At 41.8% G+C, this 288,358-nt stretch overlaps 4 protein-coding genes across 6 annotated transcripts; 1 reads left to right on the top strand and 3 right to left on the bottom strand.

Moving 5' to 3' along the window:
- Window positions 1–23,244: 23,244 nt before the first annotated feature.
- LOC143355242 (uncharacterized) lies at window positions 23,245–31,906 on the bottom strand. Its single transcript, XM_076789904.1, has one exon. The coding sequence runs from the start codon at window positions 31,860–31,862 to the stop codon at window positions 28,626–28,628; it is 3,237 nt and encodes a 1,078-aa protein (XP_076646019.1). The 5' UTR covers window positions 31,863–31,906; the 3' UTR covers window positions 23,245–28,625.
- Window positions 31,907–108,742: 76,836 nt separating this feature from the next.
- Cyp6aq1 (cytochrome P450 6AQ1) lies at window positions 108,743–121,517 on the top strand. Its single transcript, XM_076789239.1, has 21 exons — window positions 108,743–108,826; window positions 109,877–110,404; window positions 110,603–110,974; window positions 111,600–111,784; window positions 112,237–112,525; window positions 112,650–112,823; window positions 113,026–113,146; window positions 113,357–113,425; window positions 113,563–113,578; window positions 113,625–113,737; window positions 114,302–114,359; window positions 114,403–114,513; window positions 114,922–114,979; window positions 115,297–115,410; window positions 115,457–115,503; window positions 116,465–116,502; window positions 117,770–118,290; window positions 118,535–118,909; window positions 119,703–119,887; window positions 120,449–120,737; window positions 121,333–121,517. The coding sequence occupies exons 2-21, from the start codon at window positions 109,888–109,890 to the stop codon at window positions 121,500–121,502; spliced, it is 3,822 nt and encodes a 1,273-aa protein (XP_076645354.1). The 5' UTR covers window positions 108,743–108,826; window positions 109,877–109,887; the 3' UTR covers window positions 121,503–121,517.
- A 20,892-nt stretch (window positions 121,518–142,409) lies between these two features.
- Window positions 142,410–276,242, bottom strand: Pde9 (phosphodiesterase 9). Of its 2 annotated transcripts, none has more exons than XM_076789913.1 (12): window positions 275,246–276,242; window positions 274,454–275,097; window positions 240,310–240,560; window positions 191,312–191,554; window positions 185,505–185,735; window positions 166,770–166,894; window positions 164,073–164,280; window positions 162,147–162,261; window positions 151,512–151,749; window positions 150,833–151,219; window positions 150,070–150,321; window positions 142,410–149,729 (listed from the first exon to the last, which is right to left on the bottom strand). In XM_076789913.1, the coding sequence occupies exons 5-12, from the start codon at window positions 185,635–185,637 to the stop codon at window positions 147,936–147,938; spliced, it is 3,252 nt and encodes a 1,083-aa protein (XP_076646028.1). In that variant the 5' UTR covers window positions 185,638–185,735; window positions 191,312–191,554; window positions 240,310–240,560; window positions 274,454–275,097; window positions 275,246–276,242; the 3' UTR covers window positions 142,410–147,935. The 2 variants fall into 2 exon arrangements, with proteins under 2 accessions (XP_076646028.1, XP_076646029.1); XM_076789914.1 differs by having other exon boundaries at window positions 274,454–274,904; window positions 276,103–276,231.
- A 4,768-nt stretch (window positions 276,243–281,010) lies between these two features.
- Window positions 281,011–283,910, bottom strand: Ada2a (Transcriptional adapter 2A). 2 transcript variants are annotated; one of them, XM_076789903.1, is made up of 3 exons: window positions 283,716–283,910; window positions 281,347–281,527; window positions 281,011–281,264 (listed from the first exon to the last, which is right to left on the bottom strand). In XM_076789903.1, the coding sequence occupies exons 1-3, from the start codon at window positions 283,777–283,779 to the stop codon at window positions 281,090–281,092; spliced, it is 420 nt and encodes a 139-aa protein (XP_076646018.1). In that variant the 5' UTR covers window positions 283,780–283,910; the 3' UTR covers window positions 281,011–281,089. The 2 variants fall into 2 exon arrangements, with proteins under 2 accessions (XP_076646018.1, XP_076646017.1); XM_076789902.1 differs by lacking the exons at window positions 281,011–281,264; window positions 281,347–281,527 and adding an exon at window positions 281,556–283,543.
- Between the last annotated feature and the right edge of the window lie 4,448 nt (window positions 283,911–288,358).

The raw sequence follows: 288,358 nt of genomic DNA, 5'->3' as shown, positions 1-288,358 counted from the left end.
TTATTTTGAAATGTAAAACAAACTTTGTGGTAAATTCAAGTTTTTATTTCTTAATTTATTATATAATATATTCGGTCATTATCATTAACCCCTTAACTTGTACGCTCGAGTTAATTCGAGCGCGCTAAACAGGCCAAACTGTGCACACTCAAGATAATTCGAGCGGCGTTGTATTTTATGCTGCTATAACTTTTCACACTCGAATATAATCAAGAATTGAAAATAACAATGTGAAAGCAAAGAAAAAAAAATCGTTTTATTGATATTTATCAAGAATATTATTTTAGAATATTAATCAAGAATTATTTATTCAAGAATAAAATATAGCATTTTTCCATGGAACAAAAGCGCGTATATCAAAAATTAATTTTTGTTGGCCGGTTTTTTATAAAAAAAAACTGTGCGTTAAGGGGTTAAGTCATTATCAAATTCAGCTGGTCGTCCACTTCGAGGCCTGTCAGAGAGATCATAATCACCAGCAGCAAACCTTCTGAACCAACGTTGACACTTGTCGACCTTCGATACACCTCCATAAACATCGCAAATTTTCTTTGTTGTTACCGTTGCATTAAATCCCGCATGAAAATGAAAAGTATGCAATGACGAATATGATCCTCGGAAGGTACGGGCGCGGCCATTTTATTACAGGGTTGTAAAAAAGATTATACTTAGAATATTTTGAACACAGGCTACTTTACCGAAAACTGTAAAAGAATACCTGTTTCCTCTTCAACGATCGGTATAGAACTAAAGGCAAAACAAATTCTCTGCAAATAATTGACTACTTATGGGCACCCCTAATACTTAGCGTTAGAGGGGCGGGCAAGCTTGGAGCATATTCGGACAATGAGAGCCATAAGAAGGTATCTATCGAGACGAGGTAGAGAGGTAAGATGGTTTTCTTCCGAAAAAATCAGCCAATTTTGTGTAAAGCTCCACAGGGTCTACTTATAACGAAAAAAAAAAAGTTTTAGAATAAATTACAGGTAATAACAGCCGTCGTTCTGCGTGTGGAATGACATGCCGTAAAAATGGCTTCTCAAAGAATGAGGTTCCGATCGAAGAGGCGAAATGAGCCACGGCGAATGCGTGGTCGTCGCCGCGCCGGTGAAAACTTCGATTGTTCCCTCGCAGGGAGACGAAGACGAACGCGAGGGAGAGGGAGACGAGAGAGTCCAGATGAGAGAAGAAATCTGTCCTCGAAGAAAGGAACGAGGGGGTCGGATGATTATCCGAAGTTCATCGGTCCTCTTCACGAACTCGTGAGCCCGCTAAGCCACGCATTAGAAACATCCGGGCGGAGTTATTCAGGTCGCGCGACTCGTTTTCTCTTGGTCCGCGTGCGCTGATTTCTCCTGGACCATGCGACTGTGTGTGCCCCCCGTCTGATCGTGAATGCTCCTCGAGGATTATGGGGTGCGCGCGTGTGACCAGCCTCAGGTCCTCGAGGACTATCCTCCTCTTCTTCCTCCCTCTCCCTCTTTCCATCCACTCCTTCGCCTTCTTCTCCTTCTCGTCCTCTGCCACCTTCCAGGTCGACTCTCTTACGACCATCGGTTACGCGAACATTGTGTCACCGACGGGATTATCCCTGCTCCTTCTTTTTTTCTCTCTCTCTCTCTCTCTCTCTCTCTCTCTCTCACGTCCCGACAGGACAGAAGGGGTTACATGATTTCGCATCGAACGCGTCATGAGTCGCGCGATCTATTCAAAACAACGCGTCCTGCGCCCGGGTTAGGCTCGCGACTTTACGGAATTGTTCACTCCGACGCGACGCGTCTTGCCTCTTCTCAGCTTGTTTTCTTCTAAATCGCATTCACAGAGATGACTCCGGATTTTTCGATTTGGTGCCCTGATTAATGGAACTCGCGGACTCTGCCGCGGATCAGCTTTTGTGTTTTGCTCGCGTATCTTTACAACTATACGCGTATTTAATAAAACACTTCTGACATAAATTTCCCAGCCCTTTGTAACGTTTTCAATATTATCTTAAACTATTTCATACATTGGAAATTACGGGACAATTATCGGGAATAAAAGACCTCGCGGAACACAAAACAGAAGGGGGACGAAAAACAAAATGATAATTTATTAATATTGAACAAGAACGACGGAGGCGCTATGCGCCAAGGTTAGGGACATCGTCCCCCGAAAAAGGGTGCCGATTGCAAATTCCATCAATTAATTCCAGAAAATGAGAATAAAATTTTGTTAGCTTAATAATTTAAATAAAAAATAATATACTCTTGTTTTTAAAGTCTGATGTTCCCGTTGATCTGTATTTCGTCTACCCATATTTGCGTTAAACCCGTAGTCAAGCATAACAATTAAATTCTCTTTACGCCGGCTTGCCTCTATCGCAAATCGGTCTGATAACGCCATTGTCTATTCAAATCCTGCGCGAAACGCGTGAATCTCCAAACTCGCAACGTTCAACTGCCGAAAACGATTCCCCCTCCCCCCCCCCCCTGTATGGAAATAGAAAAGCTCGTTGTCTCATCGCGAGAAAACTAGGGTCGCATAAATCGATCAAATTCTGGCCGTTGGAACGCGAACGGGGATCGAAGAACAGAAAGACTTCGCAAAGGGTGGAGAAGGATAGAACGACGCAGAGTTAAAAATCAGAAGACGGTAACGCGCCGGGAACGAAATAACGAAAATAAAGGGGGAGGGAGGGGGGCACAATATCGTGAGCGCTTACGACGTCGTTTTGCCTCGATAAATGTGCTCGGAACCCCTTTTCGAGGGATGCAAAACACCCCTCCGGTAGGCGGGGTGCAGTGAAACCTGTGTAATCTGCCATACGTTTCCCATGAATATGCATCTGCGAGGCTAATGCGATTTGATTCACGATTGGCCTAAAGTGTACGGCCAGGGGGAGATCTCTCGAAACCCACAATAATTCCATACATCGACCGTGAGGGCACAAATTAACGTTTGTTAGCATAACGTTTCTCGCGACGCTCCGAGGCGACGCGATTTCTTGATGAAAATAAATCGCCACCGCGCACCCGGATTACCGACCGGAATTGATTAACGATATTTTCGCTTTACCGTGGGCCGATCAGTCACGAGCAATTTCAACGAAATACGTTACACACCATGGAACAAATTCATTTCTAAAGACAGTCGAACAATTGTGTCGCACATATTTCTGGGTAGCCTATAAAATAACGACTCGAAACGTATAATACCGAAGTGTACAGATTAGAGTGCTGAAAATTATAGCGAGCTTACGATATACACAAAGGTTCCTGCGCAGCCAATAAATTACAAAGCACTATGCGACACCACCCCTATCGCCGAAAGATCTATTCCGTTTTCGTTTTCAACACAAATCTACTATGCGAATACATCCGGGGATTAGCTCGGTCGGCTTAGCAAGATTTAATAAATCACCAAGGATAATTAGCAATCACTCAAGCTCCCGTCCCGTTAGGTTAGGTCGTCCGGTCGACCAGGTACCAGCCATTGATTCGCATTCGTTTCCACTCCGTCGCCAATAACGCTTCCGATCTTTCTCTCTGGTTGAAAATTCGAAATTGCAGTCGGACCGTGACAATGCCGCACGGGGGTGCAAAAGCGCACGGGGAAGATTTTAATTGCTTTATTGCCCCCGGAATTTCCGTGAAGCCCGGCTGTACGCCAATAAAACCGATTTTACTCGGGCCCCTCGTAAACTTTATGCCAGCGTGTCCGTCGAGTAGCATCGAGTTTTCACCGTCGAGAAGGAAACTCCCTCAATTTGTGATTCTCGGGGTCGGGAAAAAGGGGGTGAGGGGGGTGCTAGGGTGGTGGATAACACGGAACTTGTAGTTTAGAGAGGGGAGGGGGAAGAGTGGTAAAAAAGAGGAAGGTGTATAACGACTCACCTGTTTGCCTGCGTGCAAAATCGCCGCCGAGCAACCATACTCTTTTCCTTTTTATTCTTTAATAAATCTCCCGGTGTTTCCCTCCGTTATGAGGCCCTCTCCGTCGCCCTTTCTGCTGAAAATAAAAGGGACAAGTGCAAGCAACTACCGAGAGTTATTAACGGGGTTGGTCTTACGGCCTCGCAGATCGTTGTCTTTCTGGAATTACTGCCAATGACCGCGTGTACCGCCACGCTCCCACAATGCGCATTGTTGCGCAGGGAATAAAACAGAAACTTGGACGAGTTTCTTGCACCTGGAACCGTGCCCTTTTCCGAGTAATTTCGCAACACCTGCGTGCATTACGCGTTTGATCGAGCCGCGAGCGCGATGGTTGATGATTGATCTACCGATCTTATCTTCCGGCTTGGGTAACCGTCGTCCTTACGATGCAATAAAAATGTGACAAGGCTGATGGGCACCATTCAAAACGCGACCACACGATTTACTTCCGTCATTGTTCCACCAGCATTGTTTTCATCCCGGAACATTTCATCTCGAGAGGCATGCAGTTCTACACTAATGGATTGCTCTTACAAATAGAAATAGGACAATTATGAAATGAAATGTTTTATTAGCGAGATTAGCTATGAGAGAATTCGTTTTTCATTCACAGATTTCCCGATCTTTTAAGTGTTAATACTTATTTTCGACTGCATAATATTCCAGCTGGTGTGGAGACAAATTCAACGACCTGTTATACTGTAACCTTAAATCTTGAAGCAACGCTAAATTAATTCTGTGCCACGAAGAACGGGTTTCAAGAAACTGGGCGCCTACTTTTGAGCGGCCGTGTATATCGCATCGGGAAGGGTTAAAGAACAAAGATTGTAGGGGTCCGGGGCAAGATTGGCCGGCGCTTTTTCGCAGAAAACCGGAAGACACCTGCGGCTCCGATCATTTCCTGTATCGTCCCCCAGGGGTAACCAGGTTAATCCCCGATTGACCCTCCTCTGCACGCAGGTTGGACCTGTCCAGGACGGGGGCAGGGAAAAAGAGGAGGGCCGACGGTGCGGAAGGAAGAGAGACGGATTCGGGTCCGGCACGCGACCAGAAACTGCACCGCGGTGACAAAAAGGTTGGCCCCGACGTCGTCACACATGCTCGTCTCTCGGTGTGCGGTTCCTTCGGGTCGGGTGAGGTTGAACGAGGTCGTCCGTTCGCCTCCTTAACATAAGCCTTCGGACCTTGCGCACGGACCTCACCGTGAGCGGCCATCAACTGGAAGAAAGGCTTCCCTCTGCCCTTGGGCGCCGTCTTCACCCAGCCCCTCCCCCTCCCCCGCCGCCCCTAAAACCGACAGGTTGTCATAAACTTCGACCATGCCGAACGGACCGACGACGTCTAACGAACTCGCGAATCTCTCTACGTGCTTGCGGAGAGCGTGTGTAACAAGGTTAGGGTTTGATTAATCGACGTAAACGAGCGGCCCGGAAAGCTGTCGCAACTTCCCTGCAGACGTCTTTCTACCATGTTAAGGGCCGAACCCCGTCCTGCATCGTTCTACAACGTCTTCACGGGATAAAGAGATTTGATTGAACCCCCGAGAAGAAGGGCTAGACTCTGCGCCCCGTAAAATGACGCGCTGAGTGACGTGCGAAGCTCCACCATTACGCAAGTAAATTATTCGAAAAATTATTGTTAAGATAATATTGTCTACACTTGCCTAGACCTACATTTGCAGACCCCGGATCCTTTGAAAAAATAACCAGGCAGTTTTTACGAAAAAGAAATGCAATAGTTTGTAAAACGTTGGGAGATAATACTTTAAATAATGGTGGTGGCGATATGTAACTAAATAATAAAACTGTTATTTTAAAATATAACCGTTTGTTCTATTTTTAACTATTTCATTTTTATTACTATTATGATAACGCTTTCGCCTAGCATAATCTTTGTGTGTGATACATAACTAATTATAATTGTAAGTGTACTTTAAATGTACAAACTTATTCGTTTAACGAAACGCATGAAGGAAGTAGAAGTTCAATTTAATAGAATCTAATGTATTAAAAGCTAAATTAAGATTTAAGTGGATGAAACTTGATTAATAAGTTCGAACATCCAATACTTTTTAAATAGTGAATAAAATACAGAATTTTCGTTTCTTCTGCAATTGACAGATCGTTTTTATTATAGAATTTTGAGGTGATTTCTGGGCCATCATTCTCATGGAATTGAAAAGTACTTTTTATTTAAATTGCTATATTTTTGCGGAGCTACGCCGTATTAAATATTCATGTAAATCGTGCGTAACGTTAATTGAGATAACAATTTAGCCAGGAAACATGAACAAAATTCCAACTTACGTCTAGGGCAACGTAGATGCACTACCTCGGGCGAGGTAGAACAGAAAAGGGCATGCACTTTCGACGTCATTTTCAGGTAGGGCGACAGGTTGTCGATAAAGCACGGCACTGTACGAACCACGTTTACGAACACTTTGTATTAGATCGGTCTCCTCACTTTGAAAGCATAACACAGACTGTGACCATCAAATAACATCGCGAGCGTTCGCGGCTCGTAAACATAAACGTCGTTGTTTTTATATCGGGTTGTCTTGAGACTGCTTCGACAAGTAATCCTCGCCTAAATACAAATTTTGGCCACCGAACATTATCGACAGTGGATCACATTTTGTTAAAGCAAATAATATAACTATTATTTATGCAACAAAACATGGAATTTCGTACATGTCAGTATTTATATTCGAGCTGATTTACTAACATTTTACAGAAACCTATAAACAGGCTTTTCAATGACTTTTAAAACAAATTTTGCTTTAAATAATAATCTCGAAAAAGTTATTACACGCTCAACTACGGTGCGAATACACGGTACGAACAAAATGAAGGAAGGTGCAAGTAAAAATATTCTAAATTAAATGGAATGTCTGGATTCTGGAATCAAAATGGCACCGAGTGCAAAGGGTTGGACACAAAGGTCAAGCGTTCGTGTCGATTTTTGATTTTCCATGCAATTTGTGAAAGGCCGACGAGAATAACGCGATTGCAATTAGCTGTCAATTGAACGCACGGAAACTCGGCCGAGGTACATTCTTCCACGTCGAATAATAAAAAAGAAGAAGTTGATTACCGTCTTCCTCGGTTCCCAGGAGATCCTAGAGGAGCAAGAAAAACAGAAGGGGGATTTTCATGGGATGTAGGTCATCGATTCAGGAGCACGGAGGATATCCTGTCCATAGATCGGCGAGAAGAAGCTGAAAAAGAGGAAGGAGCGTGAAGTGCGTTCATGAATAAGGATTCCCGAGGACCTGACCCAGGATCCCGTGCACTTGCGTCCTGCGCTCGCCCTCGGAGACACCCCCTTCCGGTTCGATGATTTTCGGGGCGGGGGGAGGAGGGGGTTGGCAGCGCCATACGCCGCAACAACTGTCACCTTAAATTTTCGGGGCCGGCGAGATTTACCTCCTCCGCCCATTTTTCTCTCTTTCTCTCTATTCGTGTTCTTTCTTTCTTCTTCTTTTTTTTACGATGGGAACGTGAAAATCCGTGGCATTATTTAATGCGCTGCGATATACTGGAAAGGACGTCGCCAGCTTCTCGTAAAGAAACAACGTACGATCGTACTTTTAGTGCGTAAATATTTAACGGTCACATAAAAATCGTAATAGCGAAGAGAATTCGGAGATACAAGGAGGCACGGCCGGAGAAATTGAAAAGGGCGGCCGATCGATCGCTGAGTTCTGCATAAAAGCTATCTATCGAGCTTCTCTTCGCTCGTAAGAACTTCAATATCAAAAAGTATCGCAGATGTCCGAAAGTTCATTCCGCTCTCGATCCTTGTCCACAACGCAGACTAGCTTCTTGAGAAAACAAATGGCGTGGACACGTGAGAGCAAATTTTTCACCTTAAATGATAAAAATTTTAAGCAACAGCATCACTTAATTTGACTCCATCCAAAGCACACGTCTAACTTACTTGGATTTACAAAAGACACGTTTTAACCCTTAGCACTCGAATGGTGCCCGTAAGGCACCGCTAAAAACTGCTGTATCATTATTCAAAATAATTTTTACATTATCAGATTTCTTTGTATTTAATAAACTACTAAACATAGCATTATTGTACGAGTCAATTGTGCCATTTTTGTATGTATAACATGTCAAAAAATATACAGAAGGGAAATATTCTAGGCTGGAAGAAATGCTTCGGAGTTAAAATAGCTTCGAGTGCAAAGAGTTAAAATAGGCGCCAATAAAAAATCTTAAAAATCGTGACTTTTTTTATAGCAATTTTTTCAAAAAATTAGCTAGTAAACTAACATCTCAAAAAGACTCGAGTCATTTAGTGCAATCTTGGAAAATTCGTTTCGAAAGGGTGCACGAAGACTTGTTGCGCGGACTGTACGCTGTAGCAGGAATGAAATTTTTCGAAAATTCCAGCCGATCCCAGGGATTCGGAATAACGCGGAACAGGAAAAGCAAAAATCCGTTCGATCAATAGCCCCGCGTGTTTTCCTTGAACCCTCTAAACTATCACGGAAACGATGGTTCACGTTTGTCAAACACGAACCGTCGCTTCCACGTCCGTCAAGATTTGCCCGCAAAATGGATCTCCTCCTCTCTCTCCTCACTTCGCAGGCCTGTCGTCACAATGCGTGCAAGCCTTTTTTTTCCCCGTGGCTTCTCGTCGAAACGGATTCCTTTAACCGGGCGAAAGAGGTCCCGACGCCAGCCGGAACACGTGTGTGCACGACACATCACCGGCGGAACGTATTTTAACGTGGAAACGTCAGAAAGGATTCCGTGGGAACACCCTGGGAGAGTCGGGGAAGAGTTGGATTTCCTGAACGAGAGGAAAAACGATCGTCCTGTCTCTGTGTGCTCAGGGATAGAGCAGGGGAGAGAGGATCAACTGTATTAAGGGTGGAACGGACTTTTTTTTCCACCCCATTTTCACGGTCTCGAATCATTAAATCTAACGTATAATAAATTTAACGCGCGACAATAAAATTGTCTCTGTCCTATCTGCCATTTTCTGTAATGTTATAATAATACTAACTTACCTCGACATTCCGTTGTATATCGTGTGGGACGACAGAGACTTTTAAATAAACTTTTTTACGATCTCAGTGGAAAATATTACACTTTTGAAGATTTTGAAATCATTGTTATGGTTTTTTTTTTTGCTTTGATTCGAACCATATGTAAATTTGAAGCAACTATTATCGCTTATTGCAGAATTGAAAATATTTACAAAAGTTGTTGCCGTCTCAGAGTAAAGTGAACAATGTTTTAGCAATGTTAGAATATTTTCGGATGAATATTTAGAAAGAAAGGTACGGTCGGAGAGTTGGCGAAGTTGGGGGAATTTTGGAAAAATTTCACGAGCACCATGTGTAACGACGATTACCTTAAAGGTGAATTACCGCCGAAGGGAAGATGAAATATTGCAAGGGAAAAGGGCTCGATCGCTACCGTCGATCACGTCATTCCGCAACGGAGAGGTCATAGGTCCACAATATCAAAGTTAAATAGACAGGGGTCGCGTTGATTGACGATCGATGGGGTGTAAACTTTGCAGGAAGGAGGTCAACTTTTGCGGTAAGGAGACCTACTTTTCGCACGGTTTGCGTCAATAAAGGAAAGGTGAAACGGAATCAATTTTTTAACGTACACAATCTTGTAAATTTCACGAGAAGGGTTACACGAAAGGGTTGACACGCAGAGGTTTGCCGTAAATGGGCGAATAAATTCCGCTGATTTCGGGAAGAAAGGGTTACCAGGCAAGGCAACGTATATCTAAAAAATTAATTTTTACCGGTGGAGCAATGGTATTCATTTTCTTCGAAAAGGGGTAACGAGTGGTTTCCAAAATGTTGCCTGCACACGGTTCTTTCATGGCAGTTTGAAGGAATAGTAAAACCGTTGAGTAGCTTGGAAAATATATTTTTGAAATCAATACCTGAAATATCAGGAATCTGTAGAGGTTCTGTGAGATCGAAAGTTCACGTTCTGACTCAACGGCCAATTAAATTGGATGAAGTTAAAAAAATTTATTTAACGGAAGAAAATTGAAAGTACTTGGAAAATTTAGATTTTTAATAATATTAGTACACACACGTGATAAATGCATTAAATTCGAGTACAATGTCATATGTAGAACACGTATCTTCGAATCGTGATTAAAAGAAATCGTTCGTTCAGCTCGACAGCCTTTCTATCGAAAAAAAATGATCGGCAAAATAACCGTAAACCACGGTTCGCATTTTCGAAAGACGACCGATTCCAAGAAACGAGTCGTTATGTGCAGAAACACACGCGTGCTGCATTATGATGTGCAACGAGCACACGTTAGAACGAGACACAATTCCATTGTCAGAGGTATCCCTTGTTTGCTCGAGGATCTGGCGAGCAGCTGATTGGGATTTTCGCTCTCGTCAAGTCTTGTGGATTACACATGGCACGCCGCTTTCGTAACGACGCCGATGCCATGTTTGCCATGAGACAAGAAAAAAGTATTGTTTGAGGGCGGTTCAACCTCGACCAGGAAGACGTACGAAGAAATCGTTGAAGAAATCGCCAGCGGACATTTCTATCGATCTCGGAAGAAATTGATTTCAATGTGAAAATATTCTATGAAATTTTTCAATCATCCCCCATCGAATAAATTAAATTGTCCGACAGAAGATGAACCGAGATTTCGAAATATTCCTTTTATTTCTTACCATATTTCGTGCCACAAAATTTATTTAATACTGTTCAGTGCCTGCTTTAAAGTTTAAACTATAAAGTCTCCATTGACGCTCCGGTTATAAGGCAATATTTGAAAATTTTTTGAAGGCCAGGTATTGAATGTTATATTGCAAAACTTGACACGCTTGTTAACTACAGGTTGAAGTATATACCAAAATTTTTTTAAGCAATAATATTAATTGAAAAAAAAAATATTAAAAAATCAGGAATATATCATAATTTCGAAAGGATGTAAGATATTACATTTCCCATTTGAAGTATTGTCTTAGAGTGTATAAAAAACAGTTCAAAATTTCGAATTCATCCGTAAATGTTCGGGAATAAATGTTCAGGTCGTTGAACTGTAAGAAAAGGCAAAGCAGAAGAAGAAGGAAACGGTTTTTACGACGCGTAAAATTAGACAGGCGCCTTAATTGCGATAAAAAGGAGGGAAAAATATCTCGACGACAGTAGGTGACAGAACAGATTGATTACGTTCCCGATGAGTTATGCGCGTCACTCTGTTTCCCCACGGATCCCAACGACAGGGAGAGAAATCACCCCACCATCAGATTTATTTAATACAGCGCCGAGTGGAGGTAGCGTTCGGGGTGGCACAGGACTGCAAGCGTTCAGGATGGAGTTGAGGGTGGCTGCAACCTGTTGAGTCGGACAATATCGCGTTTTTACTAATGCCACATCGTCCTCCCGGCTACGAGGCTCGAAGGGGTGGCTACATTTTTGCCGTTCCGCACGGGAGCCCCACCTCGGGATCGTTATTATCGAGCTTGGGATTATTAACCCTGAACTACGTGTAAATCCTCGCACTCTTGAGAACTGCATTTCTCTCTCTCTCTCTCTGTTGTATGGCAATTGTATCACTTGTTTGCGCGCAATAATTATGTGTAACCTGTGGTTCTTACCAACCTATCCGAAGATAAATTATATTTCACTGAAACCAGAAAACTCCAAAGGAGTTCTATACAAATATTCACAAACAATATGCTATATTACGAATTGCATCTGAGTAATAATTCTTCTGCTATTCTACTAGCTTAAAATCATACGTTCAATTTTTTAAACAATACGGAAGTCATTCAGTTCGGCAGAAGAGAAACATGACTAAAATTTAAACAATTTTCACGCGCCTGTTAAATATTAACCCTTAACCGACCAATGCCGCCATATAAGCGGCATGGCACTTTTACTTGCTGGGTCGAAAATAAAATTTAAATCATCTTGTTATCCTATTACTCTGAATATAAATTAATTAATTTTTACTAGAATATAAATATCCCCTTTCTGTACTTGATATAAAAATTTAGAGTCCACAGTTTCTCTTCGTACAAAAATATCTTGGACCCGGTGGGAAGTAAGCTTGAAATACTTCCGGACCGTTAAGGGTTAATTAATAAAATCGTATAAGGATTTCCAATTTCTAAGATAATGTTTTTAAAACTTTTTTCTCAATTTTTGTACTTACGAATGACGGGGTCGTGCTAGGCCCCGCAAACAATTCTAGAAAAAACAGACAGAAAAAAGAAACGTGGGTAACTGAAGTGTAAGAGCGTAGGGAGGGGTTAAGGTGGCCCATCGATCAGCTTCGGAATTCCATCGATTACCAGGAATACGAAGTCGTCGGGCCCAGGAGCGCGGAGTAAGTACGAGAAGCGTATCCCTATGGTCCGCTCGCCTGGTCTGCCAGGATCGGGAACTACACTCTCTGCGGGCATTCATTCGGTGGTTCACGAGCGCAGATAAATCTCGAAAGCGATGGGCAGGGCCTGCGGAACGAGCGGTGCCGGCATTGAGCCGACGTTGAGCCGTACCATCGCGCTATTCAGGTTCACGAGAGCATGTCTCACTCCTAGCAAAGGCGCGGGGTTTTCGGCGGGAGGGTTGAGGGGCGAAAGGGGGAGGGGAGGAGAGAGAGAGAGAGAGAGAGAGAAGGCAAATGCACCGGCACCACGGAGGACCAGGTGCATCCCGTGGAGCCTGGGAAGCGCAAACTACAGCTATGAAACGCCGGCAGATGCTACCGAGTCACTGCGGGGCCCTTCTTCGCTTCGCATTCGGCGGCTATGTGCACAGACGCCGCTGCGCCGCGCCGTCGTCGTCGTCGTCGTCGGCGACTTTGTTTGTTCACGCGCGGGACCGCGACATTGCGCTCCGCAGTGCGTTCACAACGGGCAGAAATCAAAAAATCAATTTTCATGCTGGTATTTAAAAGCTTCACAGAACCGTTCCCGGATACAGTCAGTTCTCGTCATTAACCCTTAGCACTCGAATGGCGACTGTAAGGCGCCACTAAAAATTGCTGTATCATTGTTCAAAATATTTTTTACATAATTAAATTTGTTTGTATTTAATAAACTACTGAACACTTCAGTATTGTACGAGTAAATTTCACCATTTTCATATGTACAACATGAAAAAATATATATAGAAGGGAAATATTCTAGGTCAGAAGAAATGTTTCGTTTTGGAGTTAAAATAGCTTCGAGTGCAAAGGGTTAATGGCACACGCTTTAACCCATTTGCATCATTAGCGTGTACGCTCAATTTTCCTGGTCACCTTCGCCGGAGCGTATGTATACGCTCAATTTATTTTTTCTTATAAAAAATGAAATATGAAGTTCTTTTACTTGTAGTCATTTTTTTGCTTAAATATAAGAAGAAAAAAAGTTTGGTGGTGAAGACCTTCTTTTCATATTTCCTTATGATGCAAATGGGTTAAATCAGCACAACTTTTTTCATAAACGGACCAAACGACTTTTTCTGTCATGCCGTAAACCTACGTTTCGTCTGAATTTAAAAAAAATGAAGTTGCATTTTACCATTTTTTTTACCTCAGCTTGTAACGAAAATTTCGGAAATGTGTTTTATAGAATCATAAAAATTAATTTACGTGGTTACATGATAGTATTAATATTGTGTTAATGATAATGTCGATGCTGAAAAATATTGAGGAGCGAAGGATAATCTTGTAATTACAAGGAACGTTTACCGTAGTGCACCTGAGGAGCTTGTAATACGATGACAAAGTATATTGATTATAACAGCGCCATGTAATGTTACACCTGCTGTACTAATTCCGTTCTGAAAAATCAAATATATATATTCCTTCGTGTTATAGGTATGGCGTGAACCTATTTTTAAGTCGAGAAACGACAAATTGCAAAAATAAATTACGATGAATTATTTAACGAATGTGGCCTATTTTTGTGTCAAGAAAGGAGAAGTTGAAGAAGCGGTACCATTCTGCATAAAAAAATGTTCACTTTTGTAAAAATGTACCGAATAAATTTCGCAGAGTAAAATCGTAAAAAGAGAGAGTTCGTTAAAAAGAATTGAATTTTCCATTCCGGATTCATCGTACTACGACCACTATCTTTCGTAGGCTTCCTCAAACGATACGTTCCACGAAATTTCTATTAGATTTTCACACGTCAAGACCCTAACTCTCTAGTTCCGTGGTACCGCTAATCGTTTTCATGTATGATAACACACTTTTTGTTAGCACGCCTACTAATGGCATAGACACTCATCTCCTGTGTACTTTGACTCCGAGAAAGCTCACGGAAAATGACACTTTTTTAACACGTCAGCCATTAACGACGATTAATCAACGCCATGCGTTATTTAATAACGGGAACAACAATAATAAAACTCTGACGATACTAACACTAGGTTTGCGGAGCACTAAAAGTGACCATTTTGCATAACTTTATAAAAATAACAAGAACCTGCTACCCACATTTTTAGCAATATTTTTAAAACAATATATACCCAAAGAAATAAATTTGCTAAATAATTTCTGATGCACGTATCCTTAGAATCTTAATAATTTTAAACTAAAAATATTAGAATGCAAACCTAGTGCTCAAGAAGATACTAAACAAGTTTATGTCTGTGCCAAAAACCACTCCACATATGTATACACAAAAAAAAAATAACGAAAATCGAAATTACGGACAATTATCGCACACCGGGTCTCCCGCGGAGCGCAAGGACGAGCAATGAAAAGTCCGAACGACGCTGAACACATCCATTACAGAACGACCTTGTAAAACTGAGGACACTTTCCTCCGCGGAGAAGCGCCGGCAGCATTGTTCGAAAACAAAGAGACAAACCGACTCTCGTGTTGCGAACGGTTTCGGCTACTTGTCTCGGACTTTCTCCGGCGCTTTCACCGGGGCAGCTCGAAGGAACAATCGAAGGTTAATCGTCTTATTATTTGTACGATGTAAGCGAAACGCGAGCGGCCACTTAGCGACCAACATCCGAAACCCTTTCAGGTGTCCGACCATCTGGCCGTAGGCCTCGAAACGCGCGGAAAATCGAGCGACATGTGTGCATCATCGTCGTGGGATACGGGCCGAGATGTTCTGCGCGGACCAGCGCAGCGCGATGACGAATCACGAAACTCAACGAGATGATTTACGATCGATCAGCGCGATCCCGGGCCCCGGTCCGCCCTGCGGCCAGATAAGATTAAGTAATGATGGTAATACGGAGGCGATGGAGGTACCGGTCCAGTTACTCTTCTTGTGGATTTCTTTTTCTCGCGCGATTCTTTAATGGCAAATCCGGCCTGTTTGTTATGTAAATTCGACCAGGATTGAAACTTTCTTGCGAAACAACTGGGGGCTCCGATTTTATCGACCATAATGCTTAATGCGAGAACGTATTCAAGTTTTCTTTTTCTTTTTTTTTTTTCAAGAATACCAATTTTTACTTCCTGCTCGATTCCCATACAGCGAATCTGCTGTTTTTATTATGTAAATTTCAGTAGAGTCGGGATTTTGCACACCGCAATGCTTAAGAAGAGGTTCCGCTCTGGGAAGTTAGAAAATTGTTATTTTGAAATATTTTGTTTTAAATGAATACATTAAATTTATTAAGATAGATAATAGTTTCACATTTCTTATTGGTAGTTGGAAGAAATTTTGTATACGATCTCTCATTGCAAATTGATTTGTTATGTTGTTAATTAATATATCATATTTCATACTTTATTTCAATCTGACTCCTCAGATTGGACCATAGATTATAGATTACTGTGGTTAGCGCACATATAATTACTACAAACGCATAAACTCGCCAGACAGATAATTATAGCAATTGTTGTACTCGTGAATATGTAACGTGTTTGGGCCACTGTGACGCGACCCAAATTGCTAATTTCTTTTAATTGGTCACGAAACTGGAACGTAATTTAAATAATACGTAAATAGCATGAAATTTGAATTTTTGTTTTGTAAAAGAAAATTACATGAACGTCAGTTTTATTGATTGAATTTTATATGGAAGACAGCGGCGTCTAAACGAAATCACTATTCGCATTCTCATAATTCAGTTGAGATAAAATGGCGCAATACGATCCAGACGAAGACACGCATGATATAATAGTACGCCGGAGGCAGCTTTAATTCGACCTTCGTCCCGTGAATGTCACGAAGTACTATAGCAAGGTCCTCCGTATTGAAACTTTCTTCGGACACGACCTACCTCACACTTGCGTCTGCTTTTAACCACTTGAGACCTGTGTAGTCGACAGGTCCTTCGAATTCTCGCCTTGGTTTGATCACTGGCCAACACCTGACCCTCTAATAATCTTAATAGATTACCAACCGTTTTATTCCGGGATCCAAATAAACAATTACCTTCCGATTTTCGAAAAAATTCTGCTCGAACCTCGACGTTTCTTACATAAAAAGATGAGTACACCAATGATAAATCCGACTCACTCGGACCAGTTGTAAAAATTTGCAAAGATTCACTTAAAAAATATTTACCACAAAGATTTAGTGCAAAGATTTCAGTTCGCTTAAAAAATATTAGCACCGATTACTACATACTCTGACGGGTTATACTTTCCGAAGATTTCAATTCCCTCAGTTCCCGTGAGAAATGTTTAGTTAATGTTATCAAAACTGATTGCAGACGTATTCTCCACGAGATCGAAGATTTTTTTTCCGAGCGAAACGGGAACGGAGGAAGAAAGGTTCGCGCGGTGCGCAGCGTTTCTGGGGGCACGGTTGGAATCGCAAATTCCGATCGACCCGGCTGTTATCTGCGTTATCGGGGACGATTTATACTCTCCTATGGGCTCGTTTCTCAAATTTCGCCCCTCCGCGGCTCAAACCACAATAAAAGGAAGAAAAAAGAGGAACCTGCATTGTCACGTAGGGCATGCATCGTCGGCCGTAAAATGCGGCGGCTACAGACGCCTCGAGGAAGCTAGCCGATAGATAAATCAGCTGAGCAGCGAAGAACAGAGACGTGAGGATGCAACTCATTACGACAGCTGTCTTCGGTGTGGGAAAAATCCTCGGATACGCATCAGAGAACCGAAATCGAAACTCCGGAACTGCGGGAGATTCTGCTTTGGGGGAACTGCTATAGATCCTTAACTATGGCGATCGTGTCGTTGATGTTAATCCTTGTAATTGTTTCGAATGGATGAATTAGACGACCAACCAGGAAACACTATAAAGCTTGCAAGTTCATCTTCTAAAAATGTGATAATTAACGAGAACGTGTAACAGAGAAAAAACAAATTTAGATAATTTAATGGCAAATTTTCCAACATTGTTACAGTCAGCTTAACTTTTGTTTCTCAATTCTTTAGTTTATGGAAGTATATATCGTATGTTTCGTAAAATTTTAATCTTTTTACACGAAGAAGCAATATTTAACATGTCAAGTGCCTTGTCGGTTACAAGTGACCGACGACACAAACTTCGTACACCAGTATTAAAAATTGAAAAACTGTGACCTCGCATTTTGCTTACCGCTCAACTCTATCCAACGGCGTACACGGAAAGGTAAACAAAGCGGGCAGAGCACTGAACTTGTTAATTACAGTTAATAAGTAGACTGCGGCATTGATCATCAAAAATATTGAGACAGTAGAACAAAACCCGAACGAAGCGATTCAATTTTCATTAACAATAAGTGTACAAATATATAATGTGCAAGTAAAATATTGAGGAGTCGGTTGTGTTTTAGCGAGAACGCGCAGTCCGAGGAATCGTTGAACGATTGTTTGAGAAGAGATACTAAAAATAATAAATACTTTATAATAAATATTCATCCTCACGTCGCGTGGAGTCCGAGAGATTCTACTGTACCAAGTATTTCTTATTCGCCGAAGTGGCAAAAGTTTCTCGACTAACGGTGTCTAAGGGATCGCGCTACGAAGTTTGAACGGAGTAATAAAATTCTGCATAATAATCGTATTCTCTGATAATCACTCACTATTCTTCAATTGTGAAAGGACCACACCCCCGTCGCAGTTAATAAACCCAAATGTATGCGAGAGCTTCCGTCCGTGAACGATACTGAAATATGAACGGCAATCTTTCGACGTTCCTCCCTTTAATCTCGTTCCGCGTGAAAAATGTGTTTTATAAATTTCACCGGATAATCGGCCGAATTGTTAAAGGCCGGCGCAGCATCCGCGCCGTGAAACGTGGTCCAAGTTCAGGTCTCTCTCGCAACCTTGAAGGAACATATGGTCCACGAGCCAGGAGCATCGTTCATTGGACGACACGTAGACTCGTAATCTTGCTATTTATCACAGGATGCGAGAGGGGAGGTCGAATAAGAAGGGGCAAGGTTTTTCCTTTTTTTTTCGTTTTGGATTTACGCGCATCGGGGGAAAAAAAAACGGGTTCAAAGAAAACGACAGCCAAAGCCGGAATAATCTCCGCGTTTCATGCGCTCACTCCATATACCAGGAATATTAATAATGAACCGACCGTGTTATTTCATTTTTAGTCTCTATATCAATTCTTAACCCATTCAGAGTTTTATTTCATTTCCAAAGCGTGCGTGTTCTTAATTATTTTTCAGTTCTGAGATTGAATAATAGAATGACTTGTAATTGCTTTTACAACAAATATTACTTTCATTGCACGTTCTGGAAGCAAGTATGGAAACTTCGAGAATTTTGGGAACTCGTACGCAACGTCATATGTATAAATTACTTACTTCGTGTAACGTGGATCTTCGTGGTTTCCTCTTCGAGAATCCCGCAACTCATCCAGCTGTTCGTCAAACATGAATCAAGTCAAAAGGATGGCCGCTCCCCATAACTCACACGTAAGCTCAGTATCTGATATTTTGAATTTTATTTACTAGATTCCTTACAGTTTCGAATTTCATTATCGAGGAGGTACAAATATAAACGACTCTTCTTCTTTCTTTCTTTCCTTTGTTCGTCTCGTAAATATGTTAAAGGAATATTTTCGTAAAATAATGAACAGTTGTACTTTGTCGTACTAACACTTACAGCAACCGCATTTGCCGGAAAATCAGGAAAGAAAAACAAAACCAGTATATTTTGTTCCGCTTACAAAATGGAGTCAAGGATGGGAGAGATTATAGTCCAAAGAGAAAGCCATAGAGAAAGTCCTGATCTGGATATTAATTATTTATTAATTAGCTAATATTCTGAAAACGTATGAACATTTGTACATGTGTTTTGTATCATGAGGTACTTGTGTATGGCATTCGTCAAATATTACGTAATAAACACGATGTCGACGCGTACACAGACACACGAGCTGTAAACCTGTGCCCGTATACAAGTCTACGTGCGCCTACATACATAAGTCGATCGTTACACTTTTTCTATCGTTTTCCTTTCTTCCCTTTTTTTTTTTGTTACCTTTCATTTTGTGGCGGCAGTGAACTCCTCTCGAAAGGACGAATAGACGTTCTATATAAATAAACCGATAGTAGAACCGGAGCAAGCACGCTTCTTTCATTCTTAAAATTTTCCATTTTCCCTGTCCGATTTTTGCGCACGGATCGATCGTCTCGATTTTCGAGTCGTTACTGGATGGCTTTCGGTGACGTTATTCGGCAACGAGCTATATATCTTATACGTATATCGTAGTGTTACGCGGATTATTACGTGACTAATTCCTTTGACGCAGAAGTTCATCATCGAACGCGAAAAGATCTCGGGACTGCGGTTCTCGCTTATGAAAAATTAAAACAGTCGTTATTGTCATTTCGCTCGTTTGCCGCAACAATAACACACCTCCGAATCGTCGACTTTTCAGTTATTGCTGTTAGAACAATGCCCGATCGATACTTCTGTCCCAGTTTTATTATCACTGGACTGCGGATCTTTACGCAATTTCCCACTTTCATAGTTGATTTTCGAAAAATTGAATTCGGGGAAAAATCCTTTCTCCTGATTAGAAGAGTGATTGCGTAGATATTAATTTCTTTTCTCAATAATTAAGCTGGGAATACAACAATACATTTAAAGAATTTAAATGTTGTTACTGTTTTTCTTTTGACTTATCCATCCTTGCTATAAGTGCGCAAAATCCGCAGCCTAGTTATAACAATTCCACAATCTAAATATTATTTTGAAATTAATTTAAAAACACTTGAATTCAATGTTCGGGGAACTATGTTTTCCAAGTTATGACATTGTTACAGCAAGTTGAATCGACGATTACGCAATTCTTGAAAATCAATTTAACGAATGGGGAAAAGCAATATATTTTTTGACGTTTATGCACAATTCTTAACAAATTCAAAGCGAAAAGTAACAATGAGAGATTGCACAACATTTTGAAACATCGAATGCTCTTTTTCAAAAGAAAAATGAATTTGAAAAATCCGATTGCCATCTAACTCGGTGAAATTCAACATTTCGCGTACGCATTGGTGCTTCAAAGAACATCAATGGAGATTTTGACCGGGTTATGGAGATCCGTTCGCGCGGCGATGATAAAATTTCTGCTACAGAGTGTTTTTTTAAAAAATGCATACGCTTTTTTGTTTATGTAGATCTCGATTGTCGCATCGATTCACGCGTGAACGTTGAAAAATTTCTCCCCGAGGGTTGCTTTACGTTGAATACGCGGCGGGAGACGATGAGCCCACCGGCCGCGCACCTCGTTGATTGGCTTACCACTTACAATTAATATCCTAGAATTTAAATATATATATATAATATATATAGATTCATTTATTTATATATTTATACCAAAAAACATTCGTTCACAACGAATTAGAAAACATAAAAATTTAGCTAGGAGACGCATAGTACAATATAGTGGACTACACCTAACATCATTTTACTCTCGATTTATTTCTATCCGTTCGCTCTCCCGCGTCTCCGCCATCACTCTTCCTCTTCCTCTGTCTCTCTCTCTCTCTCTCTCTCTCTCTCTCTCTATTTCTCTCGATCATTCTCGTCGTCATGCTCTCATCGTCTTAATAAATCGTAGATAAATCGCATTAATATATTGCTTCGTCATCAGGTAGATGTTGCCTAAGCCTAACAATGAACATCCACGCCGGTATTACGCGGGGCGTACGATCGAGCGAGCTACCAAATAGTATGAGAAATCTGTATCTCTCGAATGCCCTCGTTGTATCAACGCACGATCGTCGATCGTTGTGCACCGCGTAATTTACGATTCGCCATTGACTCGCCTTTGGATCGCGTGAGGCTGCCGGGAACGTTTCTCTCGATCCGCCACGGAACGAATCCTCCTGCGAGAGCCTCGATCACGTCCGGAACAGACGTTTCCATCGGGATTAAGAGATTGGCGAACCGAGTGTTCCGGGAAGGATCGCCGCGGCGTAGTCACTCGCGAACCGAGCGAGGCGATTCCGTTCACAGAGTGCGCAACAATTTCCTAAATTACAGAATGCCCAAGGTTTACGAGTGCGCGACGAGAGGCTGGCGTTTCGGGTGGGGAGGAGGGAAGGGAGAGGAGGAGGAGGAATTACTTTTCTGCGAGGGGGTTCAGGGGGTTAAAAGGGGGGCTCGACGGGGGCGTGGACCACGACGGAATGGATCCCGGCGAACAGGGTGATGATGCGCGAAACGATTCGCCCCGTGTTCCGACGGATATATTATTCCGCGAAGTCACGCACGCCGGTTGCGCTCTGCCATTAAAACGAAACCGACCGACAACTGAACGGCGAACCCGCATTCCGTATGAACAATATGAGAACGCAAAGTGTCGGGGATTGTTCCCGCGAGCGCGAGTTCGATCCCGAGAGCCGAAGGGCCGCGCGACGGGGATAGCCGTTCGAACGATTCGCACGGTTACTCGAAAATTATCCGACGATCATCTACCACGTGCGTGCGGAACGATACATCAGCTTTTGTCAAACGGAGCAGAATTTCTTTGAGGAAATTAACCCTTGAACGGTGTCGCATTTACCGCGGACTACGAAGCATCGCGCTACGATCTTCTTAAAACTGCACGAATTTACTATAACGTACAGGGTGACTCGCTGGATAGTGTATTCAAAGACAATGTCGCCACTTCCGGTTTGTAGATACCTACGCGCACACATGGTCGTCTCCGCTGCAGTAGTCGTCGTCAGTCTCCCAATGGCGGAAGAGCGATATCGGTCTCTGAGCCGACACTTAAGTGTAGCTTGAAAAACGCGATACTCGCTGTGATATGGCGGCACTAATTTTGTGTACACCATCCAGTGAATTGCCCTGTACTTGTAGTTTCAGACTGAAAAGTTTAAATTGTCCAAGATAGTTAAAGAAATTTCATGTTTGCTATTGTACAATATGATAGAGAAAATTAGTATACAGAAATTTTGTTGGGTTCATTATAGACTTCAGAATACCATTGCAAGGGTTAAATTATCGGTGTTGCTAATTCATTTTTAACCCTTTGCACTCGGAGCTGTTTTCAATCTAAAACTAAATTTTTCTTCCGTCTAACAATATTTTCATTTTATTCATACGAAACTGATCCGATTTCTACATATAATATTGAAATGTTTAGTGATCTATTAAATACAAATTTTGTAATCTAACAAATATTTTGTAATATTTTTTGTAATTTCTTTGAAATAATGCCACAACAATTTCTAGCGGTGCTTCAGAGTCACCACTCGAGTGCAAAGGGTTAACTACCAGTTTATATCTATATTTTAGCAAGGAAAATTGCAATAATAAGCACACGTCTGCTTTTGAAATAAAAGTTGAAAAATTAGGATATGTGGTACCTAATTTGGTACCTGGAATGTTGCAAAAATTAATTTTTAAATCTGTAACAATAACTTCGTCAGCCATATATGGGTGAGATGGAAGCCAACGTGTTGATAAGATGTTTCGAGAAAGTATCAATGTATCCGTCGAAATTGTAACATTTAAATTCTAAAACTATGCAGTAAATTTTAACTTACGAAAATAGATGGCTAACATACTTTATGATATTAATAGTTTAAAATGATTTAAAATTAAGTTTGATAAGTCAAACACAAGATCCTTATATTTTTCTATATTACAGCTAATTATGAATATACTAATGTGAAAAAATAATTTGGTTATACGTTTTGAAATGAATTTATAAATTTTGAAAAAAGTGATGTTCGCTGTTCAAAAGTTGATGTATCGTTTCATATAAACTGAACGATATCACACTATGTGGATCGATTGAAATTAATGCGATAATTCAAAGTCAAAATTTCTGGTACCGGTGAACATGCAGTTGGAGTAAAAACGAAACTACGTTAAGAAAGATTAAACAAAATGAGTCCGCCAAACTGTTCGAGATAGATTGCGAACAGAATGTAAGAGAAAGGAAACAATCGAATGCAAAAAATAAAGAGGTCGTGTATATCTGGGAAATAAAATATATTTATAAAAACAAATTAAACGCGTATAAAATAATACAGATCGTAAATATTATCCTTTTCGTCATCATAGGTTTCTTTTTTCATTTTCTAATCTTCACTCTCACTCACGCTCTCTCTCTCTCTCTCTCTCTCTCTCTCTCTCTCTCTCTCTTTCGTTTCTTTCTGCGTCATCTTACCGTCAGATGTATAGCAAATACGACAAAGAAAAACATGTACATATACAAAAGAAGGAGAAACAGAAACCGCGTGCCGTCGCACTAAACAATAAATGTAATACATGTTCAATTATTTGTTGCTTCCACGTCGGACTTATTCGCACACGCGTTCTCTTTTCGATCAGGCTGACGTCGTCCCGCGATAAAACTCCATCCTCTTCTCACATCTCAGCTTTTTCTCCATCGCACGTTACTATATATTTGTATACATATAATATATACTATATATATATAATATATTTATTTATTTATATATATATAGTACCGACTCTATCCGTCGTTCACATGGGCACCCACATACATCTTCATACGCACAGCCAACAAGCGCACGCGCACACACATACACGCATTCTCTCTTTCTCTCTCTCTCTCTCTCTCGAGTACTCGGGCGCTTACAGATTTGTCTCTCAACTCACATTATTATGGCACAAAACGAGGAATGGGCGTACACGGAAATACTTGTCGTCACCAGATAAGAATTCCATCGACTTTCCCTTTCTTTCGTTACCTGTCTGATTCTCTCACCCCTCTCACTCACTCGGACAAAACGCATTCGCTCCGCCACTTTCACACGAGAATTATTACTTATAATCTTTATCATAGATCTCTCTCTCAACTTTGTTTCATCTTTCTGTTGAAATGCCCGCCAAATTAGAATCACACGTGAAGGGGAAGCACACAAGGTTCTATTACATCGTTTGATCGCCTTCTCTTTCTCTGCCACTCTCTCCCTCTCTCGCTTTCTCTCTCTCTCTCTCTCTCTCTCTCTCTCTTTCTCTCTTCTTTTTGGCACAACCAATGATAGTTTGGTACCGTGTGTATATAAATATATACACGTATGTATACATAATATTTATATATATAATAATAATTTAGCACTCGTGTGCCGGAACAATTATTTTACACTTAGAAACATGCTCTCGCACCAAAACGCGCTCACGGAACGAGTGAAAAATACCAACGATGCGCGCCTTTTTGTAATAATAATTAATAGTAATAATAATAATTATATCCATAATATATTATTAATAATAATAATAATAATAATAATAATAATACAAGAAACAAGTGGAACGCACCATTTCTAAAAACAAGTCTACAAAAAATAGTATTCGCCGCTTCGTCGTCGCTCGCGAAAAATACATTTTTCGCGAATAAATGCCCAAGTATGTAGATTGATTTTTCATAACGCGGTTACTCTATCATTCTCGCCCTTCGTCTATTTATCTATCTATCTATCTCTGTCTCTCTTTCGCCACAACTCCGGAGAACGTAAACGCGCAATATTTTTTTCTCATTATTTTTCTCCCCCCTCTCCCTCTCTCTCTCTCTCTCTCATTACTTCTCACGCGCCATCTCTCCTAAACGCGTTCGCAAGACGAATGTGGTGTCTGACAATGATATGACTATCGGAAATATGTATATTTACGATCGCTCTCTCCCTCTTTCTCTCCCTCTCTCTCTCTCTCTCTCTCTCTCGCTCCTGTAATCGACGCGCCGTTTACTTTCTTTCTTCCTTCTTGTTTCCACCTCTATCATTTAACTTTACGATTATTTAATAATAAAACTGAGTGTACAGTAATACTGTTTGATATGTCTCTAAAACGTACATCCATCTCTACGGCCTCTTCTATCGTCACATTCTCTCTCTATCTCTCTCTCTCTCTCTTTCTCTCGTTTACATTAGATCCTATATGTTAAATGCTCTAATACACGACCGGCGGGCGACTCGAGGAACTTACGAGCAACAATAAAGAGGAAAGAGAATATATTATTATATTTTCGACTTTCTTCTTTATTTACTGGCTGATTTGCGAACGAGTGTAAAGATCACCAGGAATTTTCGTGTAACAAGAATAAATATCGTTTAGCGGATGGAATGTTCGAAATACTGTTTTATTTCGGAATAATGGAGAAAAAGATCTTCTTCTGGACTTTCGATCGATTTTCATGATACAAAAACAAGCAACAATCGAAGTACGTCGTTCCGCTCGCACGGGTGCGCGCTCCCTACATTCTCTCTCTCTCGCTCGCTCTCTCTCTTTCTCTCTCTCTTTTTTTCTTTCTTTAATAACATTATTATTATTGCATTGGCTCTTTCATCTTTTCTTTCTTCCTTTCATTCATCGTTAAATTCCTGAACTCTGAGGTAGTCTGTTCTGGGTGTCATATTACGTAGTAAAAATGGCAAGAGTGCTAGATAATTTATCGTCTTTTTGCTCGCTTTCACGTATTTATTTCCTCGTTACTTTTATACGAGACTACGTTTAAAAAAAAAAAAAGAAAAATTAAAGAAAACTCGTGAAAGGACGTCTTTCGTGTCTGTACGCGTGTATTATGTGTGTGTGTGTGTGTGTGTGTGTGTGTGTGTGATCGTATTGCGTTCGAATACGCTGCGATATATCTATATACAATTCAGTTCGTGCGGCTCAAAATAATTGAAGGTCGAGACGTTCAAAAATGCAATTATCCCGAAAATACTTAGCATTGAACGATGCACTAATCTTTACCGAATAAGTGCCGATTTCGAAAACAAGGATTCCTTTCAATCATTTCGAGCGGTACGCGCGCGTTCGTAAACGGACCTCGATCCGCAACGAATCGATACGAAGGAACAATGAACATTGTTTAAAATAGAACAAAGAAAAAACGATCACATTTGTCGAAACTGTACTTCACAAATTATCAAACGACTCCTTCACGATGATCTTTTCAAACAATCAAACGTTTCTTTCGCGACGAGAGTGCAAATAATCAAACGATTTTTTCACGATCAATTTACAATTAACCTAAACGATTTGTTCACGATCAATTTACTCATAATCAAACGATTTCTTTCACGACGAGTTTACGAGCAATCAAACGATTCTTTCGCGATGAATTTACAAATAATCAAACGATTCTTTTACGAACTAACAAATAATCGAACGAAAATTGCTGTGCGAGAAATAATTACTCGACGGAACAATTACCGAAAGTCTAACGAAACGAATAACCAGCGGGAATAATTGCGCGCGAAAATTTTGCCGCAGCGAGGTCAACGTTTATTTTGCATTGCGTTGCGTGTGTGCGCGGTGCATGAGTGTGAGCGTGTGCGTGTGCGTGTATGTAAATGCGTGTAACAAGTTGTGCGAAGCTCGAAGGGAAATTCGCTCGTGTCGCGAGAGAGGAGAGACCCGTTCCTATCCTCGATGATCGGCTCGTTTCGCGCTCCGCGGGTAATTAATCGAGCATTAATTGATCGTACGTCACGGTGCCGCGCAATTAGATGCACCACGCTGCGCGGGATACCAGAACGATTATAAATTGATCGAACGAATTACGGCCGAATCAATCGCGACGCGTTCGCGCGTAAATTCGAAACGATGAGCGAAACACGCCGGAAATGCAAACGTTACCGCGGAGATTTTCAAAAAATAAGAGAAAAAAAAAAGCAATCACTGTTTCCGCTGACGGAAAATTCTATTTTAACCGGGAACACGACACGAGCAAGATTCAATCCGGGCAACGTACAATTCGAAACTTAGGCTATCTTATATAGTTTAAACAAAATGAGAAAAGACGCCACGCGGTGAGGCGAGAATCGATCCTCGCGATGAAAAATGGAATGTAATGAATTTCTTATGGAATGTACAAAGCTCACCGAGAGGTTCGTCATTTAATTCAAAATTTGAATACATCTAATAATCATCGTAGAGCGTATACGCGCCGCTCGACACAATTTGAAAAGTTAACAAAACGAACGGAAAAGAAGGTAACACGCGAATCATTCTGCTATCCGAATGATAATATAATGCTCGAAATTAGGGTTTACGCCACCGTCGCGTCTTTTCACAATTACTTATCAATCGTTTTCTTTCGTCTACGCGGTCGTTTTCCTCGACAACGTACGTTACACACGCTATAAAATACGAGTATTACGAATAGGTTTAATAATCACTTTCTAGACGATATTCAATTGAGTTCAATTAGTTACAGTGATGATAATTAGAATAATTATACGCCTATACATTTAACATATTTTGTACAATTGATAAGCTTCGAAGGTTCCAACGTCGCATTAGAAATCTCCAGTGCGCGTTTTCGGAGTTATTATCGTTCGAGAGTGTGTGTGTGTGTGTGTGTATGTGATTTTTGCTGTAAGAAAGAAACGGATATTCGAAACTGCATGGCGGGGTGCTTTTTTTGGAACGGAAATCGCGATCCGCCGAGTCAAGCAATTGCCAACGGAACAAAAAAAAACAAGACGTTCCGTTGCCAATTTTTCACGGTCGACCCCGCGTATCGCGACTCACGATGTATAGACAAGAATCGATTGGCTGTTTTGCTGTTTACCGTCTGTGTGAGAGTGTATACGTGTGAGTGTGACTTTGAGCGTGTGTGTGTGTGTGTGTGTGTGTGTTCGATTGAAAAGCAATTAATCGTACGCGACGCGAAAAAATAATGGAAATTAAATTCCGAATAGCCCGCCACGCGCCGCCATTTTACAAACACCGAATCTGCTCTGGTTGGAACGTGTAAAAAATATCCTCTCGATTCAATAATCCCGAGCTGGCGATTCAAATAAATATTACGCGGTTGAGCAAAACACACCGATATCCTTTTCCGAGCACCGTCGCTCTTCGCTGACTTGCAAGGTTCGCGAGAAAATTTTTCATCTCTTAAATAACAACGATCAAACCGATGAACTGCCTCGAGAACAAAACGAACGTAATACTTTTCTTCTGTACAAAACGAAAACAACGGCATATGAAGGGATGGTATTATCGTCCTCTTGTCGATCCAAGATAGTGATCCGAGAAGGATTTTCGAACCGGTTTGTAAAAATCGAATGACAAAGGTATTTCGGGGGGGGGGGGGGGGGCTGCCTTAACCGAGAACTATATAATAAATACAAATTTGATCACGTTCGAGCGGGTATATGCACGTGAAGTCACACAGTGTCTATGATTGATAATGCGCGAATTATCGATTTCGGCGGGTCGCGTTGGCTCGCGATAGTTGTTCGCTCGCGGGTGTATACGATCTCACCTTTCGATAAACAAACACTGAAGACCAGGGCGTAGATGACGACGACGACGACGACGGCGGCGACGAAGACGACGACGACGACGACGACGATGCACGTCCCCCCTTCGAACTTTAGAAATCACGCCCGCAGATGGACGTTGTGGTTGTTGGATTTCTTTTTGTGCGTCTCGAGGTGCTTCATCATGTGGTCCTTCCTGATGAATCCCTTGCCGCAATTATCACAGGCGTACGGCTTTTCGCCAGTGTGGAGGCACATGTGCCGCCTGAGGTCAGTTTTGTGGTTGAACTGCTTCGGGCATATCTCGCACTTGTACGGCTTGTCACCGGCGTGCTTCTGCAAGTGCTCCGCGTGCAGGTACTCGAGGGGGAACCTCTTGCCGCACTGATTGCATTTGAACGGCTTGTCGCCGGAGTGGAAGCTCTTATTGTGTTGCGTCAGGTAGCAAGCCTTGTTGAATACCTTGTCGCACTCGATGCACTTGTGAAAGCCGTCCTGGGAAATGTAGTGCGAGCCGGTGTTCGTGCTGGTCACCTGATGCTCCTTCGTGACCACGTTGTTGCCTTTCGATTTGTAATTCTTCTCGAATTGTCTACCGACGTTCGGGTTCAGCTCCTCCTTCGCTTGGATCAGCTGCGGTAGATTGTTGTTCGCCTCGAAATTGTCGCGAGGCAGGTGGTGATGATGATGGAGCGGATGATGAGACATATGATGCGACTGGATCTCGTACCGTTTGATGATCATACCGTCGGTGTTCGGCTGCATCTCCATGTCCAAGTTGGTCAGGGACTCGTACCGCGGCGGAGAGTTTCTGTACGGATCGTAGTTTGATCCAGGCGAATCGAATGATCTATCTTGAGGAGACGCGTTCTCCTCCGGACTTAGCCCCCCCACGTTAACGGCCTGTGGTTGGTTCTGGCCAATTAAAAACCCGGTTACGTTGAACTGAGTGAAATTCGGTAAGGCCCTCTGATGGTTGCTGAAGGTCCCGAAACCAGGTAAAACATCCTGAGACTGTTGCTGCTGCTGCTGTTGTTGTTGTTGTCGTCGTTGCTGCTGCTGCTGCTGCTGCTGGAGAGCTTGCTGGTGTTGAGACTGACCGTTCAGTGTTAACGGCATCTCATTACCAGTAGTAGTTAGCTGGATGGTGATAGACTCCAGCAGGCCCGGGATGTTGGTAGTAGTTGTAACGTGGGGGGGCAAGGCGTTTGGGTACGGCTGATGAGGCATCGTAGTACCCCCCATCGCCGTGGGCGAAGCCATTGCTGGGTGGACCGAGCCCGGCGTTATGGGAGACGACGAACTCATGTGGTGTGGGTGGGACGAGCCCATTGGCGAAGGCGAATTCAGGTGGGGCGCCGGCGGCGGGTGCATGGGTGACATGGGCGAACTCATGGGATGGTGGACCGGAAGCTGGGCCGACGGCGAACCCATTGGCAGGTGATGAAGTTGCTGCTGCTGTTGCTGCTGTTGGTGGCCCAGCTGAGGGGATGTGGAACTCATTTGTTGCTGATGGTGGCCCGCCATTGGTGATTGCGCCGGGGAATTGTGCGGCGGCACCATTGTGGTGCCCAAGTGGACTCCCGAAGACGACTGTTGCTGCTGTTGCGTTAGGGCCGCCGCCGAAGATTCGCTGCTGCTGCTGCTGTTGGAATTGTTGTTGCTGTAGAGACCGGTGGTGGTGGGCGTGTGAAGCAGGCCCCTCGCTGCCTCTCCCGAGGGACCTGCCATCAAGTTTGGGGGACTCCCGGAAGCAGATAATTCTGGTGATCTCGGTGGTCCCCCGCTCCTACCACTCCCCGAATGATTATCTCTACCGGGATGGTGATGAGCGCTGATAGGCAGGTTCGCAGGATCAGGTTGATTGCTCTGTTTAACCGCGTTCTTGTGCAGCGTGGTATTGTAGTGCCTTTTCAGATGGCCCGAGCTGGTGAACCACTTGTTGCACGCGGTGCAGTTGTAGGTCTTTGGTCGCCTCGCCTCATTACTTTTCCACGATTGATTCGCCAACGGCGGAGGTTTAGGTGGTTGTTGCAGGAGACCTCCGGGCATCTGATGTCCAGGCATCGGCTGCGTGCTTGTAATGATAGGTGAACCTGGATGACGCGGAGGCTCTACGGGCATGTGCTGCCCGCGCATAAATTGACCTTGATCTGGCAGCGGTGAGACACTGTCCATCGGGCCCATTGGCGATAACCCTGAATGATAATCATGAGGCTGAGCGGCCGGTGGCCAAGCGAGCATAGAACTCACCGAATGCGGTCCGGTCCTTTGCTGCTGTTGATGCTGTTGTTGCAACACCTGTTGTTGATGCAACTGCATCTGCAGTTCCTGTTGTTGTTGTTGATGCAGCCTCATAAGTTCCTCCTCGTACCTATGAGTTTGGACCTTATGAGAATCCAAATCGAGAATCTCGGCTTGTTCCTCGGGCTCCTGCTTCACTTCTGTCTTGATCTGCACGCCATTATAATCGTAGCCGGACTGTTGCTGTTGTCCGGGCTGCGGCGGCGACGTGTGCAACGATTGTTGCTGCTGCTGTTGACTCTGCTGCCGAGGACTGCTACCCAGCTGCTGGTATTGATGCTGCCCTGGATATCCACTAGGTGAATTCGAATGATTCGTCCTTACGTGTTCACCGAGTTGATTCGCGTCCTCGTACACCGCACCGCACTTATCACACTGAATAGGTGGGCTCCTTGGACTAGTGGAACTGACCGAGCTGGTGCGTTCCGGAGCAAAATGTTGCTGATGCTGGTACGGATGGTAGCGCGAATAACCTGCACCGCCACCACCACCACCACCACCGCCATTGTTCTGCGTCTCGTCTCGCGGCGGTGAGTAATGATGGGGTAAGATATAGGCCGGTTCGTTCTGCATAAAATAGTTCGGCTCGCCGAACATCGGCGCCTGAAAATGATTGTAACTGTGACCAGCAGGTTGCTGCTGTTGCTGCGATTGTTGTTGTTGTTGCTGCTGCTGCTGCGCCTGTTGCTGCTGCTGCTGTTGTTGTTGTTGTTGTTGTTGCTGCTGCTGCTGTTGCGAAGACGAAGGGTCTTGCGAGGGCGGCCTCGAGGAAGACTCGCTCGAGTCCGCCGGCGCGGTCACGCTCTCGCGTTTGACGCCCACGTGGCTGTTGTGATTGCCAGCCTTGCTATTGTTGTTGTTACTCTCCTCCTGCTGCGCCTGGCTCGCCCACTGACTCAGCAGGTTTTCCTGGTGGTAGCGCAGGTGCACTTCAAGACTTTTATCGCTTTCGAAGTAAAGGCCGCAGTCCTTGCAATGATGCTCCGGATTCGAACTGCCTCCCACGCACTGTTGCTGCTGTTGCTGCTTCTCGACACTCGTCATCTCACTCATATTGTCTATCTCGCTTTCGCGCGCTCTCCCTCTTTATCTCGCGCCTAGACACGCTGGATTTATCTTCCGCGAAAAGAAAGCACCGCGCGCGCGCGCGTGTGCGTGCTTTATCACAACTTGTCCGTAACAGAAGAGGGCAAAGACGACGATCCACGCACTTCACACAACCGAAACGATTCTACCGACACATCGGGTTGTCGCGCGCGCGTCGACGCGCTCGCGCGAGAGCGCGGAGTCCCCGGCAGAGCAGTCTGTCCGCGTGTCGCGCGCCGTTGTGTTTCGGGTTTCTCAAGATTTCTTTCACTTACCGGGCTTCGACAACGACCGATTACAAGAGAGAAAACTCGCCGACCGTTTCGTGGCTGTTGATCGGAGCGGGAAGAACACGTGCGTCAAGTAGCGACGTCTCGCACCTCCCTCCTTTCAGCCGTCGACGACCACTTGCACGGGTTCCCTCGCGTAGGGCACATGGACGATGCCGCGGTTGACGCGCGAAACGGGAGTCACGTGTGCTGCCGTCGATTGTTTCGCGGCGGTCAACGATACTGCGGGACGACGGGATAACCGAACCGAACGGAAAACAAAACGGAAAAAACAAAAGAAAAACCCGGGGTACAACGTGTTCTACATTTATCATATGATCGCACGTACGCCAGGCACGAAAGTCCAGATCAAGCCCGATCGCTCCACCTGGTGCGACGTCGAGTGTGTCACCGCGTGCGGCATCGTCACCCTCGCCTCGACGATCGGCCGACGACGACGACGACGTCGACGACAACGACGACGACGACGACGACAGCGATGGCTGGTGGTTGTTCCGAGCGCGGTTTCCCTCTGGCAGAATGCGTCGTCCACCGACGCCGAATGTTTCACCGAGTCCCCCAGAACTCCGGGCCGTTTCACAGATCCGAGTGTCTTGCGAATCGGTCACCGAACCGAGGTAAACGAAGATGGAAAAAAAAAAGACAAATAGAAGCGCGCCGCGTGAAATTTACATGTTGCCTCGATCGCTCGATTCCCGTGGTTTCACTCGTGCCCGTCGCGTCGCCCGGCGACTACCCGACGACGACGTTCGACTTCACGCGGTCCAACGGCAACCGGAACTTCCCGTCTTCGAATCATTGGTCATCACGGGCTTGTATCACTTCGCACTTTTGTCACTTTTCGTCTCGTGTCCATACCGCCATCGGGTTACTCGATCGATTGTCCTCGGTGATCGAGAGACTCTCCGGATCCTTTTCTTTTTCTTTATCGTAGGCGAGCGGATAGGATCGACAGGATTTCGTTCGATCCTCGTATCCTGAATAGAGCACCGTGAAACAACGCAGAGAACTATACGGCGACGCGAGCACGCGGTTTATCCTTCGAACTGCGATTGTAAATAGCTTTAGCGATCGTCCTCAACCTCGTGTCCCTCTCCCCCCTCTTCCGCCGCTCCCCCTCTCTTCGGACACGGTCGCTGCGCTCGCTCGGTCGCTCTCTCACTCTATCCGATACACACACTCTCCAGACCCGCGTCGTACGACCGCCGGCACTGTTCTGTCGGTTGGAATTCCGGAGTTTCGAGTCCTCGGGCTCGCGCCAAGGCACTGCTCTCCCCCTACCCTTCAAGCCGTCGCCGCCACCCCCTCCAAGCCGTCACTTGCTAGCTCTCGCCCTCCCTCTTTCTAATCTTCGCGACTCTCTCCTTCGCACCGGCTTCACCCCTTCTCCTCTGTGGCGCTGCCGCGGAACGTACTCTGGCTTCTCTCTCTCTCTCTCCCTCTCCCCTATCTTTTCCTACCTTGGTACACCTACTCTAACCTTCTCCTTGCTTTTCCCTCCTTCACTGTTCTTAATGTTAGTCGGCCGATCGGTCCCTCTCGCTTCAATCCATACGCTCTGCGATACGTTCGTCTTTCTCCCCGAGCATCTCCCCCACCCTACCCTTCTTCGGTTCACAGGGAACACCCGTCTTCGTTCAACTCATCCAGCTTTGTTCGTTCTCTCCTTTCGACCGATATCCTTCCTCCTCGTTCAAACCCTCCTCGAACCTCCGTCCCTCTTTGTTCTACGAACGGTGTACTCTCCTTCTCTCGGCCGGTACCTTCGCACAGAATCCCCCTCCTACGATGTAGCTCAGACACGAGGGACAAGGAAAGAACGATCCCCCGGAGAGAGAAAGAGAACCGGCGAGCTCGAGACAGCCAACCAAATTTGAGACGTCGAGCGCTCCTTGCCCCCACCAGATCTTCCATGCCTCTCTACCCTTCTATTACAGTCCACGGTTCCTCCGGCAAGCCTCTCTGTCCCGCCATCGAGACTTTCTCTATCACCCCTTCGGCCTAAAAGGACGACGAATCCTACAGGACGGCGAACGCTTCCCCTCCTTGTCTGGTGTGTCGCTCTCTTTAAATTCTTCTTCTCTTTCGTCCGCAACGAACGCTCTGTTGTTCTTCTTCTGCACCCTCTGCCCTCTCATCCCCCGTCTTTTATTCGTGCCTCGCGTCTTCTTCTTTCTCGTAGTCGAAACGCGAAAAAAGGAACGAAACGGAACGCGCATGGCACAGGAATCCTTGCGCGCGCGGCCGTATCCACCGGCGTTATCCTTACAACGCAAAACTTTATCCGACGAGATTTTTCGGTGCAAGTCTACGTTTTCCCGCCAGGATACTCGCGGATGTCTCGCTCTCCTCGTCTTCCTCTTCTTCCTCCCGCTCTCTTCTCATTTCCCTCGCTTTTACCCGCGATACAACGCTCGCGAAGGACAAGCATCCCGCGGGCGGCCGCGAGATTAAATATCTCGCCGTTTTGCCCGTTCGTTCGAGTTTCGGCTGTCGGAGGTCGCTGACCATTTCGAAATTAGCCACGGTATCCTTGGGGATCCTTCGCGGAGACGTGTCCTTCGCGGTCTCCTTGCTCCGGAAACTTTATGCGTACAGATTTAGACGCGCACCTGCTGCAATTCTGCAATTCCGAGCGGAATAGTTATCGCTTTAACGTTTAATCGCGGTCTTGCTCGAGGGAGATTTAAATGGACACCCCGAGATTACCAAGTTTGCAGTCGATAATGTATCGATCTTTGTTCGGATAATTTAACTGGTTTTCATTGAAATGAGGTAACAAGAAAAGGGAGGTCGTAACTTTATTCGGAGTCGAAAGATTCTTACATCCTTGTGGATGTAGTGTGGAATTATTCCTATGGATTTCTGGAATGTTTATCGGTTTCTTACGCGTTGTTTTTACCCGGTTTCTATTTTAATGCTTACGAATAGGTAGTTGTTTATTTATCATTGCTTGGTTAAATTCCTTGAGAATAATTGAACTTTGTTTGCTAATATTCTGCATGATTCTTTTTATTAGGATACATATGATGTTTTCAAGATTAGTCAACGGACAAAATTGTTTGTGCCCTACTTTTTTAGTTATTGCCCTGCTTGAAATGGACACAAAATGCCCCTCTTGGTAGTTAACTTTTTAAAAATACCTTGATAGTGCAAACGTTAATTTTAATAAATGCGTCGATTGAACCGCCCATGTTATTATTAATGGCCCACATTATCAAGTGCTTCGCGAACTGCATCGCTATTCTAAACGCGCAAAAATTACCCAAACAATTTTTCTCGCCCTGTAACATAATAAAAACCGGACCCGTCAAAATGGAGACTGCGGATATTTTACTTTACAATCACACAGATTGTAAAGACATTCTTGCAAACACTTACTGGACACACTTATTTATTCCGACGTAATTTCTAAAAATAATCGTGCAATGTCAGGACAATGATAGACTTGTTACTTTTTAATCCTTGGACGGCGGAGCCTGGATCTACTGCGACCCAGAACCAATAAATAATTGGAACCGGCAACTGTTCCATTGGAAACAATAGAAAAACTGACGCGTTCAGATTTTAGATACAGTACCTTCAAAAATAGGCTACGGAAGCTTCGCAAATTACCTTGAACAACATCAAGTGTGTGGTTGCGAAAAGAGTGCATTATCCCGAGCGTTAAAAGACAATAAAAATTAGTCACTTTGAACATATCTATCGGTTGTTCTCACCGTTCACGCCACTTCCCGCAGCTGGTTCCCGTAAATCCGAAAGAACGAAAACGCAAGCTCGATCCTCGATTCTCGTATTCGAAAATCGTTTTCCGGCGAGTTAAATTAAAAGCAACGAGCAAACGTGTCGCGTCTCACTTTCAATTCCCCCTCGACGGGGGGCGTTTTGTCTCACGAAATTACCCGCTAAACAGGTTCAAAGCGGCCACGAGCCTTCGCTGTAGGTGTCTGCATAAAAAGTGCGTCGGTATTATTCACCGATAACCAAACTCTCTTTCTCTCTCTCCCTCTTTTTCTCGCTCAGTCTTGAGAGTATATCCCACCTCCCTCGATTCCCTCGATCGATGCCACCCCGCAACAGCCACGAAGCTGCTCGACGGGGAGAGAATAAAAAAAAATGTGGGTAACCTTGCATTTTTTTATGATACCTTTTTTTCCACGTGACGAAGCGGGTCCCCGTGGCCCGTGCACTTTGCATACCGAATGCGACAAGTCCCTCTCCCCCGCCCCCTGAATCGACCATCCCTCTCTCTCTCTCTCTCTCTCTCTTTCTCCCCACCCCCCTTCCCACCTCTTCTCTAACAGCGAGAGATCTACCCACCTCTCCCTTCACTCGCGCTACATTATTCCACCTATGAATATGTTTATTACGTTGCACCGCGGCCACCTGATGCAAAAAAGAAATTTGGCCCGCGTGTGGCCGACCAGGTACCGGCACGTGCTGTCAAGATGGATAAACGTCAGTCGCGTTCTCGCGCCGCTCCGTCCCGCATCCTTTGATCCCGATACAATTATATCGTCGAACACGGGGCTGATTAGTAATCGGCGTATAACGACCCTCGTTAACGGCGCGGCGGTACCGCTCGTCCGAAGATGTCCAAAGTCCCGAGCCTTTTAATCCTTGCGTTTACCCGATGCTTAGGCACTTCACACATCACTTTCCGTTACGGAGTAACAGCATCGAAATTATTGGGCTGGTGCGTTGGCGCGGCTGTTAGGGGAAACGATGAAAGTTGGAGGAAACGATGATATAATTTTTCACTATTTTAAATTTGATCTATTTATGCAAATATGATTTTCTGAGGATTCTCCCATCTGTCAGTAGTTTTTTTCTTCCGAATCAATCGATTCCGATGAAATGTTCAGAACGCGTACGATAATCGACACAGATCTGCAAAACGTACTTTTAAATTTTCAATACGGGTCGATTGTAGCAAAAAATCCCTTTCATTTCCATTGTCATGGTACTTCCGCATTGTATCGGAACAGCGGTAAATTGAAAAAATCGCCTATAATAGGTGTCTCATTGTTTTACGGGGAAATCGGTGTTCCCGTGGAAAGCAGGTAAGCGAACATGCGAATTGCAATCGTTTCGAAAATGGGTAGTAAAAATTCGTCGGACGTTGGAGCTCGTTAGGAAAATCCGAGGTAAGCGAGTTACAACAACGTTTTACGACAGGGGAGGCGGTACCATCGGGCCACCGATAATAAGGCGAAAGTTATATTGACGGGAATCGACTGCGATTGTTATCGAGACGTACCTATAATCGAGTTTTTCAGCGGTGAAGCAAAGCACTCGAAACAACTCGAAATAATGCCGGAGACACGCCGGAAAGTGTTACCTGGAAGAGAGCTGGGAAAAGAGGGGGTGCAGGTTGCGGTGCACGCCGTGGATCTTGGGGGAGGAGGTCGGCGGAAAGGGTGGACGGAAGGTGGAAATTGTTCACAAATCTAATTGTACCACGCGCCTTTGTACTTCGTCCTTATTGTTCTACTTTGTACTTGGATGTTTTATTGCGGGCCATTGTGGTCGCTTTAACCATGCTACGTAATTAATTCTGACTTGTAATTTTCTTTTCCTGGGAAATCATTCACGGGGCGAAGGCCGCCGACCTCGATCGAACGAAATGAATATTCTGTTAAGCTATCATTTTCTCGAATGAGTTTCTTCTGCAGTGTACATTCTTTTTACAATGCATACCCTAATTTGCTTATATGCAATGACAGTTTACGTTCGTTTTGCACAATTTTCGCTCCATTGTCGGGTACTTTCATTATCGCAGGTACACCGCATTATTGTTGCTACCTTTGACCGAGACTCGGGTATTTATTGGCTAATAGTAAAATCGCTAGAAACTTTCACTTTTTCAAAATACACACTAAAATTGCGAAGTCTAACGACTATAATTTTGTTGAGCACCATAGAAAATTTTAGGCATTAATGTAAATATATTAATAATAATATTTAAAAAATTGTCAATACGATAAATGAAAGTGGCATTTTCGTCTCGGTAATTTAGACGAATATTGTGCAAGTAGTTTTTAAGATCACGTAATCATTTAACTTCTTCACATCTCGGGTACCATCATTGATTTCGGCCGCGTATTTTGCATCCAGTCTGTGTTACTATACTTATATAAGAAGGGTGAGGCATACAGGATTTGAATAATACATCCCTCGATCGCATGCGACACGAAGAGCCAACGAAAGAAAGGTAAATATCGTCGAGCCTCGGCAAACAAGGTCTATGCGGATCGGAGAGTTACTGGAACGATCTTTCCTCCGCCAGAGATCGACTTCCTGTCATCGATTTGATAAAGAACAATCTATTTTCGGGCAGGATCATTATTCCAGCTTGTTTCCGATTTTTGAAAAACCAGTTACGCTTGCTGACATTAATACTTACATATCTTAGGATAGAAGTCAAATATACGATTTTTTATTTAAATTTACAGCTTTTTCCGGAAGAAAAAAAGAATGCTGGAATAAAAAATCCGCTTTGTCAAGAACTAGGTGAGAGCCATAAATGATATAATTGCAAAATTTTATATACCAATAAATTTTAAAAACTTTATTTCTTCAAGATGTTTCACCATATTTACAGACATTGGAATTAAAAGTATCTAAAATCTGTAATAAATTCCTAATTTGTTAAGTCATGATTATTGGGAAAATAATATCCTGTTTTAATACCAAAAAAAAAACAATTGTTAAAGAATTTAATAATTTTTGAGAATTAATGCATATTTTTATTAATGTTGCGTATTTTTTTGTATTTGTTCAAATAAATGAACCGAAATAATATTATTCGCTTCTAATGAATACCTTGTGTTGTCGATGCAGCTATTGATAATTTCGTAGGATTTTTAACCTTTATTGTTCACAGATTGCGAATGAGATTTGTACGAAGCGAAGCATTTTGTAAATGGAACAATCACAAATTCGAACGAATATTTATTACAATTCCGGTTCGACCTTTGGCGTACTCTTTCTGAATTTCGCGCACGTTCGATCGACAAAGAGAACAGCAAGCTTCGGGAAGATAGACTTCGGCAGAAATAACGCGGTCTACGTGGCCGGAAACACGCAAAACACTCGCTGGCACCGTCACAGACACGTTCTCGAGTGAAAAACGATATTAATTTTAGGATTATTTGGCTGTACCAACATGTTTTTAGACTGCAGATTTGAAGCACTCGTATTTCATACAATCATACATGCTACATTCAAGTGGGAAACATAAAATTACTATTCCTGTATTTTCTTTATCCTAGAAAAATTCTGAATATCGATACCAAAAGAACGGAATATAATTTTGATTTAAAACAAAAAAAAAAATAATATTCATAGTTGTCAGAATTTGTTTGACTGATTTAAAAGTTGCAATAGTCACCAAAATATTTGGGATGCATGCAACATTTGAAAATGACAAGCTGGATCAATTGGCTAAGGGTATTTAAATATTTCTTGTATAGCAAGTTAGCCTTCTTGAAATTTGAATTAGGTATTTTTTTAAAAAGATATAACCATACTAAACACGCGTCACCGACATTACAGTGTTTAACACAGTGATTAATGATTTAGTAAATTATTGAGTGTAAATATTGTGAGAGAGCCTCGTTATAATGGGATTGGTCGATTGAAAATGACAGTAATTGAAATTTTCTACTTCAAAAATGGGGGCACCTGATAATACAAATTTTGCGGAGTGTTTGCCATATCGACTCGAAACAGTCTCACCCTCTGACACTTGTCGACACACAAGCACACCGGTACATGTGCGGAACCACGAACAATAATTTCCATACTAACGTTATCTCAAACGTCCCTGCATCTCTGGACTACGTGTTGAATTTGGATAACGCTAACTTGACAGAAGGGGATGGTCACCCTCATGGAAATCTTGTTGCTTTTCTGCCGAGAAAACCGCATCTCCTCATCCTTCAGCGGCCAACACTATGTATATCCGCTGCGATATGCTTCAAATGGTCGAACAAAGTTTAACTGAAAGTTTTTAACTTGCGTTAATGTACATTATATTTGCTGCATAAGATATTTATATCGTGTCGTTACGGAATGCGTAGGCGATTATCATTAATGTTTATAGTCTACTATATTTTGAAATGGTATCGACTGCAATTTATTTTAATCTTGCAAAGTCTGATATTTATCACGTTATAAAAATAGTAGAAAAGTTCAATGTATTGGATAATAATAGCTTTAGCATACCATTAACCGTCATACGGTGTTCAAAAATAGCAGTATGAAAAATTCTCGATTTACATTCAACCATTTTAGCTTCACCCTTTAATTCGTATTCATAATCTCATATTTTAAAAATTTGATCAAATTACAGCACAATCGGAGAAATAAAAAATTGTACGGCATCTAAAACTACTATTATACTGTAATATCCTCGTCTAATTATTTACTATGTCCTTTGATGGTACTATAACTTTAACGTACGACAAGTACCCTAAAATGTTATCAACCCTTCACACAAACAGTTTTTACACTAAAAACATAAACACTATATTTCTTCTAACAGCACAAGGAAACAAAAGATACTTATGCTTTCAGTATAAAAATTGTTCGTGCCTCTTACCAAGTTGTCCGCAAAAAATTACTGATCCTAAAAAGATAAAATTTTAGTCGCTCTCGAAAATTGTTGCTGCTGAGAAATAGAATTGAAATTTGTGAATTTATATTTCACCGAACGCTTAAAAATAAATAACCAAGGTGTTTCGTTCGAATTGTGGAATTTGTGTTCGCTGGTGAGGAAGGTTTCGAAAACGCTGATCTAGAACCTAGATTCCAGATGATTGAACATCGCGTGGAATATTTCGAAGAAACCCGTCGAAGGTACGATCAAGGTATATCCTTGTATTTGTTAATTTGTAGGAGGTTATCGGTCGACAATAAAAATCCAGGATAAATCTAGCTGTTCATAACTAAGCGCGAACGCGATAGATTGAATCGGCCTAAGCAACACCGACCCTCCCACGAATTTCATCCTAGCAACCCCCTCTTGCCTTACGTTTCTGCTCGGCATTTTCGAGGTGGACACCGAGCTGACCGAATCACTATCAGCTAGATATTCGCTGGCGTGGCGTTTGCGCCCCATTTTATTAAGGAAATCCTACCCTGTCCACCTCGTCGGCAACCCGCCCCCTCGCGTCCCTCGCCGTTGAATCCTCCGGGTCGAGGGAGGAGATTTCCTCGTCGTAACACGTGCGACGACGTGCATTTCCACCGATCCTGGTTTTCCACCTTTCCCCGATTACCCTCCTCTCTCGTACCGTGCGACGTCCATGGAATTGTTTTCCCCCGAACCGGCAGCATTTTTCTCGCGAATACGCGAAAGACGGAATGAGAGATACAAAGCCGGGGGAACGGCACGCTGGTTTCCCTTGCCAATCGATAACTGCGTTACGCATATCGATGAGCGAATTTCGTGGCTTCGACGGAATCCGTATGCTCTGCGAATTTTCGTCAACCGACTTGACGACTGACCGAGCCAGCTTTCTCAGAGTTCAGTATAACGCGATCAAAAAATTGTTTAAAAAGACAGCATGCGTGTGTCTTCCGCGGCAATGAGGCTACAATCTTCTTAAACAATTCTTTTTTTAAACAGGTTTCTTTCTTATCGTATCACGCACGAATCTACTGTATAAGAATTCTTTTTCAAGGAGACCTCTATTTCTGGGACGCGGAGGGGTTGAATATCAGAGTCCGTGGAAGCAGGTTTATAAAAATTAAATAATAATTCGATAAAAATTACATAAATTAAATTTATGTGGTTTGAAGTGTCCAAATTTTATCCGCCGATCAATCCTTTTTGTTAAGTGTTGCAAACGTCCATTCCTGCTATAAGAAATTCCATATTTAAGACTGGAACTACCGGACCAGTCAAGATGACTGGTTCCTAATTTTTTCTTTTACAATTACTGAAATTGCAAAAATTTTTTAACGAACCTCTTCATTGAAGCACATATTACAATAAAAGTTGTATGAAGCCTGAATGGGCACAGTCATGTCACTGTTACCAAGCAATATACGTCAGTCGCATTTATTGCTCGGTAGTTCTAGTGTTAATAAGAATAATAATGTATGAATGATAAAGTGTGAATGATTAGTACAAGGTCATTAATTACGACATTTCTCGTATTTGCTGTTACTTACACGTAATGATTACATGCACATATTTTCTTGCATGCGACTATGCAATTGTATTGCAATTGTAATTTCGTTGCGGAAGTTAAAATTGTTCGATGAGGGGAAAAAATGGGGAGAGAGGAAACAAATGCTGGCATCGGTTTCGACGCAGCTATTTTCGGAAGGCGAAATGAGCCGCGAGTGAATCCACGAACCCCCCTCGCGACAAAACGTAACAATAAAGCATTTAAACTGGCTAGAATCATCCAGCAATTTGACCTCAGGCAGGATTTTCCAGTCTCCACACCCTCAATCTTGCGGAACGGCTCTAAACGCCATCGCGCCGCGGCCGCTAGACGGGGAGGGCAAAGTAATAAAAATATTCCGCAGCGCCGGCAGCGCGGGGAGGTAGACAGAGAGGAAGGGTGGCAGGACCGCGTCATTAAAGGAAATTATAACAAAGTGGGTCTTCTGCAGTACCGTGAGCCACCGTTGCCCCGTGGATGAAGCTTTATAAGAGGAGAAGACGGACGCGGGATGGAAGAAGGACGATGGAAGGGCTGACTCAGTTCGCGCGGAAAACGAATTGAAATTTTAATCGCCCACCCCCGTGGACAAAATGCGTCCACCTCTCTCTCTCTCTCTCTCTTTCTCACTTTTTCTCTCTCACACTCTTTCTTTCTCTTTCTCTATTTCTCTCTCAGTCCTTCCACCGTAACATCCCTTCTTCCTGCGCCATACCACCGCCTCGACCTTCCACCCCACTTTTTTTTCTACTTCCTACTTTCTTCCTCTACCCCCTTCGTCGTTCACTCGATTTTTATATTTCCTTTTTCCAGAACGGGGTAAATGCTTTTACGCGCGTCACCGTTACGTCCCGTCGATGTCCTCCCTTCTGCTTTCGTAACGCGCCTGCTTTTTCCGCTACGATTTTACAGACCGTTTTCCCTATTAATGACGTTTAAGCACGCTGCACCTACGCCGACATATGCTACCAATTTTTAAAACTAATAGACTGATTATTGGCACATCTAGCGCAGTAATGCCTGAACACGTTATAACGCGACTAAAAAGAAACTGTCCCGAAAAGCTGTTCATGCGACGATAAATTTACAATCTATGTAAAAAAATACGCTACTGCCACAGAAGATGCACGCAGTTTTCTGAAACAATTTTCAATCGCGTTATGCAGAAGCTCACTCGTATGTTCTTGAATAAAAGAACATGCACAGTCGTTTCCAATGGAAGCATCTTAAAATTACAGAAAAAGATAAATTAAAATTCGCTATGCGTGCAATCTGCTTTAATTATTATTAGTATTATTACCAATTATTATTAGTACTGCGCTTTGCAAATACGTTCAAATTTCGCAGTTTGAACATTGAAAAACCAACATTCATCTGAAAGGTGGTTCGGGCGGAGATAGCCAGTTTTGATACTACACTACACGTCTGTAAAATAAGAAATCCAGAGGAGCGCCGGTGGATTTAGTGTTTAGCACCATGACCTCTGTTCTTCGGGCAGGTATCGGGTTACCTAATCCACGAGGCGAGCGTAAATAACCAGAAGAAAAAAAAATGGACGGAGCGAAGGAACGGTAACGTGGAAACGACCCGGTTCAATTCAATGGTCAACGTTGCTCGAGTTCGTCGCTCCGACGGAACGTTAGAACCGCGTGGCCGGGATGGAAGGACCGGGAGAAAGTCGAAGAGAGAAAAATGGGGGCCCAGATTGTGCGGAGAAAAGGACGGCGCGCGCTGTCGTTGAGACGTTAGGTGGCCCGACGCACCTGACGAGAAATAGATTGTTCGCGTTCAAGGATGAACCGGCCGTGTTCCAGGGACTCCTCCGCGGGCCTGGAGCTGCCTACCGTGTCCGTATCAAATTTTTCTCGGCCACGAGACTCGTGCGGAGGGGACGAAGAGAGCCCGGCCTTTCAAAGCCATTGAGAACTTATTGAGAAATCGTGAAAATCGATCGGGTGCTCGACCCTTGGGCGCCATAGTCGACCACGTGCAACTCGTCTCTCCGACATCGCACGGCGAAACGGACAGAGAGACCTGCAGAGAGAAAGAGACGATAGATAGAGAGAAAAAAAAAAGAGAGCATTGTGTGAAATTAGAGCCCTTCTTATGGTAATTCGACCACCGAATGATTGCCGGGTTACGATCGGTCGGCCCTTATAGTTTTCTGCTGCAGCAGAAGGACCGGCGTAGGACGACCGAGACACGTGTCTTCGGAGCTATACCTATTTTGCTTTTATGGACTCCGGAACGAGGTTAGGTGAACAGTGGGTTTTGCTGTGCTTAATTTCTCTCGGCGGTGGGATAACACGCGGCAATGGTCTGGGCGTGATGGCACACTTTTTCGACGCGCTAAAGACAGTCAATTTTTCAGAAATAGATCCCGGTATAATGGTTCTCACCCATTTTCGCTCTACACTTTAAATCGACGAATTATGTTCCATTTACGTATCGACCTCGGGTTAAAGCTATAGGTATTTACTTCCCACATTTTCAAATCGTTCGAACGGCGTAACCGGCCGCTGAGATTAATTGTGTGCTACAGAAAATGGAAATTTGTTTAAAACTATACACGAAACTCCGTCATCGTAGTCGGAATCACTAAATCAACGGTACCAAAAGTGCCGCGAACGCATACAGCTATTTCCCCCCGGCGGAGTCGCCGGGCAGTTAATAATGACGGAGCCAGTTAATCAAAGCGGCTTGACGTCTCAAGGTCACCCTGTGTATTTTTTCAGCGTCTCGAGTAACGATCGAGAGTTAATTAAGAGAAACAAGTCTCTGCTATAGCCGGCCGATCGAAAAACCGTGGGCCTCGGCCTAGAGAAGAAAAATGACGAACGGCCTCTCGTCGTCTCGTGCCGTTTCTCAGTTTCTGCGACGACCGGTAACGTTCTTTTCCACCGATTCTTTTTATCGTTTCGCCGATCCTCCCACTCGCCCCGGTCTTCTTCTTGATCTGGTTAACCCGCGATATGGCCGCGAGAGACTCGCCGGCACCACGGTTCCCACAACATCCTTTGTCCGGTCCGCTTGGCGATCAGAGAAAGGGAGAAGAAGACGGCGAACCAGAGAGAGAGAGAGAGAGAGAGAGAGAGAGAGAGAGAGAGACCGGGGCCGAGATCGAGAGCTCTCCCGGGCTCCGAACTAAAACTAAAACTAGTCTAACTGCATCCTGACGTCATCCGCGGCGCTATTTGCCTTAACCTTGAACGGTCTCTCCCCTGCCCTCCTTTTTCGCCGCGCACCGAAAGAAAAGAACCAGGATAACGCCGAGGAGAGAAGATGGAGCGGATGTGGAGCAGAGTGGGGGGGACCCGGTGTGGTTCTCTTGTTTGGACCAACTCCGGTACAATTAAAGTTCGTTCACACGTTTTCCTCGAATTTCAGTCGCGGCGATCGGTTTCGCGCCGAGCCGCCGCGCCACCGCGACGATTACGAAAATTGCCGACGACGACGTGGGCGGACGTGGATCTTGTTCGATCGCCGACCGTTCAGAACGGTCATTCCGATCGATCCTTGATCCTCGAGTCAATCGACTTTTGCCGTGCTGGCGGATAATGCGAAACAGTGACAGGAACACCGATGTTGGCACACGTATGAGCAGACAGCCGATTTTATGCATCTATCACAAGAAATGATTAGGTGGAAAGATTAAAAGAATTTTATTACATCCAGGGTATGGGATATTAATTATATTTAATTAAATTTTGATATGAAATTATTTTCATCAAAATCAGTTAATATATATGTTGTCCCCTTTTTAATGTTGATTATGCTCTAAAACTAAGTATAAATAATATATTCATGGTAATTGGGTCCCTTGCCCTTATCTTGAACTTATCAAAATTATTAAAAGAAGAAAGGTATTTCTATACCGTTCTTGTGCGTTGCAATTGACCAAGAAAATTCTTACTTTGCATAAATATCCGCTGTCTTGTTATAAAGGAGGAAAGAAATTTCTGTTTCTTGCAATTGATGCAATAAGTTTGTATTTTGTAGAAATATTCGCAGTTTATTTGCGAGGAAATGGAGGTTAGGTTGGGAGAAAATTGGCGTTCCATTTTTGGAATACCGTGTATTAACGGTACAATAATTGAAAATAATTGCGGTCAGAGTGTAATAAATTGGTTAGTGTGTGCAAAAAGGAGAGCAAGCTGACGTAAGTTATACAACTATTTTCACTCGTCGATTTATTCCAGCCAAAATGAAGGGCAAAAATGGCCGAAAAGGGACGCTGTACGCGCACGACTTGAACAAACGGAATAAAATCCGATTTCCAATTCAGTGGGACGTGGGACGCAACCATCCAAAAAATTCGGTTAAAATATCCAAGATCTAAAGCGTCCGATCCGATATTTGGTAACCAGAATCCCCCGAGTTAAGTGATGGAGCATCGGCGACACCAAAGGATTCGGTAAACTCTAATCCGTCGTGCGCTTGTCCAATTCTTTCTCAGACACGAGAATTCCTCTGGCCATTTCTCTCATTTGGCCGTGACGAGATCGAGAAATAATTCAAACCGCGAAAACCTATAATTTTGGTTCGCCGCGTCCCGCTTCAGATCTTATCGATCGCGAACAAGAGGAGAAAGAGAGACGGCCAGGGGAAAAAGAGAAAGAGAACGGAGGAGGGAGAAGGGACGGGGAGAGAAGGGAGGAGAGGGAGAGGGAGAGAGAGAAAGAAAGAAAGAAAGAAAAAAACAGACGAAGAAATATCATCGATACTATTGGTAAATACCGAAATACCGTTCCCGCGGGCGAATGCCGCGGGGACCAGTTTCGTGGTATTCACATTAGTTTTCGATGCGTCGTCGATCCGCCATGGCGGGCACGGTTCGATTTCTTCTTCTTCGTCGCGTTTCGTCCCTCCTTTTTCTGCCTATCGATTGCCCGGCAAGCCTCCTCTCTTTTTCCACGGTTCCAGGGCCCTCGCAAACACGAAACGCCGCGAGAAACGAGCCGCAAAAATCCTTTGTTCGCGCCCACGTGACGTGGTCATGAAGCGTGTTCCGTTTTGCGCGACCGACGCTCCCGTGGCTCCAGCCTCGTTTAAACGACCGCACGTCGATGGCAATTAGAGGCGGGGAATCCGACGCTCTGTATAAACACCCTTTCCGCGTGAATAACACGTTCCCCGGCCGGATTTTCGCGTATTGTTCCCCGGCTAATTGTTCGGCAGAAGAACGACCGCAAAACTTTTGATGGGCAATAAATATATTGTATCACCTGATTCAAAATACAGCAGAGCCTCCCGTATCCGAACTAATAGGGAGACAAAAGCGTGCGGATAATGGGATTTTCGTATGACAGATCACTTTTCTGATATTAAATTTCATTTGCTTGAATCGAGGTCAAGAGACTGAAATATATAAAATGAAGGGAATTATACATAGAACACGATTGTAATTATATTTCAGAATTTTTCCTCCCAAAAGTAACAAAAGAATCGCATTACTCGTGGGTTGACCCGATATTATAAAGGCAAAAAGATGTCTAATGTAATTTTATGTATAAAATGGGAAATATGGAACGGTATTGCGGTGTCGGTATAAAAAGTCGAGGAAAAAAAGGAACTGTCTAGATCTTGGGGTAGCGATTGATTAAATACTGTACGAGGAGAAAGTCTGTTAACAAATCACAATCAGCGGCCGAATCTCTCGATCGTTAAGGAATTACCGACTCGGTCGCGACATGACCCTTCCGAAATCCGAACAAAATTCTTTCAACTAGTTTTGTTAATTTCTACAGAAGCAGTATATCACCGAGTAAAGTTTTATGGCGGTCCCGTACATTCTGGACATTTTGTTTTCGGCCGAGTATTTCACGCTTTCACGAAACGGGAAATAAGCGTTTAATTATTTTATGGCCGAAACATAATCACGCGTACCGTTGGTTTTTCGTTCCCTCATTTAATCGCTGCAAGCTATTCTCTTAACAGGAGATTATACCTTTTAACGACTTAATTTCCTTCGCATTGTTCGCTGCGAGCAGTTATACGAAGAATAAATTCGACAGTACAGCGAACGTAATAAAAGATCCTGAAATGTTATCCTCTTTTCGTAATTTCATCCGAAGAATATTCATTCAACTAGATACATATGTATATTAACACTACGTGAATAATTAAGTCTTCCGTGGTCGCTGCTGATTTTACAAATGTGTACAAAATTATCATAAAAATATGTATTTTCTTTACCGAAGGGAATTTATCCTTTGCTTTATAATTTGAATAAACATTTCTCACTTACAAAAATTAGTGCCAGATTTTAGCCAACTTTTGTAGACATTTAGAATGTACAGTATTCATTAGGTTACGATCAGGTAAAAAAAAAAATAGGACAATCTTCTTAATACTCATTCTTCGTCCTCGCGAACATTTTTAAATTTTGCCTTATAACAATTATGATATGTCTGGAGAATAGCCTACTAGTATTCCTAAAGTGTTCTGACATTTTTACAATTTTGAGTGCGCCTAAAGCATTCCCGTCATAAATGCATAAAATCCGCAATCTGGTTCAGTCGTTCTGGTCCCTGCATAAAATGCATTGTCGGGCCAGGTCCCATTGCTGTAAATACGGAGCAAATGCCCCCCGTAAGAACCTATATTTGCAGAAGCGTTCGCAGTCTACTAATAGCGGGCAATAAAACCATCAGAAAGCAGCGTGACGAGAGCTAATCGAACGGGGCTAGACAAGCCGAAGTAGAAAGCCTCGGTTGAAAAGACGATACTCGGCAACGAGGTCGTGTCGGAGGAGAATCGACAGCCCGGGGCCTCCGTCGCCGTTGTAAATTAATTAATCCCCTAAACGCGGGCGCAATTAGTTTGCCCGTGGAACGATGAATATTCGAGAATTCCTGAAAAGCGTAGACCCGTGAATTCCGTACGGCGAATTAATCCCGAAATTGCGGTAATAAAACAATCGATGCCCGCGGCTGTGGATCGTTCGAGCAGCGGTCAAGTGGCGGAACGACGACGAATCGGAGGTACCGTTTCGTACCCGAGCTTCTCTCCTCCTCGCAGCAAATGCACAATGAAGCGTCGTCGTCGGGATGCGCCGCGCCGCGCCGCGCGTCGGTCGCATCGCACACTCTTCTGGGGCCACTTGGTTGCATAAAGCGCGACGGTGCCACTGGAAAGAGCCGGTGCACAACATTGTTTCCGAAACAATGGAATTTGTTGGCCTCCCTCCTGCTGCCCCGCGTTGAACTCTCCCTGGCCGTGGCCGGGGACACACACCTGCGCGCGGACAAGTGCACTTGTCCTTTCTTATCGGCGCTGCGCCACGGCAAATTATGATTGCCCTAATTTCTTTTGACTCGCGGCCTACACGTCCTTCGGATACGGGAAGGAGGACGTTCAGAATGCGCCGAGAGATCAAGTGGTCACCGAACGCTTGCCATCGGGGATGAACCGAGCGATAAGCCTGGACTCGTTTCGCGAGTGTCGCAATTAAGGGGTCGTTCTAGTTCGTTGTCTCTCGGAGTCTAGTTCAGGGGAACCGATCAATGGATCTTTTTTTTTTTTTGCATCGTTAAATCGAGCTGGAACTGGTTTAAGTCTGCTTTTATTCAAGGTACTGCGTAATCGATATGATTCTGTCGATTTATTTAATTCGGTTTGAATTAGCAGAAGTACTTGTTTAACCCTTTGCACTCGAAGCTATTTTACCTCCAAAAGGAAACATTTCTTCCGACCTAGAATATTTCCCTTCTATATATTTGTTTTCATGTTATACATACGAAAATTATGCAATTTATTCGTACAATACTGAAGTGTTTAGTAATTTATTGAATACAAATTAATTTAATAATGCATAACATATTGCGAATAATGATACAGCAATTTTTAGTGGTGCCTTACAGTCACCATTCGAGTGCTAAGGGTTAAGGGTGTCTTGTACTGTGGTGGGTGTCTTTGGTACGTTCCCTTGCAAATTTTTTATAAAAATTCAAAAAATTAACACGAAACTTATTCCTAAATATTTATCCTACTTTCTTTACTTTATCATTCCAATACCATCCCTTGCGCAATCACGATACATACTATCGTAATATCGTATCAGACACGTGTCGAAGACTTGAAATGAAATTCCATTAATAACTTCTTACCTCGTATTATCTGAGGGTTCTCATTATTTTACGCTTATGAATATAAAGTGTTTATTGTTCAATTCATGTTCCCTCGGGCGCGTAATAAATGCTCAGGGGTGGTAGAGTGTTGCGTTTTGGTGAGGGTGATTAATAATAAATATTAAATTCAGACAGTGAACACGATACACGTATCCTCCTTTTCTTATTAGGAAACGATTAACATGAAATTAAATCTTGTCAATTCGTTCACGAAATAAATTACTGAGCATGCGATTCGTGGAGTTTTTTTATTTATTATTTTGTTGATTTAGTATAAGGTTTCTTGTCTCTTCGGGTTAAAATGAGAATTATTTTTTACTGCTAAAGTAAAAATTGTATCTGTTTTCAAAAATTTCCACGAAATGAAAATAATTTAGTTAGTATAACCGACACTTTTGAAATAAAATTTATCAAACTGATTACTCCTTGAATCTTTCTGTACCTAATTCAGAACTAACTTACTCGAACGTGATAAAAATTAATTTATAAAGTTAGAGAACAGTGTCACCCATACACGTCCGACGTGGCAGTCAACGTGTTAAACAACGTTCGCAGAGGGTGCAGAAATCCGCAATGCATTGTGTAATACTATTTCACAGTTCCTCTAGAACGAATTCATCTTGTCAATTGTGAGTTTCATTCACAAACATCGCACAATGATTTTGCCGATACCAAGTCCTCGCGAATAATTATCGCCAGGAAAACCAGAGAAAAGAGCGAAAGGAAACGAGGTCGAAACGCACGCGATAGAGAAGGAAGAGCAGAAAGGAAGAGGAACGATCGTGGCGTCGACGACAATCAGTAATTTCTTCGGTCATCGATCATCGTGGAACGTGACGCGATTGGCCGGCGTTTCGGGGTTGTCGGTAGAACCGGGGCTTCCGATTGGTTCGCGGCAAGTGTGAGAAAATCTCCTGCGAGAGTGCTCAATGCCTGTCGAGCGAGATGATTTATCGCAATGACAATCTTTTTTTCGATTTTCCTTTCGTGCACCTCTGCCAATGTGACCAATAATACGCTACTGTTTGCGAAATGCGACTAGCCGGCGATTCTCAAGCGTGTACGTTAACATGTTTCTGTGACAATTTTTAAGGCCATATTTTTTCATACAGACTTCCCATATTTTTATACCTATACAGATTTCCTTTTAAATATTCAATTCTAATTTAATTTAATTTAGTTTTCTTTTAAAAAATATCTAACTGCCGCATTACTGTTTAATTGACAGAGTAGCCACTATAGAGTAGCGAATAGTTGTTGCAAATATTCTTTTTCTCGTAAACTCGTCCACTTTAACGAGAGTATTATTAACCAACATCGACTAAATAGAATACGTGATGAATTTTGTCTGATTAGACGAACGTTTCGCGAATCGAACGAACTTGACTCGTAACAATTGTCTAATTGCAAATCGAAACGCGCAGGCTCTAAACAATGGGTTTTAATTGAATCGAACAGCACCGAAGTGAACTGGTGGGTAAGCCCAAACTCATATGACGCCTGCAGTCTCAATCACGGTCTTTTTTTTTTTCGTCCTGGTCGATGACGTGCATCTGTGCGGCACGATACTCGGTGCGTTCGCCGTTATATTCGTAGCATGTAAATAATGCATCCGCTGCACCGCATCGCTGAACGCTCCGGCGTCGAAATTTTCATAGGAGGGTGCGCTCCCAACAATGGACGATGATCGAGCTATTTTTGCAGGTGAGCCGACACGCCGCGCGCCGCGTGAAACGATTTTTCGCTGTTGGAAACTCCCCGAATTGCTGTCGGACCGAAAAATATTCAATTTAACTCGAGCGACGTTCTCAGCGAATATGGAAACGCTAATTTAACTAATCCTCAGATTAGTAATTATTCGACTGCGGATTTTATGCACTTATCACGAATAATTCTGAATTAACCGGTAGAATTAAAATCGTTAGAAACATAAATACATTGCCATTTTACTTATGTTCCTTACGATCAGTAATTATGCTTGACCAAAGTTGTTTACCGTTAGTTACGTCTTAACGCGTTGACTGCCACGGTATGTGGGTGACGGAATTGTTTCTTCAGGTTTCAAAATGCATTTTTACGTGAATACATTCATTGTACCAAACTCGATTAGGATCTGTAAGATGCAAGAAAGTTGGAGGACTGCTCAATATCATACATTTAATATTTTTCAATTTTTATTTCATGAAATAACTTGCTTTGATTTTATGGAATTTTCGTGGTTTCTAGTTTGGCAGTCAGAGCGTTAAATATCGCATTGAATCCAGTATCGATGACGGTTCGTTAATTTACCGTGCGGAGTCGGTAGATCACTCTGATGCGAGATAGTAAAAAGGGTGAACGACGGCGAGCGTTTAGAGTATAGTTCGAATGAAGGAGGCGATCGAATTTATCGGTCGATTACTTACGTAGTCGCGGTGGTTCGGGGCTAATGCACGGGCTGAAGAGTTAATTTAAAGACGGTACCGTGTTCCGATTCCGGAATAATGCAAACGTTTCGCTGGTATCTGCTTACGAGGACGCGGGGTCTGCAGACTCTTTACGAGGGTGCATGTCAATGACCTCGAGCTTCGGGGGTTTTCGATTCGAGGGCTGACACGCGGGGGTGGTCCCGGGACCGCGGGGGTTGAGCGCGGGGGACCGGTCGTGTTTCGGCATTTTTCTGACTGCCGTTTATGGTTAGGGGGCTGATGAGCTGCTGTCGTTGCTGCTTTGGGGTAGGTCGCGGCACACGAACGCCCGCGCCGCCTTGTGATTTAAGATACGCCCCGGAAAAGGAGAAAGGAACCCGTAAGAGTGGGTTATTTACCGCGCAAAACTCCCCGGCAGTTTATGTTTCACTTTCCCCTTTGTTCCCGGGATACATATATAAGGTTTTTCCGTTCCCGAGGAAGCCTCCCCGTTCGTCGATTCCGCCATCCGATGCAAATTATATTTTCTATGGGACAAAGCGCGTTCCGCGAACGATGCTTCACGACATAAATGCCGCTGAACGGTTTATTACGAGAAGTAACCAGATTTATGTGCGCCTGTATCTGTTTTTTTCTTCTTCTCGTTCTTTCTTTTTCCGAGGGAGCAGAGTGCACGGTTCGGCTGAGGGAGGTGGGGGGTGTGGGCGCTGAATTTTTTGTCGACGTCGCTCGGGAAATGCAAGAATTGATAGTCTTTTAAGCGTTACGTACGGACCGGAGCCGAGTCGTGAAGAGCCGTCAAGGGACTCTTTAAGCGCCGTCCACAACGAGATTAGATATTGCAAATGGACGTGGCTTATCTCGGACGAAACGGCTGGCTGGACCTCAGCCCCGGTCGCGATAAGACCGACTCCGGGTGGATTTCGCGCCCTCTTTTACGGTTCGACAGCCGTTTGCATTTGCATTTTTCGCAAATTTTCCTAACCCCACGCGATTTTCGGCACGCCGCTTCACGAAGTGATTACGACCCGCTTCATCTTATCCGTATTCCTCGCTCTGATGCTCGATAAAAATCAGCTTCACTTTTTGTCGTCGCTTTTGTAGTACCAAAAAGTTACGTAACTCGCTCTGTTGAAAATCATAGTTGCTTCACCTTGTCCGTACCTTGTATATAAGTACAGCATTTTACGAACAAAATTTCCAATCGGAAATATTTTGGTACGTTTTCTTAAAATGATAAATAATTCAGTATGTGAGACACAATAATTTGTTCAGTCTCTGCTGACAGAATTAATTAAATTCTGTTTCGCATGACGAGGCTGATCTAAATGAAAGGTAACTTTGGAATATAAAATTAGCAAATTCATGCACCTACACGTGTGCAGATGTGTAAAAATTCTACGGCACTTACTAACCCCTTGGCAGCGTCGGGAAGGGTGAAATTCGTATTTTGTATTCCGTGCAGATCCACGATAGACCGTGACACGCTTTTAACAGTCACCGTGTGGAATATTCAGAGTCACAGGGGAGTATATCTGCGTGTGCAGTTTGTAATGATGCAAGTAATAATTTACTCCCGACAAAGTTTACCTTGCATATACTTCTTCTTCTTCTAAGACCTTCTTGTATAAATATTCGTATGAACGGTATAGGAAACATATTTGCTTTTCATTTTGAAATTCCACATTCGCGTAATTTCTGTAACGCCTGGAAAGGGATTAGATTCAGACAGAAATGATATTAAAATTTAAACGATCCAGTACAAAGTCGAGTAAAAATGATTAACTAAATTTGGTAACCTCGGAGCGCCTGCTTCGACGAAAGAAATAAATCCTGAGCCGCGTTTCGGGTGTGAACAGAGAGCATAGAGATTTTTTTTCTCACGCCGAAGATAATCGTGACAGTTCCATCCCTCAAACGGACCGAGATAAAGCGAGTCTTTAACGAGCACTTAACTGTCCCCAATAAAAGGAAACTTCGTTTAACACTCTGAAACCAGCGACACCTCCCGTCCAGCTTTTGATAAATTGAATGCGATTAGAGGATAGGGTTACTTTATCATCTTCTCCGATGATCTTCAGGTTGGATTTAACTGAAGTTCGTCGAAGCTCGGACGGGCACGGGTTTCGTTTCAAAGTTGCCCGGAGTTCACAGGTTGTTGATACCAACAACGGCAGAAGAAGATACGCCGAACGCGAAGCAAAATCTTCGGGGGTTGGCATGCGTTTGGCGTTGACTGGTACAGGTGAAGGCCTGAAATGTAATATATAGACACAGAACGCCGTAAATTCACAGACCGAGGCCCGGCTAATAGTGCTACAGCCATACAATGTTATTAATCACGCGAACGAGCTGCCGAGGGTCTTGCGAACTTAATTAATTAAATAATATAATAGCTAGAGAAACTAGGGAGCGACTCCTCCCGTTCACTCTGCCTTCTCTGGACTTCCACTATCCCACCCCTTTCGCTCGGCATGTCCTTATTCAATCGTCTAGCGTTCGTCCTCTTTGTCCCTCCAGTATCAGAAACGTCCATCAGCAGCAGCATCCCCGAGGCGCTGTTTCTCTTCGCTGTCCAAACCTCGCGGCGAACGCACGAGATATCGCTGGTATGCAGCTGTAATTGCGTAATTTCTCCCCGCGCATGCTTGTACACGCCGGATCGCGTGTGTTTATGTTTCGGGGGTTATTGTCTGCCGTTCCTCCGTCGAAATAAAGACGCCGGCGATTAGGGGTGGACCGTGGTGATAGCAATTCCCGCCGCTCGATCGAATCCTCGGGAAAATGTTTCGCCGCGTCCAGCCTCTTATTTTCCGTTGATTTTCTCTCGGAGAATATTAAGTAAATAATGTTTTTCGCACGTCTCACGAGGAAACCTGTCTGCTCTGAAGAAATAAATTTTAGAGAAAATCATTTTTATATTGAAAAATGATTGAAGCTTCGTTTTGTTGAATTCTTTCAACGCAACAGTTTGCCGAATTCTGAACGAAATTACTTTTGAACAATTTACTGAGGAAGTCTCAACCGTTGATCTTCAGTCATAGGGAAAGACTATTGGAAAATTGCCGGCAAGTAGACAGTAAAATTAAGCTTTTCAAGCGTTGAAAGAGTGAGCGAAAAGAAAGGGTGAAATAGAAATTTGTCGGCTGAAATCGGTCGGAGCAACGAACGCATGAAATCTCTCCGTCCGGTAATGAACGGCATTCGTATTCTCGATGGGGTAACGTACTGATCGCAGTAGGTTGCAGATAAAACTGATAAAACCGAGGAGAATTGCGGCGCGACGGAAATCAGAGCATGGAAAAGCAGAACACGCGCGCAACTATTATCCGGGCAGCTGGTCCGCGACAAGAACTGATTGTGAGAGAGCTCCTCGTAGCCGGTAAAACCGCCGCGAATCTTCGTCCTGGAACGATCATTTATAATTACAAGCAGCCGGACGAGCGACCTCCCCCCCCCCCCCTCCCGGCCACCAGGAAACTCCCGAACAGCAGAACATCCGAACACGATTGCGAAGGTAAACGGGGGGGGACGATCAGAGAACTCCTGCGTCATAATTTACGGAGGTAACGTAAGCTTCGACTTATCACCGAAACATGCAACTGGCCGGATGCAACCGATCGATAGTCTGCCCGATAACCTTGGTCCTGGCTTACGGAAAGAGTTTCGTGTCCCTTCTTCTCGCCCCCTGGTCATTGCTTTATCAGTGGATGCTCGTTTGGCGCCGGCGGTATGCATCATTAAGCTTCCAGCGTGCCGTAACGCCGACGAAGCTTACTTGCGCGGAGTTCGTGCACACATACCGGTGTACATAGACGCTGCGAGACCCATACACAGGCTTCCTCTTACCGCCCACCCTCTTTATTTCATCCTTCACCCTTCCCTACCTGTCTCTTTCCTCGTCCCTCTCGCGGATAAACGAACGAAAAGACACACGGACAAGCGAACACGAGGGTGATCCGGACCTTCACACCGACTCGCACGTTTCGTCCACCCTTTCAGCCTCCTCTCCACCCTCGAGCTTCAACCCAATTCCCCTTAACGCTAATTTATCTTAATTACATTCTACGCGCGTTGGCTGGCGGCCGCGTGTGGGTGGCACTCCGCGCGTCCCGATCCACGAGAATGTGTGCACACGAAGTTTATGCACGACGCCGTTAGTCGAATCTATGGGGGTATGGGTTCCCCTGTCTCTTTCTCTCTGTCTCTCTCCGTCTCCGTGTGTGCGCGCGTGTTGCGCAGGTGTGCGTCCGTGCGGACGCGTTTGTAATTGCATGCCGACGTTATATGGGTTTTCTGGATTTTACTCTGTGCGCGTCGCGCGCGTCCTCGCATACGCGCGAACCTCCTGCATCGGCGAATCTCGCGACGCGTCAAAGTTTAAGGGTAATTTCGAATGCGGGCCCCGGTTGATTTAACGATGCACGCCGGAAAGAATGAGCGGCACCGTCCATCCACGAAACGAAGATCCATCGGACCAGCTCGTTTTCTTCGGGTCTAATGCGAGAAGCCTGTTCCTGGCGAAAGATCAAAATAGTAGAGTGCGAAATTTAGGAGTTGGAATTGGGGATGTGCAGCGTGCCTGGAATACCGGGATGTGCGAGATGAATAAAAATTTATGGGAGAGCTTGGAAACGAATGAATGTCTACAATATCGGGAGAAAACTAATGCAAACAAGCACAGTGCGGACAGTCCCCGGCGACAAAAGGACCAATAAACAATTTTTGACGTCCCTCGTGTTCTTAGTAAACTTTGGAGACCTGGACGCGGGATGCAATTACTTTAATTATTTCATTTTATTGTTTATTAAGGTATTGCGTTGAGCCGCTGTTAAAGCGCGCCAAAATGAATATATTTAGCAATAGTTATTATTAAGGTATGAAGTTGTTATAAAAATATATAAGGGTCTTAAGGTCACGGTAGAAAATAAAGTCAAACTTTGTAGTTTGTATCTAACATTTAGAAAATTTACAAAATTAACCTCGTGTAACATACAACTATTAAGTAAATAATACAAATTTTTATTATTTTTCCACGTATTCGTACTATGATAATCATATAATACTGTTAATGTAAAAATTCCGTTCTTTAAAGTTGCTTACATTTGTAGGGAATCTGAGGAAAAATAATTCTTGGTGATTCTTTTTTGTTTAGATAATGTAATTTAATCCTCAGGTGCTGTGGTAGAATCTCGGAAATTCCACACCATTTTTCAAGCTAATGATAATTTGATTATACTTGTTGCAAATAAAGTTTTAACGGCGAAGCTTATTTTAACGGAGAAATTAAATTGGCTTGAATTACAAATTTTATTGTGTGAAGAAAGATAAAGGTTTCGACAGAAGTGAAATTATATATTATCATTTGTATAACACAGTCGAATATTATTTCATTTTCTTTATGACTTTTTAATACACAGAACGTGCATGTTTGCAGGGTTTAATCATGCACGATAATAAAATCATAATTTCGCGATAATATTGTTCTACTTGTTACTCAATGAATAATTTAACGGTAGCGTTAGAATATACGATATATGCCATAGTAACTGTTATTACTGCGTATATTACAGGCTTGACGTACTTATGACGTAATAATTCAGGCCATAATATTACATTCGCGTAATTGCACTATCATCTTCGTAATATATTATACTCAAACATGCGACCTAATTTAATATCCAATGTTCATCGGAACCGGTCAAATCCAGTTAATCAAGATTGATGAAAAATTAGTTAATGGGAGTATCTAATGGGAGTGATAAGCCTAATGATAAATAATGCGTATGAACAAAGCAATAACGTTAAAGTAATTGTTAGTTCAACACTTTTGTAGCTGGCTGAAATTGTTAAACATTTTCTCGTGGCTCTGAAATATTTCCAGCCGAAGCACGCTCTTATTAGAAATTCTAGTTAAATATTTTAAAAATGTTCTTATTTGTTACTTCCAATTCTTCGACTACTACTTGATTTAAATCAAAGCAATCAAATTTTAAGTGAAAACCCAGCACACTTTCAACATTATACATTTATCTTATAATTTTTCTGCGAAGTATGGATGCTTGAAAATTGCAAATGTATTGATAACAAAAATCGCTAATAGGCCGAGTGAAGACATTTTTTATATTTTTATAAAATACTGTAAAATAGTCGGATTTAGTACTCCGTAGATCTGGCGTTAAAGATATAATTTTTCGTGCTGTGGCTCTAATAATTTGTGATCAGCTAAATACTTTGAACGTGACGGTCTCGTCAGTGATTATCAATTACCTTCGTTCAGTTATCGAATAAGAGGGGGCAAGGTGGAACTATCTCCTCTATGTGACCATCGAGGGGTGGAAAGGGGCGTCGGAGATGGTTTGGCCTCGTTTATCTTGAGATTGAGCATTAGGATTCAGTATATGGTGCCGGCCTTGCCGGTGGGAGATAAGGGGGTAATTTCTGTTCACCGAGGGGGTCAGAACTGCCCGTAGCTCATCTCTACGGCATATACCTACCACCCCCGTGGCCACTTGGCCCACGAGCCCCCATGGCCGAAAGTCGTTTCCACGATCTTAGGGCCACGGGCTTGACTTAAGCCCCATGCAAATTAGATGCGGGATCTTATGGATGTAGATATAGCCATAAGACCGTTGATATAGATACGCGCGGCATCATGGAAAGGGGATAAATGACTGTTGCTTGGTCACCAGACTACCGCGTTAATGATTTACGCTGCGGATTACAGGTGCCCTGTTGGTCTATTAGTTTAATTGATTTCTGTCCGCCGCCGTCAAACCCCTTGATTTACCTAAATATTAATATCAATTGGATGAACAGATTTGCAGAATTTAAACATATGGTCTAACACACTGAGCGACAAAACATGCGATTATTTACAGTGTTACTAAATGTGTATTTGCCATTTCCAGATATTAATTCTACTTCATACGAAATAATAAGAATTCAGTATAGACGTGCTGTGATTTAGTTTAACACAGGGGGTGATCAAATCATTGGAGCAACAACGCGAAAAATGTTATTCGTGCGAAAGATAATGTTATCTACAGTATTACTGGATGTTTATTTGCAATTTTCAAGGATTAATATTTCGTAAAACATCACGAGTCGTGTAAAAATTGATCGTTTTAACGTAAAGTAAGAAAAAATTTATTAACAAAAAGTAGATTCTCTTGACCCTCTTGAGAGTTTGCGATATCGTGACCATTGCTTTTGATCATGTTTCTCTGGAGCTTCGAGGAATTCTCATGGTCATCCGCCGCCGCGGCGGAGCTTCAGATTTTCTTATTTCTTACTATCCAATCAGCAACGGGAGATAATGCAACCCGTACAAAGTGGAGTGGAGGTAAAAGGGAGCATAAAAGAAATTGATTTCCACGGAGACTTGGAACAATTTCCCTTCGTTCGTGTAATTGCTCGGTAACCAACCGAGGCGCAGCATCCTGTCAATGACGCACGGGGCTCCTCTCATTCGGATTACACGCGGTGACCAACGCGGCAAAAGCACGCGATTCTCCGAAACCGGCCGTGCAACTTTGTCAATGTCATTATGGGCATCCGACACCTGACGTTTCGTGCAACATTTTCGCGACACGCAGTTCACGATTCTCGGTACGGGATACTTTTCAGCATTTTCTGCTCCCGTAAAGACATGCGATTACGTGGAATATTGTATGTCATTATGCGTTATTTCGCCACGCTTCCGTATCTTCGTGCAAGAACTTTCTGCAAGCATGGTTTCGTGATATTCGAACGAGTACCGTGAAACAGGCAGAACCCGTCTCTCCGAGTAATTTTTAAAAATTGCTGCTCGTTTGCCGACGTTTTTCTCTTTCTTTCTCTTTTTCTCTCTCTCTCTCTCTCTCTCTCTCTCTCTCTCTCTTTCTCTTCCCGGACTCCATTTTTTCAGACAACGAAATAGGAGAAACCTATTCCGCCCGTCCCCTCGATTCCCAGTCCCAGAATCGATTTTCCAGGATCGTAAGGGGTTCTTTACGGTGGGGGATGCTCGCCTTCCAGATTATTTACGAAGTTCTCGGGGGTTGTGTGTCCGTTTTTTCGGGGGCCGCCAGCGAGCCTCCGTGGAGTTTTTGCGTGCGCCACGGTCCACGTACAGGACTCTAGCAACCCCTTTGGCTTCTACATCCGGCCGACACCCTCGCGGTCATTCCTCACATTCATAGGCGTAGAGCAGGAATTTTTACAAAAAAGATTTCCCCGTACAACCGACGAATCTTTAAAATCTCCGTCGCTCCCTTTCTTCATCTCGATACGAACTGATCGGCTTCGTGCAAATGGAGTCACCAGACTGCGGATCTTCAAGTTGAAGTTCATTCAGTATAGGTGGAATTCATTAGAAAAATTTCATGTCACGAAATAGATTAAAACTGGGTCTTAACACAGACTTAACAGTGAGTCGCGAGAATATTCGAACGCCTTTTGAAACGGTGTAACTTTTTTAAAATTGCACTAAACGACCTGACTTTTTTTTTTGAGAAATTAGAAGAATTGGTTTATCAAATAACGTGCAGAAAAGATTTTGAGAACATTGAGATTGGTAGGAATCACATGAGAAAATGAAAAAGGCACTTTTCAAAACATTTTTATTTGTGCCCGTAAGGAAAATTTAAAACATGCGGTTTAAACGAAAATTTTGTTGAAATCGATTAGCATAATCACGAGCTGCAAGTGTTTAAAAGTGGTGAAAGTCGTAGTTTTTCACGATTTTTGGTCGGAATCCGGAAATTCTAACATTGTTCGATGCGTGTCGCTTTTTTTTCTGCGTTAACCGATTTCCCTACAGCGACTTAGCCCGGATAATTACAAGGGCTTAGCAGTTTCTGAAACGCAGGTAGTTTTTACGACCATCATAACTGAACGACTACACCAATAAAACGCTAAACACCATACGCGGCGGAATATTAAAACGACGACCAATTTAGTACCACTTGTAAACTCACGACCTTGACAAGACCGGGCGAACTTCCTGACCATTTCCCACTCCGAAACACAAAATTCAATGGCCACACCCCTAACCAATAACGACGAGTCCTAGGCGACGAAACACGACGAGACACACAAGAACGCGAACGAAATCGCAACGGAACGGAACCAATTGGAAATGGCACCTTCGCGTTGGATATCGCAACTTGTAAATTCTGTGAATAAAAAGCAAACGTCTCTTTACTATAAGCGTCGTTAAACCCACTGACAATGAAAGAAGGCATCGGCATCCACCACTGCTGCCGTCGCATACACTAGTAAATTATGCATTTATTAATACAAAACTCAAAATCTTTGTGTTCAAGTTTCCCTTCTAATTCAGATCGAATCTTTACGTTCCGACGGAAAGTATAGCCGTAAACCAGGTTGCGATAGAAAATTGTTATTCAGCTGTTGGTCAGAGGCAAATAGTAATTATTAGCTTGAAAGAATAGGTTTCACGATTGTCTCTACAATTTTAAAATTTTGATGATTAAAATAAAACACTTTAATAATAATCGCTGTATGTTTCACTATTTCAAATACAGTTTCATTGCAACAATAACGTTCAAAACCATCAAAAAGCAGAAATTGTTAATTCTGCACAAACAACCGCAGTCCAATTATTATATCACAATACTAAAATCCTGTTCTACCTTTAAAATCAATATCCTGCTCTAACTGATCGTCAGACTGCAATCGTTTCAGCCCACGGGGGCTACACAGATGTCCATTTCCTTTATTAAATTTTTTAGATTCATCAAATGTTTGTCAGAAATGCATAAACTCCGGCTCATCGGTATAACAAGTTTAATATTTCGGTCGGCGTTGAATGGGTCAACGGTAAGAACGTAAAATTTTCCTTCGGAACAAGGATTAATAACGTCGGTCGCGCAACAAGGTCGTCCGAGTCAACAGAGAACGGCGGTATAAGAACAAGATCTCGTTAAGGTAAATCCAACGAGCAAACGAAAAAAGAGGCTCCCCGGATCGACCGGCTACGCCAATGCGCCGTCCACCCCTTGGTCAGGGGTGGTTTTAGGGTGTGTAAGCCTACGGTAGTGAGTGGAGAAAAGACGGAGGTTCGGGGGGGGGGGTAGGTTGGGGAGGTGGGGTGGAGGGAGGAGGCAGAAAAGAGAGCGGAATCGGACGTGTGCGTGCGCTCTTACGCACCCCCTTACGTGTATCCAGGTAACGTACACACTTTTGCATAAACCAGCTGGCGACCACAGGCGCAGCCCGGTACACCCACGTAACACGTACAGCCGGGGGAGTACCTTGACGGCAGGACTCGGCGTGTATCCACACATAAATTTCCGCGACGCAACTGTGTGCTCGCATGTGTGCGGCCGAGGGTACGGAACACGGAGTAGCCGCGCGTCCAGGCGAAGGTTTACCCCCGGAGAAACGGCAAACAAGGACGAGCAACTTGTCGTGGTTGTTGGAGGAAGGAAGACAGAGAACGGCACAGATCGCTCGGAAGAGGGAAAACGGCACAGAGGGAGCCGAACGGGAAGACAGAGAGGGACGCAAAGACGGACAAGGGTCGGAGGTTGGCGGTGGACGGGGGTGGGTCTATCTCTTGCACTCCTAACTAACATGTATTTTGCATAAAGCTTACATTACTTGAATTACAATGCTCCAGTACCGTCTCATACCAGCCCGCTCCGAGCGAGCGAGCGAGCGAGCGCGCGCGCGCGCGCAACCTCACGCGGCCGCCCCTTATATCCCGGGACCAGTCCAACCCTTCGTCCTTCTGGAGGAGAGACGCTGCCATGTAAATTGCTTCCAGAGCCAAGTTTGCGCGCAAGTGCTCGACGTGCGTGCGTGTGATCCGTCAACGGGACGCGAGAGTGTGTTTCACGGCCGGCACGCCGCCGCTCCGCACCGCACCGCACCGCTTCGTACCGCCTCCGCACCGCTCCGCACCGGTTCGAATACGCGGACCGCGTCGTCGCGCCGACGGGTCAGTGTTCGTGAGGGTGATTCTGGACAACGCGCCCTCCACTCTATGCTATTAGGTACACAGACACGACGGCGAGGGACCGGCGGGGAAACGGTCGCCGGTATCGCGCGAGGGGAAATTCATTAACTCAGTCATCCCGCGGTGAAAGCGTTATCGGACGCGATATTATTCGAAAAAATAATAACCGGACACTCTGGGGTGGGATGCCTGACGGCAGAGGCGATCCGAGATGGATGAGAACTGCGTTTGCTTTTGGATCATCAACGAAATAGACGTGATTGATGGAGTGTTCAACATTACGATTATTTGTTGACCCTCCGGTCCGCGCGACTTTTTTCCCCGGTTCAACAGAACTACTCTTTTAGTCTGTTTAACTGTTTGCTGCTAACTCTGATAAGTTAGTGTGACGATAAATACTGCAACCTGCAAGGCTAATTTGATTTACATGTAGTGCAGCGAAATTTTATTTTGCATGGACAATTGAAAGTTTTACTACAAAATTCGCACTATTTCAGTTTGTTCTATAAAGCAACCGTTCCGCTGAAACAATTTTCTGAAACGTTGTGTTTTCATTCATGTTTTTGAATATAGCGCCCGAGTCTTTTAATCTTTTACAAATTCGAGTATCTTCGTGGAGATTTATCATAAAACTGGAATCAACTTGAAGTGGTGTAGGATACTCGTATGTTAGGACAATTTGTAGGAAAAGTGTGTCGTCAGAATTAGAACAACACAAAGTCGAACTTGTGACACAGTAGTCGTCCAAATTTATATCATTGAATTTTTAGCGAAATCCCAGACATTTTTGTAAATAACGCCACTCGTAAATACGCCATACCTACATTTAACATATAATATATGCATGAGATACAAATATTGACCCTGCAGCCTCCTCGTCGCGTATTTTGGGTTATTCTGATACCAGTGGCACACATTTCATTCAGAGTGTAATAATACATCAATAAAAAATTGTACGAACTCTCAGAGATTCGTTTTTAGTATACGGTGGCTTAGATAAAATGTTAAATTTTAAAAGGATACTTGAATTTGTAAAATTTTCAGGATTATCGCAATGGAATTTACAAGGTATAATATTATGTATAATAGTGTTTTGGAAAGCAGATTTGAATGAGTAGTATTTATCAATTGTTTTGCTTCCTAAAATGACTAGCCTCGGAAAAATTATACAATTTTATTTCCATGTTCATTGATTGGATTATCTCTTTATCAATTTAAATTCCAAACGGTAATTGCAATGATTCTAGAACAATCCGTCCCAAAGTATGCTTCATTAATTATATCGATACAATTCGAACAGGGTCAATAAAATGCGAATCGTTGTCCCAATTACAGGACTAGCGGTAGCGAAAACAGTGGGATCAGTCAGCGGAGAATCTCTCGAAGAAGAATTTAACAAGACTCGATTTAAGGATTCGCCCTACTTTACCGTTTGCTGCAACTAGGTCATTTATTTTTAAGTTACTTTAAGAAAACTAAAACTTGAGCTTCCCCCGAGACTTCGCAGAAGATTTTACACGCCATTCATCCGAAGCTTCGGATTCTTAAAAAAGTCTCCCCCCCCCCCAAAAAAAGTATTGCAATTCCAATTTTAACTTTCGACAAACAATCGATTTTCCAAGCGTGTTAATTAACACGACAACGAACTTTTTAATTCCTCTCGTTGTCAAAGCAGTCGCGAGATTCGCAATTAAAATAATTGTTAAGCCGTTCGTTGAAGGAACCAAGCGCGAGAGGTAAGATCGCGCGATGAAAGGAACGTTCTCCGTTTTCTGTTTAAAAAGCAGAAAATTATTGTTCGTATTAAAGTACAATCGACGCGAACTCGCTCGCGTATCCTGTAGCCGGAGAAGAAAAGAATTCCTCTCGAGCGCGCAGAGCGCAACCTTAATTCTTCCTTTCTATGTTAAACACACTTAAATGAGTTTCCTGATATTAAAGAGATTCCTGTGTTTCTTTCCCCGGAACTTTTTCATTTCTCCGTTAAACCGTATCAGTGCGTTGCGCGCACCGAAGGGGACAAACGTTGACCCCCGTCGATGGGGGGTCGCCGATCTATTTCCGTACGAAAACTGCTGGAAAGTATGAAAACTTCTTTCCGCGGCGAAGAATAATTTTCTTCGGGACGTAGCCGGCAAGAGCCAGGGGAGCATCCCTTGGCTGGACAAGAGCCCTCGCATCTCGGCATCTCCCTTCCCGGTTAGCCCTTCTCGAACCGGTTCTTTTCTTACGTATTACTCATGCTCACGTACGTTCGAGCCGCGTCTATTCCCGCGCACGGGCCCCCGAAGAGAAAGGAAAGAGAGAGAGAGAAAGAGAGAGAGAGAGAGAGTGAGCGGAGCACGAAAGAAAGCTGGACAAAGACGAAGAGTTTTCACGTACTAAAAAAAATCATTTTCCTTCGCACGCAGAACAAACCACAAAGACTTTTCCCCCGCGTGCGGAAGCCCTTATCGGTTTTTCACCTCGCAGATCCCTTTGCCCAGGCAAGTTCTCTCTTTCCATTACTCACGCTCGCGTGCTCTCCATCGCGCGTGCCCAGCATCCTATGAAAAAAAAATAAAACGAACCAGTCCCGAAGAAAACAAAGACTTTTCAGCAGGTACTAAAAAATCATCCTCCTTTTTTTCTTGGCTCTCTCTCTCTCTCTCTCTCTCGTGCGCGCGATCGAGAACACGGGGTGGGGCAAACGGGGCCGACACATCTTCTGCGCGAAGCTACCCCGTTGGACAAGCCCTTATTGGCTTTTCTCCAGGCCGACGTATCCCTTTCGACCAGCTTTTCCTTACATTATTCACGCCTGTGTGCCGCGTGTGGACATGCGTGGGCGAATGTGCGTAACGAGGAAAACTAATGCCCCGTGGATCTGCGACATAACGGACATATTGGGTACGCGTGCTACCTTCCGCGTACGATGATTAGCGCTTTCGTCCTTTCTTCCTCCCGACAGCATGGCCCCGAGCCGCAAGATCCGGTGCTACCGAGCTACCGTTTATGTGTCTGCCACAGAGCTCGACGGCAACGGCTACCGGCGTACGCGTGGGCGTGCGTGTTTATCGATGTGCGAACAACCAGAGAAGGGGCTGCGCTGCGATCCTGCTCGCACAATGGAAGACGATACCGGTAACCCGATGACAAGGTGTAAATCATCGGCGAACACTGCGTATCGCTTTCTACGGGTGAAACGATAAGTTCAACATTACCAATGACAAACGCTCCTCGGTTCACTGGCTGATCATGTCCTCGCTGCTAGACGGTGCGGTGGTGCACCTTCGGGAACCTTTCCAGAATTCATTGTTTCATGCCGAACGTGAATTCACAATTGTGCATGCTATTTCAATTTAACACTAGAACTACCCAGTCATAAATACGACGGATGTCTACTGCTTTGTAATAATTACAATATCACATTTATTCGAACCTCGTACCATTTTTATTCCAACACGTGCTTCAATGAAGAAATTGATTCAAACAATTCTGATGGGAGCATTCTTAGAATTTCAGTAATTGTGAAGGAAAAAATTAGGAACCAGTCGTTTTGACTGGTTCGGTAGTTCTGGTGTTAAAGGAATATTTATGGTTGAACGAGAAACGAAGTAACAGGAAGCAAAGCGTGACTAACCATACGATTTATGACGTATGCAGAAGGGAATTTCGAAGATACTTGGTGACACTTCTCCTCAGCTGCAATTTTTAAGACATTAGGGAGCATGACGTTTCGTCAACTTTGATGGCCTGTATCTCGGTAACCAATCGATATCTATGAAAAATTCAATCTGCATTCTACAATAGAAGCACATCTGCTGTAGGGACGAAATGCAGACGTATACAAGGTGTGTTCGAAAAGTTCGGGAATTTTGTTTATGGTTATCCTATTACTGTTACACATGCTTCAAGGAATTCTCTTCAAAGTGGTCTCTTTTACATACTATACACTGTTTAGTGGGGAAATGAGCTGCTTGAAATCCGTTAATACTTTACCAAATTTGATTGCAGTTCGCAAAATGCAAAAATCCTGAAAAAGTATTTGTTGCCATACGTCTCAACTTATCAATGCTTATTTCATCGAATGACTTTGATTGTATGACATTTTTTAGGCGGATAGATTAGGACGCGAAGTGTTTAAAAATCACCGAAGACATAAGACACCGTTACGGTAACAGAGCAATCACTCAATCAAAAAAAGAGTATAGATGATGGCGTTTGGTGGCTTCATTGTTTCAACATTAGATAATCCCCTCCCCGAACCCTAGATTCTAAAGTATCACCTATCGAGTTTCACGCATGATGTATTCGATCTTTTTGAACACCCGTTGTATTTGGAAAATTTTTGTCAGCTTTTCGAGAAAACGCGTCACTGCGCGCCGAACGCAAACGGGTGGGGGAGATTAATGCGCGAGGGATTGCGGGCGATCTTTAGTACGCACCCGGTGCTGTGACGATTTAACCGGGAATGCGTAATTGGACTTTGTGGTCCTACATATTGGATGATTCAGAAATAGCGGTACAATCGGGAAGTAGTGATTCACTGGGTTGAACGGAAAGTTCCGTCCGTTCTGAAAAAACATACGAATTAACGATGGTCTGATCGAAGTTTAATCAACACGAACGCCAGTGTAATTATTTTAAAACAATCTTTCCGTTCAGCCCTAAACGAAACACAGTACAAAATTGGTTCATACGAAACTCTGTTTTCGAATATGTTATTAATTCTAAAAATTCATCTATTTTACATATTTATGTATAGGCGGAATTATGTACTGCAACATAAATCTCATGTTAAATCATATGACAAAATTATCCACTCTTCTCTGTTTAAAACTATCCTAATTTGTTGTTATTGCAAGTCTGCGAACAGTCCTCCAAACTTTATAATCTATTATAACGGAAGAAAGCATTATTCTGCAATTCCACCGTACATCATCAAATTAGATCATCACCTTAGAGTCAGTATTATCAACCCAGTATTACTAATTCTTGAAGTTAGAATAATTATGCTGATACCAAAATATTCTACATCGTTCAATTATCCCATTATTTAAAGCTTTGACACAAAATCTGGCGCTCTGAAGGGGGGAATATTTTTAGTAGGTTAATTTGATTGACCTACAGGATACGCTAATAAGAGGATTCTCCTTTGAATTAGACAAAAGGTGTCTACTTTCATCCCGCCTGTCGGATAACGCTTGTACGTAAAATTATTAGATCAGTTTCTTGATTCGTGCTGCAACCTTCGCGATTGAATGTCACCTAACGAAATGTAGGAGTACACGTGTGCATGTAGGTTGAAACGTTACAGACACTGAAAATCTAGCAGCGAGCATTACGAGAGCGCAGAAAATCAAGCATTGCAAACTTTTACATTTAAATGACCCAGGTCTTCCAACGAGTCGGATCCGCGGTACGTACGGGAGGACATCGTTACCTTCAGCAAGATAACTTATTTAAGGCAGACAACGTACAAGACTCGGCGTACACGGCTGGCGAGCAGGATGAGCATTGGGCTACTTTGTATGTACGCATGCTGACATCTTACCCACCCTTTCAACCGCCTCCGCCTTCCTTCAACGGTGGCCGAAGAGGAGGAGAGGGTCGCGAGATCAATACTGGCGCCCCCTGGACCAGACCCGCCACCGACTCCCCCTTTCTCACCCCCTTCCTTACCCCTCGAGAGAGAGAAAGATAGAGCGAGCGAGAAAGACAGGGAGAGAGAGAGAGAGAGAGAGAGGGGAGAGAGAGAGAAAGGAGAGCGAGAGGAACGAGGCCCACGCGTGTAAGAGCCGGACCTCTTAGAATCACCAACCCCCAAAAACCCAGCCGCCTACGCCGCTGCCTCACGGCCACCGCCGTGGCAACCACCCTCCGAACATCCACTCTCACCCTTCGTTGCTTTAAAGCGATGGAGTCGTATTAGGCTAGCTGCGTGGACCCGGTGGTACTAGGAAAACTAGCTTCGATTCCTCCGAAGGTCATCCATAACCTCGATATCCAGAAAAACCTCCTCTCGATGGCCGTGGTGAATTCGGTCACGCAATATTCGAGTAGCAAAGCCGAAGCGAACGCGACGATGACCCGCCTGAATGCTAATATGGGAAAGACTATTGTCTCTGATATTAAAGGGAGCTCTGGACCCCGTCCCTTTTCCTAAGGGGAGCGAGTGTCCCGGCGAGAAAATTTTTATTCCTACGGAGTTTCAAAGTTCCAAAGCCACACCGCCAGGAGAAGCGTCTTCCTCCCGGCAACCCTTTTCTGGACCAATCCGTGTTCTACCCTTCCCCGTGTCTCTCGCGGAGCATCACGATGATCCCCTGTTTAATCATCCTGATAACTTATGCTGGTCTCTTTTGCAAGCCGGCAAAAACTCCGGGGCAACCTGGACGCCGGCGAACGGCTGAAGACGGACACTCCTATCATTCCGTTAGCCATCGTGAGTTTTTGCATGGCAATTAATCCACGGAGGTAATGGTCCTGATCCTGGCCACCTGGTGCCCAACGTCCTGTAGGACAATGGCTCGTCCTGCGCTCTCTCGTCCTCCTTTCTTCTTCCGCGTTACGACTGGCTTCTGGTCCGGCTTTCATTAAGGGGGAACCGTGAGATGATGACCTGCATCTCGCGTCGCAGCCTCGTCACCGTGTGAATGCTGCAGGACCACCAGAACCCGTGTACATATCTGCATTGTTCAACAACCCGCTTCTGGCCAGTCGCATTTTTCGTAATAAACTGCCCGGCGAGCTCCTCAAGCCGCGAAAATTTAGAAAGAAGATTACTCTCTCAGTCTGCCGTAAAATTTCCGTTCCGCTGCCATGCTGGCCCGCCGAGCGCCGCCGACGCTAACGAAGGGAAAACCACGTGGGAAGGGGTGAGATTCAATATATAATAGCAAAAGTACTGTATGATACTATTTAATAGTAAAAGTAATGTATAATTGACCAATGGATTTTATAAATGTTAGGTCACCTCATCAGTAGATCATAAAAATCTCGTGACAATGACTAGAGGATATTGAAGATGCATGGGTGATTGTTCATCGGGTTTAGAAATTAACTGTACTGTAACATATTGAGAAAAATTAATTTTTGTTAGGATTGAAGGAAGTAGAAGGGTTAAAGGAATAACTACGATAATAAGCTTTATCGTTGCAGTTTTGATTTCTTTGATTAAATTACTTTGATTTCGCTAGGTTTTCTGGGGGCTCAAGGGTGAAGATACAGGGGTGAAATGTGCCCTCAAACCAAATTGATCTTTGTTCATACCATTCCATAGGGCTTCCCCAGGAAAGCCCCAGTTTTCATATAATATAGCTACAGAAGAGTAAAGAAACATATTCAAAATTATTTTATCTACTACGATGAACTTTATTTTTAAAAATCTGAAAAAATTAAGAATATTTTTTTCGACAGTACCTCGCTATTGAATTTTTCTAAAACCGGTGTCTCCGAAACTTCAATGAAAAATATGCATTTTATCGAGTATTTTGAAATTTCCAATTTGCAATGTACATTAATAATCATAATAGGATGCAACTGCCATAACAATTGACATTCACATTTCACACGAATTTGACGGAAGTTGTTGTGAAATTTAATTCTGATAATTGATAAAATTTGTCTGGACGAGTGCAGAATAAAGATGAAGTGGGTAAAACCGATGATACTTTCTCAGTTTTGAGTTGAACTGTTTGTCCAGCGGAATCGGACCTCGTGAAATAATTAACTGGAACTCGAGCGTGTCCCCCAGGAGCGAAACTTCAACGGGGCTTCCGTTACTTCGTTCGACATTCGAACTTTCCTCGTCTCGATCCGATCTTCTCGGACGGGTCAATTAATTTCTAAGGACTTCGATCATCCGGAGGTCTGTCCACGTGGATCCGTGACCTCGGCAACGTGACCTAGGGTTGGCCAGAGGTACGTTGCCCACCCTTTGACCCGTTGCCCGTCACGATTACACGGTCGTCAAAGTTAATGACACCGTAATGATTGGCCAACCTATAAGGTCCTCGCGAGGTGACCGTGGTCACCGAAGGAGAGGGATGCACGTGACGAGGCACGACGACAGAGAGAGAGAGAGAGAGAGAGAGAGAGAGAGAGAGAGAGAGAGAACGGGGGCCCTCTGGATGACTGATGGCCATCACGCGAACAGTGGACAGTGCGATGTTAAAGGTCGGTTCTTCGGCTAATCCTGATTAATTGGGGAGCATGCCTCCCGTGCTTGTAGTTTTCTTTCCGTGCCGAGTAGTATTAAAGTAGGGTCATCCTAGAGGAGCTTGAGCTGCGGTTTCGGGCTTGTGGTCACTACATCCATTCACACTTGCACGATCTCGCAGCTCCTATTAGTTTCAGGGCGAGGCGGGCACAGGTGATCGCGAAAGTGAATTAAATTGGACATTTTCGAGACTAAAAGTCTCCCTTAACGCTGGGTTTACGCGAACCGTCAAAATGACGGGTCCTAGAATTCTTAATTCACAATGATCGAAATTGTAAAGATACACGAATGAGAAATTATGAAACAAATTTATTTCTTTGGGTATACAGTGATTTCTCTGTATATGTCGCCAAGGCCTGGATGATAAACGTCGCGAAATTATCCCCACTACCGCGGGGTATACCTCGTGAGGGGCCGCGAAGCTCGAGAGGCCTCGGTAAACATAACGCGGCTCGGGTATGTCTCCTGCACGATACACGACGCTGGCCCGTTTTGCTGACATATATCGAGAATTCACTGTATACTGTAAAAGAAATGGCTAAAAATTGGGATAGATACATTTTCGTTATTTTTATAAAGTAATATAGAATAGGTGTATTTAGTGCCCCGTAAACCTAGTGTTAATCTTATATTACATTCGCTTACGACTATGATAATTGTAAAAATATTTTAAAATTATATTGTACAACTCACGTACACTCGGTTTCTGGCGAATTAAACTTCTGTTGCGTTAGGTACACAAGAAAAATGTCGCGTCTAAAAGAAGTACCTTCAAAAATACATTTTACAAAAATTGATGAATAAAGTAGTGGAAATGCGCGTGATATATTCGTGCTATCGATGCGAGAATGAAACTAGAAAGACCAGACTGGTGGAAGTAATGTGATCCTTTTAATTTTGTTTTTACGTTGTTATTCTGTACGGGTAAAATGGTATCTGTAACATGAATACGGCGTAAAAGGAATGATATTACGTCGTCCGCCGATTTTACTATCTCCTCGCGTGGAAAATACTTGAAGGAATATCTAGTAACGTGCTGCTCGGCCGGCATGGACAGGATTGGTGCTCCGGGAAAGGAGTTTGGAAGTTCGGCTATAGCGAAAGTTTACGGTGAAGCGGTCCTATAACCGAGAGAATCAGGGTATTCGAAGGTTGGTAGCGAACAGCAAAACCGAGCCTCATAATCGCCGAGAATGTAACCGAACCTTCGTCCGTGTCAAATACGGCATTGAACTTTATTAATTACGCGGTCGCATCACGGAAATTCGATTAACCATTCACCGCGACGATTCTCTGCTATTAAAAAGTTAACTGTCACTATTCTGTAAACGGAGAACGTCTCACGTTGCGTCCAAAACTAGGTTCACATCGAACATTTGAAAACTACAACAAACGAAGATGATAGGTAGCGTAAAATGATCGTGTTAGATTACTGGAAAAGTTCGTACCCGACTTAAACGCAACACACAATTGAAGAAACAGTGTAACAGGATAAAACATTTGAAATAATAGATTTGTTGACACCGCCATTATCTAAAATTGAGGGGTCTACTGCCAGGAGGAGTTAAAACATTAAAAAATGAGACTTTTCCATTCTTCCACTTCGTGGTGTCTAAAAATGAAATATTTAAGAGGTCCACCAAAACTTTTTAACCACACGTCCCATTAATTTGCCTTAGAAATGTACATTTGTGTTGTCCTATCATTTTGTCGCTGAGTGTACTCACTGTCCCGATAAAATCCACGAAAGAATCGCGAGGGTCCCGGCGCGCAATCAATTAACTCGGATCGGCGATCGAACGTCGCAGCTGTCAGCCCTAATCTTCTGTCGCGAACAATCATTAGCGTAATAGAGCGAAGGGCATCGGGGGCGTAATATCCATGAATCGCCGTTAGGAGCGCCATTCGGCAGGAAGGATTCCAGATACCGTGTCGTAAAGGAGCACGTGCACTCCGGGAGAGGATCCCGGTGCCGGCCGGGTCGGGCCGGGTCGGGCCGGGCCGGGCTGAAAGAAGGTGAATTCGCATCCGGCGCCGTCATCGTCCAGGACGGAATTGAATTCCGTGCTACCCCTTCCACCGTGGCAGCGTGGCCACGCCGCACCAGTCCAAGAAGAGGTGTTTTCGGCGAGGACCACAGGTCACAATCTGGGCGTTGCCCAATCCTATCCGATTTCAGCTGGCAGGTCGACACGGCACACGGGCCGCTGGCCAGAAATTTTCTATTGTTTGCAGGTAAAACGCGTACGCTCGTTACAGGCCACTGTTCGACGGACTTATACGTGTATACGGTTCTCTCTCTCTCTCCTCTGCGACTCTGTGCGTGTACGTTTCTTGGGGCCAGAGAGCACGTGCTTGTCAGAAGAACTGCTCGCGGTCAAACGGCAGGGATGACGGGGGTACGTTGAACGCCCTTTGAGAATATGTAGCGAATCGCGGCCAGCCAACGGACCAGGCCGACTCTGATGACCAACAAAAAAAAAAAAAAAGAAAGAAGAGAGAAAGAAGCTTACAAAGCTTCTCCACGTAGCGCGCGGCGAGGAAAAAGCGAGCAACTGTCGTAACGGATAATATGCAAATTATAGGAATTTCCAGGCGCCGCCGGCCAACGGATTTTTCGCGTCGCGAGCTTTGACGAGGGCCTCCCTCCGGACTTTTCGTGCGACCACCGAATACGCTTGATTGAAACGGGACAGGGTTGTGTTACCCTTATCTGCTGACGAACGTGCACGATGTCCTCGACATTTGTTGATTCCTCCGTTCCGTGTCTCCAGGTGTGAAACCTGGCGTCTGTACTCGACTGTGACGCTTTATGAAAAAGTAGACGACACGTGTCGGATTCTTCGTGGCAAGTACAGTTCTCCAGGACCTATCGTTTAGGCGAATGGACCGCTGTGCACCGCGCTGACTTTAACGAATGTTGCAAATATTGTTACAAAAGACCAGACTGTCAAGTACTCTTTCGTACATTATTACTAGACTGCGGATTTTATGTATTGATGACAAAAATGGGTAGGCTTATTTTAGCACTACACCCGTCAAAATGACGGATTCATTCAAGAACAGATTGTAAAAATGCATCCATGAGCAATTATTTAACAAATTGATTTCTTTGGGTATATATTATTTAAAAAATGGCTACAAATTTTGATCGATACATTCATGTTATTTTTATAAAGTAATGTAAAATAGTCATGTTTAGTGCTCCGTAAACCTACTGTTAAAACAGTAAAAACATTAGACAAATTTTAAAATGCTGATACATTATCTTCAACCTATTGAACATATTAAGAAAGAAAATAAATTTCTATTTCACTCCAGTTTGTTGCAATTCAGGTAGAAAATTTTTATTTTGCACACAGATCCGCAGTCTAATTAATACAGTAGAGCCTCGCTTGTTGCACGAAACGGCGCCGAAATGCGTGTAAAAATCGAGGCTATGCATAAAAAAATGTAACAAATGATTTTGTCATTCTGCTGGACACAATCACAGTCTTTACAATTTTTTTTCTATTTAAAAAACAATGTAATTTGTGGACACGGAGACTTGTGTCTCTGTCGTGAATGTATCATTCCAACTTTCTTCAAATTATCTTGGAATTCTTCAATGAATTCTGGCGTTATAAGAAAACCTCCGATTTAAAAAAAAAGTCGTGCACTGGAGGGTTAGTCATTACTTTAATAAACATATTGTGAGCACGCTTTCACATTAACAAACGTATACATGAATTTCTATTAATATTTCCGAAATAAAACAGAAAGATAAGATTACTCAGATCGTTCACAAGTATAATTACAAAACCGTGTGAAAGAGAAATTCTTTTTTCGAACAATACTGCAACGTATGTACATTGTGTATAAAAAAAGTGCGAACTCGATACAAGGGACGGACAAGGGTCGAAAGGCACGCGGCCAATCGTTCAGCGTCGTCACAATTAATTTCTGTGTTTCTAACGTCCGAAGGAACCGGACTGGGTCTTTCCTAAGGAACAGGTGTTACTCTGTATGACCAGGGTGTTTTCAGGATCAGCTCGTTTAAAACAATCTCTGGACCACGTTTGGCAGCACGTGCCCCGGTTCTTCGTGGCAGGAGGTAACCGGTTCTTTTCCTTTTGTGTTCCCTCCTGCGACAATGACCAATGGTCACTCGAGTTCCGATAGCGCCGGTATTCAGGAGATCTAGCACGTGCCTCGTCAGCTCGTCTTAATCCGAAGATTCGCACCGGAGACACGTCGAGTGAACTTTCAATCGTTTCCTTCTTCTTCGCCCTTCGTCCTTGCACGTGGCCGCTGCAATAATCCCGTCCGCGCGTCCCATGATCCCACGAACTTTTACAATAAAGGAATCACGAAAACTTACGTGTCCCAGGATAATTCTATTCGTCCTGACAACAATTATATTCGTCACTACAAGCAAAATACACTGCTGCGTATGCAACATTTTTTCATTGACACATTAATCATGGACTGAACTGGATTTGAATCTTGTGAGACGATCCGCCGAATGTTTCAATTAATAAATTCAACACCAAAAATTTGTTTAACATTTTGTGGCACAGCTCCTTCTTGCGGCTAACCCTGCGTGCCAAGATAATTCTATTCGACCTGACAACAATTACATTCGTCACTACAAGCAAAATACACTGCTGCGTACGCAAAATAAGTCATTCAAGTTTATTCATTGACACATTCATCCTGGACAACTTTCCTTTCGTGAAAACGGCGATTCGAATCTTGTGAGACGATCCGCCGAATGTTTCAATTAATTTAATTAATTAACCCTTACCCGGAAGTACTTCAAGTTTATTTCCGACCAGGTCCAAGCTATTTTTCATACGGAGAGGAACTGTGGACTCAACCTTTTTGTATCAAGTATAGAAAGGAAAATATTTATATTATTAATTAATTTGATATTTGCCGCCATATACGCGGCATTGGACCCAGGAAGTAAAAGTGCCATGCCGCTTATATGGCAGCATGGGTCCGTTAAGTGGTTAATATTCTGAGGCATAGCTCCCTCTCGCAGCCACCCCGCAATTAACAAATTATCAGGATATCCCATCCTTTTGTCTCTGACTGTGCATAATCGTTACACTAATTGTTTCACCAACTGTGCATACACGCGTGTATTCAAGCGCACTTTTGCCCGGGAAACTTAATTATCCTGCAACCTGATCGATCCGGTTAATCGAAAGTCTATTGTGCCGAGAGTCAGAGTAGGCTGACAAGCGTCATTCAGAAAGTTGTCAGAATTTGCTCGTACATTGTGCGTCGGTTTACGACTGCTCCTACGGCCGACATCGAACAACGGGTTCTCCGGTTTTCGAGGAAGCGGTCACCCTTTTCATTTTCCTCGTGCGCGCACAATGCCGCGATCAACGCGATGAACGACGCGCGACGGAAATCTACATAGCGTGAGCGCTCGGTGAACCGGATAATATTCTTAACCGTTGATTTCGGCTTTAGAAAGACGCCTCGCGTCACGTCGTCGTGGATGGTATCGACGGGAGTACTCCCCCCGAGGCCCCCGAGGCTGAAAGAGGAGAAATACTTCTGTTGCGTCGCGCGACAAAAGAGAGAGACTCGCATTGTGCCGGTTGCTGGCTCGCGATTGTGAATCGTCCCCCGGCATCGCCTCGTGAGGTGTATGCAAAATCCTCGCGAATAATTCCGCCGGTTTAATCCAATTTCCGCTCCGGTGCCGTTAATGTATGCCGGCCCTCGTTCGGCACACATTCGCGCGTCTCACAAAGTCTTTCCCACTGATCGATACAAAATCCCCAGGCATTCGATAATCCTAGGCTAGAATGGGCCACGGGGAACGTGCGAGAGTTCCCAACCGTTTCGTTCGCCGGCTACGTGGCAGGTTTTCTGGAAACACCGTGTCCCGACCTCCGATTCCGTGACTTCCGGCCCCTGTTCTAGATTCCCGTCGCCGATAGTCGACATTCGGGTGAATGATGCTCGCCGGCTACGAATCAACGACATGCCAGAATACGCCGGATTAACGTTCTCGCAATGGCAGATTTTAGGTTACTTCTGTTCCTTCCGCTTTTACACCGATGTGTGCCGACACTCTTCTGCGATGTTAGGTAAACGCCCCTTCGCTGGTTATGCAAGAATATGGTTGTTTTAACTGAGGATGGGAAGTACGGAAATATTTTTATTAACACGTTGAGTGACGAATATCAATGCCAGAAATACCAATAATTTAATTAACAAAACTGAATTCGGAAAGTTAGAATTGATCATAGTGGATGCTACTTTAATCGGTTTGCGTTCTACGAATCCTAACAAAATTTATTTTATTTGAATATATCACAATACTAATAATACATAATCACAATAATAATATTATTCTGAACTTGGCTTTTCTGAGTTCTGTTATGATGGCAGTTATGAATGGGAATCTCAAAGATTTACTTGGTATATAACCTCCGTTCTCATTCTGTTTCTCGCTAAAAGTGGAAAAAGTGTAACCTAAAATTTTGAATGCAAAAATTAATATATTGTATACATCAGTGTATAGCTAATAACCATTGTCACCTCACTGAGAAAGTAAATTTATCTTTTATTATTAAAAAGAACGTATTAACTACGCATATCAGTGAAAGTGTCAAGGAAATAGCAGAAAACAGCTGGATTGCCGTTCCGGATATAAACTTTCAGTTAATTTCAGTAAAATCTTTTTCATTCGAATATGATGAAAAACACATTCGAGCAATTTTACGCAGACACATTAAAGGTGTGCGACGGCTTGTGCGATCAACGTGATACACGAACCGTTAATTACCGTCGAATTAGCCATCGAGGGAGCGGGTAACTAATTCTTCTGGAAGGCAGAGTACCGTGCGTTACATGACGCAACGTTCGGCACGGGCCAATTACTTTGGTTGATAATTTAATCTCGGTTAAACGGTTTCCCCGGAAATCCCCGGAAATTAAGTAAACGCAGCGGTTGCACATCCGGGGCGGAACGTTACCAACGGTTCCGTGGCATCGATTCTGGGTCGGTGGCATAACATTTCCTTAGGATTCGCTCCGTAACCCATAAATCGGTACGTTACACCATAACGAAGGGGTGGAAAAGCTCGTAAGAAAGAGAGACAGCGAGTTCTAGAGAAAGAGGCCCGCACTGAGGGAACATTATAATGTTAAAGGGATGCCACCTAGCCGAAGAAGGGATGGAACAGAGAGGCACCCGAGGAGAGTGAGAAAGCGAAACTGAGAGAGTAAGCGAGAAAGAGAGAGAGGGTGGAAGGGTAGGGAGAGAGAGAGAGAGAGGAAAGAATAGAGCGAGAGAAGAGGAAGCTTTGAAAGGCCGACGCGAAAGGGGAGAAATTAAAATGTAAAAGGGATGATGTGCGTGAAAAACCGGAGGCTGCCTTTGCCTCTCCTCATTCCCTTGTCTGCCTTCTCCTTCCTCGTCCCTCCTACCGTCGTTATCCCCGTTGCTCGCATTTTTCTCCGCTCGTCTGACAGTCATTGACTGGCCTCTGTGCGCTTATAAAGAAGGGATTTCGGTAGGAAATTAAAATTAAAAGGGATACAACCTCGCGCCGAGGGGTGCTCCCATGCTCTTTGGCCCGAGAGAAAACATGGGAGGCCGGTTATCTCGTATCGACGATACGTTTCGCGCGGATCCCGTATGGTGAGAATAGACCCCGGCTGAGAATGATCTTTCTTTTCGATACGATCGGTTCGAAGATTTACTAGATCGCTCCCGGCTGATTTATTTTACTTCGAAATTATCAAAGGCGGGCACCACTCCAATTATAAATTACGCTGGATCGTTTAAGTAATCTGCTTACTCCCTTGCCGTATTATTTTTCTCGGAGCGATGTACCACGATTAGAACGTTTTTGTAACGATATCGAAACATACTGCAAACCATCGGTGCATTCAGTGCGAAGCTAAATAATTTTTCGTGCATATATAGGTGAATTATTATTTACTAGCAGGAAGTAGGAACACTGTAATATATTGGAAAATGGAAACTTTTTTTATTCAAAGAGAGCATGTCGTTTAAATAGTAGCTCACCTACGTTTTAGTATAATTTCTGAACCACGAACGATACTTCCTAATATTCCTACTGCTTCCTCAAACTTAATTGATCGAGAAAACTGATAGAAAAGCAAAAAACGTTTATTGCACAATGATGTACGAAGTAAGTTAATTTGCAAGGCCAGAAGACGTTCCGGTTTTAAGCCGCAAGAAAATGTCGAATAGTTCTATTAGAAATTCTGGTTCCATCTGCAGTTTAATTAAATTTCGCTGTACAATCTCGAACGGCACTATTTCAACTGGATACAGACAGAAAGTGGAAGTCTTGCAATTAATCGAAGTCTTATCGACAGCATAGCCACTTCATGTGTCTACGATTTGAACAGTGCCATAGAAAAGTTTCCCAGCGACGTTGAACGTTGTTACTCCAACAACTTTAAACAGTAATAAATTACGAAATTGGAGGAAGTTTAGAATCATTCTTACGGACACAGGAGAGTATTGATGATATTTATACAATTACGAAACTACCCTTGTCACTATATAATAATAACGTCTAAATTTTTCTGTTGAAAATTATCAGTTATTATCTCCCATCTATTAACCCTTAGCACTCGAATGGCGACTGTAAGGCTCCACTAAAAGTTCCTGTATCACTATTCAAAATATTTGTTACATTATTAAATTTGTTTGTATTTAATAAATTACTAAACATTTCAGTACTGTACGAGTAAATTGCACCATTTTCGTACGTACAGCATGAAAAAATATATATAGAAGGGAAACATTCTAGGTCGGAAGAAGTGTTTCGTTTTAGAGTTAAAATCGCTTCGAGTGCAAAGGGTTAAACCACGTTTGAGGTTATTTTCCATCGATCGAACATATTGGGACAGAAAATAAATTTCTATTTCATTCCGGGTTTGCTGCAGCTCGGATTTTGCAGAAAGATCGGCAGTCTGGTAACCATAATCACGGACAGACCGGAAACAAATCCGGCAGCATCTGCGTGCTCGATGAGTCGTCTAGTTGGAACGGAAACGATCGGGCTGCGGATCGGTTCTGCCGACGGCAGATGACACCGATCTCGCATGGGGGTAAGGCGCTCGGTTCTCGAAGGGAGAGCTGCCCCAAATGGCTACAGGTGATCTCTTCAGCACTGTGAGAACATTCCCACAGCATCCGTGCAACGTGTCACCCCTTCTGTGCCGGATACCGCAGTCTACTTCTCGTTTCGCCCCTCGTACCTGTGTTTCTCGGTGTTTCGTCAAGCACCATTCGGCTCTCGATCCGCTGAAGGTGCTATAGTACTGCTTCATTGCACCCCTTCTTTCGGGCCAGATAAGTTCGCGAACGGGAAACGGTTAGGGATACATGCACCGTGCGTACATTCTTTCCGGGGAACCATCTCGCCGGATATTTTCCGTCGCTTGTATTATGGATCCGGTGTGCGTGATCGTCTATCTCTTTCCATCATCCGTGCCGCCGCGCAGCGCCGCGCGCCGGCTTCCAGAGAAATATTGGGCAGAAGAATACGAGACGACGACGGGACGCCATTGTTCCGAAGACAGGAAGACTGACAACAGAAACGATTCGCCGGCTCATCTTTACCTGAACGATTCGAGAAGCATGTTCAGAATCGTGCCACGGTGAAAACTCCCGTGCCCCTTTCGGTACGTTGATCCGCGATCCTTAAACGAACGCATGAATGCCCCACTCCCCCCTTTCTACCCCCGTTCCAGATCGCTCGGTATTCTTCCCTCTTTTCACTGAAAAATACGGAATTGTAGTTAGCGAATCACAGAGTTGGTTTTTCGTTTTTTGTTTTTTTTTTGTTTTTTGTTTTTTTGGTTCGCCGCGGCAGTTTGCGGTCGCAGACAGAAACTTAACTCCTCGGGGGTTGTTCTCTAAATTCGAATTTTTGTTCAGCTACTTCCATTAGGTTCATTGAAGAACCTCCATCTCAAAGAAGTGACATCGAAAATTTATTTTTTTAATATTGCTTACTTGTAAAGGCTTTAGTTGCCACATTGGTTCATATGAAGTGAATTATATCAGTATTAACAGGTTAAGTGCCAAAAATCAATCCCAGAGATTCTCACAAAATCAGTGCAATTTAATTAATGAAACGAAAACTAGAAATTTAGAATGTATTACAGGGGAGGCTGTCTTAAAACTTCTGAATTCTAAAGGTGCTAACAAAATTTGGCTTATCTGGATGTGTCACAATAAAAATTCATTTCTAAACCCAGTCAAAAATCACTGTCAGTCATATGTGACTGACGTGGCAGTTAACGTGTTAATATTGCCGTGTTACTTATATTTTGTGGTAAGAATCTGTCAAACTAAAAATGTTCTACTTGAATTGCGACAAACTGGAGACGAAACAGACTATTTACAAAAAGAGGACAATGTTTTCTAGCGTTACACTTTTCCTTAAACATTTTCGTGACGTGTATAGCGAGCTTCTCGTTGAATAATTGTAGAACACGTCGTAAATATTCATGGCGAAACAGGTGGAGGTTACACTTCGTTTTTATTCGTTGCGAAGAATCGATCTTTCATATCCTGGGAGCAAAGGTCGGCCGTCGAGGAGAATTGAGTCGTTCCAGAACCAGATTTACAGTGGCGTCCACTAACTCGCGTACTGACCCTTCTGACTCGATTTCCGGTTCGTCATCTGGACCTCTGACCACCGAACAGGTCCCTGTCACGGTCCCCATTAGGATATCGTTTCACGGATTTCAACCCCCGACAAAAAAAAAGAAAGAAAGGAAAATCACGACACGTAACCCGGCCCGGCTGTACGAGAAACCCTTTGAGAGGAATGGAAACGGTCTTCGAATCCACGCCGAGATTATTTTCACCCGGTTCTTGATAAAGCATATTCAAAAGGAAATCCCCGGGTAGGGATAGCCTTTTTTTCAATCATGGTTAACGATGTCTGCACGATGTTCCCACATTAATGTCAAAACTGTTCTTTTATTAACAATGTTAAAATATTAATAAATTGGCCTTCTATTAATATCATTAAAATATTAGGTACATTGATATGTTTGAGATTTTGTCGATTATTATTGATAAAGTATCAGGTGCTGTTCAATAAATAGGCTGCTGCATTTTATTTTATATTTTATACAGGAAGTCTTAAAGAACGAAAAATCGAGTCAAATTTTCTGCACTGAGAATGACAAAAACTTGGACATAAAATAAAACTGAAATTTTCTGAATTTTTTTACTTGAAGTAACGTTTGCATTAACTATTTAGTTTATACATTTAGAATTCGATTTGCATACATACAATCTTGTTTTAGCACAACGTAGTCCGAATATACCTAACAAATTGTTTTACAATAGTTTATTCCCTATTCAAACATTTTTAGTATCATTTTTAAAATAATGCCACCAAATGGAGTAGATGTCGTCTATCAGTTACACAGCAATGTAATGAAAAGGAAAACGAAATAATTTATACGAAGAAATTTTTACAGATTATTCGGAAATATTTTCAAGAATGATCTTGATGAAGCTTTATTCCAGCAGCTTAAGTAACCGTATTAATTCAGATAGCATCAACATGTAGGGCTAGTATCACAGCGGCCATCACGATCCAATGGTCTCTGGAATCGCTTGTCAAAGCGAATCCTACCGAGCTCGAATGGACGATTTACTTTTCCACGGGATGTCGACCCGGACGCCAAAACCTATGCAAATACCGGTAACGTATACCTATGGGAAAATCCGCAGGAATTTCAGGATTTCATAATGGGCGTGGATCTCGTACAATTTGGTAACTAAAACGGTCGGGAATGCAACAGTAAATTGATAATCACGTTTCAATTGCTCGATTGCAACCGCCGAGCTCGGTAGTAATTACAAGTACACATTGGATACACGGAAATCTCAAAATGATCGAGAAATTACACATTTTGAATATTACGCGCAGCAAATCGTATAATTATTAACCCTTAATGGTCCGGAAGTATTTCAAGTTTACTTCCCACCAGGTCCAAGCTATTTTTCATACGAAGAGAAACTGTGGACTCCGCATTTTTATATCAAGTATAGAAAGAAAAATATTTATATTTTACTTTTTTTTTTTTTTGCGGCATTGGTGCGTTAAGGGTTAACACGTTTACTGCCATGCCACCCCTATCTAGGTAACCGTTTCATTTTCCAAACTGAAAAATTTCCTCGAGACTTTTCGGCCAGGGACTGTACCCAAATCTAACATGCTTAAAACAGTTATTGATTTAGTGATTAGGTCTACGGCGAGAGCCGATAACCGGAAGATCTCGAATGGCGAGTACCTGTGTCGTAGGAGCATTAACGATCGGAATGAGCCGTGCAACTACTCTAATCCCCGTATCTTTGATCGCGAATTTTGATGGCCGAGCGTAATTCAAGATACACCGGTCGATAGAGGCGGTTACTCGGAGGAGTTAAGAGCGCGTCGCTCGTCATCGTAGCCGGGGTCATCCCCGTGGGAGCAACGGGTCACAGAAGTCGAGGGACACGAATAATCGGCAGGATACACGGACCGGTCGCGCGGCGGAGTCGTCCACCGAACCGGAAACTACCGCGGACCCAACCGAACGATCTTATTTCGTGTTCGAGTGGATCACGATCGGTGGCCCCAGCACGCGCTCTGCGCCCGCAGGTTGCCGTCGAACAGGATTCCACGATGAAATTGTAACAACGCTGTTCTCGAATCACCGGTTCGACTGGCTGGCCGGTAGATGAAGTGGTTGACGCGGCCCCGGGAAGGTGGAAACTCTGTCAACGGTCGTTCTTCACGGGTCAGGACCCGTCATAGGTCATCCGCGATCGCGTGGACAACTCGTTCGAAGGGTGAAAAGGTTTCCGAGATCGAGAAACAGGTCGTCTCTCGAAACGGGATCGGCACGCTCGCGACCGACTGGTCACTCGGACTGGACACTCGTCTCGGTCAAGCAGGGTCATGTGTCATGTGTCAACGGATTACCAGCCGTGCACAGTGGCTAATGACGAGCTGATTATACCGCCGGAAGATATACAGGAAGCGATTAATGTGCCGCTACCGGTTCTGGTTTTTGATCGATAAGACGGCGTTTCAGAAACTTCGAGTCTTCCTAACCGTGCACGCCTAATTTGCAGGATTTACTGATCGAGATAGCGCGACAATGGGGAATGAGTTGTACATGGGAACAGGGCTATTCCCAATTGAATTTTATTAAAATGTTAAGGGTGTGCTGATGAAAAAATTGAACTGGTGATATTTCGTGAGCAAGAGAATCTTACCTTTTAAAATATTACCTGTCGAAGAGCGCGTTTCAGAAAGCAGAGTTTTGTTAATAGAAAGGTAAAATACGCGAGCAAGAATTCTTGAAAATTTAAAAGAAGCACTTAACAGTTTTTCCTTTCGGATTAGCACTTCTTGCTTAATTTGCTATTGTTGCAGATTAAGAAAATAGTGGAACAATTGAGAATAGATTGCATCAAGAGATGGGCGCTGAAATATCGTTATTAAAGACCACAAAACAAAAAATGGCAAAAATTCTTGCATTGCAAACTCTCGTTCTTTGAATTAAAAATTAGTTTGAACAATGTACGTCACCGATTATCTGTATAATTGTTGATTGTAATATTTAGACGGGAATAATGCAATATTCAGTGCATCTCGCGTCTGTTGATGCATTCCGACATGTATTGGCATATCGTGATTGTATATTTGACACATGTTACTTGCACGTATCGACAAACGTCGGCGACACAAGCATCGGTGGTCGAGTAATTAGGTCGTCATGAAGTAGTAAAACAGGAATTTAACGACGTGTTTCTTCGTTGTACATGTCCGGTGGGTTACCTTCCGGTCAGTTCGGGTCATATGTCGACGGATTATGAGGTGACGGGCCCGACTAATGGTCGTAGGATGATCTTGACCCGTGAGACACGAGCGTATAATCCGACGCTGGCCAGACAGGTCCTTCGGGTCACCGTGATATGGGGTTCAAGCTTTCCAAACAAGTAATAAAAGCGAATGTGTGACTGCAAATATCGTGTAAATTACACTTCACCTATGTAGGTACGTGTTGGGGACAAGTATGTTGCTTATATACTATATTTTATCTGTATACACAATCCTGTAATATATAATAAAATCCAATTAACTTATTCTTAGCCTAATAAAATATCTGCAACGGAAATTTGAAAATAATATTACAGATATTCTGAAATTCTTCTGTCCGCCTTTATTACTATAAATGCATATAGTGCGTGGTCTAGTGGTTACTGAGAAAATCACTCATGCACGGAAGAATAAACAATGTTCGACGGTTTCGATAAGAGTGAGCCAGCGATTAAAGGTAAGCAGCTGTGCGAGACTGACAAGGTGGTATCCAAGGGTGGGAAAATCATGGCTGCGCAGTCGTTTACTTCAAATGGGATGCTGCAAGGGAGTGATCTTCCTTTTTCAATGATGTCACCGACTCTCCTGAAAGCAGCTGTTAGCTTCTGGCCGTGCCTGCCCCAAGATTGATTGCTAGATTAGTCTAAGTATCCTACGTGTAGAAAGGGTTCGTTTTCGGTATCTGTTCCGGCGTAGAAAGTCGATTCGATCTTCTAGATCGAAACGGCTTCTGCACGGTCGCATTAACCACGCATGATCTCTTTAACCACGGGGACTTTGCAGCATTCTGTGTATGCAGTTAGGACAACACTTCGACTGTCGAATGCCGGTCCCAAAAATTCTCGCAAAATCGAATTAATATAATTAATAGAAACTGGAAAGTCAAAGTTTACCATAATGCTACTCTGCATTGTAGAAATATTCGATTCGCTCGAGTATGTTAAGAGCGAAATGAATTCCAGAACCTGGTCAAAAATTATTAATAGTTGGTCAATGTGTATATAGTGTACTATTTAATTAGCGTGACTGTATTACTACTAGTATTTACACTGCGTCTTCGGTGTACGTAATATGTTGTAGGTTTTAAAAACAGGATGAAAAATTTGTACGTAAAGCACAGAATTCTATGAACCAATGAAAGCGGTATTATTTGTTGAAGTGAAGAAAATAAAGATATAAAAGTGGAATAAAAGTTGAGCATTAAGTAATGACACGAGTGCAATCGAAATGCAATGGAGCTTATGATTTATTTCCGTCTATTATATGGTAAAATTGCTATAGATTCCTACTTTCTCCGCCACCGCGAGATCTACCCTAATTCAAGATCGTATAGAAAATGTTCGGCACTGGGTTTAGGCAAAATTTAGAAGAAATGTAAACCGCGTCGAATTAGCCGGCAGGTTTAATTCGCGCTTGCGATTCGCGAGGCCGGGCCGTGGGTTGTTCCTCGTTAAGAAAACGAATCTGCGGCGGGCCGCATGCGCGGGCAGGCCCCGCCTGATTTTTCAGGTGTCCAGGTGACAAACGATCGTCGTACGTGCGGATGCATATCTTCGTGGATTTTCGCAGCCGGGCTCCTCAAAGAAATGAACCTGTTGCGGAGGTTTATGAGAGGCATTAGCATACTTCGTCGTTGGCTCATCTCGCAGAGGGCCGCTCTCCTCTGCGCGCCACGGGCCCCGAGGACCGTTGCGCACCGCCGATGCACCGACGAAACAGCTGTGGGATACAAAGAAACTGGCAACCAAGGGGTAATGCACTTGTTGCGCCGACAGTTTCGATCCTCGCCGTCATGTATAACCGTTCCTCGCTCTCTCTCCCTTTCTCTCTGAAACGAGGGATGATTTTTTCATTGAATGATTCTCTCCTCCGAACAGCACGAGTGACAAGTAGCATTCTACTAAGAATTTTCTTCAACCTCCATTCCCAATGTTCTCATGTGAAAAAAATGGAAAACAGCTGAGTGGAACTGAATTCAGCTCGATCAAGAATAGATAAAAATTTCTAGCGAAGGATATCGCAAAAATATTGGGAAGAAGTCGTGCGATTCACAAGTACCTGAAAAATAGTGATACTTACGGAAAAACTGTCACTCAAAATTCCGAACTGTCCGAGAAACACGTGTAATACTAAAGACTGCGTGTAACTCTTCATTCGCTGTCAGGAATCCGATTGTTCAAACAATTATAAGACAAATATCATCATATGGATTACTTAGACTGTGGATTTTATGCATTTATGGCTCTTAAGGATGGGTGAAAAATAAGACTGTGAAGAAGTTGGATGAATTTCAAAATATTGCTATATTATCTCTCGCTTATTAATAGACTGCGGATGTTATGCACTTATGACAAAAATAGGTAAGCACGATTTAAAGCAGCGGACATATTAAAAAGATTTAAGAGCACCAGCGAGGTTTTAGCTGAATAAAATAATTAAAAGCAGAAAGAAATTCTTATTTCGCTCCTGTGTCTTGCAATCAATGCAATTATTTTTTATTTTGCATAAAAATCCGCAGTCCATACAGTCTATACATTTCAACCTAACGACCATTTCCAACAATCGACAATTTTTACTTGACATCAAAATCTATACTATCTGTGCTATACATTCATAAAGTTCGACTTATAGAGATGCTTCGACTTAGAGGGACTTCGTTGTTATAAATTCAAATCACAGAGGTAAAACGATGCCTGTGGACATGGTGCTAAATAATTCAAGCTAAAGTAAACTATATTTCGAACTGGCTTTCCCAGCGGAGCGGGATAAACAAGATTGTCGTCTTACAGAGGTTTTCGAGAAGAGGTTCGACTACATTAGCGTACGTTATTTCTTACCGCGAAATTCAGTTCCGCAGCGATCGGAGAAAATTCGCAGCAGCTGCAGCTTCGTCCGACGCTCGGTTCCGTCTAGGAAAGCACCGCTGGCTGCGCAGGATCGTGTAAAAGGACACCAAGCTGCGAAAATAATTGCTGCACGAAAGACAGAGGCGCTGCGGAACGAGTCGGTGGCAGAAGGAGGGACGGAAGGAAGGAGAGAAATAGAAAAGATAGGTGGAAATAAATAAAGAAAGGGGGAAAAAAACGGTTCCCAGGATTCGAATGGCTTCGTATGTCTCCTATAAAGGGAAGATTGTTCTGGCTCCATTCTGCTCGGAGGGATGTCTTGAAAACGAAGGGTCTACTCGTGGCACCGCGAAGGGTGGCTCAGAGGGATGCTGCTGTTGCTGTTCCCGCTCCTGCTGCATCTGTCCTCCCTTTAGTGTAATGATATCTGAAAAAAACCGGGCCGGGCCATTCACTCGCAAGCCTCTCGGCCATCAATTTGCCTCTTAAATGGATTCTCGGCGGGGTGAATTATCGCGATCGCCGCGCCGCGAACCGATAGCCGAGTGCCCGTTCGAGTATCATATCGGAAACGAGAGAGACGCCGACGCTATTTAGCGCGGAAACTAATGTAATCTCGGCACCGGACGATCGGGAGAAGTAAACGAAAGTGTTCGCCATCAATTTGCCCCCTAAACGCTCGGCGAACGTTTCTACCGGTTTCAGTCGAAAACACAATTTTATTTTTCTGTTACGAACATTCAAGCAGCAACTGTACGCTAAATGCAGGATTTCTTTTTCCACTGGGACATTATTAACCCCTTAAGCACGGCTCGCTTGTCCGCAACTCTGTCTCCCAGGTACGGCGTGCCTGGCCGCGAATGGCACGAAAGCCGCTATAGTGGCGTTAGCGTTCAAACTGATGCGTCCCACGGAAGCCACTATAGTGGCGTACGGAGGTTAAAGACAAATTTAAATATTACATTTTATTTATTTTAAGGATTGTACGAAGAAAATAATACGGTAAATCTTTCTACTGTTCGGAAAACAGCACTCACCTAATTTCGTCTGAAATACATAAAATTCGCGGTTGTAACAGTTGTATAAATTACAACCGCTTTTCGCGATTGTCTTTGTTATTACCTCTCACCGAAAAGTAATAGAATAGAAGGTAGAAGGGGGGACGTCCTGGACGAGACTTTCGATCCCGTTTATACTCTCCGGCGGATCCTTAGCCGTGGATCTTGCGGGGGACATCAAAGGGCGACGTGATGCGATTCGCCATGGTCCCGCGTCGGTCAAATGGCACTTCACCGGAGGAATACAGAAATCAAAATCCAACAAGGGCAAACGCGAAGCAGAAACGAGACTGGGCGATTCGGGGAACAAACACCGGGAGGAGGAGGAGGGCGAGGAAAACGATCGTTTTTTTCTTTTTTTTTTTGGTGGTGGTAATACGGCCACAATGTGAATTTCCAGAAAAGGCGAATCGGCACGGTCACTACACGGCCCGTTTCCTATTGTCCTGCAGGACGAGAAAAGAAGAGAAATACGGAGCAGGAGCCAGGATCCGAGGTGGGGGGAAAGACAGGCAGCCCCGACACCCTATATTTTGGTCTCATTTTACTAAAAGCCGATCGTATTTCACGATTCCTCTCGTCGCGGGGACAATACGCCTGCGTGCCATTTTCTATTCGTCCTCGCTGCTCTCATTCTCTCTCTCTCTCTCTCTTTTCCTCTAGATTGGGTCCCGTTTTTACAAAAATTCGTAACCTGACTTAGGGAATGACAGTTTTTTTTTGCAGTTTCTTTCCGATGTAGTATTATGCAGTCCCCTCCTCTCGTTTGTTAAATCGCCAACACAGACGTGGTCATTTGTCCGCAATTTGACCATAAATGGAGCGAACCCGCCGGGAATATTTACTTCCAACATGGGAGACAGTTTTTGTCGAATCGTTCGAATTTTTTCTTCTGGTCCTTTATCGCTTTTTTTTACGAGTGATCGCTTTGGTTCGCTGCGCTTTTTCGTCCGCGATCGCCTTGCCGCACGATATATCGTCTCAAGGTTCGTATGGCACGTACCACGACCGAGGACCGTGGAAATGTCGAAGACTCGAAAAAGGGCACCGAATCGTGTCACGGATTTACGAATAAAGCGAGAATCTGTGCGAAATGTAAATAGTTCGAGGGGCGCAATTTGATCGGTTTATGGGTGTCACGGCTCTATGCTTTTTCATGTGTTACGGATTCATAAGGGAACCGCAGATGTAGGTGCCGTTTTAACGTGTTCGCGGGAGATGTCAGAATATGTGACTTCGAGATGCGATTAGTGCTTCCTAATACTGTCATCCTTTTTCCCGGTTGCGCATTATGGCCACTGTTGATCAGGTGGTCCACTATTTACCATTAAGTGGCAGAGTGCCGAAGAAGATAGGTCCTCTTTGACGATTCATGATCAAAGTACGTATAACAGAAAATAAATGTTGGTAACTTTAGTATTCCTTGTATGTTCATTTTCTAATATGTTTTCAGTACTGTTACACGTTTTACATTATTCTTTTTATTACTCGGAATGCGACAGTATTCGACGATCTAAAAATGGCACCGCATCGATTTTTATGCGAAATAAAAATTGTCCGCATCAATAACAATAAATAACATAAAAGTATTCGTTAATTCTTCGGATGTTTTCATAGTGTTGTTTTTCTTTACCGTCTAGTCATAATATTTTATTGTAGAGACTATAATACTATGATCGCAAAGAATCTATAACTAAAATTCCTTGAACGCTCTTGTCGACGAACATGTTGAAACTGTGAAACACAATATCAAAAATTGTATGAAATTTTAGGTATTGGCGTGAACAAGCTTTGGAAACGTGAGAAAATAATTTTGTCAAATTCTTCCGGACGTTATGTATTAATATTCACACCGGCAAAAGTTAGCGAGGAAGTTGAACCGAGTCAGAAAATGACACCTTTGCCAACTAGTTCACTGGGCCCGCTGTAATTGGGTCAGACGTAGAACGCTGACCGACCAATGGCGTTCGTTCTCGAGCGAGAAAAAAAAAGAACCTTTGCGAAGGATATCCTGCGGAAGGCCCTTGGCCACTCGTTGATTGCTATAAGGGAGCAGAAGCCGGTGGAGGGGGAACGGAATCAGTAGAATCCTCGGACGATCGGGAAGGACACTTAAGAACACGGGGACACACGGAATTCGTCGTAACAATGGCGTTCGGCCGTTGACGGGATTCATGCCCGGGCCGTTGATACAGATTTGAATATTAATTTAGGGTCGTCCACGGGACGAGCAAGGATAATGTCCTCGGGTCAGCCGCAGGTCCGAAAGAAGGAAGATCCCTGAGGATCCTTGGTACCCGTTGCAGCCTGTCAACAGGGCGCCGCCATGCTTGTTACATTTTTCGATTGGAGGATTTGTAACGGATGCTATGGTAATCGTTCCTCCAAACTATTCAATGTATTCGGTGTATGCGAAAGATTAGACTGCGGATATTTATGCAGCCATATGGCTCCTGAACATTTTCAAAAAATGATAGCATATAACATTCGACAGAATTTGCTGTTGCTCAAACTTATTGTTATTCTCGATACTCTTTTCATTTTAATTGCAGCGCTCTATAGCTTAAAGCCATAAGCGTTTTGCCAGGCAAAATTCTCGCGACAATCTTTGCGACTTGCGAAAATATAATAACTTGTCCCTGATTTGTCCTTTTGCAATTATTTAAATTATGGATGCGTTTTCGTGAGAAAATCCCGGACGAACTTCTTCATTGAGGCACGTAATATTATAATAAAAATCATACGAAATCTCAACAAAGTTGGTCTTACCACTTTCATAAAATAATAATCGCATTCAATACTCTGTGCTTCTAGTGTTAAGTTATTATTGCAGTGAAATTAGGAATCGAAAAGTTCCCAGATATTGAGAACCCGGTGATTCTGATTGAATAAAAGCGCTAATGTGCTTACCGATCAAAATTCCTCGAGCATAATTAAACGGCCCGGAGGGTTAACACCTGTGCCCGGTAACATGAGTGCAATCAACAGGGCTCCCGTCTATAATAAAAACCAGCCAATGGTGTACGCGGATACGCGACATTGAATACAGTGGGATCGGCGATGATATTAGCGTCTGCGCTCGAGAATGTTTCATCGGTTTCAAGGAGATATTCCAGGCGCGTTGTTTCGATTCTCGGAAAGACAAAATTAACGATACCCACCGCTTTCGAGTTTCCTTCGAGTCTGGCAACGAGTTATTAGAGTGTCGTAATTACAATGTACGGATTCGCGAGTGACAGCGAGGAACGGAACGTTTCGGGAATTGATCGACCCGCGTCGAGATTCCTCTTCGACTACTTTCTGCTTCCTTTTTTCTTCTCTCTCCTCTTTCTCGTTTTTTCCTCCTCGCTCTCCTCCCCGCCCTCTCTGACTCTTTCACTCTCTCTCTCTCTCTCTCTCTCTCTCTCTCTCTCTTTCTCTCTCCGTTGTTATTATTGCCTTTAAAGAGATGCCGGCGGTCTTTCCGTCTCTCTGAAATCCGCTGATTGCCGGCGTGGAAATCGTGGGAGCGGCGGTCTCGAATAAATCGAATTATCATATTAATACCAGCGTGTCATCGTCGCATTATTCATGTGCCCGCGACGAATATCCTTGCGGACCGGCGGCCGCCCCGTTTATAAATCAACGGTTCGTGGAAGCCGGCTCTTTCCTGTGATTTTCAAAATTCCCGAGCCCATCATTTACAAAGAATCTCTTACTCTTCCACGATAATCATCGAATCGATCGCCGGCGCTGTCGCCTTTGTATTATTATACGATAGAACGACTGGCATCTCGGTGCTGTCCGTAAAACACGCCTGCGGGCTTTCTTCTTTCTGCCGGACAAAAATTTGTTAACAGTTACCGATCGAAATACCATCGAACTTTAAACTAACATTTGTCGAACTGTAACTCTTCGGCGGTTACGTTTACGTAATCTGCTGATGCATTTTGAACTTCCTGCAGAAGAGTGTTCTCTTTGGAGAAACAGCGAAGCAGATTCTATTTTTGAAATCGCATGATTTCTCCTCGGGGCAGTAGACTCCTTGTTTCATCAGTATGCAAATCAGCCGAGTTTCGTATTTATTAAATTTCGGCTGCGAGTGAGGCCCGTGCACTATGCCGGGGGGAGGAAAAAAAAAGCGAATCGGAAATTATCTACGAAATCAGCGTGAGAGTGATAATAGAGGCGGGCCGGCTCGTGCAGAAAAACGTTTATGAAGTATGACTTCGTAAACCTGTCAGCTCGTGGAACCAGTCTGCGCGTATTCATAGTTTTCGGAAAAGGGTAACAGCCTGGTCTCGCGAATGTATAATTTATTCGCTATTAACCGATCTCGTGACTGATCGGGCAGGTATTGTTCCCTCCCGTCGAATTTATCGCGCTCGCGAGAAACGTAGGTGGTCGGTTCAACAACAAAGAAGAAAACAAAACAGCAAAAGAGAAAGCACAGTGAGTACAATCGATCGGTACAACGAAATTGAAAAAGAAACAAGGTCATTTAGAGACGAGGAGTCCGGTGCCGACGAGAAAAGAGGACCGGCCGGAACGAGACAGGAAGGAGTTTATATTTTTTTTAATTTTTATTTTATTTTTCACAGTGTAGATATTTTTTCTGTCCTCCACTTCGAAGACCCGCACATTGTGCGGCCGAGATTCGAGCAATAATTCAATTAGCCCCGAAGATTTAGTGGCGCCGACTCCATAATTCAAGGTGCACCGTACGAGTGAAATAGAAATGGAAACGGTTGAGGGACGGAAGGGGCGAAGGGAGATGGAAGAGCGGCGGCTAGACCCACCTTAGCATAAATTAGAAGAACAATGCGCGGGACCAAGATAGACGAGCGTAATGGCTCCGGCCGGGGGTACGAGGAGGACGCTAATAATATAAGCCGCGTGTTGCGCCCGCTAGGTAGCCGGAAGAACGGACATCGTCGGACGTTCGTGCACGATACATGCGACCCGTGCCTCCGTTTCTCCTTCGGACGTTCTTTAAAAACGTGTTGCCAGCGTTAATACACTGCTCGACAAAATAATAAGACGCTTCGCAAGTTTATATATGCATTTTGTATATTTAAAGCTAGGTACACTTCACAGGGTGACCTGTCCAGCGAATGAACAATTGCCAGCGTTAATACACTGCTCGACAAAATAATAAGACGCTCCGCAAGTTTATATATGCATTTCGTATATTTAAAGCTAGGTACACTTCACAGGGTGACCTGTCCAGCGAATGAACAATTATTATTGAGCACTTGACTAATTTATAATTTTCTTCTGCGTTCGCACGACTGTATAATTTTGAAGCATGTCGTAGCTCATTGCAACCAACCTTTGTTCACCGATTTTGATGAAATTCTTAGAATATGTTATAATTCACACAGATCTAGATATCGTACTTTACAGTACAACTTTTAGTATTGTCTCTGCAATTTCGACCAATTGCAATTTTTGTCAAAATTATCTTTCTCTTTACGTAGCAACCAACTTCTTTAAAAAAAATCCAAGTCGTATGGTCCAATATTAACAAAGATATACGATTTTTAAAAGCGTCCGAATATTAGCGAGAGTCACTGTACTTTATGTATATGAAGCTAAGTACACTTTACAAGGTGACCTGTCCAGCGAATAAACAATTGTCACTGGAGACTTGACTAATTCATAATTTTCTTCTGCATTCTGTATAATTTTGAAGCGCGTCGTTGCGGATGTCGGTTCCAATTCTGATAAACTTTTACTTTGTATACAGTGAGTTGTCGATATATGTCAACAACACGGGTCCTGCCAGCGACATGAATCGTCCAGGAGACGTACCCGAGCCGTGTTATGTTTACGCTCGTCGGCGTCCAGGTTCAAGGCCCCTCGCGGGGTATACCTCGCGGTAGTGAGGATAGTTCCACGACGTTCATCATCTATGCCTTATACAGAGAAATTATTGTAACTGTTACAGTGGGTCTAAAGCTTCAGATTATATCAGTTTCAGTTTCGGTTCTTATATCAGTCAATTCTATAAAATTGTTATATTTTAGGTTTTATGTCAATTCCAAGACAGTTATAGAACCTCTTCTACGGATACGCTATGGATAGTTCCACGACGTTCATCATCTATGCCTTATATAGAGAAATTATTGCAACTGTTACGGTGGACCTAAAGCTTCAGATTATATCACTACTACGGATACTGTAGATGCACTACTATGAGTATATTGCGAATCTGTGCGCAAATCTACATAAATTATTTTATAAAAATCAGAGTGATGGGAAAGTCCTTTTACCAACGGGAAGAGTTTTCATCATTAAAATTTGGCGCACACCATAAATGCACAAAATATCACAATCTCGTTTATTTGACCTTGCAATGACCTCGGGACATTCTGCGTACCCACATGTATTTACTCTAGCTGTATTTTTAATAATATTTTTGTTAAACTGAAATCAGTAGACTATTAGATCCCGCAGTCCAATGCAGCACAGACATAACTGCCTTTTACCGATCGAATTATGTATATAAATGAACAGGATTTTCATAATTGGTTAAGAAGTGTCCTGGCAGCGTTTTCCTGGTGATAACTCGAATGATCGAAAATTTTCATCGTCGAGATGTGTCATTTTAGCAGGGAGGGTGCACGAACATGTTTGTCCCGCGGACCTTTCGTGCAGGATCAACTCGAGGAACGTAGTCGGGGTAAAAATGGACGATCGCACTAGAGATCGTAGTATCATTTGGCAAATGGTGACTATAATTTGTCGATTCGTCGCGAAAATCGACGGAACGAAAAGAGCGTACTGCGAGCGAAGGGTGAGAGCAGAAGGGATGCTAATAACTCGGGGCTGACACGGCCGATGTCCTGCGGAAGGAGGAACGGACAGAGGCAAAATTCATGCGTAATGTATGCGATGCGCGAGAGGCATGGCACCGGGCATCGTTGGCCTCCCAAACAATTAGAAAAGGGGTCCTCGGCGTGCAGAAGCGGAGAAGACCGAAACGGCCGGCGGCGAGGGCCGTCGTAGGGGTTGCGTTTCAATTTCGCTAGGAACCGTTATATTGCAACGTCTTCCGAAATTAAAACGCTTGGACTGCTTCCAACGTACGCGAACGGCCAAACAGGCGAAAGAGAGAAAGACACCGGCTGTGTGTGTGTATGTGTGTGTGTCTATGGTTGGCTCTCGACCCGTGGCACGGAATACGTTTCTCATGAGGCTCTCGGCCGCGACCGTAGCACTTGCGACGACGACGCCCGGCTTAAATGTCCTGTAAATTCGTTCGGTTGAAAATACCGTCGTCATCGTCGAACCTTCCCCGCTTTACTTTCAGACGGACTGACGTCCCTGTAATCCGAGACGCCTCCGAATCTTCCGGAGGATGATGCTTCAGCGCTCTGTCCCGCCGCGATTTTCCTTTTCGAACAGAAGATGACGAACGAGAATGTCTAAACGGGGCTTGTTTTTGGGACGACGCTTTGGATCGTTCTGCATCGCTGAGGACGCGGAGGAAAAGTGCCAATTTTGGGCCAAAGACTGCAGATCTTTCTGCAAGATAAAAATGATTTACATCCGCTGCAAGAAACAGGTACCAATTATAAAATTCGTCCTTTCTTCGCTATTTTCAACAGGACGGCAGTATCCAATTTTCGTCTTTAGATTGTTTGGAATTACAACTACTTGTTTCTGTACGTGACATTTGGTGTGGTTGTTTTAAAAAAATATGGCAGGCCATTCGTAAACAGTCGATTACAGTACTCTGGTTTCACGAAATTGAAATATATTAGAATAAATTGATTGGGAAATATAAGAAAGAACAGAAAGAGAGTTTCACGACCTTTTGCTGTCAAATTGTTTCGATATGATACAGGCAAGTTTAGTAAAATATTTTAACAACGAATAAGAGCAACGAAACAAATACTAGCAGCAAACCGTGTTAAAGTTCTGCGTGCACAGGTGCTGCATTAGAATTGTCGCAAATTTACGATCACCCGATGAATATGATAATTTATTCGGACAAGATAGCCGTTGGTGGGCAGCGGTGAAACCGATAGAATTTTCTACACGCCTAATAGCTACTGTAACTCTATTCAAGCGTCAAGCCGAAGAAAGTATCGTAGAGCTCTGTCATTGAAAATGATCCGTGATAAGATCTCGACATCAGTGCCGAACCGATCCTCGGTGACCAACCCGAAGGGTGATTCAGGAAGTAACCCTTGCCACGAGGGAAAGGGGGTCAGCCACTGGGAAACCGGTAAGGCCCGTGCCCCAAATTTCGCTCGATCGACTCTGCAGTTTCCGAGTGAAGTGTCCGAGGTCCCGAAAGAAAAAAAGAAAAAGAGAGAAAGGTTACAAGACGCCGGTGGACGATGACCCTTCCCGGAGGTCATCCGGAAGGGTCACTGATGTCCGACCAATGACCCAGCCCCGCCCTGACACTCCCGTGTACAATTATAAATGTATTAAACCCATCCCCCTTACAAGGTAATATTTAAATCGGCGGCGATGGTTTAAAGGACGAGCGAGCGACGGTCCGCGCAACCTTGAAGAGGGTTGTTTCGGAAGTGTGCTACCGACCTGTTTTAATCGCGTGAGTATTGGTGTACCTCGGCCTGGTAGCCTCGATTTTATTGCGCGTATTTTGCGTTATAAATTCAGTGACCGTCTTCGCGCAACCCCTTCCTCCGAGGCAAACGGTCTGAAAGAGCTTCCGGGCTGGCTTTCTAAAGGGAGAATGCCCGCGAGGCTCGAACGACGCGGGTGATTTGCATGGGACGAATTTTTCCGCGGCCAGCGAATCGGAACACCGGGTTCTCAGAAGGCAAGAAAGAATCGCCGGTGAATATTGTTCGCAACGGCGATTGAAATTCGTTGAGTCAGTTAGGCGTATATTTGTGATTTGTTGACCGCGGCAGTTTGGGCCTGGCTTTGTTGGCTGGCGATGCACCCATGTCTGAAGTTCAAAATTTGAAACAGAAGTGCTGGAACGGCATTTATTCAAAATCCGTTGCCATGAACGGGGGAAATAAATATTGGAAGAAGGAAGAGGAGAGAGGGTGTAGTTTATAATTGTTCCCGGTATTGAACAATAGTGAAATAAATAAATAAAAACTCTTGGATACGCAGTACATCAGAAATTAAGTCCTCAGCATATTTTCACATACGAAAAATAGCGGCGGTTACCACCTGTCTCATAAATCCTGCCTCGATCTCCACTTGTCCGACCCTCGCAATTGTTTCGTCGTTTCTATAATAACGCACGTAATCCCCTGGATGTTAGCGAGAACAAAAAATGGCCGAGGAAGTTATTTAAACGGCAGCCGAGACACGCCATTTAGCCGGAACGATTGTCCGACGGCGACGGCGGGCCTCATTTTCCGCATAATTTCTGACCGGTCGTATTTTTGCAACTGTGTCGCAACGCTGGGCTTTATCGCGTGTGTATTTTCTGTCATAAATTCCACGGGAATGCGTGTCCATGTGCGACCCTTACCTCCGAAAGGGTCCCAGTTGCGGGGCCCGGGAACCTACTTGCACAATGAGCAACAGTTCGAAGAGAGATACCGAGTGATAGAAAGAATTCGGGTGCGTGTAGAACGGAAAGACGAGGAGAGGTCGGGTCACTGTGGGACAATGAGAAATTGCGTGCACGCTGCGTGGCGCCATTTTAGTGCGTGCAAAACGCGCAGTAAATCGCACAGACCGTCAGGACTGTTTTTTTTTTCTGTCTTACCCCGCGGCCATTTTCCCAAGCAAGGGTTCAGCGGTCGATGTTATCAGGTCATTGTGAAATGCATCTTTAGACTACGAAATATTAACGTTCGTATAGTAATCATTGTTTATTTGTTTCGTATCTTTCAGCTGAGTTGTGAATGTCTTCAAAATTGTATTCAATTAATCTAATGTTAACTCATTTTAACGTTAATTCATTCTCTGTACACCTACAAACAAAAACTGTCCTTGATACTTAAAAGACACGCAGACGTATCTTTTAAACAAATATTTGTTCTTGCACCGAATGCGGGAATAATAAAAACTTTATAGTCGCAGAAATTCAGGGTGTTCGACTGCGAGTGGGAGAAAATTTAAGGGGTGGTTCTCCAAGACAATATAAGACGAAAATGAGGAATAAAAAATTGCGATTTCGGCTTCATTTTTCAATTAGCATCAATTAGAAATCCGCCTAAACTGCGGCAACCCGATCGACAGAGGTGTACGTTGGTTACGTCACAAAGGCGCGCGATAGTCGTGTATCAGAGGGGGTCCTCGCTCACACCCAATGGTTAGGCTTTGACGTCGCACACTTTCGCCAATAATTCGGCTAGAACAGAAAATGCATGTAGTATGACCCAATTTTGTTGTCAGGTAAGCGGACTATCTGTCATTTAATACCTGACTGTCGCGCGCCTCTATGCCGTACGCAACGTACACCTTTGTTGGCCGGGTTGCCGCTGTTAGGCGAATTTTTAATTGACAATAACTAAAAGAGGAAGCTGAAATCACAATTTTCTTACTCTTCATTTTCGTATTATATTGTCACAAAGAACCACCCCTTAAATTTTCTCGCACTTGTAGTCGAATACCCTGTTTGGACAACTGGAGCGTTAATTGTTAAACGAACGTAATCCCATAAAAACGAATCTCGTTAGGCGGTAAATTTCAGTATTGGCAATCTTTGCGTTCCTTTCGTTTCGTCCGGGTTGGTTGCAAAACGAGCAAAGCCAAACTTCCAAACGGAAATTCCATTTGTCTGGCGCGCAGACGAGCGAGGTAGCGGCAATTTCGTGTAGATTCCGCATTCGCAGCTCACCGTTTCCGATTTCGTCTTTCCCGGTGCAGTTTCCTGCAGGATGGACTGGCCAATCCGGGCTGCGGTCCACGCGTCCAGGAAAATCTAGTTGTCGTGGAAGTTGCGTGTCTCTCTGGCCGAAACATCGGCGAAACTTTCTTCTTTTCGCGGGTGTACCGTTTCACTCATCTCGCGGCGAATTTCACCCGGTGGCAAATTTCCTTTGTAGCTGGGAATTTGGCGCCAGTTGTCGACGATGGCCATTTCCGTAGAAAAATTTGGAACAGCGGCGAACAAACTGCGTGCATGCAAACTCCCGCGAACTCGACTGATTCGCAAGCGAACTTTCGGGAGAATCGCCAGAAAACCGGCGAACAGTTAAACCGGGAATAAGAATTCCCGCATGAATTCCGAATTAGATCTTTTTTGGATTATGTAAGTCGGCGAGAGACCGGTCTAAGCCGATCGATTAAGCGAATCGGTCGTTTCTATTCGACGCAACCGGTCCGGCGTTGGGTCCAGATACCAGATAAGTGAACTTCCTGAGCTCCTGTCGTGTATCGATCCGAATTCCGATTCAATTTTCTACGCCCCCGACGCACACGGCGAAACGCCATGCATTAAACATCGCGCATAACGCGTACCGTCGCGCTAATCCAGCCGGCGATATAAGCGCATCAGTCTCGATACAAATTCAGGTCCGATCGCGTGCTTGTCTAAGACCCGCTCAAATATCTTAAACAATTCTTTTTATTTTTGCAATTCTCAAAACGACATATACACTTTAAAGTTTCGCAGTAAAAACTGGAAGAATTACCTGTCTCACTTTTGCCCATGCCTGTATATATATATATATATATATATATATATATATATATATATATATATTTTTATTGTATAAAGTTATCCCAAAAGTTCGTTTCGTTTTCGATTAATGCGCACGATGCAAATTCATCCTAGCTTTAAAAAAAAAAACAATATTTCGTAAAGAAGGTATGTCGCATTCCCTAAAACATTTGAACACATTTTTTTGTAGCAGCGAAAACATGCTAGTAATGAATGTGTTAAGAACGTTGTAACGCTGTTATGCTTGTGTTAATCAATACAAAAACGAAAGTCTAAATGTCTCAAGAAAAATTACTTGCGTTTCATACTTACCGGAACAGTTGACGAAGCAATCGGTGTTATTTCAGCTGGTACAGTCCGGAACAAAAAGACAGCACACGTTAAGATTCGCATGATTTTTGAAATTTGTTCCTGTACAATATTTCAAGGTGCGTTTATTAAATCTGTATAAGTGAAAATAACGTTTCTGCAAAAATCTGGCGGGACGAAAAGATAGCACACGTGCGCAGAAACTTAATGTTCACTGGCGCGACCACGCGCACGAATTAACGAAAGTTTCCACGTTTTCCGAGGGCCAAGTTATCGTGAAAACTGGTCCGCAATCAATTCTGATCTGGCGCGTTGTCGCGCGAATTTGCGAAACGATCCTTCGTTTAGCTGCCCGCCGAAGAAATTATCCCTCGTTGAGGCGTCGGTTATTTATGCCGGAATAATGCAAATCGGCCGGCGTGCGATACCAGCATTTCCCAGCAACGGAACACATTACGCGGGTTACAAAGTCCTGCGAAAAAGGGCCGATCGCCAGCGGTAAAGTTTACCATAATAATTATACGCATCGGTCGCGCCTATTATGCGAGACCCGTAATGGGTCCAGACGCGAAATAACTATAATTTACGTGTATCACCTTATTCTGTATGCCGGCTACGGGTCATAAAGTATTTGAGCTGGCCCAGCGCGAAACCACCATCGAAAATTATAATCAACCGCGAGTTATTTAAGTTACCAATTTTATTTCTCTCCGTCCTGCCATTCGCCGTGCGGCGGGACGTGTCCTGCGGATATACAAGAACAGAGTTCTCGGTTTCATCCGTCGGCGAGCACCAAGAATACAGCGTCCGGCTGCTCTATTATTAGACGTAATGGCCCGGGAAAACTTTCATTAACTTGTCCGATGCCTAATTCATGAGACGACCGATGCGATACCATGTAATCCACGCCGCTTCCCCGCTCGCCGCACGGGGGGGAAAAAAAGGATCGAATCCAATCGGGGAAACGATTCGTACCTCTGCGATATGAGAGGGAAAGAACTTTTTGCGATTTCAAACCTCTACTGCATCATTCTCCTCCAAGATTTAACCCATTTGCATCATAAGGAAATATGACAAGAAGGCCTTTATCACCAAACTTTTTTTTCTTCATTATATTTAAGTACAAAAACGACTACAAGTAAAAGAACGTCATATTTCAGCATTATAAGACAAAATAAATTGAGCGTATATATACGATCCGGTGATAGTGACCAGGAAAATTGAGCGTATATATACGCCAATGATGCAAATGGATTAACTAGAAATATCGACACGGACTGGCTCGAAAAGTATTGGCAATGATAGACGCGTCAGTAATCGCTCTGTAAATGATCATGGTATCAGAAAATTGGTTCTTTATAATAAAATTAAATAACTTGTTTTTCTGGGAATACCCTTTGCAATGACTGGCCTTGATTTGGTAACGTGAGTAATGGAAACTGGACGAGAATAAGTTGGCACGCTTATGTGTGTGGTCACATTAATAAATAAGAAACAGCTCTATGTAAATATTAAATGTAAATACTGAATATAAATGTAGATTCATCGATATTGTGTGTTGAAAACTGTTGGCTGTAATTGTTTATACGAATAATTAATGAAACAGTTACAAATGATTCTTGCTAATCCGATCATAATTTTTTTTTTTATTGAAAAACCGTAGACTTTTACAATTTATAAGCCTTAGCTCAATTTATATAAAGTGTATTAATGACATAAATAACATATGCAGTAATGCATTACTTGTTAGCCACTTAAACTTCTTATATCTTACTTACTTATTTTAACTGTTCTACGTGCTAATATCGTTTTGAATTACTTGTTAATACCACATAAAGTCTTACTACGTGTAGATGCCTACAAATGCCTATATATGCCTACGTAGTCATAATTTCTCCTTTTTTTTTATTATTATAAACAAGTATTACGCTTTTACAATCCGTATGTCTGGGTCATAATTTTTTTTTTCTTTTCTATTGAGAGACGGATTAATTTTTTAATAATGTGGCGTCATCCGTAGAAAGCTCTTCAAAATGGTAAACGAATAAATATCGATAAGTTAGTGCACCCAATAAACAAAGGCGCCATCTATGAGGAAATGCTGAAACCTCAGATGAGGTATAAGAATAGAACACGCACATCATCTTCTGTCAATAAGCCGAACATCTTGCAGACTCTCTTGGCTCAATGTTAGGAAAGCTAGCTGCCTGCTTTACCGACCTAGGGATTATTCGTCGTAATTACGAAGAAAAAAGTAGAGGGCACGATTTTTATGATCTTTAATCGTGTCAGAGAAGATATGAGAGTGCTCACCAAAAAGATATGAACCCTTGGAGGGTTAACCTTTGGCACTCGAAGCTATTTTAACTCCAAAACGAAACATTCCTTCTGACCTAGAATATTTTCCGTCTACATATATTTCTTTCATGTTATACATACGAAAATGGTGCAATTTACTCGTACAAATACCGAAGCGTTTAGTAATTTATTAAATACAAACACATTTAATAATGTAAAAAATATTTTGAATAATGATACAGCTATTTATAGTGGCGCCTTACAGTCGCCATTCGAGGACTAAGGAACAAAAATGCAACCAAATTCTCTGCCCGCACAGGCGATAGCTGTACGGGACTGGTATACAAAGAGCATGGGAAATTCAATATGATGAATCTTCTCTCAGATCGTCGATGGTGGGCCTGTCCGCGGCTCGCGTGAGCATCACAGTAGCAAATTTCGTGACTCGACGGGATTTGCAGTCCACAATGTAGGTACAATGTAGATACTGCACGACAGATGGAAATTGCTGTGGACCTTGATCCCCCTAGAGGCAGTTTCCGTGGTTGCCACGAAGATCAACCGATCATCATTCTAATGTTGTGCATCTGCCATTCCAAACATGCTATTACTAAGATGTTAGATATGAAATGTCCAATTTTAAACAGTAAGATTAAAGAAACACAACTTCCTAGTAGTTAAAGCTATTAAAAATAAAATGAAAATTATGTTAAAGATTTATGGAACCGTAAGTTTCCTTTTATTTTCCATACTACTGAATATTTTGGACATATTGAATACAAACTACTTGTTAGATAAGAACTACATTGCTACACTGTAGTCAATCTGAACTCAGCAGTCTTACCGATGTTTATGCAATTAGGTATTTGACATATCATCACGTCGATGGAGGGAGTAGTAGTTGCGAGTGCATGCGCGTCTGCAAAAATTAATGAAAGACTATACCGTTGACTTTCAAAATAATAATTGGCATTTCCGTAAAAAATAATCGTGCAACGAGAAAGTTCGATTCATTTTAAAGCCTCTACGATTTATGTACTGTACATCTACTTTCGCAAACCATTGTTCTTTTTTTTCCAAGATTGTTTTGCATAATGTAAGGGAGAAGCTGAAAAGTAATACTGCAGCAAAAGATTGCATGCTTCTAACAGTTAAGGCGATGGAATTTCACTTAAAAAATATGTCAACTATCATGCGTCGCGAGCAAAAACATTACATGCAGAAAAGTGCAATTAATTACGTCGTTCCTTCTTCCGTGGCTTTTGTTCTACAGAGTGTCCTTTGTCTTTGTTTGGCGTCGACCGACGGTCGGACTCGCCTGGGGGCCGGGAGCATAGTTGGGCAAAATATTTATCTAAATAAAAATTTCGCATAATGAATAAAAGATAAAAAAATTTTTATTCGTTATTCGAAGGTTCGAATAAAAAAAGTATCTTTATTCGACGAGTATCGAATAAATAATTGTATTCGATGAGAATTTATCCGACGAATAAAGATAATTTTTTTTATTCGAAGCGGATTTATTTGAACTTCGAATAATTTTTTCATCTTTTATATAACTTTTGCCAGCTCGACGAATAAACGGCGACGGCGCCCGACGAGGACCGACAAGCGCCGAACGTCGAAGACCCAGCGACTGACAAACGGCATACAATGTAAGCAAATGGAGAATCGAGCATTATTGGCAATTTATGCTTTTATGTTTTTAATCAGAACAATATTGCCAATACGAATGAGTTGTAGAGCTTATCCCGATCAAAATCAGTCCAAACATATCATTTGGACTATCTTTAATGAGATTGTAATTTTTATCCTAACTACGTATCAGCGAAACTTGTTCGATTGGGTTTATTGGGATTCGGTTTACCGGCAATGAGCTCTGACAAATATTATGCGACCTCTCCGAACGGTAACGAGCGATCGCTACGCGACTCGAAACACATTAGAAAAAAAAAAGAGGAACTGGAGCGAACGCTCGACGGTTGTCGTAACGGCCAGCAGCTTCAGAATTCGAATCCCGAACAGTCTTAAATGCAGAAAATTGTCGCGACTCGAAAATTGCTGTATCATACTGGAAAAGGGAGGCATGCAAGCGAGCAACAATTTCTGAACAACACACTCAAATTTTCTACACGCCATTGCAGACGTCTATTACTGAGTACATAGCGTGCCGTGTCGTCATATTAAAATGTATACTTTGACATTAGACTGCATATGTTACGTGGCTGTCGTTATTGAACGAGAAGAGTGAATCAACGACACGAGAAGTAACTCGACGATGGCTTACGCAAAATACATGTTTAGGTAGTGTTTTGGAAATTACAATAAAAAATATTGGATTCCATTTGAAAAATTGAATGTGACTTTCACAGAACGCACCAATCTTACCTCACGGTCAAACTCACGGTAAAAATGTGTCCATTTGTTTCAACAATATTGATAATACTGACCATCTGAACGATCCGTAAGATTGTTTTATTCAAGTACGGAAAAGTCTTTGTTTACTTGAGCTGCAAACAAAAATTATAGATACCAATAAGATAATGTAATCTGTGACTTGAACATCATGAACCAATATCAAGATCTCCTTGATTTATCTGATTGGACATCCGAATATCCGATATCCGAACTAAACGTTTGAACGCTAACGTAACCTTCATCACCATTAGAATTCTAATCTAAAAGCTTGAATGTCATCAGGCATTCATTCGAAATCATTTAGTTGAGCCTATGCTAATCTCTAAGGCTGTTTCATTAAGAATATATTTATATTTAGTAATTTATCTTGTGTATAATTCTATACCTGTGCAATTATGCGTGTATATCTTCTTATGCATTGGTACTGGTTAATATTGATATATTTATCACAATCGCTCAAACGTCCATGATTGTTTGTTCACTGAAGCCTTTTTCGTCTCTTTATTTTAAAATGTTATCAACACTCGATTAATGATAATTATATAGAATATCGATTATTTTTAGAGATACTGATTCGCGACGTGAAAAAAGCTTTACATGTACTATATCAGTACTTATGTTATACTCGCACAAGTCCGAGTTAGAAAGTATATAGAAGAATTGTCTTTCTATTTACAAAGAATGGAAATTAATATAAAATTGAATAAAGAAATAGTGAGAGATTTCGTGAAATTATTCGTGGAGCATCTAATTAGTGAATTTGTTGGATTCCGGGTTTTGGAAATCGAGTACAACTGATTATAATAAAATCGAGAAGAGTTTTATTTAGGTTAAGTACACGGTGAGGTGTTCAGGTAAATGCGGAAGGGAGTAGAAAAGGTTTGCTGTGGAAAGGGATGACGTGGAAAGGGATGACGTGGAAAGGGATGACGTGGAAGAGACAAACTCTAAAGGGTTTGTTTACTCGTAATGATTCAAGTGTTCTGGCTGACGCGTCTATAGTATGATTATCGTGATGCATTGGCGTTTACCTAAGGCCTAGGGTTATCAGGAATACAAATAATTAGACATAGTGGTTTTATTTTTTGTTATGCAAAACGCTATGCACGCACATTATTAGATCAAAGATCACCATGACTTAGACCATTTCATGTAATTGTTGGGACATTTGAATTACATAAATAGGATAAAACGAATGCTTTCATACATTAAAAAACATTGCATGTATAAGTAATAACCTTTCGAACTCGACTAGTTCAGATCTTGTACATTCCGATAACCCAGATCGTGGACATTACGAAGATTTCGTTTAGCTCTCATTGGATTTGCTCGATAAAAAAAGTAATCTTCCCGAAACTCGAGCGATAACGTTTATCATACTTTATAATCGGTCGTTCCATAAGTTCGTGCCGTGGATATGTTTATATTATTTACCACTGAAAAGTATTTTAATGAAAAACCGCAGAAATTTGAATGAATGAATGGGTGATTACATATTTTATTTTTAGAATTTAAATGGTATAAGAGTAAACGGCATGAACTTATGGGACGACCTAATATTAAGTATTTCGATCAAATCCAAGTGTAATAAAAAATTCATTGAAAGTGATCGATTATTGAAGTATACAGAATTTTAGAAAATCGTACTCGTCGTGAACGCGTCAAATCTTGTGATCATTATTTTGTATGTGATCGATTATTATTAAAAATTTGCAGTACGTTCGTTCAAGTTTGAGATAGTAGCAAAAACATTTTACATCGGTTGCTTATGTTTAATAGCAATAGCAATAGCAGCAGTAACGATTTGGATACTACATGCCCACCATATACTTTTGTAATTGTAGAGAATTTGCAATAATGATACATAGAGGTATGAGTAAACATGTTTTGGGCAATTCCAATTGCAGGTTCGATGTGAAAGACTGTGTTAATTTTACAAATAACTGTGTTTAAAATTTTATGTAGGCTAATTTACATAAACTGCGATTAATTAAACAGTTGTTTACTCTGATTTATTGCTTCCAAGCGTGCGCACAAACTGCAACAAAGACAACTTTAGTTGAGACTCAATAGATCGCACAGTTGCAATACAACTGCCGTAAGGTTAAATACCAAGCCGGTATTTAACTCTAATGTGGCATGTAGACTCTGTGTCAGATGATATATAATTCTGTAGGCAATGACACGTAAATGACAGATATCTGTCATGGGAGTGGGGGCAGCCATATATATAGAAACATGGTTGTTGGTGCAATTAGTAATGGGACTCGCTTCTCCCGTAGTCAGTGAAGTGCCGACGAAGGTCCGTGGTCTTACAACGGTGTTTTCCTCCTCAACACAGTATTGAGTAAATCTTTCGAGCTGTCAATTACCGGAAACTGTTACAAATAGTAAATATCTCACACTAACAGCTCTTACTTTATTCTAATTTAGAAATAAATTGGAATGAAATAGAATTTTTAATAAAGTATTTAGTTACAGTTCAACTGCGGATTATTATGCAAAACAAAAATTGCCCGTATTAATTGCAAGATACAGGATCTACATAGACATTTATTTCTTCTCTCAATAACTTGAATGGGTTAGAGACAATAAAATAGCATGCTTTAATTTCTCAAATATTTCATTGTTTTACATTTAATCTACATATTTTTATCATAAATCCATAGAATCTGCAGTCTAGTTATAATGTACCAAACTAAACTATCTAGTTTAGTTGATAAACGTAGCATTTTCGTGAACGGAGTGTGGCGGAATCAAGGAATCTAGTGGAATCATTATTTAACACGTTAAGTGCCAAATATCAACCCCAGAGATTCTTACAAAATCAGAGTAATTTAATTAATGAAACCGAAACTAGAAATTTAAAATGTGTTATAGTGGATGCTTTCTTAAACCCTTTTGAATTCGGAAGACTCCAATAAAATTCGGTTTATCTGGATATCTCATAATAAAAGTGAATTTCTAAACCCAGTCAAAGATCACTCTGTCATATGTCACTGACGTGGCAATTAACGTGTTAAATACTGTACGCACATATGATCGAACACTGCTTTCGATCAAAACCACACATAAGCGTCTACTTCTAAAATTTGTTGTACCTAAGAGAAGTTAAGAATTTCGTCGTCATGGCATTCGTCGTTGGTGTTCTTATCAGAAGGCTGCGGACTTTATGGATTTATAAAGGAGATAGATTTTTATTTTACTGCAGTTCGTTGGAATTGAGGTTGTCAATTTTAATTTTGCAAAAAGATCCGTGGTCTACTTGTCAGTAATTTCGTGTTTCCCCGAAGAGCTTGAACTTTTTATTTCGTCCTTTGTTCTTGCTACTTTTAAAAATAAAGTTTGTCTACACACACGCGCACAGATTCATTGCTCTCATTCTTTCAGATTACTCGAAAATGGCGCTTCTCACACCGTACTGGGGCCTCGACAGCATCCTACTCTTCGCGTCGCTTATCGTCGCCGCATACTTGTACGCGACCCGCAAATTTAAATACTGGGCGAACAAAGGCATCATGGAAATCCCGCCAACGCCGTTCATTGGAAATTTCACAAAGTGCTTCTTCCTTCAAACATCGCCTGGGGAATACGTGAAGGAGCTGTACAACCAAGCGAAGGGACTGCCTTACATGGGATTCTATGTTTTCGATAAACCTTTCTTCCTGATACGAGATCCAGAACTCGTGAAGCACGTGTTGGTGAAGGACTTCAACGTGTTCAACGACAGATACGGTTCGCCGAATGTGACCGATCGACTCGGATACGCGAACGTCTTCATGATGAAGAATCCTGGCTGGAAGATCCTCAGAGCGAAGCTGACGCCAATCTTCACGTCCGGAAAGCTGAAGAAAATGTTCGAGCTGATGCTCTACGTCGCCGACGACCTAGATAAACATCTGGAGAAACAAAATTTGGGTTGGTATACGCTAAACATATAAAGAGCGCTTGGCGAATTAACATTTCTGGGAAAAGAAATTATTTCTCCAGATTTAAAAATGCCCTCTAGGGCAAAGGGTTGAAGTAAAAAGATTTAATAAAGCGATCTTATTTCTCTACGGTAAAGGGAAGTATCTACCACGAAGAATCGATCACAAATACGCGTGTCTGTTTCAGGTGCCGGAAAGGTGTTGGAAATGAAAGATCTTTGCGCAAACATTATGACGGACATGATTGGTAGCACCGCTTTTGGTTTGCAAGTGAACTCGTTGCAGGATCCGAAAGCACCGTTCCGCGAGTTTGGCAGAAAGATTTTCGACTACGACGTGTTCCGTGGCATGGAGTTCCTCACCATATTCTTCATGCCGCATTTAACCAAATACACCGGCGCTAAATTCTTCGGCAAGGAAAGCAGCGTATTCCTTCGACGCGTCTTCTGGGACGTTATCAATCAACGAATTCAGTCGAGGGAAAAACGAAACGATCTCATCGATCTTCTGATCGAACTCAAGGAAAAGCATGAGAACGAGGGTGATCTTGGTGGATTTAGTAAGTCGTTTTCTCAATAATTTACCAATTCGTATTTTCGGAGGATTCGAAAAGAACAGCTGACGGTTTCTTCAACAATGAATTCTGACATTCTGTTACATTTAATTTATTAATTGCAGTATTTTATTCTCAAGCTGAAATAAATTTTAAATCGTGAGCTTCTTATGATTTTTGGGACTGAATAAATAATACACAATAAGATTTTTGGGAAGTTCATAATAACAAAAGTATATTATTTGATTCTGATGTTGTTTGATTATTTTATGGGAGCAGTTTATTTATTTTGATTTAGTTTCACTTTAGAAATAACGCTTAAAACAATGATGAATCATGAATGATGGGATTTGTGTGGAAGGGAATGGTACGAACGTTTAACATTAGGGAAAAATGATTAAAATCGGGTCCTTCATAACCAAGAGGCTAAAAAAATGAACTTATTATTATTGAATACATGATAATAAATAATAAGACTTTTGGAACTCAATAAATACAAAAATAATGATTTTTTTAAAGAGATGGCTCCATTGGTTCAATTTTTCTTTTCACTGTATCGGATTATTCGAAGTCTAACACAAACTACGTCAAGTATGACATCTATGGCAATTTCGACTGATTCGCGTTACAGACTTCAGCGGTGACGATCTAGTGGCACAGGCAGCCATCTTCTTCACCGGTGGTTTCGAAACTTCGTCGACTACAATGTCTTTCACCCTTTACGAACTCGCATTGAACATGGACGTGCAGAAGACTTTGAGGAAGGAGATCCTCGAGGCAATGGACAAAAACGATGGAAAAATCACGTACGACATGGTATGCAAAATAAAATGCACGTATGACTGACTTGATAAAAAGAATAGAGCTGACTTGAAAACAGTAATCAAGATTACGCAACCTCTCTTTCCGTAGAAACGTAAAATGCTTGCAGGGGCAGTAATTAGTCATGTCATGCTACACTTACTAGAGACAGATCTTTCATAATGTAGGAATATTTCAAAGGATTTCGTTGAGTGTGGCGTATCGGATAGAATAATTCGACACCGGTTAGGCTAACGCCTCCAAAAATTCAAGTCGTATGGTCCAGTCTTAAAAAAGCTATCATTAAAAACCAGAAACATACAGGGTGGGGCAATAACTATGTCCACTTTAAATATTGCCGTTATTTGTAATAATGTGAAAAAATGTTATATACAAAACTTACACGGTATAGAGGGGGACATATTATGACGCAAACATAATGCGAATGAAACGTGGCTTGTTTACAGATCATGACACTGCCATACCTCGATATGGTTGTCGCAGAAGCTCTCCGCAAGTATCCACCATTGTCATTCCTGGATCGAATCGCTGTAAGCGACTACAAGGTTCCTAATTCTGATTTGGTGCTGGAGAAAGGCACTCCGGTCTTCATTTCTGTGACAGGATTGCATTATGATCCGGAATACTTCCCCGATCCACAAAAATACGATCCCATGAGATTTAGCGAGGAGAATAAACAGAGCAGGCCATCGTGCACCTACATCCCCTTCGGCGAGGGACCACACATTTGTATCGGTTAGTACCATTTATTATTTACTATGTTGCTGAAACTTGTTTATCGTCTTTTGGAAGATGTAACTTTCTTGTTGCGCTAACATTACGAACGCAGTGTTACTAATTGTAATTTTACATGTTTTAGGACAGCGATTGGGTCTTATGCAATCGAAGCTTGGACTGGTACAGTTCTTGAGCAAATACCAGGTGACATCATGCGACAAGACATCTGTACCAGTGAAAATGGATCCAAAGGGACTGACCACCACGCCACTAGGAGGACTATATTTGAATGTCCGAAAGATCAGCACTGAAGCTAGTTAAACCACCTCGATCCCGTGTGAACTTTTACCAAAAATGTTTTAAATTATTTCTCCGCTTGGTCAATGACTTAACTACGTTGGCGTTTAAAGAATTTAAAGTGTGTTTGTTTCCAACTTTTTAAAAACTAATCAAAATGTATCAGACAGAATATAATATATTTATATTCATGACAACTTATTTTGTATGCTAAATAAAAGATGGAATTCATGTGTACTTGCGTGATATTGTAACGTATTATGTTATTAGTTATAATTTATGCCAGACCATACAATTCATTTCACAATGCAACTTGGTGTACGTAAATAACAATGTATCTAAGTAAGGAAAATTCGTCGTAAAAACACCGTTTATAAACAACAATACGACTTGTTTGCGTTCCCCTCGTTCCGCATAATTTGTATTTACGAAAGAATAGATGGATACTAACTACGTGAACATTCTGCATATAAAGTAATTAATACTTTTACGTATTCTTTGGAATATATTTTCGTTGAACAAAAAGTAATCGTTTTTATTTTCATATGTTAGCACAATGGCACTTTTCACGTCCCATGGGGGTCTAGATGGCATTCTATTATTTGCATCTCTTCTTTCACCGTAAATACAGTGTTTACTCGATAAATGTCCACAACACGATTGTGGCGAGGGTCATGTAGCGGATAGGAGAAGCTATTCTTTGATTCACGCCGGACGTAGGAAAGGACATCGAACCTCTAGAGGTCTCGGTTGTCCAGGAATACTGCTGGAATCGTAAATTACCTTAATCGATGAATATCCAAAACACGGGTAACATGAGACTGCCAAGGGCAAGAAGTCTGCTAGAGTATCTTTCTTCGATACAGTGTCGGCGAAGGACAGCAAAGGTCAAGAGAGCTCCGTCGCCGAGGAGTGGGACAAAATACGGGTGGGGCATACCGGTGTGAGCCACTCGAAGAACAATTAAAAAATTCCGAAGAAAAAGAAAAGAAAGAGTCGGCCGCCGGCACAATTCAAATGCTCGCGAGAGTTCAGGCCTTTAAATAAAAAATTGAACTTTTTAATTATTGGTTATTTTTTTTGTGAAACTTTTACCAATATATTTCTGGCATTTTTCTGATTAAAGTGACAACAAATGCAATATCATTCGGATCATATTTATACTAATTTTTCGTTAATACAGTGTGGGGCAATAACTATGTCCATTTTGAATATTGCCGTTATTTGTAATAATATGAAAAAATGTTATATACAAAACTTACACTGTTATTATTACACATACATTTTCTGCGTGGGTGGAGGCATAGAGATTTCAAGGTCATCTCTATTTTGTTTTAATGGAATGCTATGTTTTTTTTATCGCAATGTGACAGCCAGTGTTGAGACGACTTGAGCGAGCTATCATCTGCTAAATCTGCTAAATGACGTGGTACAGACTACTGTGTAGTGATGTAATCAGAATAACTAGTTATGTTAATTCTACTTGATGACGTGTAGTCGGATTATAAGCTGCTCGCTTTACAATATAAGCAGTATGGATAACTTGAGTTACCTTGTTAGTAAACTTAACAATCCTTTTATTTGCAATTCAATGTTAGTTGATGTTTTGCGTGACTCGGCATTATATGTATAACGTCTCGATGAGGTCTTCAGGAAATGTAGGTTGGGCTGGTACAACTTCTGAGAAAATACGAGGTGTCTCGTTGCGAGTAAACACTTGTGATTACACATTAAAGTTAAACATTAACCATTAAAATTAAAATTAAATGTAAACATTAAACTAAACGTTACAATTGAAATTATACATTAAAATTAAACATTAACCATTAAAATTGAAATTGAATATTAAGATTAAACATTAACCGTTAAAATTAAAATTAAACATTACAATTAAAATTCGTGATTCTTTTAACACAAGCAGTACAATACCATCGATATTTCTTTTGATGAACAAAAAATATTCCATGTGTATTTGTTATAATTTTGCTATTCTATCGTAACTATGGATACCTAAACATTAATGCAATGTTGTTAATAATTCTAAGATATGTTTTTAACGATTAATAATTAAGAATTAAGAATTAATAATAATTAATACAATTGGCCGCCCTCTTCAGCCACATCTATATAGCTGCCTAGGTGTCCTTTTGGCTTCCAAGCATATATTCGCCTCTTGTGCACTGTAGGCACTTTAGTCTACTGCAACAATTCGAGTAGCATTCAGACAAACTGTATCCTAAAAAAAAATTAACGAAAATTTTCAGCACAAATATAATTTATATATATTATACTGTATATATTAGTGCGTATATACAATTGTATTGTGCACTATGTACCTAATCCACGTGTTTGTAATAAATGAAATTTATTTCTTTTTTTTTTTGTCATTCCAAGCATTAGCAAAATTAAGAAACAGTATTTTAGTCATTGTACAGTAAACTAATCTCTATCGCGAATCTCCAAGAAATTCAAGTTATTTAACCTTGAAAAAGACATCTTTAAGACCTCTGAAATAAAACATTTCGAAAAAAACGTCTTAAAGGCGTTTTATTTCATACCTAAACGACGTCTCCAAATGAGACGTCGTAAAGACGTCTTTTCCAGACGTAAGACTTTCAGACGTAAAATAGACGTTTAAAAGACGTCTTTAAGACGTCGCATTTTATCTGGGTCCGTTAACCCTTAAGGGGGCCGGCAGGGTTTGAAATCCATATGCTTATGCATGGGTCAAAACCTTTTCAAACTATCGCTTCAATATTGCAATGAGCAGTTTAAAAGTGGTCACTTGTGTTTCCTAAAAGTCCAATTTATGTCTGTATAGAGCCCAAATTTCGAATTTCTACCTCATCGGGGAGTAATTAACAATATTCGGCAGAAAATTCGAATTCTGAAGCAAGTATGACGTCACAAGATGGCTGCCGCTGAGAGATTCTCTTAATTTCGCGAGATTTAGTGTTCGTATCGAAAAAAGGGCTCCATACAGACATAGCGAAGACATGTACAAACACGGTGGTATGCATTTTTAATTGCGTACTTACTTATTTAAGACATAAAATGTCTAGAAAACAGGCACAGGATAACATAGCGTGACAGTCAAGGCCAAATGCCTGCCGGCCCCCTTAATTAAGGGTTATACTACCCCCAGTAGGTTTCGACAGAACGTATTCGATTATTTGTCCGCTTGGTCGAAAGTTAGAATTTCGTTAAACTGAAAGAGGGGTTTCCATATTTTGTAACAGATCGCTGTGTTCTATATTTTATAATAACAAAATTGTTTGATATAAGTCTGCAATTATTTAGATACATTATAAATTCAACTATTTTTGGTTCAGGGCCACTTCTAACCCGCTTATTCGGCTATACCACTGAGAAAAAAAAGCGCATTGACAACTATACCTGATTTGTAATGCGGAAATACTGATACGAGCGTCAATCAGATGCGAGTGCCTGGGGACGATCTAGCACAATCTGGTTCGACTTTTTCACCAAACGGATGGCATATGTGACGATAAAGAAACTACAATATAAAAATATATGTAAAGCACTAACGTAGTAGGAGATAATCGTTGTGCCAATCACGATGTTTCAAACTACAATCTTCTTAAAAGTGGGGATAGTCGCATATAAAGTCCGATATATGTACACAATGTACATTTTCAGTTCAACAAGCGACCGAAAAGCACGATAGAAGACTTCAGGTATGTGTGACTGTTGTTTCGTTTTAGGTCTCGGAATTCTGTTTTAACCGTGCTGATAGTCGAGACCTGCAACAAATCGTAAGTATGCGTTCATCATCCAAATATCGTTTATTGATTCTAATAAAAAGACACTTCCGGAAAGATACGAATCTCGTGTAGGAATGTCCAGTTTCTTCAATTCCCTTCATTTCCATCTTACGTACGGAGACTCTGGTTACGTGAGTCTCTTAGCCCCTTCATGATAAACAACTACTAGTCCCTTATTAAGCATCCTTCTTTTTAAACAAATCACACGATAAAGGGAGTATAGGGACATAAAGGGACTATATGAAGGGTCCGTTTGGTGATGAACGGGTTAGTTTGAAACTGAAGACAAAGCGATACGCGTAGTGAGATTGAGTTCATAGTCCCTTTTGAATCAATTCTTAACCGCTACCTCCGTTATTCAAGGCAAGTCAGTGAACACAATCCGCGCATTTCTCAGTGCGTCAAAGCCGTGAAAAACAGAACTTAGTATCCACGACAATCCTTCACAATACACAATTGTAGACCCCTATTACGTTTATATTATATTATTGTCAAACATACCAGAGTCTCCAAACTCATTTCCACATCCTTTAGAATTCCAGTAACTAGTATTTTCCACATAGATACACCTTTACCGCTCGAGGTGTATCAACAATCGTTACGAGGGCCGACTTCCGAAAACCTTCCTCTTATCCATCCTATTGTAGTGAGCTACCCGGTGATGAAACAGGCATCGTCTAGCTCACGACCTCCCTACCTAGTGGGCAACCCGGTGATGGAATTTATTTATTTAGACAATTTATTCCTGCATATTCGAGCAAACCTCAGTCCACGCATAGACTGCCCTAGCCCTCGGCACGTAACATCGTCAACCCTGCGTAAAAAAATCAAAATGCATTCTTTGTCCTGCTCTGATCTTTGGAACGTACAATGCAGGGCAGTATAAGAGTGTAATGTTGAAAAGTGAGCAAATAGTGAATTACATATATCATTTTTTAAAACAGTTCTCCCTCCCTTCATCTTGCGACACTGCTTACGGCCCGTAGGCCACTAGTTTGGCATCTCTAACTTAGGCAATGCAATCTCGCTCATCATACTCTCAGAAACATCCACGTGCCGACCGATAGCTGGATGACACAGAGTGCTCTTCCAATAGACTAAATTCATTCTCCCCCGTATATTTGGGAGTAAATTTTGCTTGAACAATTGTGCAGTAATTGTTTTTATTCTCCGGTTTCAGTAAAATGGCGCTCCTCGCGTCCCATTGGGGTCTAGATGTAATTCTATTCTTTGCATCCGTTCTCGTCGCGGCATACCTGTACATGACGCGAAATTTTCGACACTGGGCCAAAAAAGGCGCCATCGAAATCTCTCCGACGCCATTCCTGGGAAATTTCACAGACATCGTTTTAATGAAGAAGTCACCTGCACAGTGGATACGGGATCTCTATGAGCAGTACAAAGGTTTACCTTACGTGGGATTCTATGTTTTTGATCGGCCATGCCTTCTAATACGAGATCCTGAAATTGTGAAGCACGTGATGGTGAAGGACTTTAACGTGTTTTTTAATAGAAATGCTACTACGGCAAATGTTGATCCATATAATTACATGAACCTTTTCACGGTAAAGAATAAAGCCTGGAAAATCCTTAGAGCAAAGATGTCGCCAATGGGAACAACCATGAAACTAAAGAGACTGTTCGATTTGATGCTCATGGTCGCCGATGATTTGGATCAGTACCTCGAAGGATTAAATTTGAGTTAGTATGTCAGTAGTTATAGGCTAACCGTATTTAGCAACTCATGTAGAGATATAGGGAACCTACTACAAGCAATTTATAATTTCTTAATACGTCACTGACAAGACTTACTTAGGCAACTTCAAGTGACCTAACTTATTTTGATCACTTGAGCTAGTGAATTCCAAGGTTTAGAGGTGTACGTTGGTACCACCCTACCCTAACTATTGGGAGTATTACTAAAATATCTGAATATTCGTTTCAGCCGACAACGGTAAGGTGTTGGATATTAAAAACTTCTGCGAGTGCCTTCACACGGACATGATGGGAAGCACACTTTTTGGTATACGTGTGAACTCTTTGGAAGATGATAGTGTACCGTTCCGAGAGTGCGGCAGGAAAATGTTCAACTTAACACCATATCAAATTGTGCAGTTCCTTGTAGTATTTTTCATGCCACATTTAGCAGAGATTACTCGTGCTAGATTTATGGAGCAGGAGTCCTGCGATTATTTTCGATCCCTTTTCTGGGACACGGTAAATCAACGGACTCAGTCGGGCGAGAAAAGGAGTGATTTTGTCACTTATGTGATGGAACTGATACAGAAGAACAAAGACGAGGGCGGTACTAGTGGAATGAGTAAGTTCTTAACTCCAAGTACAGTGAATTCTCGATTTTTGTCAGCAATACGGGTCTTGCCAGCGTTTGCTTATTGTCCAAGAGAGATACCCGAGCCGTGTTATGTTTATACTCCTTGGCGTCCGAGCCCTCTCGAGCTTCTTGGCTCCTCACCGGTTATACTTCGCGGTAGTGGGGATAATCCCGCGACGTTTATCATCCAGGCCTTGGCGACATATACAGAGAAATCACTATACTATTGTAGGAATATATTAAGAGAACTCCTACGTCTTAGGTGTGACGTATCGGGTGGAGTGATCTCATTCCGATTTCGCTATAGTCCTTTATACTGTTTGTAACTCGATACTTCGTTAACATACTCGCTCGCGACTCTCGCTTCTCTAACTCTCGCTCTTCTGATCTCGCTCTACTGACTGACACAACATCCCTCGCATTCGTCCCTTTTATCCAAGGCCCACTTTCATTCTTCCTCTCTCGCACTCTCATTCTCTCTCTATCAATTTCACATCCATTCGGGAAACCCAAACAGTCACGTATGCCCTGCGCTTGGCGCCCCTGAACACTTTACTCTTGTCTTTACTCTTCTTTCACATTTCGGCCCAAACAGAGTCCCATTCACGCCGGACCCAAACACGTTGTCGGCACGATGGACGCGTCCACAGTCACTCTAAACAATCATTCTAATACAGTGTCTCATTCATAACCCTACGCTATTAATTTATTATTCTACGGTCTACTACTATGTAGGCTTCGATGATGTCAATTACATTATTTCGATTGATTCGCGTTACAGATTTCACTGACGACGACTTCTTGGCACAATTAATCGGTGCCTATGTTGCCGGGTTTGAAACTAGTTCTGACACCACGATGTTCATTCTTTACGAACTCGCAATGAACATGGACGTCCAGGAAAAGTTGAGGATGGAGATCTTCGATGCACTCGATGAAACGAACGGGAAAATTACATACGAATTGGTATGTATATTAAATTTTCGTTGCAGACAGGTTGTGTCATTCGAAATGTTGTTTAGGAGAAACTGCCGTTGCATGCTGCGTCCAACAAAATGACATCATGTGTATCATTCTATTCTGCTTATCGAAAATAAAGGAGATTATACATATATTTCCATATATATTTTATCCACGATTTAATGCTGCAACTATTTCAATTGTTCCAGCTACGTCTCTTTCTATTTTCCGATCCTCCAAAGTAAAAATACTCTTTCGTACATAATGGCACTCTACTAGAGTACGGGGCGCACAAACATTGTTTTCCTACGTTCAGTTATGGTTTTTAAAGGGTAACTCCTCTGAAAGTTATTTAAAAGTCAACGTGGTCGACACTTACTTTTCATTAGCTATATCGCCACATTAATCAGAATGCTTCGTCCCGTTTCAGAAAGGAAAAAAATATTGAAATTTTGGAACATATGGCCTTGAGAAAAAATGCTTTTCTATCGGGACAATTGTTTGACGGAAGCATTTCAGGTGAAAATGTTAGATGACACGGCTTGAATACATGTGTTTTCATTACAGTGTCAAAAACTGCCCTACCTCGATATGGTTATCTCAGAAACCCTACGCATGTATGCACCACTGGGATTTCTAGATCGCTTTGCCAACGAAGACTACGAGATTCCAAACACTGGTTTGGTCTTGAAGAAAGGTACTCCTGTGTACATTTCTGTGCACGGAATGCACTACGATCCCGAGTACTTTCCTGATCCGGAGAAGTTCGATCCCATGAGATTTAGCAACGAGAACAAACATAAGATTCGACCTTTCACCTACATGCCTTTCGGCGAAGGACCTCGCAGTTGTCTAGGTTGGTAACAGTTTACAATATCTGGGTCTACCTTTTTCGGGAACACTATAATAGGAAATTTGCATTTGATAAGCCGAGTTCTAAACTGAATATTTACTGGGTAATAATTCATTATGTTAATTGTATGAAATAAATTACAAACGCAGTACACGCTACACGTTTTGCAAAATCTGGATACTCGTTCATTGCATATGTTACTTACGGAGACTTTTTTCGATATCTCTCTTACTCCCTCTTTGAAGTCATATGTAGTTCAACGGGATCTGCTTTGTATACTCGAAAAACCAACTCTCCCACGAGGTGTCGCAGGGTAGAGAAATTCCAAAAGTTCAACCCAGATGGGCGCATAGCCCGAACTCCATTTTTAGTCCAGTTTGGCACTATACTATAAAGACCGCGAACTTGCTCATGAGGGGGTGCACTTCCAGGCAAGTCACGACAAGTCATACATTGTGCGATCGGGTTCATAGTCCTTTTCAAGAGAACTTTTGCGTAATACAAAATGTGACTTTATATGTTACAAATTGTCAAATCCTTTTATGTGCAATTCAATATTAATTGAGTTCGTTGCTTCAAATGATGTTCAATATTGCAGGGATACGGTGGGGTATGCAGCAAGTAAAGGTTGGATTGGTGCAGTTGCTGAGGAAATACGAGGTGACAAGATGCAAGGAAACACTTGTGCCCATGGTTCTAGATCCAAAGTCATTGGCAACCGCACCAATGGGAGGATTATTCTTAAATTTGCGAAAGATCGTCACATAACTAATTGTGGTTAAACGATTCTCATATTTTACGTTTACATATCAATTATATTGTATATTTCCGTGTCAAATTGGAGAATACAGATTATGTCAATTTTTTATTTATACACGGTCCGTTACAGTAACATTGGGACACTTTTAAAAAGACGATAACTTTCGTAAGATTGGAGCAAAACGAATTTACATTTTTCGAGATGTTAGAAGGATTGCTTTCCCAGCTGCCGTAATGCCTAGATAACACAGAGACATCTTAATGACGTCTTGAAAATCCTACGAACCTCTCTGGAACGTCTCTGGAACGTCTTTGTTACGAAACTGTACGTCTTAAAGACGTCTTCTAGACGTCTTTTAAACGTCTTAGATCCTCTGCTGCCGCCGTATAGTGTCACCCGCTAGGATCTCTCCTGGAGGATGTCCGTAAGTCTTATGGTCTATTGATAACAAAGTTATACGATTTTTAAAAGCGTCCGAATATTTGTGGGAGTCACTGTCAATATAAATTGAAAGGAAATTAGTTATTGAATAAAATTAATGAATATATTCTATATTTTCGTCTTATTTTCTCATAATAATTTATTAGATTATAGGATTACCCCCTCCACGGTTCTACCATCAACACCGGCACACCCCATATAACATCGTTACAATGTTGTTCTTTATCAATATTTCTGGTGTTTACATCTGCCGGACCATACAATTCACTTCACAATGCAACTTGGTGTACGTCAATAACAATGTATCTAAATAAGGAAAATTCGTCGTAAAAACACCGTTTATAAACAACAATACGACTTGTTTGCGTTCCCCTCGTTCCGCATAATTTGTACTTACGAAAGTATAGACGGATACTAACTACGTGAACATTCTACATATAAAGTAATTAATTCGTTCATGTATTTTTTGGAATATATTTTCGTTGAACAAAAAGTAATCGTTTTTATTTTCATATGTTAGCACAATGGCACTTTTCACGTCCCATGGGGGTCTAGATGGCATTCTATTATTTGCATCTCTTCTTTCACCGTAAATACAGTGTTTACTCGATAAATGTCCACAGCACGATTGTGGCGAGGGTCATGTAGCGGATAGGAGAAGCTATTCTTTGATTCACGCCGGACGTAGGAAAGGACATCGAACCTCTAGAGGTCTCGGTTGTCTAGGAATACTGCTGGAATCGTAAATTACCTTAATCGATGAATATCCACAACACGGGTAACATGAGACTGCCAAGGACAAGAAGTCTGGGAGAGTGGCTTTCTTCGAGACAGTGTCGGCGAAGGACAGCAAAGGTCAAGAGAGCTCCGTCGCCGAGAAGTGTGACATAATACGGGTGGGGCATACCGGTGTGAACCACTATAAGACCAATTAAAAAATTCCGAAGAAAAAGAAAAGAAAGAGTCGGCCGCCGGCACAATTCAAATGCTCGCGAGAGTTCAGGCCTTTAAATAAAAATTGAACTTTTTAATTATTGGTTATTTTTTTGTGAAACTTTTACCAATATATTTCTGGCATTTTTCTGATTAAAGTGACAACAAATACAATATCATTCGGATCATATTTATACTAATTTTTCGTTAATACAGGATGGGGCAATAACTATGTCCACTTTGAATATTGCCGTTATTTGTAATAATATGAAAAAATGTTATATACAAAACTTACACTGTTATTGTTACACAAACATTTTGTGCGTGGGTGGAGGCATGGAGATTTCCAGGTCATCTCTATTTTGTTTTAATGGATTGCTATGTTTTTTTTTGTCGCGATGTGATAGCCAGTGTTGAGACAACTTCAGCGAGCTATCATTGAAGGTTATGCTAGGTCAAATGTGGTAGTAAAATATACTTTCTCTCGTTGCGAGTAAACACTTGTGTATACACATTCAAATTAAACATTAACCATTAAAATTAAAATTAAATGTAAACATTAAACTAAACGTTACAATTGAAATTATACATTAAAATTAAACATTAACCATTAAAATTGAAATTGAATATTAAGATTAAACATTAACCGTTAAAATTAAAATTAAACATTACAATTAAAATTCGTGATTCTTTTAACACAAGCAGTACAATACCATCGATATTTCTTTTGATGAACAAAAAATATTCCATGTGTATTTGTTATAATTTTGCAATTATTTGTCTGCAATTATTTAGATACATATTAAATTTAACAATTTTGGTTCAGGGCCACTTCGAATCCGCTTATTCGACTATACGCTTCGGCTATACCACTGAGAAAAAAGAAAAACCATTGACAACTATACCTGATGGGTAATGCGGAAATACTGATACGAGTGTCAATCAGATACGAGTGCCTGGGGACGATCTAGCACAAGCTGGTTTGACATTTTCACCAAACGGATGGCATGTGTAACGAGTAAAAAACCTGAATATAAAGACACATGCAAAGCACTACGTATGTGGTACAAGTTAATCCTTGAGCCATTTACGATGTTTCAAAATGCACTCTTCTTAAAAGAGGGGATAATCACATATAAATTCGGATATATGTACACAGTTTACAGTTTCAGTTCAACAAGCGACTGTAAAGCACGAGAGGAGACTTCAGGAATGTGTGACTTTTGTTTTGTTTTGGGTCTCGGAATTCTGTTTTGACCGTGCCGATAGTCGAGACCTGCAAAAAATCGTAAGTATGCGTTTATACGTAAATCGTTTATTCTTTCTAATAAAAAGACACTTCCGGAAAGATACGAAGCTCGTGTAGGAATGTTCAGTTACTTCAATTCCCTTTATTTCCTTGTTACGTACGGAGACTCTGGTTACGTGAGTCTTTTAACCGCTTCATGATAAACAACTACGTCTCTTATTAAACATCCTTCTTTTTAAACAAATCTGACTATCTAAAGTGTCCGTTTGCTCATCGACGGGTTAGTTTGAAACTGAAGACCAAGCGATACGCGTCGTGAGATTGAGTTCATAGTCCCTTTTGAATCAATTCTTAACCGCTGCCTCCGTTATTCAAGGCAAGTCAGTGAACACAATCCGCGCATTTCTCAGTGCGTCAAAACCGTGAGGAACGGAACTTAGTATCCACGACAATCCTTCACAATACACAATTGTAGACCCCTATTACATTTATATTATATTATTGTCAAACATACCAGAGTCTCCAAACTCATTTCCACATCCTTTAGAATTCCAGTAACTAGTATTTCCCATATAGATACACCTTTACCGCTCGAGGTGTATCAACAATCGTTACGGGGGCCGACTTCCGAAAACCTTCCGCTTATCCATCCTATTGTAGTGAGCTACCCGGTGATGAAACAGGCATCGGCTAGCTCACGACCTCCCTACCTAGTGGGCAACCCGGTGATGGAATTTATTTATTTAGACAATTTATTCCTGCATATTCGAGCAAACCTCAGTCCACGCATAGACTGCCCTAGCCCTCGGCACGTAACATCGTCAACCGTGCGTAAAAAAATTAAAATGCATTCTTTGTCCTGCTCTAATCTTTGGAACGTACAATGTAGGGCAGTATAAGAGTGTAATGTTGAAAAGTGAACAAATAGTGAATTACATATTTAATTTTCTAAAACAGTTCTCCCTTCCTTCATCTTGCTGTTATGCGAGACTACCGGACTTATCTATTCTCTATAGATAAGTCAGACAAATAGATGAGTCAGAACTCACGGGCTTTCTCATCTACTAGACTAAGGCAAAATTACTCACCGGTACAGAGATTTCATGTTAAAGTCCAACCCTGCGAAAACTCCGACCTCCACGTCATTCCCTATCTCTAAGGGCTAGTGTCATCCATCCCCACCAAACTTCCATAGTTGTACTCTTATATAAGGCCCTGCGAAAGGGCGCGGACAGAGACAGAGAAGAAGCTACAAGTAGCCCGTCAGTCGACTCGTTTGTTACAAAGTTATTCGTCGTGTACAAAATCGCTTGTATTCTTGCTTGGCGACCTATTCCCAAATAAACCTAAGTTGTGCTGGAAGAGTTTGGAGTTTATTCGAGGATACTCTTCATCTACCCCTTCCTGCGGCATAACATTGCGACACTGCTTCCAGCCCGTAGACCACTAGTTTGGCATCTCTACCTTAGGCAATGCAACCTCGCTCATCAGTCTCTCAGGAAGATCCCCGTGCCGACCGATTGCTGTATGACACAGAGTGCTCTTCCAATAGACTAAATTCATTCTCCCCCGTATATTTGGGAGTAAATTTTGCTTGAACAATTGTGCAGTAATTGTTTTTATTCTCCGGTTTCAGTAAAATGGCGCTCCTCGCGTCCCATTGGGGTCTAGATGTAATTCTATTCTTTGCATCCGTTCTCGTCGCGGCATACCTGTACATGACGCGAAATTTTCGACACTGGGCCAAAAAAGGCGCCATCGAAATCTCTCCGACGCCATTCCTGGGAAATTTCACAGACATCGTTTTAATGAAGAAGTCACCTGCACAGTGGATACGGGATCTCTATGAGCAGTACAAAGGTTTACCTTACGTGGGATTCTATGTTTTTGATCGGCCATGCCTTCTAATACGAGATCCTGAAATTGTGAAGCACGTGATGGTGAAGGACTTTAACGTGTTTTTTAATAGAAATGCTACTACGGCAAATGTTGATCCATATAATTACATGAACCTTTTCACGGTAAAGAATAAAGCCTGGAAAATCCTTAGAGCAAAGATGTCGCCAATGGGAACAACCATGAAACTAAAGAGACTGTTCGATTTGATGCTCATGGTCGCCGATGATTTGGATCAGTACCTCGAAGGATTAAATTTGAGTTAGTATGTCAGTAGTTATAGGCTAACCGTATTTAGCAACTCATGTAGAGATATAGGGAACCTACTACAAGCAATTTATAATTTCTTAATACGTCACTGACAAGACTTACTTAGGCAACTTCAAGTGACCTAACTTATTTTGATCACTTGAGCTAGTGAATTCCAAGGTTTAGAGGTGTACGTTGGTACCACCCTACCCTAACTATTGGGAGTATTACTAAAATATCTGAATATTCGTTTCAGCCGACAACGGTAAGGTGTTGGATATTAAAAACTTCTGCGAGTGCCTTCACACGGACATGATGGGAAGCACACTTTTTGGTATACGTGTGAACTCTTTGGAAGATGATAGTGTACCGTTCCGAGAGTGCGGCAGGAAAATGTTCAACTTAACACCATATCAAATTGTGCAGTTCCTTGTAGTATTTTTCATGCCACATTTAGCAGAGATTACTCGTGCTAGATTTATGGAGCAGGAGTCCTGCGATTATTTTCGATCCCTTTTCTGGGACACGGTAAATCAACGGACTCAGTCGGGCGAGAAAAGGAGTGATTTTGTCACTTATGTGATGGAACTGATACAGAAGAACAAAGACGAGGGCGGTACTAGTGGAATGAGTAAGTTCTTAACTCCAAGTACAGTGAATTCTCGATTTTTGTCAGCAATACGGGTCTTGCCAGCGTTTGCTTATTGTCCAAGAGAGATACCCGAGCCGTGTTATGTTTATACTCCTTGGCGTCCGAGCCCTCTCGAGCTTCTTGGCTCCTCACCGGTTATACTTCGCGGTAGTGGGGATAATCCCGCGACGTTTATCATCCAGGCCTTGGCGACATATACAGAGAAATCACTATACTATTGTAGGAATATATTAAGAGAACTCCTACGTCTTAGGTGTGACGTATCGGGTGGAGTGATCTCATTCCGATTTCGCTATAGTCCTTTATACTGTTTGTAACTCGATACTTCGTTAACATACTCGCTCGCGACTCTCGCTTCTCTAACTCTCGCTCTTCTGATCTCGCTCTACTGACTGACACAACATCCCTCGCATTCGTCCCTTTTATCCAAGGCCCACTTTCATTCTTCCTCTCTCGCACTCTCATTCTCTCTCTATCAATTTCACATCCATTCGGGAAACCCAAACAGTCACGTATGCCCTGCGCTTGGCGCCCCTGAACACTTTACTCTTGTCTTTACTCTTCTTTCACATTTCGGCCCAAACAGAGTCCCATTCACGCCGGACCCAAACACGTTGTCGGCACGATGGACGCGTCCACAGTCACTCTAAACAATCATTCTAATACAGTGTCTCATTCATAACCCTACGCTATTAATTTATTATTCTACGGTCTACTACTATGTAGGCTTCGATTGATTCGCGTTACAGATTTCACTGACGACGACTTCTTGGCACAAGTAATCGGTGCCTATGTTGCCGGGTTTGAAACTAGTTCTGACACCACGATGTTCATTCTTTACGAACTCGCAATGAACATGGACGTCCAGGAAAAGTTGAGGATGGAGATCCTCGATGCACTCGATGAAACGAACGGGAAAATTACATACGAATTGGTATGTATATTAAATTTTCGTTGCAGACAGGTTGTGTCATTCGAAATGTTGTTTAGGAGAAACTGCCGTTGCGTGCTGCGTCCAACAAAATGACATCATGTGTATCATTCTATTCTGCTTATCGAAAATAAAGGAGATTATACATATATTTCCATATATATTTTATCCACGATTTAATGCTGCAACTATTTAAATTGTTCCAGCTATGTCTCTTTCTATTTTCCGATCCTCCAAAGTAAAAATACTCTTTCGTACATAATGGCACTCTACTAGAGTACGGGGCGCACAAACATTGTTTTCCTACGTTCAGTTATGGTTTTTAAAGGGTAACTCCTCTGAAAGTTATTTAAAGGTCAACGTGGTCGACATTTACTTTTCATTAGCTATATCGCCACATTAATCAGAATGCTTCGTCCCGTTTCAGAAAGGAAAAAAATATTGAAATTTTGGAACATATGGCCTTGAGAAAAAATGCTTTTCTATCGGGACAATTGTTTGACGGAAGCATTTCAGGTGAAAATGTTAGATGACACGGCTTGAATACATGTGTTTTCATTACAGTGTCAAAAACTGCCCTACCTCGATATGGTTATCTCAGAAACCCTACGCATGTATGCACCACTGGGATTTCTAGATCGCTTTGCCAACGAAGACTACGAGATTCCAAACACTGGTTTGGTCTTGAAGAAAGGTACTCCTGTGTACATTTCTGTGCACGGAATGCACTACGATCCCGAGTACTTTCCTGATCCGGAGAAGTTCGATCCCATGAGATTTAGCAACGAGAACAAACATAAGATTCGACCTTTCACCTACATGCCTTTCGGCGAAGGACCTCGCAGTTGTCTAGGTTGGTAACAGTTTACAATATCTGGGTCTACCTTTTTTCGGGAAGACTATAATAGGAAATTTGCATTTGATAAGCCGAGTTCTAAACTGAATATTTACTGGGTAATAATTCATTATGTTAATTGTATGAAATAAATTACAAACGCAGTACACGCTACACGTTTTGCAAAATCTGGATACTCGTTCATTGCATATGTTACTTACGGAGACTTTTTTCGATATCTCTCTTACTCCCTCTTTGAAGTCATATGTAGTTCAACGGGATCTGCTTTGTATACTCGAAAAACCAACTCTCCCACGAGGTGTCGCAGGGTAGAGAAATTCCAAAAGTTCAACCCAGATGGGCGCATAGCCCGAACTCCATTTTTAGTCCAGTTTGGCACTATACTATAAAGACCGCGAACTTGCTCATGAGGGGGTGCACTTCCAGGCAAGTCACGACAAGTCATACATTGTGCGATCGGGTTCATAGTCCTTTTCAAGAGAACTTTTGCGTAATACAAAATGTGACTTTATATGTTACAAATTGTCAAATCCTTTTATGTGCAATTCAATATTAATTGAGTTCGTTGCTTCAAATGATGTTCAATATTGCAGGGATACGGTGGGGTATGCAGCAAGTAAAGGTTGGATTGGTGCAGTTGCTGAGGAAATACGAGGTGACAAGATGCAAGGAAACACTTGTGCCCATGGTTCTAGATCCAAAGTCATTGGCAACTGCACCAATGGGAGGATTATTCTTAAATTTGCTAAAGATCGTCACATAACTAATTGTAGTTAATCGATTCTCATATTTTATGTATACATATCTATGATATTCTATATTTCCGTGTCAAGTTGGAGAATACAAATTTTGTTTTGATTTATACACGGTTCGATACAGTAACATTGGGACACTTTTAAAAAGACGATAATTTTCGTAAGATTGGAGCAAAACGAATTTACATTTTTCGAGATGTTAGAAGGATTGCTTTCCCAGCTGCCGTAATGCCTAGATAACACAGAGACATCTTAATGACGTCTTGAAAGTCCTACGAACCTCTCTGGAACGTCTCTGGAACGTCTTTGTTACGAAACTGTACGTCTTAAAGACGTCTTTTAAACGTCTTAGATCCTCTGCTGCCGCCGTATAGTGTCACCCGCTAGGATCTCTCCTGGAGGATGTCCGCAAGTCTTATGGTCCATTGATAACAAAGTTATACGATTTTTAAAAGCGTCCGAATATTTGTGGGAGTCACTGTCAATATAAATTGAAAGGAAATTAGTTATTGAATAAAATTAATGAATATATTCTATATTTTCGTCTTATTTTCTCATAATAATTTATTAGATTATAGGATTACCCCCTCCACGGTTCTACCATCAACACCGGCACACCCCATATAACATCGTTACAATGTTGTTCTTTATCAATATTTCTGGTGTTTACATCTGCCGGACCATACAATTCACTTCACAATGCAACTTGGTGTACGTCAATAACAATGTATCTAAATAAGGAAAATTCGTCGTAAAAACACCGTTTATAAACAACAATACGACTTGTTTGCGTTCCCCTCGTTCCGCATAATTTGTATTTACGAAAGAATAGACGGATACTAACTACGTGAACATTCTGCATATAAAGTAATTAATTCTTTCACGTATTTTTTGGAATATATTTTCGTTGAACAAAAAGTAATCGTTTTTATTTTCATATGTTAGCACAATGGCACTTTTCACGTCCCATGGGGGTCTAGATGGCATTCTATTATTTGCATCTCTTCTTTCACCGTAAATACAGTGTTTACTCGATAAATGTCCACAACACGATTGTGGCGAGGGTCATGTAGCGGATAGGAGAAGCTATTCTTTGATTCACGCCGGACGTAGGAAAGGACATCGAACCTCTAGAGGTCTCGGTTGTCTAGGAATACTGCTGGAATCGTAAATTACCTTAATCGATGAATATCCACAATACGGGTAACATGAGACTGCCAAGGACAAGAAGTCTGGGAGAGTGGCTTTCTTCGAGACAGTGTCGGCGAAGGACAGCAAAGGTCAAGAGAGCTTTGTCGCCGAGAAGTGTGACATAATACGGGTGGGGCATACCGGTGTGAACCACTATAAGACCAATTAAAAAATTCCGAAGAAAAAGAAAAGAAAGATACGCGGGGAGAGACGACCGCCAGCACAATTCAAAAGCTCGCGAGAGTTCAGGCCTTTAAATCAAAAATTGAACTTTTTAATTATTGGTTATTTTTTGTGAAACTTTTACCAATATATTTCTGGCATTTTTCTGATTAAAGTGACAACAAATACAATATCATTCGGATCATATTTATACTAATTTTTCGTTAATACAGGATGGGGCAATAACTATGTCCACTTTGAATATTGCCGTTATTTGTAATAATATGAAAAAATGTTATATACAAAACTTACACTGTTATTGTTACACAAACATTTTCTGCGTGGGTGGAGGCATGGAGATTTCCAGGTCATCTCTATTTTGTTTTAATGGATTGCTATGTTTTTTTTTGTCGCGATGTGATAGCCAGTGTTGAGACAACTTCAGCGAGCTATCATTGAAGGTTATGCTAGGTCAAATGTGGTAGTAAAATATACTTTCTCTCGTTGCGAGTAAACACTTGTGTATACACATTCAAATTAAACATTAACCATTAAAATTAAAATTAAATGTAAACATTAAACTAAACGTTACAATTGAAATTATACATTAAAATTAAACATTAACCATTAAAATTGAAATTGAATATTAAGATTAAACATTAACCGTTAAAATTAAAATTAAACATTACAATTAAAATTCGTGATTCTTTTAACACAAGCAGTACAATACCATCGATATTTCTTTTGATGAACAAAAAATATTCCATGTGTATTTGTTATAATTTTGCAATTATTTGTCTGCAATTATTTAGATACATATTAAATTTAACAATTTTGGTTCAGGGCCACTTCGAATCCGCTTATTCGACTATACGCTTCGGCTATACCACTGAGAAAAAAGAAAAACCATTGACAACTATACCTGATGGGTAATGCGGAAATACTGATACGAGTGTCAATCAGATACGAGTGCCTGGGGACGATCTAGCACAAGCTGGTTTGACATTTTCACCAAACGGATGGCATGTGTAACGAGTAAAAAACCTGAATATAAAGACACATGCAAAGCACTACGTATGTGGTAGAAGTTAATCCTTGAGCCATTCACGATGTTTCAAAATACACTCTTCTTAAAAGAGGGGATAATCACATATAAATTCGGATATATGTACACAGTTTACAGTTTCAGTTCAACAAGCGACTGTAAAGCACGAGAGGAGACTTCAGGAATGTGTGACTTTTGTTTTGTTTTGGGTCTCGGAATTCTGTTTTGACCGTGCCGATAGTCGAGACCTGCAAAAAATCGTAAGTATGCGTTTATACGTAAATCGTTTATTCTTTCTAATAAAAAGACACTTCCGGAAAGATACGAAGCTCGTGTAGGAATGTTCAGTTACTTCAATTCCCTTTATTTCCTTGTTACGCACGGAGACTCTGGTTACGTGAGTCTTTTAACCGCTTCATGATAAACAACTACGTCTCTTATTAAACATCCTTCTTTTTAAACAAATCTGACTATCTAAAGTGTCCGTTTGCTCATCGACGGGTTAGTTTGAAACTGAAGACCAAGCGATACGCGTCGTGAGATTGAGTTCATAGTCCCTTTTGAATCAATTCTTAACCGCTGCCTCCGTTATTCAAGGCAAGTCAGTGAACACAATCCGCGCATTTCTCAGTGCGTCAAAACCGTGAGGAACGGAACTTAGTATCCACGACAATCCTTCACAATACACAATTGTAGACCCCTATTACATTTATATTATATTATTGTCAAACATACCAGAGTCTCCAAACTCATTTCCACATCCTTTAGAATTCCAGTAACTAGTATTTCCCACATAGATACACCTTTATCGCTCGAGGTGTATCAACAATCGTTACGAGGGCCGACTTCCGAAAACCTTCCGCTTATCCATCCTATTGTAGTGAGCAACCCGGTGATGGAATTTATTTATTTAGACAATTTATTCCTGCATATTCGAGCAAACCTCAGTCCACGCATAGACTGCCCTAGCCCTCGGCACGTAACATCGTCAACCGTGCGTAAAAAAATTAAAATGCATTCTTTGTCCTGCTCTGATCTTTGGAACGTACAATGTAGGGCAGTATAAGAGTGTAATGTTGAAAAGTGAACAAATAGTGAATTACATATTTAATTTTCTAAAACAGTTCTCCCTTCCTTCATCTTGCGACACTGCTTCCAGCCCGTAGACCACTAGTTTGGCATCTCTACCTTAGGCAATGCAACCTCGCTCATCAGTCTCTCAGGAAGATCCCCGTGCCGACCGATTGCTGGATGACACTGAGTGCTGAACAGTAATTGTTTTTATTCTCCGGTTTCAGTAAAATGGCGCTCCTCACGTCCCACTGGGGTCTAGATGGCATTCTATTCTTTGCATCCGTTCTCGTCACGGCATACCTGTACATGACGCGGAATTTTCGACACTGGGCCAAAAAAGGCGCCATCGAAATCTCTCCGACGCCATTCCTGGGAAATTTCACAGACATCGTTTTAATGAAGAAGTCACCTCCACAGTGGATACGGGATCTCTATGAGCAGTACAAGGGTTTACCTTACGTGGGATTCTATGTTTTTGATCGGCCATGCCTTCTAATACGAGATCCTGAAATTGTGAAGCACGTGATGGTGAAGGACTTCAACGTGTTTATTAATAGAAATGCTAATACGGCAAAGATTGATCGATTTGAATACATGAACCTTTTCACGGTAAGGGATGAAGCCTGGAAAATCCTTAGAGCAAAGATGTCGCCAATGGTAACATCCATGAAACTAAAGAGACTGTTCGATATGATGCTCATGGTCGCCGATGATTTGGATCAGTACCTCGAAGGATTAAATTTGAGTTAGTATGTCAGTACTTGTAGGCTAACAATATTTAGCAACTCATGTAGAGATATAGGGAACCTACTACAGGGAATTTATAATTTCTTAATACGTCACTGACAAGTCTTACTTAAGCAACTTCAAGTGACCTAACATATTTTGAACACTTGAGTTAGTTAATTCCTAGCTTTAGATGTGTACGTTGGTACCATTTAACCCTAAGTATTGGGAACGTTACTAAAATATCTGGATATTCGTTTCAGCCGGCGACGGCAAGGTTTTGGAATTTAAAAACCTTACCGCGTGCCTTTACACGGACATGATGGGAAGCACTCTTTTTGGTATACGTGTGAACTCATTGGCAGATGATAGTGTACCGTTCCGAGAATGCGGCAGGAAAATGTTCGAGTTAACCCCATATCGAATTGTGCATTTCCTTGTAGTATTTTTCATACCATATTTAGCAGAGATTACTCGTGCTAGATTTATGGAGCAGGAGTCCTGCGATTATTTTCGATCCCTTTTCTGGGACACGGTAAATCAACGGACTCAGTCGGGCGAGAAAAGGTGTGATTTTGCCTCTCATGTGATGGAACTGATACAAAAGAACAAGGACGAGGGCGGTACTAGTGGAATGAGTAAGTTCTTATCTCCAATTACAGTGAATTCTCGATATATGTCAGCAACACGGGTCTTGCCAGCGTTTGCTTATCGTCCAAGAGAGATACCCGAGCCGTGTTATGTTTATACTCCTTGGCGTCCGAGCCCTCTCGAGCTTCTTGGCTCCTCACCGGGTATACCTCGCGGTAGTGGGGATAATTCCGCGACGTTTACCATCCAGGCCTTGGCGACAAATACAGAGAAATAACTATACTATTAATTAATTATTCTACAGTCTGATACTATGTAGGATTTGATGATGTTAATTACATTATTTCGATTGATTCGCCTAACAGATTTCACTGACGATGACTTCGTGGCACAATTAGCCGGTGCCTATGTTGCCGGGTTTGAAAGTAGTTCTGACACCACGATGTTCATTCTTTACGAACTCGCAATGAACATGGACGTCCAGGAAAAATTAAGGATGGAGATCCTCGATGCACTCGATGAAACGAACGGGAAAATTACGTACGAATTGGTATGTACATTAAATTGTCATGAAACTGCCGTTGCCTGCTGCGTCCAACAAAATGACGTCATGTGTATCATTCCATTCTGCTTATCGAAAATAAAGGAGATTGTACATATATTTCCATATATATTTTATCCACGATTTAATGCTGCAACTATTTCAACTGTTCCAGCTATTTCTCTTTCTATTTTTCGATCGTACAAAGTAAAAATAATCTTTCATATATAGTGGAACTCTACTAGAGTACGGGGCGCACAAACATTGTTTTCTTACGTTCAGTTATGGTTTTTAAAGGGTAACTCCGCTGAAAGTTATTTAAAGGTCAACGTGGTCGAAACTTACTTTTCATTAGGTATATCGCCACATTAATCAGAATGCTTCGTCCCGTTTCAGAAAGTAAAAAAAATATTGAAATTTTGGAACATATGACCTTGAGAAAAAAAGCTTTTCTATCGGGACAATTGTCTCACGGAAGCATTTCAGATGAAAATGTTAGACGACTCGGCTTGAATACATGTGTTTTCATTACAGTGTCAAAACCTGCCCTACCTCGATATGGTTATCTTAGAAACCCTACGCATGTATACACCACTGGGATTTCTAGATCGCTTTGCCAACGAAGACTACGAGATTCCAAACACTGGTTTGGTCTTGAAGAAAGGTACTCCCGTGTACATTTCTGTGCACGGATTGCACTACGATCCCGAGTACTTTCCTGATCCGGAGAAGTTCGATCCCATGAGATTTAGCAACGAGAACAAACATAAGATTCGACCTTTCACCTACATGGCTTTCGGCGAAGGACCTCGCAATTGTCCGGGTTAGTAACAGTTTACAATATCTGGGTCTACCTTTTTCGGGAACACTATAATAGGAAATTTGCATCTGATAAGCCGAGTTCTAAACTGAGTATTTACTGGGTAATAATTAATTATGTTAATTGTATTTAATAAATTACAAACGCAGTACTCGCTACACGTTTTGCAAAATCTGGATACTCGTTCATTGCATATGTTACATACGGAGACTATTTTCGATGTCTCTTTTACTCCCTCCTTGAAGTCATATGTAGTTCAACGGGATCTGCTTTGTATACTCGAAAAACCAACTCTCCCACGGGGTGTCGCAGGGTAGAGAAATTCCAAGAGTTCAACCCAGATGGGCGCATAGCCCGAACTTCATTTTTATTCCAGTTTTGCACTATAGTATAAAGACCGCGAACTTGCTCATAAGGGGGTGCACTTCCAGGCAAGTCACGACAAGTCATACATTGTGCGTTCGGGTTCATAGTCCCTTTCAAGAGAACTTTTGCGTAATACAAAATGTGACTTTCTATGTTACAAAATTGTCAAATCCTTTTATGTGAAATTCAATATTAGTTGAGTTCGTTGCTTTAAATGATGTTCAATATTGCAGGAATGCGGTGGGGTATGCAGCAAGTAAAGATTGGTGTGGTGCTGTTGCTGAGGAAATACGAGGTGACAAGATGCAAGGAAACACTTGTGCCTATGGTTCTAGATCCAAAGTCATTGGCAACCGCACCAATGGGAGGATTATTCTTAAATTTGCGAAAGATCGCCACTTAACTAATTGTGGTTAAACGATTCTCATATTTTATGTATACATATCTATGATATTCTATATTTCCGTGTCAAGTTGGAGAATATATATTTTGTCAATTTTTGATTTATACACGGTCAGTCACAGTAACATTGTGACACTATTAAAAAGACGGTAACTTTCGTCAGATTGGCCCAAAACGAATTTAATTTTTTCGAGATGTTAGAAGGATTGGTTTCTTCGAATCTTCTTACAATTTTCAATACAGGCCCAGACAAGCCGTGTTCTGTCCAATCTGAGGAAAGTTATCGTCATCTGAAAAGTGTCCCAATATTTCTGTGACAGACTATATGTAGTTTCTATCAATTATGTACGTGGTTTGGCGTTATAGATCGATTTCAAAGCTGTGAGATAGTAAATCTGTAATCAAATTACTTCACAAAACCGACTGAAAAAATGTACGTAGTATAAGGCGTAGATTCAAGTACATCTATCGATGTAGGTCAACTAACTCCGTTTATATACATTACCTGCATTGCGAAATCAAATGATACAACAAGTTCCATACGAATGCATGTTGTGCTGCGTCATACTGCCCATACAGAATGTAAACTATATTTTGTAAACTATAACATTGTCGATAATAGTGCGTCCGTCATATGAACTAATTGAAGGGTAAAGGTGTTTAGGTAAAGGAATAGGACAAGTAGCTTATAACAAAAGAAGCTTAAAAGAAAATGATAGAATGAAATGATCGATGGAATGTACGAGAGTCACTAAATAAATTATTTACACGCCCCTTTAACTGCTGTTTCGACACAGGCATATCTCTATCGGGTAGGTGGCTAATAAAAGCGAAATTGTCCAAGTCAAGATACAAATTTCAAAATTACCAGAAATTATTCTGTTTTGTTAAGCTATCGAATGACCCATCGCAAGCCGAATTTGGTTCAGGGGCACTTCTGACCCGCTTATTCGGCTGTACCCTTCGGCTACACCACTGACAAAGAAAATGCGCATTGACAATAGTGCCTGATGGGTAATGTAGAAACCTACTGATACGAGTACAAGACAGTTTGACTCTTTTGCTATGCGCGTGGCAGATGTGATGAGTCGCAGGTTTTGCTCTTTCTTCATATAAAATTAAATATAATGTACTGTCGGAGATACTACATTAGCTATCAATGATGAAGCACAACACGCGCTTCTTAAAAGAGGGGATAATCATATAAAAACTCACATACGCGCACATAATCCACATTTACGCTTCAAAAATTGACCGATAAGCACGGTAGAGAATTTTGAGAATGTGTGATTGTTGTTTGGTTGTAGGCCACGGAATTGTGTCTTTATTATACCAATAGTGGGAACCTGCAAAAAATCGTAAATACGTACGTTTCATCCTGATTTCATTTATTCTTTCTAATAAAAAAAAAAAACACTTCTGGGTAAGTATAAAACTCCAGTTTTTTCAATCCTCTTCATTTCAATTTAAAGTATAAAATGGTTGAAATATTATCTTAGGACCTTTTATGTTACTATTTCTGAGGGTCGTGCGAAGTTGCATGTAAAAGTAACAATCGTTCTCATTTTTCAGATTTCTCCAAAATGGCCCTCCTCACGCCACACTGGACCCTAGACAGCATCCTAATTTTCGCTTCCCTAATCGTCGGAGCGTATATGTACGCGACTCGAAACTTTAAATACTGGGCCAAAAAAGGTGTTAAAGAACTTCCTCCAACGCCGTTCGTTGGGAATTTTGGTGACTGTATTACGCAGAAGAAATCAGCTGGAGAGTTTACAAAAGAACTGTACGAACAATTCGAAGGAGAGCCTTATGTGGGATTCTATATTTTCGACAAACCGTTCTGCCTCCTACGAGACCCTGAACTTGTCAAACAGGTGATGGTCAAGGACTTTGCCATATTCGATAACAGATACATTTCGCCAGATGTGAACGATAGGCTTGCATATGCGAACCTCTTCATGATGAAAAATCCGGGCTGGAAAGTGCTTAGATCGAAGCTGACGCCGGTCTTCACATCCGGAAAGCTAAAGAAAATGTTCACCTTGATGCTTCCAGTTGCTGACGAGTTAGATCGATTCCTTGAAGAATCATATTCAGGTTAGCATAGGACAAAGTTTCTGACAAAATTATGCTCCTCTCGAAACCTTGTAACTTCTCTTTGGAACGTTTCTCGATATCATCAATAAAGAAATCTTTATGCAAAATAAACATTCTCCGCGTCAATTACCGTTTCGTATTTCACCGACATATTTTTGGCATAAATGTGCGTAAAACCCGAAGCCTAACGATGACAATGTCTCTGTGTCTGTTGCAGCTACTCCGACAGTGGTGGAAATGAAAGACCTTGCCGCGAATTTTAACACGGATTTGATTGCAACCACGATTTTCGGCCTTCAGGTGAATTCGTTGCAAAATCCCAAGGACCCGTTCCGGGAGTTCGGCAGGAAGATCTTCGAGTACGACGTGTTCCGTGGCTTCGAGTTTCTTATTATATTTTTCATGCCGTATTTAGCCAAGTATACTCGCGCGAAATTTTTTGGCAAAGAAACCAGCAAATATATGCGAACCATTTTCTGGGATGTGATGAACCGACGAATTCAGACAGGAGAAAAAAGGAACGATTTAATCGACATTCTAGTTGAACTGAAGCTGAAACACGAGAGCGAGGGCAATATCAATGGAGTTGGTAAGTTATTTCTTCAATGTTTCATGAATCTTTAGTTGTAAATGGAAATGGATTAAGGTCAATAACTGAACAATATCTTTGACATGTTGAAGTATGGGTTCTATTCAATTAATCTGCTAGTACAATTCTAAATTTGTTTTCGAATGAATTTTAACAATAAAAATGCAACCTTGCCACAGCAAGGGAAGCACGAATATCGTTTTCGTATATTGAAAAATACCTCTAAAGATCGTTTGAAAGGTGGTATATTGTACATGATTAAATTTATCTTTCCGTTAACGCTACACTAATTAAATTACATGATCCGATACGAAGAGGCAATTGTGAAGAAAAAGGGATTACGTAACTGACTGATTTGGATGACTTTCAAATATGTTATCAAGTTTATCATTCTGAACAATTCTATACATGTGACCGCCGCTCAGCCTTAGTTTCCGAGATATTCACAAACAAATTGCGGACACTCACTGCTGCGAACTCTGCCCTTATTAACCGACCGAACACGTGTTTAGGCACTCCCACCTCCCTAACAATATTAGCCTTAGTGGACCTATTAGTTTTTTTGTACAAATATATCGTAAACTAAGGTCGAGTTACAGTAACAAGTAAACGATGACCTTGACAACATAATTCAAGGTGATTGAAATCTGTGTGGCGTCCCCTGTTCTGCATACTTACCAACAAATCTTCGCTATCACGATAATTGACCCACTGAAACAAACATGTTTTTCTTTATTAATTTGCTTGTATAATTAAACAAAGCGGAAATATTGTAGGTGTAATTGAATACAATGTGAAACGCTCAAACATCAAATTAAATATTAATGCATCATACAAGGAGTACGTAATTGGTACACAGTAGCATTTTAAAAGACGACATGGCGCTGTTTATATAACTGATAAAACTAAGAAACATAGAAAACTGATAAATGTAACTTTTCTCAATTTTATAAAAGTAACTGATAAATGTTACATCGACACGTAATTGTTTTTTGTAGTTTCGTTTGAAAAGCACAAGATAACGCCCTGATATGAAGAAACGGTTGTATTCCAGATACGACAGATTTGCAAATGCTACATTTATCATTAAGCCATCAATTCCGATTATTTCGGAATCGTTTTTTATATCGAAAGAAAACTGTATCTCTCTTTTTGCACAATGTAAAATTTCGATTGATTTGTATTGCAGAATTCAGCGGGGACGATTTAGTGGCACAAGCAGCTGCTTTCTTCACTGCCGGTTTTGAAACTACTTCCTCTGCCATAGCCTTCACTTTGTATGAACTCGCGTTACACATGGACGTACAAAGAACTTTAAGAAAGGAGATCGTCGAAGCACTCGAACAAAATGACGGAAAAATCACATACGATATGGTACGCAGATTGAATTATTATTACAAATCTCGTTCACTCGGAAAAACTGTTATGACTAGACTGCGGATCTTTATGCAAAATAAAAATGTTGTGCATCGATTGTGAGAAACAAGAGCCAAGTGAAAAGATCTTTCATTCCGTAATAATTTTTTGAACACATTCCGCGCTATGCTCATAACATCCAACAAAATGATACAAATGCGTAAAATTATCGCCAGTATGAGATAAGTGACGTTGTCGTATTGAACTTCATCGAAGCTTGCGCAATTGAAATCCGATGCGCAACAAAATAAATTTCTTAACTTTTCCAAGAATCTAACTAGAAGCAACCAGCTGATTTTATTTATACTTTTTGATTCTTTAAGATAAAAATCGAGTTTTTAATTTTACTTAATACCAATGCAAACAGGGTTTACACCCTAAAGTTTCAAACAGAAATTCGATATGCTTGCGAAATGACATGTTTCACATTTTTTAATGAAATTACAAAGATGCTTCCATTACACATTATTGAATAAATTTCTTCTTTCATGTGCATTATCCAAATTGCGAAAAATCTATTTTTAGTGCTCCATACGTTCACTGTTAATGGATATTTCGTTTGTTTTTGTATCTAGAACATTTCTTTGTTACAAAATGTATTTTCTTTACAGGTGATGACACTGCCATATCTTGATATGGTTGTCTCAGAAACTCTTCGCAAGCACCCACCACTAGGATTTCTGGAACGCGTCGTAAACACCAACTACAAAGTCCCTAATTCCGATTTGGTCCTGGAGAAAGATACTCCGGTGTATATCTCTATGTCAGGGATGCACTACGACCCGAAATATTTCCCTGATCCGGAAAATTTCGATCCCACGCGATTCACCGAGGAGAATAAACAGAGCAGACCATCGTTCACTTACTTCCCCTTCGGGGAGGGACCGCGAAATTGCATCGGTTAGTAAGACGTCACAACAGTTATCTTTCGTTAAAAAAAAAAAAACAATTCTGTTCGAACTTTTACGTCGACCAACAGTATCACGGATCCTGTAATAGAAAAATTTATATTTCAATATTTTACAAGTTCTGTTCGAACCGAAAGTACTACTTTTCGGAACTTATACTGTAAGAACGTTTTCCGAAACAGTTCCAATTAAACCATGTCTTGAAAAAGAACCTGTTAAAAAGGTTCCAGAATTTTTTCACAAATGCATAAATTACATTCGAATGTTTAAGATTGAGATCTCAATCGTGTAATTCTGGTGCTACTTTTATCACTGTTTGATGATCAATTCATGTTTCAGGGCTTCGAATGGGCCTTTTGCAATCGAAACTTGGATTGCTGAAGATTCTGAGCAAATTCGAGGTCACACCTTGTGAAAAAACACCGGCGAAGGTGATCTTGGACCCGAAAGCAACCATTACGTCGTCGCTGACGGGATTGCACATGAATATTCAGAAAATCGTTACATAAGCTGGTTCACGACTTCAGTGTATAATACCTGTACAGAATCACAAAAACAGTGAACAATGTCTGCATAAAGAGATTAAAGAGAGTATGTAAATATTGCTGATCTATTCCCACATTGCATCGCAGTGATTGCGTGTCAGACTGTTGTCCGTTACAGTTTCCTACGTAATCTGAATCTCTGTCGCAACTGTTCGATAAAAAGCATTAAAACCCCGCCTTCGAAGTTCGATCAGGTTGAAATAGAAACGACGAACTACAGTGGATTTAATTCAAATTTTTATTTTTTTTTTTTTTGTATTTTGCACATTTTCTTGTACAATAAATCCATAAAGATCCGCAGTCTAGTGATTACACGAGAACGACAGCTGACATACATCCTTGACCATATCTATGGACCACTATCTCTTCTTTTCTTTTTTTTTTTTTTTGTTGTTTCACGCATATAATAACTATACAATGTCCTGGTAGTAACTCGCCCGCGAGCTCAGCAAGCATTCTGCGTCCATCGTTTCATGATTCTTTTTTCCCGTCGGACAAATATACATTATACGATAAACTAGTTGTTTTGCTCGTGCGATACGTACATCACAACTTGTTCCTCTTATTACAGTAACTGTAGGTCGTTCGTTTTTTTTTTATTTTTTAGTTGATCTCTTAAAAAAGGGGATCGAATGGACGATGAGACCGGGAACATGACGATCACGCGAAAAAGGAACTCGAGCCGAAGGTGAACGCAGTAGTGCCCGCTTAAACTTTCGCTCGTTTGCACATTTATGTGTCCGTGGCTGCCCCCGTAATTCCAAAAAAGAAAAGATGAAATGGGACATCGGACCGAGTTTCGAGCGGGCCAATTGAACATCGATACGTGTATCGGTATCTCGCTCGCATACACCCCTGTCATTCCGTCAATTAAATTCGCAGAAGCCATCCGCCCGGTTTCGCGTTCGGTACCGACCGCGGACACTTAAGCGGGCACTACTGTGGTTCGCGGGGAAGTCTCGAGTCCGGACGCTGCCACGGCGTTCGCAGTCGCGTTCTTAAGATGTACTCACACTGGAGCAACAACGAGCAATTGTTGACGTCGCGCGTGTCTTGAAGAAGTCGCCGCTTTTACCGAATGAAAGAAGAAGAAGAAGCAGAAGGCAACAAGAGGCGACGAAAAGTCGCTCGACGTTACTTCGGTGTGGACACAGCCTCACGTTCCTAGGAGAATAGGAATGATCTATTACGGTTCCACGTAATTGACGAGAATAATTGGGGCGCGAGGACTACCCCGGGCGCGGATAAACGACGAAATTGACGAGTAGAAACGCAACACGCTGCGGCACCGTTGGACCTTTCGAGTTTCGTTATTTATCTTCGATCTTGGCTCCCTACGAGAACCGGGATCACTTGATCGGGACTTGCGACGATCAACGTGTTGCTCGGTCGTGTTATGTTGGTGATTGGAAAGTACGATTGTCGGCACAGCTGGTCCGAAAGATTTAGGAAAATCGCCTCAGTAATACATCTGACGGATAATCGGTTTTACTGTCTAGGAGGAGACAAATAAATATTGACAAAGGTCAGGCACAGACAGCGAGCGATAGAACAAAAAGAGTGTTTGACTTTGATCGACCACTGCGAGGTTCGAGCTCGACCCGTGTCGTCGACTACGTCCGCTTCTTGTTTTCGAAGCTGATTAGGACACGACCCCCGTTTGTACGTCGCGCGGTTTGTCCATCGACGGACGACCAAACACTTTTTCCTTTCGTACCGCCGGAAGTATAATAATTTATATTATAGCGTGTATACAACGTTATTATGATTCGACGTAGCTCACTCTGCTCGAAGACACCGTGGAGTCTCTCACGTTCGTCGAGCCTTTTTTTTTTTTGTTTTTTGATCCTCCACACGTTTCAGAATTCTCGTGGAGCTTGCACGAGCGGAACGTTTTCGCTTCTCCCTTACCTTTTGTTCATCTTTTCTATTCACTTTAGTTTATCGTTACGGATGGCGCGGCGAGATTACGTATCCAACGCAGGAAGGGTCGCGGTGAAAATCATTTGCGCAAATCTTTCAGTGCCGCGGGAAGAGATTTGTAATGGAAACGTTCTTCGACGTACAAAGAACCCGTAACGCGAGAGTTTCAGCGTGTCAAGAATGAAAAGTTCATAGAGAGAATGAAGAATATGTGTTGTTAACGAATGAAACATACGGTTTAGTAACAGTCTAGCGCAGTCTGGCTTAGTAATCGCAGAAGAAAAATATAATAAACGAACAGGTTTGGAAACATTCACTTTTATTACATGGACATGATAAATGTAAAAATAAAATAAATTATGACTAATTTTGAGCAGGCAGACGAAATTGTTATTGAACACACTTGAACCTAAGGTAGCACGGAGTCTTCCTCTATTCAGAACTTTGCAGCGCTGACTGTAAATTAAACTGCTCGGCCGTTTAACGCTTTTTTTCGAATAGTTATCCACAAATGTAGAGCAGACGAATAAAAATGCACAGAGAAACATCGATTCCGCGACTCGAATAAAATATACTCGAATAAAATATATAGAAAATTACATTTCTAGCGTCATCTCGCCTCGCGAACAATACTCGCAAGGTCCGTGCAACGTAGCGCAGAGATGAGTTCGAACGTTGGCTAAAAATCGATAACAATTTGGAAAAATGTGACGGACATTTTCGCGTTCGAATCGTTTTCTTCCGCTACCCAGTGCTTCTTATCGCTGTTGGGATTCCCTTGGTTCGCCGTTCGTGTACGTTAACTATTGTGTTCGGGTCGTTCGTTTTGGCGCTCGCCGATTCGCTCGAATCTCTTCCCGCAGACTCGAAGTGACATATCGAACAATTGTTTACGCGGAACGCAGAGGGTCGCTCAGTTCGCGCGTATTGCGAATCGCGAGTTGCAAACGTGCGCGGGTTCCTTCTTTCCGCTCTACGATCGCCGTAGAAACCGAAGAGAGTGCCCAAAAAAAAAAAACGTGTTTTTTTTTTGGGTGCTGAAGACAATAACGTAAGACTAGAGTTCAACAATACATGCGGTTTTTAATCGCCGTACAGACACACTGGTTGGAGTATAAAAATATAAACATCTAAAAATGATAAATGAAAGCGAGACGACGTTAGAGAACTAATCGTGTTCAGGACTGAGAAACACATGCGTAATGGCGCGCTGTGGACGAACTAGTCACGTGGGTTCCGTTCTCCACGAGGGAAGACCCTGTTAGGCTGTGCACGTGTGTATTGTTCTCGGTCGATCTCTCCTCTAAAACGTAGTCACGTGTCCCGGACTTGGAGCTGACTTTGTCGATCTATTAAAAATTTAGCTTCTTCGGAAACAAACGAAGAGAACGAACGGATACACGGAAAAATGGTGTGAATGGAACTTAAGGGGGCATTCCCCAACTTTGGGCAATATTCAACGCTATCGCGACCGATGACGCACCGTCCTAATGTTACTTTCATTTGTTATGCTCGGATACTTAAAATTATACAAGTCAGGTTTCTTTTTTTTTTCTAATGCTAAGCAAAAATAGATAAGCTAGTCATTGATAAAAAGTTACTGACAAAGCAGGTCCTCACAGCGCTACTATGTACTTTCTATAAAAATGGATGACTCTTTGTCCATAGGTATCCATTTTTGGCACTGATATGTTCGTCCCAGATTCGTAAACTGAATCTGACTAGCTGCAATCCCTTTTAAGATTATAACGTAAAATATAAATATAAAAATCTATTATAAACATATTTAAAAAGAATCTAGTGTTTCTCGCACATTCGTTTAATTCCACTCGACTGTTTCATACGGTGATTGAAAAATTTAATGAAGATACAGTCATATTCCAAATGAATTTATGTCTAGATTATTTCACAGACACGTTTAATACATATTTAAAAGGAATCTGTCTTTTGTTCATTTCACGGATATATTTAATTCCATTCGATTATGTCAGACAGCAATTTAAAAATTCTTAAAAATAAATCGAAAGGCTCAAAGAACGGACGTGTATATTCGACAATTGTTTAACTTCCTGAGTGAGAATACCCCGTTAAGAAAAAGCCATAAGCATCGTTACTAGAAGGTAGAATCGTTCCATCGACGCGTGTCACACGAATTACTATTGACTCTCGATCAGAGGAAGACACATTGTCACGAGCAAACACCATTTATTTAAACATGCCTCTAAATTTCTGACAGATCAACGAAATCGTTGTCCAACACGTTCTCCATCGGTGTTCACGGTTAATTCGTCTCTTTCCTCGCGGTGTTCACGATATACGAATAAATTTCACCCGTACTGTTCTCATTACTCTTGTTTTTTTCTTATACTTTTATGCTGTTTTAGATGTTCAATTGCAACTTAGACACGAGGTGTCCGTCTCGAAATCCATTCCATTTCCTATCTATCTACGCGCTTAACTCTCCTCCCGTATCGTATAGATTCGATCTTCTTTATATCTTCTTTTTCTTATATGTCTATATATTTATATACGTACGCATCCGATCAGAGTTGCATATTTTTTTTCCATGTCTTTGTATACATTGCATCTTGCATATATTTTTATATATATGTATATAGATATACGCATATAGAATAATATATAATATATATATGTATATACATATATATATATAGCTTTTTCTTTATGTATATATGTATAATAACGAACAACATTAATGATTAGGCTATTCTTTTAATTGGACAATAAATAAAATAGTTTATATACCGCGCATCATTCTCTCTTTCTCTTTCTCTCTCTCTCTCTCTCTCGCTCTTTCTTTCTTTCTCTCCCCTTGATCATCCCCCACAAGCCAAGTGCATTTTTCTCTCCGACTTTCCCTCCTTCGCGTCAACGTGCGAATCCCGTCGTTCGCAATTTTGCTAATTCACTCCCTGCCGACTTTTCCCACCCTATGCTTTCAAAACGGAGATCGATATTTAGGAGCAATATACATGTATATTTGGTATTTGCCACCTGTTCGACAGTTTGGCTTCGACACGAATGCTAATTAGATTCACACACTTCTCTGGCTACATTTGGAAACAGCTAATCGACCTACTACACGAACGTACTAAGACATTTTTTTGAAATTGCGTTTGATTCTCGTTTACAACGTGTTATCTTCGCGTCGCCGTCTTCTCCTCCTCTTAATCTCTCTCGCATCCATGCGCGTACACAGTCACGTTCGATCGTTTCGTTTCTCCCTTTCACGCTCGCACGCACACCGCAACATACGCTCTTTCTGTCTCTCGCCATCCTCCTCTTCTTCCGCTATTATTTTACAGGCCGTCCTCGACGTGGCGAAGCGATCGAGCGCTTCGCGCGAATTTGTCATACGTGTTTTTCAACATTTTTCTTTCTTTTTTTTTTTTGCGCAAGGCGATCGGGTCTTCTTCAGTCTGGCGTGAAAAAAAGAATAATAAAGAAAACACTCGACCGGTAACGCAGGAGAGTCCGTAACGAAGTCTGCCGGGAGGACGTGTTTCTTAACGGAATGCAGATTCTATTGGACCAGAGGATTGTCACGGCTCCGTAATCCTTGACGGGCTTGGCCGGTCGGCTCGTGATGCATAAACTCGAGAAGAATTCGTGAGAGCTTCGTCGGAGCCTCCCTTTTTTCGATAGAACGTGTACCGTGCGAGATCGAGCTAAATAACAAATTCCGAAAGTAACAGAGATCGTCTGGAACGCAGTCGATCCGCGTCGCGAGTGAATTGCCGGAAGACCGCGAATCCTCGAATGTCGATCTTGGCTTGTCCGATGCCCGGGTCTCTTAGCTACTCCCCTCTCTCTCTCTCTCTCTCTCTCTCTCTCTCTCTCTCTCTCTCTCTCTCTCTCTCTCTCTCTTTGGCTCCGTCTGCCTCCTCCGATCTGGTACAACTTTTCCTCGGAATTAACACGGAAAAGACACAGTAGTTTGATCGAGGACTGACGACCGGTATAAACGCGTTAACCACTGCAACAAAAGAAATTCTCAGCCAGCCACCTGTGCAGGCCCGACAATTGTTTCTCGGATGAGTCCCCGGCGACCAGGCCGTATCACTTGATCTCCTCCCGGCTGAGCGAACGCGGAGGATGCGAGGACAACGAAGCCTCTGTCACCTGTCTCTTCGGCCGGAAGCTCGCCGTCAGAGTGGATATCCAACCGCTCGTCGACTGTGAACTTTGATCGTGCAAGGAGTCGCTGTTACTGTTGCTCCTCGTGCTGTCCACGCTCATGCCGGACTTGAACCGCGACAACAGGCCCGGGGACGCCTTCTTCGTGGACGCCGGCGAAGAGAAGATCGGCTTCTTACGGGACTTGGTCGAGTCCTTGCACAGCATCGAGTCGAGGCTACCAGCGAGAGGACACTCCTCCGCTTTCTTTGGCTCCAACGATCCGAGCATAACCGCTTCAGTCTGTTTCGTCATCTTTGATATGTCCTCCATGCTCGCCGAGCTCCTTCGTATCTCCACTTTGGCCGTGCTGCTCTGCAACTCCTCCCCGGACCCGTGTTCGGTCTTGACAACGATCTCTGGCTTCGGCGGCTGGTTCTTCGCGCGCACGTTGATCTCCCCGAACTCGATGTCCACGCTCTTCTGCTCCTTCACTTCCTTCAGGCTCTGCGATGATTTACCTTCGGGATTCGAGAAGTTTCGCCGGTGTTTCGCCAACGAGATGTCCGCCATCGCGCTCGGCAACATCTCCAACGAGGCCGACGATCGTTTCTCCTTCGCGAACACCGTCCTCCAGCTCTTATTCTTGCAGTCCGCGGACTTCCGGACCTTCGGCAGGGTCATCGCTCTCTTGTCCACCGATCGCAGCTCGACCACCGTCGCGATAGCCTTCGCTTCTTTCACCGGGGGTTTCGCGAGGTTGCACCGCTTGCACACCGACAACGAGTTGTTGTGTCTAGACGACGTGGTCGGCGCGGACGCGTTGCTCACCGAGTTGCTTTTGTTCAGCGTCTTCGTGACGTGCTTGGTCGGCTTCGGCGAAGGGGAGTCTCTCGACTCGAAGCCGATGTCCATGAGGTTCCTTAGCCGGGAGAGGATAGACTTGTGATTGTTCGATCCGGTTTTGTCGTCGCAGCAGCATCGCAGTACCATCGATTCTCTTCGAACTTCCTTGCGACTAGACCTGACCTCCTGATCGTTCTCCATCGAGCTGCTCGGTTTCTTTAAGTTGTTCCGTTGCGGTTGGACCACCACGTTCCCGTTTCCCTCGACCAACCTTCCCTCTCTCATCTTCGCGTCCTGCTGGATCACTTCCTCCTCCTTGCCCAGCTCCTCTTGGATCCTCGTTTCCTCCGCTGATCTCGCGCTCACCGGGGAACTCAGGTTGCTACCAAGATTCTCTCCTCTACTCCGTCTTCTTTCGTGCTCTCTGACAGCCCTGACCAGGTCGTGATTATGATAATCCAGTGAAGATTTCTCCCGACTACCCTTCCGGCTACCAGGGTAGCTTTTCCTACCTGTTGCCGTGCCTGATAAGGTGCCCTCCGTCGAGATCTTGAACTTTAACGTCTGCTCGCTGATCTCTACCTCCGTCGCTGTCTCCGCATCAGAGCTCTCGATGTTCTCGGCGTCCTCCCCCGTCAGATTCTCCGTGATGTCCTCGTCGGTGGATCGTGACCTCGAGTGAACCGTACCAACCGAGCGCTTCGAGCGCATGCTGTGCGATGAAATTGATTTCACCACGGTCGACGAGCCCGTGCCACCAGGTGTTGTGGCCATAGGCGTCGATTCGCCTACGTCCGCGACGCTCTTTCGATGATGGCGCTCGTCCTTCGCCGCCTCGTTCAGCCTCCGATAGTATTCCAGCGCCTCTCTCGCTGGTTGGACTATTAGACTCTGTAACAAAGCCGTTTACCCACGTTATCACCTGTCTCGAGACTTAATCGATTTATAGTAATTACGCAATGGATTTTGATGGAAAATAACAATTGTTTGCAACAATTACATGTTTGTCCGCGAGATTGCAAGAGCAAGGAATTACGAAAAATGGTATTTCCACTCTCGATCGTTTCATGAAGTTATATGTATAATATTAATGTCTAAAAGTGCAGCACGCTAATCGGGAACGATGAACGTTCTCACTGCCCTCCATCTAGTTTTATCGGAAACAGGAGTCAGTCTGTGTCACAGAAACCAATCTCTTTTCTCTCCGTAACGAAAGTATCGATACACATACCTGCAGCTCTGGTAGCAACTCCCCAAGGGACTCAAACAAAGGAAGTAGTACCAGGCCGATGAAGCTAACCTGCGACGATGGTTTGGTTACTTTGTCACGATCCATGAACGGTGTCACCGGAAGTCCTTCGAGCTTCTCCGCGTCGCTCTGCTTAAAGAACTCTTGCAACAGCATGTCCAGCCACGGTTCTGCAACTTCCATCGGCCGGGCCTCGTTACTAATGTCGGCGACCTTGATGAGAATCATCGACAACTGAAACGGTAAATCGATGTGTTTCAAGCTACACCCTACAATTGCCCTGCGGATGTTTACGCAATACTAGGTAGACATTGATTTCTTTTGATTTTAATAAATCGATAACGACATAGTCACATTTTTATGTTCTTCCGATCACAAACTACACGATTTCAATACTACAATGAATGTACTAAATTTTCTTGATTTGTTGGTTTCAGTGCGCCTTGAGAGCTACAGTCACGTCGACGAGCTACAATTTGTGATCATGCACGTTTATCGTAGGCGAACTAAAACCAAGAAACAATCAATTAGGGCTTTATAGAGAATTGTTTCGTGTGACAAACAGGAAAGCACAAAATAATTATAACGTTAGACGCACCGTGACGTCAAAAAGAAATTCATAAAAATTGTTAAATTTTCCTGTTAAGACTGGTATGCAAGTATGAACTTTCGACGGTGTACCGTTAGGATTTTCGCAACTATTGCGAGATGCGTCGCGGACACGCGTTTCGAAGAGGCGACTTACTAGATTGATATGGGCTTTGCTGGAGTAATCGAATTCCGGGATGGTGTCGGTGAATTGCAAGAGGATCTCGTTATGCCTGGCCATATCCGTTGCAAGGATGCATCTGATGATCCCTTCGCGCACTATTCGATACGTTGCGTTATCCAAGGACGCCAATATGTTGCACTCGGGAGCCTCTAGAACGCGAAAGGCCACGGAGCAATGATGGTTCTCGAGCGGCGAGATATCATTGTACCGGAGCGCCAACTCGGTACGAGCGTTTATTTGATAAATATTGTTGTATCCCGGGTGATCTAGATCGTGGCAGATGCAGGACACAATGAGTATAAAAACCTCAAGGTCGCCGATCCGTGACGGCAGATCCACTGCCCACACTATCGCGTACATCTACAAAACCAGAAGATTAATTGATCAAAAGGTTCAAGGCTGAAACAGACATTTGGAATTATTTGAAAAATAATCATTAAGAGAATATATATTAAATTGGTCACGTTCGTGCATTAGCGTGCTCGGAAATGATGGTTTTAGATATCGTTTATAATTTCCTCAAGAAGCGTGTGATATAAAGTCGGCTCGTTAAGACGCGACGCGTCGCAACTGGGGAGAAACAGGTGGTTCATCCTGGGAAGCTAATTTCGTTCGTTTCTGAACGGTATTGATGCGCGTAATGTGTACTTGCCATTTGCGCCACGCAGAAACAGTGCCTGAAGTTATGAAATGGCACCTCGTTGTAGTTGTTGTAGACTTCGTAGAGGAAGTTCCTCAGGATTGGTAAAGGAATGTTGAACTTTTGAGGTAGGTCGAGCTCGACGAACATCGTCTGCAGCATCAACAGAAGCTCTTCGTCTTCCCACTGTCGCGCGTCGAACGCAGGCGAACGGAGCCACTCTCGAACACTCGTTGACACTGACACATCGCTGAAACACGATCGACGATATTAAAATAGGATTCATGGTTACGCGTGACATTTTATTCTTATTCAAACGGTCTCGGAAATAATCACTTCATGTACAGTTGATCCAAGAAATATTTGAACACCAAATATCAGATTTCCGAGAAATTGCCTACGCTTGATGATTTCGTAAAAAATGATACGGCCATTTTGTATCCAATTTAAAATTAGATGCCTCTAACTTCACAATCCGTTGTTTATTTTATTCTAAGATTTGTTTCGTGATGTAGGCTAAGGGACCATATTACTGTGGGGGTGCAAACTCCTGTGCCTACATTAATTGTACTTATTTTTAAAGCATAACGAATATTGACGAAAGAGATATGTAACGTATTAACTGATTTCAATGGAAAATATTTAATAACTCTTTTTTCAATATTCGTTATGCTCCATTGTTCCTGTCGAAAACGGCGAATGTATACATGTACAAAACACGACCGCCCACAATGAGAAGTGACGCTTTGAAAACGCTTCGGTACTGCTGAATTGCAGCCGAGCTTTTCTATCCGAGTTGTTCGCCCCAACAATGGCGGCTGCGCGCACTGGTGAACAACGCCGGCGGAATAACTCGTGTTTTCTCATTTTTATCGGAACTGCACAATAAAAAATTTAATATGCCACGAGGTAATATGAAATTATTAGTCGGAGATTTTATTTACACCGACGGGAAAAAACATTTTTGATTAAACGTAACGCGGATTACATTACGCGGTGGAAAACATCATGCGAAGGTAAATTAAATCCACCGGAAAACGTGGGAAACAGGATAGAACACACAAGGGAAAAGAATTCATTTATTCTTGAATAATTACAAAATGTTCGAATTTCAATGCTGAATTCATACTCGACACAGAAATACGTGAATGCAAGCAATTACTAGACTGCAGATCTCTGTGCAAAATAAAAATGTCCAACGCCAACTGCGCCAAGCGGGAAACAAAAATTTATTTTCATTCTGTGGTAGTTTTAATAAATAATAAGCATTTTTAAATTCTTCTCATGCATAAAATCTGCAGTCCAGCGATCACAATTTAACGAGATAATACGATTCGAGAAAAATTGTAAATGCCCGACACGCTGTTCTCCGCGTTTCGGTTCCGGCGAAAAGTGAAATTCGCGTCGTCACATTTTCGTGTTTTTCTCGAATGTCGCGCCATACCCGCAACATTTGCATTATGTCCGGATCAATGTACTCGTACACGCTTTGGTATGCACAACACGTTCGCTCCAGTTTATTTGGCCGGTTTCAACAACGCAGAAATCAATTCGTTTGTGTTCTCACGCGCTGCTTCTTTTCCCCCGCGGAAAGCAAGCGTCCGCAAACAACGTTCGCGATTCGTTTTTCGAACACACCGGCGAGGAAGGACGAGAAACGCTTACGTCTTCAATGTCGTCATCTTAATTTCGTAGAATTACACGAAGAACACGCGTATTCTGCTTGTGATAATTCTGACGAACGTTTAACGTATGAATTATTTAGAATCGCGAGGAAAGGGAAGGTAATCTAATTTAACGCGACTCGTAGGTGATGTTATAAAGTGTCGATCGAGTTTCTCGAGTGAATACCTCGTTTGACAGATCGATTGTATCGGTGACCAATGCCTTCAAAGTTTGTTTTGACGATGGATATATTTACAGATGGGCCTCGGTAGTTAGTAAATAGAGAGGACCTACGCGAGGCCCTTCTCGATACTACTGTCATGTATACGTACACCCGAGATCGGTCAATTTTCTCATCAACAGTGGAGGTTTGTTGGTCTCCATTGCCAGTCTACAAACAGCTCGGAAATTTCCGACTGGAATCCTCTCGATCATTAGATGTTTAACATCAAATAGTAAAATTTAACGATAATATTAGCTATCGCAGTTATACCAGCGATATTTGCATTAGCCGCTTACTCTGCGTAATCCATGATAAGCTGTAACCTGCTGGATTATTAAATGGTATTACCAATTGACGCAACATCGATTTCTCGCAGATAGATCGCGGTATTTTAGGCGAAAATAGTCCGCATCGATTAAGTGAAACTGTATTTCTTCTCTTAATAATTTCTATAAGTTGAAAATTACACAACAGTACCAGGTTACTTTTTCCGACGTTCTCATTGTTTTCGGCGTTGCCGATTCACTTGTGTGCATAAATGCATAAAATCTGCAGTCTACTCATAACTCGAAGATAACTTCAAAATACATCTTTGCTTTGGGGTGCATCATTTGGTCAGGAATGACACCGCTTTTTGCATGTGCAATTTCTTCAATTGAACTGCAAAGAGAATACAATACAGTTATGGTTTTTACATTTTGGGGGTTGGCACGTTCAAAGTCCGATGTGGCTGGTAGTAAACTTGAATTTAAAACAAGGTTGCAGGTGATTAATTCCGAGGTGCACAAATTAATACACGCAATATTCTTCTCTAAAACAGCATTGCCTTGATATATATCGCTCTTATGGAGGTCCATGTGCAATATTAATTCCACCATTCGTTAATTTTTATTAAGCACGTTAAATCAAGCGAGTGAGAATCTTTGTGTTTCATCTTCATTAAAACTCGCCAGGCTCGATGTCTGGTCGTACGAGTGAAAATTATGTGTGTTCACCAGGCGATCCATGCTGGTATTAAATTAATCTCTTTGGCAATGCATGCTGGGGATGTGAAGACAGACCCCCAGCCATCATGACACCGACCTGCCTCTGAGCTGATTAGATCTCTAATAACCGACTAGCTCGCAAAGTCGTGTATTGTTACAAAATCGATGTATTGTTACGCATCATTCGAACCGTGCCGGAATATCTGCAGCTCACGAAAAGATTAACTTGAAACACAATCGGTTCAAAGGTTTAATCTTCGTGCCAAGCATGCTCGATTCACTATTCGTTCGTTTTCGCAATTATGCTTGCTCTTGGATCCTGTCATCCCTTTGAGTTTCACGCGAGACAGTTGGAAACGCAGAGTACCACGGAATTCTCTCAGCAGAGTATCTCACTCGTAACTAGACTGCGGATTTTTATGCAAAATCAAAATTGCCTAGATCAATCGCAACGTGTAAGAGTTACATGCACATTTATTTCTTTTCCGAATACTTTTAATTAGTCGAAAATAATAAAGGAGTATTTTCGAATTTTACTGTTTTGCCTTTGTTAATTCCCGGACGAAACTATCCGCGATTCCATGGCATCAGAGTATATTTAGTATAAATAATTGCAAGAATCGTCTATAAATATTGCGAAATAATGATTATTTAATGTAATGCTGCATACCGGGTGATGGTACACAGGATAACATAAAGGAATTCAAAATGTCCGCTATCTTTTAAAGCGTTTCTGCCGAATTACTTTTCCATCAGCGATTCGCATACGTTAAAATTAAATTTCCTTGCCCGATCGAATTGCCCGACTCGCCTTGAAATTCCATTTACAAAAATCCCTCCAGCTACGAGCCTGATCAGCCGCGAAACGATTTCAAACGTACGTGCATATATCAGAGAAATTCGCGGTCTAAGCGCACGAAAATTGCAGCAACCCAGCGCAATGCGTTTTAATAGAACCGCGTTGGAAGTTTTTATCGGTAGATCTTCGCCGGAGAAAGGTTTCACGCGAAATTTAATTTCGATACCAAACTTTTCAATGAAATGAAAACGATATGAAAAATCGTAAAACTTCGAAACTCGTAAAACATATGAAACTTTTGCTGTGAACAATTTTTTTTTTTTATAGAAAAAGTTCAACCACACGACAGCTAAATTGCTTTGATAGCAGGTACACTTTTATCAAGATTCTTTACGAGCCAGCGACCCATCAAGAAAATTGAAATTTTTCGAAAATTTCCTGTTTCTTTAATATCTGCCAGCTGTCGTTGAAGATGCGGTCAAAGGGATGTCATGTGAAAGAGACGTTCTCCGAGGAGTTCACCTTTACAGATTGTTAATTTCGCAGAAAATATTAAAGTTTTCTATTAAACGTATAAACAATTTACTATTCACGTTTCCACAGAATTAAAAAATATTTAAATTACATACCACGAAAAAAAACTCGCTCCGCAAAAGAAATTTTGTTATAATTACACTGTGGATTTTTATGCAAAATAAAAATGGATGCCAAATAGAGATTTCTTTCCTCTTTGAATCATTTTAATAAGTTGACAGTAGTCGATATTTACTAGAAGCGGACATATCTTTACCGTCTATTAATGCAAATTTTTCGTATTTCACTCTGCACAGACGCACAAATATTTTCAATGTATTGTGCGTTTTTACTGTGAGAATTCGAATCAAATCGACACTCGTGATAACACCATTTTCCGTTTTTATTGTTCGTTATGTTTTATTCATTCTACTGTAAGCGATGGCCACGCTCGCGGCGCGTAAAAATGTTTTTCTGTATTTTATACTTCAAGAAAAGTGGCTGGTTTTATGCCCGCCTTGAAAATAAGTTTTTCTTCTTACCGCGCCCCGGTAAAACCGCTATAACTTCGGCGAGAATCATTATTATTTATTCATACGAAAATTCCTCCACGTTCTACAGAGGTCGATAAATAAATCATTCATTGACATTCGAAGAAAGGAAAACACACTTTTCGACCGTTTCAAAACCGTTAAAATACAGAGGTGGACGGTTCTTGTTTATCAACCGGACATTGAAAACGCCCCGCGAATCGTTCAGAACGATTTCATTAAAGCGACCGATGCAATTTTATTAATCGCAATATCAGTCGAATAAAATTTGATTGCATGCGCGCAATTCCTCTTTGTCCGATCAATCGCGTGCACTCCCACAATTTTCCGTTCTCCCCTTCCCGCCGCGTGTGTCGTTTAATGTATTTTCTTCTTTTTTTTCCGTTCCTGTTCTTCCTCGGCAGGAAAACGGTGTTTGATTCGCTGAAAAAAAAATTGTTTCAGAGACGAACACTTTGAACATTTCTAGTTCTCCGCCGCGACCATGGTCAAAAACGTCGGGATCACGTACCGGTGCCGTTCTACATCTCAAAGCGTGCTTCGCGTGCACGCACGTCATCGCGCTGTAACGCGAACCAGAAACGGGTTCAACCGAGAAAAGCGAAATTTCGAGATCTTCTTATTTCAAACACAGCCGGCCCGGCCTGTTCTCTGAATATTGCCGCGTCAGAGGTCAACGCGTTCCTGCAATTCGGGGGAACATGCCAAACACAGTGGGTGCTCAAATTATTAAGGCGACTGTGCTAAACACGCGTACAGTTACTCACAAAATTGAGCGTACGCAAGTTATTATACGAAAGCCATATTTGTTCGATTAACAAAAAAGAAATAATTTTTTCGCTAATAAAATGTTTACATACACCATTTGAGGTCTTAAGAAGTAATTAACATTCGAAAGAACCGGAACTCTTACACATTTTATTCAGTCAAATAAAGAGGCGTTGGCAGAGTTGGGCAGTAATTAATTACATGAGTATTTAATTGCATCTTCAATTACATGAGCAAAAGTGGACTATAATTTCAATAAGAAAACGGTTAAATGGTACAAAACATACAAATTAGTGGTTTGAAAGAACAATTACACTGAAGTAATTGTTAGTCACTATTACTATTACTGTAATCGTGTTAAGTAATTGCAATTACTCAATTACTGTAATTGTCATTGAGGAATTCAATTACAATTACTTCTTGAAGCGAAGTAATTGCAATTACTTGTCATTTAAATCACCTTGTAATTGTAATTTAAGTCTTGGCAATTAAAATTACATTGTAATTGCAGTAATTGGATTACAAGTACCAAAAAAAAATTGAGCAATTGAACGAAAGTCAACCCGGCCGCAATCCCCATCAACAACCTCTTGGGTTAAATACATAGGTATAAATAAATAAATCGGTATCCGATCACTTTTTTTAGTGCCATTTTGGCGTCAAGTAATTACAACCACCAATTACAATTACTTGTAATTGCATAAATAAGATTACAATTACATATAATTGTAATTGGCAATTGCAATTAATTTTGCTCAACCAGTAGTTGTATTTGCGGACCACAATTACAATTACAGTGATCCATCAAGTAATTGCAACTACCAATTACAATTACATGTAATTGTAATTTTCTTCCTGCAATTTCAAATTACAGTAATTGGTAATTGTAATAGTAATTGAAATTACGTTTTGCCCAACTGTGGGTGTGGTACGTAGATGTTATGTTTAATACGAATTATGTTTATTCTCTGGACAGGTCAGACTCTATTGTTTCGAGGATTTCACTTCGAATAAATTCGGGCAGGTTTGTTCGCCGAACACGGAATTCTCGGGGACGGAAGTTCCTCCTTCGTCCTCCTTCTTTCCTAGATCATTGAAAATTCCAGGCGCATCTTACTCGCGGTGCGGACCGGTGCCAATCACATCCTGCCGCGCGATTCACTCGCGCAGATAAATGGATAAATAATTCCGCGGCAACCTTCCGGCCCTTCCGTTTTCGCCGTCCGAAGTCAGTCCTTAAATAAACTGCGCGTACTATCAGCGATCAACGAAGGACATTAATACGCCGGGGTGACGACTTGATTTATTATGAAACTTCGTGTTTGCCTCACTTCGCGTGCGCCGCGCGTTCAAATAAAACCGGCTGATTTATAATCTCCCCGAACGTGGTCGAGTAGGACAGGAAACGAATCTTTCCTCCTCGCCGTTTCTCCTCTCCAGTCAATCTCTACCGCTCGCCTGATCCAACGAATTTCTCACCGGTGACATTCGATCGCCGGTTTTCTATTATTTCTGCAAAAATTCCACTCTTTCGTTCCCATTTTATTCGGTCGCACAGTGTGAGATTTTGCGACCGTACACCAAATGTGTAACAAAACATTATGGCACACCTTTTCTTTTCTTAGTCATTAGTCATTAAGTCTCCAAAGTCTGACTAACCCCGTTTTCACTTCTAAGTGGGCACTATAAACTCTACAGGGTGTCCCAAAAATATTGTACTTCCTTCTGACGGGTGACAACTATATTTTATAATAAAAATCTACAGCTAGTGCAAGAACAAACGCAATATTCTTTTGGCTATTTAGACAATCGATTCTCATTGGATAGAACGTAGTAGTTCAGAAGTAAAATGCACGCTAGTAGAAGTGCACTGAACGTTGCACAGATTAATGCACACGTGCTTCAATGGCACACGAGTGTTTCGCCATTAATCAAATGGAGACTCTTCACGTGCTGACAAAATCAAATCGGACTATTATTTATCGTAGTCGCTATTTCACAGAATGCCCTCGCTTCGATTCACGTCCATCAAATTTCCTCGAAGCGGAAAACAAAAAATCGCCGGCAAATCGAATCACAGGGATATATCAATTTGAAGGAAAAAAATATCCAACGGTTCATATTTTTCGAGCGGGTCAGAGGTGGTACACGGCCCCATCGATTTCGCTTGAAACGCGTTCGTCCGTTCTACATTCGTGAAAAAAAAAAGATAGCACAGGTGCGCTATCATCGCATTCGCAGAGATAGATTGAACGTTGATAAGAACGTAGCATTTAATTGCTGAAGCCGACGTCTATTGCGGCTATCCGTTAATGAGTGAAACACATGAAACACCGCCCGCAAATTCACAGCATATTTTTACGATAGTACAGTACGACCTCCATTATCCGAACCTCCATTACCCTAGTACCCCAACGTGCTTGAAATTTAATTTAAGACGATCAAAATGCGACACTCATGAATAACTCATGTAATGCTGATTATTTTCACTTGTAAAAAATCACACGTGTACTTCAAGTATCAGTAAATATGTGTGCAAAATCTCAATTCAAAAGGTTCAATAGTTTTACAAAAAAACAATTCCCAAAAATTCCTTAACAAAATATCCTGTTGAATTCCTACGAAGGGAATTGTAACCCTTGAGAACTCCTTTAAAAAATGATCGCATTGAGTAAATCAATTTCATCGATGTTGTCTTTTAAGCGCAAGTATAGGTACGCGACATTTACGTCTGACTAGACGATGACTTATACTACTGGATCTGGTCCCCGGGGGACAATAGCCATTTTCGTGCAAAGATTATTTAGATTTCCATTATTTATGTCCTCTTGTGGCCCCTTAATTTAACATTTCTATTTCTCAGTTGCTTTTTCATTTTCCTTTATTTAATTTCCGTTTATTTTCGTAGCATGATTTGTCTAGAAGAGTTTAAATTGAAAATTACTGCTCGTTAATTTTCCATTAAAAAAGTGACATTTCTTTCTGTTTCGGTTCATTGCGCCTAAAAAATTTACGTGAGATGGTTTTCACTCGCTGAAATTTTGCAAATGGACGTTGCAAGCGTGGCGAGTTCAATTATTCGCGTTCAATTTGTTGCCATATTCAAACACTGAAAACGTCATCGTAAACACAGCGGTACGTTTAAAAAACAATTTAAAAAGTTCATATCTCGCACGAAAGCGCAAAATTCGCTGCATTTCATGCGGGCGCACCGCTGCTCGAAAGTTTCGAGTGTGTTATAATTTCAAAAACAAACAAAACGTTCCCGTAAGTAAAGTAACGTTTCATTAAAAATACCATTCCGTGGCATCAACGACAGTAATTAGAATTCAATTAAAAAACGATAATTAAAACGTTCCGTACATCGTGAAACTTTCCTTGATCGTACTTATGCATGGCAAATATTTGACAGCATTTCATATTCTCCGAACTGTACACATATAAAACGGCAAAGTGCGGTATAATTATATTTCTCGCTCTACGCGAAACGTGAAATTAACCTCAAGCTGCGTAAAATTTCATTAAAAGCGTCTTGCACGTTTCATTGCTCAGGCAAAAATATTAGGATCAAAACATTAGACCACTCAGAATTTTAAATAATAATTAATTTCATCAGATATTAAATGTATGTAAATTGCCTTTTCATTGTACAACTTGGGATTATTTTTCCGTTTAAACATTTTTACTTTAATCTACGTCTTATCTATGCAAGAAGGATTACATTCGCTCGATCACTTGTCACTTAGGCTGCGACCAAAGACGTGTCCTCAGTTTTTCGTCTGCTAAAATACGCACAAGTATTTCAGAAAAAAATGAATGATGGTCTGAGAGAGTAGAGGCTTCGAGCTTTAAAATGAGCCCAAATTCATTATTGTACTACTTTGTTTAACGAAATTATCATAGTTTAAATATTGGCAATTTCTCGAGAATCAGAAAAGGAATTTATTTAGTAGAAGCCTTAGTTAGTCTGGCCTTCAGCGACATGTCGTAAATATTGTAATTGAATTAAGTAGTTCTCGAACGATGAATGATGAAGATAGGGGGCACTCAATGACGAAAATTGTCGATCGCTTCGAACGGGGATGACTTGTCAGAACCGGTCGTAATCCTTTCCGATAAGAACCTTGGGATTAACGAAGCCGTCAATGTCCATTCAACATTGTAGTTGGAAACAACAGCTTAATAGATCAGGTTATCAACGGTAGTTAATCATCTCGAAACCTCGTGGCCTATGTAGGGTAACGGGCTCTTGGTACCTCATTGATAGTCACCCCGAACGTACGATGCGAATATTCGATCCTAATTTAATGCGATACATGAATCTGAATTAACTGATAATGCGTACTCGGAAAATTTAACGTTTATTGGTCAAAAGTGAACGATGAAAATGATGTGAAGTGCACGAACATAGGACGCACGTAATTATTTATGCGATAACTATAACTTGACGACTGCTACCCTTTCTGTTCGAAGGAAACTGTTGTAAAATGCAGCGAATCGATTGAAACTTCATTCCATATGTTTTTATGAAAATGAGATACTTCTATTTTCTTGAAAGTAGAACAAAATATTTTTCCTCGCGAAAAATCACTTTTTAAAATGCAGGGTGGTCGACTACAGGCTGGAGAAAATTTAAGGTGTGGTTCTTCAAGACAATATAAAACGAAAATGAAGAATAAAAACGTTGCGATTTCGGCTTCATTGTTTACTTATTATCAATTAAAGATCCGCCTGAAATGCGGCAACCCGTCCAACAGAGGTGTACGTTGCTTACGTCATAAAGGCGCGCGACAGTCACGTATCGAAGTAGGTCGTCGCTGGCACCCAATGGTTAGGCTTTGACGTCACACACAATAGCCAATAATTTTAAACGATAAACGATTCACAGTTGTGTTAGAAATCTTCATCCAAAGTTCCGATGTAAGAAAAGAAATCGATGCGAAAGCATTCTGCAAACAAATCTGTAGGCCACTGTCGTTAAAAGCTAGCTGTGCCAATACTTTTGTTCGTGACTGTACTTCTGTTTGACGTCTTCTCTATCCGGATTGCAATCGAAATACGAATTGAAAGGAAGGGTGGTTTGACGTGAGGGTCCACAAGAAGAATAGCAGAAGGGTGAAAATAGCATTTTTATAGACTCACCAGATATTGAGGAACTTTTCCCGCACCTTTCGCTTCATGCTGTCGCTCTTCCGACGATACTGCAATCTGCGACAAGAATCCGCGTAGATAGGCTCTGGAAGCTGTTTGTAGTAACCTGAAAGCGACAGAGGTCCGGTGATTGAACCCGCAACTTCAGCAATATTTTATCAATCGAGCCTCACTTCTCATGGATCGAGATTTGATTTCAGGGCCAATTTCATTGACAGCGCCCGTCTAGATTGACTGACCAATTAACTTCTCTTCCAATGTACTTTCCAAATTCTACTACTGGACTAACAAAAAATAACTGGTCCAATTGAATTTAGTCTCTCTCTCATATTTTCAATCTTATACGTTTCCTCTGTCTGTGAACCTGAATGACCTTGAGCAATTACAGTCACCGAATTCCTAATGAAAGTAACTACCCTCGTGGGTGTTCGAAAAACAGATGACGTAATTCCATATTTAATAATTGTTGCATTTAGTAAAATAATTGGGAAGACCGCTACCGAGGCAAACGTTGGCAGCAAACGTGTTAACATCAGATTTGGAAGAAATTAATAACATTCACATTTAAGAGAGTATGTTCAGTCCGTCGTTCACAACTAAGAAAGCGAAATGCAGAAGATACTATTCATTCGGTACCAGTCAAAGTATGAAATCTGACCGTGGTATCTCTCGACTAAATAATGCAAAGGAAACTGCGCCTCGGCCGAAAATGTTTTCGCACAATGCAACCTTCCACGAACACATCTTTTTCGCAGCCACGAAACTTCAAGAGATAATGGTACGTTTACACTTCGGCGAGGACGCACAGTATATATGCGTTTGGCTAGAAACCGAAGATAGGAATAGCTGGGACGGTTCCTTGCATGGGCAAATATTTATTCAGCGGTAGGCGTATTCAGCCTGGCCGGTGTTTATCCGCGCGTATATCCATCGTCCCCGTCAGATCGTCCACGGGCAGATTGATTTTCCGACTCGTTCCGAAAGTCCGCGAATTTTGCGAAACGCGCTGAATTAAAAAAAAAAAAAAGGAAAAAAAAACAGCAGGATCGGCTTTCGACGTTCGTCGATCGCGGCAATGTCCTACGATTTCGTTGCCCGAAAAATCGAGGGGAAAAACAAACACGGAAAAATCAGCTTTCGAGATGAAATCCAAAGCCGTTGGAACATGTCCGCCACGGATGATATCTCGATTTTTGGAATCGGGCTGAAATAACAGATCGGCTTATCAGGTTTCACCGTTTTTCTCTCCGACGAAAATTTTTACCATCAATCGTAGCTTGTACGAAGAAAGCGAAATTAACTTCACACGTTTTTATTCAACCTTGTTTAACCGGACGTGTGCCGATTGTCTCCGCTATTTTCGATTTTACGAGAAAGCTGTTCAGACGAAGTTACATTATTTTGAGGGGTGCGTCCAACGACGATGCAGTATTTACGTTCTTTGTTAATATTTTATTTTTCTGATTTAATTAATTACGTTGAGTTCGATTAATCTTTTTCAGAATTAAAATTTCTATGTCAGGTAGTCTAACTCTGCACAGGTTTTTCTTTTCGTCTTTCATAAAATAGAATTAAAAATTCTCGTGTGATTCTTATTAAATGATTAGTAGACGACAAATTGTATAAAAATCTTAGAATTTGAGAATGCAAATCGAGGAAAACAAAATGGAAGTCTGGCAAGTTCTTAAGTGAAACAAAATTACTGACAAGAATGATAAAATAGATATAAACCCCAAGAAGTTGATGCGACTTTACGAAACCTGCGAAAAGAATTTGGATTTGACTCTAGTTTGTTATAATCGAAATAGCAGTCGAGTTGTTGTGTTTGTTCAGATTCGATGCGTGTTTTACTCGATCGTACGACGTCCCTGATAAAATGTTCGGCGCGTAGATGTGGATACTTGGTGGAAAACTTACTCAGCCAATTGAACTGGTCGTTGTGTTCCAAGTTGTTCTTGAAGCTATCGACTTGCCGCTTGAGTTCGCGAAGAGCGAGCGATGGTGACGCGTACAGAGCTTCTTGTTGCTCCCGAAGTTGCCGTTCCAAGGCCGCCACACGTCTCTCGAGAGCCCACAGCACTTCCGCCTCGATCACCCCCGACGAGGCCGGATGCGATCCGACGATCTTCAAGAGAGGAAACACGTTTTACGGATACGTTCGGATCACCGTGTGTACAGGGAGCATGTCGCGAGCTCGGGGAAATAGTAATCGGCAAGTACAGTCTCTGAATTACTTAAGGGCCCGGGATGGTCACGTGACTTTTTATTTAATAATTTCCATTCACAGACTTAAGAACCGTCTTGGTCTTGATCCGACGGGTCTTGAGTCTGTGACTAAACTTGTCACATTTTTTGCTCTGTATTATCGATATTCTGAATTCTGACGCCAGAAACGTGCTTCAAGGTTTTCGCTTTATGTCGCAGAGAATCAAGACAAAATATAGCTCAATTTGTAGCTGGAGATATTTTCCAGTGCGCGCTGCTCTCGATTTTATCCAGAAAACTGATCCAATGGCATAAAAATGCTCGGATTCCACGGCATGCGCATCGTCAATTTTTGGCCTACTTCTAACGCTTATGTTACCAAATATCTGCATAATCTCGGCAGCTCATGACCAGCGCGCGCTAGATTGAACCTTCCTCTTTCGAACGAGCCCTTTACCAGCGACAAAATATTCTTATATAAGGACGAAAACTTGAGGCACGTAACACCATTTTTTGACGGTAATGTAGTCACTCTACCTTATCGCGAATCTACGAAGACCGGGCCCATAGCACTCTGAGTGTCGGGTCTCATAGTGGATCCTATAGTAATGTTACACATTCGAACGAAATTTCGAAGTTCAAATTTTACATTTTGCAGCATTATTTATTGCAAGCAATTCCATATTAAATACCTTCAAGAATGTGCACAATACACAGTTCTAGTAAATCCAAAACCGAACAGAAAATAATTTTAAATGGTCGATGGAACTTTTGTTACACTTCATGATAAATGTTACAAATATTTTATTGCATTACAAAAATCGCCTAAGGTCGCCTGGAACAAGCTTTTCCCCATTTGTTTTTAAACAGTGTGTAGCTTATGGCTATTCAAGTACTTTTTGCTTTTACTTGCTTTTTCAACAGAAATTTGATTTAATTGTCAATATCGCACTACTTACAAGGAACATCACTCAACTGTCAATCACCGATTTTGACGAAACTTTGCACATTTATAGTTTAGCCACAAAATATTTGAGAAGTTTCTTTTTTTATCGACAGAGAAGTAGGCTTGTAAAATATTTTTTGTCGGTCTATCCTTAAGAAGTACTAAAAAGAGAGAATAACGAAGCTGGAAAAGAATTTAGGGGCATACCTTACGAAATATACTCTACATGATGTCAGCCTGTTTCAATACACTTCCGTAGGAGGTAAATAAGTGATTGCGCAAGTCTTTGGGGACTAGTTATGTGGGTAGTACGTGCGTTTATATTGAAACATGCTTCTCGACATCATTGCCACAAATTTTCCGACGTTGTTATAATATCTTCGTAGACTTTATTCTTTAAGTGAACAATATAATATTTTATTATACAGATTGCTCCATTATAACCTGTAGATGCAATTATCGTCACAATAGCTCGGCATTCGAAACATACTTCAACCACAATTTATTGTGTTGCGAGGTACAACAATAAAAAAAGAAAAATAGAAAAGCTCAATTTTAATGTGACAGTATAGTGCAAGGAGTTTAAATCTGATATATAAAAACCCAATTTTTATTGAAATTTATTTTTATGTAAATTTGATTACATATAAAATAAAGATTCTTGAGCAATATTTTCATTAAAAGATCCAATTTTTTTTTTTTTTTTTTTTTTTGTTGATACAACTTCAGATAAGTTTATTATCGAAGCCAAGTATACTTCACTTCGGTACTCTGAAACTTTCTTAATTGTGTTTCTTTACGCCATTATTCTCGGATAACAGTTTTATGTAGGATTTAATTTTTAAACGTTTCATTGAAACGAACTTTTGCAGAAGTATTTCCAGCTTGCCGAGTCTTGTGCAAAATAAATTAAGCTACGCTGTACTAAAGTTATTTAATCGATGTCAAGTAGTTTTTACAATAATTTCTTTGACACGAAGTCGTATTTTTCAATGTGAATATACTTTCCCAATTAATTTCACCTTTCTTGCAATCTCATTTTCCGACGTATTACAATACCGGTGCATTTTATACCTAATGACTAGGCTGCGGATTTAATGGAATTATGGAACGAATTTGAAGGTGAAATGTAAAACAATGGACGAATTTTAAAAATTCAAGAATGTCAATATACCATTCCCAACTTATTAAAACTATTCAAAAACGAAAGAAATTGATGTTTGTCTCGTGTTTCTTGCAAATTTTACAAGAAATTCTTATTTTGCACAAAGATCTGCAATCTAGTAATATAATTACTTCGGAAATTAAAAAAAAATTGTTAAAAATAATTTAAAAACTTAAGTAACTGAAATAAATAGATTAGCAAAGATTTGTTATCGGTGTAACGTGAAACACGAAACTCCATCGAGATTTTCTAAAAAAAAAAAAAGAAAATAGGGAAAGCACGATTTCTGGATCATTACCTCGAGAACATAGGGTGCTTCCGGCGTGTTCCCCGGCAAATTACTTGAAATGTTTAAGAGCTTGTCCCCCTTGCAAAGCTTCAGGATGTCCAGAGGACCAGCCTCTGCCGCATTTCTAAAGAGTTCTGTAACAAAAACATTTTTTACATAAATACACAAATATAAAATATTTAAGAAATATTAAAAAATGAACCGTAGAACGTTTTTGGAAAATGTCCTAATACTCTTCGAAGGGAACGGACAGCTAAAGTTTTGTAAAACAATAGCTAACATACTATTACTATGATTAGCAGTAACTCGCAGAACGTATTACAAATGCCTTTGCAGCAGTGCCAACGGAGTGCAAAGAATTAATAATAATATTCGTATTTTCTGTATACTCGGATACAATAAAATATATTTACAACGCTAAGATACAGCGACATCGTACACAATTCATTATTTTAATTTTATTACTTTATTGACAGTAAAGTGAAATCTGTAACTTGTTTGACGAAAATATTGTGTTATTTTATTCTTTAATTCTATCTTTATCTCGTCAAATGTCATGTGCTAGTACACACTCCACATTTATTATTGATTGCAAAAGTAACCCGATCACGTTGAAAATCATCCTGGATCGTTGTCAAAGACTCAGTTTCTAAATTTCCCATATTTCAGTAGTATAGCGTAACAATGGTCGTACATACGAGAGACGCACGCTCTTGTTTTCTTGTAAACAACGTGAAATGTTGACACGTGTCAAGTGTCGTTACCAGCTGATTTTATGAAGGTACAATTGTTATATATTATTCATTAATTACTCTGAACGAATTTAAGAATATCAATGTACTACTTGTGAAAAATTGTGAAGTTGTTATTAATTGGTTATAAACTGCAGTACGTAATATCGGAAAAATCGATTATAAATTGATGTAGCAACGACTTTGTCATTGTATTGACATTTAGTTTTATGGTTACATCAAATAAATATTAATTATTAATTGGCCATACAACGTTTACTGTCATCCCCATTCACACTACTTTCGGATCATTAAAATTGTATCATGCTTCTATAAATAAAGTATCATTTAGCGCGTCGAGTAAACAATGTTTTCCGAAAACATTTCATATGCGTTGACAAAGTGAAAATATTCAGAAAATAATGCGAGTAATTATAAATTACAATTCATCTATATTTGTATAAATGATACGTTGTAATTGTATCCCTGAGAAAGAATACATTCTGAGAAAAAATGTGCAGGTGAAGCTTCGAGAATGGAGAAGCCATACCCATACCCAACAGTTTTTTAAAGAAGAGAACAAAAATGTATAAATTGCGATAATGAAAATGTTAAGATTGTGAAAACAGAATGAAATCAAATAATTTACAAACACACGCATGTCTCGATTTTACGCATCGAAATCGCATGGACTATTCGGGTGAAAAATTATTAAATATAAAAATTTGTTCTACGGTGCTTCGTAAAGCTGGTAGAGCGTTTAGTTTCTCTTTTAGCACACGTTGTAGCATCCGCGCTGTAGCGTAGACGGTCGCAAAGTTTCGGAAGCGTTTGTGGCGCCTATCGTGTTGGACGTGTGATTCATTTGTTACGTAATGGGCGTATACAAAATGAGGCTCGCGCCATAACAAACGACGCATCACGTTGAAAATCAACGAGGAAGCGTTCACCCGATATCTGCCAGCCGAATACATTATTTAAATGTCGCTGCGCTGTATCCTTTCTGTTATATCGAGCGTAACGCGCGAGAACAGCATTTTATAAGTGCATGTTTTATTCATAATCGAAATAGACTGTCCAGTTACGTGCAACTCCGGTTAACGCGTGTATTATGCCGGCGAAATTACTGTCACGCGGGGACACAATGCCGAAACGACAGTCATAACGTTCGTTTCCCTTCGCTTTCAGTGGATGACTAAATGATTTAGCGCGACGAATCCCTGGAACCCCCGTACAATATGCGACGTGGAATTTAAAATAACCAGAAGAGGACTGTGTACCTCGCGCTTCCCCTTCCGCCTGGGAGTGTAATCTTCCGAACTGTCTGCAAACTGTCAAACGATCCGGACCCAAAAACATATTCTACTTGCAGCGACTCACAAAAGTATTCGTACACTTTTCAAGAGAGAATACCGTTTTCAACCATTCTTTACACACTCCGGTACACTCGTCCAATAACAAGTAAATCGAAACTTGCTCTTCGGAAGGTTAAACTTCACCTTGGAGACCCAGAAGTTTTTAACTTTTTTAAATGTGATCCTGTAGATTTTGACGAGAAAATGCCAAAAATCCAAACATTGATGTTAGGAATTCCCTGGTTCAGAAGTAATGCGAAGACTCCTCGATACAGGTGAGAACAGGTCCCCGCTGAACGAATTGATTCCATTGAATGATGATCGGGAGACTAAACTCTATAAATTGAACGTTGAACAAACATAATGAACTAACAACGTGGATTAAGAACAACCGCATAAATCTCGGTCCGATGGAAATAAAATTACCATTTAACAACCGAGCCACGCAAGCTATCCCATTTGGAGGGTAACGCAACTTGGTGGAGCGTTGATGAATGCCGCGTGTAGACGGGGAGCGGAAAATATTCTTGGCGCTATATTATAGAGGATTAACACGTTCCTCAATGAGTAATGGTAGCGCGAACGCGGCCGCTCTGGCAACAATTAATCATCAGTTCGTAGATGCACGGTATAATGTAGATTTATACCCGCAATAAACCGATACATGTTACTACGCCCGAGCTGCAAATAATAAACGAGAAATTAGTGAACACTGCAGGTAACTAAATAATAGTTGCAGCTGTCGTGAACGCGATCATCCTCCCGCGTTTACTCACGGAGCTGCTCCAGCATCGTGAAAATTATCAAATCGTAGGAAAGGGTCAGTTTATATTAAGACTGACGCTGTCGGAACAATATTCTGCTTGCTATGACGCTCATCTTTTGTTTCCTGTATAATTAATTTTGCATTACCACGCAGCAGCAGTACACAAATGTTATACAGTCTGTTATAATTAGACTGCGGATTTTATTTTAAATGGGTAGGTGTAATTTCGAACAGTAGAAAGAATATCAATACTATTTTGAACTCGATAAAACCACCGAAGAGAAAAATACATTCCTATGTGTCTATTTGACACGTAAATTTTGTCTTGACACTAGCGCAAACAATTCTCATTTTGCACAAAGACCCGCAGTCTAGTTATCATAACGATCCTGAAGCTTGAACAAATGTTCATACATTTATCTATGCTTGTCGCCGCAAGTGCAATTTCACGTTGCATCCGTTCGAAATCACGGTGCGGAATTCTTTTCCTCGTGCGTATTTTCATGTCGGCCCCGCAGTAGCAACTTGAATAATATATTAATTATCGATTCGACGCGACGGAATGTCGGCTGTGATTCTCCGTTGCATCAAGAAGATTCATGATTCCGTGTGAAAAATGAGCTTTTCCCGCGGACGTCATACAAGGACCATTTATAAAATTCAGCTGTTGCTTTTTCATTTTTCCGCGCGTCCAACAGTTTTTGCGCTGGTGCATTTACGATGAGACGGGACGCGCGTAGGTAAAGCGGGGCCGCGAGGCGGTTTTAATTAAATTTCCTTTGCTTGATTTCGAGACCGAACGCGCGCGCTCGTTCCTGGAATAAACAATTTTACGTTACGGAATATATGTGTGTGCACACAGTTTATTCCGTTGCTGTATATCCACCATCGATCTGTGAACGATGGGGGACGACTGCGCGAACAGATTCCTTCTTCGACACGCCCCTCCTCTCAATTTGTTCTCCGGCAAACATAAAATAAAATATAGGAAACTCTGCTCTTTTGTTGGGAAAATCCTCCGGTGACCTGTTTCGCCGGCTGAAAACCGAATTGAAATCGAAGAAAAGCGGATTGACGGAGGGGCGGAAAATTCGCGGAAAAACATTTTCAGTCGCATTTTTTCCCACCTCGCCCCGTCGCGCGTTAATTTAGAAAATTACGTAGCGGATGCGCGTCACAGCCGTCTTTCATTAATACAAATCTACGTGACCCGCCGATAGAAATCACGAACGAGCGCGCAATTTTTCCTTGGGAGGAAACGTGCGCGCGGATCGCATAAAACCGCCACGAATTTTTATTCGATAGATATACAAATTTTCTGTTCCACAGCGAAAATAAATGAAAGTTACGCGAATCTTAATGCGTGCTATCTCCTTGTCCGGGGCGTGCAACTCTGAACACTCTTATCTGATATTTCCGAGCGTGTGAAAATATCATGCTGTGAAAACTTGTCCGGGGCAGAAAAATCGGTTATTTTTAACGGCGCCATTTCTCTATGACATTTATTCTGAACCTGGTTTTCTAATAAAATTCCCCGCGACAATGATTTTCTATTTTTACCACGTAAGGGAAAACTTTGATTCGACGGGACGCAACGGAACAAGTTCCGAGACAATAATTGCATCAACGGGTTAATTACAACCCTTCGAGCGTCTCTGTCGCTGGGACCCCTACCGCGCCACTGCGTCAGAGGACACGGTGATGCTTATTCACCGCAAAACTTTCCGAGCGAGAAGAAGAACGATCGCCGCGCGCCGCCGCGCCGCGCCGCGCCGCTCGCAATAAAAGATTATTTCCCGCCGTCAATAATACGACGTTCAAATTACTAAATCAAATATTAGCGCACCGATCGGCCGCCGTTCGAATTGCCTACGAAAGGGGTTCCGCTGAGTTACGCCAATTTCGAATAGCGGGAAAAAAACCAGGAGAGAGAGAGAGAGACCCGTGCAAATGCGTGGAGAACAATGGGGTCTTGAATTAGAATCGGGGACGTGAGCGGAGGTCAAAAGGTGCAGGCCGTGGTTTACAAGCTATAAAATTCGAACGCGGCGTGCGCGATCGTTTGCCGAGTAAACTTTTTTAATTGACTCGAGGGTTGGTAACGGGTCGACGAGGCCTCGCGGGAACCAATCGAAGTGCTTTTCTGTTACTGTTAGTTGTTTACGATCTCCCACAAAACCGTAGCGTACCTATGACTTTAGTGAATATAGCGGCGAATAGAGCAGGGATTTTTATGGAAAAACAAAGGTTTGTGGATCGATTTCACGGAACAGGAACTCGGATGGCGGGCCATTCTCACAATTTCTATTGCTTTGTTTATCAATATTTTTAAAGATATTTTTATACCACGGAAATAGCTTTCTATTGTACCCCAGTTTGCTACGAATGAGACAGAACATTCCTGTTTTGCATAAAGATCAGCTGTCTAGCTATTAGCTGTGCTATACCCTGTAGGCTACCCTTCTAAGTACCTATTTAGATCATTCATGACCCACCGATATGTCATCCGTATTCGGTCGAGGCGCACAATTGGGGACTACACGTCACCTGAATTCTGGTGACATGGAGGTGACAACGTGTTAATAATCGCGGGATGGCTCTGCCAACTCGAACTAAACTTCGATATACAATCGATCAGGAACGTATTTGCACACTACGTTTTCTGGATATAAAGGAAGTCGCGTATCAATGCAATCACGCTGTTCAATGGTTCGTCATGCACAAAAATAATAGGCTCAATTACTGTATTTTATCAAATGCAATCAAGGGTAATAAAGAAACATCTACCTACTTGACATTTATGATAAAAAATGTAAAACACTGGTTATATTAAACAGATCCAATAAGATAATGAAACGAAGAACAAAATTCTAGTAACAACGCCTAAGACGTCAATCTACTGGAACAACAATTATCCTACAGTAGTTAAGGGTTAATCGTGCGCTACTGCACTGGCAACGGACGCAAAACAAATTGTCCCTTTCAGAGTAGACCGTCCCTAAAGCACAGAACGTTTCGGGAACAAGGGTTCCCGTGCACGTCCTCCAACAATGTCAGTACAGAGATCTCTGTTCGCAGAGTTGTCGACAACGTGCTCCCCAACATGGCTGCGCAGGAGCCAATGCGAAGCACGGTAGTCGTCGGTGATTCACCTAAAACGGGGTTAAATTGCCGTAAAACGGTGAGCGCTTTCGGTCCGGCCACAGGTCACACCCGTTGGGTACCACTTCGGCCACTTCGATATTACAGGGTGTCCCCTGTACCCTCTATACCTGCTGTACTCTCTTTGATCACCCGCTCCCCCCAACCCCGGGGCAAAGTACCCCTCCCACTCCCGATCGCCCCCACCCACCCCCCACAAATCCTCCCACCGATTCCCTCGGTCTCTCCCACGCCCCCAGCCGAGTTGATAGGTGTCGTGGTCGTACCGAAAGTAAAGTTAGCCGGTTGGAGAAATCAAAGTGGTCTTGTTCCTACCTTCTATCGTTATCGTTCGTCCGCTTACACGAGAGCCGTGAACACGTGAGGTTCGCGTAAGCGAGAAGAGAGAGGAGCAGTGTGTCTTGGCGGCTGTGGGTTTTACGGGCGACGGACGCGCGACGTGTTCGTCGTCCTGGCTCACACGACGACGCGACGCGCGGCTCCGTACGAAACGAAACGAACGTGGTGGCACATATACAGAGAGCCGAAAGAAGGGGGAGAGGCTATCTTCCGACCATCCATTGGCTCTAATAGGATAATGAAACGTGAATCATGGATGTACGGCGGACGATTATATTTTTATTGTGACCCACGCTCAATTTATTCATTATTTTGTTGAGGCCAATATCATTGGTACGAGGTGTAGGAAGCCATTGCTGGTCGGAAAGCATCGCTCGAGAGTTCCTACGGGATACGAACCCGTACTATTATTATTTTTGATTGCGCGTCCCTCGAATTAGAAAATCAACCTCCGTACACGGTGTCTCGCTCGTCGCGTTCGAAACTGTCGCGTTGCTATTCGGAAAACCGTCTCGAATCGAAGTCGCTCCGTGTCGAGGGTGACGTCTTCGAATGGTCGTCGGTATAGTGCGGACCTTTGTGCGAAATAAAAATTCTCGCAAGAAATAGAAGCCACTTGGAAGTGTCTTTCTTTCTTCAATGATTTTAGCAGCTGTTCACTTCTCTTCGGCTCGCTACTGTTCTCCTAAATTATTTCAAACTTGTTCTGTATCAAAGAGGATGTCTTACGATGGCCATCAGGTTTGTTTAGGTGCGGTCGTTTTCCAGATCTCAAGGTGACCTTTGGCTTCTCGAATTGAACTTTGTAGGATCATACGGACCACGGAATGACAAAAAACCTTTGGTATTTTAAAGAATGAATATATTTAACAACAAAGAAACAAAAGACAAGGTATAAACAAGAGATATTAGAAAGACGCCTCGAAGCGCGCTTCTCCACGTTCTCGTCTCGTATGATGCTACAACTGTATGTTTTCATTCCTTGATCAATTCGTCGATCTGAGTATGTTGGTGTTTCAAGGTCGATCAAGGTCATTCATCGCTATTCGAATTTTACCTTCGTTGATCGTCGTTAACATGTTGTTCGTCGATATGAGCGTGACGCGAAATCAAAATTAATGATGATTAATTACCACAGATTTGCAAGAAAAATCACCCTGTATATCGAGAATTGGTGGCGTTGCGGGCAGAGACACACATACACTCGCACACGCGTCAATTATATTTTATTTCTTGACTCGCGGTGGAAATGTTTTACGCGACGGACAGTTACACGTTTCGCGTGCAGCCGGAAAATCAATAACTGCAACAAAGTTAATCGATTTCGAGTTACACGATACGACTATTTTCAGCAGTCACCGAGGGATTCGTTACGGGGAAACCGATGCCTTGCCAATAGTCCGTCCCTCTGCGGCCTTCTCCCTGCGAAAAATGAAGTAACCGGCGCAGTCTATCTCGCGGGAGGGCCATTTCGAGTCCATCGGAATGTCCCGGAAACGGCCGTTCGACCACCGTCAATTTCGGTCCGCTCGATTTCCGCTCGGAATCGCCGCCTCGTGGAAAGTTCGTTCGGTCTCGCCCGGCTCGGTGTTACGGAAAAATCGGCGCTGATTGCGCGCCACGGAAACTTACGCAGGACCGATTTTATTTTCGGCACGGACGCGTCCTTCGCGCGCGCGCGGAATTTCCACCGAGCCTGGTCGAAGAAATACAGCGGACCAAAAATTTCTGTTAAGAACGCTACTGTTTCCAATGGAACGTGTTAACGGGGTATTCCGGTTTTTCATTTCGAATGAAATCGATTTTCCCTTTTTTGCAGTTGACGAATTCCGGCCTCAATCTGCTATAATAAATCCAAGTATGAAAAATATAATTATCCGGTTAAAGCCGTCCCGTAGAGACAGAATATGAGCGATAACTACTACAAATATTTGTTCCAATTTGGTAAAAACAGCACCGAGTTGTTTGCTTTCGATGCATGCACGTTTTTGAGCATAAGCTGCGAACACACGAATATGATCGTAGAACACTCGTGTAATTTTTTTCTCATGTTTCTCATCCTGTTGTTCAGCGCAAGCGTAAAATTTACAACAAACACTTCAAACATTGGTTAATAACATATGAGTGAAAATAGCAAGCGTAATTGAACACGAAGGTACTGGAATAATTTCATTTGTAAACTTTCGTAGGGAAAACATACATGTTCAACCAACAGATTGAAAAGAGCGTGATATTTTAAATAAACGGAACTCTCAATATTGCGTTACATGCAGTATTTACAATATATTATTTTAGCTACAATATTTTACATTTTTAATAGAATTTTATTTTACGAAAAGGAAAATAGGACATAAGGGAGGAGTTGTGTTAATTATTTTTAAAAGTTGTTATATTCTAAATAGTGTTGGAATATTAATTTCTTCTACAGGTACATATGTAGGTATATGTAGATATTTCATTTGGTGAATGTGGAAAATACGAATTATTATTATTTACAATAAAAAGAACCCGAAGGAAACACAGCTAGGTGAAATCGAATCTCTTTTATGTAATTCTCGAAGGATCCTATATTCGGAAAAAAGTTGTGTGACAGGTCATTCTGGTTTTTTGGAAAGATAGAAAGACTGTGTTCAATCTTGCTACTGTCGACACGTATTGAAGGCCCGGGGTCGAAGTAAGGGATGTTCGCGGAACGCTCGGATTGATTTGCAGGCGGGGTTACACGAAGCTGAACCTCACCTCCCTAATCGATACATTTGTACCTGAATTGTTGGTTCATTGCACCAGGTAGGCCCATAAACACACGGGCAACGCGAACGGTGCACTTCAATTGAACGAACGTCACATCGTCCCACTACTGTTAAAGACAAACAGATTTTCGAATTCACGCGACCTTAAGGTCACAAGGGGTTCTAGCAATTTCGATTAGGATGTAACATGTAGACTGCAAGATAAAAATTCTTTGCATTAACTGCGAAACATAGGAATCAAATGGGAATTTATTTCTCTTTTCGGTGGTTTTATTCATTTGGATTTACCGCTTCTAATTGTAATTCGGCGAAAGTATAAACTATTATAAGCTACCTGGTGTGAAATAATGACGAAGATCAAGTTGAAATTCATCTGCGAACAATTCCGGAACAGCATTGTTTCACCAAGATTCGTTTCATTCTACGCGCAATTGTACAAACTCCGGATGCTCAAATTGAATATACCTGCAAGGTCATAATCGGATAAGCGATGGCAATTGAAATTCTTTAAGTGTCTTCCAGAACAGAATAGAAGTTTACACCGCTAATTATGCAGCATTATCCGTGTTACGTGCACGTGGCTCGCGGAGAGCAGCACAGAAATCCCAAGATCGTGCAAGCTGAGATGCACTTGAGTTCTAATTTCATGGAAATTCCTATCTTCATAATGTAGGTACATATTTTAATGGTATGTATTTCGTGGAGAAAACATTGTAATTTACAAATTCTCTCATTAAAATAGCAATGATGTTCTACCGCGAATTTCTGTTTAATATTTTTGTTCAATTGTTACTTACGAATTACAAATTAATATTTTTGTACTGCTCATGCGTAAAGAGTAAAAACGCAGAGATAAACTTAACAAGAAAGGTGATGACGGAGAATTACGTGAATTTGAATAATTTCACAAATTTTTGCAAATTCGAACGAAGTATCTGCAATAAAATAGGGTACTCGCAAAAATTTAAATTCGAGTGCACGAAAGTTAAAACTACAATCTTTCAAATTAATGCCCGGGAAATGTACGATTTTTTTACGTGAAGTTACAGTCACAGGCAGCTTTTCCGGTGAAAATGTAATCAACCTTTAATTTTGTAGAGTAGTTTATTTCCAGTGTGATCACAAGTTCTCGATTTTAATTACATTTCCGTTCAATAGAAACATACTAATTAATTTAATTTCATCAGTTCGTGTACATATTATAATCTATTAAAGAGTAAATGATTTAGATATAAATTTATAGTTGCCACAGATCAATTTGGACCCATCAATTTTGATTGGCTCGAAATGACTTTTGGCCAAATAGTTCAATTGACCATATAATTAGTTGCTTCGTGTTCAAAATTAACCTTTGGCATAAAGAATTAAGGTAAATGGTCTCTATTTGCAGTTTTTTCACATTATTTTCACATTACTGAAAACTATAAATAAACAATCCAACATCTTTTCATATAAATTTTATATTGTACTTTTTTACATAAAATCATAGGGTCAGAAGTTTTCGTCTACGATATCTCGTGCCGTTGTTAGCAAAATAGTTTTGGGGGGGGGGCAAACTTGTGTAAAAAATGTTTTGTTTAACGCAGCACATAAAAAAATACCTTGTGGCTGGAAGTGTGGAGGCGACGAGGTTCTGTTGCATCGGAAAAGTATAGAAAAAAAAAGTAACGGAACGCTCAAGTATGTGTTTTAATAGGTAGGTGAAATTGCTTGTTAATATTCAATGACAGTAGCATGTTGTTTGTAGCATGATGTTTTAGGTGCCACAATAATTTAGCGGTCTGGTAATTACTGTGAAATCGATACCACGATATTGGCCGGGCAATTATCAATTTGTACGAGTGACACAACGAAACTGGCGACCATATGTATAATTAACGATTCGTCAGCCTGAATTAATTATGGGGCATCATAAAATTGTGGTATCATGCGATATTGGAATGATAAGCGACACGCAAGAAGCTAATAAGGAAAATAAAATTATCCGTATTGTTATCGTAGATTTAAATGCGCGTATTGTTGACTGTATGGTTTCAAATTACTATATTGCTTGTTAATTGTACACAGGATACGTGGCTAATTACGATCGGTCGATATTTCCCGTCAGTTCATTATGGTAATCCTGTTTATTGATAACGTACTCCACAGAGATACGAGACTATGTAGATAATTATCACTGCGAGGAGAAATATTATTCAATTCTGTAACAGCTTTTAACAACACGATCAGTCTGATAAAGCAAAGTAAAAATAATGTCACTAATAGATCGACGTGCGTTTTCAAGGGGCTAAAGGGTACAGCCAGATAAGATGGACAAAAATGCACCCGAACCAAATGAAATGGCCATAGTATCGTAGTTACGGAGTAAAGTGGAAAAACTTAGTTTTTGGGCCATTTTTAGTAGTATGCAAAAATTCAGAAAAAAAATTGAAAAGATGTCAAACATCCAGATACATATATTATAATTCATTCAGATTTTTATCTTGAAAATCTTGGTTGTGAAAACTCAGAAACCTAAAAAAATCGCATGGATGTTTAAGAGCGACGTCATTGAGACTTCTACAGTATGGGTGTGTAATGACAAGTATTGTTCGATCATATTTTCCGTGAAATCGACGGTACGAAGGAAGTTAATCACGAGGCAATATTTGAAATCGCGGATCCAATTCCGCCGAGAATAGCCGGACGAAAATTTTCGGTTAACCACACGGACATAATCACTTGCAGAGTAATCGAGAGACCCGAAGATACTTTCGGGTTTTCGGCACCGGTTCCGGCTCGGTGTTCCCCGGAGAGGAAATTCCGCGATGCTGGCTGGCCAATAAGGGTCAATTTAGCCTGCAAACGGTATCGATTCGCGGCGGGGCACCGTCGGCATGTTTTTTTTTTTCTTTTTCTTGCGGCTCGGCTCGGCGACCGGCCTTGTTAAAAAGCTTTCTAATTAAGTAGAAGAGAAGAATGTACCGGCGACACGCTTCGCTCGCGAAACGGTCGTACCGCTGCGGGGGTGCCACGGTTGCGAAAGGGGTTGGGAAACCGACGAACGACGAGTTTATTACGCTGAGAGGATCGAAAGTTTTGCGACAAAACGGAAGGAGGTGTTCCTTGGATCGTCCCTACACACAGGTTCGTCGAGGCAAGTCCGGCAAAGTCATTGGAAAAAGAAAAACATTTCAAACTCCAGGGAAATGTCGGTACACAGTTTGTACAAATGTAGTGAACAGTACAGTCAGCGATAAAATGATAGGACAACCTCTGTGTTTCTCATATGATATCGAAGAAAATGTACGGGCTGTTACAAAATTATATGTCGCGACCGCCATAAGCGCGATTCTACACCTCTGGATAGGTGGAGATCTGTTTAAAAAATGGACCGGAAAATTGACCACCCTTTTTTCGAGGTCAAACATTTCTTTTATTCCACCCTATAGTCGCTTTCTAAGAGGACGATTGACTCGAGACACATGGTTGCAATAAAACAACTTTGACCTTGAGGTTCCTAGGTTAAGGTCAATTTTAGGGTCCAGTTTTTTGACACCGATCCAGAATCACGCTATAGTGGTCAGGACATATAATGTTGAAACACCCTGTACAAGTAACGGCGTTTCGATCTCTACTGATTAAAAATTACCATGATCATATGGCGTTCTATTTTTTTGTCCCTGAGTCTATGTATGGCTTCCATTCGCGTGCTCATGGGTCTACTCGAAAGAATTCCGGATTTATCCCGACGGCCGTACGAAAGAGCCGCGAAACGAAAAACGATTACCATCTGCCTAAGACACTTTTATCAGGATGGAAATGAGATCGCAATTAGGCGGAGCCTCCGTGGAATTGAATGGAGAAACCAGGGAAAAGGTGAAAGGCATTTCGACTTGGATCTGCGAAGCCCGAAGGCCGATGTTCGTTAAGTAATTGTCAGTTTTGAAATCGTTCGCTTGCACACGGGCTAACAGTATCTCTTTTCTGCAGAAAAATGAATTACAAATTGCGTTATCGGTTTATTTCTGTCCGAACGGATTTTTGTATTTCGGTTGTGTAGGCCGTTTTATTGGTTTACCATTTCCACCGTAATCCCTCGTTATCGAACGACAGCCGGCTGCACGCGTTTCGGTGTCAATTGTGTATATTCTGTGAATCCCTTAATAATTCCCCAGTCTAGAAACGTCAGAAATCAGCATTGCGATCGACGTACTAATTTTTTGAGCAGGTCATTTTTTGCCACTTTCACGGTTTTTCTTTATATATTTATTTTTGCATTCCGGTTGTGTTGGCCGTTTTATTGGTTTGCCATTTCCACCGTAATCCCTCGTTATCGAACAACAGCCGGCTGCACGCGTTTCGGTGTGACTATTCTGTGAATCCCTTAATAATTCCTCAGTCTGGAAACGTCAGAAATCAGCATTGCGATTTACGTACTAATTTTTTAAGCGGTCATTTTTTGCCACTTTCATGGTTTTTTTTTTATATTGCACAAAGTCTTTTGTCGGTCACTGTAACATATCCTCTCGCTTAATGTTGTGCCGTAGGTTGCCCCGTCTTAAATCGCTAATAGCTTCATCAGCCAATGAAGTAGACGGTACCTGTCATAAATCAGAGATGCGACGCGCTTTTCGTTGCCCCTCCCCTTCCCCACGCCTTTGACAAGGCGTGAAAAATTAGTCGGAAATTTTTCGGCTGTCTGCATTCGACGTCGGCAATCTTGGAATTTTTCAAGACGTGAAGAATGTATTGATTAACGACAGTCGACAAGTCGCGCATCTTCAGAACGCGCGCGCGGAACGCAGGCACGAGAAAAAGTGTAAGCATGTTTTCCTCCCGGACCCCTTTCGCGATTGGCTGACGTGCGTTCGCGAACCGGCGAAGTGGAACCAAAAAGGGAATTGCGAAGTGGAACGCAACAAAGAAGAAATGGCGAATTCGTATTTCTCCGCTGGCACAGTATGCTTCTCGCATCGTGGATCCAAGAAGCGTTTGAGCGGTAATTGGGAAGAATTGTCTATATTTAAACTTAACGACAATTTGCTAGAATCCGTTTTATTGTTCGCGACGCTTTTGCAATGTTCCGAATCCCTTCGTAACTACGTTCGCGGCAAAGCAATTCCCGTTAACTGGTCGACAACAAACCTGCGCAAATTGGAATGATGTTATTAACCTAATTACGCGATGCACTTCAGCACAAAATCGTTTGTGTGTCCACAATGCCAGCAGGTTGCACATGAATTGACTTCTCGCATGTCTGTTCGGTCCGACGAAACGACCAAATCAGTCAAAGTAACTCTGCAGTTTATAATATGAATAATTGTCAAATGAAAAGAAGTTTTACCGTTAAAACGCGAGATAACGGAAATAACGAAACGCAGTTTTATGTATAGAAATAATTATCGAATTTCGTTTGTGTTTCAACCGTTCAAAGGTGTGTAACCATTTAATGATCGATACGGGTTAAAAGCGGGCTAACCCTACCGCACTGCAAATACTCGAGCGAAACTTGCAAAAAAAGTGCTATTGGTCGAAGGGAAAGCTCTTCAGAACCAAGTGAAGGATCCTTTCAGATCTCGAGCCAAGAGCTTTCGGCTTTACGTCTGATTTACGAGCGCAGCGGAGGTCGGTTCAATTAGCTATACTCGGTGTCGCGTTTATGAGAAAGGAAAAGAATACGAATTATCAGAAAGAGTAAGAATTTTTACCATTATTAACATGCCCACAGTCAACCGATTTCAATAAAATTTGCAGCATGCACACGACTGACACAAATCTACAAGATTCGTAAAAGTTGTAAAGAGCGAGCATTAGTATTTCAAACGTGATCTAGTACACCGATCCTTCTAACTGATCGAGACGGCTGAAGTGATTTGCTCCAATTTGAAAACAGTTATTCCGTTTTAAAGGCTATCCGAATATTAATGCGAGTCACTGTAGCAGATGCAATAGAATATCGATTATTCGAACGACGCACAACAGAAACACCAATTATCCGGTGGACCGATTACCAGAACACAAAATCGATCACACATCTACACGATGGCAAGTTGTTGCTATGCAACAATGTTTACATTTTATAATACACATCTTGCATGCTTTGAATATCCGTGTTTAATGCTTCGTCGGCGTGCAATATGTGCAAATTTCATTTGCATTATGACTGCGTACTGTGTATACTGCGCATTTTATGCGCGACTGTCATAACTGCATTGTGAATACGCAAGATAATATCGAACTTAATGCGATTCTTCGCGAACGAAACAAATTTCTATGTAAACTGCGTTGCAAATAGTGTTGTTAAATCGCTTCCATCAACCTATGTACATTCGCATAAATATTCTTAGTCTAATTACGACTAAACTGCGACTCTTATGCGAAGCTTAATATTTAAATCTATATTATATTAGATTATAATTTGATCATATTTGAATATCTGTACGCATACTATTGCATTATTTTTAACTTGTTAAAATCGTTGAGGAAGGAAATAACCGTTTATCCAGTATCTTTTAAGTAATGCAGATCACTTTTTCTCTAATAAAAATCTGCAATTTAATAACGAGTATTGGAAGAAAATATCGATTCGACGAGAAGTTGAACACCGTTGGAAATCAGAGATTTCACCTTTCAACCCTCGGGGCAGAACAGAAATAAATATAAATATTTGCAACGCTATCCGATAAAGTCGGTTATTTGAATAATGGTGCCCCTAAGAAATAGTTCCAACGTTCGACGTTTCCTTTGACACGTGGTCAAAGAAGCTTAAATCAATATTAGCTTATAATCTGCCTGTCCACGTGATTGGAACGGGCGAAAGCGTTAATGACGAGATTAGGGGAGCGTCTTGGAGCTCGCAAGTGCAATGATAGGAGCCGCGACTAATTACGTTAAACACACTGCTGCGTTCGAGACCAAAATATGGGAACGCAATCGTCATCCGGGATTAGGGGGAGCACAAACGGTAACGAGCAAACAAGCAGAAAATCAATTCCGCCGATGCACCGAGGACCGGGTCCTGATTGTTATAATTCACTGAAAGCGAAATGAAACGCGCTGACGCTTCCGGTTCACGCGTACCGTTCAGCTTCCTACAAAAGGGACCGTACCGAACCGCAGTAAAAGGGTTAGCACGCGACCGCGGACGTGTTCAAGTGGTTAGCACAATTTTCCAAAACGAATCTCTGAAGGGTCATCGAAGAGGTGCATTCGAATGCAAACTAACCGTATTACACGCTGTTTACATATGTTGCACCCTGTTTGGATGTACGCTGAATAGTATCGAAATTATATGTGTGTCAGAAGAGCAGAATTGATACAAAATCGTGGACGGCATTGCCTTTTTCTTTTTTAAACATCACAAAATTCCTGAATAGTAAGCACTTTTTTTAAATTGAATGCTCTTAACTCGTTGCTGTATTATTTTCGATTTATTTAAATGATTGAGAGAAGAAACGTGGTTTCGGTTAATTTCTTTAGTACGTATAAAGATTCGTGTATTTATGATATAATTTACAGAACATGAGATTCGGTAGTAATAAGAGAGTTTATTCTATCGAGTGCTCCAGCACTGGTAGAAGATACAAAAGTTACAAAAAGTAGGGGGTGGTAAATATTAACCCTTAACACTCGAATGGCGACTGTAAGGCACCACTAAAAAGTGCTACAACATTATTCAAAATATTTTTTACAAAATAAAATATGTTTGTATTTAATATATTACTAAACATTTCAGTATTGTACGAGTAAATTGCACCATTTTCGTATGTATAATATGAAAAAATATATATAGAAGGGAAATATTCTAGATCGGAAGAAATGTTTCGTTTTAGAATTAAAATGGCTTCGAATGCAAAGGGTTAATTCGTATAATACGTAGTACATGAAATTTGTTAGACTTTCAAAAAAAAAAAATTCAATTCTTCTTACCAACCGACTGAACGAGTCTCATAAAATCGCGCAAGGAAAGTCCCTTCGTCGTAAACGATGAAAGAAATGCATTCTCAATGGGGAAGAGTGAAGATTAAGTATTTATCTGGAGTCGTAAAAGCCTCCCACGAGCGGATAATCGTACTTTTAATTTGTCGTGGAAAAAGCAGAGGAAATTAAAAGACAACTCCCCCATTTGTAACGCAGACTTATGTTTCTAATTAAGTAGAGTACCGTCAATGCACGAAACCGACCGTTCTTGGCAATAACGAGAACGACATAATATTTTGCCATGACACTTTGCATCGTTGTCCAGAAAGTGGGGGCGTGAAAACGAGGGAAGGATGAAGATTAATGTACCATTAAAAGCGAAATCTGACGCGTGGATGCAATTATGCGCTAAAGCTATGTGTATTCGACCGCTCGTTAGAAACGGGAGAATGAAACACAGTTGATTGGCAATTCGAGTCCTAGATGGTCGCTTTCGGGAGACCTCGCGCGATCGATAGGTCGCGGCTCGAAGTATGTGTAAACATAATTTCGGTAGTGCTCGCGAGCTCTTTCGTATCGGCAGGCGGAGGGGGTGAAAGGTGAACGTTGCGGGAAAGATTTCGTTGGAGATTACTCGAGTTTATTGACTGAGAGCGCCGATCGATAACTGAGTGGACTGCGCGAGTATTGAATAATCTACAAATTGCATCTCGCGTCCGAGCAATCTCAATCTTCCGCGGGTAGCTAAGTGCCTCGATAGCTGTCACCGGGCTCGAGCGAAAAAGATTCGATCGGCGGGCAAACAAATGGCCACCGAACTCTCCTCTCGAAATGTTCCTCCGCTTCGAGGTACTTTCGAGAAACCCTTTTCGCTATTCGCAGCAGCAATCCTCGTGGCGACCGTTGTTCTCCCCATTGCAACTAAACAATGTTTCCGTTTACAACAGAGAGACGGTATTGTAACCGTTAAGAATCCTGACAGCAAGATACAGGATTTCATCCGAAGGACTCTCCTTTCTTAATTGCTCGGCTGACCAATTTCAAATCGACCTGTCTATTCTTAGGGCTCCATCTTGACCCCTCTCCCCCACGTATATGCGGACTGCCGCCCGCTAAATTAATTTTGAGTGACCGATCCAAATGGAGAGCAAGTGGTGTTTGATGATTCGTGTCGTACGATTTACGTCACGGATGTTCAACGCAATAAAACCGGCTCGGTAGGCACATTTGCAGAGGGTTACACTCTCCGCGTGCCCAATTCTATCGGCACCGTCGGATTGAACAAGGTGTTTAATAAAAGATGGCAGAAAATTTAAGGAATTACCATCCCTGACAACGGAGCCCAAAAATCGAACAATTACCGTGCACATGTTTCGCAAGTTGAAGTCGCGATATAGAATAATGGAAATAATATCGACCGACACCAATATTACTCTAATACCGTTTTATTCCGATATAAGACGACGCCTCCGGACCGGCTCTCGTCGTATTTCGGGCGGAGGTACCCACGCGGCTTGAGAATGTGCTAGAGGCTCGAATGTAGCGGCAAAATATAAACTGGTCTGTTGGAAAAGGATAAACCATGCATACCCTCTCGTTCTTGAAGAGAAGAAAAGGGGATAGCGATGTTCTTATTTCGAAATAGCAAAGCGTCGTCTTATATCGGAATGAAATTGTACGTATTGGAAAAAAATGTTCCGCAACTTTTACCAAAGTGAAGATCAATTAAACGAACTTACCCTTAAGCTCCATGTCCGTGACCTGATCCGTTTTGTAGGTGGCCATCTTCCTGCGATCGCCAACGATGAAGTAAATATTCGTATATTCGTCGTCGTTATTCCCGCCGGTTCCGTTCCTCGCCTCGAGGTCCATGGCCAGGCGAATAATTTTGGCCTTGAACCGGCTTCCGCTTCTCTCTGCTCGACCTTGCGACAGCTTGCGAAGCGACCCGGCCTTGCTACTATTCGGGGCTGCGAAACAGAAAATCCAACCACGATGTTGGTCGAGTTGCTATCGTTTCGCTCCACACGGGTACCGTCGGGGACACAAAGACAGGAGGCACAACAGGAGGTTATTAATTCGTCAATTTTTATTCAGTAAATAGCGTAAGTGAAATTTCTCGTACAAGTATAATTCTATAATTGATTTTACTAAAACGACAATTTTCTTCCGATATCCTTTGGAAACACAAAGAGACCTACGATGCCCTGTCTCTTCGTCCCTGGCTACAGATCAATAGACGACGCGAGAGATCCAACTTATGCACTTCCATCTATCTTCGTGTAATCTAAGTTTTCGATTCTTGCGCCGTGTACGTGCAACGAGATCGATGGACTTTTCATAACTCGATTCGTCTCTCTTTCTCTGCATCGCCGATAGCGGTGTCACGACTACTTGAAGGGTCGTACGGTAAATTTCCCGATCTCGAGAAATTGTTGATATTTGAACGGTGATAATTTCGTTGGAAAAAGAAATACTTGTTACGCTTATTAAAAGCGTAAGAAGCTTATTTAGTATATAAGTACGTTATGTAATTTGGTAGAAGAATTGTATATTGTGTTTAAAAATGTTTCATCATTACGCTATAAGAGATATCTTTGGAATCATCGACACGGATTCGAAGGAAACAAGAACTCCATGTCGAGTCGAATTCAACACATTAATTAATTAGAAGCATGGTACACCCATGAGGGTCTCTCGTAAAATTTTATTGTAACCATTAATAGATGTGGAGCAGTTCATTACAAGCATTAACGCAGCGCTCGCTGATATAGGAATCGTTAACGATCCAAAGTGTGAATATGGTAATGAAATTCAAAGTGTTGATCACATAATCATGAACTTCGATTACCATCACGTGTAGTAATGCTAATTACTCGATTGAATGTTACTACGTGTTCTACTATCTTCGCCATTCTGAAAAGGTATAATTCGAACATCTGTACCTTCGACCGGGTTCAGAAATTCATTTTTATTGTGCCATATTCGCAGAAACCAAATTTTATTTATTCACAGTATTTTGCCCATACATACACATACAACAGTCTCCCTACGGACATCGCGTAACATCACGAATTTCGAACTTGGACGCATTTATTATACAACGACCCATGGTTACTATACTGCAGTTTATCAATAAATGATGTAATCGAGTTTAAACTTGCAATGCATCAGCACTAATACTGCTTCCGACTAACCACCGTCCAGTGCAGTGGTATCTCTCTCAATATAAAAGTTAGTTAATTAGATTCCGTGAGGCTAAATAAAAGAAGAACAAAAAATTTTACAAGACGTTTAAAAATATTCTGTTTATATATTTAATAAAATAATAATAATAAAGTTAAAAAGAAAAGTTAAGTTAGCTTTACATAAATCCTTATATACTGATAACAAAATTTCATTACAACTGAAAAGAAACGAATGACATTCATATTTAGTATAATCTGTTCGAAATCTTCGTCGCGATCCTACGGAAAGGGGTTGAAAAATAATAAAGGCGACTCAATCATCAAAAACTTCGTAGAACCTGCGTAAACAATCGCGATTAAAACTCAGCAACTTCAAGCTAATAAATTCGTTGGGTCATTTTCGGATGCCAACCGATGGAAGACGTGCGTCTGCTAAATGATGTTTTAGTGACCTAAGAAATGGTAATCAAATGGAACTATGTCAGGCGAACAAGCTATCAGTCAGAGTTCCTTCACTATAAGCAGCGCAATCATTTGGGTGGCTTCAGTCACGGTTTCTCCGAGATTGAATGTAAATAGCATGAAGCGCCGAATATGCAGTTTACTGCCGTAGTATACAGTATATAATACTACTGATTTATAGGGTCACGTCCAGCATTTCAATATTAGGCACTGTTGTGCTAATTGTTTAGTGCGACGCCCTGAGACTGCACAAGCGGCTGAGAATATTTCCATTTGAATGGCTGTGCTGACTCTGTGATACCAATCGAAAGGACACCATTTCTGCACCCAAATTCAATAAATGTTTAATAATTCGGCACCTGCCGGTAGATTTAAAGAAAAATGGAAAAATTCTAATAGAACGATGTAGCCATTTAAAGAAGTGAATGATTTAACTGTTGTAAATATTGACTGTTGTCAGATATTAATTTCATAAAAAATCGTTTTCAGGTGATGGAAAAATAATTAATACCGAACCTCCGTATATTAATGAGACTTATAATTGCGATAATACCATAACTCCGATACTGCATATAGAATTAATAGCAGGAGAAACATTAAGGATTAAAAAGTTACGTTCCACGAGGAACTCTTGCTGTTAATTGACTTCGTAGCACGCATAGTACAGACCATTATTAATATCTCCCAGAAAACGGTTTGGGAGCAATTCATGTCGAGCTTCTAACTAGCCGAGCCATCAGGTGCAAAATTTATAGCTTCAATATTACTGGCCAATCCCGTAATTGCCGCCATTTTTCCGGAATTTCCTTTTTCATGAAATATCGTTGTACAGTGAACCTCTAATATTTCGTTTTCCTACATTAGTTAATCGTGAATAATTTATTGCTGCACTGCGGATGCTTAAAAATCTCATTTTGGTAGTCTGATTTATAAAAATGAGAGCCAAAACTGTATTATAGCCAGTGATAATAGCCAGATAAAATATCATTTTAAAATTTATTTTGAAAAGTTTTTCTTACGAGAAAAATATTTGATTCAAATGTTTCGTTAAAAGCCAACAAACTGTTTGTTACAAATATTTATATTCTCGTGATTTCAAATTATACTGGTTACGTGAACGCTCAAAGCAAAGTGACTTTTGGGTTCAATCGCATCATTCGAAATATTTCTGTCGAGTGCAGCTCACGTTCGCGTTACTGAAATGGGATACAGCGCAAATAAAGCCCGAAATTCGAATATAAAGGGTTGATCGAAGCTAACCGAAAGCCATTTCCGATTTCCGTTTGTGCCTTTGGCGGCATGAATATGCTGCGCAACAAAATACTAACTTCAATAACGATTAAGGATTAGCGCACGATACTCATCACTTCAATAGCTTCGCTTGCTTTTCAATAAATTAAATATATATGCTGGAATGTTAAAAAGAAAAGGTATGACGGGACGTATACAATTTATTGGAAAACACGAAATTGTGTGCAAAAGATACAATTCTTTTATACTGTACATTTTGATTTAATACGATATAAATGACGGTAATTTTTACAGTTTTTATTTGAATTGCGGATAAGGATATTTCTAAAAGGTAAAGAATTCAGGTAAGAATTCAGTTCTAAATGAATGGACTCAATCTAAAGCAGGCCTGGGCAACTGGTGGCTCGCGAGCCTCAAGTGAGTTCTCTTCCCACTCCTGAGACCCCCCACCATGCTCCTCTATAGGAGGTTGTCTCCAGGAGAGATAAAAGCACGGTAGGGTAATATGAAGTGGCCAGTGGTGGGGGAACCTGTACACTGGTGGTGGGGGTCGTAAAGCGACGGCGGAGAAACAGTTGCCCAGGCCTGATCTAAAGAGAGAATGGAATATCTAAAAAAAAAAGTACTTGGAGATTTTAATTGAAGGCATGACCAGAAATATAGAAAATATAGAAAATTTGAGAACAATAAATTTCAAAGGTCCGTGCTCTTGTAAAGACAATTATTGAAGGTATATGACTTAGTAACGATTTTGAAGACCGAATTTAATAATTATAGTTCTTTAGAATCTCTGAATTTAAGAATATTTCATCAATTTTTCGAACCATGTTTTCCCTGTCTAACTACTGAATTAGAAACTTCAGAAGGGAGGACACGGTAGCCAATATCACGATCGAATCAAGAGATGAATGATGAAAAAAGAGAATTCACTTTTCACTCCGTAGATTGTGATAATCAAACGTGCAATCATCCGGTCCGTCTAAATTAAATTCTTGATGATCCGAGAAAATTATATTATACTATCGATTGGTTTCAACTCATGGCGCAAACTCGAATGAACCGTCGACGTTACATTTTATCGAGTTATTTTTTGCTGTTTTCTCTGATGCATGAAATATATTCTGTTCCTCCTTTAATAGTTGAAATCAACATTAATATTTCATTTCCTGTAATCTTCTTAAGAGCAACTTTTGTATTACAGAAACAGCGCGTAAAGCTGATCTTGTTCTGTTTTCTTTCTCAGCTTTGTTTCACATTGCTTTGTAGCTTTTCCAATATTTTAAAACTTTTTAAAAGCATTGTTAATTCTTTCATTACTTCCACTCACTTTCGTTTCGATTTCTTGCTGCAGACAGCCTTCTTAATCAAAATTTTTTAATTTGAGTATACTACACAGGTATTGTACACGTTCACTTTCCTTTATCTGGAATTTTACAAGATTGTACGTCATTCTGTTTGCTTAATAATATTATTAATGGAACAAATGCATCTATGCTTCACCTTTTATCACATTATTTGTTATTTACTTTATTGCATTTTATGGTTTATTTGCAGGAAACTGTTGAAATTTATAGAAATGAAACTGTCGGAACTCTTTTCGCTAAAAAAAAAAAAATAAAAAATATTTATATTTTCAGATTTGTATGTTGTTTCATTTTTAGTTAAGAATCGCTACGAGCGTTTCACGATGCTCCGTGTACTGTAAGCGAATATTGTTTAAAACCACATATTCAAAACCCACGATTACGATATCTCAAAATCTACAGGTTTCATTTATTCCAAACTTTGCAAGCTTGTTTCGGAGTTGAAAATCCAGGGCACAACGGAGGCACGTTTTCCCCCGAGCTTAGTTCACGTTTCACAGGCGAAAAATAAACGATTTCATAGCCGGAAATCTATACCTCAACTTTCAGATGCAACCATCACGTCACGATATATTTTTCTAAAAATTCCTCTCTTTAGGTCCTAGATGATCCAACATAGATACCAACAAACATTTCTCAAATTATCTATTAGATGCAATCAACTACATATCTCACATATATTCCATTTTAACCAAAAAATTAACCCTTTGCACTCGAGTGGTGACTCTGAAGCTCCACTAGAAATTATTGTGGCATTATTTCAAAGAAATTTTAACTTTACGAAATATTTGTTGCATTACAAAATTTGTACTTAACAGATTACTAAACATTCAAATATTATATGTGGAAATCGGATCAGTTTCGTACGAATAAAATGAAAATATTCTAAGACGGAAGAAAAATTTAGTTTCAGAATGAATATAGCGCCGAGTGCAAAGGGTTAATACAATTATTGTGGCCACTGATTACACACGTTAACCCTTCGATGGCGAAGCCCGGGTCCATCTCGACCCACAGTATGAAAATTGTCATTCAATTACTTAATGTCTAGCTTCTAAATGGAACGAATGAAATATTACACGGGGACCAGCAGAAAGACTAACGAGTCTACGAAAATGATTTTAGAAGACACGTTCAAAAAAGTTGATAAGCAGAACTTGCGAATGATCCGAGGCAACATCGACGTTGTTGTTGCGGGAAAGGTCCGTCGTCCGAGGGTAAAATATGAAATGCATTTCGAGCAGGTTGCAAAGGAAATATTGTTGAATGTAAATGACTAACCTCTGGTCGGGTGTAGAGGGATAGCAGTATCCTCGGCGAGCTCATCGTCGCATCGCCGCCCCGGCGGCAGCAACCGGGTCACCCCCGATTATTGCACCTGTCGACCTCGTGCCTGCCGTGCGCAACACCTGCAGGGTGAATGATCGAACGTTGCAGGATCCCGTCGACGACGGTCGTGACACCAACGGAGAGGACGACCGCTCGTCTACTACCAGCTCGCGATACGCTCCTTCATGGTCCATTCTGAAAAACGAACGATATTTTCTTCATTCGATTGTCGTACGCAACCCTTGGAACTTGTTACAATTAATTCTATGAAAAATTCAATTTTTAACAACAGTACAGTAGGCAACAACGACGCAATCGATAACGCGAGGCTATCAAATTTCCCACTGAGAAATTTCGTCGAAAGCCCTGCGGCTCGAATAATTACGAGTAAATTAACCACGATCAAAATATATACGCTGATCTTTTGCGGGAAGAGTCTCCCTCTGTAATATAGTCAAGATCAAATTACTACAGCAAGATCAATCTCCTCGCTTCCGTCCGTATCTGTTCCACTGGAATCGGCAACATCATTTTCAATTTCCTCTTTCTTGGCTGCCGTAATGATCAAAGGACGGCGGCGTTTAATGACGTGCCTCTGCGATACGTCAAAGGACTCTGCAATCCTCCGTCTCGTTCGTAGAACACTAGGAATTTAATTTTCGGACAGCCCGAGAAATGACTGGCTCCCGGTTAGAGCAGATCGCGCGGCGTACACCTGAATTGCTGATTATCAGTTGTAGGCCTCGCAATACCTCACGATCATTTCGTCCCGCAAATGCCAGGGTGTCCGTCGTTCCTTGTATTTGAAATTTTCGTGTGAAGCATACGCCCCGGCCAAGTATTGGAGATTGCCTGACAGCCGATTGCCCAACGAGAGGAAAAAAGAAAGGAAATATTTGCTACTTTTGAACAAATTCATAAAGCTATACTAAAATCCGCAGATTATAAAAAGTAGGGTAAGGGACCCTTAAACTTAGTTTTAAAGCATAATGAATATTAAAAAAAAGCGATATACAGTGATTTCTCTGTATATGTCGCCAAGGCCTGGGTAATAAACGTCGAGGAATTATCCCCACTACCATACCCCGAGAGGGGCCAAGAAACTCGAGAGGTCTCGAGGAGTGTAAACATAACACGGCTCAGGTATGTCTCCTGGACGATACACGTCGCTGGCAAGACCCGTGTTGTTGACATATACCGGGGAATTCACTGTATAACATATATTATAGTATTATTTTCTCCGAAACTCTACGAATGTAAATGTTTGTTTGGCTCCTGTTTCTCGGAATTGCGGTAGAAAATTTTGCAGAAAAATCCGCAGTCTAATAATTAACAAGTCCAGTAGAGAATGTTTCGAGCAACCGAAGAATTTCGGAGATAACATGGGCACAGGGTTGCAAAAAGGAAATGGAGAGTACAGTTTGCGAAAATTATACGTGGTTCAAAGAGTGGAGCATAACGAGCTCGAAACGCGTCGAGTTCGAGCCTACTTGTGATAAGCGAAAAGCCTTTGAACAAGAGGCCGTGTTTCGCGTTAATGATTCGAGATATAAAGAGCTGCTGACGCGAGGGAGTAGTGCATATTAAATATATTGAAATAATGGTGATGAGAGGAAACGTTCAGTCGAAATGGGAAAGTTTAGAACACAATATATCCGGGCTTTCCAGTGTTCTATCTATAAAAGGAACCTTGTAAACAGCTTCATAATATTGAAGTAAATTACAGGGGTTTAAACATTAACCCTTGACTGGTCACAAGGGTCGCATCGTGGCACACATAAGCTCTAGACACCTGTGTACTCGACCGGCCTTTTAATCACTTTTTTAATCACCATGTAACACTCAACTAACCCGGCCACTGCTTTAGGGGATTTTGAAGGGAAAAATATTGAATTCCAGTACAGTAATTTTGAAAGTGTCTCGGCAAATTACAATTTTTGAATTTTATGCATTTATTACAAAAATGAGTATGCGAAATATACTATGAACATCAAAACATCCGTGAATATAATCTGTAACAACTAAGCATAAGAAGATTCCAGAGATACTGTTATATTATTTGCAATCCATTATAGAAAATACATTTTTAACTCCTAGTTGCTGTAATTCAGGTAGAGTACTTTCATGCACTATATACCTGCACAAAAAGCGAACGATACCAGTCATTACGTTAATTAATATTCATATAAAGTTCGTATACGGTGATTGTCAACCTCTAAAGAAAAATTACACAGCGCAGTATCGATTCATTGAATGAAGAATGACAAGAGAATTTTTCGAGAATATTAAATAACATTTAAGGTATAACGATTTCAGTCTGCGACCCCGCCGGTGTTTCCGACGGTGAAAGATGAAAGAGTGCCATTCTAGACTGAAACTCGATTTGATAAATGGAAAAGCGATGGAGCCCGGACGTATCCTTCCTCCATTTGTTTTCTCACTTTCTGAAAGGGCTACGCCCAGGTGAGGCATAGGCGGAGGAAATTTACGATTTCTTTGCTCAAGGTCGTCGGCGGAAATTAAACGCCCCCGACGTAGTGTGTCTCACCCTTAACCCATGACCTCAAACAACGCCTTGCGTCTAGTCGACAGAGACGTACGAGCGTTGACGTATATTTATGACGTTCTCGTTAAGTTGTGTTCCGCTTTGAAACACCCTGTTTCAGTCGCGGGACGTAACAACCATCTTTGCGACACTATGACGAAACTCCGAACACATTGGCCGTATAAATCGTGGCTGACAAAGACATAGCGTCACTCAGATTTCTCTGCATGCGTACAGCGCGCTCGAAAAGTGTTTGATCACGAAATTTCCGATTCTCGAGAAATTGTCAATATTACTACTATGACAATTTAGTGAAAAATAATAGTACGATAATAAATCTGGACTCGTTTTAAAGCGTGAAGCCCCTACTTTCGCAGACCACCATTTATTTTTTTCTACGATATTTGTGCACGATACAGCAAGAGGAAAATTAAGGACAATTTTTGGGTCAAATATTTAAGTGAATTTTGAACAATTTAAAGTTTCATATTGAAAACTTTGTGATTATATAAAATGGGTTTTCTGTTTATTAGATAGCGTACAAATTCGGAATAAGTAAGGAAAGAGAAAATACAAACAACAATTGGATTTTCGGATCAAAAGGAACTGCGCTTTGTTGCACAACTGAAAGAGAACTCGAATCTTTTGATTGAACCCATTGTGATCAATCCTCTGGGCAAAAATCCAACGTTTTCCTCCTATACAGAAAAGTTTGTGTAACACACACTGACACGTAAATCTACTTTTCTCTCGCAGTATTATTTACAAAATCTTTTAGACTCGATGGATTACTATCAAAATAACTGAAACAAGTTCGCGATGTTTCTGTGTTAGCAGCACAGCGGTTCAACCGACAATTTTATTTAAGGTATCAAAACAAGCGTTATCTATCAAAGAGTATCTCGCACGGTCTACGGACTGGTATTACGGAACCAGGATTACGGCTAAATGAATTGCTGGCGAACTGTGGTGCAATTCCGCAGAATTTATCGCAGCATGGCCACCGCGAGCATAACTTTTAATCGATGGAAAATCTCGACCAGCCAGCGACATCCGCGGCCGCAAACTGCCATAAACGCCCCCGCAGCTGTCACCACAAGCTACCAACGGAACCAGATTACATGAATAATAATAATAATAATAACATCGCCGGCAACACTAACAATAATAAACAGTCTCTCCGCGACCGATATAGATACCGACAGGAATATTCAGAGAATATTTGTACGAGGCATTAAATCGCAGTCATTGAATTAACATTAATGACGACATTTCGGGTTCCACTCACCGCCCTTCGCCCTACCGTTTCGAATTTACTGTTCGCTGTGTGTTCCGTGTGTATAGTCAACCACGGACACGTTAATATCTGCGATATTGATGAACAGACTGCGGATTTTCACACGAAATAAAAAGTCATCGAAAGCCCAATTAATCGTCTTATCGATGGGTGTTATGAAAAATGTCGTTTGTACCGTTTCGTTTGACCAGCAGAACAGTTGCTCATGCTTGTAAATGGATTTCTATAAATTCTTTTTATTATTTAATTCAGCCCTTCAGCCGGCGAGCGCGTCACACGAGATTTATAGGAAACCTGTTGCGGATCGGTATCCAGTAGGAAAGCGAATTGCCCTGTGGCTCTGCTTAATGGTTGCCAATTCGTTTCGTATGAAATCTGGATGAAAATTGATGCTGCAACGGAACCGTCACCGTCACCGTCGCGAAGCACAGAGCTACGGTTTTAATTGGATTGGGACGTTCGCACTTGATAACATGACAAGACATCCGCCGTGATGGATGCAATCGAATAAACTGCGTCAGATGCATCGACGGGAAGATACAAGTCAGCGTTGCCAGGCCGATCAAAACGGAGACGTCACCGATCAATCGCACTGCCTCTGATCCAGCAGCTTCGCACAGAGAACGTGACGCGGACATCTTATTTATTTATCCCATTCATTTTCCTCGTAATCGCGACATCAGCTTTTCTTCTTAATTCGACTTTCTCTTCTGTTCCCGGTAAATCAGTCAAAGAATCGATCAGTCCTGCATCAAGATTGAACATTGAACCTACCAGTACTGGTCACATATGTTTCACTTTGCGATCATTAAAATTATTTAAACTACAACACAACTAAGCTTATTTTGTTCTGCACAGAGTATATTTTATTTCATTACATTTCTTAAAAAGACGAAATTGTCATAATTTACTTATCCACTGTACTTCAAGAACCAAAATCGATGTTGAAACAGTTTCCATGTTCTTGACCGTTTGTCAATGTTTGACATTTGTGTTGGACAAGTCAAGGCACGACGTGGACGAACTATGAAAAATTAATAACCTCGCTTCTGGAAACTCTGTTGGAGATAATTACATTAGAGAAAGTATAATGAGTGTACACAGATCCGGCACAGTCTCCCGCAGCACCATCAATATTAGGAGAGTTAAAACGAGTATTACTATTCGCCGGTCGCCACAAATCACGAAACTTTTGTGGAGACCATTTTTATGAAATTTTAATAATAGTAGAAACGTCCCGGCGTCTGAAGTTAGGTGAAACAGCCCCTGTATACTTTCCATGCCGGAATTACTAAATTGAAACGCCACTACAGAACCTATTAGATCTGTTTACGTTTGCGTAACATAACCTGTAAAACGTATCCGTATCGCAGTTCCTTGGTCGTGATCACCGGTATTCGCACCGTACCGCTGGCTATAAATGTTCCATAAAAAGGCACTTCGTAAAATTGTCAAGCCGGGACATTACCATGACAAACATGCTCGTAAAAGGGACGATAGAGTCTGCATTATTCAGAATGTTCCCTATAAAATGATGCGTTTCCTACGAGAAACAGGACGGGGAATTTCGTTTTGTTCTTCGTCGATCAGCATCGCGGCAAATGGTACCTTGGAAAGGAAGGTAATGAGCGGTGTAATTGGGATGTTTGTGCAACGAAACGGCCGCAAATATCGGACAAGTGTAACCGTATTCAGGAAAGGGTGGAGCCTTGGGCTGCTCATGTTGAATGCGAGTTGCGTGCGCCGCGCCAGTATTATCTCTAGAACGCGAGAAAAGAAAAACACTCGGAACGACGGCGAAGTTCCGTTTCCCTGTTGCTTTTCGCCACGACCTACTTTCCAAGACCTAATTAACCACGAAATAATCTAACTCCCTTTGTTTGTTTTCCTTCAGCGTTCACGGAGTTTACGGCGTTACAAGTTTTAAGTGGCCGTGCACCAACTTTCTGCAAAAATGTTCCGCCTCCGCGCTGCGTCCATTTTCGGAGAGCTTTCGGCAATCTTCCCCTACCCTTCAGGGGTCGAAAGGGTCGTGGAAGCCTTCAATAGGTTGTGTTCAAAGTACGGAGGAACATTTTTACAAAAACGTCCAGGCACACTTGCAGGAAAGACGTAAACAAGAAAAATGAAAAACATAAGACCCGTCATTTCGTAGTAATAATATTAAGGGTACCCATAAGTAATCAATTATTTGCAAAGAATTTGTTTTGCCTTCAGTTCTGTGCCGATCGTTGAAGAGGAAACACGTATTCTTTTACAGTTTCCGGTAAAGCAGCCTGTGTTCAAAATATTCTAAAAAGTACCATTTTTTTTACAACCCTGTAATAAAATGGCGGCGACCGTACCTTCCGAGGATCATATTCGTCATTGCATACTTTTTCATTTTCATGCGGGATTTAATGCAACGGTAACAACAAAGAAAATTTGCGATGTTTATGCAGATGTATTGAAGGTCAACAAGTGTCAACGTTGGTTCAGGAGGTTTGCCGCTGGTGATTATGATCTCTCTGACAGGCCTCGAAGTGGACGACCAGTTCAATTTGATAACGACACCCTAAAATTTGCAGTAATACTGCAAATTGACAATGCCCCGGCCCCATACAGCGAAACTCACACAGGAAAAAATCGAAGAATTGCAATGGGAAGTTTTACCGTACCCCCCGTACTCACCGGATATTGCTCCCTCTGACTATCATCTTTTCAGATCTCTGGAGCATTATTTCAGAAATAAAACATTCGCTTCTGTAGAAGATGCAAGGAGGCACCTCGAGTCATATTTTGCTTCACGAACCCTGGATTTCTATAAGGGAGGGATTGAAAGTATGCAGGAAAGATGGCAAACTGTCCTTGATAATGATGGAGATTATATAATAAATTATGGGTCCCCCTAATATGTACCATCCGCGACTACACTCTGTTCTCCACCGTACCTTTGAAAAATCATACGAAGATTTCCGACGGACGTGCATGAGAACCGAACCCTTTCTTTTTATGAGTACTAATGCGACTCTTATTGAACTCGGTCCCGACGCGAGACGACGACGACGACGGTGACGATCGTTCAGCAGACTCTGAATGCGTCCGAAGACTCTTCCTGTCGAGTGTCGTCGTCTCCTCGGCGATTGCTTCCACTACGATGACTCAGGGAAAAAGGAAACGTGCTAACGAGCCCCGGTCAGCATTAATTGTAACATCCTCCTGGCGGTGGCGGACCACTTCCGTCGCACGATCTCCTCGGCACTGAAACGAAGGAAGCTGCGAAGACGACCTCAACGCCCACGCGGCCTGCTGGCTAAAGGCCCTATCCTCCCGGTTCCGTTCCACGACGATCCGGCCCGACGTCTTCAACGCCGTTTTTAGAACCGCGCGACACCGACAAAGGTACAAGCCGGGGAATCCGGTCCGATGAAAATACGAGCCGGTTATCCCGCGGAGGAAACGGTACGAGACACCGTGCTCATTTATTGCACCCTATTCCCACTCCCACGTCCTATTCCGCTGTTTTATGAAAACCTCCGTGCCGTTGCGTACGCGCACGGTTCCCCAACAGGTTTCGCTTCCCCTGTTCTCGAATCAAGGCACTCCTGGCTGGATACTAAACCGTTTTTATAACTGTCGTCCGCAGAGAATGACACGGCCGATTCCGCAATACACCGGACACAGAGCGATTGTTATTTAACACTCGGGCAACGAGCTATCGGGCTCCGATGTGCACACTGTTGGACGAAATAACGAAGTCGTTAAAAACCGCGATTTCACGGCGGATTTGTATGCAAAATAAACTTTGTCTATATTAATTGCAAGACCTTGTAGATTTTTTCCTGAAAAATTCTACCGAGTTGTAAAACACTATAATATCATTTGCTGATGCTTCAGACCCAGATGTTTTATTTAGAAATAAAAATTGTCTGCGTCGATTGGAAGAACTGGGGAGTAGAAAAAGAAATTTCCTTCTTTCTCCAGTGATTTTAATGACCTAGCAATAATAATAATTTGATGATAAGTCCTACACATTTTTCTCATAAATGGATCAAGTCCGTTCCAGTGTCGTGGCAACGTTCTTATCTAAGAAAGGAGACTTTTCCGCCATCCGTGATGGACAATTTCACAATCGCGGAGCCAATGGGATTCCGGAATGTCCCAGCAGTTCCGACAGTAACAGGAAGAAGCTGTACCCGAAACGATCAACGGGTTCTATCTGGGGCAAACCGAAGGAAGAGGAAAATATCAACGCAAATTGAATCACTGCCCGGCGATAGGACGTCAATTAAACGAGTTGATACAGCTCGCATGCTCGTCGACGACCCAATCTTCATAGGACATTGAAGCTGTTCGGCGCAGACCGCGTCCTGACAACACGTTAACGCGATTGCACGGCCGTTGTCGATCAGTCTGGCCGATGGCGTCCGTTATCCGCGGCTCCGACGAATTTCCAGGTGGAATCGCGTCACGTCGGGCCACGATTTTAAGTGCATTACGCCGTTTACGAGACAGCGGCACTCTCATTCGGCACACACAGGTACAAACCGACGTTAAATTCCGCGCACGACGGATCGTGTCGCATGCGGGTACGAGACAAGTAGTCCAGAGTCCTCTCGCCCTGCTCCGAGAACTCGCGTTTTACAATCTCGCTTTATTGCACACGCGCCGATAAAACTGAGACAAGCAATACACTCTGATCAATTTTATTTGGCGGAATACACGGCCGATCTAGGAACTGGAATGTTACTACGGGTTTTCCCGTTCTTGCATACTACAGTCCTGCGACGAACAGTGCTCATGTTCGCTGGGGACTGTGCCTTCTCGCGTCGGATAAGAAAAAATTCTAATTGTCTGACATTATCAGTTTCTCGTGTTTTACAGTTTGGAGCATCAGCAATTTTATGAGCTTGTCCGTCTATGTGTGTATAACTTTCGAGTGGGATTCGATTGACAAAATATTCCCGACTCGTAATTGTTTGAGTAGCATAACTTGCATATTGTTATTGTGCACGAGGCTACAGCTAAATATGAAATTTATTTATATAGTTATTTGTATTGATATATTGAACTAGATTAAAATATGAATTCCTACATATGCGTGGAAAGCATTCTGTTACAATTAAATTATTTTAGAATGAATCGCCGCTTGCCAGCACGCACCGACCATTATGTTAAGAACTTTCTCGAATAATTGACTGCTGCTGCAGGAAGTTGTCGTGCACAATTGTTTCGGTACGCGACAGTTCGAATTGACTTCCGTGACGTATTCGGTGAAAGAATGCTCCCTTTGTAATCGGTGAAGCACCTATAAATTACTCGCAATCATCACGATTTATTGATGGCCTAATGAAACGTGACGTAAGCTGAAGTTCTTTTCCATGGTGACGCTTATAGGGCACGGTTATTGATCTCGCGTAACGTTTAGTTCACAGCTTATGCCCTCACATGTACTCTTTCGTCAACGGCATGCAGCCAGGTATTTAAGCGGGTAATGCAGCGTAAAGCGTCACCGAAAGTTAGTCAAATTCGTCTAGATAACGGAGCTACCAACGTTACGTAGAGAAAATACTGGCTTCACCGTCGGGAAAGTTGTCAACATTTTCCAATATTTTCATTTATACCATAAGCACGACTGTTTAAAAAAAAATTAATGCAATTCTGCAAATTCTTTCTACCATGCAAGCAATTTTCAAAAAAAGGAATTTCTTCATTATAATTAACTGAGCTATCATTTTTTAGCAATTACTTAACAAAATATGTGATTTATCTTATCAACTGCGATATACACTACCGCTCAAAAGTATCCGGACGCTTGCGAAAATTGCATAAAAGTTATCTCCGCGCCTAAAATAGTGACTAAAATCGATTTTTATTAGTTTCTTATGAAATATCTAACGTTCTAAATTAAAAATTACGCATGTGGAACTTACCCATACTACACCAAAATTAAATACGAGTAATGTACTTGAATCGTGGTAACGTAATTTTAATCGTCCATTCCAAATCGTCGCGACGCCGTATTTTTCGGAAGGAAAGCCAAGTAAATTTGGAAAAATGGAATTCAAAGAATCCGACACTCCCATTCGAAGGATCCGATAAAGTAAATGTGAACGACGCTAAACGCGTCGCACCGTTTGATGAGACATCAACGTCGCGAACTCGCTGCGCCCCGCGGTATCGCCATTTTTGTCGAACGAAGAGCGGCGCGTATAAATCGGAGCGCTGATAACAATTCGCCGTGTTCGTACGGATATGAAACAATCTCCATCGACAATTAATCAGAGATACGTCGGACGGCGAAGCATCCGTAAAAGTTTCATGTTCTGTTCGTAAATGGATTTCGAGCTTATAGCGGACGTTATAACTGGGACCGTGACTTCGCGATTTAATTACTCTTTCGCCTGGAGCGATCCATCGTAAACCACGGAACCCGAAGCGGCATTGTGCTCCGATGAAGCATCCAGTTAACCAAGGGAAACGAGCGGAGCGATACCACGCGTCACCGCGCCGACGGTTTATCGGATTCTACGGTTTTAGGACGAAGGAGCGAATGAGGTGGGGGGGGGGGTTTGATATCCGAAATCAGGAAGTCAGAACGCACGACGAAATTTCAGGATAACCGGCGCCGCCGGCGGCTGTCCGGTGACAGTTATAATAATATTCCCCCGGTACGTAATTCGCCGCGGTGCAATTAAACGAAAACGCCGGGCTGTGTTTCTCTCCGCTCCGCCGCGATGAAATATTGCATCGGTGACGCTGCTGCCTTCGATGTCCATTATATGGCCCGTGGAAACGAGCTACCGACCGGACCGTTTCTCGTCGGATTTAGCGGCGACCAGTAACAGCGAACTTCAGCCAAATCAGCCGCGATGGCCCGATTATTGCCCGACGGTAAATTCTCCCGTCCATTAAAAATCCTGCCGTGGTCGTTCGCGCGATCATTATGCTATCCGACCATCAGTCTGCCAGAGGATTTTCCAAAAATTTATCCGGCAATTACCGGACCGCGGGCCTTCGCGCGTTTATAATGTTTAGCGACCTTTCAATTTAAAGGATTGCAAATTTGGATCGAATTTATTAGCCATAACGCGCTCTAACCACACAGATACGAATGTATGGGACACTCGTTGGTTGTGTGTGACATGTTGGCCCAGCGATCACAGCTGGGTGCAAACTGAGTCACTTAACTGTACCATCCGAATTCACTCGTTAACTCGTTGTTAAGAAAGTTAAAGAAAGTTGCCTGATATCGAATATTGAATGCTGAATAAAAAAAGTATGAAATGAAAATTAATTCTGCAGCCCATTAAAAGAAAGTATGGAGTGAACGGAATATAATGTCGTGATTCACATTATACATACTTACTAAAATTTATTCGTATTCTCATCGGGTCGGGAAATATTCGAGAATTTTCAACTCGGCGAAACGGTAAACGCATATTATGGTATCGAATATTCGATAGTTTCTCGGAAATTTTAGTATACACCCTGTAGAACACGGTAAAGTTCGGTCTTATGCGGTTTCTATTCAGGAACGTTTTCCGCCCAGTGGAACGGTAACGATAATGAACAGCTCACTGGCAGAAATAGAATAGTTGCAAGGTAAAGTTAAATAAAGAGAAGCGCACGAAATGAAGTTTGTTCCGTTCCTTTTACCCGGGATTCCGTTTGCGCTATTCGACGTTGTTCGGTCTACGGGAAACTTGTTATGAGCGCTTCTACCTACTTCTAGGCGGATGAAGGAATCGTTGACGGCGAATTATTGAAGTGAATTCGTTCGTTGCTCGTTCCCGGTAGTATTATTTCATTCAATTCCGAACAGTTCATTTCGCGCTGACCCTTCTCAACGTCGTTCCTCACGCGCTGTTAATGAAAATGAGTTTCGCATTCAAGACGCGGATTAGTTCTAGTACATCGAATTGCTTCATCAAATTCTCTACTGCCCTCCAGCGATATTAATCCTCGCAAACAGCTCACAAGCTGGTCACCTGTATCTAAGTTACCTAGTTTTTTTACAAACATTTCATTACAAACGAGGTCCGAAACGTCGATATACTCTGTCAGTGTCCAGGCAACAGAATCGGATAAAATTTGACGGCTTCGCCGATCACATCGCTGCACCCTTGTGCATCAGTTTGCCAATTTTCATCGAGCTGCGAACGTCTAAATATGTGCTGCAAACAATTCGGTGGAGCTGTGTGCAGGTGGCGATTTGCCAATCGGGTTGAGAAGAAAGCAAAGGGTGGACGTGAAATTGTGTGTCGAGTTTCAAAGATCTACGCTGAGACGCTGAAATTGTTTCAGCATGACTATTCCCAGCAACTGCTTCTCATCGCCGAAAGTGAGATCGGAGTTCAAAGAGCGACGCTTTGACACTGCAGAAGAAGTTCGCGTCGACTCGCAACGGACATTACACGCGAACAAAATGATTTCCGACAACTAGTTAGGGAAACCCTCGATCCTAGTTCGAAATCGAATTTTAATACACCTTGTGATCAACGATGACAGTGACGAAGACTAATGCAGCAGAGGCTAATTCGAAGCTAAAAATTCTGAAAAAATTCATACACCTGCATTCTAATAGCTGAAGTATACCTGATTTTTTTCAGAATTTTCAATTGCAGAGGGCAAGAGTAATTACGGAAAAACCTGATTTTCCTTGTCACCGCATTACTACCCCCCATGTCGACGTATGGGGTTGAAAATTTGCACAGAGTATTTTCTTTGGATAATATTCGGTTTGGGCGCACTTTCGGCTTCCTCATCCAGCTACACCGTTTGAATTTAGTCTGCTTTCTTCCCATTTTTATGCTTCTGCTGAGTTGCCTGTAGCACGCGTTAAAATATCCGCCGCTCGATGAAAATTGGCAGATTGATGCACAAGGGCGCAGGGAAGTGACTAGCAAAGCCATCAAATTTGATCCGATATCGTTGCGTGGAAACTGACAGAGTACATCGACGTTTCGGTCCTTGCTCGTAGCGCAAATTCCCTCGAACCATGTACCGGTGCGCTAAACGTTGAATTTTCGCGTTGTATCAATTTTACCCGGCCAGAGCGAACGAGAGAGGTTAAATTCGTGTGTGTGCTCGCGCGCGCGCGGGCGGGCGCACGATACGCAACGACGGCAGCAATTTAATTTATTTTCTCACCTATGGTTCCGCTGTCCCATAATTTTCGCGCGAGCCTATGCGCGATGGGGTACACGTGACTGTTGTGCACGCCGGGCTGCGTGTCTACCAGTTTATTACGCGAGTCATATGCATTATTCAAACGTTACCCGTCCGCGTATCGCATGGTATGGCTCTCCCGCCGCTCCTCGTTAGTTGTTTCGAAGCGGTGCCTCGCTCCTTGTAACTGCGGTATCTTCGGTATCGATCGGCCATCCTCAACATCGGGGATCGTTTTACAAGCCGGCTACCGGCGAACGCCACCGCCAATTACCAGCCATATTTTACGCCCACGCATTTCGAGCGACAAATTCCGCGTGCTCGACTAATCATAACGCCCGAGCCGCCCTGTCGCGCGTTCGACCCCATCCTCGTCGTTGGCAGAACGACTCGTCGATTGCTATCGATTCCGTCTGTTAAAGCTCCACGGCTCTTAGCGGTTACAGTCGGGGACAAGAAGACAGGACACGTCTCTTCGCGTTTCCATAGGATATCGGAAGAAAATTTTTATGAAATCACAGCCCGATGAAAAAAGGACCCGGTATTTGTAGCCCTTAGGTTTATGGGACTTGTCAAAATGACGGGTTCCAATATTTTTAATTTAAAATTATTGAGATTCTAGGGTTGCATACACGAGAATTTATTTCTTTGGATACATATTATTTTGAAAATATTGCTAAAAATGTGGGCAGCACGTTCTTGTTATTTTAGGTAAACCTAGTGTTAACCGAGACGAGTAAAAAATATCTAATTAACATGAAAGCCAATACCCCCCCCCTGTAAAATTAACTTTTATTAGTTATTGACGTTCCATATTTTTATTAGTTGTATTTTGTTGTTTATTTATTGGACAACTTACTTATTTAGGATGGCCCTAACAATAAAATTAAACTTTTGCTATATAAATCTCAAGATAAAGTGGAAACTTACAAGAAAGAACTGTATTCCCTGAACACGTGTAGCAAGAACTACCTATCAGCAAAAAATGAAAAAAGTTTGATATCTGGAAGTATTATATTCTACATTCGTGGTATTAACAAATATCAAAAGTGATACAGCAATCATCTTAAGTGTGCTTTCCAATCAATATGTACGGAAGCATGGATTAAAAATGTTTTATCTTGTACCACAATCAGCTGTACTTCGAATATATCAGTACACACGATGTGATTTCATATGAAAAGCCGAGTAACGGAGAAAAAATAGTACTTCATGTTACTCTCCCATTCTGATAAGATCCAGTTCTAAATCCTGCGCGATAAGTATCGGACACGTACTGATTAATGTGTTCATGATTTTTCGTTTTTACTTCTCGCAAAAATAACACACAATATACAGCGGAAAAGTATTTGAACACTAATTTACGGATTCTCGAGTAATTGTTGATATATGAATCACGATGATTTAGTTTAAAAAAAAAAATAGTGCAATAATAAATTTGGACATAAAGACTAAAGATTTTCTCAGAGAGACTAAACGAAAATCTCATTAAATCATATTCAATGGTTTATTACACCTACTGAGTTCTCGATTATCGAAAATGTGAAAAATATTGAAATTCCCAGTTCGATAATTATAAATAACAGCTCGTGCGTATCAGAGAAATATTCGGTATCAATTATCTGGAAAACGAGAATTTTATATGAAAAAGTTAATATTTCCCGTTTCTGATTCATGTTTTAATGTAGAGGAGCTCTCTTCGCTGCTCCAATATTAATTGCATGATGCCCTGCACGAGCGTAATATCATCACCGTCCGGTGCATGTTGCATCAAATGAATTGTCGATGTAAAGTTTTTCTTGAAAATTGTGCATTACCGTAAAAAAGTTCGTTGAAGAACATCGACGCGTTAGCCGGAGCCGACAAATAAATGTAAATTATTGAGAAGAAAGTTAACGTTAAACTGTCGCGGCAAAGAGATCGCAAGTTTGAAATTATAATCTTTCGGAACGAGCGAAGCAATCGGATGTGAACAAAAGTTGAGTATAATTCGAGCATGATCAGATTGCTTTTCAACTTCTCCGAGGGGGAATAAGAACTTATTCGTTCACGGTAACTCGAACGCACCACTCGAAGTTAGAGTGGCACGATTTTTTACTTACAGTGGGTAATGAAATGCTGAAAATCTGGATCGATCACTTCAAGCTTATAGTTAACCCTCGGACTACTGCGAATTCCAGAATTATGCCGCAGTCGCTTCCGATTCACACAGATATTTCACCAATGAAGTTCTATTCCGATATAAGACGATGACTCGGGACCGCCTTTCGTCGTATTTCGAATGTAGCGAAAAGTGGTCGGCCAAAAGGATAGTATACGACATAACCTCTCGTTCTGGCACTAAGCGAAGAACTTCAAAAAGAGAGGACAACGATTTTCTTATTTTGAAATAAACAGTAAAATCAAATGAACAATAAGATCCAAGTGATCCTGCCATCGGACTAATTGGAAATATAATTCACTAAACAAATTAGCTTTAGTCAGAAAATGCAACCTATTAATAATTCATCGGGGAACTTATCAAAACTTCTGCACTCGCCTAATACTGTTAAAACCATTAGCGACCGAAGAGAACGCGAATGCATCGCCAGCGATTCAAATGTATTCGGTCTAAAGAGACCATTATAATAAATACAGACGTACGGTTGCAAATGCGCCCAAGCAAATACCGTTAATAACAATGTCAGTAAACGAACGTAAGCAGATCGACAATTTAAACCAGCAAGATCGTTCAAATAATTATTAGCAGAATATCGGACGATTTATTCTCCCCGTTTCTCTCATGTAAGTTTAATTCCGCAATGTTTTTATTAATGCGGAAAGATGAATTTCCTCCACGCTTTGGCCGTACCTTCTGTGCAACGTATTATTTCTTTATCCGTTCTTTCCGGGGCCTCTTATCCGCCGCAAGTAGGTTGCATTTTACATGCACAATGAAATATTAAAAGTAAGCCACAAACGACTTTTAATGAAACCGTCACCGATACTGCGGAAGACACTCTTTCCGCCGTATCGATGGAACACAAAGAAAATTCGCGACCTTCGCCGCGTCCCTCTTTCACTCTTTCCACTTTTGCGATATATATTCCAGCAAAAAAAAAAAGTGAAACGGAAAGGACGAATATCTCGGAGGCATGCGAAATGAGTTCGAACGCATCATCCTCTTGACTGAAATTGCATTTTATCTCCGTTCCGCGACTCTGTTCCCGTGGCTTTACTTCATTTTCTGTCGTTATCGAATCGAGAAGCTGCTTTCTTGAGATCTTCTCGTAATTAAAAGAACGAGCAGTGCAGAGATCTCCTCTGTACATCGAGCAGAAGATCTCGAACGATCTCGAGCACACAGTCCTCGAGATAAATCCGCAATGTTTTCGGGCGGTTCCATAAATAAGATGTCGGCATGGCAAATATAAGCAAAACAATTTTTTATGTCTCTAATTCCTTATGTTTCGACCTATTATACCTGCGCTTATTTATAATCGTTTTTAGTCTGCTCCTTAACCCTATGCGCCTGACCTGACCCCACTTTTCTAAAATAATCTTACCTAATTTCCCACTGTATTTTCCTAACAATACCATTCTACTTTAATAACTATGCCCCTCCCACTCTTTTGTAAAAATTTTCCTCACTAATTAATTTCATCATTCTCTCCCAGCGCCCTCTATACGAGTCTAGAGAAATAAAAAATTGAGGGGAATACAGTTACCCTCTCTCTGCCAGTACCGGATTAGTCATGTGACCAGGTAACGTCGTAGGAGGGGAAGGTAGAGTGGGGAGACAAGTCTTATATTTATAAAATCCTTCAACAAATTATTTCAGTATTAGGCTAATCGTTAGTACGGAACGAGTGCGCCAAGCCTTCTTTTTGTTAATGAATTTTCTGGATTCACTTCGACGACCCTGTATATCGCTTGGCAAGTAAAATAACCGGGGAAATGGTAAAAATCGTGAAGATTAAGGTTCAATGATATCCGCATTCTCAAACGCGTTTAATATTCCGGAAAAAGAAACGCACGAGACATCATTAAGGAATAAAACGAATCGAGAATGAAGGTGCGTGTCATTTTCACAGCGGGTAATTATAATGGAATCGGGACGTAATAAGTAGTTGCGCTCAAACGAATACATTTCATCTTAGGCTCGGCGCAGTCCTATCACATACACACGGTGTATAATTCGAATATGTCAACGTCATGAGCCGGTGTATGTGGGCTAACAATCGAACGGCAGACTGTACCGGCAACCCATCATTACGGACGTTTCGAACTATCTTGTAAGTAATAATTCAATATTTAATTATTCCCCGTAATAAAAACCCTCGCAGTCTTCTTACAACCATTAGAGGCATCAACTATAACTTGGATTGAATAGCTGTCATATTTCCACCGGCTGATGAAATTAGCGATAATAAATCTGCAGTGAATTAGACATATTTTCCTTTGGTATTTACGGTAATTGCTAATTATAACCTTCTTCTGCTCCAAACCATTCGTTTAACGTTTCGAGGATGAGCGAGTTGAGTAGATTGCACATTTATGCATTTACGGTAAATATAAATAGCTGCAATTCGAGATGGTACAAAGGTTATTACTATTAAGATATTACTTTCGTTTTGCTAAATATAATCCTCGAAGAAAGATGGGCATTCCTAACTTGTTCCTTGCAACAGACGCGAACAATTTTTCTTTTGCATAAAGATTTTGCAGCCTGGTGATAACCGAGAAAATTGAATTTGCGTGAGAGCATATGAAAATACAAAATGAAATTCTGTTACGCGAACGTTCGTCTTTGAGAGCATTCACTTTGTAACTTCGCAGCGTGCTGTCCTCAGTATGTCTGAATAACGTGTCCGACTATTGCTCGTCGTTTCTACTTGCGCTACGCCGAGGCGGTGACGCGTCGCGATGGGATTTTCAGGTCTCCTACTATTTTCTATCAATCTGTTTCTTTCAAATTCAACAAATTCTTCAAAGTTCACGTATATTTTGTTAAACGTAACTTTTTATCAAATTTACATACCAGGAGACACTCTTCATTCTTTGGATTGCATTTTGATTCCAGTTATTTTTGGTTATAGAAATGTAAGAGTAATAATAATTGCTTCAAGAAATGTAAGATTTACCTCTAAAAGTGAACACGAAGTAAGTGCGAGAGATTTTTATGGAAGCATGAGACTTTTGGCCATCTTTATTTGGTTCAGTAATTTCATAAATTATTTTTATAAATGATCATTTCTTATACTTAAATCGATGTCCGTCTGCATCGCTCGTAGCGGAACACCCTGTACACGAAAGAAACTGCAGTATTATTTCCGTTGCGAAGAAGAAAATACAGAAATTAATTTCGCTAATGCAGAAAACTGCGGATTAAGGGTAAGATGTCCCGTCTCTGCGACAGAAAGCTCCTCCGTTTTATTGCGTCCTGAGAACGACACGTGATCCTGATGGAACGTTCCTCTCTTCTATTCTCAATATAACGCGTGCTTCGTATCATCAGACATGTCCGTATCACGTGAGGTGTATTTCACGTCAGCGGAGATACGCTCGATGTTCCGAACGGGGGTCTAAAGGAAAGCGATCGGTCGGAAAGAACGTTTTCAACCGAGAATAATATTCTTTGATTCATCGAATGCATTTCTCGGCTACGTTTCATGCGCTGCTGGAATTTATTGACTTCTTAACTTCTGAAAGGCCTAAGGGGGAGGATTCCTACCAGCTGACAGCACTCGTCAGTCTAGGTATGCATATTACGCGCGACCCTTCGTTTTAATACTTCACTTTGCCGAACGAGCTCGTCGTAAAACGTTTAAACGATTTCTTTGAAAACGCGCGAGCTACCGAGGATTTAATTACCGGGAATCAACCCACGTGTTTTGATCCATTAATATTTATCGCTAATATGTGAACCTTTATGCATGTACGCACAGCTTATATTTATGCAGAGCTGCGTCGGTTCCAAATAAAATATATTGGAAATAGCAATTGAAATACTTTCATACGAACGGGAGGTAAAGAGAATTTTGTTCGTTACGAAAATAACTCGCACAGTTTCATTGCACGAACGAAAACAGGAATATTTGTCCGAGATAATTATTTGAAGTTCCGAATTTACACGAAATTATTTGAATTCTAGCAATTCCGGTGTTAATGAATAAAAAAAAAGTAAATGGCAGAGCTAGTTGGAAATCCTGCGGAACAGCAGAATTGATGGCAGCAGAGCGTGAGATGAAATTGTTTACTCGAACAGTTTAGCGATTAGAATGTTATGATCAACGGAGTCAAGTGCATTTCATAGTCATTAACGTTCCCATCCGACAGAAAACAAAATAGTAAGCATAGCACAAATGAATTGAAAAAGCTACGAGTTTATTCGACGTAATTAACAACCTCGTTGTAATCTCACGATATTTCGCGCAGCTGATTGTGTACCAGATCCGAACAAATCAATACACAAATTGTTGACGGACATCTCTCATTAACTATAGACACGTCGGACATTTGATGTTCGAACGAAATTGATTGCCTCCCTCGTTATAAAATGAATTCTATGCGCTAAAACAATGAAGCGGTAATCATGCAAAATTCAAAAAGGTATAATGGACCTGAAGATTCTCGATATTTCAAATTCTGATCATTTTGTAAAAAGAAATAAAGGTCACTTTGTTTCCACTCAAAATAACTGTAATCCCTACGGAGCTTTTCAAGGTCACTGCGATGTCAAACAAATGCTCACGAACTCTCTTCTCCTACAACTACCGTCTGTAAGATATTTTCATATCGCCTATAATTTTCGGATAATGGCTTTTCAACGCACTGCGTGTCGTTGCGTAGTATACCCCGAGAGGGGCCTAGAAGCTCGAGAGGCCTTGGACGCCGGGAGTGTAAACATAACACGGCTCAGGGGTATGTTTTCTGGATGATACACGACGCTGCCAAGACTCGTGTTGTTGACATAAATCGAGAATTCACTGTATACGGTGGTTTCAACCACGAAAATAAAAATTTGTCGGAGACGTTAGAACCTGTAGCTTTTTCAAAGAAAAATGTTAGAATAAAATGAACAATGGATTATGAAACTGGAGGCTTCGAGCTTCAAAATGAGTCCATATATTAGGGGTACCCATAAGTAATCAATTATTTGGAAAGAATTCGTTTTGCCTTCAGTTCTGTACCGATCGTTGAAGAGGAAACACGTATTCTTTCACACTTCTTTTATAGTTCAGAGGGGGATTGAAAATTTGCAGGAAAGATGGCAAACTGTTCTTGATAATGATGGAGATTCTATAATAAATTAAGAAATAAAAACTGGAATTTGCTACAAAGTTTGTTTTAGATTTCAAAATAATTGATTACTCATGGGTCCCCCTAATATATTGGATAATTTTTCGAAATGGTCACGGGCTTGAATATGTTTTCTCGCGAACGAGAAATTTAGCGTTCAAATACTTCTTGGATCCGGTGTATGTGCGACAATTGGAGGAACCGGGAAACAAGTCCGTGCAGTTGGAGAAGTAAAGGAACCGGAGGATAGCAAACGGCGGCGGTCGCCGCGTAAGAAAACAAACGCTCGTTAACGAGGCGCATCAGGGCAGATTGAAGAGATTTCCTGCCGCAGTTTAGCCGAGTGACTCGCTCCTTCTCTCTTTCTCTCCTCTGCCCCATGGACCTCAACGACGGCTGGGACCAGAGGTTAATTTATCGAATTAAACGTTCTACAATTGCGTTATAAGACCGAGTCACCGGGACTTTCTGTTCGCGCGTATGTGTGTCAACATACACACGTGTCGACCGTGCAGGTTTCGCCAGAACACGAATCGATTGTTGTAAAATATACGTTCGCATCGGGAACTCGAATTTCTATTTCGTCGAATGAAAATCGAATTAATTTCGTGCACACTGTTATTAGCCGTGTCCGCGCAAACTGTTGAAGTTTATTTTATTTTCAGTCGAGCTATTTCTATGAGAAACAGAAGCTTCTTCTAGAGAAATACGAAGTACCGTGAAGAGTTAAACTTATTTCTATTGAAATTTCTGTATCACGCCAGTCCATCTAAAGGTTGATGCGTCCAGGCGTTCGATCAATATCGAAATCGATTGTACCGATGCAGAACGGTGGACGAGAAAAAGGGGAATATCCCGTTGTCCCGTGCAATTTCATGGAAACAGAGTTACCTAATTACAAAAAATCTACCTCTGCCATCAACTCTCGCAAAATTGCTTTACCAATGGGAGCAAACACAGTGCTAATATATTGAGTTACACGTTTCGGAATTGCATTGCACAATCGATTAGTCCTTTTAATGTCTAATAAAAACTCTCCCTTTCCGTTCCTTTTTTTTTTCTTTTTGTTTTACGTTCCTGCGTTCCGAAAATAATAGTCGGTCTGCTATTCAAAGTCAGCCATCGATGGAAATTTATTTTTGCGTTTCCAATCGTACAGGGTTTCAGGAATCGAAAAGATCTACGATCCTCTCTTCGAACCTCGGCGATACGACTTTCGCTTTTAGATCAAACACGAATGTCGCACGAGGATGGGAGATATCAAGAAGCCAACTATAGGGTAAAAAAGGATTCTCGACGCAACCAGTGATTACGGGGGGGGTGAGACGTCGAGTTTGCAGACACGCACACCTACGGTTCAAAGTCGCCATGGAAACGCTGCCATAGCCGACGAATGCGACGCAATTTAGAATCCGTTTCGAGGCCGAACGTGAAATTGGATAAAAGTCTGTTCGTTCGCAGCTCCGCCAAAATGAAACCGTTCTTCCGACTTTTATGGCATTCTCGTCGAGCCACCGCGATCCGATGATCTCTCACGATACTGACAGCGCGGCTGCTTTTGTAACGAACCGTACAATGAATTTATCTGACAGCGTGCTTCCGGCTACGATGTATTCACTCGTCACATGTATGGAATATGTTCGACTTCGGAACGCGAAATGCTACGAAGCGTTTTGATCAAGAAACGATATCAGATATTAGGCACACGAAATGTCCGATTTTTAACAATAATTCCAAAATAACAAACTGCGCACAAACTTTTTCATTCATCAAACTGCGAGCATACACACTTCGATATTTGAGAATCCCGGACATAAAAATGCGTACGAGTAAGTTCGAAGCTTTCACATTTAAAGTATGCCGTGTAAACTTCCATTTTCAAAATGTAAACTCAGGTAAAAGGATCTAATGAATCCGGAAGAGTGCTATTTTTACAGGACTATGGAAAAGTTGCTAAAGCAAATAACGTAGAAAGGGATATGCGAGCACCGTCAATTTTCAGAATAAATTAAAAAACGTTGAAGAAAATTTGTACGTCGACGACGTCTCGAGGATACTGAAAAACTGCGATGTGTTAGGTGCACAAATGAATTTTTAGCTCTCCGGAGATAGCTCTCCGAATTAATTCATAGCACTCGGGAATGAACATTGAGCCTGCAGTTCAGTAAAATCCTTTCACAAAATTTTCCTTCCTGATTCGTCAAATTGCAGCCGTGCCTACATTGATAATCGTCCATTCAAACGCGCATGAATAAGTTCGAAGCTTTCACGTTTGAAACGGTCCGAATAATCTTTCATTTTCAGAATGTAAATTTTGGTAAAAGGGTCTAAAAGACTGTTAAGCTGAAGCGGTTCGGTGATATTTTCACAAAAAAGAAATGGAATGAAACGTCAAAATGAACATGCAAAATGGTCGCGCACCCAGTGAACCGGCACTAAGATTAAAGAGAAACCAACCTCGCGTTGCACAAAATTCAATGGTCCAGACAGCTTAGCCTGGGCAACGTCAAAACGCTCGATCCGGAACGGCAGCATCAATCAATACACTACCGTGTAACAAGTAACAACCATTCGCTCGAGACTGAGCCAATCCGCAACGGACAAAACACTGGCACAAAGGAACAATGCCCACTTGCGAACTCGTACAAATGGCGAGCAATTACGGAAACACGTTTTGACAGTTTCGAGACTGCGAGCCATTTGAAAGCGGCAGCCCGATGGACTGAAATGTCCATGTTGAGCGCTGTTATGGCGCATGAAAAACCACTCGACGTAAATATCAAGCGTCACGACCACCCCTAAACACCGCGAGATCCTATCGCAAGAATGTCCGGGACTCGTTAGGGCAACGTGTCTCGGAAGAGATAGAGAGAGAGAGAGAGAGAGAGAGAAAGAGCGAGAAGCGGAAAACGATGCGGCGAAGTGGCTGGTGATACGTAAAGCCTCGTTCATGCCGGTGGTCATGGAAACCGGCTTTAAAGCAGCTCGCGTCGGCGGCATCGAAAGCCGATTTCGCCACTGAATACAGGAATATCGATCTCGATGTTCCTGGTGGCTCCGTTGCACTTCGGAACCTTCGTGGCAAGAGGCTGACCCGGCCAGACGCCGGGAATCAGAAGTCTGAATAGCAGAGAGCCAGGTGAATGGAAATACCCGTTCCTATTCCCTGGCGAACAAGGTGTCGGCGGGTACCGGTGGCTTCGTGTACACTCTCCGGCCGACAATGGCGTCGACGGACGGGAAAATTGCTCGATCGATGCACCCTGGGTGCTCCTCGAGTCCTTCGCGAGTCCAACGGTATTGCCGGATGATCGCGAAGAGGTCTCGCTGTCCGGCCAGATATCGAGACGGTCCGGGAGTAATTTAAATGTATATCGAGCCACGCCAGGATTTCGATGGCTCCGATCCAGGCTCAAAAGAAAAGACGGCTTTGATAGGATCCGCTGACGGCCCGCTTGTAATCAACTATCTTAGGGGATGACTTTGATCCCTGATTGAATACTCCGGCTGGAGCGAATCTGCTGATTTTGGTTGTCGTCAAGCCCGAGGACTACGAGCGACTGTGACCTGGCTCACTGTGATCACGAATCAAGGAATACCGGTCACAAATTCAGAATTTTTTGTTCAGGATGATATCGAGGATACTCAATGGGAGCTGAAAAGAAGTGACCTTGGAGGAATGCGGCATTTCCGGCTCCAGCGATATATTAGCTAAGTGGCCACGGCTAATGTTGTGGCTAACATTCAGATCACGGAAGCTGTGCCCAGTGTTGACAGATCAGGGGAACTGACTCGAATCGAGAGGAAAAGGTGAAACCCTCTCTGCCGGTATCGGATTAGTTCAGTGTCGCCAGATGTCACGTAACCGGAAGGAGAAGTTAGAGTGGGGGAACAAGTCTTGATCTGGCGACACTGGATTAGGCGCGTGACACTGTGACACTGTGAAGGGGAAGGGTAGAGTGGGAGGCAAGTCTTAATCTGACGACTCTGTCTTGCGACTTCTTTTCAGCTCCCAATAATACTCGCTCGTTGCACGAAAACAAGCAAGATTCGAGGCCCCTGCGATGAACGTGGTGTCGCATGTGTGTAAAATTTGAAGAAGATTGATCGATCCGTCATTGAGATATCGTGGCAGCCGGGAAAATTAACGCTTAGCGCTCGAATGGCGACTGTGAGGCGCCACTAAAAATTTCTGTATCATTGTTTAAAATATTTTTTACATTATTAAATTTGTTTGCGTTTAATAAATCACTAAAGACTTCAGTATTGTACGAGAAAATGGCACCATTTTCGTATATATATATATATATATATAACATAAAAAAAATATATAGAAGGGAAATATTCTAGGTCGCAAGAAATGTTCCGTCTTGGAGTCAAAATACCTTCGAGTGCATAGGGTTAACGTGTTATTATAATTCCATGGAAATTACAGTGTGTTGTTCTGAAACAACAAGTATAACAAAATTTTGAAACGCTTGATCTACAATAACCTAATTTTCGATCTCATAAACTGTCTAAAATTGACAGAATACCCCCTGAGACAATGATTTTCTCGATTATAGTCCAAGTTTGCCACACTCGGGACAGAAACGACCTCCCATTCGTCTGCGACGCGCATCGACGTGCTCGAGCATCCGAAGTCAGAGGGTTAATAGAATGTGTCGAGTCGATCTCGCGCATTTGGAACGCGAGGTTCCTTTCATCGACTTCGGAAACGTCTCACGGCGAGATGTTCCGCGCCGCGACCGTGAATGCGTCTCTGTGGCTTTGTCGGGCTCGCAGAAAGCGAGAGATCGCGTCGTAAAAGTGCCGAGTGAAGTTTGAAGATTGGTTTGAAATGTTCAAAGGCGTCGTTCCGTCTCTCACTCTCTCTCTCTCTCTGTCGCTCCAGCAAGGCCGACGTGAAATCGCGTTTGTCACGAAAGTATTCGTATACGTTTGTTTATTAGCGGGAAATTCAAGAATATAATCGAATCGCGGATACTTCCGCGCGGTAGTAACTCGATCATTCGCCTGCACTCCGCACTACAATGAATTCCACCGAGTCTGTTTTCATCCCCTGTGGCATGGCAGCGTACAGAGGCGCAAAGCTGCGCGTACACAGAGAGGACCTTGGACACCTACACACAAAGGATCTCCGGCACAAAGTGTAGTCGGGAGTTGTCCGTCCGATAGGACGTCACAGAGGGAGAGAAAGGCTTTTGGGCTTCTGTTGTGGCAGAAAGCACTTGAGTCGAAGTCGAGAAAATACGGTAATATGGATCTACCGTGAGCAATATCGCTGACATGCAGGTCATCGTCTTTATCGCTATTTTCAGCTGACCGGCACGGTTTTCGTTTCGGCGCGTGAAACCGTTTCACATGGAAGGGACAGTTTACGATGGAATGAAGGGATAAGGGCGTAAGGACGCCGACGGAGTGAGCTTTTGAAGTTGTAGGAGAGACCAGAGTCTACTTTCATCTGGTACCGGACTCGAGAGTACTTTTAATTGCTGCGTTGATCGTGTATGGCTAACTGAGAATTTTATTAGGATTTTTAGAATGCGAACGGATCAGAAAGTAGCAATCCCTATGATCAATTCTAACTTTCTAGTTTCGGTTCCGTTCATTATTTTGATCATCATTATATCCTAATTACTGGTAGGAATTTTTTAGATTGATATTCAGCGCTTGACGTATTAAGAATATTTTGGATACATCATAAACATGCTATTACATTTTTCACTACATAATATATTTCCCGGTTTGCAAGTCTAGCAGATACGGTTCTTGAAAGTAGCCGAGCAATATGGCTGATGGAATAGTTGCTAAATTAACGTCGCTGCAAGAGCTCGCCAATTTAATGTCCCAAGAGGCAGGAGGTACTTACAGGTACCGGTGTAATTATCAGCAGTTCGAGGGTAAAGAATGTTCAATTATCGACAGACCTAATTCCATCTCCTATATGGAATTGACTGCACGAACGATCCAACCGTTTAACAAGAATTAGCGGCAACCGTGGACAGCGCGTTTAATTAGCAAGGAAGCGTGACAACAGACGAATTATCTCGATAGTATCGCGCTCCGACGACTCCGCAAACGCTGAGAGTCCTCCCTAATATTGTCTTATTTCCACGGTGAAACGCTCTGTGATACTGATATTTCGTGTACTAATCAATTATCGATGCGAGATTCAACAATCTGTCGCAGTGATAACACAAAATTTATAGCACGCGTGTTCGCCGAATTTTCGAACTGAAATTTCTCGGAAAGGTGGAGTCAAATGAAAAAAAAATTTCTTGCGGTCCCTTTCCACCGCATAAAAAAATGTTCTTTAGTATGTTGTAAAAAATTATTTGTTATAGCTATTTATGAAGTTTCTGAATATTTTTTTCTGCGGTTTCTTTTATGCGGTCCCTATCTACCGCACAAAAACAGGTTTGGCTGTATTCTGCACAGAAGATATTATCACGCTGTAGACAAAAATGGAGCTTGTTTAGATTTCGTAGTAGTATACTGAGCATCATTGCCGGCTGACCGCGATTACCCAATTCTCCCGTATCGCCCCGAAACCAGCGTAGCGTTACAAGAAACGGTCCCCGAAGGAGCTCATAACGGCGGCTGTCATAAAACGTTATCAAGGTCGAGAGAGGTGGTATCGTATCTACAAACGATGACCGCGGTGGCGAGGCGAGGAAGAAAAGAACCGCGGTTCGTGTGTAACACCAACGAAATTACAGCGGATAGACCGTAAACGAGGGCTGGTTCGCGAATGAACGGCGAGGCGATCCTCCCACCGTCGGAGATCGTTAGATCCGATATAAAACCGATAGGGAACGGCCCAATCGATGTCGTATAGAATCCCGTCGCAGAACGCATTATCAAACGGATAGCCGCGAGACCGAGCGGATTGTTCCCTCGCTATCCGTGGTAACAGTATTTGCGGAACACTTAAACGGAATCCTGTCTCGGGGACCGGCTCTCGGGCCGTGTTGCGCTGCCGGCCGATACTGTGCACATACCGCCGTAAAGTATGCGCTATTATTATGTCCGTCACGATGCGAGTATATACGCGCGCTACGCTTTACTCGAACGAGGGAGAACGAGTTTGTCCTAGGGTGGAAAGGTGGCAGAACCGTAGACAGATCAAGGAAAACGGGGTACAAGCGATACCAGACTGTACCGACCCGTGAGAAAGTCCTGATCACCTTCCTTCGGGACCTCCGATCAGAGGTCGAAAGGTTGTGGAACTTTCTGATGGGTTCGATTTAAAGCATAGAACGTTTTTCAATACTTTGACTGCCTCGTTACATCCCTCAGAAATTCGACAACCTCAAAGAGCTTAGTCAAGGGAACTCGTCCAAATAATTCGCGTTTCAACCCTTTGACTGCGAAAGGCACGAGCTATAATAAAAGATCCCGTGCAAAGTAGAAAAACATTCGAAGAATTAAAAAGTCGTGTTGTATTATTTTCACCTGACCACAATTGTCAAGAAAAGCAATAAACGTGTGTCTTCCGTGGCTTGCAATCAAAGCAGACAATCCGCAGTCGACTTATTAGCAGCGTACAAAAAAAAGTTTACCACGTCACACAAGTTATACCATACGAATCTCGATCGCAAGTTCTCTTAATCTGCAACAATTTAATTTCCCCATCACACTGTATCACTACATCGCAATATTTTGAGAATAACGCGAAGCAGTTTGTGTGGCCGTAAACGCTAATTAATTTCGGTAATGTCTAGCATCATCACAGCGAGAGCCGAACCTAGTCGACTTCTTTTTTTCTCCGCTTTACCGTTTCATTAGTCGTTTCATTACTCTGAAAGTAATGGAGGCCATTATTATCGGCGACTATCGTTCCGACGCGCCTTCGGCCGAGGAACGATTTTTGTAATCATTATCCGAGCAGATAGAACTACGGTGTATCCATCGTAGAACGAAGCGCGCCGCTCGCTACGCGGAGTAGGGTTATGTTCAAATGTTAATATGCAACGTGCGGCGGCAGACAATAATTACGTTCGGTATCACGGCTCGGGTAGCTTGGGCACATTGTAGTCTTTAATAAGGTATCGCGAGCGTTTCGTTTTTCTGACTGTTTATTACCGCAAGCAATAATTCCGTGATGCCCGGTACGCGGCACTGTTACTCGTTAAATACATCCGTGTACCGTTCGCAGCTGCTATTTACGTTCACATGAGCGTGAACATCAAAGACGTCGGGCATCCTCTCGCCGTAAAGAAACCAAGCCGACCACGATGTTTTCCAATTACAATAATCTCCGCTGAAACTGGTCCAACTGCAGGGAACGTTCCATTCGAAAACGTTACTCGCACAGTTTCCATGATCCCTCGGAACCTGCTGATCCCCTTGGGTCCGTACATCTCAAAATGCGACTTAATGACTCGACTGTAGATTCGTATGCAAAGCAGAAATTGCCTGCACTAATTGCAGGATGCAGAAGCTGCACGTCCATTCGTTTTCTTAATAATTTAAGTTGAAAGCAATACAACGGTAATTTTAAATTCTTACATATATGCTATTTTACAAAATTATAAATAATATAATACTTTACTTTTATAAAATCCGACTGTTCGTCACAATCAATCCCGTATTCGATAATCAAGGTCTACATCGTTCACGCATAACGATAAAGACGATTATTTACCACGATTGCTATACGTAACAGGCAAATATTTTGCACTATACGTCACCGCCACTCGACTTTAGATACCGAGATATCTATAAAAAAGTGTTTTATGATTTATAACGGGCAAACGTCGCGGATTTAAATAATTTTTCGATTTGTGACTATACAGTCGTTATGGGAAGTATTCGTACACTGACTAATTTAAATAAAATTTCGTACATCCATGTCGGCAATAAATGTGCCCACAAAAAAAATGATTAATGAACACTCTCGGACGTTTGTAGAATAGATTTCGCGTAAACACACTTTTATGATACTTAATATTTACGAGGCTATCAAGAAAAACAGAGAACGGTGCAGAAATATAAACGTGTAACCGCTCATCCTACCCGTAATTATAACTCCATTTATAGCGTATTCGAGCAGGTATTTTATAAGATCCTCCTTCATATCCTACAGGATACGATACAAGGTTGTGTAATCTGATTAATTAAAAAACCTCGAGTATCATTACAGAAAATATGTTCGTTTTGCTGTTGCGCATGGCATTTTCCTGATTTTCAAACGCGTCTTCGTCGAGGAGCTTGATACAAATAGATGCAAACGACGATCGCACGAAGGCAAGACCGGACTACGAAGAATATGATAAAATTCCTTGTCTCATTTATCCCGTGAAGCAAAAAATAACATTGCGAAGGCCACTACACATATCAAGGAGGTACACTTGAGGGATTATGCCATGCGGAGATGTTAACCGGGGAAAATAAACTTTTTGAAAATTCGAACGAGAGATATACATTTATAAGCGGAACGAGGTCAACAGTATGAATTAATCGATCTCGACGAGGAGAACGCAATCCTGACGACTTTCTTGGAAACGCGTCATTTATCCATAACTCGTTGACGGGATCGCGATGCACCGTCTACCATGATTCTTCGCAACGACGCTGCCAATTATTTTCTCATCTATTCCACCGCCACCGCCGCCGCCGCCATTACCATCTGCATCTCGAAGATCTTTTTTACGGAACAGCGATTATTCCCATCATGGTCGACGACGAATCTCTCCGCCGAGCCAACGAGAACATCAAAGTCCTAGAACTTCCAAGGGTCTTTCAAATCCCACGCGCTTTTCGCCGACTTTTCTCGTCTGCACGGTGAATCTTTTTCCAGTAATTGCTGAACGACAAGTGGTCTTCTAGGTTGCGGCTGTACGTATAGGTGTACCGGATGCAATTTTCGATCGCATGTGACGCACGCTGAACGTCTCGCTTGTTGGCGGTCGCGACACGCTCGCGACCACCGCACAGTGTTCCAGACAATGCTAAACAGTCCAATTTTCGACGTATGAAATGTGAAAAGATTTTTGTTGCGAGTGATATAAAATTTTGTAACGCTACCCACAATTTTCACCAAATATACCAATTTATTGCTGAAACTCGATCGAATATAAAACTCGATGCATTTCCTGAAACACCTCTGCACTTCGATCTTTATGCATTTAATAGCATATGCAAATTTTATTTAATATTTTCACTCTACTTTCATTGTATTACAATTTCTTTTTAACTCTTCTCCCATAATACTACTAACAATTAGAAATCATTACATGAATGTTCAAAACTGTTGAAAATTTTTGTGGTTTCATAGTTATACATAGTTATACTTTACCACGCGATAATTATAAATTTTTGTCATAAGCAGCTATGATATGACAATTACGTTTTGAAGATTTATGGGATTGTAAAGTGTACTAGATATTTATGCTGCAGCTATCGAATGCTAGCAATTAATCATTTCTTCTTTGCAACGGGCTTCTCGATAGTATGTAACCTGTCTACGATTTGACGCGGCCATGATCTCGTCTACGTTGGCAATTTATTACTTCCTTATCACTCGACCGACTCGCGTTCTTTCTCTTTTCTTCTGGCAGCGCGCGTGCTCCGTTATCTACGCACGCGGCACGTAAGAAACTCGTCTGCCAACATGCTCTCGCGTTTCCAACCTATGAGCGATCTCATATTTACCGTCTAGACCAAATCAATTAGTCCGTGCAGATCATTTCCTCGACCGATGGTGGTACCACCAGGATGATTCTGCGTTAAACAAATCAGTGGAAAATGTGCAACAAAATTTTCTCATACGAGGCTTTGTTTTCGGGAAAAGCGACCTCGAAAGTCTGTCGAGTCCGTGCACCTTAGCATTCGCAAGTAGAATCGGTAGGCGATGATCAGACGCGTCAGACATTTCCCGATTTTCTCGGGAACAAAGGCTAACGTCGACAATTTTTATTCTACGCTTTCGACAGATTTTTGTTATGCAGAATCTCCCCGTTTTCGGTTGTATCACCAATTATCACCTGTATTATTGAAATTTTGTCTCTTAGCGGCGAGCATTCGATTAAAAAGTCCTTGGCAACAGATAACCAACCGAAGAAGCTGGCAACGGCTGTGTTGAAAACTAACGAGGATCATCGTTTTCCGCACACTTCACAAACGATGCGTTGCGATAACCGTCGCAGTAGTCGGAAGGAAGCATCGCGATGTGTACCATTCACGTCGCGTCGCTGATAACGCACGATCGTAGGATGCTCGCGAGCATTGACGCTGCCGTTTACGATACCGCGACCTGCTACAGTCCCGACAAAATCACGCGGTCAGTTATACGTAGCTGAAGCTATGTCAACACTGAAGCAACATCGTGCAACTTTTTACCGGATAAGAGAAATCTTCAACATTCGATAATTCGTACTTTATAAACAGAATGGAAAGCGACGGAATGATGACTTAAACTTTCTTAAATTTTACGTACATTAGACCATTCACTTCTTAAACAGAAGCCTTACATTGATCGCAAACAATGATCTGTTTGGTAGTACTCGCAGTCAGTAGACACAGCAAGTCTTGAACAGACCTGTTGGTCGATTCCTATTTTCAACCAAAAAATTGGAAAAAATATTCCAATAATGTGGCTGGATGAATAAAACGATGAAATGGGATAAAAACTGATATCGTGATTTTAACAAAAATTTTTAAGAAACTGAAACTCGATGTAATGTGTTTTCACAATCAACTGTCGCATAGCTTATCTCCGGAGTATTCCAACAAAAAAGTTAACACCCCAAAATCCTCAAAAACGGTTTTACCGCGAACTTTCTCTGAAAGTTTCAACTCCAGAAAGACAACGTAAACCTCCCTAGGGATCGCAAACGGCTACCCTACTTCAGCTACTTCATCTTTATCGCCTCCCTCAAATTTACCTAACTAAAACAAGTAGGGTGAAAAAGGTAAGAAAAGTTAAACATCAACGGTTAGGAAGTTTTTAGACTTTGTACAGGGGCGCATCAGTCCCTTATAAAATATCGCGGAAAATAAACGATCGAGAAAAGAAATGAAACGTTACGTCCAAAAGCTTCAGTTCACGTTTTCGATTTATATTATCAGGTGAGAATATATTCTGCAAAATGAGCTTTCCGCGTAATGTTAACAAAGGGCGACCTCTTTTATGTGCCATAATTATCTAGATTTTTAACATGTTCACTGGTCGCGTTTCTACTTTGATTCAAGACTAGCAATTATGATAATAGAATACTTTTCCTGAAACATTTTTAAAGCGGTTTCCATTTCACACGCACTTCAATCTTTCCACGACCCATGTTATGAACTGAACCAACTGAAAAATTTATATGAAATATTAGGTCGTCCCATAAGTTCGTGCCGTTTACTCTTGTACCACTTAAATTCTAAAATTAAAATATGTAATCGCCCTTTCATTCCACAACCTCTTCTGACCTTTTTGGCAAAGGCATCATACCGTCACTATAAAATTTCTGCGGTTTTTCATTAAAATACTTTTCGATGGTGAGTAATATAAACATATCCACGGAACGAACTCATGGGACGACCTAATACCATGCACAGGGGACTTCTCGCGACATTTAACAGAAACATTTCCTGCGCAGATTTTCAACTGAGATGGGAAAATAATAATCTGCCGTGCACATATTTACAGCCACGTGTACGATATAATTGATTTACTGAAATGCACATTCTCTTCTGGTATACTGAAACGCGAAGAACTGTAGGGTGTCCTATCTTTTTGTCTCCGACGGAATAACAGTACCACGATTCCTCGACAACGAGACCAGCCTGTCAGAAGAAGGAGCAGTCAGTGGTAGTCAGTCACGATCAGGAAAAGATTAACGCAAAGCCCGGCCTACGGTTCAACGTAACAATCGTTCTGCTGCGACGGCCACGTCCATTCAGCTGCGCCAGGCGATTACGTAATCGTTCCACTTGCCAGGCGAATGCACTACGAGATTACGGCTGATAAAAGCGTGTTGTATTCGCGAGGTCAGTCGACCGTTTTTATGAATGAAAATTTATATTGTTCGCCGGCGGCGTGGCGTGGCGTGGACGCGGTGATTCGCAGACGCTAGAGAGTGCGTACCCGCTCCGCTTCAAGCCGAGCCGATCCGAGCCGAGCTGATCGTAGCGGGTCGGGGAGAGCACGCCAGACGCAGCCGGCACGTAATTAATTAACGCGCGCGATATTTTCGCTCGCCGAGAGTGTTGGCTCTGCCAGAGAGAGAGAGAGAGAGAGAGAACGAGAGAGAGGGAGAGAGCCCGGAGAGAACGGGCCGAGACGGGTCGGGGCGTGGCGAGGCGACACGGTGTAACGAGCCGTGCTATGAAACTCATCGACCCCCGTAAATCCATTTAACCGAAGTTTATTCCTTACGGAATAATCGTGTAATCTGGCAGCGACGTTCAATTAAATCAGTTCCGAAGTTGCGCTCGGGTGTAGAACTCCGTCTCATAATTTAATCCGCGCCAGGCATTCGGCTCGTCCCAGCGCGCCCCGCGCAAAAGGAAATTCAAACTCTTATGAATGCGCACGCCTCGCTCTCTCTCTCCCCCTCTCTCTCTCTCTCTCTCTCTCTCTCCCTCTCTCTTCTCTCTTTCTCTCGTCGCGTTACAACAAGCATCGACTAGTGAGAATCATGGTCCTCCCTAGTTAGCATCGATTCCTAATAGCAAAATATGACCAAGGTACGTATGAATACACACAATCGGGGACGACATTAAGCGAACACTCTTTAAGAACTAACAACTTTTTCAAAATTGGACCACACAACATTAGCCTTTTTGAAATGTTATTAGTTTAGTCGGTAACGTGCAGAAACATTTTTTTGCAATTTCTACTGCTCGGAATTTGGAAGAAATAAGTGAAGGTTGCGATTTTTTATCTGTACCTATAATGAAAATTGAAAGTATGCATTTTGTAGATCTAAGCAAATCATAGACAAAGGTTCCGCGAAATCGGTTGACGAATCTTCGATGTTTGGGCTTCCGATCGATGAAATATTGTACCTTGTAAAATAGAAAAAGAATTAATTTTCATTAATATTTTCCTACAGTTAACACGTTAACTGCCACGTCAGTCACATATGACTGACAGTGATTTTAGACTAGGTTTAGAAATTAATTTTTATTGTGACGTATCCAGACAACCCGAATTTCATTAGGATCTTTAGTATTCAGAAGGGTTAAGACAGCATCCCCTATAATACATTTTAAATTTCTAGTTTCGGTATCATTAATTAAATTACACTGATTTTGTGAGAATCTCTGGGAGATACCAAGTGCTTTACTTTAAAATAGCTTTGATTCTTTCATAGAAGCATGTGCTTGAAATTAGTTGAAATTCATGAGAAGGAACCGGATCACGCCCATCGCTATTATCAAGCAGGGGGGACCACCCGCAGCAGGTAAGAAAGAGAGAAAGTTTTTTCCCCAAAGGACCGTTCCTACTGTACCGGTGTTGCAGCCAATTTCCAGGCGACGAGATGCAATTTCTGCACGGTAATTTCGCTCTTCTTATCGGGATTTCTTTGGTTTCCCGGCGATCCTTCGGGAACCTCTGGCACAGATCCCGTTGGAGGCGTTTTTGACTTGGCCGCGCTCATCAATTCGGGATTTAATTTCCAGCGGTGCTTCGATTCGACGAGAGGGTCAATGCCAAGGGATACATCTGTCGGGTCGTCGGGAAATGGAATTGGATAAGCAGAGAATGTAATTAAAGAATAGAACAGAGAACAAGGGGGACGGGGGTGGACATGAATCACCGGAGACGCGGACGAGAATCAAGAATTAGCGCACTTCGGTATTGCGAAAAGATAAAATTAAATAACGTGCAAAATTCCATAAAATCAGGCAATCCAAGTATTAGCTAATATGTATTAAGTTGTCGCAAATGTTTTTTTCTTTGTTTTCAATTGATAATGGAAAAACTGTAAAGATATTAGAAGTATTTAAGAATATTTTTACATTACATGGAAATTATTAAAACTATTGAAAAAAGAAATGCTCGTCCAGAAAATGTTTTTTCTTAATTCCACAGTCAACGGTAATTACGTATCGTGAAAAATAGGGATTGAAGGTCTACGTTTGACGTTGTCACATAATAGTTTACAAGACATTCGATTTTCAAGCGCAGACAAAACTTTCCTCGTAATCCGCGAAAGCAATCGGATTGCATGATTAAACATCCCTCCTTCGGATTCCGCGAATGATTTCGCGTCGCAAAAAGAAGGTAATCTTCGTCGACCGCGTGGCACCCTTCGCAGCCGACGAAATATGAATTTCCGTCTGACCGTCCGTGACGACCGCAAAATGTCGATTGAATCGATCGCGCAACCATCGCGTACAAGTCCCATCAGAATTTCATTACGCGTAAACCCCATGGCCAATTTCAGGTCATGTTCTCGGTCTACCTCGAACGATCCACGAATAGTTCGTTTACGTGTTCAGTTTACAATCGAACGGATGCTTTTAGATCGACGATGTTGGCCCTTTCAATAGATGGGCCATAATCGACCGGTCATTATGCGGGTCTGGTCAAAAATTCCCTTCACCTCCTCTCATACGGAAACAGTGGAAAATCCGACTAATGATCCCAAATACAAAAACCAAAACAAGTAAAAACTGGTGGTTCATTAGCCACAGATATATCTCTATCAGTTTCGATTATTTTCAATCATGTTTTCGCAAACTAAAATTTGATTGCGTTCACTTTCAAACGCAGTTTTCGATTACGTTGCAATTTTGTTTGCAATTACGTTGCTAAGTGAATTTACTAGTAATTTAGTAATACGTTGCTCAGGTAATTTGTAGCTTCTTTACGAAAAAATCTGTCTTCGGCTACTCGCTTGTATTTCCCAAAAATGAATACTCTTTGTAGCACCTAAATGATTTATTTCCAAAGCGAAAGCCAGAAAGAAGAGGAAACAATATCACGAAGGAACTGTCACTAATGACGCGAAATGAAATAAAAGAGAACGCAGAGCAATTTCTTTAAAAGCAGCCGGAGGTCAAATGTCAGTGTAATATACGAAAAAAGAAAGGGAGGGACACGAAGCTCTTTGAATCCCATAGAAACCAACAGACACGCTCGGAGAGATTCTTCGAGAACAGGCGGTGCGCAAAGTTGAATGTGAAAAAAGATGATTTAAGCTATTCGGCGGTCGTAAAGTTTCGACGTAACCGTTGAGGACGGCCTGTCGTGCAACGGTCCGTGCACCATAAAACGCAGAAGCTACGCTCCGCATTCGCTATCAGTCTCTTTTTTAATGAATGTCCGAAATAACGTGACGGAAAGAATACCGGCGATCCGCGAGCATTATTGCGATCGTAAAGGCTTTCGCATGGTTGCCTAAGCTAGAACGCTCGCGCTGAACATCTGGCCAGTTACGGAGAATTCGTGATCAAACGCAGCGTGAGATCACCGCGACTAGGTGAACTTACGACGACAGTGTTCCGCGTGGAAGAAAAAAAAAAAAAAAGGAAACGGCCTGCGCAACCGGACCGAGGAATCTCCGCGGAGTAGCACGGTGTTCTGCATTTGCAATGAATAAACAGGCCGGAGTTATTAGCATCACGTGGATCGCGGCTGCCGCGTCTCCATTTTGTCTTTCGGGGACGCACGAGTCTCGTAGCGCCGTTTTTAGAAACACAGTGAACGCAAAAAGTGTTCGAACGATAAATTAGAGCCCGAGGAAATTGCGAATTTTATAATGGCATAGTATCAAATCAATCGGCTCGCAGGATAATGGGGAAAACGGAACAAAAAATCAAAACTACGAAGCGAAATGTTGTCGGAGCTGCTTTCTTTCCGAGAAAATTAAGTTTGATTTTCGACAAGCTGCGCGTGCACCGAGATGCAGTTACACGCGTTCATGAGGTACATTCAAGTATGGGGAATGTTCATCGCTCGCAGTAGGAGCTTACCGACTTTCCCCCGGGCCCCGCCATACTCCTCGAGCACCAACAACCACACTTTGCTGCACATGTACCCGGTCGAAGTTGAAACTCAATTTTCTCGAAGACGAAGCAATTTACGAAACAATTTTATTCCATATTTCTTTTTTCTCATTTTTCCCTCGTAGGATTACCACTTTTCGGCTTTTGCGATCTTCTCGCTTGCGCCGGCAGTTGCGACGCGTCCTTGTGCATTTAAATCAAACTTCATTCTACCTTACGTGATGGCTGACGAAGATGCAACATACAGTTTTTAAGAAATCACAAAGAGATATAAATATTTTAAATTGCATTCGTAGCGCACAATTCTTTTGTGAGCATTACAGTAGGCTGCGAATTTTAAAATATTTCAAGAATTTAGAAACACTGATGGATTACTCTCGTTTCAATAAAATTATTTAGAAAAGTAATAAATATGCCTGTGTTTGGGAATTACTGCTTAATTCTTATTCCGTGTAAGAATTCGCGGCGAGCAATGCGACTATTTTGCAGAAATTTGTCAAACTATCTGCAAAATTTTTCAGCGGCCGCAACGTGTTCCTCTGGTGCGCAAAGTGGGGAATAACATGTTTTGTGGAGCAACGCGACATTTCCATATTCCGTGCAATTTGAATGAAAAGCACGGTTTGCAATAAACCTGGCAATCCGCCATTGCAGTCGTAAAAGATTGCACAAAGGTGACTTCCGAGTCGACATTCCGAATAAAAATGTAATCCCGAAGGCAAAGAATATGTAATTCTCTACGACAGAATTTTTATTTTATCGGGTTATAATACGCGTATTTTTCCACCGTATAAATTGAACGATGAAAACATTTGTCGATTACATAGGTTACATTGAGAGGAGACGTTTAAATAGAATGGAAAGAATTTCGTCGAATGAATTCATTCGGATCGAAGGTTGCTTCATTATACCGTGCGGGGAATGCAAGAATTTTCCGTGGGATTTAATTTGAAGATTACATGAATAAAAAGATGAATTAAATCGCTTACGTATCAGATATCCCGGCAACGTAACCAAATTTTCATTACGATGGAATTGCTCGGTCGCTCGCGACGCCGCGCGTATAATCATCGTCCCGTCGACTTCGTATCATATTAAAAAGGATTTGCGGACAGCCTTCCGATTTGGTGCGCAAGGTGAACTCCATATTAGATGCCATAATTTAACCGAACCTCGACACACTGTCAACTAAAAGCGCGTGCGTTTCTCGCGTTCCTCCATTTGCATGTAAACATCGCTGCGCGATCGAGTTTGCACGAAGAAGATTTCAAGTCAATTTCTCATTACGAATGTGCCATCGACGTCATAGTGTTCGTAACGATGCATAGCATCGAAAATTCCGATTTTCTGCATTCATTGGATGCACAGAAACTACGTGGACATTTATTTCATAATCGGGCTGAAGTTCCGAAAATCGATCAAATCCGATTGAGCTGAAGTTTCGTAAACAGGTTCATTTTGCAGTAAAAACATGTTTCCCAAAAGGATTTTTTCCGACTCGAAAGAGTTCTTTTTATCATAATATCGTTTCCTACCTTATTGGACACTAACTACAGCAGAATTCCTTTTTAATCGACGGAACACCGTTTTAGGACGGAGCCCCACCCAAGACGTAACCAAAATTCGTCGGTAAGTTAGAAAGTGATACTAATATGATAAAAAATTTTTTTTCGAGTCGCCAAACATCCTGTTGGGAAATATTGTTTTAATGCAAAATTGGCCTATGGTAAAAATTTGAGGTCAATCCGATTCGACCGAATTTCGGAACTTCAGTCCATAACCGGTTCAATCGGTTGAACGTGTTAGGTGTACGTAACAGTTCCAGTCTTCTTCATCTACATAATGGTTTTATATTTCTAATGGTCAGGATCTTCGCTTTAGATAAACGAAGAATATCAGAATTTAGAAACCGCAGCGCAAAGTGATTTTAATTAAGCATCGCGTCTTGATTCAATTACGAAGCAACCGTTCCTCCTTCGCCTCGGCATTTTATTAGGGCCGGCCACTTAACATAGCGACGTCCCCAACAAGTAATTATGGGTCCCCATTAGGAATACGAATCAGAGAGAAGCCAAGGGAGCCTGGCAATTATTCCGAGCGGCTAATAAATTTAGTTGGCCCGTGTATAAGTAGACCCGCGTTTCTCGTTCGTGGCCGTATTGGACCGGGCCGGGACGGGCCGAGTCGGGCCGTGTCGGGGCGGGACGGGGTAATATTGTTTACGGCGCGAGGTTAGATTAATCTATAATAACGGTACCGAAACGTGATCGTGGTCACCGAAGAGCTGGGCTTTCACGACACCAACGATTCCCATGGTGACGATCAAACGCAACCACAGCAGCCGTGTACCTATGTACCGTGGCGTGCATCTTGGTCTATCGAGGATCAGTAATTATCTCATCACATTTTAATGAAATCGAAGTCATTCCTGAAGTACCTACTACAAATGAAAATATTTTTAAAGGAAACGGAGTAGTAAGTTGAATTTATTGGTCGAGTGCTGACAAATTGCTGTCGGCAAACTGTCGAGAAAAATCCATTCAGTTAATCGAAGGACTAGAGAGTCTTCCCCGAGATCGTGGCGCACCTGTGCCAACCTGCTACCTCACATAATACATGATAGTCTTCAATTTTTCAATATTTTCCCAACGCCGCGCGATAAGTTGGCGGCTCAGTGTCGATCGCTGCATTCATAATTCATCGATTGAACGTACAGGCGTTTCGATCCCCGAGGATTGAAGTGAAAAATTGATTACACGGGAGAATTCTGTTTTCCCTGTTGCTCGCAAGTTCTGGTACGTAAGTAAAATCCCGCGATTAACGTACATTATAAAGGCTCTGTTTAACCGTTTCGCCGACAGTCGAAACTGTTCATGATATTCACTAAAGACTCCTTTTCTGAAGCGTTCAACAATCATTTTTATACAAGCGTAGACTGCGCATGTAAATCAGTACGAAATTACCAAAAAAAAATAGGAGAATACAAAGCGATTTCGTAATGCATTTTTGTTAAACGAGCGCTAAATGGAAGATCCTGTCGAAGTCCCGGCTTAAAGCGCGTTGAAAACATCGCGGGAGGGGGAAGGGGAGGAACGGGGGTCAAACACAATCCAATCGACAGTAATTAAACAGACGAGACGTCGGGCAGGCAGGCGATGAAACGGATCCGATCAATGTGAATCCTCGCGAGGAAGCTGCCCGGTCGAGTTAGATTAATTCAAAGGCATTCTTTTGCGCGAAAGTTTAATTAAAGTTGCACGCTCGACGCACAGTCACGGGCTGCTTATGGGGGTTGAATAGCGATCGAACAAACGAACGGATGAACTCGTTACTCGACGCGCCGCGGAATGGAGCGGAGCCGAGCGGATCGGAGCGGACCGGAGCGGAGCGGAGCGGAGCGGATCGGAACGGAGCATATTCGTTTTCACTTCGGCCGGTGCGCGCCAACTACAAAACGCATTACGAAATAATGCAATTACCCTCGACGCCTCTTCCGCCAATTTCACGGCAGATTCTCCACCGGTGCCCGGTGATTTTTTTCTCCCTTCATTCGCGGGCCAACCCGACCGACCGACGATCAAATTATTCACGAAGAACTTTCATTTATTCCCCCGGAAAAGAAATACTTCAGACCCTCCCCCCCCCCCTGCAACGGCGAAACGTAATATCGTCGACTTTTGCCCGGCCGACGGTGTTTGCCAGTTTAAAATTTCACCGTGCTACGGGCACGGATGGATCAACGAAGAGAATGCAGCCCGGCTACGCGTGTTATTGTTGGAATCGTCTAGGATCACGCGCCACGCTCAAACAGAGCCTCTTTGCTAGAGACACCAAGGTTACGGAAATAGAGCGAAGAACAAAACTGTACACAGAAATGAAATTTGAACACGGGTAAACGTTCATCCTGCGTCCACGTTCCGCGTGCAGGAATTTTTCTTCCCGGGAGCGGACTTAAATGCGAGTATGTTTAAATATTAAAATTCCTAAAATTGAGAGGAAGGAATAGTAAATACTCGTTCTACAACTCGAGGGCGGGGGGTTCAATGTGAATTGCAGCGTGGAATTCGAACGACGCTTTTAATCGTCGTTATTTATCGTGCCGGATAGTGACAAGCTGTTTAGGTGACACAGAAAGTACGAATGTAAGAAGAGTTATTTGGCCGGGCAGGTTCAATGGAGTCACGACAGCCGAAGGTTGAACGAATTCGAGCGAACAATTTCGTGACAATAGGTTGTAATTTCAAGTACTCAGAGCTTTGCATGCGACTGACGTATGTAGGTTCACGACGTCTGCAAACTTATGGGTGAGTGTGCGGGAGAACGTGAATTTATAGCTACGACTGGGCCATGTCAACGATGTTGCCCGTTTCCTTTAAAGCATAACAGCTGTTTCATTATTATTAACGGAACTTATTTGATCGCACAAATCACGCGGAAGCCTTTGTGAACACAGAATGTGACAATGAGAGTGGCAACGATCATTGCAGGCGTTCGTGCCCGATTTGTACGTGAATCGTAAACGAACAGTTTTATTAATCAGTATCGCAAAATGTTATTTACTGACTGTTTGATATTTTTATCAACTACCGTATAAAGATCTACTGTTATACGCATGTTGAGATTAAAGCTCTGAAATTCGTATATCAGATGCACTTCCAAGACTGCATTCCGAAGCAGAGCTTTTTAAAATTGTGATATGCAACATGTGGACATTGCGAGCAATCTAATCTAACGTGATGACCATGGAGACTAAAATATTCTCGAAACTCGTACTGGAAGAGATAAATGCCTGATTGATGACTGTTTCTGCACGTTTGTATCCAACAATATGAATCCACATAAATTATCCGCAGGATATTTAATCTTGTACATTACCATACGCAGGCATTATGTACTGTCATATACTCGTTAACCTCTTGACGCCAGTCCGCCTATCTCGCGTTTTTCGAGTCACCGGCGTCAGTAAGAGATACGGGTCTATGCAACTATTATATTTAGTTATACTGTTCCTGTGCCGACATAATCTGGCAAGTTCTGTACACCGGAAATATCGGATTGTCTCTCGTATATGTCATCTCTACGCATAAATTAGAGGACTAACCCCTTTGGCGGCCCTACAGAACTCAGGTGAAACATTTCATCTTTTTCAATCATTGTTGTTCTATAATCTCATGTACACTATTCTTGATCTGCTTCCGTTCTGATCGGATTTAATCGGCGGACCGGTTCACCCGAAATCAATATTTCCCCGCGCAAAATCAGGTAGTACTACAGCTGCCCCGAACCGCTCACCCCAAGTCGCATAAATTATTTGCGAGCAGTTATTCAGCCAGGGGAGAAGCACGTAGGCAGGAAGAGTTCTGAATGATTGATGCAGCCGAGTCCTAAGACCTAGCCGCGACTTAACGCCAACCTATGCGAAAAGCAATGGTTCAAAGACTGCCAAGCAGTGCTTTAACCCTGTATAGCATTCGTTCTTTTGATCCAGGACTGCGTGACACTCGCTCGGAAACGATGAAGCTATCAGAATAAGACTACAAGAGTATTTCCATGGAAAACAGTGATTGCGAATATTCGAACTCACAGGCTATTGCATTGGTACCATATGCAAAATTTTTGCCTTTTTTTTTTTTTATTAAGCAACTCAAACAACTGTGGGTCTATTTAAGGAGTCGCAGCACTTTTTGGGAAAAATGGATCCGCAATTTACCACCTGCTACATCATGTAACAATATCTTAGAGAAAAATGAAATCAGGCTTGAAATGAGTCCAGGCTGTGTGTGTGCTATTTTGTTTTTACAAAATTATCACGAGTAAAAATATGTGCGCAGAGTGTTCTTGTTAGATTGATATGTTATTTTTGGACATATTTTCTTCGCAGAGATAGAGGAACAGCTACAAAAGAAATTAGTTCCTTAGATGTAACACGAGGGGACTGCAGGATACACAAAGACTGCGGCGGCTACAGCGGGTAACTAAGAAAGAAACTGCTTAATTACCTGTCCGGAGCAGGGCTTCGAAATCTCGGGCTTTATTTTTCAACGACCAGACGGTAAACTTTCACCCCGAAAGGGTGATCTGAAGGTAGAAAATAAATTCAGCAAGAGCAAACATAAGACCTAGAAGTGGTCCGCGGTATAAACTCCGTGGAAATTCAATGGAAATTCGTGACGGGAAGAACAATAACAAAGTAATGAACTAATTTACAACATAGAATTACCTTCTTTTATAAAGCTGGCAAACGAGAATATCCGGCACAGGGTATTCGAGCAAAGAAGGATTAAACCTTAGCACTCGAATGGCGACTGTAAGGCGCCACTAAAAATTGCAAAAAAAAATTTATTACACTGTTAAATTTGTTTGTATTTAATAGATTACTAAACATTTCAGTATTGTACGAGTAAATAGTTTGAAGTTTTCGAGTTAAAGTAGCTCCGAGTGCGAAGGGTCAATATTCAGAAAGTTAACAAGTGTGTGAAAAGTTAATACGAATTCAGTGACCAAGAATATTTTAAACAACAAAAATTGATGGAATTTCTTCAAAAAACCAGTTCCAATCCGTTAACACTGATATGTATCACTCGTCTAAAAATTGGGGAACTGAAAATCAAGATTAGACTTACAATGCGCGACTTCCCAATAATTCGTACCTACATAAATAAATGATCAGAACCAAAAGAAACTAATCGATCGTTTTCCTCCCTGCGACGTTACCATCGTACGACCTATATCAGTGAAATATAGGGGCTCAACTACGAACCATCAGGAAAATAGATGTCGTCGACGTCGTGGTCGGTGGTCTGCCGCGAACAAATCTTCGTTAGATCCTTGCCGCAAAGATTGTCACGGTCCATTACTCACCGGTAACCGGGAACGTCTGTGACAACGCGAAATAAGTGTCGGAAGGATCTCCATGCTGGTACGTTCGAACTCGGATCTTTTGAAAGCAGAAAGAGGAAGACAGAGCTCGGGGAACAGGCAACTACTTATCCGCTAAGATCCGCCGAATATACATCACTGCGGATTACATCCGGCGATTTTTCATTCCTGCGAGTGCAGGTTGCTGGTAATCTGCCAGCTCCCGATATGCCTGGCAACATCGCAGAAAAGAGCGAAGAATAAAATGATGCCTAAACGTCCTCGTAACATTCGAGTTGACGCTTTGAGCCGGGGTTTCTCGTGTAACTCGCCCAAAAAATCTTACGTATTTCTTAAAAGAACCTTAATGACGCTATCACAAAATTTAATATTGAAATCCACTGAAATGGCAAAGTTACGACTGCTTCGGATTGCTAAGTACAGTAAAGGCTTGATCTAACCCCAATCCTCGGTTCCATGCTGTGACGTAGAAAAGGACAGCGCTTAATAAAGAATAAGTTGGTGAAAGTGCAATAAAAAAATAATGAAAAATAAAGAAGTTTTGTAATTGTTTTAGTAGTGGTTCACACCAATATACCCGACACGGTATTCTTGATCCCTCGCGGGGTATGCCCCCCAGTGGAGGGGATAGGCGAACTAAGATCGCGTAGCTCCGTTCGGCTTAGATCAAAACTTTACTGTAGTACGGCTGCGATGGTGACGGTTGAGTCATCGCTTCGTTGGGTGCGAATAGGAAGCAAACGAGCCTAACGAGGAAGTAGACGGTCGAAGGGGGATACGAATTCCTGAAATTTCCTATCATGCTGAATTTGCTATCGCGAAAGCTGTCGCGATGGAACTTTTCTCTCAATGAAATTCCCGCGGGTAATTACACCGGGTTTTCTTTTTTCTTTCGTCTCTCGCGACGTCGTTATCTCGTTGCGGGTATTTATTTGCCAGTAATCAGCGAGCATGCTCGCGAAAATATGAATGCAACGAGCACCAGGCTGTGCCGGGAGCCTGGCGCCAACAAAGAGCAACGGGGCGGCGTTCTCCCGACTATAAATCGGCTACGATAATAATCGATGCCCTCAGAACGAATCGATTTATATTACGTGCTGTGAATGTTCTCGCGTCACAGTCGGGAGAAGACGGCCCAACGGCTAGCATGGTCTGTAGATTCCTGCGATTTAGCGTTCTCGCCCATTTCGTTCTAGGAAGCGCCGGTTAAAGAACGTCGATGTAATACTGTTAGCGCTCCAGATTAGCACGGATATTTTATTTTTTTTTTTTTTTTTTGCAAAATTAGTATCGTTCGAATTCTTTCGTGAATAAATATATAAGCAAGAAGGGCCTGGATGAAAACAAAACGGTAGGACAATGTTCAGGGGGAAACTTCATTACTCGTCGAACGTATCTTCAAAGCAACGATTTATATGGACAATGTCGAGTCAAGAAAAGCACCGTTATCAATAAGAAAAGGAAGAATTAATATTCCCTGTCACAGTGGTATCTCTTCGCTCGGTAAATACTGAGTGGCGCGTAGATTCATAAAATGCGACAACCTCTTGAATCATTTTCTTGTTATTATATTCGACGATGGTCGATTAATGTCGATTCATTCAACAGTGAAAAAGCAATAAAGCTGCATATACGACGCATAGAAGGATAAGAAGGTGTTATCATGTCGATGCCACAACTTCATAACGTCGCCAATATTGTTGGCATAATGTTTTACTATTATAGTAAACCTGACTACACCCGAAGTGCCGTTAACACTATCGCCACGTTGACAACGATAACCGAGACACTTTTTGTTTGCCCCAGAAGGCGTTATCAGACCATAACCCGATTGCCTCTTTCCATGGGTCGTTCATAGTTAAACCTGCTCTATAAAAACTATGGTAGCATACACGATCGATAATATAGTAATTGGGGTAGACTAACTGTTGGAGCAAATGCACAAAATGTGAAATTATTTTCGACGGTAGAATACACTTGAATTGTTTATAAATAATCATGGGAGAGAAGGCTATGAATTAATTTCTTGCGTTTTGCATTTCTCTAGCAAAGGGAAAACAGCGTTCAAGAGATTCCATTTAGATCGTTGTCTCTTTGACAACGGGTCAGGAGAGACCCGCCGAGCGCCGGGCAATGGAGGCGAACGTTGCGTCGCGAATCCGGCAAACGTTCGCGAATCAGCCGGAGTTTAGCGGATTCTGCTTCTCGTTTCCCTGGCTGTCTTAATAGCGTGCTTGTTTGCTTGCACAGTGTGCACCGCTCGTTCGAATGCTCGCATTAACTTACACGGCGAATTGCCTTGACGATTACTTAACGCCATTTCCAACGTAAACACGCTACCGTACCGTCGTCTAACTACAATATGTGCTTGTAGCGGAGCGTTTCATTCAGATTGCCCGGAATAGCGGTCGACAGGAACAGCAGGCATGGGAAAAACCTTCGCAGGACAAATTGCAAATTCGCACTCGCGATTAAGAGATTTACTGCATTATTTTATTACCGCTGAACACGAAAAGAAATAATATTCTTCTTCTTGAATAATTTTAATAAGCACCGTAACAGTATGCTTAAATTCCTCTAATATAGTTTACAATTAACACGTGGCACGTTTTGCTTTTAGGATAGCATCTGCAGAGGATAATCATTATACGCGATTCAATAAAATCTCCCGGGCGAAATTCCTATCGCTGATTTTGATAGTTCGCGACTTTTATCGCGAACGAGTTCAAAGAAAATTGAAAAACTTAATAGGAAAGTTGCTCAAAGAAGACTGGAGAACTTAATAAGGAAATTGTTTGGAGAAAATTCAGAAACTTCAAACGGAAATTCTTTCAAGGATAATCTTTCGTTAACGGTTAGTGTAATAACGCGCTCGCTCGCTGCCACAGTTTCAAGCATTTCAAGATTCTCCGGCTTTTATTTTTACGAAAATGCCACGACAAAAACCGAACCGCCGCGAATGAATTCGAAAGAAAAAAGAAACACAGAGCTCGAGGTAAGGAAAGTCTTTGATCCCCGAGAGATTATTGGATTGCTTTTTCCTAAGAATTTCGAAGCAGCGAACTAGAAGAATGCGAGAGCCTGTTCTGCTCGGACGAGTGTGTTCAATCGATGAGGATACAACGCGGAAGAAACGATTGCAGAAAGTTCGCGACGAGTAAAGTTTACCCTGCGGTCTCTTTCGCGGGCGCAGAAAGTATTTCCGTCGTCGTGCGCCTTCGCGTTTTCATATCTGCGAACCTTCAAGGAACCAAAAAGAAATTGTCAACTGCATTGCATTTCAATTACACAATAAAAACGCAACAACACGTTGATATGGCAATTCCTCGTGCAAATATTTCGAATTAGTTTGCTTTCTCATTATTCATTTAACACTTGAAACCAGATGATGAGGTCAATGTGTTGCAAGACCTGTATTGTTAACGTACGTCGAGAAGTAATTGTAATTTTTTGGGTTACAGGTTATGAGAAAATGCTTGTTGAAAAAATTGTTGAGACATTTTGGACGTGTCAATATACACTTTCGTTTTCAATAGTGTATAAAGGTACCCATTTCATTTTTAATGTAGCGAGTCATATTTGTTAAATATTTGTGATTTTTTGTGACCTTCATTTCTGAATAATTTTGAGGAGTTGAAACTAATACAACAGTATCTCCAAATTCTCTAAATGTTTTCACTGTTTCGCGTTCGATCTACTCGTGCTTATCATAAATATGCACAAAATGTGCACATATAGACTGTGCAATGAAATAATTGCTACTTAAATGTTCGTTAAATAATTACTCGTTAAATGCCGACTTGAAATGTACGCGTTAGCCTTTTATTTTATATTCATTCATCGTGCGAAGGGAGGGGGAGGATGATTGATTAACACTCAAGTTTGAATTGAGCCAATCAATCAATCGGTTCAGTTAAATTCTGTTTATGCGCGGAACGGAATGAGTAAAACTTCATAACGCTGCGGACCGTTTTTCTCAATCGATTTTTCCGGTAAAGAGCCTTCTGTTCTGTGTAGCGCGAGGCAACACAGAGCATTTCCTGGCCAGTGGAAACCATTTTTAAATCGTCGAGAGCTCTCCATTCCGCCTGGCGCTTCTACGCGAGCTAAGAGAGAACTAACAGCCGGAATACCGGCCCGGCCCGGCCCGACGCCGCAAAAATCCTGGATAAAATCCCGAGGGAGGAATCTGTACGCGTTCTACGAGCATCGTACATTACGGGAAAGCTGCCGGGTGTCTCCGAAAAATGAAGCGAAAAGTCTTTGGAGAAAATTGGCAAGTGCGCAGATACTTCTCATGTAGATCGATCAATAACTAACTGTAGGATTTATATAAAAATGAATTTATTACAATTGCACTCCTAATTCTTGTTACTCTCAAACTCAATTCTCCTTTTTCTAATAATAATTTGTTGCACCATCTCTGCGTTTTTACAATGTTTCGGATATAGTTAATATAGCGCTAGCTTATAAACTATATATATTCTTTACACTGTTCTAATCACTTTTTATAACTAGACTGCGGATCTTTATGCAAACTAAAAATGTTCATACACCATTTGCAAGGAAATGGAGCTCGATAAAAATTTATTAAATATTCCTGATTGTTTGAAAATAATCGTTTCCATATTTTTACATTTTCATCTACCCAGTTTTGTTATGAATTCAAAGAATCTGCTGTGTAGTAATGATCTAATGAGTGCTTATAGACTTCATGATTTATCGTGAGATTTCATGAGACCGGTATTGTTCTGCATTCGCTGTCGATATTAAATCACTTTATAAATTCCTATAATAAGAAATATGACCGACGTTGAAGATTTCCTCGAGGACGTTGCAGCTTACCTTATTTCAGGTCGAAGGTAATTGGCGATGTCCTTCCTTTCCGCGTGCTTCCCTTTTTGTTTACTTATCGACCAACGTTCTCGGTTCCTCTCCTTGTTCTTTATTCTCCACTCGAGCAACTTTAAAAGAGAGCGACGGGTTCGAGGAATTAGCACACTCTTCTGTCGGAAAGCTGCCCGGGATCTCAGACGACGCGTAGAATTTTATTTTCCGTGGAGCCGAGGGCCATGGTTCCCGAATGTTTTGACGACCTGTGGAAAGAACGAGGTTTAATATACGATTAGATTAGATTAGGCTAGACACAATGCCTCCGGCACATTACGTAACTATCTCGGTCAAGAACTTGTTTAGATACTGTAGAGAGAACAGAATCGCTTGTTCGACGCTCTCGCATACGTGGACTGCTGATATTCATCATTGCTTTTGTTACCAAAAAATATTACAGACGATACGTGCTAGCTTCTTGTATTTTTCGAGACTCAATTTACATTTGACATCAACCTCTAAGTTTACGCGTTATATTCTATTACAATATTAGACCAAACTTCCGAAAATCGGACAAATCCGATTAAATTGAAATTTGGTAAATAGGTCCATTTTGCATTAAAACCATGTTTCCCAAAAGGATTTTTGACGACTCAAAAAAATTTGGTTATACTACTGTTATTTCCTACCTTATTCACTACAGCAAATTCTGTACTTTTTAATTGACGGAACACGGTGTTTCAGGACAGAGCCCTTCCCCAAATTCGTCGGTAAGGTAGAAAATGATACTAATGTGATTAAAAAAAAATTGTTCAAAAAGATTAGCGATTCGGTTAGGATTCTATTCGACGGTTGCGTCTTCGATACAGAGGGAAGAATGTACCGTCCGAGATAGGCATTCGATTTCCAATCAACGGATTTTCGTTGACAAACAGGGGACGCTCTTTAAGAAACATTAATTTGCTCTATAAACAGCCACGGCCGTGGCCAGACATCCACTGTTTATTCAGCCCCACGAAGAGGAAAATCCTTGCGAGAAAGTACGTGAGTATCTGCGGAAATCGGACGCAGAAGAAAACTTGTGTAAACACAAAGAGGGCAATTTCGTGCAAGAGCCACGATAGCTGCTATAAAACTGGAAGAAGCCTCCAGCTTCCAGCTCCCGCAGCTTCTCCAATCTTTCGGGGCTGTATTAGCTTACATAATCGTCCACTGTGAAGATATTTCGGGATGGGACGTTTCCATCTAATTAGAAGCTCCGTCTTCACCTTCTTCCCTAATAAGACAGGTAAGCGACGAAACTATACATAAATATATATACAGGGTGGTCCAGTACATATATTATTATCTCCGCTGTTTCAGTACAAGAGTAAAGTTTTTCAGTATCAAGAGAACTACAACATGGCAGTAACAATTTCTCTTCTGGTGAAAGAGTTTCGGAGATGTCAAGGTCGTCACCTTCAATTTTTAAAACAGAAATATATTTTTCTATACATTATCCGATGCAGCTCGTCATTCTCTACAAAAAAAAAGTATGAATCAAAAGCACATGAAATTTTTAGCGGAACTATGGAAATTCCGCCGACTGTTTAAAAGTGGTTTACCGTCAGATTTACTTTTCCCCAGTAGAATTGGTAATTTCGAAACGTGTTTGGACCGACCCAATGGAGCCCCAAGAGAATTTCATTGAAACTCGATGCGGCTACTCGCGACACAGAGACGATGGTGCGGGGATAGTCGGGAAGGATGGGAATGGAGACAGCATAAGAGAGATAAGTAAAGGTGAATGCTGGAGGCTAGAGCTCCGTGCACCCCAAGGTACACAGATCTGAATGAAGCGAACGGGGGGAGAGCGAGAACAGGTAAAAGAGCATTAACCATGAAAAAGGGAGCGAGAAACGGAAGGAAGCCCGGGTCAATTTCGGAGGAGTGCTTTGCAAGAATTAAAAAGGAAGGGGACTCAGAGGTGGAGCGAAAGCGCGGAAAAGGAGAAGCTTGCTCGAATAGAGCGATTTTTCGCGGCAGACATTGGAAGTGGAAAAAGTGGAATATATAGCGGGCAAAGAGGAATGCTGCAACAAACGATTAAAGTAATGAAAGACCAAGAGAATGGAATTACTATGGGTAATTGGGATAAATGGTACGGCGGGGTGAGCATTTCCCGGAACTGTAAAGGGGAAGAAGAAGTGCAGAGAAAATAAGAATAGCTGCGCGCCAGTTTAGGAGAAGAGAACAAATTGGTCTACGATATGCAGATGAGAACTGCAGCGCTGGGACTATGCGTTGGAAAACATACACCGGGTGAAGAAAAACAGAAATATATTGTGGAAGACGGGCAGAGTGACAGAGACATACAAGACTAGTATATGGATCAAAATTAAAAAAAAAAGGAACAGACAAGAAGAGAGAAACGTAGCGGCAAAAGTATGGGAGGTCAAATGTTGAGCACAGAAGAATAAAAAAAGAGGGCGTATATATTATACAGCGACCTCAAACGAATTTTTTAATAACTGTATATTTTTAAATCGTAAGGTTTTAACAATCTTATATTTTTCGGTGCCACTTCGTTAAAAACTTCCCGTTTGTTAACTCGTGTTTCAATTAGTAAAGTGCGCGCTTCAAATACTCTATAATAAAAGAATACAAAGAGGAACGCAGTTTCACCTTGTTAGCGTTGGGACCAAGGACCAAGGAACAAGGTTCGGTTTTACGTCGTTGCCAAGGGGAGACTACAATCTTCAACTTTCACATGATTCACTTCGCAAGAAGTTTTTTAATGTTTCTAGGGGCGATTCAGTCGGTAGCAATTTCGAGGGAAAACAACTCTTTAGCTTCCCACTCGTTACATCGTGCAAAACTGTCCTTGGCAAGAGCCAATAAAAGTTTGTGAAAGTGGAGGTGGTCCCAAGCTTTGAAATCAGACCAAGTTCAGCGTTTTACTATCTCTTTTTGTAAAAATATTACAGTTTAAAATATCGACGATTTTTCGAAAATTTGAAATACTTTTTGGCTCGGCTGTAGGTGTACAAAGATTTCTGGAGAGTAATGTATATTTGTGAGCTTGCAGGATGTAGTCACAGAGTAACTGAAACGTACTCCAGTACGCGCAGGAACAAGTTAATTAAGGACCACCCAGATGCATCTCCTCTGTTTCTGCCGATGTTTCACAACGACCGATGGAAACGTGCCAAGAAGACGCGCAAACGCCGATTCTCTCGTCGGACGTTACGTCTCCGCGTAGCTCGCGACTCTCCTTGAAAGAAACGGCCGGCATGACTCCTCCGGCGGATTCAATTATCGTCGTAAAATAGCAGGCGCTTGTCTTTCGTTGCAATTATCCTGTGTACGTTAAAAGAGCTACCGACAGTTACGGAAGGTAGCTCCGGGCTGCGAGGAAAGAAATTGGAAAAGACTGCGCTCTTTGATGAAAGGTTTTTAATCGCGGATATTGTAAACACGTGGATCCCGAGAGAGCAGAGCCAGCGAAACGAAGCAAACAGATGGTCGGAAGGCTGCGTAGTAATGAAATCATACTGCGAGTGAAACCTGAACTGGATTCGGTGTGGCAGAGGTTTATCTTATGCGATGGTTTTCAGGATGTAAAGATTGAAATGTCCCTTTAACGCTAAACACACCGAGCACGAAGCGTGACTGGTGTGCGCAGCCTTCTAGTGTCTCGGCCATCGTCTATCGCAAGGCTTAGGCACGTTTGCCTCAATAGAGGCAACTCCCCCACCCTAACGGCCGCTGTCCCCTTCCAGTAAGCGTCGTTGCCATGGAGAAAGGACGCGCTTCATGAAAGCAAGGCTGGTGGGGGAAACGAGCGTTTGAGGGGCCACAACCGTGCCCAGCAATCTATTGTCTCACGTTCATCGTGTATTGTCGTTTCTAACAAATGTAAATTAGAAAATATTATTACACATTTTATTAACTATATCCCATGTTCGACACCTCCTATGCAGTAGCTTACGTACACCTGAGAAGCATAGATTTCGTGCTATCATTTTGTCCCGCTTGCGTACCACAAAATTAATATTTTGGATACTGAGCACGTTTTTTACCAATTTTTACTGACCTTACTATTTTTGCTATCTTTTTGCCATACTCGTATTACTAGATTGCATCGAAAGTATAAAACGGACGTTGCTGACCGCACAGTTGCAGTTTTCTAGTGGCGTCCAGACCGAAGACGTTTCGTGGAAGCGGCTCTTCTTATTGCTGAAGCATTCTAGGATATCGCCGGTGGTCCGCCGGTACGTATTGTGCTTTTCGTTTTATTCTGTATCCGCCGAACCACAGACAAAAGGAGGAAGCCGCGGATAAGCGTCCGAAGCGGCGGTAGCGCACAGGATCAGCGGCCGAGGAGTATTTTCAAAAAGAACCGACAACCTCGTACCCCGGCTTTCTCCGAGATTCCTCCAAATTTATTGCTCTTTATCCTCGAAAGATTAACACCGTTTGGTGACAACGGCCGGAGGAACTGCGCGCGGCAATTTATTGCAAAAACAAACTACCGGTCTTAAATCACGTAGGCCAAGCAGGACCGCGAGTTGCAAGTCTACGCGCCCATCCTAGCGATCTTCTACAACTATAGTTGCAGAGTACTGTACGCATAAACATCATTTGTACAGATGCCATCCAAATTGTAAAGGTTCGAGGACATTATTTAAAAACGGACGTACCTGTAACCGCAAAATTTCCAAATACAATAATTTTAAAAATACGTTTTCCACAATAATGTAAGCATGAGAAAATATCTTAGACAAAAGTGAACGATGGATAGCAGGCACTTCACGCTTTAAAATGAGTCTAATTATAGTTTTCACGAGTATAGACAATTCTCGAGAATGGGAATGCCACCGGGCACATGAGGCAACAATGCACGTCCTTAACGATTATTAAAGTACAGACTGGGGAGTCTTTGTGTCACCCATACCTTGGATAATTTCCGAATGTATTTACGCCCTGGACACACAAAGAGGCGAGCAAGTGTGCCAGTTAAACACCGCATTGCCACGACGGACTTCAAAGGGTCCACAAACGGGAACATCGTTCACCGCTGCCTGCACCGGCGAAATCACTGAAATCTGTTGCTTCCCGTTTGCCGCGGCGAAACCCGAAAATTAACCGAAATCGCATAATCGGTCGGGGAAGTTGTGCATCGATGATAGAGCAACTTTATGTCCGAACTATTTTCCGACGCGTCGCACCACGCGTTTCCGACGATTACACGGTACCGTGGCTGTTTGTTTTCGGTTTATTTGCATGGATAGAAATTCGAGGTAACTCGAAAGCGTGACGTCAACGTGGCGCACGTGGAAATTCGCGGCTGCGAGCCCCTACTTTCGTCCACCGCTAAAATAAGTTACAGTTTGACGAAGGAACAACGGTCGGGGAACGCGAGTGACTGACACGAATTGTCCATTGAATGCGGCTTATTTGCCCGGGACTTCAGTTCGTTAGCTCCCCGAACTAGGCCCTCCGCCGATAAATATTTACACATCACCGAATGTGGGTTAACGTTTTGCATATCGCCCCCACGAACGATATTGCCGGCCGAGACAAATGTTATGGATCGAGAGCAGCAACGTGGAAACGTGGCCGTGATAAGAGCTTCCTTTTGCCTCGCAGTCTTAATTGCTCATTCTTATCGCCGCATTGTTCGGCTCGCTGAAATTTCGCCCGAACCGAGCTTCCGGGCTGCGGGTGGACCCACACATATCACGGAATTGTGAATTGTACAGTGGCGAGCGTATACAACGACTCGCGGTAATATTCCACCATTTTCTGAATGGGCGGTAACTTTTTTAACATCGAACCGTACCACCTGGATGTTCTCGAGAAGTTAGAACAATCAGTTTACTGCGTGACTCGAAAAACAAAATTCCGAAAAAATTGCTATTGCTCGGATTTACAGAGAAAATACTGAAAGTTGTTGTTTACCATTTTTTCACGTGAGCCTATACTGATAATTTAAAAAATACGCGGATCTCTGCCAATTACAGTCAACCCTGTTTTTCCTCTCCACCGCATACAAAAAATTTTCTTTAATATGTTGTAAAAAATTTGTTGTTACAGCTATTTATGAAGTTTCTGAATGTTTTGTTTTGTGCGGTCCCTATCTACCGCACAAAAACAGGTTTGACCGTGTACACATTCTGACAATGTGATCCACAGTCTAGTTACAAATACAGCAGTCGCATAATTGATGGCACACGCTCCAGAATACAGTGAATTCTCGATGTATGTCAACAACACGGGTCTTGTCAGCGTCGTGTATCGTCTAGGAGACATACCCTAGCCCTGTTATGTTTACACTCCTCGGCGTCCGAGGCCTCTCCAGCTTCAAGGCCCCTCGCGGGGTATACCCCGCGGTAATGAAAACTTGACAACTTTTACTATTCTTTTTTTTTTCGTATTTCCAACTAGACGCAATTTTCCAAAAATGCCCATTACTCGTCGTCGCAGAAAGGCTAGAATCGATTGGTCAATTCGTAAAAAAAGTAATTCTGATTTAAAGTGTGTACCATCGATTATGTGACCGACTGTATGAACCATTGCGTTTGCATGGCTTTCACGATTAAAGTAGAACAATACAATTGGAAAGTCGAGTTGTTCTTTGAATTGGATCATTTCAGAAATTGTGGGGGAAGCGGGCAAAATGATTTTCATAGAAAAGACTGTCGCCAGCAGTGTGCCTGCATTTCGAAAGGATAAAATGAAACTTTTGTAAAATGATTTCACTGAGAGAGAGAAAGAGAGTTTCTGGACTATTTTCGAAGAGAAAATCAGACAGTGGAAACGATAGGAGCTATTGGTATCTCTGGTATTTAAAAACTCCGATATGAATAATGTCAGTCTAGTGAAATATGCGATGGTTATATCGAACTCATACGATACGATATCGGAAACCCTAGTTTCATGTCTAGACCTGAATCACTTAAAGTTTGCGTGCGGAATACATACCCGGTCTCTTGGGATCTGAAGGAAGCTGTTTCGGACTCGAGAAAATTAATGTAGGCAATCCCCTGGCTAATAGAACCCGATGTAGACAACTATGGATTCGTGAAGCTTGATAAAGATGGTTACAGATTTAAGCAAATCGATCGAGATAACCGCAGACGCGACGAGCTCGATAGAGACAGAACTCGCTACGGTTAGTTTCGAACTCGCAGGGACCAACGACAAACAACCTTGAAGTTTTAGAGCTTGATGCAATCGGCGCTGCAAATTTATTACAACTGACTACCTACAAGCTACTTCGATTCTACAACGTTACACGACTCAGTAATTACAAACATTAGATGAAATCGAGGAATTATAATTGAACGATTTTCGAGGAATTATAATTTAGAATGAAAATTTAAAATTTGTTAAATTTCCCAACAATTTTAAATGTTGTCTAATCAATTTTGCTGTGAATGCATAAAATCCACGATCTAGTCATAAGAATCACCAGCGTGGTTATTAGAATCGGCACACTTTACTTTTTTTACTTTAACAATGTTGATCAAACAAACACGCCACAACAAATGGAAAGCCATTTGCAGAAATAAGTAAAACGAACTTTGCACTTTAAGCAACGCGAATTCAACGCGTTCACTGCCAGTGTCACGCATACATGTGACGATTTTGCATTTCACCCAAAGAAAGAATCACATGAATTTTGTGCTAATTGTCATTTAAAATTAGAATTGTTGGGAGAATTCATAACTTTTGTAATTCATTCCTTAAGAACGTCTAATTTAATACGTTGATAGGTATGCTCATAATGTACCCAGGATTTCCTCGAGCCTAAGGATAGCCGGCGCCGATATGTATTAATCCTTTGTACGAAAACCCATTTTAAGCTAACAGAGCTAACAACTCAAAGCCATTTGCGGCCACGGCAGATTAGAATTAAGCGCACTACGCGTGTATGCTCATAATATTACAGTGAATTTTCAGCAGAGCCACAACCAGCATTCTACGTAAAGCATATCGAATAAAGATCCTCGTGGCATGCACTGTGAATCATTTTTTCAATTTCGCTTTCTCTCTTTCCGGCAAAAATAACGTGTAGCTTCTGTTAACCTGTATTTTTCTCTTAGGAGAAAAATGAAGACTTTTGCCTTATTTTGGATTTACTTAAAAATTGCTGCATAATCCGAAAAGCTTATCGTGCTGCACTCTCGAAAATGGTTGGCTGGTGAAAGGTGAACGTCAGACGGAATCTGAAAAGTCCGTAGCCATTCGTGCGACTCTACTTCTTCCATCACGACATTCCGGTGAAATACTTATTCAAATTCGATTCCGAGCTCGATAACTAGCCTCGCTGGCTCTTGAAGGGCGGCTTTCTACTCCCCGAGAAGAGCCGTATATCTTTCGCGGCGTATGGATATTGTCTAGCCACACACGTGTGCGTATGTGTGCGTGTGTGTGTGTGTGTGTGTGTGTGTGCCTGGAATTCCCACGAGTGAATGATCGCAGCAAGGATTCTTCGGATTCCCAGAATCCTGTGTCCGCATCTCTATTTCCGGCCGCAGACGTCTAAATTCCTTGGAAACCGCAAACACTACTTCGCAGACGTTTTGCGGAGGCTTACGAACGTTTCCGCCGTTTTCGAAAGTGTAACAAAAAGCAAAATTCGACGTAGATTACGTACTATACGGCATACCGGGTCTCTCGTATTTTCCGGAGAATACAGGGCGAGTAATTCTCGTAATTCAATAATAAAAAATCGAGCGTATCGGTTCACGCCACGCAGCTTTCGAATAAATGAAAGTTGTTTGCTTTGAAAATTGTTTTCCTTTCCGCTAACGAAAATAGCGATTCACGTGGTGCAACGCGATATTCCCGTTATGTGTGTTTCGCACGCTTCGAACATTCTGCGCGAGAAACTGAATAGAATATTTTCTGACAGCGGCTGTCCGAGGCAATGCACATAGGAAGTTGGAAACGATCACGTCGAGAGTTTATTGCGCGCTCAAAGCACGGCAATTTTCGCGTAGTAATTAGCGAGCCGAACGAGTTTCGATTCTCCACGCATGAACTTGAATGTAACTTCAGTTTTTGCGGAGTTATCGACGCGACTCATTTGCCCCGAACGTTCGTTCGTCGGGTATTACTCGCGTCCTTGAATCTCGCGCGGTCTCGATGAAATACCATTCCATTTTCTTCGCATTTCACGATTCTTTCACATTCCTCGCTGGTACTTTCGGTAAATGAATGACTGATTTCACATACAATCGCTTATTCATGCGATCCTCATAAATGAATCATTGTGCATTCGCTCGGCCTTTATAGGGGCTGACAACAACGTTTTGTTTCAATGACAATTACGCTCGCTTGCAATCGGTATTCGTTCACCTTGATCAGCGGTGTCCAGCGCTCAAGGAGACCTTAGGAATTTCACTGCGATCCTAATTTTCATCCTTTCGAGTTTACCCTATTCTTCCGCAACTCGCAATTACTTTCGTAATTCATTTCCTCTCGAAGTCAGAGAAAATGTACACCTGCGGTGGACAGGTAAATTATCATAACAACAATACAAAAAACTCGGGAATTTAGGCAAGTGGCTCGAATAATTTCACCACCTACTGTATATTTAAGAAAATATTTTACCACAAATAAAACCGTGAAGAATGATCATAAAAATACTATCTCATTAATACTATTCAAATTGCATATTAAATGTTGCAAGTGAAGGATTTAGATAGCTATCATGGACCACTCTATATTACCAATTATTCGTTCGACAAGATAGGCATTCCAAGTTATCTGATTCCTGCTTATATCATGAAATTGTATCCGCCAATGTTACGTAAACTAAAAAATATATCATAGAAATGATAGTTCGACAATAACGTAACAACCTCCGTCGTATTGCAACACGCAGATTATATTTTAAACTGGGCTGCATATAAGAAGCATCCTATCAATAATGCGAATTTTACTTCATATTTTTATAAGACAAGAAACAGAAAATGACCAGAATCATTAGTCTTTCGTATATATATATATATATATATATAATTGAATGGACTGTTAAAAATGAAAAGAAACAAGAACGCTAATAGTTATGTTTAGTATTTTAATATTCAAAAGCATGAAAAAGTCGCGTTACTTATGGGATGACCTGGTGCATTTAAAAATCAGTATAATTAACATAGGCAAAGTAATTGATTCCCTTGTCGCGTGAGTAGAATTTTGATCTTCCTAAGAAGGTGAATGAATTTTGACCGGTATATCATCTTTATCGCTGGACGGAAGCTCGTTCGATCGTTGAATTTTCTGCCAAGAGGACTGGGAAGACGTTTACGGGCGGCGTTGCACGTCGCTTTGCATAATGTATTCCACTACGAAACGTATAATACGCGTCTAAGAATAAAGATATTCGAAAGCGTTTAATCTACCGAACCGGTCGCGTATAAAAACAGTAGGCCGTTTCCTGTCCGTCCCGCAATAACAAAGCTTCGACCGCGTTGTCTCTTTTAGGGAACTGCGAGAGCTTACCGGCAACCAGAACGAATTGGATTTGGATATTGGGGGCGCTCCAAGAACAGAAAAACTTCCGAAGAACAAGTTCTACGGTAACCCAATTCCAACACGAGTAATTTAACCGAGCAAGGTTTTTTTTAAATATTCGAAATATTTTCTTCGGGAAGCTAACTAGGTAGCATATCAAGATCTTTAGTTCTAAAAACAATTGTACACTGATCTTCTGTTACTGCAATAATTCAATTATTTATTTCTAACTCTAGGAATTAAATAGAAATTTTTGTATCACTTCACGACAAAAAAAAGGGTAGGTCATTCCGTTGAAAAAAAATGTTACTGTTTGTAAGATCTCGGAAAATATGCCCTTGAGATAACCTTCTCAAGGAATAACTTTCTCCCCGAACATGTTCTTTTTGTATAGATAACAGTTATTAGGGGTGGAAGAGTTAAATGAGACGTCCTGTATAGGAGGGACAAATTCTTTTTGATAACAGAGATCTGTACGGTTTTGTCACCGAACGGAGGCACTATCGATTTCTAAAAGGCGAAGAAAGGAGATCCGAACAGAATGAACTCGGGTCGAGAGGGTCAGGTAATGAGAAAAACTCGAAGTGTTCTCCTCGGCCACTTGAAATTTTCGCTGAGATGACTGGTCGCTCGCCACCCATGAAAATTCCGAGGAGCGTCTAATGGCACTTTAACGATCGATCTCGACTCGGCGTACAGATGAAAACATTACCGGCGTGTATCACTGACCTTCGTACCGAATGAAACCTCCATGCATGTAACCTAAATACAGACGATCGCCAAACGAGCAACGAGACAATTAAGCCTGCCGGAAGTCGTACGAATAGCTGCTCAAAATCTAATTGACACACAACGGTGGCACACACGATTCGCCTTCTCTCTTAATTACATTCCAACGTGGCGGCCGACAGGCACGCATCTAGCATTACTTTTGGGCCTCCTCGGCCAACTCTTCGGCTTGACGACGCTGACAAATGATAATAAATTTCATAAAATAATTTCTAGAACAAACTAAATTATTTAGAGTTAGATGCCTAAGGTTTCCAATAAAATTTACGAAGGGATTCGACATACAGCTGCTTCAAAAAGTAATTTGAACATTGAGTTCCGAATTTTCAAAACATTTCGTTTTAGTCAATTTATCGTTTTTTCTCGAATATGCTACAAATTTGCTTAAAAGCATTAGAACAGTTTTTTCGTAACTGAATGTACTATAGATTAGGGCTAACTGAAGCATAATAATTGCTTCGCCATATCCAGTGTCGTTATTCGCGACACCCAATTCTGAAAAATTGTTAACAGCGGTGGTGTTATATCACCAGCGGCATGGAAACACGGTCTCCGTTTGAATGGAACATATTGAGACCGGAAACGGCTGCATGCAGTCTTGAGCAGACTTTATATTTCCGTCGACGAGCTGACTGAATAGCGTATATTTACATTGACATTTGAGCGATGTACTTTTCAACATTGTGTCGCGAACATTACACAGCGTTACGTCCCAGAAAATTAAACCGGCGACCCCTCGTGTAAAAATAAAACGTAAACGTCAACTGAGACTGAATTGACGCTCAGTTTTGAAAGAGCTTCGATTCAATGCGGAAAAAGCGCGACGCGGCACACCTTTCACTCGTTAGTTAGTTTTTCGTTGTCGAGGGGAAACCTGTCTTTTCAACTGCTCTTCGCAGCACGTCGCTCGTCATAATAACTCATTTAAAAAAACCTCATTTTAGGTCCGCGGAATTGAAGACTGTGCTATTGTAAAGCGAAAACGCGTTTAACCTTATAATATCGAGTCTGACTCGTGGTGAAGATTTCGAACACAATCCGCTAGATGTGGATGTCGTCGAGCCTTTGTGCAAAATAAAAATTGTCTGCATCAATAAACACGAGCCGAACAAAAATGCCATTCTTCCTTTAGTAATTTCAACGCGATGAAAGTAATACGCGGATATTCTTGACCCTTAAGTGGACCTTTTTAGAACTGCAATGATTCAATTGTTCAATTGTATCGCTTGTTTAATAATTTCCTACATAAGTGATTTTACAGCTAATATTCGTCTAAAATGAATTATATCACTTGTTTAATAATTGCCTGCAAAAGTGATTCTACAGCTAATGTTCGTCTAAAATGAATTATATCACTTGTTTAATAATTGCCTACAAAAGTGATTTTGCAGCTAATATTCGTCTAAAATTAATCCCCGACTAAACTGTAGAACCTCTGAACTACAAAATCCTTTTGACCTCTATCGATCAGAGTAATCCCAGCTTAAAATAGACCCCGAAAATGCAGTTTACCAAAGAAATAATGCGGCAAATCAATGGTCATTATAAACAGCTATTGATTGAAATTCGACGTAATGCGGAATTCATCCTGCATCTATCGTGTGCACGCATCCTAAACATTTCACGTTATCCTAGATTATTTAGATCGTATCAATGTGTCAAATTTGTTATCCAACAAACGCCGATGTCTCATTTAACGGGACGATAACGCATCATTCTGAACATGGAGCGCTTATTTCATTATGCGTTTCGCGTTAGGCAATACGTTAATACAATCCCTCGCATAATAAAGCTAAATTGAAAATCAGTTGGCACACGGGTAAATAAACTGTTATGGATTTCTCGTTCAATTTCAGATTCAAGGCATGTCTATCATTGACGAATCGCTAAACAATAATTATTCTACATGACATTTTTTGGTGAGTGCAAAATAGTTTTATAAAATACGAAGGAAAACAGCGAAATTCTGGATAGTTTACAATTAGATGTATTGTACAGTCGAACAAAAAAATTTGAAAAACTTTACACTCATAAACGCATAAAATCCGTTTCTTTCCTTCACAAAGTTAACAAGTCTACGCGTCTACATTCTTATATTCTTTCAGTTTATCTACTTACTATACTCTTTTTTAATTTCTTCTAGTAATCACAGTTAGTAAACGCATAAAATCTAGAATACACGCCAAGTGTTTGCTAATGACGTCTATTAATTAATCCCAGATAGCAGGCGACCGAGACACCGATAACGCATAAAATCTTGACACGACAGTAAATTTCGAGCGCGACATTTTAAGACGCGCTCGAGCATCCCGATAATGATCCAGAAGTTCCGGTGGTAGTTTTCCAAGTGGAAACGAGCGATGCTAGAGAAACGAAGGATCAAACTACTATAGGTAACACGAAATGGAAGTTTCAATTTCCACGCGAACAGGCTGAACTAGAAGAGCGTCTCGCTGAGCGAACCACCACCTTGCTGACGATTATGGATGACCACATTCGACGTCTTTATAAAAAAAAAGATCCTGCTTCGAGTTAATTATTTTTTCAACGGGAGCAACGGCGATATGACACGTAAAGCTGTGTCCACAACCTTTTGTCGGTCGCCTCCTGTTGCCTTCCGGTACAAGAAGAAGATGGCCGCAGCTGGAGGCACAACCGGAAGTGGTATGATTCCGCGCAAAAAAGACTAAGTGGACAATGTAGAATAAAATTATTTTAGAGTACTTGGCTACTCGGTGTGCACAAACGCACTGTACCCGACGAGACGCGATCCGTGTTCGTAAAGGATTAATGAAACGACGCCCTGTAATAGCAAGCGCATTAATATTTAATCGCGACACGAAATTCCTAATAGTCTGCGTGGCATTAAGCGGCTCGGAACAGACACTTACGTTTCGTTTTCAATTAATTCCCGGTGGTCCGACAAACCGTGCATTAACTATTCTCGTTCGAGAGTTACCCGCACGGACAATGATTGTTTAGCTAAATACATACACGTATACATATAGACTCCTCTGTTTCCATTAACGGCAGCATCGCACGCGCCAAGACATAAAGTGCCTGCGCCACGCACGAACACTATCCACCGCGCGTTACCGCCAAGGGAGCAAAGGGAGAGTCGAAGTTCTCTGAGCAAGCAGCCATCCATAATCTAGTTATAATTCATAAGTGTGAGACTGTAGATATCTTGCGCGGCCTTGCATTATACAAGACAGGCCGGAGTTATTACCTCTTAATTATAGCAGTGCTTCGAATACTTGCGCCGCTATTCAATGAATTACAAGAATCCGCGTATCGCTGTACAAGCCGATTTGATGGCTATGCGCCTCACTTATCTCGTAATGACACAGTGCTGGGCAAAGTAATCAGAGACTTTACGTATTTATATATTTTGTATACAGGGTGTCTCACAGAAAATTCGAATCATCGTTATTAGAATACTTTAAATAACGTGCGCTATCTTTTTTCGCCACGCAGTGTATGTCAAGACATTGCTGTATTGAAACATTTGCGCAGATAATGGCTTCCATATCTCTTTTTGGAGTGACGCTGAATCCGTCAAGTGTTATTCAACATAATGAGTTCCGATTCGATTATATTTAGATTGCGCTTCAAACTATTTAAATTCTCGACGGACTGTTGCATTGTGTGTCCGACGCAGAAACGCAAGGACCCAAACATCGAAACGCAATATATGTCGACGCCGGATCGTGCTGGGCCACCGCTTATGCGCAACGTGCGTCAGAGGGTGCGTATAATTGGCAATGGAATATTATTATTGCTCGACGTGACCTGTCGCTGACCAAGGGAATTAACAATCGGAGAGACAAAGAGAAGGAGGAAGACAGAGAAGCTGGCAGGAATCATTGTCCGAGGGTGCATTCGTGAAACGAGATTTGCGTGATTGCGCGGAAAGCTTATGAAATTCCATGCCAATCGTGCGCAAAGCGTGATCAACGAAGTAGAGGTACAATAGGCACGCAAACAATGCTATAAAAAAGAACTTGAGGAAATATTCTGTGAAGTTTGAATTTAATTTAATGGAAAAGTGGGAACTTGTAATTTTATTAAATTGAAAATAATATATAGGTGTTCTTAAAATTTCCGTTTTAAACTTCACCTTCCCATTTTTATAATAAACGTATAAAATCAGCTGTCGACTGCACGAGAATTAAATGAACAGGAAAGTAACATTATTCGGTAGAGATTGTTTGCAGTTCGTGTAATTCGAATTGTGAAATTAATATGACAAGACAAATTCGGATGTAAAAGTGAACAGATGTAGGTGTCAAATTAGGGTCGAGGAAAGAATTACTCCCGGAGGAATAGCAACGCCATTGCGCCTTGAGACGTGGCACGTCGATGCACCTGCGAGCTCACCGTACATCTCGTTCCTCAATGATCAATAACTTGAACCATTCTCGTCCGTAGCTATCAACTTGGCGAATCTTAGGTTAGTTTCCTTCATCTCCTGCGTCCAATCTAGAGAAATTCTATTCCGACCTTCCTCCTACAGTAAATACACGAATGCTCGCTTATCACGTAAACATCTACCATTACTTGCCATGATTATTTATACTGTTTGGCATTGGGCTTCCATCTGTCTAAAGCAATACACACCGTCGAAATTTATAGATAAATTCTTCCAGCTAATTCTTCAGCATGTTCTCTCAATTTCATTACCAGCACCATTAATCTGTTAATTAGGACTGATCGGTGCACTGGGAAACAGTTTTACTGTGCCGAGAACGAGTTAAAGTTAATACATAATTTTTTATTTTCACTCGGGAACAAGGTCAAGCCGCACAGGTACCCTCATCCGAGATCATCGGTCCCGACAGACCGTATTATTACGGGTACCCATAAGTAATCAATTATTTGCAAAGAATTTGTTTTTCGATCGTTGAAGAGGAAACACGTATCCTTTTACAGTTTTCGATAAAGCAGCCAGTGTTCAAAATATTCTAAAAAGTATAATTTTTTTTACAACCCTGTAATAAAATGGCGGCGTCCGTACCTTCCGAGGATCATATTCGTCATTGCATACTTTTTCATTTTCATGCGGGATTTAATGCAACGGTAACAACAGAGAAAATTTGCGATGTTTATGGAGATGTATCGAAGGTCAACAAGTGTCAACGTTGGTTCAGGAGGTTTGCTGCCGGTGATTGTGATCTCTCTGACAGGTCTCGAAGTGGAGGACCAGTTGAATTTGATAATGACTCCCTAAAATCTCTAGTGGAAGCTGATCCAAAATTAAGTATACAAGAATTATCGAAAAGCCTTGGGTCCACATGGTCAACTATACAAAGGCACCTACACGAAATGGGAAAGGCATATAGGCAAGGAATATGGGTACCGCATCGATTATCCGAGACCAACAAGAATATTCGTCGATCAATTAGCATTTCATTGCTATCCAGATTTCGTAGAGATCCATTCCTTAGCAGAATCGTTACCGGAGATGAAAAATGGATTCTTTATGATAACATAAAGCGTTCGAAGCAATGGCTTTCCGCAATTCAAACCGCAATATCAACCCCTAAGCCTAGCTTATCACTAAGAAAGGTGTTACTGTGCATTTGGTGGGACTGTCGTGGCATAATTCACTTTGAGTTGTTGAAACCTGAAGAAACAGTTATTGCTGAATTGTATTGTCAGCAATTACAACGGCTGTATTCAGAACTATTGAAAAAGAGGGCATCTTTAGTCCACAAAATAGGTGTAATACTGCAAATTGACCATGCCCGGCCCCTTACAGCGAAACACACTCAGGAAAAAATCAAAGAATTGCAATGGGAAGTTTTACCGCGCCCCCGTACTCACCGGATATTGCACCCTATGATCTTTTCAGATCTCTGGAGCATTATTTAAAAAATAAAACATTCTGTAGAAGATGTAAGGAGGCACCTCGAGTCATATTTTGCTTCACAAACTCTGGATTTCTATAAGAGGGGGATTGAAAATTTGCAGGAAAGATGGCACACTGTCCTTGATAATGATGGAGATTATATAATAAATTAAGAAACAAAAACTTGAATTTACTACAAAGTTTGTTTTAGATTCCAAAATAATGGATTACTTATGGATCCCGCTAATATATCGGAATAAAACTGAATTAGTGAAATATCGGTGTGGTTCAGAAATAGGAATATTTCGGCATACGCCTAGAACTCGCAGGAGTCCGAGGGTCACACAATGCTACGGGGCGTGCGGCGTGCCAGCTGCTATATTTTTATGAAGTTTTCGAGGTTGCCGGTTTGCGAGTGTTAAACACGTGTTAAAGGACGTCGCTATGGAACACATACGCGTGCGCGCGTGCCGCCTACGAAAGCGGTTGCGAAACGAGAAATTTGTAATACCCCGACCCGGTGGGGAATGGTATCGTCTCGTAATTCTGGTGGCGGATTACGTATCGCAGCCACACTATCCCGGGGCCTCTTTCATTTCGTGCAGGTAATTTTTGCGATCGTCAGGGTAGAGGAGGGCGAGGGAGAAGGAAGAAGGAAGGAAAGAAAGGTAGAAAGGTTCGAGCCAGCATGTGGCCGTGGTGCTCGTAAATTTCAGGGCTGCCAGCGATGGGCACGTTTTTACGAGCACAGGAGTGTCGGATAAACGTGGCTCCTAATGTGGGCCTAAACCGAATTATGCGAATTAGAGGCCGGCCATGGACAGATAATGGCCCCCCCTCGGAAACCGAGCAATCCCCTACCACACCTTCTCGTCTTCCCGCAGCTTTTACACAGGAGATTAAACGTTATTAATGACTGCGACACCGGTGCGCGTGCAACACTGTTGTTCCCCCTTCCCTCGCCCCCACTTCGGTGCTATAACATCATCGTTTACGCATTGATTAAACCGTTTCACTTTCCTTTTTTCTTTCTTTCTTTTAATCAATCGTGGGACGTGATTGCGCGGTTTCCGTTATTCAGATTTTACGCGTAACGATCGAATTTATTTGGTCACTAGCTGTAACGTTACAGTAACGAGAATATCTCGTTTAATGACAGTCAAATTACATTCCCCAGAAATATTCGCAACTTCGAAACGGTTACGGAAACTGAAGCTGGAAGATTCAATCCGATCAAGCTAATTAGGTGTTTAACTCTTAATGGGATGCGTTCGAATGTGTCATAACTAGACTGTGGATTTTATGAGAAAAATGGATGGATCAAAATACAAATGTGAGAACACACTAAAAGAGTTTAAACATGTCAAAATATTGTCCAAAAAATCTGGTAACCAAGATATTTGTTAATTAAGTGTATTAACTCCTTATATTGCGACTTTTAAATTTTGTGTCGGAACAATTACGATGCTTGGTTCGCGTAAATCTGGATTAATATCACGGCGGCTCGTTCGTCTCCCGGCACCAGTGTCCGTTCAATAAACAACTCGAGCGACGAAACCTTCCGACGGTAAACATTAGAAATATCGGTATGGAAATGCCCGGCAACAGAGTCTCCGTAGCGTGTGTGTATCGCGACTGGAGTCCTCGTGTAACACGACGTATCGAGTTTGCGGAGTTTACTCGTGTCCCGATATACGTGGAACTCGGGCTGCTTCCCAGTTCCTGAGAGCAATTACTCCTGTCTACCATAATTACGCGACGTTGCACCGGCGTTACGAGGTACTCGAACGTCGCTAGATAAGGTCGGGACACGTCTTTCCCCCCCTCATCGTCCCCGATCCTCTCTGACCACCGCTATGTTTCATACTCGTCCTTTTATAGACAGGAGTGTTATAACTGACGGTGTCCCGATCGATATACTGTCAGCATAAATCGATAGTAAATAAGGAACTTGTTACAGAGCGCAGCCCCTTAACAACATAGATCGTGTGCGATGAACACACTGCGGTTTCGTGCATTCATGACAAAAAACGAGCGGGTGCAATTAAAAGCAGCAGACAGATTAAAATAATTCAACGCAAGGTTTACGGAGCACTAAAAATGACTATTTTACGTTACTTTATAAAAATAACAAGAATGCCCAAATTTTTAGCCATTTTTTTTTTTTTTTTTTTTAATAACATAGACCCAAAGAAATAAATTCGTTGAATAATTCCTCGTGGATGTGTCTTAGAATCTTAATTAAAAATATTAGAACCCGTCATTCTGACGGGTCCTGTAAACCTAGCGTTAAGAATATCAATATGTATTAATTTTAGCTTGTTAACCAGGTATTATGTCGGCAGAAATACTCTACAGAGTAAATAGTTTGAAGATGATTTAATGAACGGTGGCAATATAAAGTTTGCTTCTTATCATTCATATTAGAACGGCTCGTAATAACTTGTTTGCTCGCGAATAATTCTAGACTCGCAGGATATCAGGCATTTCTGTGTAGCGTGTATCGTAAAGGAACATAACCGAACCGTGTTTGGTCGTAACCGGAGACTAACAATCTAGGTTTATTCCACAAACGTGCTCCGAACCTGTGGCCAGAGTTTATTCACGATGCGATCATACGGCGAAAGCAAACTCGGGCAAACACTTTGCTCGTAACGCGGTTTCTCTGTATGCTAGCTTCTAATAATACTACTACCAATATGGCGGTGGTCGCGTTAAATTGTCTTTCGTAGGAAACCACGGGGCCATTGTCGCCGTTTCATGACGGTTGATCGGTTGCCCGAAGCTGTAAAGGGACTCGAATAAAAACCATAAGTGGAAAATATAGAGTACAATATTTTCGCTAAACATTTACGAAGAAAGACCCCGTTCATCGCTTATCGTTTTTAATTATTACAAATGTTGTTTGCCATACACTGTTTTCCCAATTTTCTAGTGCAACTTTACAAGTCGACATCTTGTTCTGTCGAAAAGTCACAGCATTTGATAGGCTTCGCGAAATACGAAGTTTTATTCCCTATTTTCGAGCTTGAAGCCAAGCAAAAAAGTAGTCACACGAAGACAACGTGAAACTCATAAGTTCGAAGCAAATCGATCTCGTCTACTTCCAAACACCAACTTATTAAACAATGAACCTTCGGGAATATTTCTTCACGTGGGCTGCTAACATTTTCAAACTACCGTCCCGAGTTGAACCGATAGAGTTGTACCAGTACGAGGATAACGCGCACAATGTCGGGTGCAAGTAGAAACAGTCACTAATGGGCAGACCAAGTCAGTAAAGTTTGAACCGTTCGAAGTTGGAATGTTCAAACTTCGATTGTACCACACATTTCATAGAATTTTGTTATTACTGTCTCACGGCTATAAGAGAGGCTGGGAGTAGTTGATTAATGAGGTTAGTTCACTAATTGTCTTTAATTATATCGAACAGTAGATGGTGCTTTTATTCGCGATATTGAAATATATGAACGGCTAACTGGGTCGTCGTTTGACGTGTCATCGTGAAATAAAAATTTTTATTTGCCGGCCGTGAGCGAATATTTTTATTCCGACTATTTAGGAGTTATAACTATTGGGCAAAACTTCGGGCAAAACGAAACGAGACGGGAATTCGTCGGCGCGACGAAGCCGCGGAAAAGAAAATACCGGTAGAAGGATAGAAAGCAATAAGAAGAGACGAGGCTGAAACGAAGACACGGAGAGGAAAGAGAACAAGTCGTCGAGGAGAAGGACGGGAAGAAGGACACGGCGGAGGAGGTCGACACGTGATGCTGGATGCTGGATGAGGACGAGAGCCAAGTGGAATGCAAGAATGCATCCGGCACACCTGCTTCGGGGCATCGGCTCAAACCGATCGTGAGACAGTCTGGCCCATGATCATGCGAACCTGAAGAATCCTCCGCCGACGTGTGGGTGACGCTCGCATGACCGTATCCTCTGATCAAAGGACACTATCTAACGACTCGAAAGAGATCACGAGACCGAATGACACTAACAACGAAAAGACGATGTAAACAACATCTCGGAATTTTCACATATATAAAACAAACGCACAACTATAAATGATGTCTCAAGATAAATATGCCCCGCGTCTTTACGAAGAAGAATACGCAGGTGTTTAGTTGGCTTGTTTACGTGTTCTAAAATAAGCCGTGTAATTTAAGACGTATAATTTCGTTCGAGTGGCTGCCACCTTTTTTTCACCTATAGAAATTGCACGATAAAACGGAGAAGAGCTTCAGCTACCTGAAACTTGATTTAAGTTCGTCGGAAGAAGTTCTAAAAGGCATAAAAATGTTTCTTGATACGAGCGTTAAACTTGCCCGCGCTCTTTGGTACATAATTAAACGCGACGGCGGACTCGATATTAACGCTATACGTTTGCATTATGCTTAAACGACGTAGTTTCGTGCTCGTACCCTCTGATTATAACGGTCGCAAGTTTTCTCCGCCGCGCCGGTGCTCTTCCGCGGTCGATCCGTACGAAAGATAGTCGCGGAGCTTTCGTAATAGTTTACACGCGCGTATAATTAGTAATTGGTTCCAGCCTCCGGGCATGAATTATCGATGTTACAACAGATACGTATCTGGCCGTTTTATTTTACAACGGAGATCCTTCTCTCGCCGCGCCGGCTGCGTCCGTCGACGTCTCCACCGCGTTCGAGAACCCTAAATCGTTAGAGGCTCTAACGTTTCACGGCGCCTCTAATTATACCTGATCTATATATTATTCGAGAAAATAGAGGGATGACTGAAGCCACTGTGGCCGCGATAAATTTTCTAAACGCTCCGCGATTATGGCTTCAAGGGTGACGAATGCTATCGATGCGAACAAATTGTAAAAATCTAATGGTCGCCACCGGCAAACCAGTTTTCTGCGGGAACACTTACGGCAGAGTTTAGAGCTCGTGAACATGAAATTGATTCAAATTAATCGAACTGCCCGCAACATGTCAAGTACATTGTACTCTCCCAGAGATAGAAGCAACTTGATCGTTGTGGAACCGGGTAGCAAACGGCTCCGAACTCTCTACCTATAATACAAATCGCATTAGAATTTCGCGTGGCTCGTGTACAAAATCGGATCATCGATTACTTCCATGTAAAGGGAAGCATTGTTCCCGCTTTCTCTCGAATTAATTCCATGGGAAAGGCCAGGAGGAAGGGAGGCAAGAATTCTACTCGAATTAGTGGACTCGTATACAGTGAATTCTGTATATATGTCGCCGAGGCATTGGCAATAAATGTCGCTGAATTATCCCCACTACCGCGGAGTATACCCCGTGAGGGGTCAAGAAGCTCGAGAAACCTCGGTCACCGAGGAGTGTAAACGTAATACGGGTCCAGGAGAAAACTACTAATCCAATAACAAAACTATTTTACTTTTCATTACTTTTTCATGGGACTTTCATCAATATATCCGTGGAATTTTTCTGATGAAAATGACGTTTAATAGATTATTTAATAATTCACTGTTTTAAATTACTCCTCATTCTTGTCATAATTGCATAAAATCCGCAGTTTATTCATCACTGCTTATCACTAGTATCTTAGAAAATTGCACCCGGGTAATCCCAATTTGTGGGATGTTCGGAAAATGTTTGCGCTCTAAGGTCGTTTTTTTGGAGAGAACTGCAGCAATCATTTTAGAGCTTGCGTCACGCAAGTTTCATGACGTAGACGCTATACAAGCGGGAAGCTGCTCTAATTTTCCGATCTAAGTTTGTCGACTGCCCAAGCATTTAGTTAGGAGAGATTCTTCGGTCTTGGAGCATTGATCTTGCAAAATTCCATTGTAATCTGGCCACACATGAAAAATTTACATCTTAAGAAACGATTGATTCTATTGCATTTAATTCACTAGTTGCAGTGTTTCATTCCGGACTCAATTTTACATCAGAGATACTAACCAGGAAATATATTCGACATTTTATTTAAGGACCTTGGACCGATAGATGCAAATTGTTTTGGCATATTTCTGACATTGAAATCTGTGGGACCCTGTAGTGATTTTCTAAGAAGAAATTGCATCTCGCTGAACTTTGAAATTTTGGGTTTTCGGGAAAAGGGACCACTGCGCGCCACGGTCAAAGAGATTCGGTTCCACGAATCGCGTGGGAGTTTGCAGGTGGCGCACCGGAGCCGGCGATCTGCCGATTAACATTTGTCAGGATCGTGGAACCGCTCGTTGCGGAGTCTGGACGCGAACAACGCGTGTCTGGCGAAGGCATCGTCCAAGGCGCGGCGATTAAGCGCCGCGAATCGCGTGGGCAAAGCCATCGGGAAACAATAAAACCGGCGCCTCCGCCAGACGCTCCTGGAATCCGGCCAGATCTCCTTGCGCTCGCTCGCTTACTCGCTTGCACGCTTACACGCTTGCTCGGTTACTCGTTTGCTCTCTCGGTCCTGCGCCTAACGGTTGCCGGCGCCGATTAGCGCCAACTACTTTTTGCACAAGAGAGAGGAAAGTCGAAGAGCTATTAGAGATTACAACACATGAAATGTTCGTTTCCCTTAGCTCCGGCTGGCAAAAACTCGTCTTCTCGACTTCTCTTAACACGCCGACGAGTTCTGTGTACACCGGTGTCAACGCTTCTGGGGATTCGATTGTACGCAATCTACAGGTAAAGTCTAGGAACTTGGGTACCCGACGCGACAGTTATGCTGTTGCAAACCGTATTTACGGTCGCGGACTATAATTGTTACAAGTAGACTGCGGACCTTTATGCAAAATTAGAATTGACCAAGTCAATTGTAAGAAATCAAAGTTTTATTCAGTCAACGGTATAATTTCAATTCGTTTCTACCACTTCCGCCTACTGTTCGACGAACTTTTTAATGTACTTCTTCGGAAAATTTTTGCAGTTTTAACGAGAAATATTCTCCAAGATCGATTTTGTTTCAAAGATTTTTCCATTCGGATAACTTTTAACGACCAGAATCGCTTATTATCCGAGAGTGCTGACATAGTGGAACAGGAGGATGTTCCATAATTGTCCAGTTTAAGACTTGAATTTTATTCGAATTCGTAGTGCTCACATATGATCCAGCATTGTCCTGATAAAATACACGGACATATTATTTAGATTGATTTTATTTAGAATGAAAAATACTTCATAAGAGGATTATTCTCTTCATATTTGACCGGACACAAAGCACAAACTTTCCGTTCAACGCAATAAAAATGTTGACACGTCTTATTAATATATAATGCTGTAATGATGCAATATAATATGACGCTGTATATTATCTTCAACGGCGTAACGTAATATGACGCTGTATATTATCTGCAAAGATGTAATATAATATGACGTAGTAGATATATTATTAAGCGTTTTTATTGTTTCTTTCCACGCTGCACAATTTTCGATAAATAATAAAAACCTAGCTACCCGCAATACAGTCATGCATCACGTTCAACTTTCACATACACCCCGCAGCGAAGCTCTTCATTTTCTTTAGTATGAACGTGACGCCCCAGAGTCAGCCTTTCAGCGTAGCCTTTTGATTTTTAAGAGCTAACAAGTTCGTTATCAGTCTACACGACTCTAAATCATACATAGAAAAGAGCTCCATTATACGTGATACTACAAAAGATGAGTGATACTCATTTGTCAACAATTTTTTTCATAAAATCATATTTCATGAAAAATATTTCTGTAAAATTGTTGAAATGCTACTCGATGTTCGGTCGGCCATTAATTGGCCAGTTGGTAGATTCATATAATGAAGGCGAAAAACAAATTGGTAAAACGAATCGCTCGTCATATTTGATATCATGCGTTGCAAACATTAGATGGTTCTCTCCTGTATTAATTTATGATTTCAATATTCTGTAAATAAAGTCCAGTATTCGGGTAAACGATCCACAGTTCCGTCAAAAATATTATGGTGCGTACTGTGGGCGTGAAAAATTGGAAAATAATTTGTTTTAAAACTACAAATACTTTCGAAGCTGGCAATATAGAGTATAACACTACCAACTTTCAAGTTAACTTTTTTCCTGATTCTTATTGTACGGTTTCCTACATACCGACGATGAAAAGTTAACATTTCCCTGAGAAGAGGTTCACCCCTCGTTTATCAGCAGAAAAAATTTGTGAAAAATTGTCAAATTTTAACCGCTTGTCAAATATGAAGTTTGTAGTGAAACTATAGGAACTTCGCTGACTGCGTACATCTTACAGGTATTCGAGTTATTCCAAAGCAAGTACAGAAAGTTGCAAAAGGAACAGCGACGCACCGGTGTGCGCCTAATAAAGCATTTCGCATGGACTTTGGCGCCTATATCGCCGGCGCTGTAATCAGTGGACCAAAGCCTCTCGATAAGCCATTGATATCTTATCGATAATCATTGGTAGCATCGTTAGCAACTGAGAGATCCCGCGCGATATGCGTCCCGGCGGCTCCGAAACGCGAAGACGACGGGCTCATTATCGTGAGCGCGCGGCTGCAATTCCCAGCGATTAGCATTTTCATGTAGCTACCTACCGAAGCGACGAGAAAACGCAGCAGTGATTCATCGAACGAGTTCTGCGACCAGCAGACAAGCGCCAGAAGGTTTTAATACTTGTCCAGATCGAAGGCATTCGAGCAATGGCGGCCTTCGTCGTGGTCCTTTTTTTCGAAGGCCGAAGATATATCTGCGAGTCTACAGGCATCTATAAAATCCGAACACGTGTTGCCATTTTTTGATAGCGACGTTATTAAAGGAAGTGCGCCGTTGAACAGTTTGCCTAATCACGGAGAGCTATCGAGCCAGGATGAAACAGTTGCAACCACGTCGTTGTGGAACCTGTCACTTTTCTACAAAATAAAACAATATTTTCTCAATTTCTAGCTACAGAAAATACTCCCGTTTACGAATTATTCCCGTTACAGTAGAATTTCCATTATATGAACTAAATGGGGAACGAAAGTTTCATCTGAAATAAGAAAATAAAATCAAATCGTTGCAATTTCAATTTTCGACTTCCTTTTAATTTTTCATGAATTTTTCGAAAGATATTTGTCAAATTTTGAACTCAGGTTACATCGTAAGAGATTTCCTAATAAAAGAAGAAAAGAATAAACTTTGATATGTCGGATCTGCAGCTTAGTCCAATGATAATTCTCTCTCGTTATGTCATGTTGCTTAACCACTAGTAGCAATTACCACCCTGATATTATCATTACCAGAACACACCTGTTCGAACGAGGTTAACGACACACACCTCGTCTATATCTTCACTATAGAATCGAGCATTATTTTTACAGATTTCGAAACGGAAGTGAAACGAGTGAAAGTAGCGATGCTTATTATCATACGAAGATCAATTTCTAAACAGTTATGTTCACTGGAAAAATCAAAGTAACTCGGAATACGAGTAACAATCATTTCATCAATTCGTTCAGTCAATCATGTTCCTTTCGCTACGTTTCCCCATGTTTTCCATTTGTGTATTGCAAACACATAAAATCTAAAACCGGAGCTGTCGCAATGTTCTCATAAAAACAACAAAAATCGCAACACGATTTCCGCGTGAATCCGAAATTCACGTAGATAATGAACCGAGCACAGCAATCTGAAAATTCCAAATACAATAATGTGCTTTTAAGCGTTGCGCTGAGCCGTTTTTATGGCGGAGTATTAATTTCCCATTGTGCGAATGATTGACGATTAAAACGGTAGCGGAATAAACACGGATTAAAACGTCTCGTTCACACACATAGAGTTCGTATCTCTTCACACGGTTGCCGGTTCTTGTGTACACAAGATATCGAGCAGCACACTCGAGTTCTTTATCAACACTCAAAATCCCACAGTCGGCATTTAAGTCACTTGTAAAACAATAATTGCCACGTTTCACGTCGATCGCAGATTTTCCTACGGAATTTCTTCGCGAGCTTTCGAGAACATTGTCGGAGCGTTCAATTTCGTCGAACCTCGTGTTTACTTCGAAAAAATCCTATCTCTCCGTATGCGCGTCGCGCAAATCAACGTTCCAGCGTGTTGATGGAAAAACAGATACCTCGATGGGAGAACGCAATTCCTGGTTACATAAGGATCTATAATCAGTGGGAAACGTGAGCGTAGAACAAATGGTAATATCCAAGTCTTCCGATTGATTTCGTTTCGTCCCGGCGCGAACCTGTCGACGCTTCATTCGCATCTTACCCCGTTCGCCCATTCCCGATGATTTTACACGTTTACGAATAGATGAAACACAAAAATTCTGATGCGTTAGTTAGCCTGCATTAATTGCAAGATTACAGCGGATCCAAGAAATATTCAAATACATTTCCGCGTGACGAGCCGCGCAAGTTCTGCTTTTGTTTCGGACCGTTCTCCTATTACTATTAATACCTACTATCGCAGTGAAAAGAATCACGGCTGCTTTTTGCGAGTGCATTCATTCCGCGGAGTACTCTCCAGGCGATTAGTGTGTACCTGCAGTGGAAGAACTGAGTAGAGCGAGACCAGTACCAAAGGTGGACTAGTCGCACAAAGTGCGCCGTTTCTTGTTAATCGCTTCATTCAGCCGACGCGGTTCAAAGACTCCGGGACCGGCCCTTTCGGTGGGAAAAAAAGATTTTTCCCTCCGGTAATTCTTCGATAAATGGATCAGCCGAACTCATCGTCGGCGGTGCGCTGTCGCGCAACAGAAAAATCGGTATCGCGAAACCGGTGTAAAACCGCTTTGATTGCATCTCTCGGCGGGAAACGTGCCAATGCGCGCAATCACTGATCTCGCCGTCCGAGCGATCTTCCCGGGATCCAATTTGTCAACCGATTCCTTCCAACCTGCTGCTTCTCTCCGGTCTATCGATCCCGGCACGATTCGACCGGCGCAGCTTTCGATCGCGGCGCACGCGTGCCATCAATATTCAAAGCGTCGAGGCTTCAATAATTCAACATCCGGTTTTGAACGACACATTGCACGCACCGATCTATCGGTTGACACGATCCGCGGAAACGTTTCCCCGAAATCCTCGTCGGAAGCAGCCAATACGGTGCACGGTTAAATTTACACGAGTCCTCAAGACGATTATTCGCTTCCAAGGCCGATGTGCGGATAAAGTAACTAACAAATGTCGAGTTAAGTTCAAGAGTTCCGTATCGGAGATAAGCAGCGGTCTCCTATTAAGAGAGACCTCAGGCTACCCTACTGCGCATAATTTACAGATATTTACGTGTACAACATAATTGATTAGTCAAATTTTCTTCCGCCATTATATAAAAACGCGAAGAAACATAGAGTGCTTTGTTCTTGAATCTCGTTAAAGCGATTCTCCAAGTTTGTCGAGCGGTGCTCGAGTTCTTTAAAAGAATCTGCACGCGAAAATTACACCGCTGGTTCCTGAACCGACGTAAATTTAACCGTGCACTATTGCAATTCCGAGGTCGCGCGGAAAATTAGCGTCACGAGTATCGCCTATAAGTCACCGCGGACAAATAAGCAGTCGAAGATCTCTCTCTCTCTCTCTCTCTCTCCCTCTGCAGCTTTGACGTCCCGTTTTCGCATCGACTTTCCCGTCTCTGTTCGCCGATCCACCGCTCTATCATTCTGTATCCTTCCATTCTTCGGCTCGTCTGTCCCACTCCGCGGCGAGTCGCGGGGTTCCCTTCTTCGTTGCACTTGACCACCGTGGAATCCAACGTGCTCCGTCCGTCTCGTTCGCCTCTGTGTATCTACGGGTCGTTGATATCGCTTTGCCTCGTGTTTTCTCGGATAACGTTATATAGTAGCCGTCGTCTGCTGCTGCCGCGATCGCTGCGTACGCCACTGCGGCGCGGCGGCAACGGCGGCTACGTGCTCGACGATAATAATTATTGACAGATGCGACCGACTAAATACGGCCGCGCTGCGGCGTCGTTCGTCTAGCGCGGGCGAACTTTCAGCTTGCGCGGCTCTCCGCTAATGCTCCTCGCCTTCGATCTTCGAACGGACGGCTTCGGGGGGTGGGGGGGGCGAAATCGACGCCGTCTCGATGCAACTTCAACGATCCCATTGCATTCCGAGTGCTTTCGGGACTCGACCCCGCTGACCCGACGGCGACCCTGGAACTTTCGCGGTGTGCGTGTCGACGACTTCGAACTTTGCGCGCCAGCCCGATTTCAGCGAAATTCTCCGGGCTCGAATTCAGACCACCGAGGTGGCCAAAGTCTGTCCCCTAAGTGTCAACCTTTTAACTGGTGTAGTGTTTCCTATCGGGAACTTTTAATCTTTTTTTTTATTTTTGTTGTCGTTTCGCCCAACGAAAACTCCCGGCTTGAGAAGCTGAAGCGACCGGAACACACCGTGTGATCAAAGAAACCGCGTGCGTTATTCAGCCGCGCACGCGTTCGAGCATGCACTATGCACGCATAACCGGTGTCCCCGGTTTTCAATTCTTCTACGCGCCGCGCCGCGCCGCCGCCGCGCGCACGCACCGAGATGTTTCCGAGAAGCGAACTATATATACCCGGCTAATTACATAATTTCCCTTAGTAATGAGCCTTTTCTCCGCGAGTGTCCTGCGGTTCTGGATCACGTGTCCGACACGCTGACACCCGAGTCGCGGAGTAAATAAAAGATTACGGAGAGGAGTTTAACACCTTTCTCGCATTGGCGCGCCACGTGTGATGCAATCCGTGCGGCGAGAGTTCTACAGCCGTTCTCCTCTCACAGCATCAAATCGAATTCCTCCCGCGCGCCTCTGTGTCCCGGGAAATCAGATTACTCGCAAACAGCTCTACTAATAACCTCTTTTATGTAAACGAGGTGTGAGCACCGTGTACGGAGACGTCGATGTAAGTCCCGACATTTTTCGGACAGTCCCGCGAATATCTTGTGTAGGTAAGACAAATATACACGGAGCTATAAACCACCAATCACTGAACAATTGGGGAAACGTCGAGACGAATGACATCGATTGTATTCAGGTCATGATAATAAATCATACTTTATGCAAGATCGAGTACAATCTTCTCACAAAATAGCCGGACTGTAATAACCGTGTACGATCTATTGTAACTTAGGCGTCCGATGGACGTCAAACAATATCAGTACCTCGCAGATCGTCAAACGAACAATTGTGCTTCTCATTTAATGATAAATTATATTTCACAAAACCCTCCCATAGATTGTTAGACTGTGTTGCATTTGCTAATGATATCAGGTTAATCCAGTTCGTTCGTATAAAACGAATGTTCCAAGTCTTCGTCTTTAGATCCCGACGTCGATACAAGTCGATGAAAAGCCGAGTGATTGAGTGTAATGACTTAACATTAAACCCGCCGAGCATTAAAATTAGTTGCTTTATAAAAATGATAAGATTGAATTTATTTTGATTTTGTGCCGGTAATATGTATTTGTGAACCAGTAATATTCCTCACCCCCTTCACTTAATGTCGTATAATTATCATTTCAATGTTCATTTCCACTACGCGTTTATCTAAGGTCTGCTCTATTGTCGACTAGACAATATTGATAAGAGCAACAGAAGAATCGAATTTTTCGGTGCACCAACCATGACCCATTATGCGGCGATAATTAATTGTCACAAATATGAACGAGCGAATAAACGAGACAAATAACAGTGCTTCCCTTTATTTTTCCAATGATAAAAACCGCGGTCATAAATCGACAGTCGCGGAAACGTGGACTTGCTTTCCGTGCAACAAGCGTTGTTGCACGGATGGTTGCCTGGGAATTTTGTCGTTAATCGCGCTTGGGTCAAGCCAGACTCGCGATTTTATGCTCGCTCGAACGTGTAATGCTATTGTTACTTGGTGGGCACTTGTTGATATCTGCACGCCGGAAAATCGACCAGACTGTGCATTAGAATGCACTTCTTCAGTAATCGTACAACGAAAAATTCCTTCTTTACTTCACAGCAAATTTATCGAATTCTATTAATTATCAATTTCATTCGTACGAAACTCAATGAAATTCACCGTTAATGAAGCATTGTTACGACATACATTACTAACGAGTACGAATTTTAAACTCGCCATTATACTCCGGCGAATCATCGTTAAATTTAATTATATAGAACTAAATGTAGAATAATCCTGGAATTGTGGAAATAAAATGTTATCGGAATCATATTTTCCACCTCATTAAACAAATGAATCCCTGTGCACGTTTGGCATTTAGGACCGATGCAACCGCACTTCGGCTTAAATACATATGATACATGCGAAATCGTGCCCGCGCTTTTTGACGAGCAACGCTAAATGGTGTAACAGCGATTATAATAATTTGCCATTGCAGCGTGTCGCACGGTGCTATTGCTCCTCCGCGCGGAGACACTGTAATTAAAACTTTCACTTTGACCATGTGCTTCGACAAAGGAACTCTTGAAGAGCGTCCAAAAGTTTTGCGAGGCTTATAAATCATTAGATTCCTTTTACGGGAAAACTTGAGAGCAGGATGTCTTGTCACAAATTTTACCGGGAAGTTGCAAAACATAATGCAGACAATAGTTCTTTCAAAATTCTAACAGAATAATTCCTAATTGCATTACAAACATGTTTTGTCAATACTATTCCTGTAACATGTTTCATATTTCAGGCTATAATGTACTACGATAGCTGCCTACATATTCTTCATATTTTACAAGTGGTAAATTTTAGACGCCGATGTCTTTATCGTTATAAAAATTGGTTTGAAGTAGCATTTTAATCAAAATCTTCAGCATTCAAAGAATTCAACTTGACTCGTTTTATTTCCCAGCCTAATTTTTAAACATTTTTTGCACAGTATAGAATGACGATTCTGACTCGTGGTTAGTATTAATTAATAATAAATAGAGGATATTAGCACTCAAATCAACACAAGCAAAATTTCCGTAAATGCAGTTTTGTCTACCTTGTGTCCGACATAATTATTTACAACTGATACAATTGTCATGTTTGTGAACTAGTCCATAAACGTGGGATTTTGCATATGCGTTTACAGTGCAACTAAATTTGAAGTGAATACGAGTTTCCTAGTAACCGAATATCGCAGCGAGTCGAGGTGTACTCCAAAAGATTAATTTTCAATGGAACAAGTGCAGAACAGAACAATTGAGAACATGCATACGGTGTTCCGAATTCGTTTTTCTTGCTGTATGTGCAGAAGGTATACGAAATAAAATGCAATAGGGTATGCTGCAACGGACAGTTTCTATCAATAGAATCAAAATGCTACAATAATCTAAAACAATGCAATAAATGCTTTGTTAAACATTTCTTTCCCTCCGCGACTTCGATGTTTGGACGTTCGAAATTGAGAAAATATATAAAAAAAAGAGCTGAATAAATTAATCTTACTTTATTTTTGTACGTTCAAATTAGTTTACTTCAGTTCATGTAAACATATAAATTAGTTTACTCCAGTTCATGTAAACATATAAATTAGTTTACTTTAGTTCATGAAACTATATAAACTAGTTTACTCAATTTCATGTGAATATTTAAATTAGTTTACTCTATTTCATGTGAACGTATAAATTAGTTTACTTCCACGTTCAATATTCAATGTTTCTAAAATTTGCTCTTTGAATTGTCGTTGTCGTCAAAATCGTGGAACAGATTACTCCAAACTACACGGACGTCAATACAAGCTAGAGAGAACGAGGATTTATAAGCAATTACGTTCTCTGTAGCATATTTCATTCTAATTTATCTCACAATCTCGTCATTAAAGCGTCCGTTTGTTCTAGCAAGATCGGAGTTGCGCGCAAGGAAAGCAAGCTTAACATCAAATCCGAGAGCTCTTCGGCGAGTGTGCAAGCTCAAAATTTGTAAGATACGTTCACTTAACCCTTTGCACTTCGAACCATTCTGGACGTTGACTATCAGCTACTCAACGCTACTTTGTGGCAGAAACGTGCATTTACAGACCCTCGTATTATTTAGTATAGTTTTGGAACCATGTAACGTATTATAATGATATTGTACTTATATGAATTGGTTGACATCGAGAAATGTATATTTGCAAAAAAATCAATATTTTATTTTTCATAATTTTGTACAGTGTAATAAACCTTAAAACACTCCCCAATATGCATTGCAGGATGATTTGTGCGCGTTTGACACCTGCCACCAGGTATTTTCCTGTCAGAACAAACAATGCAATCCCGTTTTCTTTGTCTCGCGTCGGGAATACGTAGTTTATTATATAATCTATTGTCTGCAGAAGATGTGGATGGACGCGTTCTCGATTCACGAAAATCACCTCTCAACTGGTCAATGAGTGCCTTGACAAACTTGTGGTGCGCGTCATTGGCGTTTGATTATGTGTTTCTTTTGAGATGCGGTAAATAATGTAGGAGTTAACGACACACATTTCCAACCCCCAAAAAAGTAACTTCCTCCACCATTTCAGCGACTTACGGAGAAAACAATACGCGTCGAAGCGTATTGATCCGCACGATCCATTTCAGGCTTATTGACTGTGTCAACAGTCATTTCCTCCAGTTTTAGACTTGTTTATTTATATTTATATAAATAAATATATAGCATACCGAGCTTTCTTCTACAAACTCTCCCTATCGCTCTTTTCAAGAGAACTGCTCGGACCGTCGTGAGCACGCTTCTCGCGTTCTCTTCTGACCCAAAACCCGCTGACATTTTTTTACATATATATCTTAGTAATTTCACTATATTTTGATTTGATTTCTTGTGCCATTTCAAGAGAAAACATCAAGCAAGCATGCATGTCTCAAAAAGTTGCGGTGAAATAACTCAATTCCCCGTAATCACTAATAAACTTTAATGTCCCACGAGAGGGGACATCCGAGTGATACGCTAGAATTACGATGTCCCGTGAGAGGGGACAGCGGAGTGCAAAGGGTTAAACGAGAAAAGTTCGAAACACAACGGAGAAGACAGACGTGGAAAGAGCGCGAAATTAATTTGTTCAGCTTTCGCACAGAACGTAAAATATCAGGCAGCTACGAGAAACGATGCAAAATATTACAGTTCCGGCTGAACAATTGGCGAGGGGCCCGCGAGTTGCCGAACGGTAGCGTGAATGGATAGAGACGAGCGTTACCCACCTCTCGTGCGAGAACGTCACGGCGGCCGGTGTATTCCTCGAACGGGATGTATTTTCACGTCTCCTCTTCCTCGAGGGTTCCCGTGGTCGCGTGGGCGCAGTCCGCGGTCTCTATGTAAACAAAAACACACACGTAGTGGGAGTGGGAGAGAGACTTCAAATCGTCCGTCGAATTTCCACGAATGTTCCTCTCATTCTCCGGTGACGTGAACGGCGGGGCAAGAGGAGGAGGAGGAGGAGGAGGAGCAAGAGCAGCAGCAGCAGCAGCAACAGCAACAGCGGCAGCACATCGCTTGCTTTTTTCGGAGCAGTCCTCTTTCGGTCGTGCGATCTCGCCACTGACGCCCGCGAGAACGGAACGGTACGGAACCGAACGGAACCAGAAAAACAAATATTATAGTCGTGTTCGGGTAAGAGCGGCGACGGTCGAAACCGCGGCAAAAGAGATGTGGCTGGATCGAAACAGAGAAGTGATGATACTACGCGGCAGAGCACGAGAACCAGAAAGAGAGAGACCGGAGAGGGGGCCGAGGGGAGGAGGCGGGACGAGAGGGAGGGAGTCGGACAGAGAGAAACCAAGTGGAAAGGAACAGAAAAAACGAGACACGAGAAAAGTGGCCAGATAACGAGCACGAGTTTCCTGCACTGGAAGAGTGTACGTGATACGGGAGTCTCACGCGTCGATCACCACAGAGGCACATACACACGCAACACGCTCACGCACACGCGCCCAGCACGCACGCACGCACGCGCGTACATGTATCAACGAACATCGGGCGCACACGGGAAATACCGTCGATCTCGCCCGACGATTTCGCCACCTAGCCGGCTCGTTGATGTCCCGTCATCGTCCGCACAACAGCAACGTCCTCCACCTTTCCCCGCGGCTTTTTCGAACCGTCTATCCGGACCGCGTGCGCGAACTACGAATGTATATATATATATATGTGCGTAGATCCATATATATGTATCTCATTCTGGCTCTCGCAGTTTCCCGGAACGTATATCGCTCGCGGAAACCTTTTTCCCCAAAGAAAGAAGAAGAAGAAGAAGCGGAGAGATGTTTTTATTTCCCGTTTGTTTCTGCTTCTTTGGATGCGTGGCTGCGTGCGTGGCGCGCGCGTGTAGCGGCCTCCGAGTCTCGCGACGACGAGGGAGAGATCGTCCTCTTCCTCCGTCGTGTGTTCCTGCTCAGGATCCGATCGAGCAGCCACTGACCCCACGAGACGACGTCGGACCGGCGAAGAGAAAGAGAAAGAACGTGTCTCGTTCCCGAACGGAGAGAGAAAATGACCGGAGGGAGCGTACGAAAGACGAACGAAGAAAAGCGGGAAGGGGAAACGAAAGAGAGAAGGAATCGGTGAAAGAGATAGAGGAAATGGATAGAGAGCGAAAGAGCCGTGATTGGAAAAGAAAGAGAACCTCCTCTCTCGGGCACAGCGGGCTCTCGAGTATTATACGCACGGACTCACACAGTTTGCCAGCCTCTATTTATCTCTCTCTCTCTCTTTCTCCTTTCAGCGGATCTTCCGCCGTGTTGTTTCTCTCCGGTACGAAATTAAATCGCGCCGGGAAGAGACAGACACCCGCACGAGTTCCGAGTTTGTCCGTGTAGCACGACAAGTTTCGAACTGATGTAACTCTCTGTACGCGCACTGTGGTTTTGCTTCACCCGATCAAAACACTGTTGCAATGTCACCTCGTCGATGTTTCAGCATATCGTCCCGGCGAGACACAGGTTCGCGCGCGCACAAACAAAACGTGACAGCACGTCGCGCGCTTGTTTAGAATATACTGAATACATTTTGACCCGAGCGCTCCGTTCAGGCTCGGCCAGCGCTGGCGCTTCGCGCGTTCGGCCGTGCTCGGCCGCGGTCGGCGCCGATCGGACGCGCTCGCGCTCTACGCACGAGCCAACCACGATGCCCGGCCGACCGCGAACGAAACTCGCGCCCTCGCTCGATTGCAAATTACCTTGCCAGGGACGATGCACCGCGATCCGTGTTTACTGAAATCATGGCATTTTCCGTTTCGCCGTTTTGCCCGCTGCCGACTACCGGCTCACGAAAATCCGCTCTTCCTACCGTGCCCGTTGCACTCTTCGAACCCCGCTCTCTCTCTCTCTTTCTCCCAATCCGAATCAACCCCAAACTAATCCCCTGTGTTAGGCGGCTCAGACTAATCTTCGTTGTTCCTTACCGTGCTATTTTAATACCCTCATTTTTTTGAAAATGTCCTTAAATTTTTTTAACCCTTTGCACTCGGAGCCACCGATTCTAGACTTATAATGTCCCCTTAGAGGGGACATCCGAGTGCGGAGGGTTAATATGACCACTGCTGTAAATTGTGCGCAGCCATTTTTAAAAGATAATATAATAAATGAATAAAGCAGTATTATTATTATATAACATGAATAAAGATAATCATGGATATCGTCCGCGTCTAAATAAATTACAAGAAATTAAATTCAGATGGCAGGTACTTACAAACGATTTTTTACGGATTGTTAATTTCGTCGAATTACTCTAGTCGAACTAACGAAGGAAACGAGAGAACCAAACTCAGAGTTTCCATTGCAAACATTATCTGCACGATTACGATAACAATTCAAATTCATTAGTTTAGCGCGGGATCAGAGTCACGAATGTCTAGAACGGAACTATGGAAATGCCAGCTACACTTGAACGAACTGCGTACCTATGTGTGCAGCTGATCGAACCGCTGGAAGACAGGTCTTTATCGGTTTCTTTGTCCAATCTGCGGGAACGGTTCGCAGCGATTTCATTACCCGGCCAAGATTGAAAAGCCCTTGGCGGCACTGTGGAAACAATGCATCATAGGCAGGTGCCGGTCGTAGAAGCGCGGAATGGAAGGGAATCGGAAAGGACAGTAAAGAATGCCTGGCGTCCTTTGCATGAATGTTGCCGTCGAAATGCTGCAAGCTTGTCGAAACCTTTATGTCGCGTGTCACTTTACCAATACATCCTTGCGCCCCGTCAATCGAGACTTGTTGCAAGTTGTGACGCCAACTTGCACGCGTAACGTAAACATTGGACCACATGAATTTATTAACTCTTACTCGGTCACGCGACATCTACAAAATACTTGCATCATTTTTCTGACGATTCTCACAATTCTCATAATATTCATGCCTATCAAAAGTGCCTTCTTGAAACTAAATTGCTTAAAAACAAGGAACTAGCAAACTCCTATACATTTGAATGAGTGCAATCCTCGCTTCCAATGTATAGCTTAATGTCCTCATATAAAAAATTTAGAAAATATTGTATTAATAATAATGCCACTTGAGATGACCGACTACTGGCCTTAACTGTGGTATCCTATAACAATTTTCGTTTCTTTTACTGCTTATTCATTGCATACGGAATAAATAAACAATGATGAAATCTTAAATGTTAGACTTTAGCAAAACTCGTCGAGAAAATCTGAGCGTTAAATGGCCGACTACTGGAACCATTGCCAAATGTGTCAGCACAAAAGAATAAATGTTTAAGCATTTCGTTCCTAAAAAGGCAGCCGAAACTTACGCATCGGCTAATTTGATAAGTCTGCGTCTGCATGATCGATTAGCACGTTCTAATTTTACAATTTCATGAAACATTCAACAGCGCATTGTGAGTGTAGTATACAATGGCTGTCATTAGACGGCTAGGCTTCTTTGGTACCGAAAAAGTCCTATCAAGAATTCTAATAGCGTCGCATACGAACGCGTAAGTCCTCCCCGCCTCTGGCCAACGATATCGCCCGGCAAAGCAATCCAGCAGCAGTATCGAAGAGCATTGTGGAACATATACTTTCGTATGTATACATTATGCAAATTGATTCCATCGATTGGCCGGTGGACCCTACACACGCGTAGGCGCAGACTTCTCGCGCGTTTCAGCGACGCTGCACTAGCTTCTGCTCCCGGCAACACAACTATCCGGGGACTTCGATTTACCAGGCAATTTCTAGAAAATGGCATCGTTTTCAACCGGAGGCGAGAAACCCAGAAATAGTTAAACTCGCAAAATTACTTTCCGATTACCTCTGCTCTACGATTGCCTCTATTAGCTTGCCAATTAACATCACCTCGACATTTTTCTTCCGCTTCCCCACATTCGAAACAGGTTCAATCCATGGGTAGTAACAGGAAGATGCACGATAATATGAAACCCCAGTTTACTTTAACAACTTCGATCTTTCATTTTTGCTTTTCACGACCGGAATGCAGATTTTATGCATTTGTGACAAAAATGAGTAGGTCAAACACGAAATAGTAATTACGTTATTTTGGACACTTTCAAATTGTTAAGAGAAGAAACGAATTTTCCTGTATTATCGACAATTCAGTAATAAAAATTAGAATGCAAGATATTACCTTTTGTTTGTAGCAAGAGTTTTATTCTATTTTCATACGCATTAAGAAATCATTATTATATTATTTTTAACTTCGTCGCAAAACCGGAAGGCAAACGGGAATAAAGTATTCAATACTGTTATTTGTAATTTGCTAAAATTATTAAAAGAAGAAATAAATGTCAAAAAATTCTTGTTTTGCATCTGTTGTAAGCTACAAGGGCCACTTAAGAGTGATTTTCTTTTTTTAATAGTTTCAGTAGGCCAATTCTTTCGATGTTTATACTGTTTCAAATTGCAGTTACTAAGTTTTGTCATAATATTCGCAGTCCACTGATTATGTATTGTTATATGTACGATAATTCTGTGCGATTTAATGCGCCAGGTGTCTCGTGTTTCGCGAATATTTTCAGATTTGCTGTTCCCCACTACAATACACAATAATGGTACACCGGTTATGACGTTGCAGTCTATAAAGTATGTTATAACTCGACCGTAACTTGACTTTTACTATCTCGGTAACGTCGCCGGGTGCTCGTATCAAATGTGCCGATGTTGCGGAGAAAAATTCAGCGGGCAGCAGTTGAGATACTGCGGGAGAATTCGTATATTTCTGGATTAAGAGACGCGTTACACTTTCGATTATTATGAAACGTTACGTACACTCTTATACGCCGGCCAAGAAACACTATCTACCTTCGACGTTCGTAAAATAAAAGATACAAAGATAATCTTCGCGTCGAGGTATCGGGGCATAGTGTGTTCGCAGTAATTCCGATAACACTTCTTTCCAAATCGACTCGGTTCTGCTATCGAGGCGGTTGGTTGCACGTATTTGCGAGCCACATGATAAACCGGACAATATTTTCTTCGAGTTTACAGACGATTAACGATCTCTGTAATTATCTTAAAAGGTTTCTTCGTGGGAGTAATCGAAGGACCGATTACCGTGTACCGCCCATGGCGACGTTGCTCTTCTGAATAGTATGGCGCAATTAAAGTAAATGGGCGAAGAATAGAGTAAATAGACGGGAAACGCGTGTAAAACGCGTAAGAATAGCCGAGCAGACCATTCGCATTTCGGCGATGATTAAAAACGTTCTATAGGGTGGCTAGCCAGTAAACAATGAATTCGACGTGTTTCTGTTGGCTCATAAAAACAGCAGAAAATTACACGCTCGATCGACAAACCGTTCAAAACATGCTGTTTTATTTGCCGCGTTCATTATTCGCGGACGAAGAACGATTCTGGGCATAATTAAATTCGTTAAACTTACAGCCTTAATGTAGCGACCGCCATATGAAATATTTTACTATTCGCATTTTTTTCAGAAATTTGTTGTACGATTAAAAAAGTGTATTTGCTATATATTTTTTTCGAACGATTTTACCAAATGAGAGTGGTCGCGAGATTATTGGTTGAAGATGGCGACTCGCTCCATGCTGTCCGAAAAGACACGTCGATCGCACAGTTTCCTTTCTTGCCTTCGTTATCGCACGAAATTATTTTCTGTTTATTAGCTGTTAATATTCGCGCATCGAGAAAATACTTGGAACCGGTCTAGAGATTAATCTCTAATTCATTATCGCGCGAATGCCACACAAGAAATTATACAGCCACATCACTGATTCTTATCATACATTTCATTCCGTCCAGGAAACAGAAAAAAGAAAACGGTCCAAGACGATTTAACGGTTGCTCAAGAACGTAGTATAGTGATAATGAAGGTCCATTCTCGCGAGCAGTCAACTGTATACAATTATCTGGCGGTAATGCGCGGTTGTCGTCAGCGAGATTAGCCGGTTTCTTTTAAAATATTTCTTCGGCTCGTCATCAAATAGCGAAATTATGTAACTGTACGCTGCGCTTTACAAAACATGACATTATAAAAAACTGTTAGACTTCGAGTCTATCTTGTTGGACTAATTAAAGCCTTGAAACCTCATTTTTTTTATGTGTTTATAAATCACTTTTTGAAGGCGATGTCTAATTTATTTATATACACTGCCTTTTAAAGAAATATATGCAGAAGGTAAATAAATCGCAAATACGCAAGAAATTAGAACTTATCAAATTATGAAACTAGATATGTGTGAAATTAATATTCGGCGAAGTTCCATTGTAAACAAAATTATAGGACGCCAAAAGATGCTATTTTTAATAAAACTATGATTCTTAAAATAATTTAACTAAATCGATTGTCAAATTAAAATTGAATCTTTAAAAAGATTACTTTATTGAAAAGCATATAAAATGATCACAAAAAAGATGGATATTTCAGTATTGTAGCGAACGTTTTGTTTGTATGTCATCCAATATCGTTCTGAGTTCTTCATCCTCTAAACGTCCTTCTAAACTGGGGATCAAGGCTTTTGCTTCTTCCGGTGTCTCTGGACAGAGATTTGCAAGCGAAGCAAGCTCGAATTTGTGAAGTTTCTTCTGCATAAGTAAACTGCAAACAGAGCATTTCCAATACATTATAAAATTTCAATTCATTAAAAAAGCTGTCACATTATTGTGTGGAAAATGCTTACTTTCGAACTGCAGCGATAGTCTCCTTGTTCTTAAATCGCCTGAATCGATTTGTGTATGTTAAACTTTTCATGAAAACTTCAGAGAACTCTTGTTCCTCTTCGGCCGACTCGTTTTGCGCTTTTCTGTGCTCCAACAACATCGAAACTTCCGAGATTAATAGTGTCTCTGCATTTTCAAATTCTAAACACAAAAAATTTGCACATGGTACTTTCTTTGAACCAGTATTGGTAACATCACTACCGTTCGTCAAATTAATAATCACGAGTAGTAAATTTTGCAATATATTTTATTTATGCGACTCTTTATAAAATACATTGTATTATGTACGTAATTAAAAATTGTATAAAATGTAAATAATATACATATATTTACATAGAATCGATGCATGCATATCTATAATAATTATATTACTCTTTACATTATTTGTACAATATTACATGCGCTACAGCTCGTAGAAAATGCATGCTCTTTCAATGAAGAAGCAAAGCCTTTTTCCACTTTACATTTTATTTGAGAAACATTTAACAAATTAAGAATCATTTGTAAAAATCTTTCCCATGATCCTTATTATTAAAAACCCAGTCTTTTGAAAAAATCAACACATTATCAAGTAAAATAAATTGATGTGGGTAATCAAACTTCTCCAAGCAGTACCGCATACTCATGTTATTATATTTTGCTAATTTCCTTAATTCCCCCACTCTCTTGGGAAATCTTCGGCATAAATCTTAACAATTAATATCACAATTCTGGCAGTCCACGCGAAATACAAAATATTTATAAAATTGTCAATACATTTTCTACACTAATGAAGTGTGCGTCATTGATTTGGTTTATTTATGTATCCTTGTTCTGTAAGAAAATCATAGATTTTACGAGTTTTATTTACATCAATTTTAAGCAAGACTCTAGCTTGTGCTAGCCTAAGATAACCATTCTTTTTATTCTCTCCTATCAGAAGTTGCTTGAAATCAAGGTAGTTAGCAGGAACTATACGTGTTACTGAGCAAAGCTCTTTCTCTGCAGGGGTAAGTTTCTCATACCCAGGAAGACCTTTTATTACAAGAGGCGGTGCTGTCTTTCGTTGTGAAATAGTATTAGGTGTCGAACTAGTTGCAGTAACATTGCAGCCAGGCAATATGGACTTCCAGCTGTATTCAGGATTATTCAGATACTGTTTTCTTTCTCTCTCGTTCTCCTGTCTTAGTTTACTTAACTTTTGGAACAGTACAACACTATGGAAGTGTGTAAGACCATTATTTCGGAACTCGGAAAGTTTATAAAAATAGTTTTTAAGTTCTCCCACACGATGCAGTCCTTCCATTAAAAAGTCAAATTCCAAACCTCCCATTAATTGCATAAAAATTAGTAATCGCTCTGCAATTGTTCTAGTTATTGTACATTCGTATCTTTGTATCCAAGAAATAGTTCTTCTAAACGCGATCAATCCATGATTACGTATGATTCTTCTTCTTCTCATACGTTCTTTCAATCGATTGTTATATGCTTGTACCATAGCTATTTGTAACGCTTTTCCTAACTCATAATTATCATTTAAATCAAATTCATCATAATCCAAATCAGAAATGATCAATTCTGCATGATTGTCAAAATTTACTTCAAAATCTGACCTAGCGGGATTGTATCCTGCCAAAAGTTTACAATTAAGTGTATTCGGTGCAAACCGTGGTGGCTCTTCCAGATCTTGTAATTTATACAGATAAGGTATTGGATCACAACCGAATAAGCTTGTCCTCGTTTCTCTGATTTTTGGCAAACCAGGTATACTTTGATTATCGATATAATGTTGAAGATAATGGCTTCTGCACTCTTCGGCTGACTTTCCTTGCATTCTCTTCGAAATGTCTCCCCAGTTCCCAAAACCACATTCTTGCAACACATCAAGAAACTCTAATTCTTGCTTAGCGGTCCAACCACTTCCATGGATCAGAGGAAATTCATTCTTTATAATAATATAGTCATGATCATTTTTATGATCGTTAATTTCACATCCACTCGAGAAACAAGAGGGACACAAATCCGTATTGCTACACACTGCACAACGAATGTAAGGCTCCATCAAAGCAGATTTGCATACGCGGCATGTTGGGTCTGAAGTAATGATTTCATCCTTCACGACTGACACGTCGAGTTCTATGTCATTCTCGATATTTTCTGTTCTACTCGATGAGCAGTCTGAAAGAGAAAATCGTTACTTAAGACCATGCCGCATAATCAATCAAACAGTCGATTTCGAAGCGTTACGTATGTTGCTAAATGAAACGCTTATCGAAACAACGTTGACAAATGTCATAAAGTGCAGGTTATAATCGATAATTATACTTCTATTTTAACCGATAAAATGTACCTTTGGGAAATTGCAGATCTGCCGCATCTTCTTCTGTCATATCTGTTAAATTTGGGTTAGCCATGGTTCTTTTTGTACGCTTTGACAAAAGTAACGTAACACAACCTCTCCGCAAATGTTCACTGATGTTTACTAAATATCAACGATTCACGGGCATGCTTACGGCATAGAAAGGATAGGAGAGTGCCCACGCCCGGGTTTTCGGCGTTCCCGACATAGTGCTGACATCTGCTCAGCCTTAGCATGGCACAGAACCGGGCCGTCTTTCCTGGAACAGAACCGGGCCACCGATGAGATATTTAGAAAGACTGCCAGCCTTACGGGAGAATATGTCGCTCGAAAAATACGGTGATTTCTACTGCCCTCTAGGATAGATTTTGGCTGGATTAAGAAACAGAAGGCCAACGACGGTATCTCGTCGGTGCAGAAGGCCACTAAAGAAATTCTCATCGGTGAGAAGGTGAATCATCACGGAACCATATCGATTATCAAATGTTACATTCGAATTAAACAGATACTTTTTTTAGTGTTGCTTTTTAAGATTTTAAACATTAAAAGCAACCCGTGCTCGGGCGGGCATCCGTGCCTGGGCGCACATCCGGCTGCCCGGGCGGGCATCCTACAAGTTTGAACGCCTCGCCATGGATGGCGCCACGACAAATTTTTTTACAAATATTCAAAGTACTTACATTTTTAAAATATATTGCAACTTTATAATCGTCTTCGAGGATATAACGACATTCTCGCTCAGTTAGTATAACGCAACTGGCTGGCCGTAGAAAAAAGTTAAACTTTGAACGCGTTTTTCTCATATGCATACACTTTTGAAAATGTCTTCACCACGTGCACGACTATTTAGCGGTACTGTAGTCATGCCAAAATATATTTTTTTATAATTTTTACAGTCCCTTAAAAAAAAAAAGAAATGCACAAATCGAAACTTTATACTAAAACTGCTGCCATTTTAAAAATTTTTAACATTCTTCTTTTTACCCAGCCATAGCCAGAGACATGCTAAATAAAAATCAATACAATTGTTTTTGTTTCATATGAGAAGAATGGCTGAAATCATGGCAACCATTAAAGGTATATATATTTTATTTACGAATAGTTTGCATTTGTATTAATATTTAATACCAGATTCAATTATAAACTTTCTGTCTACATCGGAAATCAAAATTAAATTTTGGAAATTTAAACATGTAAATGAGTGTACAGATTAAATGACTCCCGAGCGCATTTAGTACGTTTAGAGCGTCGTGTCTTGGTAATCACGAAAGGTTTGCCGACACAGCCTGAATATGTAAAATCACGAAGGTCAGTAAAACAACTTGCCATTCGAATACGAAATCGAACAATCCAACCGCAAAGTATTTAACATGCGCATCGGTGTATTGTTTAAATCGGATACGATAGATAGACACGATGCGTTCCTAGGTATAATGTCCTCGGCACTAAACAAGCATAACGAACTACAAAATAGTATACAATCACTGAAGCTCTTTGATACCTCATTCACTAAAATTACGACTCACAGGACAATTACGGCAGTATTAACAAGGGACGTATCATCCAGCACGCAAGCGGCTATTGTGATGAAACTCTGTACAGCGGTACAGCATCGAAAAATATTCGAAATGTATTTTTTATCGCATATTCGGAAAGAAAATTCTATATTCATGTGACGCGGCATTATTTATTAACATGTCTGAAACTAATAAAAAATTGGACTCCAGAGCGAACGTAGTCTACAACAAATAGTACAGATATACTTCGAAATAATAAAATTAAAATTTTTATCATTGAACTTTTCCTATATCTTCGTTATATATTAAACACATATTATAAAATTAGTTCTTCGTCCCACGGTGCACTAAGTAAACTTTGTTTCAAAAACATTTTCCATATAAAAATTCATTCTACGAATATAATAAAACCGATCAGACAATAGAATATTTAATTATTCAATATCTCTGACAATCAAACATTCAAATGCCTTTATGAATAAACAGTGCTATATAATAATAATAGAGCTATTTGTAGATGCCAATCAAATAAAAGTGTTTTATGCGTCACGATTTTCTTCAGGTCACTGTCCGCAACGAAATTCCGGTAATACCATCCGTTAGGCCAACATGAATTCTCAAACACTCGTAAAACAATGGAGAATCAGCATTCGCAGTGCATTCGCAAGAATCCTTAAAATAAAGATGGCCGACACGACGCCAAAGAAGTTGAAGATCGCTGTGACCGACAACAGCGTGGTTCATTCGGCAACGTAATTCAAGGCGAGTCTTTGGCACGACCACACCTGAAACTCTTTCAAAAGCATAATAACGCGCGTGTACCGCGGTACGTCGATCGAATACATATTGAACGAAGTCCTCGGAACGCAGGATTAGGCGAGCGTGTTTCCCGTCGCGTCGACTCGTTGACTTCCGTATTCGCGATAGAAAGATAACTTCCTCGAGATCGAGCAATGGGCCCTGAGGAGCCCGACTTCTCGAACACGAGAACGCTGCAGCTCCACAACCTCGAGGTAGAAGACAATGTGCAAGATGATACCGCTCAATCCGCACGAGGACACGCATTCGACAATGTCTATAAAGTGACCACTATCAAAGGGTACGATTCTCCTTCACTAATTTAATCAGAACACTAGATTTATCAATTCCGCTTTATAGATGATTTGTAACCACAGCAATGCTCCCGATATATGTGAAAATCTTGCGATCGAAATGCCACTTTTATCGTATACAAACGCAATTCCTTTATCTCTTATCACCAGCACCGAACATACAGACGTACGAAACCAGCGACGAAACTCTCTTCTTCTATTTCTCTATTAAATGTTTATCAATATGTTCGTGACATTTTTCTGATTGAAATGAGACCAAACATGGCATGACATGGTTGATCATATAAATCATATGAAAAAAAATTATGCAAAAACAAAAAAAGTTTTGTTGTTGGATTAGTATTCTTTCACATACATTAACCCATTCACATTTTAGTCCGTACGACGTGCAGGTAGAGCAATAAGTGGTGCTGTTCCGACCGTGAAAATAGAAAAAATAAAAAAACAATAAAAAAAGCTTTATCACGCATAGATCAATTAGTAGAATTAAAAATGTAAGGAGATAAGTAAAGCGTATAGTTTTTGTTCCTTTCTGTAGTAGAAATGGCAGGATTTTCAATCATAAAAAAATGTCAGAATATTTTTCGTCATTTTATTGGACCGTGGAAGGGTTGATACCCGAATAGTATCGGAATGATGCTCACTGTCTGTTACTATTTCATCTCGTATTCTAACCCCGTATCCTTGAACATCTTTCATCGAAATTGATACGGATTTCATCAGGATCCGAACACAGAGATCTCGATGCAACTGGTAACAGATTTCCAAGCGTTCATCGAAATTCGATTTCCATACCAATGATTTCGAAACGCCGATAGATCCTTGGTCGAGGTCACCGATTTATTTGTCGTCTCGTACGATTCACCGGTCGGTAAAAGGAAAAAAGTAAAGCAAATTACGTTCGAAAGGGTTATCGGACCTTTTATGGCTCATTTATTATTCGAATTTACCTCATTAGCATCGCCGTCGGCGTTTCTATAACGGGACAGGCACTATATAGACGCAATGAATGCGCTCGGACATGAGCGCATATATATATGTATATGTATGTATGTTTCACATTGTAATGCATCTCATTATAGCGGATGGTATGTCAGTGGCAACTGGACTCGGAAAGGTAACCGAAATTACAATTTTTGCCAAAGCGCATGTTTCGGAAATTTGATAAGTTAATGCCAAACAAGCACTCCAAAATTTTCGCGAAATCATAGTGATTTAGTTCATAAGATCATACCTGAGGGTTCGCATTTATCATAGCGACAGTAAACAATATTAAGCATTTAATACTATGTATTTATTTTTTTTTTTTCGTGTTCTACTATTTTTCACTAATTCTTTAATGATACGTCCCCATAAAAGCATTCGTCTAAAATATTTAACAGCGCAGGTGAGTAATTTATTACAATAACCTAAAATCGATAGAATGAAATAGTTTATGCCGTGATGTCTAATGTTAAGGTTAATATACAATTAAAAGAACCAGATCATAATTTAATAGTGAAAGTAGTTTCACATTTTACATGTACACGCCACTTCGATACACTTCTTAAGGTTTCACTAAAAACAATGAATTTCTTCTGTTAATGAAGTTTCCAGCCATAACAAGGTTCACCTATTCACAGTAGAATTAGCACGCAGCATAGAAATTTCACTCGGTCATCTACATGATAATTACAAACGTCGCAGTCAAGAGCTTCGAACATAATAGTGAGACACGCCGGGCCAGAGAAAATATCCGAGGATCTCGACTCGAGAGCTGTTTTTTTTTTTGCAACTTATCGACCCCTAAAACAGTGCAATACAGATTTATTTAAAAACATTGACCTTAACTTCGGAGCAGTAACATTTTTCCGAGAAGATGCTACCAATTCAAACGTCTCCAAAAACTTTCAAAAATTTTTCTCGTAAACGAAATTGCCATAGATTTGAAGATTCAAGCATCCCCTTTACAACAGCTTCTTAAAAATTGATGTACGATTTTTTTCACCGTTTTATGGAACAAAAA

The sequence above is a fragment of the Halictus rubicundus genome, chromosome 6 (genome assembly GCF_050948215.1).
Source record: "Halictus rubicundus isolate RS-2024b chromosome 6, iyHalRubi1_principal, whole genome shotgun sequence".
Lineage (NCBI taxonomy): Eukaryota > Metazoa > Arthropoda > Insecta > Hymenoptera > Halictidae > Halictus > Halictus rubicundus.
The sequence above is the reverse complement of the archived record's forward strand: the minus strand, read 5'-3'. Positions and strand labels throughout refer to the sequence as shown.

Coding starts and splice junctions, on each gene's coding strand:
- LOC143355242 (XM_076789904.1), bottom strand. CDS start 31,862: ATGAGTGAGATGACGAGTGTCGAGAAGCAGCAACAGCAGCAACAGTGC.
- Cyp6aq1 (XM_076789239.1), top strand. CDS start 109,888: ATGGCGCTTCTCACACCGTACTGGGGCCTCGACAGCATCCTACTCTTC. Junction 113,738..114,301: donor TGGGACAAAATACGGGTGGG/GCATACCGGTGT, acceptor GATGACGTGTAG/TCGGATTATAAGCTGCTCGC. Junction 114,980..115,296: donor CAAGCATATATTCGCCTCTT/GTGCACTGTAGG, acceptor ACCTTGAAAAAG/ACATCTTTAAGACCTCTGAA.
- Pde9 (XM_076789913.1), bottom strand. CDS start 185,637: ATGGACCTCGAGGCGAGGAACGGAACCGGCGGGAATAACGACGACGAA. Junction 151,750..162,146: donor GAAAAGTTCCTCAATATCTG/GTGAGTCTATAA, acceptor ATCGTGTTTCAG/CGATGTGTCAGTGTCAACGA. Junction 149,730..150,069: donor AGTTGCTACCAGAGCTGCAG/GTATGTGTATCG, acceptor GCTTTGTTACAG/AGTCTAATAGTCCAACCAGC.
- Ada2a (XM_076789902.1), bottom strand. CDS start 283,779: ATGGCTAACCCAAATTTAACAGATATGACAGAAGAAGATGCGGCAGAT. Junction 283,544..283,715: donor AGATCTGCAATTTCCCAAAG/GTACATTTTATC, acceptor TTTCTCTTTCAG/ACTGCTCATCGAGTAGAACA.